Raw genomic sequence first — 231,861 nt, forward strand, 5'->3', positions numbered from 1 at the left:
GGGGACTTTAATGCCAGGGTTGGGGCCGACCATGACTCATGGCCCTCCTGCCTTGGGCGCTATGGCGTTGGAAGGATGAATGAGAACGGGCAGAGACTGCTTGAGTTGTGTACCTATCATAACCTCTGCATCACCAACTCGTTCTTTCACACTAAACCCTGTCACCAGGTTTCATGGAGGCACCCAAGATCACGTCGTTGGCACCAGCTAGACTTCACTGTCACAAGGCGAGCCGCCTTAAACAGTGTTCAAATCACACGCAGCTTCCACAGTGCGGACTGCGACACCGACCACTCCCTGGTGTGCAGCAAGGTTAGACTCAGACCAAAGAAGTTGCATCATTCCAAGCAGAAGGGCCACCCGCGCATCAACACGAGCAGAATTTCTCACCCACAGCTGTTACAAAAATTTCTAAATTCACTTGTAACAGCCCTTCAAAACACTCCCACAGGGGATGCTGAGACCAAGTGGGCCCACATCAGAGACGCCATCTATGAGTCAGCTTTGACCACCTACGGCAAAAGTGCGAAGAGAAATGCAGACTGGTTTCAATCTCATAATGAAGAGCTGGAACCTGTCATAGCCGCTAAGCGCATTGCACTTTTGAACTACAAGAAAGCCCCCAGCGATTTAACATCCGCAGCACTTAAAGCAGCCAGAGGTACTGCACAAAGAACAGCTAGGCGTTGCGCAAACGACTACTGGCAACACCTATGCAGTCATATTCAGCTGGCCTCAGACACCGGAAACATCAGAGGAATGTATGATGGCATGAAGAGAGCTCTTGGGCCAACCATCAAGAAGATCACCCCCCTCAAATCTAAATCGGGGGACATAATCACTGACCAACGCAAACAGATGGACCGCTGGGTTGAGCACTACCTAGAACTGTACTCCAGGGAGAATGCTGTCACTGAGACTGCCCTCAATGCAGCCCAGCCTCTACCAGTCATGGATGAGCTGGACATACAGCCAACCAAATCGGAACTCAGTGATGCCATTGATTCCCTAGCCAGCGGAAAAGCCCCTGGGAAGGACAGCATTACCCCTGAAATAATCAAGAGTGCCAAGCCTGCTATACTCTCAGCACTACATGAACTGCTATGCCTGTGCTGGGACGAGGGAGCAGTACCCCAGGACATGCGCGATGCCAACATCATCACCCTCTATAAAAACAAAGGTGACCGCGGTGACTGCAACAACTACCGTGGAATCTCCCTGCTCAGCATAGTGGGGAAAGTCTTTGCTCGAGTCGCTCTGAACAGGCTCCAGAAGCTGGCCGAGCGCGTCTACCCTGAGGCACAGTGTGGCTTTCGTGCAGAGAGATCGACTATTGACATGCTGTTCTCCCTTCGTCAGATACAGGAGAAATGCCGTGAACAACAGATGCCCCTCTACATTGCTTTCATTGATCTCACCAAAGCCTTTGACCTCGTCAGCAGACGTGGTCTCTTCAGACTACTAGAAAAGATCGGATGTCCACCAAAGCTACTAAGTATCATCACCTCATTCCATGACAATATGAAAGGCACAATTCAACATGGTGGCTCCTCATCAGAGCCATTTCCTATCCTGAGTGGTGTGAAACAGGGCTGTGTTCTCGCACCCACACTTTTTGGGATTTTCTTCTCCCTGCTGCTTTCACATGCGTTCAAATCCTCTGAAGAAGGAATTTTCCTCCACACAAGATCAGGGGGCAGGTTGTTCAACCTTGCCCGTCTAAGAGCGAAGTCCAAAGTACGGAAAGTCCTCATCAGAGAACTCCTCTTTGCTGACGATGCTGCTTTAACATCTCACACTGAAGAATGCCTGCAGAGTCTCATCGACAGGTTTGCGTCTGCCTGCAATGAATTTGGCCTAACCATCAGCCTCAAGAAAACGAACATCATGGGGCAGGATGTCAGAAATGCTCCATCCATCAATATTGGCGACCACGCTCTGGAAGTGGTTCAAGAGTTCACCTACCTAGGCTCAACTATCACCAGTAACCTGTCTCTAGATGCAGAAATCAACAAGCGCATGGGTAAGGCTTCCACTGCTATGTTCAGACTGGCCAAGAGAGTGTGGGAAAATGGCGCACTGACACGGAACACAAAAGTCCGAGTGTATCAGGCCTGTGTCCTCAGTACCTTGCTCTACGGCAGCGAGGCCTGGACAACGTATGCCAGCCAAGAGCGACGTCTCAATTCATTCCATCTTCGCTGCCTTCGGAGAATACTTGGCATCAGGTGGCAGGACTATATCTCCAACACAGAAGTCCTTGAAGCGGCCAACATCCCCAGCTTATACACACTACTGAGTCAGCGGCGCTTGAGATGGCTTGGCCATGTGAGCCGCATGGAAGATGGCAGGATCCCCAAAGACACATTGTACAGCGAGCTCGCCACTGGTATCAGACCCACCGGCCGTCCATGTCTCCGCTATAAAGACGTCTGCAAACGCGACATGAAATCGTGTGACATTGATCACAAGTCGTGGGAGTCAGTTGCCAGCATTCGCCAGAGCTGGCGGGCAGCCATAAAGACAGGGCTAAATTGTGGCGAGTCGAAGAGACTTAGTAGTTGGCAGGAAAAAAGACAGAGGCGCAAGGGGAGAGCCAACTGTGCAACAGCCCCAACAAACAAATTTCTCTGCAGCACCTGTGGAAGAGCCTGTCACTCCAGAATTGGCCTTTATAGCCACTCCAGGCACTGCTTCACAAACCACTGACCACCTCCAGGCGCGTATCCATTGTCTCTCGAGATAAGGAGGCCCAAAAGAAGAAGCCTTGGAGTCCATACATTAAACTTTTTTTAAAAAAAATATGTACTGTTCAAAACAATAAAAATTTCATTATGAAAGCCAAAGTAATTTAGGTTTGAGGCTTTGATTTCATCCTGCTTTACACAGAGAAATAAAATAAGATCCAATGTCAGTTCAAACATCAGTTTCGTTTTCCTGCAAATGGCATACTTTGTACCTTCAAAAAAAAAAGCAATTCAGTTGAAATGTTCTGATGGCTGCATGCCAAAAGAACAAAGTTCAAGCTGGCATAACTGAAGATTGTATTGCTAATTTAAAACTACTCTCACAACTTGGGCTGAAGCTGAAAAAATGGCGGCCTGCCTGTGCAGGCTGCAAGCCAATGAGGTGCCCCGATTCCAAGCACCATCCCTGGCAGGCACTGATGCCATTTTTTAAAGGGCTGCCAGCCCTACCGGAATGTTTAAATACTTAAAGAAATTGAATGAAATTCAATAAATACATTTCTTTTTCCCCCCTCCCACCCCCCAATAACAATTAAATTAATTTGCCCTTCTCTCTCCTCCACCCCCCCCCCCACTTGTGTCTACCATCTGACCTTCACCACCATCACCCACCCCCACCCCCCCCAAACTTTCAACTCCAACCTTCCCACCAACCCTTTCATCCATGATGCTAATTTGACCCTGTTTTCCCACCTGACTCAAGTGTTCCGCCTTGTTTCCCCAGACGGGGATCCAAAGGTGTGGCAGTGCAAGCTGCTGGGCTGAAGCTTGGAGCGGGATATCAAGATTAACAGTGAGTACGTGCAAATCTATTCATTAACTTTATTTGCACATGGTGATTGTGCTTCCATCGCTGAGGGGCCACCATGGTGCCTCGCTGCCGCCAGTAGGATCAGGCTGAGTGAGCCCTGCTGGCATCGAAGTCCATGACGGGCATCATTCAGGGCCAACTTTCAGGCTCCCAACCCCACCCCGGCGACAGATCCCGACATCGAGGGCTCCTTAAAATCTAGCCCCTTGTTTCTTTCTGATTTTCTGTCTTGTATAAATGCTGCATACTATAGAATCTTTTACTTCTATCTGAAAAAGCCTTGGTTTATCATCTCATCCAAAAGATGGCACCTCCAACAGTGTAGCACTCCTTCAGTATTGCACTGTAGTGTAAGTCTGGACTTTGTGCTCAAGTCTGAGGAGTGGGGCTTGAACCCACAACCATCTGACAATTACAGGCACCTTTCTCTTTCTCCCCCCACCCCCCAGCAATATTAATATTGTATTCAAAATATAAATGTTTTAAGCGCACAAAATACGACAGTTCCTTAATTCACTTGGACAATAATGATCTGATTGGACATAGTCAACATGGATTTATGAATGGGGAAATCATGTTTGACGAGCCTGTTGGAGTTTTTTGAGGATGTTACTAACAGAATTGATAAAGGGGAGTCGGTGGACGTGGTATACTTGGATTTGCAGAAGGCTTTTGATAAAGTCCCCCACAGGAGGTTGATTAGCATAATTTAAAGCACATGAGATAGGAAGTAATATACAGGCATGGATTAAGGATTGGTTAACAGGCAGAAAGCAGAGAGTAGTAATAAACGGGTTAATCTCGCGTTGGCAGGCTGTGACTAGAGGGGTACCGCAGGGGTCAGGACTTGGGGCCCCAGCAGTTCACAATATATATCAATGATTTGGATGTGGGGACCAAATGTAGTATTTCCAAGCTTGCAGATGACCCACAACTAGGTGGGAATGTGTGCTGCGAGGAAGATGCAAAGTGGCTTCAAGGGGATTTTGACAAACTTAGTGAGTGGGCAAGAATGTGGCAGGTGGAATATAATGTGGAAAAATGTGAGGTTATCCACTTTGATAGGAGGAATAGATGTGCAGGGTATTTCTTAAATGATAAGACATTAGAAAATGTAGATGAACATAGGGACCTAGGTGTCCTTGTCAATAAGTCACTGAAAGCTACATGCAGGTGCAGCAAGCAATTAAGAAGGCTAAATGTATGTTGGCCTTTATTGCAAGAGGATTTGAGTACAGGAGTAGTGAAGTCTTGCTTCAATTGTATAGAACCTTTTGATTAGACCACACTTGGAGTACTGAGTGCAGTTTTGGTCCCCTTTACCTTAGGAAGGATATTATTACCATAGAGGGAGTGCAACGAAGGTCAGCAGACTTGTTCCTGGGATGGCAGGACTGTCCTATGAAGAGAGATTGGGGAAACTGGGCTTGTATTCTCTGGAGTCTCGAAGAATGAGAGGTGATCTCATTGAAACCTACAAAATACTTAAAGGTAGATGCAGGTAAGATGTTTCCCCTGGTTGGGGAGTCTAGAACCAGGGGACACAATTTCAAAATAAGGGGGAAGTTACTTAGGACAGAGCTGAGGAGGAATGTCTTTACTCAGAGGGTTGTGAATCTTTGGAATTCTCTACCCCAGAGGGTTGTGGAAGCTCAGTCATTGAGTATGTTTAAAGTAGAGATTGACGAATTTCTAAATACCAATGACATAAGGGGATATGAGGATAGTCTGGGAAAAAGGCATTGAAGTGGATGATCAGCCATGATCATATTGAATGGTGGGGCAGGCTCGATGGGCTGAATGGCCTACTCCTGCACCTATGTTCCTATTTGTAACTGCAGTACATCCAAAACACACTAACTGATTCAGACAGAACACGCGTGACATGATTGTATCCCAGACATGCTATTGATTAACTTCAATTGTAACTTTGTTACTTGTGTTATCATGTCACTCGGCTCACAGTATAATAAAGCTACTCTTAATTCAAGGATGTATCTTGCTCTGAATTGTTTTTGAATTACGCAATATTCTGAAATAGGCAGTGTAGATAACATAGGAAATTAGTTTTAATGAAAGGCCGTCAACCTGAAATGTTAATTCTGTCGCTATCTCCGCAGGTGCTGCCATGCCTGCTGAGTATTCCAAGCATTGCCTGGTTTTATTATAGGAAATTAGAATTTGGCACTAAAAGAAAAAGTTGAGTTATCAATTATTTTAAATTAAATAACTTTTGAAAGAAAGAACTAGCATTTATACTTTCATAGCCACAGGACATCCCAAAGTGCCTCATTGCCAATGAAATACTTTTTTTGGAAGTGTAACCATTGTTATTATGTGGGGAAACACGGCAGCCAATTTTTTTTCTCGGGTTCTAGAGATCAACAATTAGGTTAATGAATAGATAATCTGTTTTAATGGTGTTGGCTGGGGGTTAACGATTGGCCAGGTTATCAGACACCCCACTGACATGCCTTCTGTACCTGAACTGACATTGAATTCACTTTCCTTGATCCTTCCTGTATTTATATCCCAATCTCATTGGTTAAGGAGATGCCCTGTTTCCCTCACTGTGCCATTATCAGCTTGCACTTTCAGCAATTTTTGTGAGCAAACATCTTTTGAACTGAAGGGTGCAATGGCAAGTCTAACTAATGGCAGATGCTGCAGATGCCCTGCTGCAGCAAATTCTCTCCCAATAGTGTTCTGAGAATATATCACATCACTTAGCTAGACGCCTAATAATAGAAATTCTCCTTTCTCCTCCCCATTTTAATCTTTGCTACGTTAATTCTCAGATCCTAGCTGGAGCTGTTCTATCCAGGTGTATTGATTCTAGCCAACAGCTCTTCCAGAAATCTCCTTTTGTGATTCAGTGTAATTTCCTTTAAGATAATGTTGGCTGGCTCACACACAAAAGAGGAGACTCTTGGAAATGAGAAATGTTTCTAAATAATCTGCCATTAATTTTTGGATTTTTTTGATGTGAATTCTGCATCTGCATAGAGAATACAAATTGGTTTCTAGTCTTTTCAAATATTAACCCTTGAGAAGCTCTTGCACTGTAATTTTCCCTATGTAGTTAGCTTCAGGATGAAATCTACACCATAACGTTGAGCTGCTACCGTTCCCACACTAGTTCGCTAATATAAATAAAATACTTTGTTGCCTCTTGGTGTTAAGTGTTCGGGTACTGAATACCTTAGCACCACTCAAATATCTTAATATTTATGCAGTTTGCCTTTGTCACTTGCGGACACAGACAATCTTCACTAACTAAAGGGCCTTGTGGATATTTCCCCCTACCCCTCATATCTCCTCTCCTGCTCCAAAAGTGCTCCATGTTATATGGTGGCATTGTAGACCTATTTTCTTGTTCACCTGCACCCACCGTACCACCCCTCCCACAGTACCACCCCTCCCACAATCCCATTCCTTGTCTTATTACCAGTCTCAGAACCTGAACTGTGATCAACACCTGACCACCAAAGGGTGGGAAAACATCGGCACAAATGCCCTCAAGTTTAGTGAAAGAAGTTAAGTACTTGGGACACATCTATCTATCAGTTGATATATTAATGATACGTCTAGTGCCTGCGTAGCTTACACTGTCACAAATGCATGACAATTTTAATACTTCTGATTTGCAGTATGGAATTTAAAAGTGTGCCTTGTTGCATAACTATGCAAAACAAATTAATGCTGTTGATGACCGGCCTGTGCCTTGCATCTCAATGCAATACAAACAGCATTTTTATGGCATTTCAAGCTTTTATTTAAATTCAAACGTACTGTGCTAATTTTTTATTTTTTTATTTTTAGCACTAGTATTTGAGGCATGAACGACTGCAGTGCTGTATTGGTTGGTAGTGGATCAGTTTTATTTCATTATGAAGTGATCATGTTTTGACAGAGCAGTGCTCCACCTGAAAATCGAATGGAATAAAAAAAAATATATAAATTGCTGCAGTAACTAGAAGCAAAAGATTGTCAAAGATATTAACAAACATCTGTTACTTTTTGTCGAGCACTCCATGAGTTAATATGCAGTACGGTCTTCAATCCCAAATATGCTGTTCAGAAAAAAAACTTTTTTTTTGAGAGTTAGGAGCTTCAAATGGTTTTCACCGACCTGAAACGTTAACTCTGCTTCTCTCCACAGATGCTGCCTGACCTGAGTATTTCCAGCATTTTGTTTTCATTTCAGCTTTCCAGCATCCGCAGTATTTTGCTTTCAGGTTAGAGATTTGGTATGTGTTGCCATATTATGGTGGCCACTATCATGTATCTATCTTTTGTGTTTTATGTAGATACAGAAAAACATGAAGCTGGAACAATAACTGTGAACAGCACCATCCACATGTCCAAGGATCCAATTGTGCCCGGGTGACTCTACAGCAGGATCATGTGGTATCTACCAGTTCACATCAAGCATTTTGTGACCATTGTGCATCGTGGGACAAACTGAATTTTTTTTTGCTGACTGTCAAAAAGGAATAATCTAAACCTGCATACTTTTTTTCAGTCTGTAGCAAGACAGATGTTTTAGTGGTGCCCTGCTTGTAAAAAGGGGGCACTTGTCAGGAATTGACTATTTTGTGGCAAATGCCACTTGTTTGTTCAAACAAGATAGCGAAGGTGCAATGAGTTTGAGATGTGCCAGCCTGCTTGACAGGGTTTGTAACTGAAGTCAACATGTTTTGCTGCTAACTGTAAGATGATCTACTGTGAACTAGCAAGCACTGAAGGTAACCTTGAACCTTTTTAAGGAGGAAGCTCCCAACCGCAACAACCTTGAAAATTTCACACTGTGAAAAATGTTTAGACATCCTGTTGTATAATGACGATATGCAACACAGAGTACAGACCATGCCTTGCATGATTGGTCTGGTGCAATATAAAGCAGGAGATGGCATCCAAGCTATTTTTCATATTTGAGCATTAAGCATTATGTAAATTGGTCTTTAAAGTAAATGAATACAGAATGGTGTTGGTGGTAGGTGGAATTTGTGTGATGATGAGAGCTGCATCAGTTTTACTCCAGTATGAAGTGACTACAATCTGTGCCTGAGAAGAGTATGAAGCAAAAAAAAACTGCAATAACTCAAATCAAAAGACTGTAGCAAAGGTGTAAACCAGTAACAGTTACTTTTCTCTGACACTGCATGCATAAGTGAGTTTATATGCAGTACCTCTTTAATCAGAAATATGATTGCAAAAAAAAAGCAACTTTTTTGAGCTTAAGCACTTAAATGGTTTGTTTCTTTAAAACATGCCATTCAGCATTTGTTTATTTATCTTTTACAGTGTATTGTATTGTAGTGTAATCTCTGCAACATTAAATTTGTTATTTACATTGCATACTCCTTATTTGGGCATCAACATTCTCCAGTACTACTCACTCCTGTGCTGCCAAACTTCATCCACTAGATGGAGATTTATAAACTCCAGAAGTTGCAGATTTTCCCCAGAGCATTATGCACAGCATCATTAGTCTTTCCCTGGGCAAAGCCACTGGAGATTCACTGGCTATGAATCTGAAGTGGTTTTCACTGTCAAATGGATTCGCAATAGGCTCATTCCTCTTGTGAGATAACAATATAATAGCCATTGGAGGTGAAACTTCAATTTCCGCTGGAGAGTAAACCAGGAGGTCAAGCCACTACCATTTGGTTTTTGCACCTGCAGAAGTTGAACATTCTGTCCACAGTCTGAGTGCTCTCTGTCACACCACGGACATGATTGTCCACAATTATGATAATCAAAACCTTTGACAACAGAAAATTTAAATCTGTAGTTGAACACAAGCTGAAAGCTGCAAAGCAGTGAAAAGCAAAGGTATAAAACAGGAATTAGCAAGCTAATCTTACATCTGAGAGAAAAGGATCTGTTTAAATTTTAGTAGTCACTCATCTTCTGATAAGGACTTTAACCTAACTTTCACAGGCTGACTTGCTGTCTGCTTCCAGTTTTTATTACAGATTTTCTGCATTCAAAGTTCTCATTTTACCAAAATGGAACAACCTAGGATGGTATTTAGGGGAGTTCCACAGTGTCAAAGGATGCTGTAGATTGGTTTCATTTCAATCAGAGGTGATGTCATCTGAATCTCTCCTGTTACAGCCACATAACTTATTCCCACACATCATTTAATCTTCCTACATCCTCCCATGGACTAACAAAGCAGGAAAAATATGTAGGCAGATGGGTTTTGGAAGTATCTCAGCATTAATTTGAAGAAGAAAGCACTAGCGTGAGCTGACTTGTGACATAATCTTTTTTCACATTTGTGTAATTCTGTAAACGTGAATATATATTCATGGCATGCTTTCTAAAAATAGAACTGTAATGCTTTGCTATCTGTGAGTTTGTAAAAGGGCCACATTCTGCTTGTTCCTTGCATTCATGATTTGTCCTCAGTCCTGACAGTACACGACAGCCAATACATCCCCACAGGCTGATTTTAACACTATTAATTTACATGCCAGGGATTCAAAAGGAGGTCAAGTCTGAAGAACACAACACTAAGTATGTTCCGTGTTCAGGTGTAATGGGCATACTTTCCCACTCCAGGTCAGCAATAATCTGGTGACCTAAGGCATATAGTTTTGTCTGTGGAGGATGAGGTATATTTCTGGCCTTATCTGAGATATAGTCCAAACTTGATTTCCACCGAATGGTAAAGCAATCTTGTCCATCAGGACCATTTCCACCAGCTATTTGTGGTTCTCACTGGCCAGAATGACCCAAAACAAAAACTTAGAGTGAACAGTATCATCAATTCTCCCTCTACTTGATTTGACCTATTTTCAAACATATAATGTTATGCAAACTCTGTACTCTAATCATTCCAATAACTCTCCTGAGAGATGTTGGGAGTAATCTGAACATTTGAAAACTGGCAGCTTTCCCAAAGTGAAAATTGCCCCTGTTATATTTGTATTTTTATGCTGATATCACTGTAAACTATTCATATATTAATATAATTGAATAATGAGGCTTTTTTGATTTATGAAGATGCTTTTGTTTAGGTTTATGAGGAATGTGTTGTAATTATTGTATCAAGTCTGTACTAATTTATAATCATTTCTGTGAAATGATCTTTCGTAAATTAAAATATGAACAAAATAATAAATTGTTAGCTGTTATATCATTTCTCAATTTTTTAAGAAAACCGCTTTTCTCCATAAGCATGTAAGGCACGAAAAGGTTACTCTAAATTTCAGGCAAATCTAGAGTGGCCATTGGATGCCGTCTGTATGACAACTTCATAGACATGTTGGTCCTGATATTTATGAGGAGGTCAAACCCAGAAATATCTGGAAGGCAGACAGCAGGACTGCATTCGGTGGGGGGAGATCAGATTGTGGGGGTGGGCGGGGGAGTGATCCCAGGGTGTGGGTTGGCGGATTGAGGCAGGTTTGCTTGAGGGGCTGCAGTTGGGGGAAGCACTCCTCCTGGCATGCAAGCAGTGCTGGCAAAGCACTTACCTGCTAGAACTGGCAGCTCCTGCCTCCATTCAACTGCTGGGTTTCCTGAGCCCTGGGAAATCCAGCTGCAAGCATTAAATTTAAACAGCTGCCAAAATCTTTAGAACACCGCCTCATTAGCATGTTTGGTAATTTACACTGCCTCTCTTGAGTGGGTTACCTGGCCGTCCCCAAACAAAATCAGACGTAGGCATGTTCACAATGGGTTGGACTTGGGGTCGGGGTTGTTTTTCACATTTGTTAACCATTTAACCTACTAGCATAACCACCCCCCCCCCCCCCCCCAAACGCCACATCCTCAATTGCTCCCCACTTGTCACTGGGGGAGGGGGAGTTTAAAATTTACCCCTTTATACTGAGAGTGACCACTATGTGTCCAGTGGAAAACTGAGTTGCGTTGGTCAGCTAAAACAAATGGATCTGCTCATGCTCAGGATGCACAGATCAAATATGCACAAAATGCATCTTGTTTCACATGTGCAATTTTGCTATATTTTTGCCATAGAGGCAGGAAACAAGAATTGGGATTATTTTTGGGTCAGGAACCCGCCTCTGGTGGGAAACTGATTAAAGTCATGATTTTCACGGGGGTGAGCCCTTAATAGATATGGAGATGGGTTTCCTGTCCAATGAGAGCAGTGGGGGCGGGAACAGAGGTGGGTCAAATGAAGTGTGGGACTGATTTAGACTCCTCATAGCAGCCACCACTGGTTGTCTTAAGGGAGCTATCTGATTGTACCAAAGCCTTCCACAGCACGAAAGGGAAGTGAGATATCTCCAGACTCCCCCTTGCTTCATCGATGCCGACCTGGATCTAATGTTGGCCGCGAAGGAGAGGATGAAGATCCTCCTCCTGGAGGTGGCTGCCACTGTGCATTGGTCATGAAGAAAGTGAATGTGTGAATCCAGGCCTCTTTGGTTTCAGCTGGTGGCCACCTCCAGGAGGAGGACCTCCTTCCTGTCCTTCCTGACTTGGAACTATATCGCCGTTCCTTTATTGTCGCTGGGTCAAAATCCTGGAACTCCCTTCCTAACAGCACTGTGGGTGTACCTACACCCCTAGGACTTCAGCGGTTCAAGAAGGCAGGTCACCATTACCTTCTTGAGGGCGATTAGGGATGGGCAATAAATGCTGGCCTAGCCAGTGATACCCACATCCCATGAACGATTTAAAAAAATTGCTGCTGCTATCAGTGGCAGAAGTGAGATGAAAAGAACCTGGATTCAGTGCTGTAAAAAATTCAATGACCTCATACATTCTGGCAAGTGAGTGCAACCTCCAGACAGGTCTCGGGGTTTGCACCCTCTAGCAGACACACCACCTGAAGAACATCGGGGAACATGCTGCTCCTGAACATGGGAAGGGTGTGTTCCCAGGCCATTTATTCAGAATGGCTCACAGACGTAGCGCTGCTAAAGATTGTTACCGCTCAGACATGCAGCTCTTGCGGGCAGATGACAACGGTGCCTTATCTTGCTCTCTTTTGTCCTTGCAGGAGAAACAGGTACATAATGCCCGAAAGAGGGGCCAGATGAGTGGTGCCGTACCATTTTTCCGCCACATTATCCCAATGGAGGAGGCAGTGATGGAGATAGCTGGAATAGTGGATGATGATGTCCCTGGCGAGTCAGGAGATCATGGTGGAGCTGGTGATTACAGAGGGTAATGTGGTTATTCATGGGGTGCAGTGCACTCTACCCCATCCAATAGTGTGTTGCGCACTGAGTAATATTGGGTTGCCTCAGCATTGCAGCAGTTTTTACTTTCCTAGGCCAGCTCTCATCATCTCTTGTGTCTCCCACAGGTACAGATATCCAACCCATGGCAGCCACTCCCTCTTTCTCCAGGGGCCCAGAGCAGCAAGGAGATGAAGAAGCACTGTCACACCTCACATTGTCCACCATTGCAGATTTTCTCACCTTGCTGGGTCCTCACGTACATGGAGATAGGGTGACACAGGATGATGATCATGGCATTAGTCTGCAGGAGGAGGTGGCAGAGGGACTGTGGTCAGTTCCTCTTGGAGGAGGGAGGGCAGACACAGCCCTGCTCAGCTGGGCACAGGTGCAGGGCCTCGGGAGTCACTGGAAAGGAAGCTACACCTTGAACAGCAGCAGGAGATGTGCCTCCACCTATCCCAGTTCCCTGAGGCAGTGCAGATTCTTGGGCAGAAGATGGAGGAGTCCAACAAGCTCATGTGTGGCACAATGGCTCCTCCATAGAGAGAGTGGCCAACCTCTTGGAGAGCCATATGCAGCATCACTTGGAGTACTTGCAGGAACTGGACACTGATGTTCACGGAATCCATGAGACGCTGGGTAATGTGGACCGGTCAGTGGCACTGATGGTGCAGAGATCTTTGGCGGCATGCTAGCTGGGCCCCAGCTGGTGTGCTTTGCCTGACAATTGGAGTGTCTGACAAGCGCTCAGGATGTCACCGAGGAGGAAGAGGGTGCCACACCTCATGGGGCACCCTCATCATCCTTGGCCTCCTTGGCTCCTGACTGAAGGAACCAACTCTGCAGCAGGGCAAAGTGACAGAGGCTGCCTCTGAAATGATGCAGATGCTGCAGCCTCTGGAGATGCCCCCACGGGCACCTCCGTGACGAGGACGACCACCATATGCATCTCAGACGCAAGCCGAGACGAGTGAGCAGGCTGCCTCCGCCTCCTCAGAGGCCACAAGGAGAGCACCACGTAGGAGTGTCCGAGCCCATAGGCCACTGCGTCGCGCGGAGTACTGAGTGGGTCACTGGAGTGTGTTCTTACTGTGTCTGTCTACTGTTTTCCTCTGTTTGCACTGTATAAATGATGACACTTTAAGCCAGACGTCTGGGACTCCTTTTATTGCTGCCGTGACAGGAAATGTGGTAAGAGGTGGTGAAAGAGATGAGGGATCCTCCACGGTGAGGGCAAAGCCTCTGGGCGGATGTGCTTCCTTCATTGGCGGTAAGTGTTTAGATGTTTCAGTCTGTGTCTTCCATGCTTGTGTTAACACAGGTATCTCAGACTCCCATCCATGAAATGCCCCTCAACCTGGGTGAAACATTCCTGAACCAGGAGATCCCTGACATTCGTGGCATACTCATGAGCCCTTCATGGCCTGAGCTGTGCCCAGCCACCTCGTTCTGCAGCATAGGCACCTTTCTGTTCAGCATCATCTCCCTCTGCCTCCACTTCCTGCTTCTGCTCCTCCCTGATGAACTGTCTCTTTCCAGGTCTTCACCATCCTCAAATTTCACACCTCTATGGAGGGCCATGTTATTGAGAACATATAGAACACCATAAAGACCGACACCCTTGCAGGAGGGTCTCATCCAACTGGTCCAGGCACCAGCAGTGCATCTTCAGAAGCCCAATGGCCTGCTTAAGTGCTGTCCTACTGAGCAGGTGGCATTGATTGTATCACCTCTGTTCCTCTGTCGGGTGTTCCTGTAGAGGGGTGAGAGGCATGTCTTCAAGGAATATCCCTTGTTTCCTATGATCCATCCATGCACTTCAGGGTTGGAGTGAAGATCTGAGGCAGCATGGACTGGCAGAGGATGAAGGAGTCGTGGGAGGTGCCAGGAAAACCTGCACAAACCTGCAGAAAGCTCGTGGTTGCTGACCAGCTGGACATTGAGGGAGAGGAAGCCCATCCTGTTGATGTATCTGATTGGGCAGTCATTGAATGCCTTGGTGGCCACATGGATAAAACGAATGATGCCCTGCACCTGGGGAAATCCAGTAATGGCAGCAAAACCCAATGCCCTTTGTCCCTGCAAGGCTATGTCTTTCGTGAAATGAATGTACATCCAACTCTGGCAAAGTGGGCATCAGTGACCTGCGAGATGCTGTGGTGTGCTGTCGTTTGCGAGATGCCACTAAGGTCCGCAGCTGATCCTTGGAAGGAGCCAGAAGTGAAAAAGTTCAAGCCCACACAGTCTTGATAGTTACTGGCAGGGCATGGGAGCCAGTGCTGCGAGGTGCGAGATCTCTGGCGATGAGGTCACAGATCTCCGTGACCATCTGAATAGAGAGTCACAGTCTCCTGCAGCACTGGCTCGCAATCATCTCCAGACAGCTCTGCATTCAATGGTAGATCATGGGTTGAGGGTTTAGCCTTAATATTCTTCCTGCCCCCTTTCCTCTCCTGTGCCCTCCTGTTGTTCGGGGTTCCGCCCTTTCTGCGGACGGTGTTACCCCTCATCGCCACTGGGCCCAAAATCTGTCAGTTGTGTTCCCATTGCCAGCTGCAGCCTTCTTTTTGGACAGGTGACCATATATTGTGATTGGCAGCCTTGCCCCTGCTTTGCTGCCCCGCGATGCTAGGCAGCTGGTGACCCTGTTCAACGCCCGAGCACCCACTTTCTCCGACACCTGCACAGTGCCAAGGGCACCTCCTTTGCATAATGCAAGTCCCCTTCTGCCTCGCTGACACTCCTATGGGGCCAGGGTGATTCCCTGGGGTGGTCATGACTAGCTCCCCACTCGGTACCTGCCTCCCTTCAGCTGTTCAACATGGGCAGTGTGTGTAACCTGAGCACCTCTGTCAAAGTTTCAACCTCCACCTAATGTACTTTAATTTGCTTCAATGGGGAGGTGGGTGGGATCGCTTTCCTGCCCTTCCCCCATCCTGGTGAACATTGCTAGTGTCGGGAATGGCATCTCGAAACTGACACGCTGACCAATGCCGGTATTTTCAGGCCCCCCACCTCTGTTTCCAACCTTGGGGAGGGGTGGGGAGAGCTGAAAATTCAACCCTTGGACGTTTTGATTGATTTCAAATATCTCAATTACAGGCCAGTCAACTCCAAAGTGGACTTGTGACAAAAAATTGACATTAGTACATGAAATTAGAAGAGACCAAAAAGATACAAAGACATTTAAGATAGAAAGAGGAGGAGATAATAAACTAATCAAATGTAGAGTGTATGGATTGGCAACATGACATATTGAAAGAAGTTGGGGAACAGATAGTTGAGGCACTATTACATATATATAAAAATTAATTAGAAAGGGAATAATGCCAGATAACTGGCAGCCAGCTAATATGATTCCTATATTTAAAAAGGGAGATAAAACTAGTTCAGGGAACTATAATCTAGTTAGCTCAATGATGGTAGGAAAAATAATGGAATCTTTACCCAAAGATGTGATAAGAAAATCCAGAAACCAAAAATATAATAGTCAGCATGGATTTCAAAAGGGAAGGTTACGCTTGGCCAACCTTATTGAATGCTTTCAAGAAGTAACAAAGAGTAGACTAGGATAATGTAGTAGATGGAATATATTTAGATTTCCAAAAGTCCTTCAATAAAGTGCTGCAAATAGACTCATGACTAAGGTCAGAGCATGTGGAATTGGGGACAAGTAGCAGAATAGGATAGCAAGCTGGCTTAAAAAATACAGAAAACAGATTAGGGGTTAATGGTTTTTACTCAGATAGGCAAAAGATGGGAAGTGGTGCTCCACAAGGATCGGTACTAGGACCCATGTTGATAACCATTTGCATCAACGATTTGGACTCGGGAATCAGACGTGTAATTTCAAAACTTGCAGGTGACACCAGAGTGGTGGATGCAGTTAATACTGAGGAGGACTGTGACAAAATACAAGAAAATATTAATACAAAAGCAAAATACTGCAGATGCAGGAAACCTGAAATAAAAGCAGAAAATGCTGGAAATAGTCAGCAGGTCAGGTAGCATCCGCGGAGAGAGAAACAGAGTTAACATTTCAGGTCAATAACCTTTCATCAGAACTGGGAAGAGTAAGAAATGTAATAGATTTTAAGAAAGTGAAGACAGTAGTAAGCTTGCAGAATGGGTGTGTAATTGGCAAATTAATTTCAATATAGATAATTGTGAGGTTGTGCATCTTGGTAGTAAGAATAAGAAGACCAAATATGCTTTGGAAAAGAAGAGTTTAAATGGGGTGAAGGAGCAAAGGGATCTAGGGCTACAAGTACACATCAGTAAAAATGGCGATGAAAGTTATTAAGGCAATAAAAAGCAAACACAGCATTGGGGTTCATTCTAGAAGGATAGAATTAAAAAAAGAGAAATTATGTTAAACTTCTGTTGAACCTTGGTTAGACCACACTTAGAGCACGAAAAGAAAAGACTTGCATTTATACAGCACCTTTCGTGAGATCAGGATGTCCCAAAGTGCTTTAGAGCCAATGAAATACATTTAAAGTGTTGTCACTTCTGTAATGTAGAAAACATAGCAGCCAATTTGCACACAGCAAGCTCCCACAAATAGCTGTTCAAGAAAGGAGGGAGACAGAAAGCAGGAAACTTATAGGCCAGTTGGCCTAACATCTGTCATTGGGAAAATGCTGGAATCCATAATGAAGGAAGTAGTAGCAGGACATTTAGAAAATCACAATGCAATAAGGCAGAGTCAACATGGTTTTATGAAAGGGAAATCCTGTTTGACAAATTTATTGTTTATCTTTAAGGACGTAATGAGGAGGGTGGATAAAGGGGAACCAGCAGATGTAGTGTATTTGGATTTCTAAAAGGCATTCGATATGTTGCCACATAAAAGGTTACTACACAAGATATGAGCACGTGGTGTTGGGATAATATATTATCATGGAGGGAGGATTGGCTAACTAAGAGGAAACAGGGAGTCGGGATAAATGGGGCACTTTCAGGTTGCCAAACTGTAACTAGTGGAGTGCCACAGGGATCAGTGCTGGGGCCTCAACTATTTACAATCTATATTAATAACTTGTATGAAAGGACCAAATGTATTGTTGCCAAATTCACAGATGATACAAAGGCCTCTATTGAAGAATATCAGGGTGACATTACATTTGCTCCTTCCACTGAGGTAGCAGTTAGAAGGAGGAGAATATTAAGAAGTAGACGATATGCACCATTTACTCTCACCAAGCACAAGCACTGGGGAAGCAAACTTTGATCTGGGGACACATACGTAGGCCAGGATCTTGTCGAAGCAACCGAGCTCCAGGCGCCAGGCCAGAAAGGAAGGGGATACGCCGCCTTGGCCTTTTCGCGCCCGCATCGCACCCCCCGCCCCCCGACATCACCATGTCTGGAATGCCGTACGACCGAAATGTGCTTTCATACATTCGACAATCTCACTGGTAGTTGTTGATCAGCTGGTCTACCTTCCAGTAGTCAGAATAGTTGTCTATGATGACAAGATAATCAGCACCTGTGAGAGTGAAGAGGTCTACTCCCAACTTCATCCATGGTCTGGCTGGGATGTCATGTTTCATCAGCGGCTCTTTCGCTTGCTTAGCTTGGTACTCGGTGCACGCACTGCATTGGCTGATGTGGCCCTTGATTTCATTGCTCATGTTTGGCCAGAGCACTTCTCTTGCCTTCCTCAGACTCGACTCAATTCCTTGGTGGCTTGCATGGATGCGCATCTCAACTCCTTAGGTTAGGGATAATGACTCTATTTCCTTTGTACAAGATGCCATCTTGGGTTGTCAATTCATCTCTGGATGCCCAATATGCTGTTGTCACAACAGGAGTGTCCTTGATGCTTTCAGGCCATCCTTCCATCACTACTTCTTGCAACACTTGTAGAGTTGCATCTTGTTGGGTAGTTTGCTTGATTTGAGCAAGGCCATTGTCTGTCGAATTCAATGTCTCTGCTGGGTTGATGATTTCCAGAACATATCAAGTTGTAGCTTCACATTGGATCTGCAAGATTTCACACTCTGTCGTAGCATCCTCTACTTTCTTTATAGGGAGTGCTGCTGTCGACAGCATGCTAGCTATGCTCCTCTGTTTCCCTTGCTTGTATGCCACATCCAGATGATATCTCTGTAACCGGAGTAACATTCTTTGCAGATGCTTTGGAGCAGATAGTAGCAGCTTGAGAAAAATGCTTTGAGGTGGCTTGTGGTCAGACTCTACTGTCACTTTGTCTCTTCCAAGTAGGTGTTGATGAAAATGTTCGCAAGCAAGGACAATGGCCAGGCACTCTTTCTCGATCTGAGCATATTGTCGTTCTGTTTGTGTTAACGCCCTGGATGTAAATGTAACCAACTTTTCTTGCTGCATTAGGGTTGCTCCAAGTGAGGTTAGAGTGACTGCCCTTGACATCAAGGCAGCATTTGACCGAGTATGGCATCAAGGAGCCCTAGCAAACTGAAGTCAATGGGAATCAGGGGGAAAACTCTCCGCTGGTTGGAGTCATACCTAGCGCAAAGGAAGATGCTTGTGGTTGTTGAAGGAAAATCATCTGAGCTCCAAGACATCATTGCAGGAGTTCCTCAGGGTAGTGTCCTAGGCTCAACCATCTTCAGGCCAGAAGTGGGGATGTTCGCTGATTGCACAATGTTCAGCACCATTCGCAACTCCTCAGATACTGAAGCAGTCCGTGTAGAAATGCAGCAAAACCTGGACAATATCCAGGCTTGAGCTGATAAGTGGCAAGTAACATTCGCGCCACACAAGTGCCAGGCAATGACCATCTCCAACAAAAGAGAATCTAACCATCTCCCCTTGATATTCAATGGCATTACCATTGCTGAATCCCCCACTATCAACATCTTAGGGGCTACCATTGACCAGAAACTGAACTGGAGTAACCATATAAATACCATGGCTACAAGAGCAGGTCAGAGGCTAGGAATCCTGCGAAGAGTAACTCACTTCCTGACTCCCCAAAGCTTGTCCACCATCTACAAGGTACAAGCCAGGAGTGTGATGGAATACTCTCCACTTGCCTGGATGGGTGCAGCTCCAACAACACTCAAGAAGCTTGACACCATTCAGGACAAAGCAGCCCGCTTGATTGGGACCCCATCCACAAACATTCGCTCCCTCCACTACCGACACACAGTGGCAGCAGTGTGTACCATCTACAAGATGCACTGCAGCAATGCACCAAGGCTCCTTAGACAGCACCTTCCAAACCCATGACCTCTACCAACTAGAAGGACAAGGGCAGCAAATGCATGGGAACACCACCACCTGCAAGTTCCCCTCCAAGTCACACGCCATCCTGACTTGGAACTGTATTGCCGTTCCTTCACTGTTGCTGGGTCAAAGTCCTGGAACTCCCTTCCTAACAGCACTGTGGGTGTACCTACCCGACATGGACTGCAGCGGTTCAAGAAGGCAGCTCACCACCACCTTCTCAAGGGCAATTAGGAACATAGGAAGATAGGAACAGGAGTAGGCCATTCAGCTCCTCGAGGCTGTCCCGCCATTCAATGAGATCATGGCTGATCTGCGGCCTAACTCCATATACCTGCCTTTGGCCTATATCCCTTAATATCTTTGCTTAACAAAAATCTATCTAACTCAGATTTAAAATTAACAACTGTTCTAGCTTCAACTGCTGTTTGTGGGAGAGAGTTCCAAACCTCTACTACCCTTTGTGTGAAGAAGTGCTTCCTAACATCTCTCCTGAACGGTCTGGTCCTAATTTTTAGACTATGCCCCCTAGTTTTAGAATCTCCAACCAGTGGAAATAGTTTATCTTTATCTAGCCTGTCTTTTTCTGTTAATATCTTGAAGACTTCGATCAGATCACCCCTTAACCTTCTAAATTCCAGCGAAAACAGGCCTAATTTGTGTAATCTCTCCTCGTAACGTAACCCCTGTAGTCCAGGTATCATTCTTGTAAACCTACATTGCACTCCCTCCAAGGCCAATATATCCTTTTTAAGATGTGGTACCCAGAACTGCTCACAAGTGGGGTCTAACCAGGGTTTTGTACAGCTGCAGCATAACCTCTGTGTCTTTATACTCCAATCCTCTAGATATAAACGCTAGCATTCCATTAGCCTTTTTGATTATTTTCTGCACTTGCTCGTGGCATTTTAAAGATCTATGCACCTGAACCCCCAAGTCTCTTTGGACAGCCACTGTACTTAACCTCTTCCCATTTAGAAAGTACCTTGCTCTATCCTTTTATGGTCCAAAATGGATAATCTCACCCTTGCCCGCATTGAAATCCATCTGCCACAGTTTTGCCCACTCACCTAGTCTGTCAATATCTCTTTGCAATTTTATGCTATCATCTAGACTGTCTACAATGCTGCCTAACTTTGTATCATCAGCAAATTTGGATATATGACTTACTATGCCATCATCCAAGTTGTTAATGAATAATGTGAATAATTGAGGCCCCAACACAGATCCCTGCGGGACACATCCTGCCAATCAGAGTACTTACCCATTACCCCACTCTCTGTCGCCTACCACTCAACTAACTTCTAACCATGTCAATAATTTGCCGTCAACTCCATGGGCTTCTACCTTAGTTAACAGTTTCTTATGTGGGACTTTATCAAATGCCTCTGGAAGTCCATATAAATAACATCCATGGACACTCCCCTGTCCACTACCTTAGTCATCTCTTCAAAAAGTTCAATGAGATTTGTCAGGCATGACCTTCCGGTTATGAATCCGTGCTGGCTGTCCCTGATTAACTGAAATTTTTCGAGGTGTTCAGTCACCCTATCCTTGATTATAGACTCCAGCAACTTGCCCACCACAGATGTCAGGCTAACTGGTCTGTAATTTCCATGGTTCCCCCTTTCACCCTTCTTAAAAAGTGGAATGACATGTGCAACTTTCCAATCCAGAGGGACCACTCCTGAATCTCGGGAACACTGAAAGACTATAGTTGGGGCATCTACAATGTGCTCCCCTACTTCCTTTAACAACTTCAGATGGAAACCGTCAGGTCCTGGGGATTTCTCACTCTTTAGTTCTATTAATTTCCTTGTTACTGATGTTTTACTTATGTTAATTGTATTAAGTCCCTGTCCCCTATTGGCGATTAATTTTTTCGGGACTTCCGGCAAGCTATCCTCCTTTTCAACTGTAAATACTGAGGCAAAGTAATTGTTCAATATGTCTGCCATTTCCCCATTATCAATGGCAATGTCTCCATTTTCAGCTTTTAGTGGGCCTACATTGCTCTTGACCACCCGCTTTCCCTTTATGTAACTATAAAATTTCTTCTTATTGATTTTGATGTCTCTTGCAAGTTTCCTTTCATCATCTCTTTTAGTAGCTCTTATAAGCTGCTTTGTGACCCTTTGCTGGTCTTTGTATTGATCCCATTCAGCTGGATCTGTGCTGCGTTTTGCATTTTTGTAAGCCCTTTCTTCTTGTTTTATGCTATCCCTAATCTCTTTAGTTGTCCATGGCTTTTTTTTTCTGTGAAGTGGAGCTTTTTCCTCTCGGGGATGGGCAATAAATGCTGGCCTGGCCAGCGACACCCACATCCCATGAATGAACAAAAAAAAAAGTCCTGTCTCACTGGCGTCTCACTGGAGAGTGACTTTATCTTTTACGCATAGTCATAGTATTTCAGCACTGGCGTTGCAGTCACTAGTTGCTTGAATTTAGCGAATGCTGCTTCTTATTCTGTGCCCAATACCACTGCACGTCCTTGGCAGTGAGTTGGTGTAATGGTTCACACTCCAATGACAAATTGGGCAAGAATTTTGCTAAATAGTTGACGAATCCAACAAATCGTTGCACCACATTAACTTCTGCTGGTTGCCTCATCACTGCTACCGTTCTCACCTTTTCAGGATCCGGGTGCAGACCTTTTGCTGTCAGTACATGACCTATGTACTTGACTTCAAGCATCTTTAACTGCAATTTTTTCTTGTTCAGCTTTAGATTCATCTGGTGAGCTCTGTCTAGCAGTTGCACTAGATTTTAATCGTGGTCAGCAATGGCTTCTTCCATTGTGTTTCTGCATCCATAAACTGGTAGATCATCCTCTATAACTTCCACTCTGGGAAGATCACTGACTATCTCATGCTGCCTGCATTGATACTCCTCTGGAGCCGTGGAAATGCCAAATAGTATGCGCAACCATCTGTATCTCCTGAACAGCGTCCAGAATGTAGTTAGAAAGGTGCTGCTTTCATCCAGCTTCACTTGCCAGTGACCATCCATTACATCGAAGGTAGTGAAGATTTTTGCCGTTGCATTTTGTGGCAAACTTCCTTCGATGGTTGGTAGTGAGATATGTTCAGAGCTTTATTTAGATCCTTTGGGTTGATGCATAGTCTCAGCTTTCCAGGTTGTTTCACTGCTACTTTGCTGTTAATCCATTCTGTAGGGGTTGTCACTTTCTTGATTACTCCCTTCTTTTCCTGCTCTTCTATCTTTTTTTTCAGGCTGACCTTGAGGGTAGCTGGAACTTTCCTCGGCAGGTGCTGAATTGGTCTTACCCTCTCATCTACTTCCAGATGATATTCTCCAGGATGACATCCTAAATTTGTAAACACATTGTTGTACTCCTCTATGATCTGTTCTGAGGTCAATGATTTAGTGTGCTGCGACACGTTACAAATCTCTTTTGGCATGTCGAGAGTTACCAGTCCAAGCTTTAGACTTGCTCCGGCTGAGATGAGTGGCTTTTGCTTGCCATCTATGATCTGGAACTCCAAATCTTTGTTTTTGTCTCTGCATTGGGCTCTCAGAGTAATTTGTCCTCTTGGCTCTAGTATGGTGCCATCATATAACCTCAGCCTCACTTTTGAGGGCTTCATTTTTGGATCGCCATGTTATGTCACTTCGCACAGGTCTGTGAAGGCTATGATGTTGCATTATGCACTGGTGTCTATCTGACACTATATGTTGACTTGATATTCTCTTTTTGCAGTCATCATTCCAACAGTCACAAACCATTTATCACCTATCGACCCGACTGAACCAACCTGTTGTATGGTGTATAGTGTCATGGAAGTGTTTATTTTTTCTCTGTTTAAAAACTAAAGGGGGGGGGGAGGATCTGTGTGGCTTTAAGACTGAAAGAAGTTTTAATATTCTCTGGGAACAGTGTATGTGAGCTGTAAGCCTGTTTCCTAAGCAATAACAAGTGAGATGAGGCAGATGACACAAAATTAGGTGGGAATGCATGTTGTGAGGAAGATGCAAAGCGGCTTCAAGGGAATTTGGACAGACTTAGTGAGTGGGCAAGAACATGGCAGATGGAATATAATGTGGAAAAATGTGAAGTTATCCACTTTGGTCGGAGTATTTCTTAAATTGCGAGAGATTAGAAAGTGTAGATGTACAAAGGGACCTGGGTGTCCTTGTCAATAAGTCACTGAAAGCTAACATGCAGGTGCAGCAAGTAATTAGGAAGGCTATTGGTATGTAAGCCTTTATTACGAGAGGATTTGAGTACAGGAGTAGTGAAGTCTTGCTTCAATTGTATAGAACCTTGGTTAGACCACATTTGGAGTACTGTGTGCAGTTTTGGTCCCCTTACCTTAGGAAGGATATTATTGCCATAGAAGGAGTGCAACGAAGGTTCACCAGACTTGTTCCTGGGATGGCGGGACTGTCCTATGAAGAGAGATTGAGGAAACTGGGCCTGTATTCTCTAGAGTTTCAAAGATTAAGAAGTGATCTCATTGAAACCTACAAAATACTTAAAGGGATAGACAGGGTAGATGCAGCTAAGATGTTTCCCCGGTTGGGGAGTCTAGAACCAGGGGACACAATTTCAAAATAAGGGGGAAGTTACTTAGGACAGAGCTGAGGAGGAATTTCTTTACTCATAAGGTTGTGAATCTTTAGAATTCTCTACCCCAGAGGGCTGTGGAAGCTCAGTTATTGACTATGTTTAAAGCAGAGTTTGACAGATTTCTAAATTCCAATGACAAAGGGATATGAGGATAGTGTGGGAAAAAGGCATTGAAGTGGATGATCAGCCATGATCATATTGAATGGCGGAGCAGGCTTGATGGGCTGAATGGCCTACTCCTGCTCCAATGTTCCTATGATATCTCTCCGGTGGCCATTTGTACCTGCTTGTTGTGCTTCCTTCAAGCCAAACACTTGTGTGCAGAATGATTCAGCTTCCTGTGGCTTTTAGCAGCTCTGAACATTCCTGTGAACAGTCAGTGCAGGAATCCCCTGTGGCTATCCCCCTCTCTAACAAGTATACCGTTTTGGATACTGTTGGGGGGGATGGCCTATCGGGAAAACAGCAGCAGCCAGAACAGTGGCACCACGGCTGGCACTGTTGTTCAGCAGGGAGGGACAAAGCGCAGAAGAGCAATAGTTATAGGGAACTCTATAGTCAGGGGGCACAGATAGGCGCTTCTGTGGACGTGAAAGAGACTCCAGGAAGGTATGTTGCCTCCCTGGTGCCAGGGTCAAGGATGTCTCTGAATGGACAGGGGGCATTCTGAAGGGGGAGGGTGAACAGCCAGAGGTTGTGGTACACATCGGTACCAACGACATAGGCAGGAAGAGTGATGAGGTCCTGCAGGGGGAGTTTAGGGAGTTAGGTAGTAAGTTAAAAAACAGGACCTCTAGGGTTGTAATCTTGGGATTACTCCCTGTGCCACGTGCCAGTGAGGCTAGAAATAGGAAGATAGTGCAGCTAAACATGTGGCTGAGCAGCTGTTGTAGAAGGGAGGGTTTCAGATATCTGGACCATTGGGCTCTCTTCAGGGACAGGTGGGACCTGTACAAGAAGGACGGGTTGCATCTAAACTGGAGGGGCACTAATATCCTGGCTACAAGGTTTGCTAGCGTCACTCGGGAGGGTTTAAACTAGTGTGGCAGGGGGGTGGGAACCAGAGCAGTAGGACAGCTAGTGAAATAAATGAGGAGGACATAGTAAATAAGGCCAGTAGGACTAAGAGGAAGAGCAGGCAGGGAGATGTTGCTGAGCACAGCGGGACTGGTGGTCTGAAGTGCATTTGTTTCAATGCGAGAAGTATAACAGGTAAGGCAAGCAGATGAACTTAGAGCTTGGATTAGTACTTGGAAATATGATGTTGTTGCTATTACAGAGACTTGGTTGAAGGAAGGGCAGGATTGGCAGTTAAATGTTCCAGGCTTTAGAAGCTTCAGGCGGGATAGAGGGGGATGTAAAAGGGGTGGGGAGTTGCATTACTGGTTAAGGAGAATATCACAGCTGTACTGCAGGAGGACACTTCAGAGGGGTCATGCAGCGAGGCAATATGGGTGGAGCTCAGGAATAGGAAGGGTGCAGTCAAGATGTTGTGGGTTTACTACAGGCCTCCCAACAGCCAGCGGGAGGTAGAGGAGCAGATACGTAGACAGATTTTGGAAAGATGTAAAGGTAACAGGGTTGTGGTGGTGGGTGATTTTAACTTCCCCGACATTGACTGGGACTCACTTAGTGCTAGGGGCTTGGATGGGGCAGAATTTGTAAGGAGCATCCAGGAGGGCTTCTTGAAACAGTATGTAGATAGTCCAACTAGGGATGGGGCCATTCTGGACCTGGTATTGGGGAATGAGCCCGGCCAGGTGGTTGAAGTTTCAGTGGGGGAGCATTTCGGGAGTAGTGACCATAATTCCATAAGTTTTAAGGTACTTGTGGATAAGGATAAGAGTAGTCCTCGGGTGAAGGTGCTAAATTGGGGGAAGGCTAATTATAACAATATTAGGCAGGAACTGAAGAATTTAGATTGGGGGCAGCTGTTTGAGGGTAAATCAACATCTGACATGTGGGAGTCTTTCAAACGTCAGCTGATTAGAATCCAGGACCAGCATGTTCCTGTGAGGAAGAAAGACAAGTTTGGCAAGTTTCGGGAAGCTTGGATAACACGGGATATTGTGAGCCTAGTCAAAAAGAAAAAGGAAGCATTTGTAAGGGCTGGAAGGCTAGGAACAGATGAAGCACTTGAGGAATATCAAGACAGTAGGAAGGAACTTAAGCAAGGAGTTAGGAGGGCTAAAAGGGGTCATGAAAAGTCATTGACAAACCGGATTAAGGAAAATCCCAAGGCTTTTTATACATATATAAAGAGCAAGAGGGTAACCAGTGGGTTGGCCCACTCAAGGACAGAGATGGGAATCTATGTCTGGAGCCAGAGGAAATGGGCGAGGTGCTAAATGAGTACTTTGCATCAGTATTCACCAAACAGAAGGACTTGGTGGATGATGAGCCTAGGGAAGGGAGTGCAGATAGTCTCAGTCATCTCATTATCAAAAAGGAGGAGGTGTTGGGTGTCTTGCAAAGCATTAAGGTAGATAAGTCCCCAGGGCCTGATGGGATCTACCCTAGAATACTGAGGGAGGCAAGGGAAGAAATTGCTGGGGCCTTGACAGAAATCTTTGCATCCTCATTGGCTACAGGTGAAGTCCCAGAGGACTGGAGAATAGCCAATGTTGTGCCTTTGTTTAAGAAGGGTGGCAAGGATAATCCAGGAAATTATAGGCTGGTAAGCCTTATGTCAGTGGTAGGGAAACTATTAGGGAGGATTATTCGGGACAGGATTTACTCCCATTTGGAAACAAACGAACTTATTAGCGAGAGACAGCATGGTTTTGTGAAGGGGAGGTCGTGTCTTACTAATTTGATTGAGTTTTTTGAGGAAGTGACGAAGATGATTGATGAAGGAAGGGCAATGGAGGTTATCTATATGGACTTTAGTAAAGCCTTTGACAAGGTCCCGCATGGCAGACTGGTACAAAAGGTGAAGTCACACGGGATCAGAGGTGAGCTGGCAAGATGGATACAGAACTGGCTCAGTCATAGAAGACAGAGGGTATCAGTGGATGGGTGTTTTTCTGAATGGAGGGATGTGACTAGTGGTGCTCCGCAGGGATCAGTGCTGGGACCTTTGCTGTTTGTAGTATATATAAATGATTTGGAGGAAAATGTAGCTGGTCTGATTAGTAAGTTTGCGGACGACACAAAGGTTGGAGTTGCGGATAATGATGAGGATTGTCAGAGGATACAGCAGGATATAGATCGGTTGGAGACTTGGGCGGAGAAATGGCAGATGGAGTTTAATCCGGACAAATCTGAGGTAATGCATTTTGGAAGGTCTAATGCAGGTGGGAGGTATACAGTAAATGGCAGAACCCTTAGGAGTATTGACAGGCAGAGAGATCTGGGTGTACAGGTCCACAGGTCACTGAAAGTGGCAACGCAGGTGGATAAGGTAGTCAAGAAGGCATACAGCATGCTTGCCTTCATCGGTCGGGGCATAGAGTATAAAAATTGGCAAGTCATGTTGCAGCTGTACAGAACCTTAGTTAGGCCACACTTAGAATATTGTGTGCAATTCTGGTCGCCACACTACCAGAAGGACGTGGCGGCTTTGGAGAGGGTACAGAGGAGGTTTACCAGGATGTTGCCTGGTCTGGAGGGCATTAGCTATGAGGAGAGGTTGGAAAAACCCGGATTGTTTTCACTGGAACGACGGAGGTGGAGGGGCGACTTGATAGAGGTTTGCAAAGTTATGAGCGGCATGGACAGAGTGGATAGTCAGAAGCTTTTTCCCAGGGTGGAAGAGTCAGTTACTAGGGGACATAGGTTTAAGGTGCGAGGGGCAAAGTTTAGAGGGGATGTGCGAGGCACGTTTTTTACACAGAGGGTGGTGAGTGCCTGGAACTTACTGCCAGGGGACGTGGTGGAAGCAGATACGATAGCGATGTTTAAGAGACATCTTGACAAATACATGAATAGGAAGGGAATAGAGGGATATGGACCCCGGAAGTGCAGAAGGTGTTAGCTTAGGCAGGCATCAAGATCGGCGCAGGCTTGGAGGGCCGAATGGCCTGTTCCTGTGCTGTACTGTTCTTTGTTCTTTGTTATTCTTTCAGAAGCTGTGCTTCTATACAGCTCTTCAACACTGAATCTCAGCTCCACTCTGACACCATGTTACGAGCTCACAGGACAGCAGTCTTGCTTGTACTGTATCTTTATAGAACTGAGTTTGTGATAGCTGCCAGTAGTGAGTGCCTCATGGTAGAGGATACATGACTACAGCAAGCCAGGAGGCACATTAGTACAGTATTGCATTTCTATCCCAAACAGGTACTGCAAGAGGCCTTGGACCCAGGCCCAGCAGTGGAACCCCGGACCACAGGTAGGTGAGGCATGCTCACTGGGACCAGTCTGGAAGGCCCCGGTGAGGGGGTGTGGGGGCTGAGCATGAAATCCAAGGGGAGGGGGTCCATGGAGGTGGAGGTTTTGCTGACGGGGATCCTCCGTTGGCTACAGATTGCCCACAGAGGAGGGACCCCCCCCCTCCCCCAAGCCCGCAGAGAGCATGCTTCGTTTTACAAGTTGATTGCAGCAGTGGTGAAAAGAGGCCCTTAAGTGATCGTTAATAGGCCACTTAAGGGTCTCAATTGGCCTCTGGGCAGGAAGGCTGTTGTTAGTCTGTCCCGCCCCCTGCAAAATCACTTGGCGGGCCATCAGTCCCCGCCACCCATTGCGATTCTATGGGCCCCTCTATCTCAGGGGGCCCATAAAATCCAGCCCGTGGAGTAGGTAAATAAACTGATTTGCACCTTCTTTAGAATGTTGCGTTTGCAATTTTTGCCAGAAGGAATATATGAAGGTTAGGGGTAGGCATGAGGGAGTGGTATCAACTGTTGCGTTATTGTTTTTATGTAGCAATAAGGAACCAAACAGTCTTAAGTTGAGTGGTCATAAACTGTGGATTCTTTATTTGTATAGTAACACATTTACAAGAGAGCTCTGTCTTCCACGTATGACTAGGTATCTTGCTCAACTCCAACTAGCTGATCACATGCTGACTGACATAACTTCCTATGATGCTGTTTGGAATACTTACATTGTTGAAGCGATATCACAACAGCAACAACAGGGGATTCTGCCCAGCATGTTGACTTGGGGTGAGTGTCGTACAGGGAGGACAATAGCACCATTTATGCAGGCCTGCTTTTAATTGAAAGGCCTGTCAACCAACACTTGACACATCAGTAAAAACCATAGAAGAAACCATAGAAAAGTTATGGCACAGAAAGAGGCCATTCAGCCCATCGTGTCTGCGCCGCCCAATCTAATCCCACTTTCCAGCAATCAATCTGCCTCTTACAATGCTCAGGGTCGCATTCCTGACCCTCTGATTGAATGTATACAGTCAGAACACAGTGATTTATAAACACACAAACCTAGTAAGGAACGTTAATCAAAGGGCACCAGATAATTCTTTAACCCCTTTCACTTAACTCATCATTAAAGAATCACGTGGAGATTTAATGTTCATATCTAGGTATCATATGATGACTAAAATTTAGTTTGCTTGAACAGTTTTACATTAACCAGTCCAAAATATGTTAACAGTTATACAGGCCAACTACCCCTTTTAGGACACACAGTAGGCTAGTGGCTGAATGAGCGAATTGTTTCTTGCCAAAATCATCAAAGAAGTCAAACATCAAAATCACGACCTAACATTTCATTAATACACTTGTGATAGCACAAGTAACAGCATCAGAAAAGTACACATTAAAAAAATGCACCAGGTATTTGAGCATCTGTTTAGAGTTTATTTATTGACTCCTGATTCCAGGACAGTAGAATAACATCTGTAGCCATTGACCCACTGGAAAGTTTAGGAATATTCTTTTAATTGTTTTTAAAGGAAGCATGAAAACATGACTTTAGGAAGAACTTAAGGTCCATTATATACAACTTGATCTTGTTAGGGAAGTCCTTGATAGTTTGATAGCATGGTTCCTTCATCAAGTCCTCACAGTCTAGGGTCCACCCTCTCTGCCTTCTCCAAAGATATATTCTCCGACCAAATAAATGAAGTAACCAAACACAGTCCTAAATTCCAAGACTTGGCAACCTTCTTTCTGGTTTCATTGAGGCATTCTAGCAGGCTGAAAAGGTTCAAATCAGAGATTCTCAGAAGTAAGTTGAATATGAGTTCCCACATTTGGCTACGCTCCCATAGTAAACACTGGAGCGCAAAATTTATCAAACAGTCTGAAAGAAAAGATGAATCTTCACTAACAATTCAAGAACAAGTTTCCCCATATGATCATCTGCATTCAGCTTGTTTGAGAGACAGCCAAAATGGCAGTCTTATCTATCTGTTTTCTGAGATTCTCTTTCTGTCTGGATTAAAACCTTTATTATATAGATGAATACAGAGTAACCAGTACAGGTTGTCCAAGGCCATCTGCCTTATGGCAGTCAAGGATCTGCCCAGTGAAGCATCAACAAAGGCAATTAGAGATCCTAAGTTATGGAATATTAGTGCATTTCTAATGTTGAGGTCTTCCCAGTAAAATGTCAGCACCTTTGAAATAATGTCCAGTTCTTGTTCTCATTCATAATCTTCTGTTCACATCATCCATTCTTGCATGTAGCCTAACGCTCCTGAGGGAAAGGTATTGAAGGAACATTTGAATCAGATGTCTATGCAGTACGGTCAGAGTATTTTTATAGTGCCTGTATTATTTTTTGTGTCTACATTTATATCCTCACTGTCCTTTGCAGTTTTGAAATGCACCAAATTGAAAGCATGTTTAAGCATATTTGAATTAATTCTGAGATACCACCATCATTTGTTCCAAGTTCATGTCCATATTCATTGCAGCTAACCAAATAAGATTCGGCAGCAAAAGCAAAATATTGCAGATGCTGGAAATCTGAAATAAAAACAGAAAATGCTCTAAGTACTCAGCAGGTCAGGCAGCACCTGAATTCTGTAGCAGTTTTTGACTTAAACTGCTGACAACCCAACTTTCCTTCCTAGCTCCCATGTTAGCTGATATTGTTAATGATTGTCTCCTCTCAGATGCTGTCTGCTCTCCTTCAAATCTGCTGTCATCACCCCTCTCCTTCAAAAGCCAAAGCTTGAGCCCTCCATCCTCGCAAACTACCAACCCATCTCCAACCTCTCTTTCCTCTCCAAAGTCTTTGAATGTGCTTTTGCCTCCCAGATCTGTGGCCATCTTCCCTGGAACTCCATGTTTGAATCCTCCAATCAGGTTTCCGCTCTTGCCACAGTCCCGAAATGGCTCTAACCAAAGACACAAATGGCATCCGAAGTGACTGTGACAAAGGTAAACTATCCCTCCTCGTCCTTTTCGAGCCTTGATCACACCAGCTTCCGCCAAAACCCCTCTACTGTCGGCTGGGTGGGACTGCACTAGCCGTTCTTACATTTTCAGTCAAAGCCAGAGAATTACTACATTGACTTCTCTTTCCACTCCCACACTGTTACCTCTGGTGTTCTGGAACAATCTATCCTTGGCCGCCTCCTACTTCTCATCCACTGCTGCCCCTTGACACCATCATCCAAAAACACAATGTCAATTTCCACATGAACTATGACCACACCCAGCTCTACCTCACCACCACCTCTCTCGACACCTTCACCGTCTCTGCTTGTCTGACATCCACTACTGGATGAGCAGAAATTTCCTACAACTAAATATTGGGGAGATCGAAGCCATTCGGTCTCCACCACAAACTCTGCTCCCTAGCCACCAACTTCATCCGTCTCCCTGGAAAATGTCTGAGGCTGAACCAGACTGTTCGCAATCATGGTGTCCTATTTGATCCCTGAGATGAGCTTCTGACCACATTGCTGTGCCATCACTAAGACACCCTATTTCCACCCCCCGTAAGTCTGACTCCGCCCCACCTCAGCTCATCTGCTGCTGAAACCCTGCCATCCCTAGTGGAATTCACTACCCCAGAGTATGGTGGATGCCAGGGCATTGAGTAAATTTAAGGAGGAGATAGACAGATTTTTAATTAGTAATGGGTTGAAGGGTTATGGAGAACATGCAGGACAGTGGAGTTGCGGCTGAGATGAGATCAGCCATGATCATATTGAATGGCGGAGCAGGCTCAAGGGGCTGAATTGCCTACTCCTGCTCCTCATTCTTATGTTCTTTGTTATCCCTAGACTTGACTATTCCAATGCACTGCTGGCTGGCCACCCACATTCTACCCTTAAGGTCAATCCAAAAACTCTGCTACCCATGTCCTAACTTGCACCAAGTCCCATTCAACCATCCCCCCTGTACTCACTGACTTGTAGGCCAGAATTTTACGCCCCCTTCCACCCAGGAGCGGGCTGGAGACGGGGGTGCTTTCCTGTCACCTACCCGCCCCCGCTGCCATTTTACCAGCAGCGGGGGAGGTGGTAAATGGCTTGCCTGCCCCAGGCCAATTGAAGGCCTTAAGTGGCCAATTAATTGCCACTTAAGGTCCTCCTCCCGCTGCCGCTGGTATTTTACCATTGGTGGCCGGGCACTTCATCAGCTGAGGAGGCCACCCATCAGTTCCAGGCGGCCTTCTTACGGGCCCAAAGGGGGGGCCCTCTGGGCACCCTGCGCCCCACAAAGGGCCCCCCCAACCGCACAAGCTGCTCCTGCTGGACCACCTCCTCCCGCCCTCCTGATTGACTCCCACTCCCCTTGCCGAGGCCCAGATGATCGTCCCTGGCGAGGCCCGAAACCCCACTTAGCTTTCTCGTGGCCGATGCCCATGCTGGCTCCTCACACTGGGTGCAGTCCCTGCAGTGGCCACCTCTCCTGGTGGCACTGCTGAGACTGAAGAGCTGCCAGTCACCTGATTGGCCAGCAGCACTTGGAGGCAGGACTTCTTGCCTCAGAGGGGTGGAAGTCCCGCCTGAGGCCAATTAAAGGCTTGGGCCACATAAAATTTCTGCATGGCTTCCAGGCCCGGCGGAGGCAGGCTTGACCCTGACTTTTAAGCTGGTGGGCTGGGCCTCCGCAGCCATGCAAAATTCCCGCCAGGCTGGCTCCCAGAAAAGCAGCACTTTGATTTTAAAATTCTCATCTTAGCTTTCAAATTCCTCCATGGCCTCATCCCTCCCTATCTTTGTAATCTCCTCCAGCCCTACTACCTTCTGAGATATCTGCTCTGCTTCAATTCTGGCCTCTTGAGCATCCACAATTTTAATCGCTCCAACATTAGTGGCTGTACCTTCAGCTGCCTAGATCCTTTGCTCTGCAATTCCTTCCCTAAACCTCCAAGCCTCTCTACCTCCTTTTTTTTCTCCTTTAAGACACCCCTTAAAACGTACCTCTTTGTCCAAACTTCAGGTTATCTGCCCTAATATCTCCTTATGTAGCACAGTGTCTAATTTTAATAACGATCCTGTAAAGCACCTTGGGATGTTTTATGACAAAAAGTTATCATTATTGTTGACTCAGCCTTGATAGGTTTCTGCATAATGTAAGCAGCCCATTTTTGCTGGTGAATTTGAAAGATTTGCTGCCAGGATGTTTAGATTTAGCTGTCAGAGTCACTGCCTGTATCAAGCTCAGCAGTAGTGTATAATCCTTTATCCTCTGTCCATTTGTACTGAATTGATTAAGTATAATTGGTAAAATGTGCATCTGTAATTGGGCTGGAACGATCCTTGGATGCATATAGTGTCATGCACCCATGATACGGAACAAGTGCACCCTTAGCTTTTATCCACAACGATAGTCTGTTTTCTACAAAATGTTTTGAGTTGGCAAAATCATCTAGGTCACAGGATGTAAGATAGGTAAATGGAGTTGAGATAAAGATCAGTCATTAGTTAACTGAATGTTAGAGCACCTCAAGGGGCTGAATGACCTGCTCCTGATCCTATTATCATATACGTTACCAAAGTGGCTCTGGCACAAAAATTGACGCCAAGAGCCACACCCTCACTCTCAAAGCTGTCATTGTAACTAGCATTTGCTGAAGCTCTTTCGATATGTTTTTGCTGTAGGTTTGCCATAGGGCTACACAAAGACATTCATTCAGACGCCTCTTCTCTTGTGGGTAGGCATAATAGGTGGAGATCCATTTGTTCATTACATTGCTGAGATTGTGCATTCATTTCCTATTGTCAGATGCCTTCGGAGTTCTGGACAAAAGCAGGACCAGTTTCTCCTCCTATTCTTATTGGGGGGTAGAGTTTCCTCTGAATTCTCACTAAATGACCAATCCATTTGATAGCCTCAGTGCAGAAGCACTTCAGTCTTCACCCTGTGAGCAGGTCTAGGAATATTTGCATTTGTGCTGCAATTAATCAAATCGCTTTCAACTCCATTGTGGTATTTCTCCTTTATAAGATATGCCAAGATTGTAACTAAGGATTTTTGTTTTGATTCATGGTCGCAAACCCCAGTAAAAATGATCAGATAACATCCTCCATCTGCACTGTAACTGTAATATTTGGCATTACTTCATAAGTCATGATATTTAGCTATCAGTTTTTTGAGTTGGGAGCTAGATTGTTGGAGTATCTGAATCAATGGATAGATGCATTGTCAGATAATGAACACCACCATGTTGTTAACCTCTGTAGCCTCTAGGCTATAATTTTCAAATATGTATCACATTTTTTGGAATTTTCCCACAATTTCCTGCCATCTTTGTGTAATAGCAAACAATCAGGATGTGAACCCTGGGTGTATTTTCCCTTCCTAATCTGAGTGGTGTGATGGTTAAAATAGCAGTGTTAACCCACCAATTAACTGTAGTCACATTATTCATTGAATTTATGAACAATGCCATGTGGGGGCGCTGTGACTCAATTATTCATTCTCAAACTCCATTGAGTAGAATTTTCACCCTACAAATGTAACATTAAACAAGCAACAGGTACATCATGTTTGGTAGCTCTGATATTTCAATGCATTTACATGTATGGCACAAATATCGACAAATATCTTCAAACCAATGGTGGATGTTCTCAGAACAAATTTAATTCCTGCAGCTGTAATTCTGAATATGTTAGTGGGATGACAGCAGGTAATAGGTGTACTACAACATTAGTTATCTATTAATTTCAACAATAATTATATATCATCTGGGCTGTGAAATATAGATGGAATCAGATGAAGATATTTACACAGTAGATTAGATTAGAGATACAGCACTGAAACAGGCCCTTCGGCCCACCGAGTCTGTGCCGACCATCAACCACCCATTTATACTAATCCTACACTAATCCCATATTCCTACCAAACATCCCCACCTGTCCCTATATTTCCCTACCACCTACCTATACTAGTGACAATTTATAATGGCCAATTTACCTATCAACCTGCAAGTCTTTTGGCTTGTGGGAGGAAACCGGAGCACCCGGAGAAAACCCACGCAGACACAGGGAGAACTTGCAAACTCCACACAGACAGTACCCAGAATCGAACCCGGGTCCCTGGAGCTGTGAGGCTGCAGTGCTAACCACTGCGCCACCCAGTAATTTTGGTGCAATAGCTGTCGGCCATAATTGAACGTTGGAGTGTGGGAAGGTGGAGTTGTAGCTTCTCCCTTCCCCGGGGAAGGAGAATGGAAAGTTGGGAAAAGAAGGAAAACCCAGATGGTTTTATGGAGCAAGAGAGGGAGAGTCAAAGGCAAGAGGAGATGGTGCTGTTCCAGTTGATGACTTACATCGAGTCGACAGTACAGAATCATTTGGTCCATCTGGTCTATGCTGGTGTTTATGCTCCACATGAGCCTCCTCCCACCCTTCTTCATCTATCCTAACAGCATATTCTACTATTTTGTTCTCCCTCATGTGCTTATCTAATTTCTCATTAAATTTGTATCATTGTTACTGGTTAGTGTTAAATATGCACTGTGCAATTACATAATTGTGTTTAAACATTTGCGCTTACGTGACTCCTCACACTGCTTTTGGAAAGCACAATGAACAGTTGCCAGTGGCCTATGAATTCTACTTCTGTGTTGCTGCCCTAAGCTTGCAGTGAAGTGCTGTAAACATGTATTGTAAGGCATTGTTTGGAAAGGAAGTAAATTGTGAGCACATTTGCCTTGGCAAAATTCCTGAGGGCAGAAAATGTTTTCCTCACCTGCAAAACCAATAGAAATTTTAGTTTTCTAAGTGTTCTGTTTGGGTGATGTGGTGGTGCTCTGTGTTGTAACTGAAACTTATTCTCTCACCTACATCCCCACAGTCTTACACACACAATCAAGAATATAAATCCTGGGATAAATAAAAGCAAAATACTGCGGATGCTGGAAATCTGAAATAAAAACAGAAAGTCCTGGAAATACTCAGCAGCGCATGCAACATCAGTGGAGAGAGAAGCAGAGTTACCGTTTCAGGTCTGTGATCTTTCATCAGAACTGTGAGATGCAGTGGTGTGCAGCTGCTTTCAAAACACCACCAAGGTCTGCAGCTGATCCTTGGAAGGAGCCAGAAGCAAAGAAGTTCAGGACCACAGTGACTTTGATAGCTACTGGCAGGGCATGGAGAACAGTGCTGCAAAGTGTGAGGTCTTTTGCGATGAGGGCACAAATCTCTGTGACCATCTGCCTGAATAGGTGCTGTCTTCTGCAGCATTGGTTTTCTGACATGTCCAGGTAGTTCCATCTTCAGCATATTACAGCCTGTGCTGAGGGTATGGTGTCAGTTGCCTTCCTGCCCCTCGTCCCTCTCTTCATGTCCAGAGCTCTGTCCTTCCTGTGGAAAATGTTGCTTCTCATTGCCACTGACCCTAAATCTTAGAGGCCTGCTCCCATTGGCAGCTGCTGCCTTCCTTGTGCTCAGGTGGCCTCCCAATTGTGTCTGGAAGCTTTGCCCCTCCTCTTATGCCCCCATGATGCCAGGAGAGTGACGACTCCCTGCACTGAGCACATACAGAAGACTCAACCCACAGCCTGCGCACACCCAATGGCACCTGTGTGCCTATGGCTGAGTCTCCCTGGGAGCTGTTCTCCCTTTTATGTGCCCACCTTATTTTTTGGGGAGGCGTGACTGGCTTCCTGCTGTGTATCCACCTCCATTCACTTGGTCTGCCCCAGACCCATTGTGCAACCCCTGAGCCCCCAACAAAATCTCAACATGGCCCTATACCAACTCTGAGCGCTTTAACTACTTTAATTGGACTTATTTGGGAATCGGGCAGATTGTTGGGGCCGGCCTCCCCCCACCCTGATGAAACTCCCCAGCAACGGGAATAGCAATGGGAAACCAGCACGCTGGCTGGTGCCACTATTTTCATCAGCCATCCGCTTCTGTTCCCACCCCCAGTTGCACTTAAAATCCAGCACCCTGTCTCTTGATTTTTTTTGTTATAAATTCTGTACAATTTAGTCTAAACAGTCTCGCCATTAATTTCTGAAGAGGTTCTCCTGATTTTCTGCTGAAGCTATAGTGGAAAATTGGGGAACCCTGGCAGAGATTCTACCCTGGTTTTTATCAGATTAGATTTTGAATTGCATTGCGATTGAGAAAATAGTACAGAAGTGTTAAATACATCTGCTCCATTCTTTATTGCCTCTGTAGTTTTTCATGAGACACTACTTTGGAAATTAGGCATCTTAGCTGTGTTGTTGCGGGTTCCATTGCAACAGAGAGTTGCAGCTTCTGGGATTCAGAACCTTCATATAGGAGTGTCTTATTGGATGAGGATTTGCCTGTTCAAACTGTTCTCTTGCAATTAAGGATTACCAGGGGACTTTGATTCTTTGGGTAAGGGCATAATTTGAAGATCTTTATTACTCAGACAAAAATGGGTCTTGGATGCATTCAACAGCTGGGTATAAAAGTACTTAATTAGGATCTTCAATGCTGAACCAAATTAGTTGACTAATGCTTCTTTATTATTCCATCAAGCAGCGTGATGACTAGAGTTTAAAATAGCTCAAAGGCAACACAAATTTATCATTTTAAGCCAGATGTTACTATGTTGTGAAGAAATCCAAATTCTAACAGATTTTATTCACCACTGAGAAGATCCAAAAAAAAATGTACTCCGGATCTGGGTGTTGCTAGCAAGGCTGACATATATTTCAATAATTATATGACATCTGAGTTGCCATAAGTGGAAATTGTTGTTGTTATTGCCCTTGAGATGCTTTTGGTGGGCCTTCGTGAACCGCTGAACTCCGTGTGGTGAATGTATTTCCAAAATGCTGTTAGGTAAAGAGTTCCAGGATTTTGATCCAGCGACGATGAAGGAACAGCAATGTTATTGTTTTTTTTAAAACAGAGCTTGAATTTTAACAGATGTCTCACATGCCCCAGGCAGCTGCATCTGATGGCGAGCATCTGCAGTGCTTAGGGCACTTTCTCAAAGACAAGGCTGTCTTTTCCACTTCACACCTCTCAGTGTTTCTCTTTGTTTTGTAATGTGACTTGGCAATGTTGCCTTGTTCCATTCTGCTTTTGTAAAGTAGTACCAAGTCAAGAACAATTATTGGAAAATTGATGTGACAAAATAGGGAGATTCCTATATTATATTTGATAACATTTCTAAATAACTAATGTCAAAAATGTTGCCCAATTTTAAAATAAGGCCTAGAGACAAGTTGCAGATATATTAGGAGTGTCCAGGTTTTTTGTTTTCATAGTCCACTTAGATACATACCATAGGGCCTCAAGGGCCACATGTAAAGTATAAATGCTTGCATTTTTCTGCATATATTTCAAAATGCAGATGCAACAAACCATAGTGCTCCATCTGCCCACCAATGAGGCAACGGCATTAAAAACAGCCCTTCACAAACTTCTAGACGCACAAAATTCAACAGGACAAAGCAGTGAGTGAAAAATTTACCTGCAAAAATACATTTCTTGGATATTGTGCACCAGATTACAAATTCTCAGGGACCACATGCGACTGTAGTTTGGATACCTCTGAACTAAAGGACCAGACTGGATTGACTGACCTGGAAATTAGTCAGGATATAGAGACTCTATCCTGGATGCTAATTAAATAGTACACAATGCATTAAGAGATGCTCAAAATCCAGTGACATGTAACTGCCTGCTCTTTGGTAGTCTATAAAATAATTATTACTATAGTAAGTCCTTAATCAGGAATGATTGACAGTCAGATAATTCAGAGTCCCTTGGACTGGCTAAATCCTCGGCAATTTCCCCATAGTTTTAGTCCTGACAAAAGATTTGAACTCTGAATAAATTGGAAATTTATGTCATCTACCTACAAGGTTGGATCAAGGTTGTCCACAGAGAACAGTTTCAACCATACTGCATATGCGACTTTGTAAGAACCATGATCTAAAAATGGTATTTTAACTCTTCATGGACTGATTCTAATTTACTTGTTTATTAATTAATCTTTAAATAATTCTTATGCATTACAACAGTGACTACACTTCAGAAGTATTTCACTGGTTGTAAAGCGGTTTGGGATGTCCGGTGATCGAGAAAGGTGCTATATAAATGCAAGCCATTCATTCATAATGCGCATTCGTCTGTCATTGTGATACTTTCCATCATGTGGACACTTCACATGATGTACAGTGATTATTAAAGATGGGTATCCTAAACTATACATGGTACACAAAAACACAAGAAATAGGAGCAGGAGTAGACCTTATGGCCCATCAAGCCTGTTACGCCATTCAATACGATCATGACTGATCTTTGAATTTTGGGAAGGGCTGTTTTTGTGCTGTTGACTCATTGGTGTGTAGATAGAACACTATGATTTGTTGCACCTGCAATTTGAAATGTATGCAGATAAATGCAAGCATTTATGCTTTACACGTGGCCCCTGAGGCTCTATGGTATGTATAAGGATGCCGATTTCAAATCATAGAAGGCTCAGTCGCATTTTAAAAACATCTTTATTCAGGGGAGAAATTCAAACTGTAATAAATAGCGGCAGTGATGGGATAAATGTTATTTGCAGACTAAACAGCCTATCTAATATTTAAATTATCAGAAGCAAGTAGCAGTTATAAGGAGTAAAATCTGCAAAAGACATTGACAGAGAATTCGCATTGATATATCTGACAACATGAAGTTTAAATCCGTAGACCAGCACTGGACAATGCCAATAACAACAATAACTTCTATTTATATAGCACCTTTATCTTAATAAAATGTCCCTAGGTGCTTCATAGGAGCATTAAAAAAACAAAATTTGACACCGAGGCACATAAGGCAATATTCGGGCAGTTGGCCAAAAGCTTGGTCGAAGATGTAAGGAATGTCTTAAAGGAGGAAAAAGAGGCAGAGAGGTTTAGGGAGGGTTTTCCAGAGCATAGAGCCTTGGCAGCTGAAGGTATGGCCGCCAATGGTGGAGCAATTAAATTTGGGGATGCTCGGGAGGCCAAAATTAGAGGGGCATAGCTATCTCGGAGGGTTGTAGTGCCGGAGGAGATTACAGAGATAGGGAGGGGCGAGGCACTGAGGGATTTGAAAACAAGGATGAGAAATTTAAAATCGAGGTGTTGCTTATTCGGGAGCCAATCTAGGTCGGCAGGAACAGGGAGGATGGGTAAACAGGACTTGCCGCGAGTTCGGACATGGGCAGCAGAGTTTTGGATGACCTCAAGTTTATGGAGGGTAGGAAGTGGCAGGACAGCCAGGGATGCGCTGGAATAGACAAGTGTCAAGGTAATAAAGGCATGGATGAGTGTTTCAGCAGCAGATGAGGCAAGGCTGGGATGGAGTTGACCAATGTTACGGAGGTGGAAATAGGCAGTCTTAGTGATGGTGTGGATATGTGGTCGGAAGCTCATTTTGGGGGCAAATATGACACCAAGGCTGCAAGGAGTCTGGTTAAGCTTCAGAGTGTTGCTAGGGAGCGGAATGGAGCAAGAAAAGGAGGATAAGGTCTGTGTACACAAGTTCAAACTGTTTAAACTGAAGAGTGAAAAAGACCACTACATGCACTGTGCTGAGAAAAGGAGAGACAGCACCAGCACAAGTATGCGTAGAGCAAAGGAGGAAGCAGAGAAGTGCAGACTTGAATTACATCAATTCTATAGACATAGATTATACAACACAGAAACAGGCAATTTGGCTCAAATAGTCTGTGCTTTCTTCCCATGTCATTTGTCTCATCTTAGCATTTCAGCATATCTTTCTATTCCCTTGTCCTTCATGTACTTGTCTAGTTTCCTTTTGAAAGCCTCTAAGCTATTTGCCTCAACTACTCTCTGAGTGAAGAAATTTCTCCTTCTATCCCTCTTGGATTTATTAGTAACTATCTTGTATTTATGATCCCTAGATTTGGATTCTCTCACAAGTAGAAACATTCTCTCCACATCTACCCTGTCCAACCCAGTCATAATTTTAAAGATCTCTATCAGGTCTCCTCTAACTCTTATCTAAAGAAAATAGCCCCAACCTGTTCAATTTTTCCCGATAGCTATATCTCAGTGTGGGAACCATACTTGTAATTCTTTTCTGCACTTTGTCCAGTGTTAGATTCTTGATAAGCAAAGGGTTGAAAGGTTATCGGGGATAGGCAGGAATATGGAGTTAAGGTTAGAACCAGATCAGCCATGATCTTATTGAATGGCAGCGCAGGCTTGAGGGACTGAGTGGCCTACTCCTGCTCCTAGTTCATATGCCTATACATCCTTTTTATGGTACAGAGACCAGTACTGTGCACAGTACTCTAAGTGTGGCCTGACCAGGGTTATAGAATCATAGAATCGTTACAGCATAGAAGGAGGCCATTCGGTCCATCAATCCCTTGCTGACTCCCTGCAAGAGCAATTTAGCTCGTCCCACTCCCCTGCTCTTTCCCTATAGCCCTGCATATATTTCTCCTTTAAATGCTTATCCAATTGCCTTTTGAAAGCCACAACTGAATCTGCCTCCACCACCCTTTCAGGCAGTGCATTTCAGATGTAACAACTCGCCACATAAAAATGTTTTTCCTCATGTCACCTTTGATCCTTTTGCCAATCACTTTAAATCGGTGTCCTCTGGCCCTCGACCCTTTCACCAATGCGTCAAAGAGGACACTGATTTAAAGTGATTGGCAAAAAGATCAAAGGTGACACAAATGTTGTGAGTCTGGGTCAGACTCAGACAGTTGCTTTGCCACTAACAAGTAACATATCTTCACTACTTTTGAATTCTCTACTCCTAGAAATAAATCTCAGTGCTTTATTAGCATTTTTAATGACTTTGCTGACCTGCAATGGTGCTTTTGCTGATTTATTCACCTGTATCCTTAAATCCCTTTGCTCTTCTACCCTATTCAGTTTCTTATTTTCTAAGGTTTAGGTAATGTTTCTATTCTTCCGACCAAAATGCATCATCTCACATTTATCTATGTTCCCAGTTAAGGTGTGACAGTGAAGATACAACGTGAAGGAAAAAAGAGAATCAACAATGATGTGCACTGAGATTAGCAAAGAAAGGTTTAATGAGACGAGCCTTTGATTCCTCTTTTGAGTTATTCCAAATTTTATGGAAGGGGGTAATAGAAAACTCATTCTTAAGGGATTCAAACTGTGTTAATAAAAATTCATAAATGGAAAACAAATGTGTAGACAGAAAGGCTGGTTTCATCACTCAATGACAAAATCCTTTCAGGATTCTACAAGTGGATCTGCAGATTACAAAATTATAAAATGAATGATGCCTCCTGCTTTTAACCTCATGCCAGAAGCACAGAATTGTAGACTGAAACAGCAGATGAGGAGGCTATTCAGTCAATCATGCCTGTGTAGGCCCTTTGAAAAAGCTATCCAATTACCGTATATACACGTATAAAAGTCAATTTTGTGTAAGAGTCCACCCATGACTTTAGGTCAAAAAATCCAGATTTTTGTCCTATATCTCGTGTAAAAGTGGACCTTAACTTTAAGAGCACAGACAGAACATTCTAATCACGCACTAGTATGAATATCGGAACGTTCAGCTAGGACCTCCACAGTTTTTCAATATGGGCCAAGGAAGAACAGGAAATACACAGTGCAGTTTAAACTAAAATTCGTTGCAAGTGCGGAGAAGCTGAATAATTGTGTGACAGCAAAAGAATTCAAAATATCAGAGAAGAATGTCTGAGGTTGGAGAGCTTTTCACACAGCTCATGAAGATGCCAAAACATAAAAATGCCGTCAGGGGAAAGCCTAGCAAGTGGCCGCAATTAGATGGTAAAGTTGCAGAATGGGTCAGTGAACGTTGCCATGGTGGCTATAAAAGTTTGAAAATATGACTTGTATAAAAGTCAATCCGCCCAAATTTTAGCCTCAAAAATTCGACTTTTGTATGAGTTTATATGGTAGTTCCTTTGTCCTGCCATTTCCACATAATCTTGTAATTGTTTTCCCCTTCAAGTATACAGATGTAAATTGAAAACATCACAAAAAGCTCAGGGCCATTGTTATGAGGAACTGGCAAAATATTGAGGAATATATCAAAATTAAGATAATGAACTATGATGAAATTTTGTTGAGCTGCCTTTAAGAGATAATTTTCTAGAAGTTATACCACGTTGCGGTAGCCTTCTGCCTTGCTCCTGACGTGGAGCATTTAGCTGGACACATAACTGGTGTCATAGTTGAGAGCAGAGCAAGTTTCTTGATAGGCTGAGTTGTTCTCAATAAACAGTGGAATTACTTTCAATCTCAGTATTTAATTATTTAGGAACAATTAAATACATACAATAGTATTTATTCAATATTAATTTGGAAAGGCAAGACAGACACCAGGGCATACAACCTGTTCAGACCTGCTTGGCACAATGCATAACATCGTAACCAGTTTGAGCTCCATTGCTGTGATCTGAAACTTTTCGCAAAATCTTGATACATTTGCAAAACTCATTTTTACTATTTTTAAGAACCAAACTCTATAAAGTTACATTCTGTTGATGCAGCTGTTACACACTACATGTTTATCTGTTGCTGCACTTTGCAATTGCATCATGAAGTATATTTGCTATTCTATTCTGGGTTCAGTGCACTTTGCATCAAGATATTCTTTGCAATTGCAAATTTTTTATTTTTTTATTTTAGAGATACAGCACTGAAACAGGCCCTTCAGCCCACCAAGTCTGTGCCAACCAAGAACCACCCATTTATACTAACCCTACAGTAATCCCACATTCTCTACCACCTACCTACACTAGGGGCAATTTACAATGGCCAATTTGCCTATCACCTGCAAGTCTTTGGCAGTGGGAGGAAACCGGAGCACCCGGCGAAAACTCATGCCGTCACAGGGAGAACTTGCAAACTCCGTACAGGCAGTACCCAGAATTGAACATGGGTCCCTGGAGCTGTGAGGCTGCGGTGCTAACCACTGCACAACTGTGTAAATCTTGTATAAAACTTAAATAGACTGCATTTGACATTACCAGGTATATATGCTTTAGCATGTACTCTTAATGATAGGGCCCAGGAACACAGTAAACTATAATGGTTGGAGATGGAAGCGCCAGCTCTCAACAGGGGAAAAAAACTTATTTTAGCAAGTGGAATCTGGAAGACCTATGACTAACGGATACCAAAATTATAAAGAAGGATGCCAATTCTTTTGGTCTGGGTACAAAATTCTAGAAACCAACCTAGCCTCGAAAACATGGAGAGGTTGTCCACCACATAAATGTCTGCTCTGAAATCAAAATTGAAAGAAAGGAACAAATTATATGATAGCGGAATCTGAAACAGAGGGCAAAATAGAATGGCAAAAAATAATGAGGTAGATGACAGACCTGTCAACCTCTGAGGAGGAGTAACTGATTTTGGTATAGTGGAGAGAGTGTGAGTGTGTGTACCCGCACAGATGTGTTGCTTGCCTGTTTTTGCTATTCAGTTCAGATTTATATTTTTTTTATGTGTGTCTGAAGCATTCTTTGCAATTGCACTTGTTATGGCCCATTATAGACAATTAAGTAAGTTTAGCTGAAAATGAGCTAATGAAAATGAGACTAATTTCTAAGCCATAGAGTTTTATTCTGCATCACTGGAATACAGATTGGTTGCAATGATGTAGATCTTCCCAAAATATATTGAATGAACTCTATTAGATTTCTCACAACATCTCCCGGCTTCTTTCTACTCACTTCAACTTTCTGTAGCTACATTTAATTTATACTTTGGGTGTGAAAAGCCCCATCTTTTATGCAAATAATTTCCCAACCACACCCCTTTCCCCACCTGTTACGCCAATGTGCTTTCTTGAAAGATAATTTTCCTTAATCCACCGACTGGAGAACTGAATTTATTTTTTTTAAAGACATTTTTTAAAAGACCAGCTAAGAAAGATGATCACCTAATTTGCAACACTGTATCCTACATTGCAAAGGACTGAGAGGAGGGAGAGAAAATGGCTGCATTTCCCAGCAAGAACCAAGACCCGGGAAGCTTAAGGGAATTGCTTGTTCTTTTTCTTTTTAGCAAGAGAGAAATACTGCTAGCTGCTATGTTTTGAATCAGAGTGACTGTCATATGACAAGCCCCTCCCCATCTATGGGTTTAAGCTGGTGCTTTCTCTGCAGCAGAGGAAAAGCAATTGGACTCTGACACATGCAGACCCAAGTGGGGGTCTCTCTCTCTCCATTCCAGCTTGAAAGCTTTCAAATCCTGTCTGTTAACTGACCACCTTTGCATACTCCGGCTACAGTAAGAAATCCCTTTGGAGGAAATCATCTGCATCGCTGTCTCCAAGACACCCACCGGACCAGTCATCTATCTCTTCAAACTAAAAGCCTCAGGACCACCGAATTCAGCTAGAAGCCAGCCGAATCACCAAACCCCACAGACTATATACCTTTTTTATGGACTCTGACTCAACCAATCTACCTTTCCCCACTCTGTAACGTATTTGTGTGTGTGTGCGAATGAAAGTTGACACGTTATTTAATATTTTTATTAGTTCGGTTTGGGTACAATAAAGTTAACCTCTTTGTTAACTCAAGAAAACCTGTCCGATTGGTTCTTGTTATGATCATAGCAAGTTAATCAAACACCTATTGAATTAACCAGTACATCCACTTTAAGAAAAAAATACCCGTTGTGGTCAAACAAGGAGAGGGAAAAGAGGGAAGCCCTTTGACCCCTCCTCACTTGACCATATTTATTTATTGTTGATCATCCAAGATGATTCGTTTGTCAATTTTTAAGTGTCATTCATTCTGTACAGACACAGTTCAGCGACCTTTAATGTTAAATTTTAATCAGCCAAGCAAGGTTAACCTATTTGATATTTCAATGTGTTTCTCTTAGACTTGATTAGAACAGAACATCATTACAGTCTTATCTGTTGGAAGAGCGTACATTCACTTCTTAGCCTTGATGGTTTAGCAGCCAAACTCCTGATTCGGGGCCAGAGCATAGAATGAGCAAATTGTTCAGTGGGAGTTGGAATTTGTCATGGAGCCTGGTTCTGCAGGGTTTCCATCCCATTCTAAGTTTCACTTTAAATTGCCGTGGGCTGAAGCAAATGAGTCTCCTGCCTGCTCTCCCTACATCTTGGGGCAAGTCGAGAAAATTCCGGGCTTCCCAGATAATTCCACTCAGTATGCCCTTAAAAGGCACCAACTAAACTCTAGCCTGCTGAAAGCTTGTATGAATTTTGGTGAGACCCTTGTAAAGTATCCAGATGCTGCCTAGACTAAGGTAATCAATCTCCAAATGAATCAATTATCTTAATAATAATTAAGTTTGGCACTCGTAAGAGCTGAAGAGTTCAAACCTGCCATTTGCCCACGTTCCTGGATTGGGCCTCTAGGTCCATGGAGTGGTGAGATTACAGGCTACTGCACGTTATAGAAACAGATTGGGATAAGCACCTCAGAATGGATCTCAGGCACAGGAGACCTACCTCAACCATGTCCTCAATCTGTGGCCTTAGATTTGGGAAGTCATGAGGCCTGCTCTGCCACAATTACACTGGTGGTGCAGGCCCATTGGGCTTTCAATCCCATGTTGTCTAACATTCCAGGGTTGTAATTTTAACTCTCTCAGTTTTGCTATAGCTGAGAAATGTGATTTAAAATATTATTTAGGCTACTTAAAAAAAACCTCTTTTTAGGTCACTTTTCCTACAACACACTTTCAAGGAATTATTGTACTTGCACCCATAGGTATCTCCATTCCTCCACAACTTTTGGGATCTTTATATTGAATTTATGCATTCCATGTTTTTCCTACTGAGATGCATGAACTGACAAATCTCTGCATCAAAGTGCATCTTTCACCTGTTGCCCATTTCATAGTTCGCCAAACTTTCCATTTATTTATATAATTATTCACTTCAATTACATTTGGCAAATATGTCTTGGCTTTATCAAATCTATGCTGGCTGTATTTGATAATTTTATGAATGTATAAATACTGACTAATTTGATCTTGAATTATGGATTATAAGAGTTTTCCTAGGACTAACTGTATTTAGTAGGCTGGTTTATTCTCCTCTTACTTCTTGAACAGAAATTTTATATTGGGTACCATCCAGCCTCCCTGCATAACTTGCATATCTAAGAAGGACTAAAAAGTCTTCAGGCCTCTCCAGCTGGGGAGAAAGGCAAGCAAGCTGTTCCTAAGTTTCTGTCACTGCTGCTATTAAGCAAACACGATTTTGTGTATGAACCTTGACAGTGAGTATCGGTCTGCAATTCGACTGCAGGAAATATCATAGTTTAACTTCATGCTATCTTCATCCAATGTCCACATGTGTGCACTTACATGAGGGGTTTCTAGCTAGCAGTCAGGAACTGGAACACTAGCCAATTTTTCTCTATCGAATCTGAGCCATCCCAGCTGAAATCAGCTAACCTACAGATGAGAGATTGAACTTGGGGCCTTCCGGGTCTGTATGTCCAAGCTATTCACCAGATAAATTTGCTACTGGTGGAACAATTTTATCAGGCTTTATGATGCTACTATACATGCTGGCCTGGATATCAGTCTAGTTTATATAATTAACCATATCCTCTTTCAGTTTGTGGTTCAATCTAAAGCAAATAACATTTTATTCATTAAAAGCCTCAAACCATAAGCTATGCTTGTAGGCTAATTTAATATGTGGTTCGTCAGCCATTTTATTGTTTTGCATTCTAGTAGCTGAGTATAGGTTCCTGTCCATGAATATAATTTTATGTTAAACAGGAACCAGCTGTACTTTAATACTGCTCTGAAGCCATGGCTCTGTCTGTAATAATCTAATAAAATCAGGAAACATCAGAGGAACATATTCTAACAGTTGTTAGTTTAATTAATCCAAGTGTAAATACTTAACATTTATTTTATTTTTATAGTGGTAAGATAATTTTACCCCTGAAACATGGTGTATTGTGATAATTTAGATATTCTTAATCATGTTTCTGAAATGGAGGCCAATTTTTGTTCTTTCTTGCGACAAGTTGTGTGAGCCAGGCGACATTCAACTCAAACAGCAGACCGAGTGTAAATGTCAGCTCAGACTCCTTAATCAGGATCAAGTGAATGTCGTGCAGTCATACACATTCATCTCATGATTTGTAAGATTAGTCAACTATGTGGTTGGTACTGAAGTAGTCAGATAAAGCCAGGAGCACATGACTGAGAAAGGTGCTGTACAATTTAAAGTGACATCATTAAGTATAGTGAGAGTAGAGCCTCTCTCTCACTAACAAACACAAACTATTTTTTTGCCTCCTCGATCTCTGCCTGTCCAAACGTGCTTGAAAGCAATAGGGCAGCTCATTTGCATCATTGACCTGCTACAACATATGGAACTTTATTTAAAAAAGCTTCAAAACTCATAGCTTTCAATATTTTATCTTTTTTTGTTGTTACTATAGCAGGGAGTGTTGGTTAGTAAATGAAGATATACGAAATAAAATATTTGATAAAATGATTGAACATTTCCTATAGCAACTCCAGTTAAACTGTTTACTTACTGAAGAAAAAGCTCACTTTATGTAATCTTTCCTAATATTGAGAGACCTGTTGCCACGGAAAATTATGTCAGTGGCTGTAAAATGACATGCTGTTGAAAATATGCAAATGTCAATGAAGGATATTATAAGAAAGTCACTTTTGAAGGTAGGTGCCCTTTTATTTTAAATTATGTACTAGAAAGATCCTATATTTGGTCCTTTCCCCTCTCAAAAAAGAGAAATGCTGGTCACGAGCGACTGGGAGACTGGGAGAACATATATGTGTGTGCATGAAGAGAGTCAAATTGTTTTAAGAGCAAGCACATGTGTGAGAGTCTCCTGTTCCTGCATAACCTTAAAATTAGATCAAGACAGTTCAGGGGTGATGCACACAAAGAGTAGTGGAAATCTGGAGCTCTCTCCCCAAAGACTATTGAGGCTAGGTGAATTGAAAATTTAAAACCTGAGATTGATAGATGTTTGTTAGGCAAGGGTATTAAGGGATACGGAATCAAGGTGGGTAGATGGAGTTAAACTACAGATGAGCCATCATCTCACTGCATGGTGGAATAGGCTTGAGGGGCTGAATGGCCGACTGTTCTTACATTCCTATGACATACCTGTCTGGCAATAAAAGTTTCAAGAAAGCAATATCAGGTGCTTATGTGAATTGCTACATTTTCCAATATTGCAAAATCATAGTTATTTTGTATTTTCATATTTTAAATTTACAAATAATGAATGAATTTGCAACAAAGTGGTTGGTTAAACAAAATCGAGGCTCTTGTAATAGGAAGGTCGGTGTCAACTTGGATAAAAATAAATTTGGCTTAATGACAGAGAACAGCGAGTCATGGTAAATGGTTGTTTTCCAGACTGGAGGATGGTAGACAATATTGGAATACAGAGTAGAATTTCAAAATTTGCCGATGACACCACACTTGGAGGTGTGGCAGACAGTGATGATGATACCAATTGACTGCAACAGAACAGAGATAGGCTAGCAGAATGGGAAGACAAGTGGCAGATGGAATTTATCACAGAGAAGGGTGAGGTGATGCATTTTGGTAGAAGGGATAGGGAGAGACTTAATGGCACAGTTCTAAAGAGTGTACAGGGACAGAGGGGTTCCTGTGCATAGATCTTTGAAGGTAGTGGGACATATTGACAGAGCAGTTAGCAAAGCATATGGGATCTTGAGCTTCATAAATAGAGGTATTGAGTACAAAAGCAGGGAAGTTATACAGAGCCTTTATAAAGCTCTGGTTAGGCAGAATCTATAGTATTGCATCCAGTTCTGGTCACTACATTTTAGGAAGGCTATGAGGATCCTTGAGAGGGTGCAGAGGAGATTTAGAAACCATAAAGCCATAGAAATGTTACGGCACAGAAAGGGACCATTCAGCCCATTGTGTCTGTGCCGGCTGAAAAAACTAGCCGCCCAATCTCATACCACCTTCTAGTACCTGGTCCGTAACCTTGCAGGTTACAGCACTTCAGGTTTACCAGAATGGCTCCAGCAATGGGGGATTTTAACTACGAGGTTAGTTTGGAAAAGCTGGGTTTATTCTCCTTGGGGCAAAGGTGGTTGAGAGGATATTTGATAGAGGTGTACAAGATTATGACAGGTTTAGATAGGGTAGGTGAAGAAAAGCTGTTTCCAATAGCTCTTGGTACAAGGACTAGGGGACACAGATTTAAAGTTTTGGGTAAGAAATGCAGGGGGGATGTGAGGAAGAACTTTTTTATGCAGTGAGTGGCAATGACCTGGAACTCGTGCCTATGAGGGTGGTGGAAATGGAGACATGAATGATTTCAAAAGGAAACTGGATGGGCACTTGAGGGAAAAAAACTTGCAGAGCTACGGGGATTGAGTGGGGGGAATGGGACTGATTGGATTGCTCTATATAGAGCCGGCATGGACTTGATGGGCTGAATGGCCTCCTTCTGTGCTGTTATGACTCTATAGCTCTATTAAATGCCTATCCATGAAAATTTCTTTTTAAAAAAGGAATATGTCACCTTCAGATTCCTCGGTTCCAGGTCTGGAATTGAATTTGCTAATCTTAGCCTTTTTTTTCAGTTTGGTTGAGTGAAATGGCAATGCATAATTCATTGCTTATCCTTAGTTGCCTTAAGATGACAGTGGGCCTTGTCCTTGAGCTGCTGCAATCCCTGTGGTGAAAGGGTTGCCAATCCTCCGGGACTGTCCTGGAGTCTTCAGGAATTAAATATTAATCTCCAGGACTCTGCTGCAGGCAACCTGGGAAACAAATCATGAGGACATTAAAACAATTGTGGGTTTACCTCAGTTTCTTTCAACACTTTTATTTATTAGTTATAAAAATATTGGTGATAGGGAGTAAAGATAGTTTTATTGGGTCAGGTGGTAGGAGGTCAGGCAATGAAATCTCTTTCAACACACCATTAACATATTGTTTGCCTTTGCTCCGTGACCTTTTGGTCAGCTATGTGGCCTGGTCCAATCTAGACCTCCTTTGTTATCTCTTGCCCCACCCCCACCTCACTTGCTTATAACCTGTGAGTTTTCTAATATTTGTCAGTTCCGAAGAAGGGTCACTGACCCGAAACGTTAACTCTGCTTCTCTTTTCACAGATGCTGCCAGACCTGCTGAGTGGTTCCAGCATTTCTTGTTTTTTTTTCTCCAGGAATATGTCTGACCAAATTTGGTAACTCTGTGTGGTGATGGTGCTCCCACAATGGAATTCCTAAATTTTGGCCCATTAATGATGACGACAAAACGATAGGATGGTATGTCACTTGGATGGTAACTTGGAAGTGACCGTGTTTCCATGACCTTGCTGTGCTTCATTTTCTTCTTGTTAGGAGTTGTGGGGTTGCAGGTGATGTTAAAGTAAGGGGGCTGTGTCAGCAATGGAGCATTACAATTGGCCTCAGCACCCCTAATGTAAGGAGGGAAAAATTGACCAAGGATCTTATTCCTGATTGCAATTCAGTTAACCTTTGCTGTAAAGTGAATACATGTGAATTGTTACAACTCAGGCTTTCGCTCAATGCTTTCTGATTCAAGTTCATAGCAGACAAGCAGTTTCCATAAGCAGATTTGCACCTCCTTCAACCTGAAATTCATAACCTTATACACATCATGTATAGGATACGATAGAAGAGCCATTAAGGTTGCCTATCACATTTTCCTGTCTGCCCCCTGAATGGTAGTATCAGACCATTTCATTCAGGCTAAAACTGATTGTTGAATTTCTTTAAATAATGTATAATTACACAGAAGCAAAATATTACAGCAAATAATCTGTACTACATTTAAATTACACTTTGAACTCTCTTGAAAATAATGAAAGATCCAAAGGCCGGAATTTTACCCCCCCCCCCCCCCCACCCAAAAGAGCGGGATGCTGGGCCCTGGCCTGAGAAAAACTGCCTGTTAAAAGTAGGCAGCTTTCTGACGGACTGGTGGGGGGGATACCTTCCTGATCAATGGAGGGCTGCCCCCGATGCCCCAACCACCCCCTGTCCCCCCAATTTGTGCGCAGCAAGCTCCCATAAACAGCAATGTGATCATGATCAGATAATCTGTGTTTTGATGTTGATTGAAAGATAAATATTTTTTTTTTAGATTAGATTAGAGATACAGCACTGAAACAGGCCCTATATTGACGAGGACACTTTGCTATTCTTCAAACTGGTGCCACGGGATCTTTTGCGTCTACCTGAAAGGGCAGGTGGGGCCTCGATTTAATGTCTCATTTAAAAAATGGCAGCTCCAACAATGCAGAATTCCATCGGTACTGCACTGAAGTGTCAGCCTTGATTTTTGTGCTCAAGTCCTGGAGTGGGCCTTGAACCATTTAGGTGGATAGCAGATCTCTAGACATTCTTATAAATGAACTGATTTTGATACTGACTCGCATATCAAATAGTTTGGTCACAAGAAAAGCTCTAGAATGCTGGTCAGCTGTTTCAGGTGTATTTAATATTTGAAAGACAGGAGGGAATTTTTGATGCAAGTAAATAGTGAATATATATGCAATGACTTCTCACTGGAAAAATAGCTAACCCATACAGCCTCCCATAGAAATATAGATTTTCAATAACAATATTTGATTATCTTTTTACCACAAAAAACAAAGGAACTTTTTTTAAAAAAAAGCATCTTTACATAGTCAATTTTAAAACACACAATGTGGGTAGAGTTTGGAATTTGGGCGATAGTGTAAAATGGGTGATATTGGTTCATCCACCAGTAACTTTTTAATAAATCCGGAGAGTTGTATAAAGGGCGACTCAGCCAATATCGCTCATTATACACTAACGCCCAAAATAAAAATTAACTCAAAATATCCGAGAAACAAATAAACATAATACAGAAACTTTCTATGATTGAGCTCTGTTTCCACCACATGAATGTCCAATGAGGATGATAGTGCTCAGCTATGATGCCCTCCATGACTGAATAGCATGCCAATGTTTGACTGTCCAGGTGTTAACATAAAGAACATCCTCACTTGGGTAAGGTATTGAAGGGTTGCTGACACCTATTGAACTGTACCATAATAAGTAGCAGCAGAGCTAGATATATCTGATGGGGGTGTGGTGTTAAACTCAAGGTTTGTTTAACTCAGCAGGAAGGGGATCGAACTTGGATCTGGGGAATGCAAACTTACTTCAAAAGCCAAGTCTAGAACCACACGGGCTTGCAATCCAAAGATGGATGACAAAGGTTCCTAGGTGCACAATGAAGGGAGCGCTCCAAAGTAATTGGGGAGGAGTCATGACTTCCCGACCTGACCCCACACCCAGACTGGCTCTGCCACTGATTATTAGAGAGAATAGAAAGACTTGCATTTATATAGCATCTTTCATGACCACAGGATGTTCCGAAGTGCTTTATAGCCAATGAAGTACTTTTGAAGTGTAGTCACCATTATAATGTAGGAGACGTGGCTGCCAATTTGCGCATAGCAATAACAAACAGTGGCGCAGTGGTTAGCACGCAGCCTCACAGCTCCAGGGACCCGGGTTCAATTCTGGGTACTGCCTGTGTGGAGTTTGCAAGTTCTCCCTGTGTCTGCGTGGGTTTTCTCCGGGTGCTCCGGTTTCCTCCCACATGCCAAAGACTTGCAGGTTGATAGGTAAATTGGCCATTAGCAATTGCCCCTAGTATAGGTAGGTGGTAGGGAAATATAGGGACAGGTGGGGATGTGGTAGGGATATGGAATTAGTGTAGGATTAGTATGAATGGGTGGTTGATGGTCGGCACAGACTCGGTGGGCCGAAGGGCCTGTTTCATTGCTGTATCTCTAAACTAAACTAATTCTAAACAGCAATGTGATAATAACCAAATAATCTGTTTTCGTGATCTTGATTGAGAGATAAATATTAGTCAGGATACCAGAGATAGCTCCCCTGCCCTTCTTCGAAATAGTACTGTGGAATCTTTTATGTCCATCTGGGCAGACAGGGCCTCATTTAATGTCTCATCCAAAAGGCAGCACCTCTAACAGTGCCACCCTCCGTCAGTCCTACACTGGAGTGCCAAACCTTGATTTTGGTGCTCAAGGAGCAGGACCTGGAACCCATAACCTTTTGATTCAGAGGTGAAGTGCTACAAAGTGAGCTTCAGCTGGTACTAATAAGGCAGCATGTTCAGGAGAGGATGAGACAAAACTAATTTTGAATGAACAATTGATTGAGTTTGCAACCTGCCTGCTATTTGCTGTTGCGGCATACCTGACATTTCCTTGATGTTAAAAGCAAAAATATTGTGGATGCTGGCGATCTGAGCTAAAAACAGAAAAATGCTGCAAATACTCAGCAGGTCAGGCAACATCTGTGCAGAGAGAATCAGAGTTAATCTTTCATCAGAACACTTCCTTGACGTTGACAAGGTTTCTGGATTATATAAATCATGGAGATTTTTTTTTAAATTGCAGATTATACATAAAGATGCCTTTATTCCTTCCCTTCTGATAGCTGCGGCTCAGTTGGTTGTAGTCTTGCCTCTGAGTCAGAAGATTGTGGGACGTCTAGGACTTAAGCACAAAAGATCTAGGTTGACATTCTAGTGCAGTACTAAGGGAGTGCTGCACTGTTGGTAGATGCTGTCTTTTGAATGAGATGTTAAAATGAGGCCCTGTCTGCCCTTTCAGGTGGATGTAAATAATTCCATGGTGTGATTTTAAAGAAGAATTAGCCCCACTACCCTGGACAACATTTACCCCTCAATCAACATCACAAAGTCATAATCAGGTTGCTGTTTGTGAGAGCTGGCTGTGCACAAATTGGCTGGGGCCTTTCCTCCATTACAACAAATGACCACACCTCGAAAGTACGTCATTGGCTGTAAAGCGCTTTGGGGTGTCCTATGGTGAAAGGAGCTATGTAAATACAAGTCTCTCTCCTCTATTTTCCATGGCTCCTTCATGTCTGTTTAGGCCAAGAGGCCGCTCCGTGACGTCAGCGGCTGGAAGGAGCCAAGATGGCGGCGGGGGGCGGGTGGAGCGCAGTGAGTGAGAGGGCCTTTCGGGAGTGAAGGCCGCTTTACCCTCACCGGCCTGTGATTGTACCTTTTAAATAACGGTTATTCTCTCGGGGATTATGCCTTGTTCCCGAAGCCGGGACCTGAGTGCAGAATGCTGCGTTCCACCGAGTTTTTCCGCAGCATCGAGTGCCCGTTTTACGGCGGCGACGACGACGACGACGATGGCGGCGGCGGCTCCTGTAACCGGCCTTATTGTCACTTCAGGCACCGCAGCCAGAAGCCGAGGGAGAAGCTGGAGGGTGACGGGCAGCCCTTAACAGCTGACCGAGGTGAGCGGGCAGGAGGTGGTTATAGTCTGTCCTATGTTACAGTCTGGCTAGTGGAGGGTCTCCTACCTTGGTCACTGCCTTCATACAGAGGTCTTGGTCACTTTATTTTGGGGGTGTCTTTATCTGTGTTGTGGGTGGTGTGTCCAAATTGGAAAAGCGCAATTGAAATTCCCTTTGGGGAAGTGGGAGGGCCTTACTCTTTGTACTTGCTTCACTATTTGGGTTGTGCTATTCGATAACAACTTTTACACTTTTTAAGGTGTCAAGGCCAGCCACTTGCTAAGGAGTCGTCATGAACTCTAACGCCAAAGTAAATTATATTCGGTCAATCTGTGTGGTATGAAGATCACGGTTATAATATGAAGTACCTGCGTTTCTGTTTTGTGTAGTTTGCAATTGACTCATTAGGTTAAAAGGGTGTGACACTGCTCAGAAAATGCGTTAAGTATTGATGTAACTTAACCTTAAATATACAATTATAGTGCAGATTTTGCCGTGGTTAAAATTTTTAGCTCAGCAGCCAGTCGAGATCTAAGCAGTTGTTGATGTGATTAACATTATACTCCAAAATAGGTATTCTGGGGCTTTGAATTTGAGAATTGAGCAGTGATGTCCAGCTTTCTTATAGCTCCAATTATAAAGCCTGGAGAACTGATCTATCATTATTGAGCCAATTGTACGTGCAGACAAAGTTCAAGGAAAATATTATCTTTGTACAACACAGAGTAAACTTGGATAAATCCATCTGAGATGCATCAGTAATTTTGCCAGATAGATCAAATGCACTTTTCCCATGCAACAATACTGAAAAGAGCGAGAGGAGATATGCATTTTCCTGACTATAGCATAACTGTTGATGTTTAGACCTCAAAAGCTGACAATTCAGCCCTTTGCCACATTGCCCTGTTTTCTACCCATAACCTTGTATATCCCTCTACTTCAAATATTTATTTTTCTCTTCAAAAATGGTATAATCTCCACCTGAACACTACCTGTGACAAAACATTCCATGCTCCAACAAATCTGTGAAGAAATTTCTCAAAACTTAGTTCATTTGCTTCGTAACTGTTTTAAATTGATGGTCCTTCATCACTTGATTTTCCCCAGAGAAAAGTCTTTCGCTATTCACTCTATCAAAACCACTGTTAAATCTCCGTTTACATTCTCTGTTCCAATGGAAATAATCGCAGTATCTCTCGTCTCTCCTCATGACTTAGCTTCTCATACAAGATATCATTTTAATGAATCTACTCTGTGCACTCAATGGCTTTAATGTATATTCTATAACGATGCACCCAAAACTGCATTGTGATCCTGAAGTGCTGTAACTGGTAAGGCTATGGACCAGGTGCTGGAAGGTGGGATTAGATAGGGCGGCTATTTTTTTTGGCCAGCGCGAATGCGATGGGCTGAATGGCCTCCTTCTGTGCCATAATTTTTCTACGGTTCTATGATCCCAAATATTGTCATGTGCAAATTTATCGTTACTACTTTGGTCTTGTACTCTATGCTCCCATTTATAAAACCCATTACTAGTGGCCTTTTTTTAAAAAGCTCTGTTTACCCCTACTTGCAATTTCAAGGAATTACATATTTGAATCCATATATGGAGGTACTTGTGACACATGATCTGACATTTGTTCTTAAATGGGGGCGGTGACCTTTTGTGATATGGTTAAAAAGTGAGGCTACATCAGAGTGCTGGTTATCTGGAGCTGCAGGGCACTAGTGAAATAAGTGGTAAAAATATTTTTCAAAATTTACAGGAAACGGGAAAGCTTTGGATAAGTGTCAGCCAATGCTCATGTTTCTTTACACCGTTCTGCAGCATTCAATTGAGTGTATATTCTCAACCCTTTTTCTTTGTTTAAGGCATTGCACACAGTTCTGCACTAAATTTAATATACCACCTATCTGTTTGTTGTCGTCTTGAAGACTTTACAATCCACCTTATTCCTTGTCTTTTCCCAAACTTTGTGTCATTGGCAAATGTTGATATTTTTCTCCCAATACTCCAATCTAAATCATCTAATTGTGTCTGAACAAAAATAAATACGCTACTGATTTCTGGGATCTGGCACTTCCAACCTTTGTGCAACCTGAGCAGCATCTGTTAACCATAACTTTCCTGTTCATTAGCAAGCCCTCTATTCATTTGATTATTTCCTGGTATACCACTCATCTGCATTTTTGGTAACAAGTCTCCTGAGACACATTATGGAATGCCCCTGAAATTCCATATGCAGTACATTTACTTGTATTCTCTTGATCCAATTGGTCACTTCTGAAATTGTTTAAATTTGTCAAACACGTCCTTTCCATTAACAAATCTGTGCAGGCTATTGGTTAACCTGTTGAGGATCTCTCTACCTTGAAGCTAAATTCAAATTTTTCTTCTGTTAAGAGTCACTGGGCTATATGACACTGAAATCCTGTATTGCATGCATTAATTCTAATTTTTTGTCACTTCCTGAGTATTGTAACTTGCTTTGATGGAGGTACTTGTGACGCATGATCTGACATTTGTTCTAAAGTGGGGGCGGTGACCTTTTGTGATATGGTTAAAAAGTGAGGCTACATCAGAGTGCTGGTTATCTGGAGCTGCAGGGCACTAGTGAAATAAGTGGTAAAAATATTTTTCAAAATTTACAGGAAATGGGAAAGCTTTGGTTAAGTGTCAGCCAATGCTCAGTGGTAGCACACTTGTCTGTATCAGAAGGTTGTGGGTTCAAACCCCACTTCAGCGACTTGAACACATAATATAGGCTGACACTTTGGTATAGTATCAAGGGTGTGCTGCACTGCAAGTGTCACCTTTCAGATTCAATGTTCAACCAAAACACAGTGTGCCATTTCTGTGGGCGTGATGCATCCCATTCTGCTGGCCAATGTTTATCTCTAAACTGTCACCAAATAGATTATTGGTTCATCAATTTTATTGCTATTTGTGGAAGCTTGACGTACTTTAGAGTCATAGTCATAGAGAGATACAGCACCGAAACAGGCCCAACGAGTCCACGCCGACCATCAACCATCCATTTATACTAATCCTACATTAATGCGGGTAGGCGGTAGCATAGTGGTATTATCACTGACCACCTCCAGGCGCGTATCCATTGTCTCTCGAGATAAGGAGGCCCAAAAGAAAGAAAGAAAGTAACCCAGAGACCCAGGGTATTGATCTGGAGACATGTATTCAAATCCCACCACAGCAGAATCTCCACCTGAACACTACCTGTGACAAAACATTAAATGCTCCAACAAATCTGAAGAAATTTCTCAAAACTTAGTTCATTTGCTTCGTAACTTCCAGAAGGTGGAATTTGAATTTAATTAATAAATCTGGAATTAAAAGCCAGTCTAATGATGGCCATGTCGATTGTTGTAAAAACCCACCTGGTTCACTAATGTCCTTTAGGGAAGGAAATCTGCTGTCCTTACCTAGTCTGGCCTACATGTGATTCCAGACCCACAGCAATGTGGGTAACTCTTACATGCCCTCTGAAATGGCCGAACAAGCCTAACCGCTACAAAGTTAATTGTCAGTTATACCTAACTGCTACAAAGTCAATAAAAAGGAATGAAACCGGACGGACCACCCGGCATCGACCCAGGCACCGGAAACGACAACGGCAAACCCAGCCCTGTCGACCCTGCAAAGTCCTCCTTAGTAACATCTGGGGGCTTGTGCCAAAGTTGGGAGAGCTGTCCCACAGACTAGTCAAGCAACAGCCTGACTTAGTCATACTCACGGAATCATACCTTACAGACAATGTCCCATACACTGCAGTAGTTATCCCTGGGTATGTCCTGTCCCACCGGCAGGACAGACCCAGCAGAGGTGGCAGGACTATGGTCTACAGTAGGGAGGGAGTTGTCCTGGGAGAACTCAACATCGACTCTGGACCCCATGAAGTCTCATGGCATCAGGTCAAACATGGACAAGGTAACCTTCTACTGATTACCACCTACTGCCCTCCCTCAGCTGCTGAGCCGGTACTCCTCCATGTTGAACACCACTTGGAGGAAGCACTGAGGGTGACAAGGGCACAAAATGTACTCTGGGTGGGGGACTTCAATGTCCATCATCAAGAGTGGCTCGGTAGCACCACTACTGACCGAGCTGGCCAAGTACTAAAGGACATAGCTGCTAGACTGGGTCTGCGGCAGGTGGTGGGGGAACCAACATGAGGGAAAAACATACTTGATCTCGTCCTCACCAATCTGCCTGCCGCAGATGCTTCTCTCCATGACTGTATTGGTAGGGGTGACCACCGCACAGTCCTTGTGAAGATGAAGTCCCGCCTTCACATTGAGGATACCGTCCATCATGTTGTGTGGCGCTATCACCGTGCTAAATGGGATAGATTTCGAACAGATCTAGCAATGCAAAACTGGGCATCCATGAGGCACTGTGGGCCATCAGCAGCAGCAGAATTGTACTCAACCACAATCTGTAACCTCATGGCCCGGCATATCCCCCACTCTACCATTACCATCAAGCCAGGAGACCAACCCTGGTTCAATGAAGAGTGCAGGAGGGCATGCCAGGAGCAGCACCAGGCATACCTCAAAATGAGGTGTCAACCTGGTGAAGCTACAACCCAGGACTACTTGCATGCCAAACTGCATAAGCAGCATGCAATAGACCGAGCTAAGTGATCCCATAACCAACGGATCAGACATAAGCTCTGCAGTCCTGTCACATCCAGTCGTGAATGGTGGTGGACAATTAAACAACTAACTTGGGGAGGTGGCTCCACAAATATTCCCATCCTCAATGATGGGGGAGCCCAGCACATTAGTGCGAAAGATAAGGCTGAAGCATTTGCAACAATCTTCAGTCAGAAGTGCCGAGTTGATCCATCTTGGGGCCCCCTCCTGAAGTCCCCATCATTACAGATGCCAGACGTCAGTCAATTTGATTCACTCCGCGTGATGTCAAGAAACGACTGAATGCACTGGATACTGCAAAGGCTATGGGTCCTGACAATATTCCGGCAATAGTACTGAAGACCTGTGCTTCAGAACTTCCTGCCACCTTAGCCAAGCTGTTCCAGTATAGATACAACACTGGCATCTACCCGGCAATGTGGAAAATTGCCCAGGTATGTCCTGTACACAAAAAGTAGGACAGGTCCAACCTGTCCAGTTACCCCCCATCAGTCTACTCTCAATCATCAGTAAAGTGATGGAAGGTGTCATCAGCACTGCCATCAAGCAGCACTTGCTCAGTTTGGGTTCCGCCAGGGCCACTCAGCTTCTGACCTCATTACAGCCTTGGTTCAAACATGGACAAAAGAGCTGAACTCGAGGTGAGGTGAGAGTGTCTGCCCTTGACATCAAGGCAGCATTTGACCGTGTATGGCATCAAGGAGCCCTAGCAAAACTGAGGTCAGTGGGAATAGGGGGAAGACTCTGCTGGTTGGAGTCATACCTAGCACAAAGGAAGATGGCTGTAGTTGTTGGAGGTCAATCATCTGAGCTCCAGGACATCACTTCAGGAGTTCCTCAGGGTAGTGTCCTAGGCTCAACCATCTTCAGCTGCTTCATCAATGACCTTCCTTCAATCATAAGGTCAGAAGTGGGGATGTTCGCTACTGACTGCACAATGTTCAGTACCATTCGCGACTCCTCAAATACTGAAGCAGTCCGTGTAGAAATGCAGCAAGACCTGGACAATATCCAGGCTTGGGCTGATAAGTGGCAAGTAACATTCGCGCCACATAAGTGCCAGGCAGTGACCATCTCCAACAAGAGAGAATCTAACCATCTCCCCTTTACATTCAATGGCATTACCATCGCGGAATCCCCCACTATCAACATCCTAGGGGCTACCATTGACCAGAAACTGAACTGGAGTAGCCATATATATACCGTGGCTACAAGAGTAGGTCAGAGGCTAAGAATCCTGCGGCGAGTAACTCACCTCCTGACTCCCCAAAGCCTGTCCACCATCTACAAGGCACAAGTCAGGAGTGTGATGGAATGATCTCCACTTGCCTGGATGGGTGTAGCTCCAACAACATTCAAGAAGCTCGACACCATCCAGAACAAAGCAGCCCGCTTGATTGGCACCCCATCCACAAACATTCACTCCCTCCACCACCAGCGCACTGTGGCAGCCGTGTGTACCATCTACAAGATGCACTGCAGCAACGCACCACGGCTCCTTAGACAGCACCTTCCAAACCCGCGACCTCTGCCACCTTGAAGGGCAAGAACAGCAGATGCATGGGAACATCACCACCTGCAAGTTCCCCTCCAAGTTACACACCATCCTGACTTGGAACTATATCGCTGTTACTTCACTGTCGCTGGGTCAAAATCCTGGAACTCCCTTCGTAACAGGACTGTTAGTGTACCTACCTCACATGGACTGCAGCGGTTCAAGAAGGCAGTTCACCACCACCTTCTCGAGGGCAATAAATGCTGGCATAGCCAGTGATGTCCACATCCCATGAATGAATTAAAAAAATAAAAATTCCATTTTCCTCTCTCATCCCCACCTTCCCTCCATTCTCCTCCCAGCTACCTACACTAGGGGCAATTTTTTTTTTTACAATAGCCAATTTACCTATCAACCTGCAAGTCTTTGGCATGTGGGAGGAAACTGGAGCACCTGGCGGAAACCCACGTGGTCACAGGGAGAACTTGCAAAGTCCGCACAGGCAGTACCCAGAACCGAATCCGGGTCGCTGGAGCTGTGAGGCTGCGGTGCTAGCCACTGTGCTGCCCTTTGTTTGCTGTGAAGTGTATTGGGATGTCTTGAGGTTGTGGAAGGGGCTATGTAAATGTCATTTCCTTCTTTAGTTAAGACCTTCTGCAAAGTACTTTGTGTTATGTGTAATAATAGCTTGCTTGATAAAACTGCTACATGCTAAATCGGCCTATATTTGGTAATACAAACAGTAATTGTGTTCACAAAATGACCAGAATCATAAAATCACAAGAAATAGGAGCAGGAGTGGGCCATTCAGCCCCTCGAGCCTGCTCTACCATTCAATAAGATCATGGATGATCATTTTGTGGCCTTAAAGCCACTTTCCTGCCTGCCTCCCATAACCCTTGATTCCCTTGTAGGTCAAAAATCTGTCTAATTCAGCATTTAATCTTGTATGTTTCAATAAGACTACCTCTCATTCTTCTAAACACCAATGAGTGCAGGCCTGACCTGCTCAACCTTTCCTCATAAGGCAACCTCTTCATTCCAGGCATCAGCCTCATGAAACTTCTCTGAACTGCTTCCAATGCAAGTATATCTCTCGTTAAGTAAAGAGACCAAAACTGTACACAGTACTCTCGGTGTGGTCTCACATTGCTCTGTACAGTTGTAGCGAGACATCCCTACTTTTATGCTCCATCCCCCTCACAATATATGCCAATGTTCCATTTGCCTTCCTAATTATTTGCTGTACCTGCATGCTAACTTTTTATGATTAATGTGCAAGAACACCCAGATCCCTCTGTACCGCAGCATTCTTAAAAACATGCTGTTTCTAATGTCGTAGACTGTTGCAGAATTTTTTAATATTTGGGTGATTTTATTTATGCACTTCACAGGATCATAGATTCATACAGCGAAGAAGGAGGCTATTCAACCTATCGTGCCTGTGCCAGCACTTTGATGGAGCTATCCAATTACTCCTAATACCTGTAACCCTGCAATTTTTTTTTCCATTTCAAGTATATAACCAATTCCTTTTGAAATTTGCTGTTGAATCTGCTTCCATCTTCCTTTCAGCCAGTACTTTCCGGATCATCGTAGCATGCTGCATGAAAAAAAATCTCTCTTTCCCCCCCTGCTTTTATCATTTATCTTAAATCTGTGTCCTCTGGTTACATACCTACCTACCAGTGGAAACAGTTTCTCCCTATCAACACTATCAAAACCCCTCATAATTTTGAACACCTTCATTAAATTTCCCCATAACCTTCTCTGCTCTAAGAACAATTATCCTGGTTTCTCTAGTCCCTTCACATGGCTGAAGTCTCTCATCCATTGGACTATTCTAGTAAATCTCCTCCACATCCACTCCAAGGTCATGACATCCTTCCTGAAGTGTGGTGCCCAGAATTGGACAGAATACTCAGGCCTAACCAGTGATTTTATAAAGATTTACAATGGCTTCCTTTCTTTTGTGGTCTATACCTCTATTTATAAAGCTAAAGATCTCCTATGTTTTATTTAACAGTCTTATGGACTTGTCCTGCCACTTTAGGGTTTGTGTATGTGATTCCCCAGATCTCTTTGTTCCTGCGCCCATGTTAAAATGTACCATTTAGTTTATATTGCGCCTCCTCATTTTTGGTTCCAAAATGCATCACTTCATACTTCTGCGTTATATTTCATCTGCCATCTGTCTGCCCCATTTACCAGTCTTGTCTGTCCTCCTGAAGTCTGCCGCTATCCTCTTCACTGTTCACTGCATTTCCAAGTTTTGTGTCATGTGCAATCTTTGAATGATGCCCCTATACCCAAGTCCAGGTCATTAACCTATATCAAAAAGAGCAATGGTCCAACCAATCCTGGGGGTATGTGTCTATCCAATCTGGAAAAACACCAATCACCACCATTGTTTGCTTTCTGTCTTGTAAATTTTGTAAATGTGCTGCCACTACCCCTTTAATCCCATGGGCTACAATTTTGTTAGCAAGTCTATTATGTAGTACTCTATCGCGCACTTTTTGCAAGTTCATATACACATCAACTGGATATAGAGGCAATGCAGAAGGTGCAAAAATGGTTTACAAGGCAGATGCAAGAGCTGAGAGGCTGTACCCATCAGAAAAGGATGCCTTGCTCTTTGCCCTGGAGGCCTCCAAGATCATCCGATCCAGAGTCTGCTCTATGGAGCAGGCTGAGATGTCCTCGCATTTCTTCTTCCAAAAGATACAGAGCTCTGCGATCAGTAGCCTGAAGGAAGAAAACCGCTTGGCAATGTCATCACAGCTTAATGTACTAAGGATCAACAAATCCTTTTGTACCAGGCTGTATGACGTGAAGCCCACAGACAGCATGGTGTTCCAGTCCTTCCTGTCCTCTATCATGGAAGTGTAGACAGTACATGGGAGAGTCTGGACAAACCGCTAACTCTGAACGAGCTGACAAAAGCTGTCCGGTCCTTCGATAAGTAAAACACCTGGAAGCGATGCTTACCGGCTGAGTTGTATTTGATTCTCTGACTGGATTGGCCCAGACCTGCTGGAAGGATATAAATCCATGGGGAAAGGCATCATCACCCTCATCTACAAGTGGGAGAGGGAGGGAATTGGAAATTGACGGCCCTTTTCATTGCATAACGTGGATTACAAAGTTCTGTCTAAGGTCATTGCCAATTGGGTCAAGTGTGCTCTGGAGTTGGTGATTCACCCTGATCAGACCTGCACTGAACAGGGCAAGAAGATCTCTGGTAGCCTCGTGCTACTTGCGGATATGATTGTCTGTGTATGGGACGGGGGCGGATATCTGTCTCATCAACTTGGACTAGGAGAAGGCCTTTGACAGAATATCCCTACGTGATGGATGTACTGTCCAAAATGGGGTTTGGGGGAGGGCATCCAGAATTGGTTCCAACTGCTCTACACAACATTAGTAGCGGAGTTTCAATTAATGGGTGGGAATCGGAAAGTTTTCCAATCAAACATGGAGTCAGGCAGGACTGTGCTCTCTCCTCTGTCATGTTCATGTGCTGTTTTGAACCTTTTGCCGACTCCATCAAGAAGGATGGGGGCATAAAGGGGTGACTCCAGGCAGCATAGGCACTCCAGTCAAAGCCTCCCTGTACACTGACGACCTTGCCGTCTTCTGCTCGGATGCGTTGTCAGCTCTCAGACTGATGAGCATCAGCGACCGGTTTGAGCTGGCTTCAGCAGCCAGAGAAAATCACAGCAAGAGCGAGGCCATGATGGAAACTGGACTGACCAATCCTTTGTACCCCTTCGCCATCAGGTCAGACTACCTGAACGTGCTGGGTAAATGGTTTTGAGGGGCCGGGGTGTGCGCCGAAAACGGGAAGGAGCATGTAGCCATAGTGAAACAGACACTGGGCATGTGGGAGCGGCGCTCCCTCTCCATTGCAGGTCATCACGTGCAAGGCACTCTCACTGTTGCTCTACATGGCACAGATCTGGCTCATACCCTGCTCCTGTGCCATGGCAGTCACCGAGCCATCTTCTGCTTTATCTGGTGTTCGAAAATGGACAGTGTCTGCAGGGACACGATGTACAAACTTCTAGGTAAAGAAGGAAATACCGTACTCAATGTCGCCTTCACCCTGATGGCCACCTTTGTTTGTGACTGCATCAAGCTGTACGTAGTACCTCAGTATGCAAATGCCAAGTGTCAAATCCTGCTGCAGTTCTATCTGTCCCTGTGTTGCGAAGGATGGGTCTGGCCACATTGCCACAACACACAGTTCACCTTTTTTCTACTGTTGGCATTTTCAGTCAGTTTCAGAATCTGAAATAAAATGATAAAACAATGACAGCATTGACAACATTAACATTAAAAAAAACTTTTAATTATGCTTCCAGATGTCATTTACAGTTTGCTTCTATCGTGTACACTCAAAGTTTTTAAAGTTGCACAAGGACTTTATTAATGCCCTGTATATTAATTCCAGTGGCAGAAGTGGCTACAATGTCATCAGGAGAAAAGGAAGGTGGGGTGGCAGTGGGTCTGGTAGTATTGATCAAAGATACTGTCCCTACCCTGGAAAGGGATGATGTGTCTGAGGGTTCAAAGGCAGCATCAATTTGGTTAGTTTAGTGGGAGAGGAGCTGTGAGGCTGCTGGGTGTAAACTGCAGAGCATTAATTTTCTAATCTCTCTCTCTCCCCCAAGACTTTTGGCACTGAAGCCAATTGTGGTGTTCCTATATGCAACCTGGCTGAAATCAGTTGGGTCGGCACAGTGGCGCAGTGGTTAGCACCGCAGCCTCACAGCTGCAGCGACCCGGGATCAATTCTGGGTACTGCCTGTGTGGAGTTTGCAAGTTCTCCCTGTGTCTGCGTGGGTTTCCTCCGGGTGCTCCGGTTTCCTCCCACATGCCAAAGACTTGCAGGTTGATAGGTAAATTGGCCATTAGCAATTGCCCCTAGTATAGGTAGGTGGTAGGGAAATATAGGGACAGGTGGGGATGTGGTAGGAATATGGAATTAGTGTAGGATTAGTATAAATGGGTGGTTGATGGTCGGCACAGACTCGGTGGGCCGAAGGGCCTGTTTCAGTGCTGTATCTCTAAACTAAACTCGGCACAGACTAGGAATTTAACCTGTGACTGTCTGACCTGTATGATACAGTTGTGTTGTGGTTACTAAACTAGGTTTTGGAGAAGCTTGTATTTTTGTTAAAATGTTAGTTGAACATTACATCTCAATTTGTCATGCAAGACTCTAAAGTTGCATTTGATTCGTTACCTGCTACTGCATTTTGAAAATCTCAGTACAGCCAAAAGGAAAGCAAGTTTAGAAACAGATAGTGAAATGGGGGACAGTTTTCTGAAGTGTTGTCTGAACACTCTAATTTTAGCATCATACTTCATGTTGAACTGTTTGGGCTGCAGTTACTAAGGGAAGACATCTGACATGCACTCCGATCATTTTACAGAATCACCCATCACCCAGTTTTTATCAGAATCGCCAATCACCCAGATCTCGTGTGTGGTGGGTGCAGATAGTCACTTGTCAGTTAGGCAGATGAATACATCAGTGTTTCATCTGTAAGAGATTTAGATAAATTATCTATCTAATTGGAGAACATCAGTACGGCAAACAAATTCATAGTTACACATAATCAAATGGTGGGGGGAAAGAAAATGTGGCAAAATGTCATTACCCATTTTAAACCTTTTTTTGTAGCTAAAATTGCAGAGGTTTTCTTAAAAGGAAAATCACATTGTCAAGGTTTTCTACTTGTGCAATTATTTCAGCCCTACTTTGCAGTTTATGAAATTCTGAGGACATTAAAAATAAGTGAATTCTATATGGAAATTTCAGCTCGGTGAATCTTATGACTTCCATATATCTTCCTCATAAATAGTTGTATATTTGTAGAGTATATTTCTCTGTACCATTTCATCTCCAGTGGCATTGATTAGAGATAAGCATAGCTTCTTTTCCTGTTTGTTCCCAATATTCTTTTCATCTTTTGTTATTTCTCGCTTCCACTCTTTGATCTCTCAGAAAGCATGTGGAAAAACTTGCAGTTATTGGGAAGATTTTCTTGACTGTCTGTAATGAAATCTTAAACCAATTCTTCCAGAATATTTTTTACAATTTTAATTACAAATCCAAACCTTTTTTACTGCCTTCCAAACACAGAAATGGGAAAAATTATTGCAACCCGTTGTTTCTATATATGTTTGATTCGAATTGCTGCTTTTTGTCTTTTGTCCCTTCTCTCTCACTGTTTTGCCCTTCACACACTTTTTTGTCTTTCTCTATATTTCTACCTGTCTGCCCTTCGCATGGAATCTGAAGCCAGACTCTTGTAATTGCAGCAAAAATGGTGTCCTACTTGGAGGGGTGTGTGACCTTGTGTGTTGCTTTCTTATATTCTTACTTCTTAGTGAAATTATATAGAGCCTTGGTGAGGCTGCACTGGAGTATTGTGTAGTTTTAGTCTCCTTGCCTAAGGAAATATATACTTGCCATAGAGGGAGCGTAACAAAGGTTCACCAAACTAGTTCCTGGGACAGAGGGATTGTCCGATGAGGAAAAATTAAATAGACTGGGCCTTTATTCTCTGGAGTTTAGAAGAATGAGAGGTGATCTCATTCAAACATACACAATTCTTACAGGGTTCAACAGGCTTGATGCAGGAAGGATAGTTCCCCTGGCTGGGGAGACCAGAACCAGGGGGCACAGTCTCAGAATAAGGTGCAGGCCATTTAGGACTGAGATGAGGAGGAATTTCTTCACTTAGAGGGTGGTAAATCTTTCAGAGGACTGTGCAGGCTCAGTCATTGAATATGTTCAAGACTGAAATCGATAGATTTCCACATATTAAAAACATCAAAGAATATAGGGAGAGTGCAGAAAAATGGTGTTGAAGTGGAAGATCAGTTATGATCTCATTGGAGGAGCAGGTTCGAAGGGCTGAATGGCCTACTCCTGCTCCTACTTGTATTTGCATATCTGATGATTATGACCAGGTGCGAAAGAGGTCTAGGGTTCCCTTTCAGCCTTCACCTGGTCTTACTGTAACAGGATTTTTTTTTTTTTAGCTCCCCCTTGGTGAATCCTTGTTCACCGCTTTCCAATTATAAGGCAAAGAAACCAGCACAAACAGGCTTTCTTAGGTTTAAAGAAGAAAAGTAAAAATTTATTAAACTTAAACTCTAATTCGGTTGACGCCTATGGGATATACGACGCGCCCACACTGGCATGCATACGCGATATGCACGTGCAGATAGAGACAGAACAGAGCAGAAGAAATAAAGTGGAAAAGTTTGAGGCAATATCTGAAGGGTTGTCATTACGGTTCTTTGAGCTCACTGTAGAGTCCTTGATTGTAGGTAGATCTTGCTTTTTGTTGGGGCCCAGTATCATCATCAAACCTTGTTCACTTTAGGAGACTTTTCTGTCTTGGGGTTCATGTGTCTTCAGTGGATTCAGAGGCTTGTGAGAAAGAGATGGGAACAGACAGGAGAGAGATCTTTTCAGTCCAGAAGCAAACAGCTTTCTGCCCAAACTGTACAAATTCAAAAAAACTCCGGTTGCCCAACAGGTTAGTCATGTGACTAGCTGGTTTGACCATGTCTGTTTATCTATTCGGCCATCTTGGCAGTCAACCTGGAATGCGAGCTCCCCCACCTTTCAACGTCTGGTGATCAAAAGTCCATTGTGGGTTGCATATCAGGAAATGGCTGCTTTGTCCTTCCAAACACTGTCTGTTAATATACAAACGTCTTTTCCAGCCACGGCTGATCTGTTCTTCAAGTCCTCTCCACACTCCAGTAACTGTTTTAAAAATCAATGTTCATGACAAAATTAATGTGCCTCCTTCTTGGCAGGTGGGGGCCCAGCATGACAATGACCTATGCTCTGTTCATTCCCTTGCACACCAGGCAGAAGTTTGGTAGATGCAAGGGAGGAAATAAATGGCGAGACTGGGGCTGGAATATGATGGTGATAATGGATAGGAAGCTGATGTCGGTCTAGTTCTCCTTTTGATGCAGTTGACCATGAAATTTTTCTCTAGTGCCTCTTTGTCGATGGCGATTTGGGACTGCACTCGTCTGATTCCATCCTTGTCTATCCAGTCAGTCAAAGAATCACCTGCAGTGATCTTTTTTCCTGCTCCTCCACAGTTACCTCTAGTGTCCCCGAAGGGTCTGCCCTTGGCTCCCTCCTATTTTTCATGCTGCCCTTAATGACATCATCTGAAAACCGAGCACCAGTTTCCACGTATACGCTGATGTACCCAGATCTACCTCCCATCCTCTGTCTCTAAACTGTCAGGCTGCTTGTGCAATATCCATTACTGAATGAGAAGAAATTTCTTCCAATTAAATATTGGGAAGAAGGAAGCCATTGTCTTTGGTCCCCATCACAGACTTTGTTCCCTTGCTCCCAACTCCATCCCTCTCTCTGGCAACTGTCTAAGTCTGAGCCAGACTGTTTCCAAACTTGGTGTTATATTTGACCTTGAGATGAGCTTCCTGCCACCATAGGCCTAACCCGCAACAAGTCCTGCTGACCTATCTCCCATGTGCTCGCTAACCTGCATTGGCTGCCGGTTAAGCAATGCCTTGATTTTTGCAATTCTTGTCCTTGTTTTCAAATCCCTCCATGGTCTTGCCCCTCCCTATCTCTGGGATGATCTTCAGCTTTGCAGCTCCAGCAACCCCCCCCACCAACAAACAAATGCACCCATACCCCCTCCCTCCCCCAGCCAATATTTTCTGCACTGTGCCAATTCTGGCCTCTTGAGCATTTCTGATTTTAATCACTCTACCATTGACAACTGTGTCTTCAGCTGCCAAGGCCCTAAGCTCTGTAAATCCTTCCCTAAATTTCTTTGTCTCTCGCTCTTCCTTCCTTCCTTCCCTCCCCCCCCTCCCTCCCTCCAAGCTGCTCCATAATACCTACCTCTGTCACCACGTGTTGGGCCATGTGGCCTCCTATGTCCTTCGATGGCTCAGTGTCAGATTTTGTTAACATGAGTAAATTGCCTTGGCACTGTTGATTATATTAAAGGCACTTTATAAATGAAAGTTGTTATATGACCATATATAACTACTGGTGCATGTGTTGTCATCTTGGCTACAGATCAAATAATCCTTTGCTCTTGAGGTTCATGATGCCATTGAAGCTACTCAACTGACTCACTGCCTTGCATCTTATTGTCATTGTCCTATATTTAAAGTAGTCTAACAGATTTAAAGTTTCAAAAATGCAAATCAGTAGCTATATACCTATTGCAGGGACATTGTTGTATTGCAGGTACTGTTTTGAGATTGCTGCCTATTTAGAACAAAGTTTAACTGCCAGCTCTGAATCACTCATGCATAGAATTACATAGAATGTGCAGCACAGAAACGGGCCATTCGATCCAACTGGTCTGTGCTCCACACAAGCCTCTTCCACTCTTCTTCATATAACCATATCAGCATAACCTATTCCTTTCTCCGTTATTGGGTTGCAATCCAGGACTTCGCAAAAATCAAAGTTTCCACTCCAATGCAGTACTGAGGGAGTGCTGCACTATTGGAGGTGTCATGTTACAGTTGCGACTTTAAATGTCTGCCCCCTCAGGAGGACGTAAAAGATTTCATGGAACTATTGCAAAGAAGAGTAAGGGAGTTATCCCCAGGGTCCTAGCCAATATTTATCTCTCAATTAATATCTCAAAAAACTGGTCATTTATCACATTGCTGTTTCTGGGAGCTTGCTGTCTATAATTAGCTGCCGCTTTTCCTACATTACAACAGTGACTACACTTCAAAAGTACAGCATTGGCTGTAAAGTTCCTTTGGGAGATCCTAAGATTTTGAAAAGCACTAAGTGCAAGTCTTTCTTTCCCTTTTAAATGCATCTGTACTATTTGCCTCAACTATTCTGATAGTGAGTTCAACATTCTAACCACTCTTTGGTTAAAGAAGTTGGGTTAATTCTATTTTAATGTTCAAATTAATAAATATTAAGTTTTCAGACTGTTTAAACTTCATTTTATTGTAGTTGTAGCTATACTGCAATTGTCATGAAGCTGAAGTTCATGTCATGATGGTCTCAGACCTTGCCTAAATGATTTGTTTTATTTCACATCCAGATTACAGTGCACGTTTGGTTTTGCAAAGCTGATGCCACTACACATTGATGCAAACTGAGTGTACAGCTGGTCTATTAGGTGAAAGTACCCTAATGCATTTTTTTTTTTGGTTACACATTTCAACAAATGATCTTGCATCTGCAAAGATCCAGTGTGGGAGAGCAGTGCGGCGCAGTGGTTAGCATCGCAGCCTCACAGCTCCAGCGACCCGGGTTCAATTCTGGGTACTGCCTGTGTGGAGTTTGCAAGTTCTCCCTGTGTCTGCGTGGGTTTCCTCCGGGTGCTCCGGTTTCCTCCCACATGCCAAAGACTTGCAGGTTGATAGGTGAGTTGGCCATTATAAATTGCCCCTAGTATAGGTAGGTGGTAGGGAAATATAGGGACAGGTGGGGATGTGGTAGGAATATGGAATTAGTGTAGGATTAGTATAAATGGGTGGTTGATGGTCGGCACAGACTCGGTGGGCCGAAGGGCCTGTTTCAGTGCTGTATCTCTAAAACTAAAATCCTGGGTGCTGCATAGCTCCTGTGAAGCTGAAAAAAATCCTGCAATTCAAGTGTGTGCGAGCGGAAAACCCTGATGCCACATTTCTCCTAGAAAGCCTACTCGAATAATTCTCGACATCTCCAGAACAGGCTGCTTCTGAAACAATACCAGTGACCCATCTCTGTATGCCTGGATGCCAGACCAAAACAGGGACAACTGACATCCTTCCATATCTTTTTTTTTCATCAAGAATTAGCAAGTATTTGGCCAAAGTGGTCTTTATTGTCTTTTTTTTGTAACAGATCTCTGCAGAGAGAATTATTTTTTTTTTCATTTTTGTGTGTGTGTAAGTAATTGGGAAATTTAAAAAGCGAACTTTCATATTTCAATCTGTTAATGCTTTTCTTCATTACTGATTAAGTCTTGTTTCATAAATTCATAATTTTGTTTTTTATTAAAGAAACCTGTTGGTGCATTACATTCAGGGATTAAAAAAATAGAGGTTATGACTGGCTGTATCGGGTAACCGGGTAAACATTTAAATATATATTGTGTCCTGTGGAGATGTGGGACCAGAAAAGACAGCGCACCCCTCCAGCTTTGGTCATTATATATAATTGGGTCTTGTCCGAGATACCCAAAGACAACGACGTGCAATTGTAAGTGGAGTAATACTAATTGAAAAGAGGAAACTTTTTTTTTTAAAAAAAGGTTTCTTGTGCATTAAAGTACACTACCGAAATGTCTTTGTCAGTTGTATGACCTTACTGGGGAAGGAGGATGTATCCCTGAGTGATTTGAGAAACTTAACCAAGGTTAGGCTAAATGAATCGGCAGAAAAGTTGGTGTTTGAAGTTAAAGCCAGGAGCTAAGAACGCAGGTATAATTGAGGTAAGAGCACACCATTTGAAATTGGAAGAAGGGAAAGGCAAATCAGATGATGGTGAAGTTGTATTAGCTAGGATTCAGTTGTAATTGGAAAAACTTAAGCTTGAACAGGAAAGAGAATTGACAGTGAAAAAAATTGAACTTGATAGAGGGAAAGGGCAAAAGGGAGAGCATTTCAAAGCGAAAGAGAAGGAAGGGAATTTAAATTTAAAAAGCTGGAACTAAAACAAAAGGCTGGCTGTGATTCCAATAAAAGTTCTGAGGGGGAAAGATCTGACTCCAGCCCAGGACCCAGCAGAGAACCGTTTAAATTTGTGTAAGCCCTCCCGAGGTTTGAGGAAAGGGACGTAGAGGCATTTTTCCTTTCTTTTGAAAAGCTTGCTAAACAGATGAGGTGGCCGAAAGAGATTTGGACACTGCTTATGCAAAGCACATTGATGGGCAGAGCTCATGAAGTTTATGCTGTGCTTTCTGAGGAGGCTTCTGATGATTGTGATAGCAAAAAAGGGTATTCTCGCTGCTTATGAGTTGGTCCCTGAAGCGTACAGGCAGAGATTTCATAACATCCGGAGACAGCCTGGGCAGACTTGTGTAGAATTTGAAAGGGTAAAGCAAATTAATTTTGATCGTTGGATGCAGGCACTAAAGGTAGAGGCCAGGTATGAGAACCTTGGGGAAATTATTCTCCTGCGAGTAAATTTTTAAATTCTTCCTCCATTAGTAAGAACTCATGTAGAGATCCAGAAGGTTTCAACAGCCTCACAGGCAGCTAAGATCGCTGATGGTTATGAGCTTGTTTACAAGCCCAAACCCTTTGTCCAACACCCCCAAAACCCGAGAAGGATAGAAGGTAGGAGGGCAAAAGGAAGGCAAGTAGCCAGGGACAAGAAAGGACAGCTAGGAATGCCATGGGATCTCCTCCTCAGGCCAGAAAAGAAGATGCTGAGGGTGGAAGTGAGGTCCGAAAGCCTAAATGTTATCGTTGTCACAAAGTGGAACACCTTCGTGCAGAATGTTGGAAGTTGTAGGGTAAACCCATGGGACTTATTGGGGTGCACAAGACCAATGCAGTGAAAGGGGCCCTGACTGGGAGGACGACAGATCAGGCTGCAGCTGTAAGGCTAAGTACAAAAACTGCTGAGAGTGCGTGAACAAGATACCTGAGAGTTACAAGGAGTTCTTGTCAAAAGGAAAAGTAGCTCCTTATCCCTCAAGTGAGGCAGGTAAACTTATAGTTATACTTGGATACAGGAGCCACCCAAACTATTTTGCTGGGAAAAGGCATAACTTTTCCACTGGAGCACGCACTGAATGCCAATGTTTTAGTGAATGGTATCGGTGGGGAGTATATACCAGCATCTTTGTATCGGGTACACCTGGTGTGTGACCTAATGGTAACAAGTAATGGAATGGTAACTACAAGAGTTGTCCATAGTTTGCCTGTAGATGGAGTTGACCTACACCTGGGAAATGATTTGGCCGAAGCGAAGGTCGTAACTTCTCCAGTAGTCACGGAAAAACCAAGCGAAGTTAACGAGACAGAATATTTGCAGGAAAAGGTTCCAGGAATATTTCCTTCATGTGTAGTGACCTGAACAATGGCTAAACAAGTTCCGTTGTTAGAGGTAAAATTGGCACCACAGATAGCCGAATATCTGGAACTTTCTTTGGAGATTTGGATAATCCGAAGGAAATGTTCAGTAAGTCTTTTCTGATCATGGCTCAGCAAGCCGATCCAAAGTTAAATAAAGTGGCACAATTGACTCTAGCTGAAGCAAAGGGAGTTACGGGAGGCTACTATATTAAAAATGGGATTCTGATGAGGAAGTGGTGACTTCCTCGCAGACCTGTGGACGACGAACGGACGGTTGTTCATCAGATCACAGTACCACTGGGAAATATTAAGGTTAGCCCACGAAATTCCTATAGAGGGACTTGGTGATCCGGAAGATCCAGTCATGTATAGGTAGACGTTTTTACTGACCTGGTCTTTCCAAGGACGTGGTGCAGTTTTGTAAAACGTGCCGTATGTGTCCGATTGTGGGGGGAAAACCGCAACCTGCTGTAAAAACCGGCACCTCTAATTCCCATACCAGTTTTTGGGGAACTGTTTAGTAGGGTGTTGGCAGACTGTGTAGGACCTTTACCGAAAATAAAAACACGACCAATATATACTCACTATCATGGATATGGCTACTCGGTTCCCAGAGGCCATTCCCTTGAACTCTGTTTTACCTTAGAAATTGAAGTTAAACCAATTCTTCACTAGATATGGGTTACCAATTTGAGATTCAGTCAGATCAAGGTTCCAATTTTATGTCCAAAATTTTCCAGGAAGTTATAAATAATCTGGTATAACACAAAGTCTTCAGCCTACCACCCACAGACACAAGGAGCTTTAGGACTAATCTTCTGTGCTAGATTATGTGTCAGTGTTCCAGGAGTGGCTCAGGAACATCTGAAAGCTTCCCAAACAATCATGAGAAAATGGGCAGACAAGCATGCCAAGACCCAAACATTTCAACCAGGGGATGTGGTGTTAGTACTACTGCCTTTACAGGGTGAACTGCCGAAAGCACGGTTCAGTGGTCCATATAAGGTGGTGAAAAGAATTGGTAAAGTAAATTGTTTGACACCCCAGATCGCCAGGAAAAGAATCAGCTATGTCATATCAATATGTCGAAATAATATCATCGCATGGAGGAGGATAAGCAAGTATAGGTATGTCCGGTAGTAGGGACAGCGAAGGATGAAAGGGATAGTGAGGATGCGGCAGAAGGAGGCCTATTCTCAAATTGAACCTCCTACTATCCAGTTAGCTAATACTGAATTGTTAAGGAGATTGGACACTATGCTTTCATATTTAGGTGCAGAACAAGAAGACCGAACAGGGCTACTCACAGCATTTAAAGGAGTCTGTAGGGACAAGCTAGGATGTACAACCTTAACCATACATGATGTGAATGTAGGGGAAACCTTTCCTATGAAACAGCATACTTATAGCTTAAGTGCAGAGAAACAGGCTCAGGTGAAAGCAGAAATGCAATACATGTTGGAAAACGATCTAACTGAACCCAGTCAAAGCAGCTGGAGTTCCCCAGTAGTGTTGGTGCCTAAACCTGTCGGTTCAACTCTATTCTGCGTAGATTACAGAAAGGTTAATGCAGTGACAGAGGCAAACTCTTACCCAATTCCTTATTTGGAAGACTATTGACAGTGGGCAGTGCCATGTTTCTTACAAAAATAAATTTGTTAAAGGGATACTGGCAGGTTCCTTTAACACCCCGAGCTAAAGAAATATTGGTTTTTGTCACACCAGACGGTCTTTTTCAATGCTGAGTGATGCCATTCGGGCTAAAAATGCCCCAGCAACTTTCCAGAGACTAATGAACCAAGTGGTAGCCAGTGTTTCTAACTGTGTGGTTTACCTTGACAATGTGCTGGTATACAGTGCCGCTTGAAAGGACCACTTGGAACAACTAGAGTTCTGTTTAGAAAATTACAATCGGCTGATTTAGTGATAAACCTGGGCTAAAGTGAATTTGCCAAAGTGAGAGTAACCTATCTTTGGGCAGATAGTAGGGCAAGGACAAGTGTTGCCAAGAACAGCAAAAGTACAAGCATAAATGGAGTTCCTCACCCCTATGACTAAGCAAGATATCATGAGGTTTTTGGGGATGTGTGCTTCCTACCACAAACTTGTACCAAATTGTAGCTGTTCCACTGACAGATTTGCTACAAAAAAGGAAATCAAGGTAGTGTGGTCAGGGGATTGCCAAGCATCTTTTGAGAGGCTGAAAGCCATTTTGACTAATGAACCAATGTTGGCTGCTCCAAATTTCACAAAGCCCTTCAAGGTAGCAATTGATGCTCGTGACCTAAGGGTCGGTGCAGTCCTGTTACAAAACATAGAAACATAGAAAATAGGAGCAGGAGTAGGCCATTCGGCCCTTCGAGCCTGCTGCGCCATTCATTATGATCATGACTGACCATCCAACTAAGTAACCTGTTCCTGCTTTCGCCCATATCCTTTGATCCCTTTAAACCCAAGAGCTATATCTAACTCCTTCTTGAAAACATATAATGTTTTGGCCTCAACTGCTTTCTGTGGTCGCGAATTCCACAGGTTCACCACTCTCCGGGTGAAGAAACTTCTCCTCATCTCAGTCCTGAAAGGTTTACCCCGTATCCTTAGACTATGACCCCCGGTTCTGGACTCCCCCGCCATCGGGAACATCCTTCCTGCATCTACCCTGTCAAGTCCTGTTAGAATTTTATAGGTTTCTATGAGATCCCCCTCACTCTTCTGAACTCCAGCGAATATAATCCTAACCGACTCAATCTCTCCTCATACTTAAGTCCCGCCATCCCAGGTTTCAGTCTGGTGAACCTTCGCTGCACTCCCTCTATAGCAAGAGCATCCTTCCTCAGATGAGGAGACCAAAACTGCACACACTATTCCAAGTGTGGCCTCACCAAGGCCCTGTATAATTACAGCAAGACATCCCTGCTCCTGTACTCGAATCCTCTCGCTATGAAGGCCAACATACCATTTTCCTTTTTTACTGCCTGTTGGACCTGCATGCTTACCTTCAGTGACTAGTGTACGAGAACTGGTGATGAGTCAAGCATAGAAAGGCCAGTGGGATACTTTTCCAAAAAGGTAAGTTGGTGCCAAAAAAGATATTCAACTATGGAAAAAGAAACCCTGGGCTTATTACTAGCTATTAAGCACTTTGAAGTCTATGTCTGCCACATCTACAGAGAGTCACTGGTATATACTGATCATATTCCTTAGCCTTTGTGGAAAAATTCAAAAATTGGAATGCCACACTATTCCGATGGAGTTTACTATTACAACCTTATCACTTAAAGATTATCTGCATTGCAGGAAAAAATTAATGTAATTGCGGATGCAATCTAACTTTGCTTTGAGTTATGAGTTCAAAGATGGTACAAAGTCGAACTTGTAGTTCTCAGTGCCTGAGAGTAATAAAAGCACAGAAAGAGGCCATTCTCCTCATTGAGTCCATGCTGGCTCTATGGAGAGCAATCCAGTAAGTCCCATTCCCCTACTCTATTCCTGTAGCCCTGCAAGTTTATTTCCCTCAAGTGCCCATACAGTTTCCTTTTTAAATCATTGGTTGTCTCCACTTCCACCGCAACAGCAACTGTGTTGCTATTAAATTTTGTTTTATAAAGTGGCTCTTGTGATAAGATCTACATAGTCTATCTGAACATAATTTGGGATCCTATTTTTGTAATTACTTTCTTCACTAGATTCACAGTAATCTGGGGGGGTATGAAAAGAGTATATTCAGACTAATTGTTCTGCAGAATGTGCAAAATTGCACCAGTTACGGGATGAAATAGTCTGGTGCAGATCATGCAAATATGAATTGTATGCTTAGTCTGCTGTGCACCATGCAAATTTTATGTTTGAAAAACTGTATTAACTACAGGTAAAGGATGAGTGCGTAAATGTGTTTTAATATTTTTCATCTTTTTCTCCACTTTTTCGAATGAAACACGTTTAAAAATGCTGTTTCATTCCTCTTAGGATGGAGATGTTATGAAAGTGCTTCCATTTTTTAAATATTTTATTTTTTGAGGACTTGTGTTAAAACTGAAAAGATTGCATGGATTTTTTTTACCAAGTTCACCAAAAGGACACTTGACGTCTTTGAAAAACCAATTGTGCTGGTAGTCATGTGCTTTGGTCTCTGTAAACAACAGAGTCCTTGGTGACTTGGGGGAAAATGGTTACAGAGAAGCCACATGTCAAGGTATATGGAGGTCGACTCTGTCTGGGGTTTGGACATTGTTTTCAGTTTAGTTGGGTGTGAACTGTTTGAAGACAGTTGGTGTTTTTCCTGCCAAGGAAAAAAGAAACCACCCAGCACACTTCTTTCTCTACCTCTTTGAAGAAATCCTGCAAAGATCCAGTGTGGGAGAGCTAATATCATTGGTGCTGTATAGCTCCGGAGAAGCTGGAAAAAAAATCCTGCAATTCAGTTGTGTGCTGTCAGAAAACCCTGATGCCATATTTCTCCTAGAAAGCCTACTATAATAATTCTCGACATCTCCAGAACAGACTGCTTCTGAAATGTTCCCAGTGACCTGTCTCCGTATACCCGGATGCCAGACCAAAACAGGGACAACTGACATCCTTAAGTATATTTTTTTCCATCAAGAATTAACAAGTATTTGGCCAAAGTAGTCTTTATTGTCTTTTTTTGTAACCGATCTCTGCAGAGAGCATTTCTGTATTTTTTCCAGTGTATGAGTGTAATTGGGAAATTTAAAAGAGAACTTTTCGTATTTCAATCTATGTTAATGCTTTGCTTCATTACTGGTTAAGTCTTGTTTCCTAATCTGATGATTTTGTTTATTAAAGAAACCTGGTTGGTGTATTTTATTCTGGGATTACAAAATAGAGTATATGATTGGCTGGCTGTATCGGTAACCGGGTAAACATTTAAATATATGCTGTGACCTGTAGAGAAGTGGGACTAGAAAAGACAGGGCACTCCTCCCACCTCTGTTGTAACACATCCCTTTTTTTCCTCTTTGTTTCTTGTTTTGCACCAATGTTCCAACACAGTTTGTATATTTGGCAAAGGTACAGCAGTCAACAAAAAGGCTCTTCATTCCAGCACTGGTGTTATGACTTGAATATTGGCCAGCATCCAAATAGTGTTATGATGGAATACTGTATGCAGAAGAGAAACAGTGTTATAGAGTCTTAGAGTAATAACAGCACAGAAGGAGGCCATTCTCCTCATGAGTCCATGCTGGCTCTATGTAGAGCAATCTAGTAAGTTCCATTCCCTTGCTGTATTCCTGTAGCCCTGCAAGTTTATTTCCCTCAAGTGCCCATGTAGTTTCCTTTTGAAATCATTGGTTGTCTCCACTTCCACCACAACAGCAACTGTTATTAAAAAATGTTGTTTTATAAAATGGCTCTTGTAATAAGGTGTACGTAGTCTATCTGAACATAATTTTGGATCCTGTTTTTGTAATGACTTTCTTCACTAGATTCACAGTAATCTGGGGGGGTATGAAAAGAGTATATTCAGACTAATTGTTCTGCAGAATGTGCAAAATTGCACCAGTTACGGGATGAAATAGTCTGGTGCAGATCATGCAAATATGAATTGTATGCTTAGTCTGCTGTGCACCATGCAAATTTTATGTTTGAAAAACTGTATTAACTACAGGTAAAGGATGAGTGCGTAAATGTGTTTTAATATTTTTCATCTTTTTCTCCACTTTTTCGAATGAAACACGTTTAAAAATGCTGTTTCATTCCTCTTAGGATGGAGATGTTATGAAAGTGCTTCCATTTTTTAAATATTTTATTTTTTGAGGACTTGTGTTAAAACTGAAAAGATTGCATGGATTTTTTTTACCAAGTTCACCAAAAGGACACTTGACGTCTTTGAAAAACCAATTGTGCTGGTAGTCATGTGCTTTGGTCTCTGTAAACAACAGAGTCCTTGGTGACTTGGGGGAAAATGGTTACAGAGAAGCCACATGTCAAGGTATATGGAGGTCGACTCTGTCTGGGGTTTGGACATTGTTTTCAGTTTAGTTGGGTGTGAACTGTTTGAAGACAGTTGGTGTTTTTCCTGCCAAGGAAAAAAGAAACCACCCAGCACACTTCTTTCTCTACCTCTTTGAAGAAATCCTGCAAAGATCCAGTGTGGGAGAGCTAATATCATTGGTGCTGTATAGCTCCGGAGAAGCTGGAAAAAAAATCCTGCAATTCAGTTGTGTGCTGTCAGAAAACCCTGATGCCATATTTCTCCTAGAAAGCCTACTATAATAATTCTCGACATCTCCAGAACAGACTGCTTCTGAAATGTTCCCAGTGACCTGTCTCCGTATACCCGGATGCCAGACCAAAACAGGGACAACTGACATCCTTAAGTATATTTTTTTCCATCAAGAATTAACAAGTATTTGGCCAAAGTAGTCTTTATTGTCTTTTTTTGTAACCGATCTCTGCAGAGAGCATTTCTGTATTTTTTCCAGTGTATGAGTGTAATTGGGAAATTTAAAAGAGAACTTTTCGTATTTCAATCTATGTTAATGCTTTGCTTCATTACTGGTTAAGTCTTGTTTCCTAATCTGATGATTTTGTTTATTAAAGAAACCTGGTTGGTGTATTTTATTCTGGGATTACAAAATAGAGTATATGATTGGCTGGCTGTATCGGTAACCGGGTAAACATTTAAATATATGCTGTGACCTGTAGAGAAGTGGGACTAGAAAAGACAGGGCACTCCTCCCACCTCTGTTGTAACACATCCCTTTTTTTCCTCTTTGTTTCTTGTTTTGCACCAATGTTCCAACACAGTTTGTATATTTGGCAAATGTACAGCAGTCAACAAAAAGGCTCTTCATTCCAGCACTGGTGTTATGACTTGAATATTGGCCAGCATCCAAATAGTGTTATGATGGAATACTGTATGCAGAAGAGAAACAGTGTTATAGAGTCTTAGAGTAATAACAGCACAGAAGGAGGCCATTCTCCTCATGAGTCCATGCTGGCTCTATGTAGAGCAATCTAGTAAGTTCCATTCCCTTGCTGTATTCCTGTAGCCCTGCAAGTTTATTTCCCTCAAGTGCCCATGTAGTTTCCTTTTGAAATCATTGGTTGTCTCCACTTCCACCACAACAGCAACTGTTATTAAAAAATGTTGTTTTATAAAATGGCTCTTGTAATAAGGTGTACGTAGTCTATCTGAACATAATTTTGGATCCTGTTTTTGTAATGACTTTCTTCACTAGATTCACAGTAATCTGGGGTATGAAGAGAGTATATTCAGACTAATAGTTTGGTGCAGATCTGCAAATATGAATTGTATGCATAGTCTGGTGTGCAACATGCAAATTATATGCTTGATAAACTTTAGCTAGACCCCAAATTTCTACCCCTCCTTGTGTCTACTGCATTTTGATCAGGCCTGTGTCCTCAGTACCTTGCTGTATGGCAGCGAGGCCTGGACAACGTATGTCCGCCAAGAGCGGCCTCTCAACTCATTCCATCTTCGCTGCCTCCGGAGAATACTTGGCATCAGGTGGCAGGACCGTATCTCCAACACAGAAGTCCTCGAGGCGGCCAACGTCCCCAGCTTATACACACTACTGAGTCAGCGGCGCTTGAGATGGCTTGGCCATGTGAGCCGCATGGAAGATTTCAGGATCCCCAAAGACACATTGTACAGCGAGCTCGCCACTGGTATCAGACCCACCAGCCGTCCATGTCTCCGCTTTAAAGACGTCTGCAAACGCGACATGAAATCCTGTGACATTGATCACAAGTCGTGGGAGTCAGTTGCCAGCGTTCGCCAGAGCTGGCGGGCAGCCATAAAGACGGGGCTAAAGTGTGGCGAGTCGAAGAGACTTAGTAGTTGGCAGGAAAAAAGACAGAGGTGCAAGGGGAGAGCCAACTGTGTAACAGCCCCGACAAACAAATTTCTCTGCAGCACCTGTGGAAGAGTGTGTCACTCTAGAATTGGCCTTTATAGCCGCTCCAGGCGCTGCTTCACAAACCACTGACCACCTCCAGGCGCTTATCCATTGTCTCTCGAGATAAGGAGGCCAAAGAAGAATTTGGGTTCCTTCTTTCTATCGACTTTTGAGTGGATCTGTTTGGTTTAGGTTGCTGGCTTTAACAAGGCAACTCCATAGGTCATATGTTTTTAATTACCTCTTTGCAGTGGCCAACATTGATGCTCCATTTAGTTTTATGCTTTTTGAAGAAAAAGGCGGATGACTAGAAAGCAATGTGATAGTGTCGTGAGTGGATGCAGCTTTAAATTTGAGCATTTCTGTCTGCGTTTTAACTTTTCATTGAGGATCCTGTCGTCTATCAGTGTTTTTCTTATGAATGCTCCAACATGTTGCACAATAGAGTGGTATTATGGCGTTCAGGGATAGCCTCATTATAGGAATGGGGGGGGGGGGGGGTTGCGGGGAGGCCATTGAATAGCCAGTTACTTCGAGCGATTAACTACCCCTTATCATGGCAAGCAGTGTCTCAGGAGCTGGGTCTCCGATCTGTCGTCTTAGGTCAGATGGATGTCAGGGAGTGAAAACAAGAAAGATAAATTACTCAGAGTTTCCATCCGGTTCCATTGTGGGTCAAGACGAAGAAACCAGTTCAATGTAGCAGAACTGTAAGTAAGGGAACACTTAGAATATTACTCTTGGTACATTAGAAACAAAAGAGACCAGATAACATGTTATCATGATTGCATATGCTATGCATGGATTTGTGTTTGGCATACATTTGTCAGTTATGTTGTGTGGAACATTGGGATCTTGCTGAAGCAGGGCATCTCGAAACGTGTCCTGTTTGTTAACCTTTCTTGTGCAGCCTGAAGCTCAAAACCGTTTGAGTTGCACCTTGCTGGAAATGTGAACTAATAAAGGTGTAGAGAGGGCAACAGGGCATCTGGGACTTCAGTAAATGACAGGATCTCCTTAGCCATTGAGATTTTAGGGTTAAGATGGAAGCATACTACTGAGAGAGGGTGAAAGAGACTAATTAGATACAGAAAGAGAAATAGAGGGAAAAGCAAGAAATCGCATTTAAAAATTTATATTTGACATTATTAAAACATCCTTTCAAAAACAATTTACCACCTGAAGGAATGAGACTCCAGAGTTTAAATTCAATTTCTAAGTCAGAGGTTAATTGACACTGCATTAACAATGATAATGTTCTTAAAAAAAAAATGCCTGTGCTGTTAATTACTTGAGTTTCATGGGCAATTAATAAACAAATCCAGCTTGTTCTTAACTAACTGGGAGGATGAGGGCAAGATGCCATTTGCGTGGTGTAAATGGACAAGCAGGTTCTGGAGATTCGCAACTCATGCCGTATCTCCTAATCCCTGAATTTGCTAGCTGATTTGCACATTAATAATGGCGTATGCTATTAACACACCATCACTTTTCCACATATTGAGTCCAGTTGCTTTATGCAGTATGTAGCTAAGCCAAACAGACTAGGAAAGACCCAAATTCAACCCCTTGTCTTTAAGCTAACTGAGGTGGCAGTAGGAATACTATAGATGGCTTCAGAACCTTTTTAAGCTAAGTAGGAAAAAATGTCAAGTGGGTTTCCTACTCCTATTCCTATAACATGACATCTATTAGTGAAATTGTACAATTGTTGGATGAACGTAGGTTGTGATGGGTATAATGCTTCTGTGCAATTGAATACCATTGATGCAAGAATAATGGCCACTTGGGTAAGACATGGGAGGTGCCCAGTGCCCCTACTTGATCAAAAAACCAATACCTTCAGAAGGAGAAAGAAAAGTGGTCATAAACAAAAGCTGCTGAATAGGACAATCAAAACAAAAGTAATGCACCGAGTGATTTCCCTTTGTCTTTGAGTATTCAATATGATTTTTTTAAATGGGTCTGATGCCCTGGAGCTGAAGTTGCTTTTTTTTTTTGGTTTCAGTATGCTCCACTTTTCTGATGTTGACACAGGATGGCATACAGAGTGGCAGAAACCTAGACAGGAATGGGCCTTTAACTGACATTGCTAAGCTTTGAGGTGTGTTGAAGCTATGTGCTTGAAAAGTGATTTTTCAAAAAAGATAATTAAATTGAGTAGGAGTCATTTAGTTAATGAATGTTCAACCAGTCAACTTAAAATATATTTCTCTTTCAGAGCAGTACTTTAAGGATACAGATGTAATATTGAGGTGGCAATTTTATGACAGTCCATTAAAACATATCTTTCATTAACTAATGAAATAATTGTAGTATGCCATTCCACCATGGTTAGTATGTAAAATAAATGCTGAGAGTAATAAATGAAATTCATTTAAAAAATGCCCTACCTTATCCATGACAGGCTCTGCACAACATGAATTGGCCAAATGGCGAATTGTTAGAACCAGCTTTGAGCAAGTTCTCCACATGGACAGTAAAGGATTCCTTCACACTTGCGAAGATCATACAGGGCTTGCATATCGATATTTGACATGCTCATTTGACATTGCTAGCCTATTCACCAATGTACCACTTAAGGAAGCTGTAGATATTTGCGCTGTCGCACTATATCATGGCATTCTAGACCCGCCACCATTGCGTGAATCAGTATTCATTGAACTCATAAACTCGGCAACTCGTGCAGTTGAGTTCAGTTTTAACAACCCCATGTATGCCCAAATAGATGGTGTTGCCATGGGATCCCCTCTAGGCCCAGCTCTTGCAAATATCTTTGTTGGGTTCCATGAGAAACGTGTCTTTGAGGGGATTACACCTAACCTCCTACCTCTTGCATATTTCTGATCTGCAGATGATGCGTTTTCTATATTTGAATCTGCAGCTGCATGCAATAATTTCCTTACACGTCTTAATGGGCTCCATCCTGCGCTCAAATTCACCTTTGAAATGGAGCAGTCAAATGAGCTCCCTTTCCTTGACGTACTAGTTGAGAAATCTGCTAAGGCCTTCTCTACCACGGTCTACTGCAAGCCTACCTTCACTGGTCAATACATACGTTGGGATTCTTACAGTTCCAAACTGTAAGATTGGCTTTATCGGCAACCTCATAAATAGGGCCCATGCCATTTGCTCACCAAACAAGCTTGATGCTGAAATCGGGCGAATCGAAGGCATCCTGTGTGACAATGGCTACCCTGATCAGATCATTTCTCGCTGTATATCGTGTAAACTTATGAATCAGCCTAAGGCCATTTTTTCCGGCCCTGAAAAGTGCCCAGTTTACCTCAAATTACCCTGGAAGGGTAATGTACCCCAAAAATTTGAGCAACAGGTGAAGCTAGCTGTTTCACACTACTATGCAGTCGCAACACGTGTGGTGTTCGCCACTAACAGCATGCTGCCGTCAAGCCAAAAACACGTCCTGCCTATCTCACAAATGAGTAATGTGATATATGAATTTCTCTGCCAGTGTGATGCTAGGTATATAGGCCATACGTCCCAAAGACTGGCGGATGGCATCAAACAACATGTCCCTTCCTCTGTTCGCAATGGGCAAGGTACGGGCTGTACCCAACCAACCGTGCTTGCAAAACTCAAAACAGTGTCCAACATTAGATGTGATTCCGTGATTGGGCAAGATTTGCTAAATAATCCACAGTGTGCTAAGAATTATGCTGACAACCAATTTAAGATTGTCAGTAGGTGTCAGTGTGGTGCATTTGCTCATACTGGAAACTACATATATTAATAGACAGAGCCCTGTTCTTTTCAGACAGAATATGTACAAACATTGCACCTGTTTGAGCAGAACAAAATAAGTGTTAGCCATTCACTGGTTCATTCCTCAGGGCAATGTCTCGATCAATCAGTCAAACTGCCTGGTTTAAATTTCAAACAAAGCTTGGCAGTTAACTCCTTTATCGTAAACTGGTGCATTCTCCATAGCAACGCCTCTACCAGAACTCACTTGCCAACCAATTAACACTCTCTTCTCGTGTAGTATAAGTTGTTGTTTTCCCTTATATTGGTTATTCTTGCGGATTGTCCTGATGAGTGCAAGACGAAAAGCTTTGGCAACATGTCTCTATTTTCAGCAATAAAAATATTTTGTTAAATCCGTTTACATGCCAAAGTGAAAGCAACCACATTTGGCCTCAGTCCTGGACTCAATTTGTGTCACTTTTAAACAAAGTTAATTCAACACCTCTCAGGAATCTAGGCTTAATTTCACTCCTACGCCCTTATAGACTTGGAATGCTAAGGCAAATCTGTAGTGCTACCCAGCTGACTAGTCCATTTTGGCTCATCATTACATCACCAAGTGCATTTAAAGCACTGAGCCATTTTGGCTATTGTACTTAAAATCAAAATAAAAGCAAAATACTGCCGATGCTGGAAATCTGAAATAAAAACAGAAAGTGCTGGAAATGCTCAGCAGGTCAGGCAGCATCTGTGGAGAGAGGAGCAAAGTTAACGTGTCAGGTCTGTGACCTTTTATACTGTCCCTTAAAATCAGTTTGTAATCTCTCACTTCGTAATTATAAACTAGCTCTACAGTTTTGTTTTTACACTTTTTAATGGGATGTGAGTGTCGCTGACAAGTCCAGCATTTGTTGCCTATCCCTAATTGCCCGGAGTGGTTTGCTAGGTCATTTCAGAGGGCAGTTTAAGAGTCAGCCACATTGCTGTGCGTCTGGAGTTGCATGCAGAGCAGACTGGGTAAGGACAGCAGATTTCCTTCCCTAAAAGATATTAGTAAACCGGATGTTTTTTTTTTGCAACAATGGCACCATTACTGATACTAGCTTTCAATTCCATATTTTTATTAAATATAAATTCCACCAGCTGCCCTGGTGGGATTTGAACCATTATCCCCAGGGTATTAGCTTGGACCTGTGGATTACTAGTTCAGTGACATTACCACTGCACCACTGTCCCCTGATATTGACTTGGGACTTTCAGTGCCATGTTAAATAAATGCATATTTCCCTCTGTTAGCTATCAGCTTCCCCCCACCCCCTCCATCTGCCCTCTCCTGATGTCATTTGACTCCTTGCTACGTATGGATCCAAAGGTGCCAGCTGCCACTGATCATGCAACTGGCCATTCTTCCTATGTGAGCAGTGATGGAATTTTAGACTGTCACCCAGGCAGTTTGAGCTGTACAGTTTACTTTAGTCTGGCTGTCACTCGCCACTTAACACATTTGTTTTATCAGCAGAGGTCACTGAATAGCATTCAGGAGTGCATGAATCTTACCTCACCAAGCAGGTGTGTCTGGCTGAAATAAAAACAGTGCTGGAAGCATTCAACAGGTCAGGCTGCATCTGTGGAGGACTGGAAGGTAAGGTTAACTTTTCATGTTTTCTGACCCTTCACCAGAACCCCAACTGCTCTCTTGGGTAGACAAATGGCCAGAAGGCAAACATTGAACCTTATCTTTCTCTTTCCATTGATGCTCCCTGACCTGTTGAATGTTTGTTTCCAGTAGTTACTGCATTTATTTCAAATATCCACATCTGCAGCATTTTTTTGCTGCCTAGTTTAGATTACTTAACTAACCATAGATTAGTGATCAAACCTGTAACTGCTTCGTATGTACGACTGAGTAAACATCACATTGTGCTGCTTCTACAGAATGGTTTGCCTCACTTAAGAGGAACACCTGATCTCCGGCCTAATATAGCACTACACCAAAAAGTCGTCGATTCAAGCCCCACTTGAACACCTAATCTAGGCTTATACTTCAGTGCAGCACTGGGGAAGCTTTGCATTGTCCAATGAGACAATTTTCAGATGAGATGTTAAACCCTGTCTGCCGCCTCAAGTGGATATGGAAGATCACACTACACTTTTTGAAGAAGAGCAGAGGGCATTTCCTGGATTCATGGCTAATATATTTATCTCTCAACCCAATTCACTCATATCAGGTTAGCTGATCTTTCATCTCCTTGATGTTCGTGACATCTTGCTGTGTGTGAACTAGCTGCTGCAATTGCCAATGTTACAATAGTGACTGTACTTCAACAGTGGCGCAGTGGTTAGCACCGCAGCCTCGCAGCTACAGTGACCCGGGTTCAATTCTTGGTACTGCCTGTGCGGTGTTTGCAAGTTCTCCCTGTGACCGCGTGGGTTTCTGCCGGGTGCTCCGGTTTCCTCCCACAGCCAAAGATAAGTAAATTGGCCATTGTAAATTGCCCATAGTGTAGGTAGGGGAATTGAGGGGATGTGGTAGGAATATGGCATTAATGTAGGATTAGTATAAATGGGTGGTTGATGGTCGGCACAGACTCGGTGGGTCGAAGGGCCTGTTTCAGTGCTGTATCGCTAAATAAATAAATAAAATAAAGTAGTTCATTGGCTATAAAAATGTTTGGGATATTGAGAATTTTGTTACTTGTACTCTAATAAATATACCTTCTGGTGCTGAGTACAGATCAGCATTAAATTGAGTCGGATCTGCTCACCCATCATGTTGAAAAAAAGATATTCAGAAGTGCAAGTCAGCATGAGTATTGAGAGAAATTTAGAAATCCAGTATATGGTAATTTCAAAGTGGTATGATATGAGTATCATTATGGTGCCTGTTAGCACTAATGAATTTTTAAAAATTCATTCATGGGATGTGGGCATCGCTGGCCAGGCCAGCATTTATTGCCCATCCCTAATTGCCCTTGAGAAGGTGGTGGTGAGCTGCCTTCTTGAATCGCTGCAGACCATGTGGGGTAGGTACACCCACAGTGCTGTTAGGAAGAGAGTTCCAGGATTTTGACCCAGCGACAGTGAAGGAACGGCGATATAGTTCCAAGTCAGGATGGTGTGTAACTTGGAGGGGAACTTGCAGGTGATGATCCCATGCATTTGCTGCCCTTGTCCTTCTAGTTGTTAAGAGGTCGTGGGTTTGGAAGGTGCTGTCTAAGGAGCCTTGGTGTGTTGCTGCAGTGCATCTTGACGATGGTACACACTGCTGCCACTGTGGTTGGTGGTGGAAGGAGTGAATGGCACCCCATCTACAAACAATCAAGTGGGCTGCTTTGTCCTGGATGGTGTCGAGCTTCTTGAGTGTTGTTGGAGCTGCACCCATCCAGGCAAGTGGAGAGTATTCCATCCTACACCTGACTTGTGCCTTGTAGATGGTGGATAGGCTTTGGGAAGTCAGGAGATGAGTTACTCGCCGCAGGATTCTTAGCCTCTGACCTGCTCTTGTAGCCACGGTATTTATATGGCTACTCCAGTTCAGTTTCTGGTCAATGGTGGCCCCTGGGGTGGTGTTAGTGGGGGAATTCAGCGATGGTAATGCCATTGAATGTCTAGGGGAGACGGTCAGATTCTCTCTTGTTGGAGATGGTCATTGCCTGGCACTTGTGTAGCGTGAATGTTACTTGCCACTTATCAGCCCAAACCTGGATATTGTCCAGGTCTTGCTGCATTTCTGCACGGACTGCTTCAGTATCTGAGGAGTCACGAATGGTGCTGAACATTGCAATCATCAGCGAACATCCCCACTTCTGACCTTATGATTGATATCGTCCTGACCCTGTGGAATTCCCTATCACGGAAAGCAGTTGAGGCCAAATCATTAAATATATTCAAGAAAGAGTTAGATATTGTTGTTAGGGCTAAAGGGATCAAGGGATACGGGGAGAAAGCGGGAACAGGGTACTGGGTTTGGATGATCAGCAATGATGGAATTTAACCCTGAGAAGTGTGAGGTGATACACTTTGGAAGGAGTAATGTGACATGGAAGTATTCAATGAATGGCCTGACACTGGGAAGTTCCGAGGAACAAAGGGACCTTGGCGTGTTTGTCCATAGATCTCTGAAGGCAGAAGGGCAACTTAATAGGGTGGTAAAAAAGGCATATGGGACGCTTGCCTTTATCAATCGAGGCATAGATTACAAAAGCAGGGAGGTTGTGTTGGAGTTGTTTCGAACTTTGGTAAGGCCACAGCTGGAGTACTGTGTGCAATTCTGGTCGCCACATTATAGGAAGGATGTGATTGCACTGGGGAGGGTGCAGAGGCGATTCACTAGGATGGTGCCTGGGTTGGAACATTTAAGCTATGAAGAGAGGTTGGATAGGCTTGGGTTGTTTTTGCTGGAGCAGAGAAGACTGATGGGTGACCTGATCGAGGTGTGCAAGATTGAGGGGCATGGACAGGATGGATAGGGAACAGCTGTTCCCCTTAGTTGAAGGGTCAGTTACGAGGCGACACAAGTTTAAGGTGAGGGGCAGGAGGTTTAAGGGAGATTTGAGGAAGAACTTTCCTCCCAGAGGGTGGTGATGGTCCGGAATGCACTGCCTGTGAGGGTGGTAGAGGCAGGTTGCCTCACATCCTTTAAAAAGTACCTGGATGAGCACTTGGCACGTCATAACATTCAAGGCTATGGGCCAAGTGCTGGCAAATGGGATTAAGTAGACAGGTCAGGTGTCTTTAATGCATCGGTGCAGACTCGAAGGGCCGAAGGGCCTCTTCACGGTATTATTCTGTGATTCTGTGATAGTATTGAATGGCGGTCGAGGTTCGAAGGGCCGAATGGCCTACTCCTGTTTCTATGTTTCTGTATAAATTTGGCCATATTTGTTAACTTTGAAATGACTGCAGAATCTCAAACTTTTTTTTGCCAATTCTGTCCCCTGTTCCTGCCATTTAGGGTATCTAAGGTACTCTGGCAGTTCTTGTATGTGTCCATGTTACATGTGTGAGTTGAGATGGTGAGCAGTGTTTTGTGTGTGTGTGTGTTTTAAGAGGTATGGCTACAAGATCATCTTCGTAATGTAAGAACTATCATGTAGCACATCGTGTGATTGAGTGCTCGTAAGTCTTCAAGATACACCTGTACAGTTACCATCTCAATGTAGTGCCTGCTCTCTCAGTAATCAATAAAGAACCCACAATATTGCATTCTGATCCCACCTTGAGCAATCATTCTTTGTGTACAGTCTATACAAATGCAGAGATTCAAGGAACACGCAACAAGCAGCTTATTTAACTAGGCATTGCAGCCAAGTAGGAGCCTGTCCTTACCTAATGCCCACAAAGGGAATATTTTAATAGTGATCATTGCATAAGGTAGGTGTGAAGCCTAGGCTGATTCTTTTTTCATTCCCACCCTAGGGCAGAAGTGCCCCAATGCCGTCCCAATGGACTTGACTAACTTGGCACGTTGAGAATCGAACCTCACCTCTGCACGCGTTGCATCTAGATATTTTTTTGACTTGAGCTGAGCTCAACTCCCCATGGTCCCTCAACTGGGACCGACAGACAAGAGTTGGGAGTTAGCACGTTAGAAATTGCAGTGTTGTGTATGCTGTAAGTACACTATTTTCGGGGCTGATTGAGTGGAAGCTAATTATAGTCCTGCGAGGAGTATCCTGAAAAAATCCATTTGGAATAGTGGGGGCTGGGAATTCAGACCAGCCAAAGCTGAGCTTTAGATGGACCCTAGAAAACCACAATACATGATGGGGGTTTAGAGGAGTTCTCGTACAAGACTGTTGTTTTTGAATTGAGAACAATTATCTCTTGACTCCATTTAATTTGAATCACAGAAATTTCCCACAGATAGTGGAATCATGTAAGTAATATGTGCATTCTTGAACACTGCTCAAAATTATGAAGTGCACCTTGCAGATGAAATCATCACTGAAGCATATACACTTTTGTCATACTGAGGTGTTTTCAGGGGATGGTCTAATGAGACATTAGCAGCTGCGTAACACTGGGATCTCTGATACCACAAGCATATTATCTCCAGAAACCAAGTGGTCCCTTGCCGGCAGTGCATATTGCAAACATAAGTGGTGAAGTGAGTGGTATTCTGCAAAGTTGAATTCTAAGAAGACATGAACAAATATATTTTATTCCTGTTGAGCGACCAAAATTGTGGTAACTGTTTGTTTGTCTATCTATAGATCTAATTTTAGACTTGGAAAAGAATAGCACATGGTGTACTATAGGTATATTGTTCTCTAATTAGATGATGCTTAAAATACTTGATGTAGACTGCTAGTGTACAAGTATATCAGAAAATGTGTTGTAATCTGTAGTACAAGTTTGTGCTTTTCTTTTCTAGTATAAGTACTTGCACTATACAGAAATTATTATGTTTGCTTCTATTTTAATGTAGCCATGAAAGCAATTTTGCTGTTTAACTTGAAAACTGGTGCATTTGAGATAAAATGCTTGGTTCAGTATGCTAAAATCTACATTCAACTAATACCAACAGTTGCCTTTAATGAATGGCTTGTAGTGTACAGGGTTGTGTATTGCTCCGTATTGATACAACCGCATCAGACTATTGCTTCTTCACTTGTTTATTTAGAGCATATTTTTAAATTAAGCAATGTATTTTTTTCTTCCGTGTTCAGTATTGCTCATAATTGGCCATTAAGTTACTTAAACAATTGCAAAGTATTAACTGATATGGCACACTTTGTGTGCGATCTTTATTATGCATACAGTGAGCAAAGTAGGTGCACAGCATTAGATTTTGAGTGCCTGCCATTCTGGTCCTGAAAATTAGTTGCTTCATTCCCGTAGCACTGAAACATTTTCTTTTCTAAAACATCGGCTTTTTAAAAAATTAATTTTGTATCTTAGTCTGATCCTTGCTGGAAAATACACAAGTGTGAATGTCAGGTAGGAACAGGATTCAGCTTTGCTGTGATGCTGCCTTCCCCTTCCTCTCCACCTGCTTTAACAGTTTTCCACAGTGAATCTACAAATAAAATGACCTCGAGGTAGGTACCAGAAAGCTGGCATTACCTGCAGAATCATACCTCAATGCCAGTTACTAACTTAAAAAGGTACAGGGATCCTAGGTGATTTTGCTCCCCAAACTCAGGTGCTGAGGCCAGTTATAAGATTTGCATTGTTGCTGCAGCTAAGATCTTCTAACTTGGTATGGATCAGAGATTGAAAGTGTGATCATCTTAGTGTAATGGCTCAGCACAAGCTACAATTTGCATTGTCAAGGCGTAAAAACTGTGATTCCAGAAATTATGTGTCACTTTTATTTTGCTGAACTAAGTCAGTTATTTAGGTGAATGCAATTTATGATAGCCTGAGGTTGCATCTATGCTGTTCGTCTGTTTTCCAGTGTAAAAGTCTCAAGACATTATGGTGCAGTGTGAATGATGTAATTGTGTTCTACTGTTGTTCATACTGTGCAATAATTTCCTGCAATTTTTGCACCAATTCCTTTTGCCAAAACGATGAAAAGTTGTTAATCAAAGCTTTGCTGGATTTATGCTAGTTTTCTCACTGCAGCCACTTAGACTGAATAAAAATGGTATGGGTGAACCCTTAGTCACCTGGGATCGAGGTGAATGCTAAGTCCAAAATTTATGATAAATGGGCCTCCTAATACTGGGCTAACCTTTTTTTTGTTATAAGCTTCTTTCTTTTAAGTAATTACACTTGTGCGAAGTTAGGGAAGACTGTTGCTGTTTGAGGGAGGGAGATATCCCAGAACAGCTATATGAAAGCAACGTAGTGACATTTCCCACCATGTATGTCATTGTATTACTTTGTGTGATATGCTTCTGGAAAGCTATGCCAGTGACTTTTCAAATTTGAAGATACCCTTTTTTTAAAAAAAAAGTCAACTTTCCAAAGATGTAAACATAGTGAAAATACACCAGATATATTTCCGAGTTGATAACTTCAGTAATGTGGCGACTACCTTGCTGACGTTTGTTAGACCAAATCTAGAAGTTGTTTAGCCAGCCTGCTGTAACTGCTGAACTTCCAGGCGTTCTACAAATAATAAAAATGAAATCAAATAAAATCATAGGTTTTTTTGGTTTCTCATTTAATTTTATGGTGGCAGAAGCTGTCTAGACTTTTTTCAATGTATACTACTGTTATTCTGCAATCCATCGCTATTAGAATATATTTGGGGTTATTCACATTTCTAGTAGAAAACATGGTTCAATTTAACTGATTTGTACATACACTGATAATGTTCATCAACAGAAAGATGAAGTAGCGCTATGGCAGCCTTTTTAAAAGACTGTAGTAATAAAGACCCTCTGGATTGGAATTTGGTGGTGATATTTAGTCTGTTACAGTTCATTCCTTACCAGCAAATCATTCTTAATGAAAATCTGTTGCTAGTGAGAAATAGTGGAACATTTATTAACTTTCTAGCTTTGGGAGTACATCTACATCCTTTTATATTTTATCATTTCTTAAAGTAAAGTACTGTGGATGCTGGAAATCTGAAATAAAAACAGAAAATGTTGGAAATACTCGACAGGTCAGTCAGCATCCACCTGTAGAGAGGGAAGCAGAGTTAACGTTTCAGGTCGATGACCTTGGATTATCTTTAAAGTGTATTTTATTATAATTGTCAAAAAAAATTGATAACTACAATCTGTTCTTGTGTTGTAGCTTACCAACAGCAAAAAAAAAATGGGGTATTTAACTGTTTATTGGAACCAGTTCCTGGTGTTAAGAAAAACTGTTGGGGAACTAAAAGTTGGTTGGGAAAGTCCCTTCAAAAATGGATACGTTTAAGTTTCAGTTTAAGTTTGTATCAGAGAGTGAAGATAGCTGTGCTTCAAATAAACTTGGTTTCAGGTCAAGACTCGCTACTACATTGATATCCTGATTGATTGTAGCTACTTCATCAGCAATATCTGCATGAAAATGCTAGATCAATGTATAAAAAATTATTTAATTGAATTTTTAGTGGAGTTGTAAATAGATGGTTGTTGTAACCCTTGTTTACCCCTTTTTTGTTTTATATATTTTTCACCTCTGTTAGAGGGATTGCTTTGTCATGCATTATTTCTGTGCTGACAATGGATGAGTAAAAACGCCCAATCCTTTATCAATAGTACTTTTGAAGCAGCTGTTGATGTATCTGGGGTGCCTCCCATTAGATAAACTTTTGATTCTGTTCTGCTTCTCTGTGGGCAATTGCCTCACTGTCATTCAGCATCTTCCCCCAGAGGCAGACCAGGAACTTTTGGAAAATTATTGGCTGTTGGTGGGGGGATGGGATTGTTGGTGGTGGGGGCAGTTGCAGGGAGAGAAGGGTACTGGTGGCGAAATTACACAATTCTTTACATTTAATACACCACCGCTATTAACACTTAGAAGTAAATGCCTTGAACAACAGAGGAATCTTGCCCTTTGATGCTATTGTTTGTGATTTTTCCACCCAGCTACATTTTCAATACACATTTTGCTGCCTATCTGAGTTAACAAGCTAAGTTTAACTGGTTAGATTTCTAAATCAAACATGTTCTTTCTGACTTTAGAAAGACTATTGCCACCAGTTTCCTTTCCTCTTCATGCCACTCATTCTAATTTAAAAGTTGTTACAGTATTTTTGCTTTAAGGAAGTACTCCTGAGTAAAGAAAAGGGAAGAGCAAGAAATTGAAGTGGTAGTTACCTTACCATGTGCAAGTGTACTTTTGTCAAGTGAGCTTTGGATTCATTTTGATCTCAGTGGTTTATTCTCGTGCTATTAGCTATAGAATACTTTGAAAGGAAAATGTATTTGTATAGGAGAGTAATTCAAAAAAATTTGTAGATCCATTTGAACCCTTTACTTAATATTTACAGTACTGTAATGTTTGTTTTTCTTTAGAACATGGTTATGATCCTTATAATCCTGAGCTTCCCAAGGGTTCATCCAGAAATGGAGACGGGATATCAGGTGACCTTACAGAGTCCAGCTCCAGTACACTGGAATTGGAACTGGTCAACAAAGCCATTGAGGTTGTCAAGAATGAAGTTGAACAAGAGCAGATAAAGCTATCGAGATATGAGGATCTTCTGGATGCAGAACAGGAGTATGTCCCTTCAACACCATCTACACAGAAGGCACTTAGCAAGACCAAGAGTAGCACAGAGCTTTTACCTAATCAGGATAAGTTGACAAACTCTTTAGAATATAATCCAGACAGTTACAACCTAAATAGTAATGTAGAATACACCCCTACTCCACTTTCAGGAACTGCTTGTTTCAGTAAGTATACTTTGGATACAGATGATGAAGCTGATGCAAAGGGTAATTCATTAAAATATGTCCCAACGCTTGTGACTAAGCCAGCCAAATATACTACCTCTGTACCCAGTAATAAATATGTGATCGACAACACCAAGCCATGCACTGATTTAGAGTACGATCCTTTGTTGAATTATTCAGCACGGCTGATGAGCAAAAAAAAGACAAAGGAACGTGGGACCAGGAGGCCCAGAGAGAACAGCTCAGAGGAACCTTATATACCTGCAGCAAAGAAACATTGCCATCGCTTGAACTCAAGCACCTTTGATGCGGACATGGAGTTCCCAGACTCTGGAGATGAACTTAATAATAACTATCCGCAAAGTCACAGGGACACTTCAAAGTTTCAAAATGCTGTGTTTGGTGACAAAAAGTCAGATGAAGGATTATCTTTAAAGGCTAAAGACTTGAATAAGCGATCTATGAAAGAGATTGCCGTTCAATATGATGTAGACGATGTTTGCTGTTATGAGAGCAAACAGAGTAGAGGGAAGCGGAAGGTGAAAACCACCAGTCATTCATCTAAGATTTCAAAATATAACAAGGAAGAACACAAAGAACGAGAACGTAAAGACAAAAAGGATAAAGGTAGTGATCTAGATGGCTCAAAGCTGGAGGTGAGAAAGGACAAAATGGGTAACACTAAAAGTAAATCTTCCCACCACACACACAAAGATGGCAAAAAGGGGAAAATAAAATGCGAAAAGGAAAGACTAGAAATGAAGAGAGAAAAACGAGGGGAGAAATTGAAAAACAAGGAAAAGAATGGTGATAACTCTTTCGTTGAAAAACGCAAAGGGGATGAGAAAAAGGAGGTCAAAGAAAAGCAAAAGATTAAAAGTGGAAGTTCTAGTAGAAAGATGGATAAAACAAAAATGAGCAAATTTGATGGGGTGAAAGTTGAAAACCAATCAAAGTCTACATCAAACAGTTCATTGGATAGTGCAGGAAAAATCAAATGTCATGGCGTTAAGATCACAAGTACCCACAAATCAGACAAAAATGACAACTCAAAATCCAAAGCAATGCTGCATAAAAATGGGACTCATGTAGGTAGTAAAAAGAAAGATAAGATCAAGGGGTCAAAATCTGTGAAAGATGAAGCAAAACATCCAGAAAAAAGAAAGGAAAAAGCATGCTTAACAAAGCGAACACTCAGTCACACAGACTTGTTTGGTGATGACAGTAGTGATGAAAGCAGCAGCAAACCTGTCACTGCCGTGACTTATGAGTCCGATTCAGACTCTGATAGAGACCCCTATGTCAATAGCAGTTCTAGTGATGATGAAACTGGGGGAAATGTTGAACAAAGGACTTCCTCTTCAGAGGATGGGATTGATTTCCCTGGTCTTGAAAAGGAATTTGAATTTGAATCTGATCCTATGGAGGAATGTTTAAGAATTTTCAATGAGTCTAAAGAAGTAAAGAATGAAGATAAGGGCAGAGTTTCCAAGCAGGTAAGATTCCACTTGTGTTCTTTGTTTTGAAATATTTCATTTTATTGAAGCCAAGTTCTGAGATTTTTTTTGAATGTGGGCAATCTTCACTTTTTCCTGATCTTGGATTTTACACCTACTGTGTCTGAGTGTGCAGATGAAACAGCTCTGGAACAAAGGTCCCTCTTAATTTCCCTTCACTGTGCACAGACTGTTTCTTGCACTGTGCAGTACCTTTTAAGTTGCGTGCGCGCTTGTGCATGGTCTGTTTATCCCCTGCGTGGCATATTCCCAATTACTGCATGAGTGTTGCTCAGGATTACCTATCATTGCCTCTCGGGCATATGTGAGAGTGACCAGGTCCAGGTTTTTATTCAACTGACTTTTTCCTTTGTGGGGATGTCTGTGGTCTGACCTTAGTGCTTTATATGTGATATGACTGAGATCCTGGCACTGTGGCACACTGATACATCAACATATTGCACCATTCTACTTTTCTTGAGATTCAATCTATTTTCTTGCCTCCTTCTATACTTAAAGTAGTTTGTCTGTCACACTACTCTGTCATACTCAACTTTTTGTTAGACCACGAGGTAAAGTACTAACGGATACAAAGCATGTTTGTAACCTCTTGCCTGATCTCTTGGAGCAAATGATTAGACTTTAAACGTGGTGTATTCTCAGTTTCACCTTAAGACCATTCCAGATAATTACTATAGAAAGATTACATATATGTGCCTTTCCTGTCTGCCAGATTTCCACATAACCAAATTTCTTGTGATTCATTCATATATACAGTTTCCTTTTAGCGAGCAGAAGGCAAACTAGTCAAGTCACTCAAATACTTCTAATTTTTTAGAATCAGCTTTTTATCCCCCTCTCTCTGTCAACTGCAGGCAGTTTTTTTTAAATGCAATTTTTAAAGTTTTATTAAAAGCTTTAAAACAATTTTGCAGCTTACTCATAATATTGCCCAACTTTGATTAGTTGAGTCTATTTAAATATTTTTCTCCTGAGACTTAACCTCTGAGAGAATGGAGGTTTGGCTGAGATGTCCAGAGCAATGGCCCTTTCTTCTCTTTCACCTTCCCTTGTTGGTGCTTAACCTAGGACCACTCTGCCAGTGTTGTCATACTCCAAGACATTTTCCTCAGTGCTGCCAGATAGGAAGAAACCCCCACCAGCTCTCTGAAAGCACAGGAGCACTCCAGTGCTGCTTAATGTCTCAATTGCTTCCAACGCACCAATAATCCCAGAATATCATGTTATATAATTTGACTTGTACAGTTATAGCAAAACAGTAGACCTGGTAATGCATTCAATGACATTGCATAGCCTTATTATAAACTGCATCCTATCAAAGGAGATCTGATAGAATGTTGATACAGGAAATATATGGATACTAAGTCAACATTTACAATTGGAAAACTGTATGTAAGAATGAACATTTCACTTGTATGGCATCATTCAAAATTGCTGTTTGAAAAAGAAATTACTTTCTATTGTCTTGTCTAACTGAACTTTCCAATGTCATATGCTTTTAAGCAACAAATTCAAAAAATGCATATTTTACAGTGACAAATTTCCTGGGTTGTTTTATTACATTAAAGGCGCTGTATAAATAAAAGTTTATTTATTTTGTGCCTTTTCATATCAGCATTGAAGTTTTTACTTGAAGGCGTTGGCCTTTTCCAAAATGTTTGGGTTTGGATTTGGATTTAATATTGTTCTCGAGCAATCGCCCGTATTTTGGGGTCCACAGCAAAATAACAGCACTTGCCACTGACCTTGAAAACTGCCCACAAAGATCTGGCGCTCTCTATAGGTGTGGATTTCACCTTTCCCAAAGTAAATTTGATTCTGGCACCAACTGTAAGGAATCTCGAGTTCAGCAATACTGATGTCATTAAGCAGCCAATCATATTGAAGAATTCTCGCAGTAACAAACCAGGAAGTAAAAGTGACTCATTATACTTCACTGTTTTAATCATTTTATAGTGTGAAATAAAGATTGGGACATACACATGGGATTAAGGTAGAAGCTGAAATACCATAAGCTTTTGAAAAAAATATTATTGTTTAAAAGCCAATGGAAATTTATCATAATGAAGAAATTTGACATTCCACAAAAACAAAATTAGTTTTTCAGAGTCGGAGAGGTTGTTCAGTAATTATGACATAGTACGTCTAACTTTCAGACTTTATGGTGAGATTAGAGCGTTTAAAAAGTGGAAGTTCGTGCTAATTCAAGTGATTTCCTACATTACAGCAGTGGCTACATTTCAAAAGTACATAATTAGCTGTAAAGTGTTTTGAGATGTCTGGTGATTATGAAAAGCGCTATATAAATGCAAGTCTGTCTTAAGGTTCAGCAGAGAATCACTGAAAGTGGCTTCTAGATTTCTGCGATCTAACTGCACATGTGCAGATGCCAAATATTACTGTCAGTTTCACAGTTGTAATGGTGGTGTATGCTGACAGTTCCACCTTCATTACAATTGCAAAATCTGGGACATTGACTTTCTAAGACGAAGGCTGAAACTGCAATTTGAGCTATACAGTGTGTACAATTTCCTAATCGGAATGTAGCCTCTTAATTGATTTTAACAATCACACTTAACAAAGACAACCCAAGTCAGGGTTGTGACCTGCAGCCTGGACATCAATTAAACTTTGATATTGTCCATTGTTCCCTTGAGAAAAAAATTAGTCTGATCTTAAGGGCACAGTTTCACCTCGGCAGCAGAATAATGCATTTAGCATTATAGGGTACGAGGCCCTTGCCCTGATAAAACCATGCTATTAACTGATGTACCATGTATAATGCCATTGGAGATCCAGTAACTTAAAAAAAAATTCTCACGCCTGTACAATCTGGTAACTTGATAGATAAATATGCAAATTGACATGGAGTTCTAGCAGGAATTCTGTTGGATTGGTTCCTGATATTGATTTTGATTATTTGTATGAGAAAGTAAAGTAGAAATAATTGCTCTGGGGATGATTTATACAAGTCAAGTCTACAAAGTTCAGCCGTGGGTTGACCTACAGCCTAGAGTATATAAATGAGGCTTTATCTATAAAGATCAGGGAATAGTCCACACTGCTGGTCCCATTCCATTCTATTGAATGCCTTCTCTTTTTGTAAATGGCTAATATCAGGGCAATTTCCAGGCAGTTGCTCTCTATGAATCTTTAAGCACCAGTTAATACTGTTCAAGGAGCTGTTATCTTCAATCTGGATTTTCTTCTTCCCCTTGTAAGCCATTTTGAATAACGGAAGCTATTGGGAACTGGGCTATCTTTATTCCTCCACAAGGTCTTACTTCAGTCTTTGAAAATGGCAAAGAAATGCATCAGATCATATTTTAAATTTGAACAAATGCTGAATGAGAAAATAATGTAACCGTGATAGATTTTTAAAAAACTTTCTATTGTAAATATAATTCCTTGTAGGCAAAATAAGAATTAGAATTTCATATGAAGCTATTTGATCATGTTTAGAAATGCAGCCCTTTTGAAGCTTGCAATTTTGTCTGTCTAAGTTTGCTTAATGATTTCTTGCCCCCCACATCCTGGAGTTCGAAAGCCAGTTTGAATTGCCTTCCAGCATGTGTATCAAAATAAGCTGATACAGGGATGCAAGCTGTAATCCTTTTTCTTCCTAAACTACTTACATATAGTTTAGTTTTTTAAAGGGAGCTTCACTAGGTAAAACTGGACAAAAATGCATAATTTTGTTAGTGTCTTTTACAAGCAAATTAATTTTAGTCATAGACCTTGAAAAATGCTAGTTAGTTGTCTCCCCTGTCTGGGTTTGGCTTTTTCCTTTTTTAGCTAGTTTTGTTTTTTTTAAAAACTTAAGTCTGTGAATGTGGGTCGCTGGCAAAGCTGACATTTATTGTCCATTCTTAGTTTCCCTTGAGATGGTGAGCCACCACCTTGAATCGCTACAGTCCGTCTGGTAAAAGTGCTGCTGCAATGCTATTGGGTTTGGTCTTCCAGGATTTTAACCCAGTGACAATGAAAGTCAGTTGAAGGTGATAGTGTTCCTATGCACCTACAGCATTTTCCCTTCTAAATGGTGGAGTTGACTGGTTTAGGAGGTGCTGCCAAAGAAATGTTGGTGAGTTGCTGCAGTATATACTGCAGCCACGATACACCAATGGTACAGAAAGTGAATGGGGTGCTGATCAAGTGGACTGCTTTGGCCTGGATAGTGTTGACCCTCCTGTATTGGAGCTGTGTCCAACCAGGCAAGTGGAAAATTTTCCATCACGTTCCTGACTTGTGCCTTTTTATAGGTAGTAGAGGGAATTTGGGAAGCTAGATGAGCCAATCACTACAGAATGCCCAGCCTTTGAACTGTTGTAGCCACTCCGCTTAGTTGGCTGGTCCAGTTCAGTTTCTGGTCAGTGGTGACTCCCAGAATATTGATGGTGGGAAACTCTGATGGTAATGCCACTGAATGCCAAGGTGGGTGGTGGTCATGCTGTCTCTCTTCTTGGAGATGGACATTACCTGTGACATTTGTGTGGTGGGAATGTTACTTGACATTTATCAGCCTAAAATGTAGGCTGTAATATTGTCAGAATTTTCTTGATGATTTTTTTACTTCACTGACTGGAGGTCTTCTGTAGTTTGTTGTTTCTCAGTAAATTGAGCTTTGTGTAGATGAAGAGGGAAAAGTTCTGAGTCTGCCAGTGGGGTAGTGTTGAGTTGCTCGAGCTCCTTGCAAATAGAAGTTGGGCTTCCTCCTAGGACTAGTGTAACTGGGAGGAGATATAATAGAATTATGGAGCTGATAGCAAGTTATTTTTATTTTCTACCCTCCCTCCAACCCCACCCCCAGGAGTTTTTGTTCTAAGCCTCGCACTCCACTGTGTCATAATTGGTAATTGAACTGAAGCAGGAGGATTGGTCTTCCCCAGGGAATAAAAGAGTCCTTCATATAATTCACCTGTTATTGCTATGCCACTTTATAGTATAGAATAATATTGTATAGTATACTGAACATTTTTGTCTTTCTGATAGTGAAGCTGCTGAATTACCAGAAGGGAAGATTAATTAATGGTTGCCATTAACTGGTCACCTTGAGTGTTTTCACAGATCTCCCAAATACCATGGCTTCTCTTGCCATGATTTAAAATAAAGCTGTGTCCCGATATGCATGCTCTGTAGTCAGTTGATGCTCCGTAAGTTTTTTTTTGATACTAATCTTAAAAAAAAAATTAGTCATCATGTGATCCAGGCTGATGAATTTTATAGATGCAGAATAAATCATCACTGCAGCTTATTGCAGGTTTCCATTTAGGACCCCCCACTTGTTTGTAGCCAAAGCTTCGACTTTAGAAAATTCAGCACAAACCTGACGAGACAACTTTCATATATCTTGACTTCACTATGTTCATAATGATAAACTAGAGCGGAATCATTTGAATATTAACATACAAAGATAAGGATGGAAAAAGACCATCATGTTTGAAATTCCTTTCAACACCCTGAAGCACTGAACAAGCACTAGGATGCCACACTTACTCGCGAATCCTCCATTCTCAGCTACCCTGCAACTAACCTTTCTTATTACTTGAATTTACCTCCTCTCTCAGTAACATGTTTGACTCCCTTTAGAAAGAATTCAAGGAATCCATACACATTGTATGTTTTGGTAGTCAGTTGCCAAGAGTGATGACTCTCTGTGCAAATAAATACTTTCTAGCACCTAACCTAACTCTATGCCTCTGTGTTTTATAACCATGTCCCCGAGTTTTCCCATCCCTATCATTCTCAAATAGTCCATCCAACTTGGTGGAATCTATTAGAACATAGAACAGTACAGCACAGTACAGGCCCTTCGGCCCACGATGTTGTGCCGAACCTTTAACCTACTCCAAGATCAAACTAACTAACTACCTACCCTTCATTCTACTATCATCCATGTACCTATCCAAGAGTCGCTTAAATGCCCCTAATGTATCTGCTTCTACTACTACCGCTGGCAGCGCATTCCACGCACCCACCACTCTGTGTAAAGAACCTACCTCTGACATCTCCCCGAAACCTTCCTCCAATCACCTTAAAATTATGCCCGCTGGTGATGGCCCTTTCCACCCTGGGAAAAAGTCTCTGGCTATCCACTCTATCTATGCCTCTCATCATCTTGTACCCCTCTATCAAGTCACCTCTCATCCTTCACTCCAATGAGAAAAGCCCAAGCTCCCTCAATCTTTCTTTGTTTTTAGATTAGAGATACAGCACTGAAACAGACCCTTCGGGCCACCGAGTCTGTGCCGAACATCAACCACCCATTTATACTAATCCTACACTAATCCCATATTCCTACCAAACATCCCCACCTGTCCCTATATTTCCCTACCACCTACCTATACTAGTGACAATTTATAATGGCCAATTTACCTATCAACCTGCAAGTCTTTTGGCTTGTGGGAGGAAACCGGAGCACCCGGAGAAAACCCACGCAGACACAGGGAGAACTTGCAAACTCCACACAGGCAGTACCCGGAATCGAACCCGGGTCCCTGGAGCTGTGAGGCTGCGGTGCTAACCACTGCGCCACTGTGCGACATGCCCTCCAGTCCAGGCAGCATCCTGGTAAATCTCCTCTGCACCCTCTCTAAAACTTCCACATCCTTCCTAACATGAGGCGACCAGAACTGAACACAATATTCCAAGTGTGGTCGAACCAGGGCCTTATAGAGCTGCAGCATAACCTCGCGGCTCTTAAACTCAATCCCCCTGTTAATGAAAGCCAACACACCATACGCCTTCTTAACAACCCTATCAACTTGGGTGGCAACTTTGAGCGATCTATGGACATGGACCCCAAGATCCCTCTGTTCCTCCACACTACCAAGAATCCTGTCTTTAAGCCTATATTCCGCATTCAAATTCGACCTTCCAAAATGAATCACTTCACACTTTTCCAGGTTGAACTCCATCTGCCACTTCTCAGCCCAGCTCTGCATCCTGTCAATGTCCCGTTGCAACCTACAACAGCCTTCCACACTATCCACAACTCCAGCAACCTTCGTGTCATCGGCAAACTTGCTAACCCAGCCTTCCACTTCCTCATCCAAGTCATTTATAAAAATCACAAAGAGCAGAGGTCCCAGAACAGATCCCTGCGGAACACCACTGGTCACCGAGCTCCAGGCTGAATACTTTCCATCTACTACCACCCTCTGTCTTCTATGGGCCAGCCAATTCTGTATCCAGACAGCCAACTTTCCCTGTATCCCATGCCTCCTTACTTTCTGAATGAGCCTACCATGGGGAACCTTATCAAACGCCTTGCTAAAATCCATATACACCACATCCACTGCTCTTCCTTCATCGTGTTTTGTCACATCTTCAAAGAATTCAATAAGGCTTGTGAGGCATGACCTGCCCCTCACAAAGCCATGCTGACTGTCTCTAATCAAAGTATGCTTTTCCAAATAATCATAAATCCTGTCTCTCAGAATCCTCTCCAATAATTTGCCCACTACCGACGTAAGACTGACTGGTCTATAATTCCCAGGGTTATCCCTATTCCCTTTCTTGAACAAGGGAACAACATTTGCCACCCTCCAATCATCCGGCACTACTCCAGTGGACAGTGAAGACGCAAAGATCATCGCCAAAGGCGCAGCAATCTCTTCCCTCGCTTCCTGTAATATCCTTGGGTATATCCCGTCTGGCCCCGGGGACTTATCTGCTCTCATATCATTCAAAATTTCCAGCACATCCTCCCTCTTAACCTCAACCTGTTCGAGCATATCAGCCTGTTCCACGCTGTCCTCACAAACGACCAGGTCCCTCTCACTAGTGAATACTGAAGCAAAGTATTCATTTAGGACCTCCCCTACCTCCTCCGACTCCAGGCACAAGTTCCCTCCACTATCCCTGATCGGCCCTACCCTCACTCTGGCCATCCTCTTGTTCCGCACATAAGTGTAGAACGCCTTGGGATTTTCCTTAATCCTACCCGCCAAGACCTTTTCATGTCCCCTTCTAGCTCTCCTGAGTGGCTACCTTGTAACCCTCTAGAGCCCTGTCTGATCCTTGCTTCCTCAACCTTAAATAAGCTTCCTTCTTCCTCTTGACTAACTGTTCCACATCTCTTGTCATCCAAGGTTCCTTCACCCTACCATCCCTTCCCTGCCTCATCGGGACAAACCTATCCAGCAGTCGCAGCAAGTGCTCCCTAAACAACCTCCACATTTCTGTCGTGCATTTCCTTGAGAACATCTGTTCCCAATTTATGCGCTCCAGTTCCTGCCTAATAGCATTGTAATTCCCCCTCCCCCAATTAAATATTTTCCCATCCCGTCTGCTCCTGTCCCTCTCCATGACTATAGTAAAGGTCAGGGAGTTGTGATCACTATCACCGAAATGCTCTCCCACCGAGAGATCTGCCACCTGGCCTGGTTCGTTGCCAAGCACCAAGTCCAACATAGCCTCCCCTCTAGTCGGCCTATCTATATATTGAGTCAGGAAACCTTCCTGGACACACCTGACAAAAACTGCTCCATCCAAACTATTTGCACTAAGGAGGTTCCAATCAATATTAGGGAAGTTGAAGTCACCCATGACAACAACCCTGTTACTTCTGCACCTTTCCAAAATCTGCCTCCCAATCTGTTCCTCCATGTCTCTGTTGCTATTGGGGGGTCTATAGAAAACTCCCAAAGTGACTGCTCCTTTCCTGTTTCTGACTTCCACCCATAATGACTCAGTAGACAAACCCTCCTCGACGACCTCCCTTTCTGCAGCTGTGATACTATCCCTGATTAGTAATGCCACTCCCCCACCTCTTTTACCTCCCTCCCTATTCCTTTTGAAACATCTAAACCCCGGAACATCCAACATCCATTCCTGCCCCTGTGAATTCCACGTCTCCATAATAGCCACAACATCGTAGCTCCAAGTACTGATCCATGCTCTAAGTTCATCACCCTTATTCCCGACACTTCTTGCGTTAAAATAGACACACTTCAACCCATCATACTGGCTGCAACTTTACCCTGTCAACTGTCTAACCTTCCTCACAGACTCTCTGCACTCGGTATCTGCCTGTTCAACAGCTAAACCATCCACTGATCCTTAGCTCCGGTTCCCATCCCCCTGCCAAACTAGTTTAAACCCTCCCGAAGAGCTCTAGCAAACCTCCCGCCCAGGATATTGGTGCCCCTCCAGTTCAGATGCAACCCGTCCTTCTTGTACAGGTCCCACCTTCCCCAGAAGGTATCCCAATGATCCACATTTCTGAATCCCTCCCTCCTACACCAGTTTTGTAGCCACGTGTTCAGCTGCACTCACTCTCTGTTTCTAGCCTCACTAGCACGTGGCACCGGTAACAATCCTGAGAATACTACTCTGCTCGTCCTGCCTTTCAGCTTCCAACCTAACTCCCTATATTCGCTTTTCAGGTCCTCATCCCTTTTCCTAGCTATGTCATTGGTACCGATATGTTCCACGACCTCTGGCTGCTCCCCCTCCCCCTTAAGAATTCTGTAGACTCGGTCCGAGACATCCCTGACCCTGGCACCCGGGAGGCAACATACCATCCGGGAGTCTCGTTCGCGACCACGGAATCTCCTGTCTGTTCCTCTAACCACTGAATCTCCTATCACTATCGCTCTCCTATTCTCCCCCCTTCCCTTCTGAGCCACTGGGCCAGGCTCAGTGCCAGAGACCTGGCCAATGTGGCTTTCCCCTGGTAGGTCGTCCCCCTCAACCGTATCCAAAACGGTATACTTGTTATTGAGGGGGACGGCCACAGGGGATCCCTGCACTGTGCGCCTATTCCCTTTCCCTCCCCTGACGGTCACCCAGCTACCTTTTATCCTGTAACTTAGGTGTCACTACTTCCCTATAACTGCTCTCTATCACCCCCTCAGCATGCTGAATGATCCGAAGTTCCTCCAGCTCCAGTTCCCTAACACGGTCTGCGAGGAGCTGGAGTTGGGTGCACTTCTCACAGGTGAAGTCAGCAGGGACACCAGTGGTGACCCTCACCTCCCACATCCTGCAAGAGGAACATGCAACTGCCCTAGCTTCCATCCCCTCTGCACTAAATTGACAACAGAGATTTAAAAAAAAAAGGAAAACCTTACCTTACCAAACCCTCCACACAAGAGTCCTTTTTTTTTTTGGTTAGAGGAGGAGGATGGGTGGGAGACACTACACGTGTAGTGTTTCAGGTTTAGCCATTGCCCGAATATACAAGTTTACTTACCCAGCAGGCCCCGTGTCCGCCGAAACAAAAGCTTCAGAAAAAGCTGCTGGAACAAAAGGTAAGTTACTTAAAACTGAAACTCACCTTCCCAGCTGACACCTCGCTCCCACTATCTCTGCATTTTAAAAATGTCTTCTCTAAGACTGTTTCTCTCATGAAAGTTCTTCTTGGAGTCTCTCAACAACTATTAGACCTAAGATGGGAACTATTTTGGCCACTCTCTCTCCTAGCATGTTTGGAGACCAAATGAAAAAGATACTCCAAACATGGCCATATCAAACCCTTGTTCCCCAGGTATTGTATTCTTAATTTTCTGTTGCCTAGCAAAATTCAAAGCCACCTTTGCTTTCCCAAATCTGATCAATGACTTTTTGCTGAATGCTTTCTGGAAATAGAGGTGTAAAACCTCAATTAGTTGCCAATATCCTCTAATTTTGGTTATTTCTTCAAAGAACTCAATTGGGTAAGTGAAACTGGATTTCCATTTCCTAAAGTAATGCTGAGATTCTCCCGGTGATCTCATCATTTATAATGCTTTTCAGTATTTTTCTTCCAACCAATGTCAGACTAACTGACTTGCTAGAACGAGTGCAATGTCTTTTTCCAGTCCTATTCATTCCTCTCTTGGCCTATAATTCCCACAATCTGATTTCTCCCTTTATCTTGTCTTAAATGTTGGAAACCTGTGAGCTTTTCTTTGTGCATTGGAACAATGCCAGACCTATTGAATGTATGACACAGTCTTGCGCAACACTCTGTAATTTCTTTCGACACCCTGGAGCAAATAATATCAGGTCCAGTAGCTTATTGGCATTGATTGTCTTAATGCCACCTAAGACTATTCACTTCTAAGCAATTAATTCTAGAAGCACCCATAACTGAGGCTGGTGGTACTGTAACATTTTCAATACTGATACAAAATGTGAAGTATCCATTTAGCATGTAAGCTGTAGCATCATAGAAAAGTACAGCACGGAATAGGCTATTTGACCCATCGAGTTTCCACCGGCTCCTAAGAGCAGTCCAGTTAGTCCCACTCCCTCTCTTGTCCCGTATCTCTGCAATTTTTCTTTCATCTTCAGTCCTTTTTTTTTCAATGGCAGAAGCCATTGAAAAATCTCCAGCATTATGTTCTGAAGGAGGGCCCTGCTTAAAATATTAGCCAGTCTTTTATCTCCATAGTTGTTGAGTAAGCTGTTGTGTGTATCCAGTGTTTTCTATTTTTATTTAATTTCCATCAATTTCAGTTTATTAGATTATTCCTTAAGTATAAATTCAACATACATACTGATGGTGGGGTGAACAGTTGAGTTTTACTCTTGAAGAATTACTATGCCTGCTGTTTTAAATGAGTGGGAAAAAAAAGTAAATTGGCATTTTCCTGTACTTTACAGGCTTAGTTTGAAAGTGGGAATATTCCACCCAAGAACTTAAAACTGCAATTATTCAGTTATATGAAAGCCCTAAGGATGTTGGCTGGGTTTTTCCTGGTGTGTAGTTTTACTCATTAACCTGATATTGCACATCATAGGGTGAGGGCGGGGGAAGTGTTTCCCATGTATACTATGCATAGTAAAGCCATAAACTCAATTTATTTAAAGTAGACTTCTTACTCTGTTAGATGTAACATAGGAAATTGATTATCCCCATTTTTGCCTTACTAAAATGCGTGTAAAAGTGTATTTTGTGAAGTGTAGCAGGGCTGTGCTTCCATGACTTTCAAATTTGTACGAAGCATTTTCTTTGTTTCATAATATCTAGGTGTCTATGGAAAATAATGAAGAAACAGAATCCAGTTTAACCACACTTTTCCCAGGACAGAAAAGGAGAATTTCTCACATTTCAAAGCAAGAAAATGTAAGTGAAATGTTGAGGTATACCATCACATCTTTTGGGTTTTGCTTATTTAGGTAACTTCATCTGTTTATTCACCCCTGTTCTAAATTTGCTGTTTCAACTTGCATCAAAGTTGAGTGCACTACAAAAGTGATTTGCAAAGGGGGCTATATTTTCTTCTTGTATGTCCATCTATAAGCTACAGAATGTTGTGCTGAGAAGCATCATTTCTGAAGTTAAACACATTTGTTCTATTTTGCAGCAGTTGTGACTATTTCCAGTTTTTAAAGTGTTAACGTTACTTCTGGATATTAGCTGTTCATGTTGATCGATGTGCGTGAACTTGATATGATTTCGGACTTCGTTTGATAGCTTAGTGAATAAGCATGTTGGTGCCTAGCAAATCTGATCAGAAAGGTCCTATATTCAACAGTTGGTTTGCCAGAGTTTGCTGATCTCAGCAGGAGTAGTGATTAGAACACTGCAATTGCCTCTGACCCTGGGCTCACTTTAAGAAAATTGACCCCTTAGTGGAAGTGTGTGAATTTGGTGTTAAGCAAGAAAGGGTTGAACTTAGCAGTGATGTCTCAGAAAGTTGCCAGTTCCTGTGGTAGCTTCGCCACCACAAGTCACTACTTTCAGGAGATGGGCAAGGGGAAGAAATGTTGCAAAAAAATGAACTACATTTCCTTTGCATCTTGCACTGTGTTTAGTATTCAATCATACATCAAATTGAGCAAAAATTGTACATTATTCTTGCATTTAGGAATCTGTTACTTTGTAACACTGCCCCATCTATACTAAGGATAATCTAGCAAGCTGATAAGTAGCTGCCTGGTACTCTCCATGTAACATTTTTTTTCTTTACGTATATTGGCCATTGCCCAAGTGACTGGTAACCACAAAATAAGTGTGGTGCTAAAACTAGTTTTCTGTGCATTAACTTGCTGCTTCAGATTCAAGCATGGAGCCTACCCACAGTTCATAGTGGCCACAAAGTCACATTTTGAGTCAAACGTCTGAAATAATCAATTTCACTTTGCCACTACAAATAAGGCATGAGTCATTTAAATAAATATCTCATTCAGTGAAATTGTTGTGTGGATCAGGTTTTTGTTTTAAATATTAAACATTGGAACTTTAAAAAAAAATTATCCAGCAATAAGCCTTACTAAAATTTAGATTAAAAAAATTAGAACCTCTGTATATTTTTAATGCCTGCTTATCGAGGCTGTCTGAGGAAATGGAGCACTTCCCATTTTATGCACCTAGGTGATGTAAAGCAAAGGAACTTTCTTAAGCTTCAACTTCAGAAGGACATCCTCTACTCTCAGTGCCATTTTCAGCTGGCTGTAGACCTATCTGAATGACTATCAATTTTCAAAGTTTTGTATGCCCATGCCCATTAGAATTGAATTGATTAGTAGTTTCACTCTGGCAGCTATTGGACATTCATTGCATTAGTCCAGTCTGGATCTGAATCAGATGTGTGTATGCTGCATTTATTGTTCATTGATAAGTTACACAGACCACTCCTTTCTCAGAACAGGTGGCATGCTAAGCCACTTTAGAAGGCATTAAGATTCAAGCATTATTTTAGTCGTATGCAAGCCGGACCTGGTAGCAGCAGCAACATTTTCACCCTGGCAGTTTTAGTGGTCCTTTTTTTAAAAATTCTATTTCACAATTTGGGGAGGAAGTGATGAGATATGCTGATGGAGTTAGATAAAGAGTGAAAGGGGGTTCTGTGCGGCAAAAACACAGGCATGGATATGTTGGGATGAATGGCCTGTTCCTGTGCTGTAAATACAGTGTAAGTTGTCATGGTGTGATTTAAACTCATGACCTCTGTGTCTAAAGTCTGAACCATTAAATCTAGGCTAAACTTTGATGAATCAGAGCTTTACTAAAATGGTGTAAAGGCAGTAATATATTTTGATAACTGGATTTAGGCAGATTTGAATAAAATTTTTCTTAAGCTTCAAATTAGTATGTATAAAATGTCTTTGCAACTTTCCATTTTAGAGGGGGAATAAAAAAACCTCCTTGCAATAATGCATGTAACAACAAAATTTATTTTCCTTCAGGTGGAACCAGCCAAGCCAGTCATCCGTCCTTTTCTTAGACATACTGCCCAAGAGGTTTGTTATCAACGGAGTTTGATGGCACAGCAGCAAGCGGCACAGCTGGCAGCAGTGGAAAAATCAGTTCGCACATCTTTCTTCAATCGAGGGGAGAAGAGGAGAATTGCACATAAACCAAATGCTGAAATGACGCCATCAGCAACACAGTGTAAGTTGTGCTTTCTATCTATGTGTACTACCACATGTAATTCTTACTTTAAAAAAAAGTGTATTCACAATTCCCAAGAATAATTTTGTGGCCCAGCTCCCTTTCATCTCTGATCTGTGACCAAGTTGCTCTTCTATGTGTCTGAGCCTGCGTTAATGTCCTTTGGTTGTTGACCAAGTTGGCGTTGTGTTTTTTCTCCTTTTCCTGCTCTGCAGCTAAAGAAGGCAGCAAATGCAAATATGAAGTAGGGTTATGATATAGCAAGTGAAAATAGCTCGATTAAAATTGAACTTATTTATTAGAATTCTTGAGCTCCTGATTCCAAAAATTGTAGAGCTATTACGACGAACAGAAGGTGGCAGACTCATCTGAAAATTCTGGTGTACTGTGTTACAGCGTTCCTGAAAGTTGCCCTTGATTTAGACATTGATTAGGGTTGTGCCGCTCACACACAGTAGAATAATATCTTTATTCATCCCCTTGATAGTTCTGAAAGTTCAGTTTTCCCCTTGTATGTCGGTGATATCATTCAAACTATTTTTGAATCTCAGATGTTACGTTGGTAGCAAAGACAATTAATTCTCTCTTTCCCTAAGTGATTCATTTAAGGAAATGCCTCTGAAGGGTTGTGGAAATTTGGAGCTCCCATCCCCCACCTCAGAAAAGCTGTTGAGGTTAGGTCAAGTGAAAATATCAAAACTGAGTGATAGATTTTTGTTAGGCAAGGGTATTCAGGATTATACGAGCAAGGCACTTTGTCTGTAATCCTCAATAGCTTTGCCCAACAAAAAGATGGAGTTATGATGCAGATCAACCATGATCTAATTGAATGGCAGAACAGGCGCAAGGGGCAGAATGGCCTGCTGTTATGTTCCTTGCTGTGGTCGTCATCAAAGCTCTGGTCAGAGCAACGATTCTTTATGTACGAGCCTTAATAGTGAACATTAACAGACTGTGTTTTACCAAGAGGACCTCTGTTTAGGGGAGATGATGGCGTAGTGGTAATGTCACTGGACTAGCAATCCAGAGGCCCAAGCCAATGCTCTGGGGACACTGGTTCAAATCCCACTGTGGCAACTGGTGGAATTTAATTTCAAGTAATTAATAAAAATCTGGAATTGAAAGCTACCCACAGTATAATGGCGCCAAGAAAACTATCGATTGTTGTAAAAACCCATCTATTCACTAATCTCTTTTAGGGAAGGAAATCTGCTGTCCTTGCCTGGTCTGGCCTACGTGTGACCCCAGAACCACAGTAGTGTGGTTGATTCTTAACTGTCTTCTGAAATGGCCTAGCCTCGGTTGTCAAAGGCAATTAGGATTGGGCAACAAATGCTGGCCTGTCCGCGACGCCCGCAACCCATGAAAGATTTTTTTTTTAAAGAAAAGGAGTGTCGTAGAGGACCTGATTCTGCCATCTGCACAACAACACAGACGTTTGGTAACTGGTAGTACAAAGTCAGTGGAAGTAGGAGTTCCTGTTCCCAAACTTTCTCCCAGCTCTGTGGTGTCGAGGCCAATTTTAGGGCTCCAACCAGCATTTTTTCTGAGGTCAAATAACTCAACAGAGATTAAAGGTCACACCTTTGCCTTTCGTAGATTGAACTTTAATGCATTGATTGTCATACCAATGCTTTTCATTTTGCAAAAATAGTGAATACCAATAATGTATAGGTTTATGTCGTCACAAGTATTGTGTTCATACCGAAAGATACTTTGTGAACATTAATTTATTATCCTGTATAAATGTTAAAGATACAATATTTACGGTTGAGTTGTCAGACTGTTTAATCATTTGTTTTGTGTACTTTAGCTCCAGTGAAGCCGAAGACGGAATCTTTAGAGAGAACTGTAGTATCTCCTCATCGTGCAGGAAACAGCAACCTCAGTTTAAAATCTCAAACAACTGTTGGTATGGCATCAAAAACTGTGTCGACTTCAACACAGAGGAGGATAGCTCATGCTCCCACTTTGAAGGTAAACCTCCATACATGTTGCAAAATGAAAATTGGAGAATTTAAAACAGTACTGTAACAGTGTTTCTCAGTAGCTCCTGATTCGGGTTGTCTTGCAGCAATTAGTTTGAAGATTTTTTTTTTTCCCTCTTGAATCAAGCTTCTATCCCCTTTCAATGTTTTTTTTTTTCAATGGCTTCCTATTTTCTTTTTAAAGTTGGAGTTGTGCTGTGGGGTTTCAGTCCATTGTTACTCGCACTGTGCTTCTTTCTGCCCTGCCTCTCCTGTTTGCCCTTTAACCAACTCCATTCTCCACATTCTCTACTTTGCTTTAGGTTTTCATTCTTCATTACATATGACCTTGTCTTTCATTAGGGGCTACATGGCGGAAATTTTCTATCCATCATCTGGTTTGAACTTTTCTGCTTTTGTACTATATGGCACCATCGTAATATTAGTATCCATTATCTCAAATGAAACTGGACAAATCTCTGATCTGTCACAGTCACATTGTTGAAACGTTCAAGAAAGGATATGTCTAGCACATCTACTTTGGAAAGCAAAATTCAAGTAAATGATCCCCAGCCAGCAGCTTCTGAGAATTTGCATGCTTTGGAATGATCGGTTTCAAAAGAAATGTGCAAAAGCAATTGCTGCCTGACTCGCACATTTCCAGCATTTTCTGTTTTATATTTCAGATTTCCAGCAGTATTTTGCCTTTGTATTAGAATCATTGGCCTCCCTCTGTGCCGCATCATCCTTTTAATCCATTATGCCTGTGCCAGCTCTTTGGTAGAGCTATCCAATTAATCCCACTCCCCTTCTCTTTCCCCAGAGCCCAACAAATTTTTTTCACTTCCAAATATTTCTCCAATTCCCTTTTCAAAGTTACTATTGAATCTGTTTCCACTGCTCTTTCAGGCAGAGCAATTCCACATCGCAACCACTCGCTGTGTGAAAAATATCTCCTCATGGTGCCTCTGGTTCTTTTACCAATTGCCTTAAATCTGTGTCGGCTGGTCATTGACCCTCCTGCCAACTGGGGAACAGTTTCTTATTTCCTCTACCCAAACCCTTCATGTTTTTGAATGCCACCAGATATGCCAACTCTCTCAAATTGACCGCAGGAAATGGGACCTAGAAGTCAAATTAATGCTTGCTCACCATAGAGTTCTGCAATCTTGGGGTTTGGAACCAGCCACTCCCGCGTTCTGCTGCCACTCATTGCAGAACACTGTCTGTCTCTTCAGCCCTGACTGCGAAGTTCAGCACATTAAGCAAAAGGATCGCATGTCTCCATTATCCAGGAGTACAGTCACAAGCCTTGTCACCACAATTCAGGTGAGAAAAGGTCATTGAAAGAGTCTGATTTCAATTCAGGAAGCAGGACCAATAGGTTGGTTGGGATTCTTCCATTTACCAAAGACATACAGTGCATTTAGGTGGGGTGTCTTCTCTTGGTGCACCTTTGCTGATGGCTGTGAAGGCCAATTTTTTGAGAGGCAGGTTCTACCACAAGTGCCACATGTGAAGCTGCCAAGTGACGGTGGGTTGTTTTCTGCATTGGCACTTGTTGCCAAGCTGTTGTAGCCACTGTTCATTGTGGTAGTGCACACCAGTCCAAACGCCAGTTAGTGACTTCTAGGTGCGATAGTTGACATTTAGGGCCTTCATGTCATGCTCACAAGCATCCTTGAAGCGAAGCTTTGGCTGCTCCACTGGTCGTCTAGCCCCAGCTACCTCAACATACAGAAGATCCTTGGGTATGTGACTGTCTTTCATTCTGCGGATAAGTCCAATCCACCGAAGCCGCCTCAGTTTGATTAGTGCCAACATACTTGGGAGTTCTGGTTTTGCAAGGACTGCTGCATTTGTGATTTTTAACCTGCCAGGATATACCCATAATGCACCGCAGACAGCAAAGGTAGAAATTATTGAGCTGCTTTTCCTGGTAGCTGTAAATTGCCCATGTTTCCCAACCATATAGCAAGCTTCTGAGAACACAGGCCTTATAAACTATTAGCTTGGTCCTAAGGGTCAGCTTGGTGTTATCCCATGTGCATTTTGCAAGTTGGCCAAAGGTGGTAATTGCTTTCCCGATGAATATATCGAGCTCTGCATCAAGGGACAGATTATCTGTCACTGCGGACCCAAGGTAGCAGAATTTGCTAAACACTTCAAGTGGGGTGTTATTTAGTGTGATCAGGGGTGGAGATGCAACACCTTGTCCCATGACCACGTTCTTGACGCTTATAGGCAAGGCGCTAACAGGCATGGGAGAGACAGTCCACGAGTCTTTGTAGCTGAGTTTCCTTGTGAGCGACTAGCACAGCATTATCAGCTTTCAGCCTTGAAAGATTGTAGAACTTGCTCTCTGACCTAGTGTGCAAGTAGACTCCTTCCATATTTGAGCGGAGAAACCGAAACACAGTAGGGGCTAGGACACGGCCCAGTTTCACTACATTATTCACTCCGAAACTGTCAGAAGTGAAGCTATTGAACTGTACAGTGCAGCACACCTTGTCATGGAAGGCGCGGATGAGACTGAGGAGCTTTGGTGGACAGCCAGCCTTTCCCAAAATCTTGGAGCTCTGCTCTGCCGACTGTGTCAAATGCCTTAGTAATATTTACGAAAGTAAGGTAAAGGGGTAACAAGGATAGAAAACAGTCCCAGGGTATTTGCATATTGATCTTGAAGACTGGCTGTGTTTACCCTCTTCCCCAGATCCTAACTGCCTCTGTGTTATGCACGCAATGCATCGTAAAGAAGCAGCAAATGGAAAGCACCAAGTGTAACCTGAACTGGCAGCTATGAGGCAGTGAGGTCATCCTAGTCAGAACCAGCTGTGATCTCCCCTCGCACTCTGCCCAGGCTGTTGCCAGGTGTGAATTCCTCAGGCAGTCCTGAGCGATAATATGCAGTGTCGAGGGGTTGGGGGAGGGGGAAGAGTTGTGGCTCGATCCCCAGGCTACGTTAGTCACCTATTTCACTTTTTTGTTTGCTCAGAATTTACATCCTGTCCTGCAGTTTCTGGGAAAATAGGAACCCATCCCTCTGTCCCACTGTCTACTGACCAATGTTCATGGGCCTCCTAAATGCAATTCTGAGTCCTGTGACCCTATAACCAACCCTATAGCTTCCCCTGCCCCTATACCCATTCCTCTAGGGTCCTGTGGCCCCTATATCCACAATCACTGTTAATATCTATGTTGGTATCATTTAGGTAATACTGTATTGTCTGGCTGCCTGCACTTTCTTTTCACACTGATCTTTCCAAAGCATGTAAATTCTCAGTATCTGTTGGCTGTAGATCATTTCCTTAAATTTTGTTTGGCAAAGTAGATGTGTCGGACATGTCCTTTTTTGAATATTTCAGCAATGTGATTGACTGATCAGAGATCTGTTTCACTCGGGACTCTTAGTCTAAACTATCTTTATGGCTTTTTGTTTGAGTTTATAGCTTGCAAGGGCAGCACAGTGGCGCAGTGGTTAGCACCGCAGCCTCACAGCTCCAGTGACCTGGGTTCGGTTCTGGGTATTGCCTGTGCGGAGTTTGCAAGTTCTCCCTATGACTGCGTGGGTTTCCTCCGGGTGCTCCAGTTTCCTCCCACGTGCCAAAGACTTGCAGGTTGATAGGTAAATTGGCCATTGTAAAAGAAAAATTGCCCCTAGTGTAGGTAGGTGGTAGGAGAATTGAGGGGATGAGAGAGGAAAAATGGGTGATTAATGTAGGATTAGTATAAATGGGTGATTAATGTAGGATTAGTATAAATGGTTGATTGTCGGCACGGACTCGGTGGGCCTGTTTTGGTGCTGTATCTCTCTGACTCTAAGTTAAAGTATTATAGGCACTCTAATTACTGCATGCTGAAAGTTTTCTGCTGTCATTGCCTCTCTGTAATGAGAAGTTTTTAGGGCAAATGGTCGATTAAAACATGACATTTGTGTTTGGGTAACTGCTTCTAGATAGAAATAATTAGTGTCACCAGGCCATCCGTTGTTTGCATCTGTTAAATACCTTTGCAGTTATCCAACTATGGGATCCTGCAAGCAAAGCACTCGCATTCCAGCTGTGCCCTGTATATGTCGGACGTCTGTGTGCTTTTTAGTGATAGATTCATGCAGTTCTGAAGCATACCCCTTAGATGTTCCTTTCTTTCAGTATGGACAATGGAAGAAGTATATCTGTAATCGGTAACACTGACTTTTTGGAATACTACTTTGCCAGGCAACTAACAAGTTCATTAGCTTTCCACAAGCCTCCGGTCTTGGGTAAAACCTTTAATCCTGGACATCTGGTTTAAAGTAATAGTGATATTTCTCTGCTAGATCTTTGAAACTGCAGCTGTAAATTAAGTAAATAATAAAAATCGAATGGAATCTGTTCTTCTTCTTCCTTCTCTTTATTTTTACTTAATAAACTTGATTGACAGGCGTGGCCTGGGAGATATGGTCGACTATAGTGGCATTTGTCCATCGGTCAGAAGTTTCAGGAGAGTCCAGTATGTTTCTGTACTATGTCCAGTCCATACCTTAATGGTAAAAAAAACTTCATTGTTTGCCCGGTGGCTTACTACCTCAGATTAATTCTCATAAGTCAAGTTTAGGTTCATAAAGAGTGTAACAACTTACCTGCTGAAGTGGATTTTTATAGAAGACATGGGGAAAAAGTATCTGGAATTATCTCGAATTGTAACAGTGACTATAGTTCTGTTACTTTTTTTCTCTCTCTTGTATGTGGTACAGTGATGATCTTGTGGTTCTTCTGATTTTGTCTATAAGTGTGTCAGATAGCTTTAGTGAAATATTTGTTATAGCTCTTTTTGTGATAGTAATATTTTGGAGTTTCAGTGAAGTTTGTAGTAACTGAATTTTCCAAAAAAAAGTGTCCGAGTTACTGATACCATTAAGGCTTTACAACTGCTACAGTGTGCCGTAATTCAGACTATGCAGTAGTATCTTCATCCTTTTGCATCACTGTGACATTTCTATTTTGGGCATGAACCATTATTGCATCTCTTAGGTGACTACCAGAATTTGTGCCAACCTCTGGCCTCTGTCCTATGTAGAACTTGTTTGACACTCTCAATACTAGTGTCTTATGCAAACTATAGAAGTTTCATTCCATCAGTCAGAAGTCTGCATATCTAAAATAAATAACAATAGAAGGAAAGACTGTTATTTAAATTCTCTTCTTTGGCCTCCTTATCTCGAGAGACAATGGGTAAGCACCTGGAGGTGGTCAGTGGTGTGTGGAGCAGCGCCTGGAGTGGCTATAAAGGCCAATTCTAGAGTGACCGGCTCTTCCACAGGTGCTGCAGAAAAATTTGTTTGTGGGGGCTGTTACACAGTCGGCTCTTCCCTTGCACTTCTGTCTTTTTTTTTTACACCTTTCACATCCTCGGGACACCCCAAAGCACCTAACAGCCAATTCATTATTTCTAGAATGTGTTGACTTGTCGGCAGAAGTGGCAACCATATTGCACTTGACAAGGTCCCAAAAGATAAATGAACAAGTAATCTGTTTTTGTTGTGGTTGAAGGGTAAATGTCAGCCAGGACACTGGTACAAATCATCTTTTTTTTTAAAGTGCTATGTCAGATGAAGGGTTACTGACCTGAAACGTTAACTCTGCTTCTCTCTCCACAGATGCTGCCAAACCTGCTGAGTGTTTCCAGCATCTGCAGTATTTTACTTTTATATTATTGTGTTGGAGTTATTTGCTCTGAACAAATACTGATTTTTAAAAGAAAATTTTGTAGTCACATTGGCCTGAATGTTATGTTCTTTTTATTGCATCTTACCTGCTTTTTGGAAATTGCAAATTTTTTTTCAAGACAACTGACCATTTCTTGCAATTTAAATTTGTGTTGAACACCTGTTTATTTACATGTGTTCAGTATGCAGCGTAGTTACTGGATTATAGTGAGAGGTTCCATGCAGAATAATTATTGGTTATTTAAAGTTAATGTCGAGGTTTGGATAGGCTGTCTATACATAAGGTTGATATACCTGGACTGGATGAGATGCATCAGGGATGCTGAGGGAAGTGAGAGTGGAAATTACAGAAGCACTGGCAATGGTATTCCAGTCTTCCTTTTGACTCGGTTGGTGCTAGAGGGCTGGAGAATTGTAAATGTTACACCCTTGTTTAAAAAAGGGTGTAAAGATAAGCCCAGCAACTACAGACCAGTCAGTTTAACATTGGTGGTGGGGTAACTTCTAGAAACAATTATTCGGGACCAAATTAAAAGTCACATGGACAAATGTGGGTTAATTAAAGAAAGCCAGCATGGATTAGTTGAGGGAAAATAGTGTTTAACTAACTTGCTGGAGTTTTTTGAGTAGCTGAGAGGCTTGATGAGGGCAATTCTGTTGAAGTGTATGTTGATTTCCAAAGGTATTTGCTACATTGCCACACAACAGACTTGTGACCAAAATTATAGCTCATGGAATAAGAGGGACAGTAGAAGCATGGACACAAAACAGAGCAGTGGTTAATAGATGCTTTTCAGGCTAGAGGAAGATTTGTAGTGGAGTTCCACAGGGGTCAGTGTTGGGATCCTTGCTCTTCCTGATGTATATTAATGACCTAGACCTTGGTGTACAGGGCAGAATTCAAAATTTGCAGATGATACGAAACTTGGAAGTATTGTGAAATGAGGAGGATAGTGTAGAATTTCAAAAGGACGTAGATAAGCCGATGGAATGGGTAGACAAGTGACGGATAAAGCTCAATGTGGAGAAATGTGATGATTCATTTGGTAGGAATAAAATAAAGGGGGTGCAGGAACAGAGGGACCTGGGTGTAAATGTGCATAAGTCATTGAAGGTGGCAGGACAGGTTGAGAGAGTGGTCAATGAAGCATACAGTATCCTAGGCATTATCAATAGGGGCATAGAGTACAAGAGCAAGGAGGTTATGTTGACCAATGCCCTGGGGACACTGGTTCAAATCCCACCATGGCAGCTGGTGGAATTTAAATTCAATTAATCAATAAATTTAATTTTTTTTTTTTTAAATCTGGAATTGAAAGCTCGTCTCAGCAATGGTGCCATCAAACTATCATCAATTGTCATAAAAACCCATCTGGTTCACAAATGTCCTTTAGGGAAGGAAATCTGCTGTCCTTACCTGTTCTGGCTTACATGTGACTCCAGACCCACAGCAATCTGGTTGACTCTTAACTGCCCTCTGAAATGGCCGAGCAAGCCACTCAGTTGTCCAGGGCAATTGGGGATGGGCAACAAATGCTGGCCTGGCCAGCAACACTCCTGATCTCCCATGAAAGAATTTTTTTAAAAAGTGTATAAGACGCTAGTTCGTCCTCATCTGGAGTATTGCGTTTAGTTCTGGGCGCTGCATTTAAAGAAAGATGTGGAGACATTGGAGAGAGTGCAGAAAAGATTCATGAGAATGATTCCAGGGATGAGGAACTTCATTTATGAAGACAAATTTGGAGAAGTTGGGACTGTTTTCCTTGGACAAAAGAAGGCTGAGGGGAGATTTGATGAAGATATTAAAAATCAGGCAGCGTCTGAACAGAGTAGATCGGGCACAATTGTTCCCACTCATGAAAGGATCAAGAACGAGGCACCAATTTAAGCTAATTGGCAAAAGAAGCGATGGTGACATGAGGAAAAACTTCTTCACGCAGCAAGTGGTTAGGATCTGGAATGCACTGCCAGAGCGTGCGGTGGAGGCACATTCAATTGAGGCATTCAAAAGGGAATTAGATAGTTATCTGAAAAGGAAAAATATACAGAATTATGGGGCAAAGGCAGGTGAATGGCACTAAGTGAATTGCCTACTCTGAGAACCAGTGCAGACGTGATTGGCTGAATAGCCTGTGCTGTTACAATTCTGTGATTCTGGTCAGGAGCAGTGCTGAGCAGCCCCTATAACATTGTAAACTGTTAACAGTGAACCTTTTGATTATTTTATGTAATCATCAGTACCCAGAAGATTATTGTAGCAGTCTCCGTGAAACGCACACAGTAAACTGTTCTTGTTTTGTATGATATTAGTGCATCCATCTGTGCTAAGTTGGTGTATGCTTTCTTCCATTCCCACCAGCATTGAGTTTTTCCATTCAAATTTGTACCGTACACTGCCTTGTTCAATGATGCCATCACCTTCATTTGACTAAAAACAGAACGATGCTTGCAACTTGAAATCCTCAGCTTTATCAAAACATCATGAGAAGGGACAGTGAGATGCCTAGATGGACACACTGAATTTTCTTTGAACTGTAGCCTCCAGTTGTTGGATAAGTGATATATATTTAAATATTTGCTGACCAAAGAGGAAAAGTAGTGTGCTCTCAGAACTACAGGATTAACTCATGAACTAAACTTTTTTTTGAAGCAAAAAATTAGTTTGCCCTTGGAGGAGTAAGAGGTGTATCTTATGGAAGTGTTTTTTTTTCCCCTGAGGGAAGGGTCATGTTTATAGTGCAGCATTTGCACAAGGCAGCCTACATTTGCATCAAAATCATGTTGGCTTCTTTTTGAGAAGTTTATAGATCTAAATTTATTGAAGAGATTAGAAAAAGGGCCAAAAACTAAACTAAAAACCATCTCTTTTTTTAAATGTTTTTTCCCCTCCCAAAACAAGTCAAGCTTGAAGAGACCCACAATTCCTACAGAATATGGCTCCAAAGTTCCAACAAATGTGAGACAACGGTATTTGAATGTCTTCATTGATGAATGTTTGAAATTCTGTGGATCTGAACAAATGGCCTTTGACCAGGTACAAGATTTTATATTTATAGTTTGTTGTTGAAATAATTTAAATGATTATCTGGCAAGTGTACACCAATCCTAATAGCGAAGCCCTCTTAAGAATTTACTTAAATTAAAAACACTTTTTAAAGGAGCATATGCTAAGTGGTTTTGCATAAATGTAATCATTTTAATCTGGAACTGCTCTTTGTAGTAGTTAGGACTAATTCGTTGTTTAATTATTTTCTCCTTGCTCTCATAAAATATAACCTGAAAATGTGCTCTGGTCAAACAAGAGTTGAGAAGAGAAAGATAAGCTAATGCTATAAATATAAAATCCATAACAACTTGCATTGAGTTAGCAACTTCAAAAGCAGTAAAATGTCCCAAGATGTTTTACCGGGGATATAAAGTGCCATAAAAAGGGAATTGGAAAAGGTAACTGAAGAGTTGGGTTGTAAGAAGGCTTGCAAAGATGATGTATAGAGAATTAGAGAAAGCAGAAGGGTTTTGGTAAGGTAGTTCCAGAGAATAAGACCAATGGTAAGACAATAGAAAGGTAGAGTCTGAGGACCAAACAATTCAGGAGTTTCCAGAGAAAGGATTGGAAAAAACTGGGGAGAAATTTCAAGATGAAGATGTGGATTTTAAATTCTGTAATTTGGGGGCAGAATTTTTAATTCTTGCCAAGTGTGTGTTGCAGCTTTTTTATAGATTTAAAATGAAAAATTTCTGTTTAATATAAGGAAATTTGGAACTTCACTGCAGTTATATTTGCTGTCTTAATTCTGATTTTGAAAATAACCTGCTAAATTTGAAACTTGCCTGTGGGACTTGTAATTACTGTCAACTGAGTAATTCCAGGTTAATCTTTCTACAGCAGAAAAAGTGAACCTATGCTATCTCTTCAACCTAGATATATTTTTATGGTTGTATAGTTGATTGCTATCACAACTGGTCATGTATACCTTATGTTTCGATTTCCATGTTGCAGGCTTTGAGTGAGGAGAAGACTGTATATCACCGAAGTACCAGTAAAACAGTGTATCTGAATGTGGCTGTAAATACCTTAAAGAAGCTGAGGAGTCAAAACAATATCATGCCATCGCCTACAAAGAGTATGTTGCTATATGATACTTAACAGTTTGCTTACCATCAAGCTATAATACTTCTTACCAGTGTTCTTCCCTTTTCTCCTGAAGGCATTGATTGACTGTTTAATAAGGTATGGTTTCACTGACTCCTTTTGGTAATTTCCCCAAGTGTCTGTTCACATCAGAGCCTCTACAGTGAGAATCTTTTGCTTATTTGACATCAGAGGAGCATAAATAGCCTGGTCTTCTTGTCTTGGGGCATCCAAATGCACTTGACCAAGCTGGACAACAGGGGAGAGGCGTTGGAGGAGGATGGTGTGGTTTACTTTCTGAAAAGCGGCAGAGGTCGAGGAGAACAAGGAGAGAAAATAAATCACGGTAACAATGCTAATTTCTGACTTTGATTAGCATTGTTCTGATGCTATGATAGAATCCTGACTGAAATTCAGTTGTGGAGTTGCAGGAAAGTGGTCACTGATTTTGGAGTCATAGACGCTGTGGAGGACTTTGGAGGGGAAAGGGAGTATGGGGATCGGGTGGTAGTTTGTAAGGGCAGTAGGGTGGATGGTGTGTTTTTTGAGGAGGCGAGTGATAATGGATTTGAAAAGGAGTAGGGCAACAGTTGAGAAGAGGGAACCATTTACATTGTTAAGCTAGCGGCACAGTGGCGCAGTGGTCAGCACCGCAGCCTCAGCTCCAACAACCCGGGTTCAGTTCTGGGTACTGCCTGTGCGGAGTTTGCAAGTTCTCCCTGTGTCTGCGTGGGTTTCCGCTGGGTGCTCCGGTTTCCTCCCACCTCCAAAGACTTGCAGGTTGATAGGTAAATTGACCATTGTAAATTGCCCCTAGTGTAGGTAGGTGGTAGGAGAATGGTGGGGATGTGGTAGAGAATATGGGGTTAATGTAGGATTAGTATAAATGGGTGGTTGTTGGTTGGCACAGACTCGGTGGGCCAAAGGGCCTGTTTCAGTGCTGTATCTCTAAATAAGTAAATAAATAAATAAAAATAAATAGCATGGGGCCAAGAAGGAAAGTTTGGGTGATCAGTTTAGTGGGAAAGGGTTCAAAAGGTGGAGAGTCTCATGGGCAAGATAAGAGGACAGGAAGTGAGACAAAAGAGAATCTGGAGAAAGATGTAGGTTCAGGGCTAGGGTAAAGGAGAATCTGGGAGGATATTTGGTTTGGTGGGCAACTGGAAATGTGGGGGCAGCAGCAGAGGTAGCTAAACAGATCTCAGTTTTAGGTGGCAAAGAAGTCTGAGCTTCTCTCATTTTGCCGGGGAGGGATGAACGGTTTAAAGCGATAGTGAAACACAATTTAATGCATGATGTCAACCAAACTTGTTGATGTATGACTGAAATAGTTGTGCAAAAGACGCTGTCAAGTCTGCGCCACATGCTTGAGGGAGCAAAGATGAGACATGAGAGCGTGACTAAGATGGGGAAAGGTTTTGCTGGGGACAGTGACATTAAAGATTAGATGAAAGGACAAAAGCTAGACAGGCATCTTGAAAATGCAATTGTAAGTGTCTTGGGTGGAGCATTTTTCAGGTGAAGACCTAGCAAGATGAGGGATACAGCAAGTGATCAGAGATGGCTTTTTCAGTGGGTCCGACCATGAAAGTCGAGGGATGCCATGAGATGACAACATTAAAGGGGTGTCCATTTTTTGGTTGAGTTTAAATGGAGGGAATGAATTAGGAAGTATGGGGGTGAAATCAGAGGAGCAACGGTCAGCTGAGTTAGATGGAGATTGAAATCGCCAAGGATTGGGAGATGCGCAGTGCAGAGGCTGAGAAAGAAAAGGAAGGAGGGCATCTTGGCAGAAATTTGGGATGGAACTGGGCGATTAACAGAGAATGAGAATGAGAGCGGTGGAACCAGATGAGGAAGAGAAGGTGCCAGAGGAGTAGGGAAAAATGAGTGATTTGATGATAATGGCCTGCCACTTTTGCAATTTGGGCGAGGAAAGTAACAACGTATAGTCAGGTAGGGAGGCCTCTGTAAGGGGCAAGATGTCACCCATGAGCCAAGTTTCCGCCAAAGCTATGGTGTCCGTGCTGTTGTCCCCAGAAAGGTCGTGGATGAAAGGGCCCTGTTTGTGAGTGAACAGTTATTCTGGAGTGAAATGTGGAGAGGAGTACTGATTGATCTGTTGGCAGAATCTAAAGAGGCATTGTGGGTGCCAGCAGAAATTGTTGGAGAAACTGTGTTGCAGGTTGGGATTTTTCCCAAAAATGTTGTTTAAGTGCACATCAGGAAAACCGCTTTCATAAGCCGACTGTGTTCCTTATAAACTGAAGCCTCCATCTTTATTATCCACCATGTATTGATTAGCGTTGCCAAGGTTTAACAGATCACTACTAATTGCAATCTTTTAGTCACTAGAGAATAGATGATATGTCCACCATATTCTCCTATCATTTTGAAAGGTTCTGGACATATAGGCTAAATGTACTTGGTCAAATTTATTTACAAGTGAAATCATCTAGAGAAGGAAAGAAGACATAGCAAGATATTGATGTAGTATGATAGCCAATCTTGCACAATGTACCAGCTGTTTAAAATAAGTGTAAATAATTTCTGGATCAACAAACTAGATTCTGTGACAAGTCTGAGAGTAGTTGGTGGCAACTTGATTTAGTTTAACATTTTAAAAATTTTACTTTATTGAAAGGCATTTTTGAACTAGTTGTTTTTGCTTTGAAAAAGTGGTATTAAAGGGAGTGTTTGGCGCAGTTCTAACTTTGGTATGAAGTGGTTTTGCTTGTCACAGATGTTGTGGTTTCTGCATGAATCTGGCTTCAGGGTCCAGCCTGAGTGGAAAGAAGTTAAATGAGATTCCATGGCAGAGGTAATTCCAGTCTACTTCACGTCAGTAATTGTGGGTCTTGGCACCTGATTCAGGCTTACATCCATTGAGTGTTGCAAAGTGGAAGCCAAATGCTGAAGTTATGTAATATGAATATCCACTCTAGCTGTTTAAAAGCAGTTTAGTATTCTTCGGTTCTGATAGCTATATGAAATGTCTTAGGGCATTTTTCTATATTAAGGGCACTATATAAATGGAAGTTATTGTTCAAGTACACTTGTGGATGCCATAAGACAACAAGATTGGACTATTTATGTTCCTCTGTTGCTTAGCTGTTTACAGTGAGACAGCTAAGCATTTAGTATTTTGGTGTTCCAAATGTGCATGTTTTTAGGTAACAGTTGTCTTCTAATCCTCATGCCTTTTACAAGTTCCACATTAAACCTGACTGGGATTTTTCAAAACCCCAATTAAAGAGCCGTGTTCAGTAGGTTTATATAATTTGCATTTCACGCTTTTAATTAGAGATGAAGTATGTAGGAAGTGTGAAATATCCAGGACCAATAAACGACGCATCAATAGTTGTAAATTTTGTCAACTGACACTATTATTGGTACAACAAGCATTGCTCCTGTTAGTTTACCATGGAGAAAACTTGTTGGAAAGAAAACCAGAGAAAGATTAATAGAGGCAAAACTTTTCAGCCTTAGAATCATAGTGCATTAAGGGCTCCTCCTAGAATATCGCTCACTATAGACTGTTGTGAGTACTCCGAAAGGGTTCTGATTAATTCTATTTCCACAACTGACTGTTTATTCACTCAGAAACTACTGCTGTATCTACAAACAAGAAAGTGCAGTCACATGAAATATTGCTTGGGGGAAAGTTGGCCATGAAGGCAAGTTTCACCCTGAATAGATCTGGAAAGCAGCAAGATGCTGAACTGACAGGTAAGTGAAGGTTTCTGAAATATTTGGTGTCTACCAGAGTTATACTGAAATGTATCAATTCTTACTCAAGCTTCCAAGTAGTAACCTGTGGGTAATATAATATAGTGGATTGGAACTCCCGTTGTTCTGTGATTCTCAGCACAGTACATTGCTGATCTTGGCCATGATGTTGGGGAGGTCATGAATGGAGACTAGGCTCTTTTCCACAGCAAGAGAAGAAATTGATATGCAAGTTAAATCTGGCCAGCTATCTAAGCAGCACTGGCAGAAGATTAATAGCAGGCCCCCACTTTGCTGCGTAGTATGATGTGGTGTACTCTAAAACTTTGAAGATTGCTAAGAGCATCTAGGAGTGAACTGTAAAGTCTAATGTAGATTGTGTTCAGTCATCAGCTGCTCTCTAACATTGCTGCTGTGAATTAATATCTTAACTACTTGAGTTTTGATTACAGTCTTGCAAACTGACTTCATTATCATACTTTCAATCCTCTTGCATCCTGAACTTGCAAATTGAATCCACATGTTGGTTGGCATAAAAGAAGTAACCTAAAAATATTCAGCAACTGATGGTTGCTTTTCTATCTGACCACTAAGTAGCGAAAGGAAAACAAAAAGGTTTGAAGAATTGTTCAAAAGAAGTCAAGAAGTGAACTGAGATGATGGGGCCAGTGCTCCGATATGAGTTGTAATAACAAAATGCACTTGTGAAACACAGGTACTTTTGAGAACATTTGCTGAACTTTCCTTTTTGGTTTTCCATTTCTAAGTATTTAAATAGAAATAGCTACCATTTTCTCCAATTTTACATGCTTTTCTTGCTGCAGTCTCATCCTCCTCTCTGAAAATAGTGATTCTTAGGCTATTACTGGATGAGCACCAACCTCTAACCTTGCTCTGTCCAGTTCAAGTGTGATCCGTGACTGTGAATGCTGGTAGGCTATTTTGCCCTGGGGATATCACATTTTAACTCGATCCTGTCCACAGACATGAACTTTGCAGAAGTAGTTGCTAGTTTACTGTCAAGGGTAGACAAAAGACTTGGAGTCTGTCTACAGAAAAAGGAATAGAGCAAAGTTGTCCACTGAATAGACTGTCAGCAGGCATGTCTTTTTCCAAAGTTCCTTAAATCTGAACCTGAATTAAACAGTTTGTGAATGAGCCATTGAGTTTGGATTCTAGACCATCAAGAAGTGAAAAAGTGAGGAAGTGATTCTTTAGTTATACAGAGCCTTGGCCAGACCCTATCTTCAGTACTGTGTTCAGTTTTGGACACTGAAGATCAGGGTTGGCCTTGGAAGGGGCTACAGTGCAGTTTCACCACAATTTATACAGGAATTAGAGGGTTAAATTATGAGAGCATATTGCATAAACTTGCTTTGTATTCCCTTGAGATTAGAAGGTTAAGATGTCTTTAAAATGATAAAACATTCAATAGGGTATAGAAAGAAATGTTTTCCATTTTTGTGGGTGAATTCAGAACAAGGAGGCCTAATCTTAAAATTAGATATTTAAGAGTGCAATTAGAAGGCACTTTTACACACACAAGATTGTGGTTATACAGAACTGTCTTCCCCAAAAGGAATTAGGTGCTGGGTCAATTGAAATTCTCAAGACTAAGATCAATAGATTGTTATTAGGTTAAGGTATCCAAGGACATTTAACAAAGGTACATGGAGTTAAGGTGCAGATCTTAATCTAATTGAATGGTGGAACAGGCTGAAGGGGCTGAATGGCCGGCTGTTCCTGTGTTCTTATGGACACCTGAGCCAGTCAGGACTATGTTGCTCACTTAATCTTGCTCATGGATGGGACCTGAAATAGTAGCTTTGTCACCACGGACTGTGATCCCATTTGGCTCCAGCTCACTCTGCAAAGCATCCCCTCAATGGGGATAGTGGTTGTGCTTGGACAAGCAATAGGAAGCCTGCTATTGAGCAGTGTACTTTTAGTTGATTAAACTCTCAACAGTATGCCTGTACACACAAGATTCCCAAGCCTTGGCTTTTGCCAACTTGTACCTGAGAGAGGTCTGGCAACCAGGAGTGAGTGTGCACTTCATTTGGGGAAAAATAAATTTCATGTGAAATTCTTGGCATTTCATTTTAAAGACTCTTTTGCAGGGTAACTGATTTCAACCTTTGTGCAACATCTGGCTGACCAGACAAAAAGCATCATAGTATCTTCTTGGTCTGTGATTCAGTGTCATACCAGGCAATGCATTACACAGCGTAATTAGGAAGAGGGGTTATACTAATTTAGAAAGGAAAGATTGTCTTCAGTGATGCAATGGGCGGAATTTTATCAACTTAGTCTCTGGTGGAACTGTCGGACCATTTTTGTGTTAGAAACCTGAATGGTGAAGGAATGGGCTTTGCCGAGGCTCTTTCACTGAGCCAAGGTATTAGAATCCCACCTTTGGGTTGCGTGACCAGTTAGTGAAGGTAGGCGGGATGATGCATTCATTCTGTCAAAGGAAGGACTTCTAAATAAAGGGACCACGGCATGGGTTACAAGGGTTCACCAGCTCTTGGATTTTTAAGGCTGCTCACTGCATGTCTCTCTCTGAACCTGGGGGACTGCAGTGAGGTAAGTTCTCCAAGGACAGGAGGAAGAGGGTAGCCTCTGAAACCAAGCATGTGTGGATGGAAGTGACTGAGGAAGTCAACAGCGGGAGTGTGGTCCTGCTGACCTGGAGACGGTGCACTAAGAGGATCCAGGACCTCAGGAGAGCATAACACTTTCAGGTGCTAAGCCCTGCCTAAAATTCTCATACACAGCGCTCTTCAGGGCAACACACCTTGCAACTCCACTCATCTCTCTGGAGGGACCTCACATCAACATTTGAACAGCCAACACACTCACAAACCATTGTGAACACTCAACCCTTTCTGCTTTCTCTCCTTGCAGAAGAGAGCACCCAGGGGGTGGGGGATGTCCCTCCACTGACAGGCACCTTGTCAGCCATTGGCAATGCGTGCCCACCCGCTCCACTGGGAAAAAGGTCCTGTTCCAGAAGGTTACAGATGTGAGCAGCGACCTGCCGTGACAGCATAAGGCTCTGGTCCTCAGACAAGTCGAGAGAGCTGACCTTACATTTGGGGGTTCACCTCCTTCCAGCAGTTGTCCATCCTCTCTGCTCTATGGAGGGGTAAGTGGCTAAGAAGACCGCTGGAGAAGGTCCTGGTGTTCCTGCTGGTGGTGGTGTTTCTGCTTTTGCGCCTCATCAGAAGTGTAAGGTGCAGCTGCAAAAGCTGCTCCTGTGCTGTGGTGAAGGCTGGGAGCAGGGAAGTGCAGCTGAAGGTGAATGAAGTGCCTTGGCAATCACCTGTCAACTAGTTACAGCAGTCAGAGAAGAAGTGCTTTGAATAGCAGCTTCTCACCTGTCCATGGCTGGAGCACTTCAGTTGCACTGATCAAAGTCTTCCCACTCAGTCTCACTGAAGAAGCTCTTCCCTCTGTGTCCTTGCTACCCTCAGTGCTTCTTGCAAGTGCTTTTCAACATGGAGGAGTACTGATTAATCAGTAACTTGCTGTGGGTGGAAGACTTCAATGTCCACCACTGACAAGTTCGGTAGCACCAATACTGACCAAGATGTAAAAGTCCTGAAAGAGATATAAAAATTGTTGTGTATGATGGGAAACTGAAATTAAAAACAACAGGTTTGGCAGAATCTGTAAAAGAGAAGTTTGGGTTCTGCTATTAGATTGAAGTAAATGTAGAAGTTGTCTCATGAAGAGTAAATAGACTGCTTCAGGTGTCATTGCACCTGTCTGTGGCTCTTTCATTAACTTTTCTTGATCTACATAGTGTATGTTTGGAACCCTTAAAAGAATGCCCGTCTTCATTTTGTCAGCAGTTTAAATATCAGCAACTACATGATAAAGGAAAGTATTAAGGAAAACGCAAAAATATGATGGTGGACTATCCTGCAAAATCAATCGGTGCATGGAACAAAAATATAATTATGAACAACTAAAACTATCTCCTTTCTTATGAGAAACTATTTGAGCTGCCCAAGTTCCAGGACCCTCATGCCCATTTTGTATGGGTAAACTCTAGGTGGACTGTTAGCCAAAATTGTGAAATTTCATTGTAATTTCCTGAGCTAAATGAAATTCGCCTCTCTAAAGTAAAAATGGGCATAGGACAAATTTTATGCACCATCAGCAGAACCGTGTAAAGTTTATTGGGTGTTTTTTAAACGCAATATATTTAGATCTATATTTGGGGTGAAGACTGTGTGGAAAAATATCAGGGTTATGTTGCTTTTACATTTGTGCACTTTAGCATCAAGACGTTCAGCTTCAGAAGTAGGATTTGCATGATTCAGAATAAAGCTCCCGCTGCATTTGCCGCAATAATGTGCCTGAACTAAAATCTTGGAAGAGCTCCCTCTGTTGCAGCAGTGTAGCATTCCTATTTCAGCTTGAAACGAAACTGTCCATTTACTGTAGAATTGTGATCAGTTTTGTGCTGTGCATATTTCCATGCAGTAGAGAAAGATTCTAGACTGTCAAAACTGACTTCATTACAGTTATGGGGGAAGAGTAGATTTTTACCAACTAATTTGGACTGGATTCAAACTTGGATCCTGAAGATAAAATGATTGCTGTGCAGCCAGTTTCAAATATAATGTAAATTTATTTCATTGCAGGTACAATACTATACAAGAAGTTGATCGAGTATGTCTTAACTGAAGAGCAATTGAAAGAAAATTGCTACCCAAGGCCTCATCCAGAGAGACCTGGTGTTGCAATGCTTTATAATCAGGATGAGAGAAAGAATAACACTCACCGTAAGTACATGTATACCAGCAGTAAAAGTTACAGATTTTTAGTTACAGCGATACAGCACTGAAACAGGCCCTTCGGCCCACCGAGTCTGTGCCGACCATCACCCACCCATTGATACTAATCCTACACTAATTCCATATTCCTACCACATCCGCACCTGTCCCTATATTTCCCTACCACCTACCTATACTAGGGGCAATTTATTATGGCCAATTAACCTATCAACCTGCAAGTCTTTGGCTTGTGGGAGGAAACCGGAGCACCCGGAGGAAACCCACGCAGACACAGGGAGAACTTGCAAACTCCACACAGGCAGTACCCAGAATTGAACCCGGGTCGCTGGAGCTGTGAGGCTGCGGTGCTAACCACTGCGCCACTGTGCCGCCCAGTTTAAAAGTTGTTCTTTAAAAAAAACTATAAAAGTGTCCAACTGATTTATTTCCTTCAGATACCATTTCATTTTTGTACTGTGAAGATTGAAGTGTTCATAATTACTAAAGCAACCAATTCTGAATTCAAACATCATAAAAATAACTTCTGTTGACTGGCCAAATGAAACTGGAGCTGAAATTTTGAAATCGCAGTAAATTTCCCTTGCATATCTTGCAACCTAGAGTAAAGCCTGGCTCAGGTATAAAATTGAAACCCGACCCCAGCCCGACTCGATCCCTTTAATTTTTTTTCACACCCGACCTGACACGAATATCCTTCATCTGTTCTGGCAGCAGGCTATTCCTACAGATGGAGTTGTGGGGAATCATGGGTAAACCTGATCCTGTGACTTCCCAAAAGCAGTGTCCAACCTGACCTGAGCCCGAATGCTGGACTTCGAATTTCGACCCGACCCGAACTCGACACATGTAGTTGGGTTCGGGTTGGGTAGCCAGGCTTTAACCTAGGCTTTTCACCTTTATTGTAAAACTCAGTGGCAGTTTTTAACTCTCTTGGTTACTTTTTAATTACCTGAAATAATACTCCATTCACTGCATTGTCTAAAATCTTAGACTTATTTTTTCTGCCAGTTTCCTCCTCCTCCCACGTTCCTTGATGCCAGAACAGCTTTTAAGAATCAAACTTGAAGCCCAAAAATTCAAACAGGGCAAACCCAAGAATTAAATGTGTCAATAGAGCTGAGTTAGGTGGGCTTTGAGCTGGATTGACGAGGCTGCTGGTCATGAGCCACAGTTTGGACATCTCTGGTTTAGACAGTGAGACCCGGAGTTTGTGCTGGGGACACAATCAGGAAAATGCGCTGGACACGGCAGTGTTCTTGCCAAAGTGAAGTTTTGCACAAACTTTTGTACAAACTCATTTGCATAAACTGAAAAGTAAAATCTCCCATAAATTAGTGCAATAGAGCTGTGCAATCGAGCATAATTGATTATTGATGGGAACATGGTCAATAGGGCCTCCAGATTATTGAATTAAGCTAATTTAAACAAAGTATGTTCAAGTAATTGTTGCAGCTGAAGAACTAGGCCAGTGACTCAGTTCACTGCTGGTAACAGGTCATGTGTACCAAGGGACAAACAACTGACTGAATTGAAACTTATTTAAGCTGAATTTAACGTAATGGCATCCGTATAAAAACAGACCTGAGTGAGGCTTCAGTTGACTGCTGGTCACTGCAGCTGCAGATCATTAATGATGGATTAATGTAACCACAGGTGCCTGTGCACCCAAAATTCTGGGCTCAATTTGATGCAGCAATCCATGGAAACTCACCATGCCAACCTGGGGGACTGGGCAGTTTTGCGAGCGGGGCAGACTTTGGACAAATTGACTTTTGAACCAGCATCATAAATCGTGGAGATTCAAGTGTAAGTGGCAATAGGCATAACTAGCTTATGTTTTAGCTTCCATGATCTTTTGTGCTATTTTGGTCAGTTCCACCCAGGTGTGGTGATATCTGGGTAGAAAGCATGCAAGAACTCCAGGCCTGAATCTTGGACTATTTAACTGGAGGTGCATTGCAACTGAACCAGTCACTTGGCATTACATTGAGTCTACAGCAATGCAAATCCTATACCAGCATTTATGCTCCACACAAGCCTTCTTGAATCCCTCTTCATCTAACCCTATCAGCAAAACCTTCTATTCTTTTCTCCCTCATTCACTTCTCTAGCTTTTCCTTAAATGCAGCTATGCTATTTGCCTCAGCTACCCCTTGTGGTAAAACATTCCACATGCTTTTCACTCTTTCAGTAAAGATTGTTCTCCAGAATTCCCTATTGAATTTATTAGTGACTGTTTTATACTTATGTCTCTTAGTTTTAAGATCCCCAAGCATCTCTGTTTCCCCTATCAAACCCCTTCATCATTTTAAAGACCTCTATCAGGTCACCTTTCAGACTTTTCTAGAGAAAAGAGCCCCAGCCTGTTCAGTCTATTTCCAGCTGGTTATAATCGCTCCTTTCTGGTATCATCCTTGTAAATCTTTTTGGAACCACCTTTTAATGCCTGTTTATAATATGGATGCCAGAACTGTACACAGTACTCCAAGTGTGATCTAATCAAGGCTCTATACAAGTTTAACACGACAATACAACATGACTTCCCTGCTTTTCAATTCTATCCCTCTCGAAATGAACTCCAGTGCTTGGTTTGCTTTTCTTATTGGCCTTATTAATGTGTGTGATTTGTGTATCTGTTCCCCCAGACTCCCTTGCTCCTGATCCCTATTTAGATTCCTCAGTATGGCCTCATTCTTCTTGTCAAAATGCACCACCTCACACTTATCTACATTGGTGTCATACTTGATCCTGCAATGAGCTTCCGATCACACATTCTCGCCATCACTAAGGCCATCTATTTCCACTTCTGTAACATGGCTAGACTTCGCCCTGTCTTAGGATATCTGCTGTTGAAACCCTCATTCATGCCTTCATTACCTTTAGATATCGCAGTTCCAATGCGCTTCTGGCTGGTGTCCCATATTCTACCCTCCATAAGCTTGAGGTCCTCCAAAGGCCTGCTGCCTGTGTTTTAACTTGCACCAAGTCCTGTTCCCCTATCTAGCTGACTGACTTACATTGGCTCCAGTCAAGCAATGTCTTCATTTTAAAATTCTCATTCTTGTTATCAGCTCATGATCTGGATCCTCCCTATCTTTATAATCACCTTTAGCCCCTCAACCCTCAGATTATCTATGCTCATATAATTCTGGCCCCTTAGGCATACCCGGTTTTAATTGTTCTGCCATTGGTAGCCTTGCCTTCAGGCTGCCTAGGCCCTAAATTCTGGAATACCCTCCCTACACCTCTCCATTTTGCTTTCCTACTTTAAGACACTCCTTAAGCCTCCCTCTTTGACCAAGCTTATGGTCATCTAACCTGGTATCATATTTTGTTTATAATGCTCATGTGCAGCACCTTGGGATGTTTTATTATGTTAAAGGCACTACATAAATGAGTTGTTGAAATTCACTTGCCAACTAAATACTCATTCTGCAAGTTTATTCACACACACTCCTTTCCAGCATGTTGGATAGTGACCAGGAGATAAAATTACCCTGCTGATTTTTCTCTGCTGTTTGCCAATTTGTAACTCTTCTGCTGCTGTCATAGCCTAGATAGCAGCTAAATTAGCCAAATTACCTGAACTAGTTGAGCCATCTGACTGGAATGAGTACTTGGACCCAATTCCTGATAAATGGACTCGATGCGCTCTTTTAAGGCTTCATATAACAGGCGAGTCGAAGAGACTTAGTAATTGGCAGGAAAAAAGACAGAGGCGCAAGGGGAGAGCCAACTGTGTAACAGCCCCGACAAACAAATTTCTCTGCAGCACCTGTGGAAGAGCCTGTCACTCTAGAATTGGCCTTTATAGCCACTCCAGGCACTGCTTCACAAACCACTGACCACCTCCAGGCGCTTATCCATTGTCTCTCGAGATAAGGAGGCCAAAGAAGAATATAACAGTAGATTCATTGCGCTTCTACAAGTGTTATGAAAGTGCTTCTGTTTTTTTTGTTAAAAATATTTTTTGAGGAATTCATAGTTAAACTTAAGAAATGTTGGACCATTTTTTTTCAAGAGGATCATCAAGAGGACACTGAAAGAACTAGTTTGGCAACAATAGTTGTCACATGACTCAAGTTAAAAATAGAACAGAAACCCTGGTAACTGGGGAAGATGTGGGCGGAGAAGTGACAGTCGCGCTCCTTGATAGGACAAGCCCAGGAGCAACAAAGTCGCAAGCTTTTGGTTGTAGCGTCAGTGTGCTTACCTTCTGGAATGAGATAAAGTTATCTGCTGCTGCTGAAGTGTCACAGAGGAAGAGACCAGATTCTTGCTGACTGTTTAAAGAGTCAAGCCTGCAGAAGGAGAAGAACATTCTCAAGGAAGGAGAGAAGACCACAACCCAACTCCGCTTTCCAGCAACACGCTAAAAGATCCTGAGAAGTCCATTGTGTCAACTAATCTCGTCTCCTGTCTTTGAAGAAAAGCCTGCTAAATTAATTCTCAACACCACCTGAAAAGAACTGTTCTAAAAGATCCCAGTGACCCATCTATGTGTACTCAGAGGCCAGACTCTATGCCAGTTTTGGAACACAACATATCTTGTCTGTTTTCTTCAGAATTGAGCAGGTATTCAGTGTTTTTTTTTTGTCTGTAACAGATCTCTGAACAAAAATCCCTTGTATTTTTATCCGGTTAACTGGTGTGTGTGAGGGGTTAAGGTAAAAATGGAACTTTAAAATTTCAATCTGTGTGTTTATGCTTTACTCCATTACTGGTTAAGACTGGTTTTATAATAAACTGATAATTTTGTTGTTGGTTAAAGAAACCTGGCTGGGAAAAATAGAGTATATGATTGACCATATCGGTAAGTGGGAAAATTTAGATATATGGGAGTGACCTGCGGAGAAGTGGGACTAGAATAAACAGTGCACTCCTCCCACCTTGGTCATCACAAGTGATTGCCAGTTCCAGGTATCCAGGTTATGCCTTCCACTTGTCTACTCAAACAAGTTGCCTGGGAAGGGCATAAAACTGACCTTATTAGTAAAGCAGTGATGATTTGTATATTTTTTTAAATGAATTAAAACTAATTGATCATCCATATGAGGCATCATGAGCAAGTGTAGTCTTCTGATGAAGTTGGGTCAGAGGGCAAGGAATAATTGTACCATGGTGCGTTGTGTTTGAGACCTCGTTTAAGAGTCTTAAAGTCATTCCTCATTTTTACATAATACTTTAATTTCACTTGTTTAATGTTAAATCACAATTTATGGTAGTTTGGAAAGCATAGAAGTAGAGTTGGTTGGAGTATTGGAGTTTCTCTGCAGTACAAATGGAGGAGCTAGGAGATGCAAAATTGAGGTGCTGCATCACCACCATTTGTGGGACAGTGCAATTATAGCTTGAAAATAGTTTGGAATTTTATAAAGGAAAAGTTGACAAGTATGACAAAGTAATGTTTTAAACAGGAATTGTATGCAGATGTAATCTTTTTCATAGATATCAAAAAATAAATACTTTCAAACATTTTAAACATAAATTTTTTGAATTAGAAATATATATCTATATCTCTATATCTATATATAATCTGTTTCTTTCTTAGAAATGACTTGCTCAGTCCTGAGCAAATAAAAATTTCAGGCTCCTTTTGTGGTTTCATTCTAGAATCAACTCCTTGAGACATATCATGCTTGCAGAATGCCATTTTTAACCAGCAAGCATCAAATTTCACCCATATTCCTGAAAAGCAAGGGACTGTTTAGCTTTACTGGTTGAGTAAATTATTTACAATACAACTAAACACATGAAAAATTAGTTTATTTCTGCTTCAAACTTATTACAGAGAGCAGTATATAACACTGTTTTTAACTGGACAAAATCTTTTTGGACTTATAGACTTAAAATAATTTGTCCTGCTCGATTGCTTGGCTGTAAAAGTTCATGTAAAGACCATCAATTGTAAGGCTACATTTTATAGCCAATTACTAAACATTGACAATATCACCTATTAAAATTGGACATTTTAAATGAATGTTCTAGGCTATAGCTTAAGATGTAAAGAAACCAGACTTATTGATTTTGAAAACTCATCTTAATTTCTTTGTGTGTTTGTGTAAAATCCTGTGCAGTGGGCTGTTGCGGTTACATCTGTCCATTCTAAATTTGATAATTCAAGGTCCAGGTGGTGTAGCAGTGGCTTGTAACTGCTTCTCTGACATGTGGGAAGTAGTTGCAAAATTTGGCAAATCAGTCAGTGGTTGTTTTGAAGGAAAAATTGTGAAGAAGCATGAAAATTTGTATTGCCTGTTGTAGATGTATTTTATCTTGGGTGCACCAGATGAGATCACTTTTCTTTTCTGAAGGTAATGATTTGTACCAGCACCCCAGCTTCTCAAATGGTCGTTTTGTGTCCGCCCGGAGAACGTCGGTTACTTAACAGTAGGAGATTCCGATGTTGGTGTTCCCTTATTGATCAATATGCTGCCATCCGTCATTGTATTGACTTGCACATAAGGAATGATGATTGTTGCGATTCAAAGACGAATAATAGACTAGTTCCCATGGTGAGTTTCTAGCTTACGTAGATTGCAGCAGTGTATAGCTTACATCTTGTGCTCAAATATGGGATACTCTGCCCTGAATGACAACAGACCTACTGATTGTCTTATGTATAATCTAGAGACAAACGCTTTGCACCCACATCACTTCTGAGAATGGCTACCCAGGCACTTCCACAACAGATTAAATTACCTGACCAGTTTATACTTATTTGGAGAAACAAGCCATAACAGAAATTTGTTAAACTTAGTCCAAATGCCATAGCAGCTTTGAGCTAGTTCAAGAAAATATCAGACAGATGAGTCTTTTGAGTTCCTATGTAGATCTTTCCAAAATGACAAACTCTTCTTGAAAAGGAAATAATCATTCAGTTCCCTGCCTGTTGGTCTTTCCTGGAGTCCTTGGGGATTCCTACACATGGCATCTTTCTTTTGTCTTTGTGACTAGGTGAAAACCATAACTGTTACATCAAAAGGGTTGTAATCTTATATCAAACTGTTTGATTACTTAGATGAGAGCTTATTTTAATCCAGGAGACAGTAGTACTTGAATGAGTGACAGCAAGTTTCAGGAATGCATGCACAAAAGCATGCTGATGGCTACATATGGTTGGCAGAGGCTGTTTGTGAATGAGCTATCCTGAATGTTGGTTAGTAGCTTGCTTGTGAATGTTAATTATTCTTGGCCCAAGTAATTTTAAGGAAGACCATTGCTTGCGGATGGGGTATCTAATCCCTTTTTAAAAAAATACAGGTGCATACATGTGTTAATAACCAACTGTATTGACTTGATTGCTTTTCCCATATATACGTTGCACAAAGTCAAAACAATTGAAGCTGTTCTGTCGACATGGAGTTGAAGACATTCTAAAGGTGTTTCACTATGTCTTCCCCCGACATAAGGGATTGCAGGCTCGAACCTTGTTCTGCTATTCCAAAGTGCAGTGATCTGGAGCACTAATCTGTTGTACTAATGCAGAACATAAAGTGGGGTGATAGTTCTTCAAAACTTGAATTTTTATTTGAAAGGAATTCTATCAATCGTCCTTGAACAGGATCTTTATCCCAAATAAGGGTGTTTAGGTCTTTCCCTTCTCAATATTTAATAACCCCAAAAGTCCAGATAAGGTTAAACTTTGCATATAAAAATTGTATAGGAGCAGTTTTCTTTCATGGTTTGAACTTTCTGGGCATGCAGCTAAAAAGCTCGCTTCAACCATGGCAAGATCCAGAGCCAAGCTATCTGGTAGATGTGTAACAAAGTGGTCGAATAGTGATTGCCAACAAATTGTGCATCACCCTTTGAGAGGGATTGGCTTCATGGTAGGCATCTCACTTTGCTAAAGACTTCTACTGATTAAACCAGGTTCTCGCGTAAGTGATGAAGTTAAGAGCCATCAAGGTGGGTGAGATATCCTAAGTTGTTCACCATCGAAGGCAGGCAAGGTGATGGAATGTGTTATCTGGAGGTGCTCAATACTTTCATATCCATACTTTACAAATCATCATTGTGCTCAGCAGGATGGTGGCAATAGACTTGTATTTTATGGCAAGTTCTGCTATTTTGGAAGACCTAGGCTGTGTAGAGTCATAGAGCGATACAGCACCGAAACAGGCCCTTCAGCCCAACGAGTCCGCACCAACCATCGACCACCCATTTATACTAATCCTACATTAATCCCATTTTCCCTCTCACATCTCCACCTTCCCTCAATTCTCCTACCACCTACCTACACTAGGGGTAATTTTACACAGTGGCCAATTTACTTATCAACCTGCAAGTCTTTGGCATGTGGGAGGAAACTGGAGCACCCGGAGGAAACCCACGCGGTCACAGGGAGAACTTGCAAACTCCGCACAGGCAGTACCCAGAACCGAACCCGGGTCGCTGGAGCTGTGAGGCTGCGGTGCTAGCCACTGCGCCACTGTGTAGTCATAGCAAAGCAAGTAATTATCAGTTCTTTAATGACAAGTAGTGACTATTCATCAGGGAAAGAGGAGGGTTAAGTGTTATCTCTTTTTAGGTTGAATTGACTCTAAAATGATGTGCCTGGTAATGGGTTGTTCTTTTGTGGCAGATTTGATAACCCGTAACAGAGCCACAGTATCCTGGTGATGTATGTAATTGATCAGCCAGCCTGGTACATTCATTGGAACTGGATGGTTGATCTGAGTGGTTTCTTCCCATTGCACTGTATAAAATACAAAAAGCCAATGCTCTTAAAGGTGGTGGTTCTAGTTAGAACAACAGCAGAAAGCTTACCAGTGCTGTGTGCTATCAAACGATAAGGTTTTGTCAGCTACAATCATCGTCTGTGTATACTTGGTGGTTCCCAATCCTTAGCTTTCGCCAAGCTACATCTAAATTATCTGAGGTGTGATAAATGGGCTATGAAGGGGTGGGAAGAGCACTTCAGGTAAAGTAAATAGAAACTATCTTTATAGATTGTTCAATAGTTTTGCTGAGAACTTGGTGATGGGTTTCTGCATGCATCTCAAACAAATTCCAAATAAGAACAGGATTCATTCCATTCAGCTAATAGTTATAATGTGTGACTTGACTAGTCTGGATTGCTAAAAACTGAAGGAACAGGTGACTATTGCAATCTACTTGTACTTACTTCCTTTTGAACAGGAAATTCCAATTAGTAGACCTGCGATTTGTGAATTAAACATGTGCGATGTGAATAAGACAGCATGGTACAAGACTACCATTGATTTTTGCCAAGGTATTATACACCAGAGGCCTGTGTGAGCTGCCTATTGTGTTCTGGTCCACTCGACAGGCAGGAAATACCACATTCTCAAAATGATGAATCAGATTAAATGTAATAGTATTTATTTATATGTGGTAATACATTGAAGCAAAACACACAATATAGCAGTTTTCCTAACATAAAGACTAGACCAGAGAAGTTTAAATATCTCCTTTAGAACATATTTCCAACATAATACAATAATCTCAGACATTTGGTGGACACAACATTCGTATACATTCTGGTGCAATGCTTGTACAAAGGTGTGGTGATATTCCTGCCTCACCAGATGGAGGCCAACTTCCATAATCTCTCTTTGTCAAAGATCTTTGAATAGAGAATTATCAAAAATGTCATTTGAAAGACTGATATAATATGGCAAGTTAGAAATAATACCTTGCCCTGGCTTCATACACCTAAATAATGCTTTGGCAATGCTTAATCTGATGAGCCCCAAAATACAACTCCTATATTCTGGATAATCTGCAGATCAACGACCTTTGCTTGCACTTCATTGATGTCTTGCCATTGGGCAAGGGAATGACAGCTGTCACTCAATTCTGTTCCATTCAAAAACAGCCATGTTATTAGTAAACAAATATATATAATAAACTAGCATATATCCTTGGTTGTAAAAACAGAAAGGCAGATTATTATCTGAATGGTGATAGATTGGGAAAGGGGGAGGTGCAACGAGACCTTGGTGTCTTTTTACACCAGTTGTTGAAAGCAAGCATTCAGGTGCAGCAAGCAATTAGGAAGACGAATGGTATGTTGGCCTTCGTTCAAGAGGATTTGAGTACAGGAGCAAGGATGTCTTACTGCAGTTGTACAGGGCCTTGGTGAGATCGCATCTGGAGTATTGTGTGCAGTTTTGGTCTCCTTATCTGAGGAAGGATGTTCTTGCCATGGAGGGAGTTCAAAGAAGATTTACCAGGCTGATTCCTGGGATGGCAGGATTGATGTATGAGTAGAGATTGGGTCAACTAGGCCTATTTTCACTAGAGTTTAGAAGAATGAGAGAGGATCTCATAGAAACCTATAAAATTCAAACAGGACTAGACAGGCTAGATGCAGGGAGGATGTTCCGATGGTTGGGGAGTCCAGAACCAGGGGTCATAGTCTCAGGATACGGGGTATGCCATTTAGAACTGAGATGAGAAATTTCTTCACTCAGGGTGGTGAACCTGTGGAATTCTCTACTGCAGAAGGCAGTGGAGGCCAAGTCATTAAATATATTCAAGAAGGAGATACTTATATTTCTCAATGCCAAAGGGATCAAGGGTTATGGGGATAAAGCGGGAATAGGGTACTGAATTAGACAATCAGCCATGATCTTTTTTGAATGGCGGAGCAGGCCCAACGGGCTGAATGCCCTACTCCTCCTATTTTCTATGTTTCTGTCGCATTGCTTGGGGTGAATTGGAGGACTTGCTGTTCTTTAACGATAGCGGTGTTCTCAACAAAGTGCAAGAGGGAAAGTGTGTTGCTTAATGGTGTGCATACTAAATACCATTTATGCAAACAAGTGTTCTTGTTTAAGCATCACTAAGCTCTGCATTCTTCACAATCTGGTCTGTGTTAAATCAGTTTATCTCTGTCTGGGTAGCAGTTGGGGCACTACAAATAGCCTTAATGCTCTTGGACTGTGGAGGCAAAAAGTTACCCAACATCCCTGATCATAATTGCTGTACATTGACCTCTGTTGGAAGGTGCAAGTACTTGGATATTGGGTGATTTTGGATTAGCTCTGTTACGATGCCTGGCTTAATTGATAATCCTACTGATTTCCCTGTCTATGCTCATGCATGAAGAATAGCCACTTGGAGGAAGTGCTGCAAGGTTGTTGGAACTTGTAGAAGCCTGCCTTCAGAAGGTGAGGAAATTTGAGCTAACATAACAAATTGGGGTGCTTAAAGAATGTGTGATGGCAATTTCCAGAAATTCCATATAGCTGAATTAGTGTGTGCCTACACTTGACTGTCTTAACAATGTTCAGATATTACAGGTTTGTGTTTTTATGTTTAGCTTTAATAAGGATCTGCTGTCGCTGTGGAGCTAGGTACAGTGTTTCCGTTAGTGGGGATTGCATCCGCAAAGAAGAATGCAATTATCACTGGGGGCGGTTACGCCGACATAAAAGTAAGTTCAATATTGATATTTAAATTGAGAAATTGATAATTATGGAGAAAAAGCTTGTTGCTTGACATCGGCATAGTTTTATGGTACATCAGTGAATATTTGAATAGTGTTTTTTTTTTATAGTGACCAGTTTATGAATCTTTCTTCAGGTGAGCACATTGGAGTCAAAATGTTGCTTAGAAATGCATAGAAGATACATCACAGAAACAAATCATTTGTCCCAACTGGTCCATGCCCATGCATGAGCCTCCTCCCACTCTACTTCATCTAACCCTTTCAACATAATGCTATTCACCTCAACTACTTGTGCTAGCAAATTCCACATTCTGACCATTGAGGAAAGAAGTTTCTCCTGAATTTGCTGTTGGATTTATTAGTGACTGCCTTTATATTTATGACCCTTAGTTTTGGTCTCCTCCACAAGTGGAGACATCTTCTCTGTTTATCCTATCAAACCTTTGCATAATCTGAAAGACCCCCATCCGGTTTCTGCACTAAAATGTTATTTGCTTCAGATGACCAATAATAATCATTGATCCTTTGCCATTCTCACTGGGCAATGCTCAAAATGTTAAAGTTATAACCCTGTTTGTTTTCTCATGTTGGTACCATACTATTATAATCAGTTCTTGAAGGCCTGAAGAAAGGCAGTTTTCTAACCACACTGACCTTGCATATTGCAATACTTAACATTAACCATACAATAACAGTGTGTATGGATCTGCTCTAGAGATAACCTGAAGTTTTTGCGTTAATGGTCAGAGCCAAGTGGTTTGCCTGTGTAGAGCAACTTCCAACAATATTAATCTCTAATAAATTAGAGCCTTCATTCTCCTTTTTTACCCACTCCCTGCCCAAGTACCCATTTTTCTTCTGCCACACCCACCCCCACCCCCTTGCCCCCACCGGCCTTTTTCCTGTAAAAATGCCCCCTATTGTCACATTCCCAGCCACATCCCCAACCATGACCCAAGAACCAGCTTCACGCTCTTGAATTTGTTACTGTAAGTGATAAAAGAACTTAAAGATGGTTCCTGGCTATGGTTGGGAATGTGGCAGTGATGATTTTCCTGCTGTCATCCTGCAAAGTTCTTTCCCTACCCCCCACCCCATTGCCCTTTGCCACATATTGATACCCCTACCAGTACTCCCACAAAAGGCAGTTCCCCTCCATGCTGCCCCACCTGTAGACCGTCCTCCAACCATATCATCCCAAATTCCAGCAATCTTGCCCACCTTTTTCACACTCCTAATGCACCACTCCTAGATCTGGGAAATCCCCTTTACAGTATTCCCACTCCCCTATCTGTCCTTTCAAAACTGCATCCTTTACATAGCACTAATCTGGAAAATTTCTTTTATCCATTCTCCTGTGGATCCTGGACTTCTTGGAGGGAGGAAAAGTAAACCATAAAATTTGGTAGATAGCTCAACAAATTATAATAAATGCCACTGATGTGCACATAATCATAACCTAAAATTATTGCTAGCATTCCTAAAATACTTTGTAATATTTTACATTATAGTGGTGCTGGAGCAGTTATGTAATCAGGATCTGGATTGTCAAGATTTAATCTGCTTGAATGGAATTGGCCCCAAAATCAGAATATCTTGGGTGAGACGATCAAGAGCAGATAATAGCCACCTGAATAAGCTGGGAGGTTTATTTACGACTGAACAAACATTGCATAACTCTGCTACTCAGTTGAGAAATTTACACTTCTGTGTGATTGAACTCCTCCCACACAAATCTCTTTAATCTTACAATTAAAGAATGAGAATAATTGCAAGCATTGTGAAACTAACGAACGCCAAGGGCTGAATTTTACCAGCCCCTCGACACTGTGAGCTGTGGTGGGGAGGCCAGTAAAATACTAGCGGGAGCAGCCCGCCGCGCGCTGTGAAGGCCCCACTGGATGTTAATGGCGGCGGCAAGGCCTCAATGCGTGCCCCCTCCCGCCACCGAGTAGTGGAGCCTTTGTTAAAATATTAAAATTAGCTAAGTTAAAATGCAAATGAACATACCTGCCACCATTGGCTGTCCCAGGCCGATTTTACAGCCAACTGGCTGCAGCTCACGCCTTTGGAACTCCGTTGGAGGTGAGGTGTGGGGAAAACCATTCCTATTGGTTGTGGAGATGGTGGGAAGGGGTTGAGGGTCAAAGATACTGAAGTTCGAGGGGGAAAGTTCGAAATTTAACAAGTGTATTTTTGGGGGGATAGATCAATTTATGTGTTGAGGACTCAGTGGGGTGGGGGGAGAGGGGCTGCAATGTTGAAGTAATCTTTTCATCACTTCGGCACCTTTTAAATATATAAATCTATCCTGAAGGGCTTGAAGCCCTTTAAAAATGATGCCTGCGCGGTGGCGCTGGACACCGTTGCCGAGGAGGCGGTGGCCACCCCCTGTGCGCCATCGGGTGGCCGGTGCACCTGCTCCTCCATTTAAATGAGCCCCCATGCGTAATATTGCAGGGACTGTGCAGCAGAACTTCTGTGTTGGAAGGCTGCTGCCTTCACAGCGCGCCGCCGCACGCTGATGAAATTCAGCCCTAAATGACTAACAGTTCTCTCAGTATATGGCCTCCTAACATCAGTGTCATATTGCAGCAAAGAGCCTTTGACAAAATTCAGGAGATGCCATGACTGACACTTTGCAATAAAATATGTATGTGCAGCCGCACCTTGCCGATAACTCATCAGATCACTCATTTCTATGGTGGTTGCTGCATCATAATGGTGAACTGAATGAGGGCAAGCTCCTACCTCTTTAATTTAAAGAACAAATTCCTTCCTTACCACCCAACTTGATGGTCTGCCTGGCTTTGAGCTGCCATACCATCTCTGGTACATACTCAATCATTTTAGAAATTGGGTAATAAGGTGTACAGCTAATGACCAGACCTATGGCTTTGAAAATGGTTCTCTGTGTAGCTGTGGAGCAGTTGAGGATACTCCACATGTACTGAATGGCTGGCCGTATCTGTAATGGCGGAAGTACTGAATTACTGCTTTTCCTCCGTTTTTACTAAAGGTAATGAAATAGACACTTCTAGAGGATGGGCTTAAAAATAATAATACAGTTAGGATAAAAAGGGGAAAATAATTGACAAACTGGAAAAACTAAGGATAAAACCCCAGGACTAGTTGGTATGCACCCAACATACTCGAGGAAACTAGGGAGGAGATAGCTCCAGAAGACTGGCAGGTGGCTAATATTTCCGTAACACTAATGGAGTTAGAGCAAAACCTGGGAACTGTGGACTGGCCAGCTTAACGTCTGTGATGGAAAAGATACTGGAATCTATACCAAAATATATAATAGAAGAGCATCTAGAGGCAGAACATTTTATAAATGGGCATCATGGATTCTGAAAGGCTGTTGTGCTTAACTAAACTGATGGAATTCTTTGAATAAGTAATAGAGTAGACAAGGGTAATGCAGTAGATAAATATTTGGATTTTCAAAGGCTTTCACTAAGATACTATGTGTGAGGCTCATGACAAAGGTTAGGCCATGTGGAGAAAAGAGATAAATAGGTGAATGGATAGCAAATTGCCAAAAACAAAAGTAGTGATGAAGAGTCGTTAGTTAGATTGGAGGAAGTTAGAAAGTGGTGTTCCACAAGGATCAATGCTGGGACTGCTGTTGATCATAATTTAAATTAATGATTTGAACTTAGAAACCAGTAACTCTATCAAAATTTGCAGGTACCAGACTTTGGGGGTGGGAGGAAGAGGGTGTCGCTAACACTGAGGAAGAATGCAACAAAATGCAAGAAAACATTCGAAAACTTGAAGACTGGGCAGTTGAGTGGTAAATGACTTTTAACTTAGATAAATATGAGGTGACATACTTTGATCGGAAAAATAGAATCATCACCTGCACCTTAGAAACTAAGCTGGGGTAAATGAGCAAAGGGACCTAGGGATCTAGGTGAACAAATCATTAAAAGTAATGTTGCAGATTAATAAAGGAATTAAAAACTCTAGCAAAACACTGGAGTTTATTTGTAGGTGTATTGGATTTAAAAGTAGTGAAGTTATGTTAAACTTGTACAGGATGCTAGTCAGGCCATACTTGGAGTTGTGTACACTGTACTATAAAAAGGACGTAGAAACACAGGAGAAATTGAAAAAAGATTTACATGGATGGTACCGGAACTGAGAGATTACAACTATCAGGAAAGATTGAACAGCTTGGAACTTTGATCTTTGGAAAAGAGAAGACTTAGAGGTGACCTGATAGTGGTCTCGAATTATGAATGGGTTAGATAGGGTAGATGTGGACCGAATGTTTCCACTTATGGGAGAATCCAAAACTAGGGGCCATAAGTACAAGATGGGTACTAATAAATCCAATAGAGAAATAGAAATTTCTTTACTCGAAATGGTTAAAATGTGGAATTCTTTATCACAGGAAGTGGTCGAGGCAAATAATTGATGCTTTCAAAAGGAAACTGGGCAAGCATCCGAGAGAAAAGTGGATCGAAAGATATGCTGAAAGGCTGAGATGAGACGGATGAACACGTGTGTAGTATAAATTCCAGCATAGATGGGCCGGCATGGGGGGTCTCATTTTTATTTGTGCTGTATCTTCTATGTAACTGTATAATTTTGTGGCTTTTCAGGCTCCACAATGCTGACCTTTTGAAGCTACTGAGTGGCTAAATCATGTATGATGCCTACCTAAGCCCCTTGATAGTTTTGACATTTTTGGCTCTAGTTTATCATATTTTATAATTTGCATTATGAAATTTTTGTTGCGAGAAAAGCCCACACACAGTTCAGCAAATTGATGCTTCTGAGTTCTGAGTACTGAATCCAAATAAAATTCTAGATTTTTTTTTTTTCCTTTTTAAAAACATTGGGAATGTTTTCCAATCTTATTCTTTATGCTGCAGTACCTGGTGGTTGGGAAACACAGTACAACTGCTGTGGAGGTGCGGTAGGATCTGCAGGGTGTCAGACAGCAAAGGTAAGGAGCTGATTGAGGGTGACAGATCATGTATTCGTTAACTATTATGAGCAAAGAAAATGCTGAGAAATAGTCTTAGCCTGCAGGTATCTATGATGATGTGGTATAAATTAATTGCAGTTCATAATGTCCATAGTACTAATTTAAAGACTGGCAGCAGTAAAAGCTGGAAACCTGCACATATTCATGTGTATTGTTTTTTTTTTTGGCTAGTGTTTGTCCTAATTTATCAAAATGTGTTTGTAGCACCCTAGACTTTGGAAAACAATTTAAGAATTTAGTTTCCAGTGTTTATAGGTGTATATTTACCTCCACTGCTAATGTTAGCAGTAGAATGGATGTATATACACCCAAGCTTAATACTGTTAACTAGAGTTGAAGATTTCTTTTGTACCAGAATGGGGAGGTTAATGGTATCTGGTTCCCATTTAGGCTGTGTAGATTGCTTCCCCCATAGTTTAATTAGACTATCTGCAGCTAGTGCACAGAAAGTGGTGACATTAGCAAAATTGTTGAAGTCATACTCCTCCATGTGTATTACTTTTTTCTGTATATAAAGTATCAAACTCTATCATGTCACTAATGGGGAATAAAGAACCATCATTTATATAGTATCTCAAGTCAGTCTCTGACATCCCAAAACACTCTTCATCCTATGAATTATTTTTTTTTAAGTATAGTCACTGCTGTGTAGGCAAATACAGCAGGCAATTTACACAAAAATCCCACAAACAGATGAAATGGCTGACTAGTTAATCTGAAGGCCAGCATTTTGGAGAGCTCCCAGTTCCTCTTCAAATAGTGTCACCTGAACAAACAGAATGGCTGCTCATTTCATGGTGGTCTACCAGGAAGACTTTGATTTAAAATATCATTCAAAAGACAATACCTGAACAATATAGCATTACCTCAGAGCTGCACCAGTGTGCTAAGCCTTATTTACAATGTATCTTACTCAATAAGTGGACTGACCATACATCTTTCCTAAGGTGATGAATTCAAAATGGAACATAGAGCTACAAATGGAGTCTGACCTGTGATCTGTATGACTAACAGTACTTGTTTGCTCATAGAAACCTAAGAAATAGGAGCAAACGTAAGCTATACAGCCCCTCGAGTCTGCTTTGCCATTCAGTACCATCATATCTGATCGTCCACCTCGACTCCACTTTCCTGCCCTATCTCCAGATCCCTTGATTCCCTTGGTTTCCAGTATTTGAAACTATTTGTGACAAAATGCAATATCCTGGCAGCCCTTTGATCACTTTTTGAACAAGTAAGCAAGCTCTTATAAGTGGCAGCAGAGAAGGTGGATAGGTATATGAACTGCTCCCAGCCCTCTGAGACCAGTGCCAGAAATGTGGTGGTTGCAGCTGACCCTCCTATTTTCCTTTGGCGAAGGGAGTGTTGGGCTTCTGCTTGGAGCATAATTTCAGCAGAGAAGCCAAGATCAGGAAACCCATTTGAGCAGAGATTCAGCATAGAATCTCACAGCGGTGTGACTTTTTAAAGTTACCCTTTCCCTCCAGCACACTGCGGTTTAGCACCCTTTGTTTTGTAGATGCAATATTTATTCTTCTTAGCTACTCTCCTCCCCTCTAAATGTATAGCGTATGCAAGCCTGAATAATTAGTACAATGCTGTTTTAGCACTAATTTGATTACAGTATTCTTTAAGTTTTTTTTTAAACCAGTGGTCAAACTACTTCCTTTCAGACCAGGCCGCTGTACAAATGTATGATAGTAATTGAATGGAGAATGCTTAAACTTACGTGCCTAGTACAAGTAACATCTTTGTATAAAGCCGGAAATCTACACATATTAGTGTGTGGTTTCTTTTGGCTAGTGGTTGTCTTATTTGTCAAAATTTGTTTGTAGCACCCCAGACTTTGGAAAGCAATTTAGGAATTTAGTTTCCAGTGATATAGGGGTATATTTACCTCTATTGCTAATGTTATCAAAAATAAAGTTGGGAAGCCTGTTTTGTATTTGGCCAATTCTATTTGTAGAGCATTAAAATAAATGTGAGCATCTTGCTTATTAGGAAGTACTCTTGTTTCTTGCAGGATATCAAGTTTGAATGAAATGACATGTAATGTGTGATAAAGTGACTGAGTGAAAGAAAGACATGCATTTATGTAATGTCTTTCATAACCTCAGAATGCCTCAAACGCTTTACAGCCAGTGAAGCACTTTTTAATTATAATCACTGTTGTAATGTAGTAGCATTGCACTGACTGCTCAGTACCTAAATATCCTACCTGTGTAGAACTAAGCCAGATAGAGGGCGGCACAGTGGCGCAGTGGTTAGCACCGCAGCCTCACAGCTCCAGCGACCTGGGTTCAATTCTGGGTACTGCCTGTGTGGAGTTTGCAAGTTCTCCCTGTGTCTGCGTGGGTTTCCTCCGGGTGCTCCAGTTTCCTCCCACATGCCAAAGACTTGCAGGTTGATAGGTAAATTGGCCATTATTAAATTGCCCCTAGTATAGGTAGGTGGTAGGGAAATATAGGGACAGGTGGGGATGTGGTAAGAATATGGAATTAGTGTAGGATTAGTATAAATGGGTGGTTGATGGTCGGCACAGACTCTGGCCGAAGGGCCTGTTTCAGTGCTGTATCTCTAACTAACTAACTAATAAGAAGCTGCAGGTCCAATACCTGACCTGTGCTTGAATTAGCTGATGTCAGAACAGCAGCAGGAATGCTAACAATTAGGAACAATCAGGCTTTTCGCCCATGATGTTTGTCCAGTGATCCATGTGGTCATCACATGAGGAAATTACGATGGAACTTGTGACTGTCATTTCAACGCCTGTTATAATTGTAAACTAAGGATGGTTTATTTAGATTACTGAAGTTTATGCCAGTAGTGATGAAGGCAACTGTCAGAGGGGCAATTTATTGAGATGGGAAGTCAACATTTTCTAGAAATTAAAGTAGTAAAATTGCATATGGTCAATATATTGAAACCTTTTTGATATCTTGCAGCAACATGTTCAGGATGGTCGCAAAGAAAACTTAGCTGGTTTCATGAAGACATTTGATAAAGAAATGCCACCAGATGAAAACCCAGGGATCTTTGCTCTGGATTGTGAAATGGTATGTAATATCAGTTTACTGTTTTATTCTTCGTATGTGTGTGTGTATTGTACATAAATAAAAAATATGGGGTTGTGCCAATTCTCTTCCATACTGCTGAGTTCCTAAAATTAGCTGTGTTATTTGTTGCCTCCCTTAGGGAGGAAGTATCAGAAGAGAGTCATCCTGCTATATAATGCATGCCAGCACTGTTGGCAAAGGCATGGGAGCAGGTCAGCTGTCCTTATGTGACCAGTGATGCCCAGAGATTGAGGGGAAAATACTGGAAAGGATACGGAGTGCACTACTGTGCATTCTTATGCAGTACCCAAAGCACTTTAAACAACTAAGCAGTGTTCAGCATCCTGGGTTTAGGTCGAGAGCCATGAATTGAACAAGATAGAAGCACTAACATGCTGAGCTGTACATCTGGAAGGAGGGCCAGCACAGCTGTTTCAAACATTAGTGAATTCTGTGCAATGTAGAAAACATGGGATTAGTGATATATATTGCAATTGCGAACTTATACTGGTTGGTTGGTTTGAGTGATAATTTGGGCTACTATTCAAATTAATCGCTAGAACAGGATTCCACTGAATATGCTTGTTCGAACTATATTAACCGTCCAGTGTAGATGTGCGGAAATATTTTGCACTTACGGTGCCTTGTTCAGTGTCACTTATTGAGAGCATTACAGTCCATTCAACAAAAAAAAGTGGTAAGTTTTTAGGACCCTAACTTTGCAAAAGGTTATCTATCCTGAATTAGTTTTTCTGACATCTCTAGAATTGTAATGCTGTTCTATGTATCATTTTTATATAAATTAACATAGGTTTGGGTATGTACCTATTTATAGTATTGTGAAGTTTGATGTTCTATTGTAGCTTTTCTTATCATAATTTAATAATTGGATGACACTCTTTCCAGTGCTACACAAAGCAAGGTTTGGAGCTGACCAGGTTGACTGTTATCAACCCGGATCTAAAGGTGGTGTATGATACATTTGTCAAACCAGACAATAAAGTCATCGATTTTAACACCAGGTATGTTTAATACACAACAATGGGAGCTCTTAGCAACTTGTTATACTTGGCTTATGATTACAAACTCTTATCTTAGTTCCTGCAGTTACTAGTTAACTTGGGCTTTGATCAGATGAATCAGTGGCAAAAACTAGTTGCAAGGATGAGGGTTGACTGTAATTATGCAGAAAGGTTACCGTCATTTCCACAGCATAAATTTTATTTTTAAGTAGTTTTGTGGACTCCAGACACTGTACTGAAATCAAGAGAAAAATATTGATCCAATTCTACAATTTCCATACTTTCCCGCAACTCAAGAATTGTTCCGCAGTTGTTCAGACGTAATGTTTAGACTGATGAGGACAATAATAATGCAAGTCGTGTCTAATTTCCGTGCATAAATATGAATGTAAACTTTACCATTAATCCAGTTCCTATCTTTTGAAAATTGGTATTCCCTTCCCCCATATTTTTTTTCTTTTCCTTCCAAAGAACTGGCTCTTGCTGGGATGCAATTTGCATGCCACCAGCACTCTGATGTCTGACTCTAGTGGAAGCCCTTTATGTGCAAGCCCAGATGGTGATTGGCAGCAGGCTGTTCAATCAAACAGGGCATGGCAGTTAAGACCATTCCTATGCGCAGATATACACTATTTAGTAATGGGGCATGGGATGATATCTCCCTGCCGTTTTACCCCTTGCTGCGGCTCAAATGAGGTTAGCTAACTGAACGTGACCAAGGATCAAATCAGAGTCAGAACTGGTTCAGTATCATGCCAGGTGATGTACCTGTTACTTGAGCCAGAGGGAAAGCCCTGGAGTGGTGAATTTAGTGTAATTGCCATTTAAAACAATTCATGCTCTATGGGGGTTGGGGTGCTCCTGCAGGAAAGACTTGTCACTTTACATCATTGGGGTGCAGAAAAATACTTTAAATTATGAAATAAAAATACAATGCAGATGGCTCAGGATTGAGGCAGTACTTTGGTTTTAGGCATCAGTTGACTAATGGGCTGTAATAGTTTTTCTCAAGATTAGACATCTGAAACCCTTGATTGTATTGCTTTGTTATTCACTCCAGTCCATCCTTCTACTCTATTATATAACTCAAAACCTGTAAATTCTATGTTTATGAAGTTTGGGTACTTATCTTTTAGGCGATTGCATTGCTGAACCTTCTATTCATGCTAAATCTTAGCTCCGCTCCTTGGGTGCAAGCAAAAGTCTAGAGCCAAAAATGCTCCAATTTTGGGCCCATTTTGCCAGTGTCAATTTAGGTCCAAGTATCCTTCCAACCTCATTAGAACAGCCAAACACAAAAATTTTAGTTTCAACTCATTTAGGCACAGCAAGCCTAGGAACTGGCATTCAGGGATACTTTTCAATTTTTCATAATTTTAAAAAACAAATTGGGAAGACTTGAAGTCATTGTTTTCATCCCCTGGCAGTCTGTTTCCTAGCCACCAATTTCATTCCTGTTCCTGACCAGTGTCGCAGACTGAACCAGACCATTCGCAGTCTTGGCGTCATATTTCATCTTGCGCCAACCCACTTATTTCCACCTCCATCATATTGTCTGTCATTGTTGTGCCCTCAGCTTATTTGTTGTTGAAACCCTAATTATGCTTTTGTTACCTTCACACTCGACTATTTAACACTCTCCTGGCCAACAACCCATCTACCAACCTTAATAAACCTAAACTTATCCAAAACTCTGCTGCCTGTATTCTAACTGGCACCAGATTCTGTTCGCCCATCACTCATCTGCTCATTGACCTATGTTGGCTCCCAGCTCATCAATGCCTTCATTTAAAAAATTTTCATCCTCCTGTTAAATCCCTCCATGGTCTTGCCTCTACCCAACACTGTAACGTCCTCAGCCCTACAACCGTCCAAATTCCTGTGTTCCTCCAACTTTATTTTGATTTGTTTAGATGGGTGTAAAAGATCAAGGAGATTTGGGCATATTGTAATCGAGCTTATAACTCGCTTATACTCAAAATTCAGCAATTCTTTTAAAGCACATAACTTATTTTCGCCCATATTATAGTTGTATTTTGGTGCCATTGTGGAGGAAACACCACTGCTCTTTGTGAGGCAGCTCATTTTTTTTTATAGATTTTCTGGTGTAACAGAGGAGGATATGGAGAGTACAACAATCACCATCCGTGATGTGCAGGCAGTATTACTGAACATGTTCAGTGCTGGAACCATATTAATTGGGCACAGCTTGGAAAGTGATTTATTTGCACTAAAGGTATGCATTTCAAAAAAATAAAACGGGTAATTTTAAATTCATTCTCTCAAGCAACTAATGCAATTGTTAACTTGAAGCTTACAGTAATGTTTCTGCATTAAAATAACAATCATCGCAAGAATTTACTGTTTAGAAAAACATGCATGTTTCATAACATTAGAAATTTTTATTTTTGAAATTATCTTAATAGAAATGGTTTTCTTTTGGATATCTGAAACACTTTTTTTAAAATGTGTTTTTCTATTAAATTATGCAGGTATTTGCATATTCACAGTAGCTACACAATGCACAACAAGAGTATATGTTATTTTTTAGGTTACATAGCACTTGCAGATACATACCTGAGAGAGTTTTACTGTACTATGTCCTTCCACATGTTGGGTCACCATGTCTCGGCACCAAGTTTGGCAAAGGCTATAATATTTGTTCAAATTGCCATAGCACGTGTGCTTGATATGAAAACCTGAAACTTTGTTATGTCACATTTAATGTGTCTGTAAAGGATGTTCTAGTTTATGGCATTTAGGCTATGAAACAATGTTCCCTCTAAGTGGCCATGCAGCAACCTAAAATTTCCCACAAAAGAGTTTAAAGGTACCACGCACTTGAACCAATAGGCTGTGCACAACAAAAAAAAAGGGAATGTTGCTATGAAGTATGCACAATTTTTACTTGGTGTTGCAGATATTGAAATTCTGAACTTTGGTATTAGTCTTGTATTCACATATCATATTGCATTTTCCTTTTGACTCAATATTTTGACCAGAGCAATAGACCTTCTCCATTTTGTTTTTAGCTTCGTGTAAACTGTCTGTATCGCGACAGTAAATATCTGTGCCTGGTTCTAAATGAACAGTTCTGTCAATCAGCGTCCTCCTGTTTTAATCACATTTGTATTTTTTTTTTAAATGTCCCTCTAAAGCTGTTCTTTCACTCTGAACTTTATTTTTGCTATTTTGACAGATGGCTTTGAAAAATGATTTTATTGCACACACATTTGCCATAAGTTGGATATCTTTTCTTGTACAATTTACCACATTGCTTGCCATCTAAAACCTGTTGACCAGCTCAACCTAATTTTTTTTCATTGTACGAAGTAATGCTGCTGTTCCACACGTTACTTAAAGCACACAAATATTTTACACGGGTATTCTAGTCTGCTGGCTTTTGGTGTTTCTGAAAATTTCAACAGTTTCCGTTAGAGCTAAATGTAATTCTTTAGTAAGCTGGTTCTGACCTATCTTCTGTTATACCAACTACATGCCTATCTTTAATATGATAGTCTATGCAGGATCAGTAAAAACACTGACCCAGATTTTGCAGTAGTAATGACGGCGAAACAGTCAGTGGACAGCAGCTTCTGGAGTCTGCATATGTGCTGCTAAACGTGGCAATCTAGAGGTTTCTGTGATTCTCTGCTTCTTTAGAGGGTTCCCCAATCTGCGATCAATTGGAAATCTTTGAACTGACAAGAACTTCCACTCTTATGCTCTTTAGCCTCAACTGTTTTTTTAATAAAAAGCCCTTGGAAAAAGTTGTGTCTGGTGGAATGACATGCAACTAAGTTTTTAGTGGTGTTTACTGCTAAACAGCCTTACTGACCTTGAAAGAATTTTATATTTGTTGAATGTCCATTTTCTCCATTATGATAAATTCCACATTTTAATTTTGTTAGTTTATTGTGTTTTATCTATTACCTTAATTCCATCTCTATGTCCCAGTCATTTATTTCACAACCTGTAAAATTTAAAAGTGAAAGTTTCAGTAGCGTTTGCTGCCTGAGAATCCTTCAGTGTGATTGAAACGAACTGTTGGGAAAGGGGAAGCCCACGCCATGGAGATCACGAGATATTTGAGAGCGGTTTTCTGAGGATAGCGGTGAATGTCGCTGCTGACTGTAAAATCCAGCCCAATGTGTGTTTCCTCACACATCTAGTACATATTGATTGCTCCTTGATCTTTGAGCTTGAAATCTGGTAATACACCTTAGTAAGTTCTCGGCCCAGCTAGAAAGGAGGCATTGCTGGATCTGGTGCTGGGAAATGAGGTGGGCCAACTGGACCAAGTGTCTGTGGGTGAGCTTCTGGGTAAGAATGATATTATAAGGTTTAGACTCGTAATGCAGAAAAACAAGGAACAATAAAGGATAGAATGACTAGATTGGAAGAGGGCTAATTTCAATACGATGAGAAGGGATCTAGCCAAGATAAAGTGGAACCAAAGATTGATGGTGGTGGGTTATCTTTAAGGAAGAGCTGCTTCAGGTATAGGCTAGGTACATTCCAACAAGGGCGAAAGGTAGGGGAACCAAAAACACTCTTCCTTTGATGAGGGAAATAGAGGTTATGATGAAACAAAACAAGAGGGTTTTTATTTTATTCTTTCATGGGATGTGGGTATCACTGTCAAGGCCAGCATTTATTGCCCATCTTGCTAGGCCATTTCAGAGGGCAGTTAAGAGTCAACCGCATTGCTGTGGGTCATGAGTCACATGTAGGCCAGACCAGGTAAAGACATTAGTGAACCAGATGGGTTTTTACGACAATCAGTAGTTTCATGGCACTGCTACTGAGACTAGCTTTCAATTCCATTTTTTAGTATTAATTAATTGAACTTATTAATGGAATTTAAATTCCACCAGCTGTCATGGTGGGATTTGAACCCGAGTCCCCAGGGCATTGATCTGAGCCTCTGGATTACTAGTTCAGTGACATTACCACGACACCACTGTCTCCCCTGGTGTATGATGCATGTCAGGTGAATTCTTCAAGTGAGAAACAGGCCAAATACAATAAGTTGAGAGCGGAGGTGAAGAGAGAAATAAGACTGGCAAAGAGAGAATATGAGAAAAGAATGGCAGTCAACATAAAAGGGAACCCAAAAATCATCTGGAATGTAAATAGTAAGCGGGTGTTAAGAGGTGGAGTGGGGCCTATTAGGGGCAAAGAGGGTACTATATGCTTATAAGCTTAAATACAGAGCAAGAATACTTAATGAGTACTTTTTATATTGGTGTTTACTAAGGAAGAGGAATCTGACACAATATGGGTAGGGGCAATGGATAGGGTAAAAATTGAGAGGGAGGAGGTACTGGAAAGGCTGGCTGTGCTTCGGGTAGATAAGTCACCTGGGCCAGATGGCTTGCATCCCAGGTTGCTAAAGGAAGTGGGGGTGGACGCAGCGGAAGGGCTTGCCATAATCTTCCAATCTTCCTGAGATGTGGGGGAGGTGCCAGAAGATTGGAGAGTGGCAAATGTGACATCCTTATTCAAGGAAGGGTGTAAGGACAGTCCTAGCAACTGCAGGCCGTTTAGTTTAACATCAATGGTGGGTAAGGTTTTAAAAACAATAATCGGGAAAAAAATCAACAGGCACTTGGGGAGGTTTGCGTTAATTGAGGATGGATTTGTAAAAGGCAGATCATGCTTGGCTAATTAAATTTTTTGATGAAGTAACAGAAAAGGTTGATGGAGGGAATGTGGTGGATGTTGTCTATATGGATTTTAAGAAAATGTTTGATAAAGTACCACATAAAAGGCTGGTTAACAAAATTGAGACTCATGGAATGGTGGGGGGGCAGTGTCCAATTGGATTTTTAAAAAATTGCTTAAGGACAGAAAATGGTGAGTCATGGTAAATTGTTGTTTTTCAGCTGGAGGACGGTAGACCATGGAGCTCCCCAAGTGTCAGTGCTAGGACCACTGCTTTTTTTGTTTGTATATAAATGACTTGGATCTTGCAGTACGGAGTAGAATTTCAAAATTTGATAATGATACCAAACTTGGAGTGGCAAACAGTGAGGATGATACGAAGCACCTGCAACAGGATATAGATAGGCTAGAAGAATGGGCAGAAAAGTGGCAGATGGAATTTAATACAGACCAGTGTGATGTGATGCATTTTGGCAAAAGGGATAAGGTGAGGCAATATAAACTTAATGGCGCAGTTCTAAAGAGTGTGCAGGAACAGAGGGGCCTGGGGTTGCATGTACATGGATCTTTGAAGGTGACAGAACATATTGAGATAGTGGTTAGTGAAGTATATGGTTTCATAAATAGAGGTGTAGAGTACAAAAGCAGGGAAGTTGTGCTGAACCTTTACAAAGCTCTGGTTAGGCTCCAGCTAGAGTATTACGTCCAATTCTGGTAAACACACTTTAGGAAGGATATAAGGGTCCCAGAAAGAGTGCAGAGGAGATTTACCAGAATGGTTCCAGGAATGAGGGATTTTAGTTACCACATTAGGTTGGAAAAACTGGCGGCGTTCTTTCTAGAGCAGAGGAAATTGGGGCAGGGTGGGTGGTGGAGATAGAGGTGTACATGATTATGACAAGCTTAGATAAGTTGGACAAGGAAAAACTGATGGTACAAGGACTAGGGGACACAGATTGAAGGTTTGGACAAGAGATGCAGGGAGAATGTGAAGAGGAACTTTTTTACGCAGCGAGCGGTAATGACCTGGAACTCGCTGCCTCATGAGGGTGATGAAAGCAGAGATGGGCAATAATTTCAAAAGGAAATTGTTTGGGCACTTGAAGGAAATAAACCTGCAGGGCTGTGGGGATCAGGGTGGTGGGGGGGGGGTGGCTGTGGTGGGACTGACTGGATTGCTCCATGGAGAGTGAACATGGACTCGATGGGCCGAATGGCCGCCTCCTATCCTATAAATTACTCTGTGACCTGGTATGCAATACTCTTCTGAATTATGAAATATTCCTCTGGCTTAACAGTTAAACCTTAAGTTTCTATTTTATCCCGTCCCTCATTTCATACAAAGCAACTTCAGAGGACTGGACGGCAATTTTTTTCTTTCTTTGTGATTATAAAGACCCACAGTGAACTAGTGATTAAACAGCAAATAGTTAAATGGGTGATGGGGGACATTGTGAACTGCTACCACCTTAAAAGGAAAATGTTCAGGGGCATGTTGAGGTTCCAGTCGATTTGCTCACATAGTACCAAACCCCATTTAGATTTAACTGCAGCTACCCAGCAAGTTAACTAAATTAAGAGGTGAACAGAAAGTAGTGTAGACAAAAACAGGAATTTGCAATAGGCCATGGACCGATCAAAGTGAGTGAACAAAACTATATGGCAAATGGAGTTCAGTGTGTCAAGTGTGAGATCATTCATTTTGAACCCAAGAAAGATAAATGGGAGTACTTTGTAAATGGTGAGAAACTAGGAACTGTAGATCAGAGATTTTGGAGTCCCATACATAAACAGTAAAAACAATACAAAAAGCAGTTAACAAGGTCAATAGAATGTTGACCATTATCTAGAGGGTTTGGGGGGGATGGGTGTGTGGGGGTGGCACTACAAATATGAAGGAGAAAGTTATACTTCAATTGTTTGGACTCCTTGGTCAGACCTCATCTGGAGTACAGCATTCAGTTTTGGGCACAAAACCTCACGAAGGATATATTGTCCTTTAGTGGGGATGTAGCACAGAGTCACCAGAATTATACTGTGGTTTAGAGGGTTAAATTATGAGGAAAGATTGCCTAAACTTGGTTTGTATTCCTTTGAATATAGAAGTTTGAGGGGTGATCTGATCAAGGTGTTAATACTAAAAGGATTTAATTGTCTAGATACAGGGAATCTATTTCCTATAGTAGGGGAATGGAGAACAAGGGGATATATTTTTTAAATTAGAACTAGGCCATTCAGGAATAAGTCAAGAAGCACTTTTTCACACAAAGTATTGTAGAAATCTGGAACTCTTTCCCCTGAAAGACTGTGCATACAAGGGTGTTAGAGTTTAAGATTGAAAGGTTTTTGTTAGGTAAAGGTATTAAGGGATTTGGAGCTGTGGTGGGTAAATTAAGTTGAGGTGCAGATCATCCATGATTTAATTGAATGGCAGAGCAGGCATAAAGGGCTGAATGGCCTACTGCTGTTCCAAATGTTGCTATTTTCATATTGTGTATTTAGGAAATTGGCCTCAACAGCTAATTTTATGGCTTATCCATTCCCACTCTCCCCCCTCTGATCTACCCCTACAATGTGTATTGGATTCTGAAATGAAGATAATCAAAGTATCTGGAATACTCTTAATTCTTCAAATGATATGCATGCACCATGCGCTGTGATCCCTCCTATCCAAGCTTGTAGAAGTACAGTATTTTGAGGAGGGGGAAGCATTGTGCGTCAGTAATTTAGATATTTACAGGGGGTGGGGGGGTGTCAGATGCTGCTATTTACAGGGAATGGGGGAGGTGTCACATGCTGCTCTTTACAGGGAGCGGGGGGTGTGTCACATGCTGCTATTTACAGGGAGCGGGGGGTTGTCACATGCTATTTACAGTGAGTGGGGGGGGTGTCACATGCAGATGTTTACATATGTTTAAATATTTAAATATTTTTATGTTTAAATAGTTTACTTAGCTTCGGGACAAAATAAACATACTTTGACACTGGTGCAGAGGCTTCATACAATACATGAATCTTCTCTTCTTTGGCCTCCTTGTCTCGAGACAATGGGTCAGCGCCTGGAGGTGGTCAGTGGTTTGTGAAGCAGTGTCTGGAGTTGCTAGAAAGGCCAATTCTAGAGTGACACACTCTTCCACAGGCGCTGCAGATAAAATTGGTTGTCGGGGCTGTTACACAGTTGGCTCCCTCCTTGCGCTTCTCTCTTTTTTTTTCCTGTCAACAGCTAAGTCTCTTCAACTCGCCACTCTTTAGCCCCACCTTTATGGCTGTCCGATCACTGGCAATAGACTCCCACGACTTGTGGTCAATGTCACAGGACTTCATGTCGCATTTGCAGACATCTTTAAAGCGGAGACATGGATGGCCAGTGGGTCTGATACCAGTGACGAGCTCGCTGTAGAATGTGTCCTTGGGGATCCTGCCATCTTCCATGCGGCTCACATGGCCAAACCATCTCAAGCGCCGCTGGCTCAGTAGGGTGTATATGCTGGGGATGTTGGCCACCTCGAGGACTTCTGTGTTGGGGATACGGTCCTGCCTCCTGATGCCAAGGATTCTCCGGAGGCAGTGAAGATGGAATGAATTGAGACGTCGCTCTTGGCTGACATACGTTGTCCAGGCCTCGCTGCCGTAAAGCAAGGTACGGAGGACACAGGCTCGATACACTCAGACTTTTGTGTTCCGTGTCAGTGCGCCATTTTCCCACACTCTTGGCCAGTCTGGACATAGCAGCAGACGCCTTTCCCATGCGCTTGTTGATTTCTGCATCGAGCCACAGGTTACTGGTGATAGTTGAGCCTGGGTGGGTGAACACTTGAACCACTTCCAGAGCGTGATCGCCGATATTGATGGATGGAGCATTTCTGACGTCCTGTCCCATGATGTTTGTTTTCTTGAGGCTGATGGTTAGGCCAAATTCGTTTGTAAGCAGCCGCAATCCTGTCGATGAGTCTCTGCAGACACTCTTCTGTGTGGGATGTTAATGCAGCATCGTCAGCAAAGAGGTGTTCCCTGATGAGGACCTTCTATACTTTGGTCTTCGCTTTTAGATGGGCAAGGTTGAACAACCTGCCATCTGATCTTGTGTGGAAGAAAATTCCTTCTTCTGAAGACTGGAACGCATGTGAGAGCAGCAGGGAGAAGGTCCCAAACAGTGTAGGTGCGAGAACACAGCCCTGTTTCACGCCACTCAGGATAGGAAAGAGGTCTGATGAGGCATCGCTTTGCTGAATTGTGCCTTTCATATTGTCATGGAATGAGGTGATGATACTTAGTAGCTTTGGTGGACATCCGATCTTTGCTAGTAGTCTGAGGAGACCACGACTGCTGACGAGGTCAAAGGCTTTGGTGAGATCTACGAAAGCAACGTAGAGGGGCATCAGTTGTTCGTGGCATTTCTCCTGTAGCTGGCAAAGGGAGAACAGCATGTCAATTAGGAAACAGTGTATTGCATTGTCTAGCTGCAATATCACAATAACTTATATACGCGTGGATATAACATGTAGTTTCCCCAGGACCAGTCAAGTTTATACATTTTGTAGAGGCTCTATCATCTAAATTATTAGATTTGGATATCATTCTATCCTTGATAAAAAGTTGAGTGACTATGTATTTGCTAAATAATTAAAATCTTGATCCCTTTATTCATAAAAGAATTGGACAGTTGTCATGGTGCTTTAACAATGGAATGCTAATGGCCTGTCTAATAGATTAAAGTCTTGCAGATTGACATGTGAAAAAATATAGTAATTGGATTGTTTACCAAGCCAATACCTTAAAAGCAGGCAAAAATGCCAATTCTTTCAGATGATCCAAAAAGAAATTGCACTTTAAAGAGTATCAATGCTTCCCAATGGCTCAGTTAGATCTTTGCATATCTGAGACATTTAGACCTGGTAAGCCCCTCTGTTTCATCCCCAGCAGAAGTGTACTTGCTTAATCTTGGATGAGTGCAGGCTCAGAGTTGGTTTTGATGCCTCTCCAGTCAACTTGCTTTCTGCTGCTGTTTGCTCTTTAGGTTCATGACTTAATTACCATTTGGGTGAGAGATCAGAGGGTGTTTGGCACTGCTGGAAACATGCCCTAGCATGGAATCATTCCAATTCAGGAAAGGAAGCCTAAATTGGTAGAGAAAGCAGGAAAAAAGTATATCATCCAAAAATGAGTAGTGCTTTTTTTTAAATTGTGTATGTATGCATGAAGGTTTATATGTATCTATTAGATAATAAATGCTGTGGGAATGTAAAACACTCATTAAAAAAATTGGCTCACTTCACATACCATAAAAGTGCAGTTTAAGTAGTTTATGGATATTATTGGAGGCTAGACTAAGATTAAACCTTGTTGGTGTTTTACCTGCCAAGGGAAAAGAAACCACCCATATCACCTCTTTCTCTACCTCTTTGAAGAAATGCTGCAAAGATCCAGTGTGGGAGGGCAAAAATTCCTGGTGCTGCATTTCTCCCGAGAAGCTGGAAAAATATGCCAGATTAATTCTCGATTCCGCCTGAAACGAACTGCTTTAGAAAGATCCCAGTGACCTAACACCGTATACCCGGAGGCCAGACTAAAAGGGGCAACTGACTTACTTCCATATCTTTTTTTTCTTCAAGAATTAGGAAGTATTTGGCCAAAGTATTTTTTTGTCTTTTTTTTTGTAACAGACTTCTGCAGAGAGAATTTCTGTATATTTTTCTATGTGGTGGGGGAAATTTAAAAAGGAACCTTTCATTTTTTTCAATCTGTGTTGATGCTTTGCTTCAAACTGGATAAGTCTTTTTGTTTATTAAAGAAACCTGGTTGGTGTATTTTATTCTGGGATAAAGAGTGGAGTATATGATTGATCAAATCGGTAACTTGGTAAACATTTTTGTGACCTGTGGAGAAGTGGGACTAGGAGATGCACTCCTCCCACCTCGGTAGTAACATTTTTATGTACAATATCTACATTATTTATTCACCACCACCACCACCACCACCCCTCTCAATCCCTTCACTGTCGCAGATCTGTCACACTGCTTGTCTGACATCCAGTACTGGATGAGCAGACATTTCCTTCCAACTAAGTAATGGGAAGACTGAAACCATTGTCTTCGGTCCCTGCCACGAACTCCTTTCCCTAGCCGCCTACTCCGTCCCTGCCACAAGCCACTGTATGAGGTTCAACCAGACAATGCACAGCCTTGGTGTCATATTTGATAGAGTAGATGTGTGGTCAGAAGCTCCTCTCAGTCGTCAGTGCCGCTATTTCCACCTGCAGAATTGACAGTCTCCACCCCTGCCACAGCTTATGAGCTGGTGAAACCCTCAACCATTTCTTTGTTACTTCAAGACTTGACCATTCCAATCTTCTCCTGGCTTGCCTCTCATCTTCCACTCTTCGTATACTTGAGCTCATCCAAATCTCTGCTGCCTGCATCCTAATTCACACCAAATTCTATTCATCTACCATCCCTGTGCTCTCTGACCTGCATTGGCTCCCTGTCTGGCAACGTCTCAATTTTTAAATTCTCATCCTTGTTTTCAAATCCCTCCATGGCCTGACCCCTCCCTATCTCTGTAATTTCTTTGAATCCTACAACCCTCCTAGATTTCTGCTCTCCTCCAATTCTGGCCCTTTGCACATCCTCTATTTTAATTGCTGCACTATAAGCAGCCATGCCTTCAACTGGCTAAGCCTTAAGCTTGGGAATTCACTCCCTAAACCACCATGCACCTCCTCTCCTTCCCCCTTTACAATGCTCATTAAAACTTATCTCTTTGACCAAGCTTTTGTTTATGTCCTGATAGCTCCTTAGGTGGTTTGGTGTCGAATTTTGTTTGATAATGCTATTGTGAAACATCTTGGGGTGTTTTATTACCTTAAAGTTGCTAGATAAATATAAGCTGTTGATTAAATGTTAAGTTGAAGTATAGTTTAGTGAAAAGTTCAAAATAAACATGGTAAGAAATTGATTCCTATTTACTGTGGTGGGAATAAGTGGCAGGATTGACGCAGTATAAACATAGAATCATTAAACTGCATTTCTTCTCCTTCAGCTTATACATAGCACAGTGATTGACACAGCAATTGTGTTTCCACATCGACTGGGATTGCCATACAAAAGAGCACTGAAAAATTTGATGGCAGACTACCTCAAACGCATCATCCAGGATAATGGTACGTGGTAGTTGAAGAAAAGGCCGTGTATCTTCTGTGAATGAAAGCAGTCGGGACTGGGATCTAGATGGTCTAATTATGTGTATAAAAAAAAAAAAATTATCCAAAGCATGAGTATAATTTAGGCTTTGGAATTGTTGCATGTATAATGTCTGACCATACCATAAATGTCCCATAACTCCTCTAGACTGATATACAGATGCCTAATTCTTCCTTTTGAAGATCTGAAATATGTGCTATTGTGTTGGAAAGCACTTAGTTTTTCAGCTTGTAAAAGCTTGGGAGGAATCAAATAACATTTTTGGATGCAATTTTTTTAAAAGATCACATACCATCTGTTCAAGAAATTTGCTACAGTGCTAAGGCTGTCTGTCGTCTGTCCACTGGAAAGAGACTGGTTATTATGCCATAGTTCAAAGTTCATTGAAAGTTCCTTTGTATCTCATAGATTTTTAACATTTCAAACATTTTTTAATTATTGAACTTAGACTTTCTCTATATAATGCAGTCTATCTTGTTGGATTCATAACTGTTGAATATCATTGCTGTGAGTAGGACAGTAAGACAACAAATAGCCCTAAGCCACAGTTTCATTATTTCCTCGTGGATGGTTGTGGAGTAGAGGCCTGGTCAAGGATTACCCATTCTTTCTTGATTGTTCATTCTTTCTTGGTTAGAGAGTGCGGTTGTGGGAATAAATTATATATTTTCAAAAAGGATAAAATAAAATTAATACCAACACATAGGAAGGGCAATGCTGCATAATACACTACCACAATTGGTGAATCACAAGCATGAATTCCATTTCTAACACCAACTTAATTTCTTAATTTTCAGCCCTTTGTAATTTTAAGGATAGTACGTCTTTGCTGTGGAATCATGTTGTCTTGGAACTGATTTGAGACAGCAATATTCAGTATCCTTGGTAACCCTTCAGAGTCGTCAAAGAAATGTGGCTTTTCACCCAGCTGCTTGTATTGGATTAAAAATTATTCCTGGAGTGTTGAGACCCACTATTCGCCCTGACCTGTGCCCTGACCAATTTTCCAGCTTTCAGCATATTACCATCTCTATTAACAATGTTTTTTTTTTCTCCATGTACAATTCAGATAATATCTGGTGATGTAGAAAATGTAATGCATTGAAATTGACTTTTATATAATCAATTATTACTTCGGCTTGTTCTCCGGCTAGTTATAATAAGATATCACCTTCAAGTAATGTGACTATGAACGCTATTAAACACTGCACGCTGCTTCGCTGTGGGCTTTGAGAATTCTAGGCCATTATAAGTAATCTCAATAATTCTTTTTGTTTTTGTTACTAGTTGAAGGACATGATTCCAGCGAAGATGCAAGTGCCTGCATGGAGTTAATGATGTGGCGATTAAAAGAAGATGCAAAACTGAGAAGATGACATCTCCTGTCTTGTCACATGTATAAAGGACTGACGTTGCCAACAAAACTCATAAGGAATATGATGTGATGTGGATGTTGTGATTTGCAATTGTTTTGCAGAACAAAAGGCAAAATTTAGGCTGTTAAAAGATGATCCAAAAACTGCCTTTTTTGTTTACAGTATTTATTTGTTTTTATACATGTAGAGATCTTGTCAGAAAAATTGCTCCACACCCATTGTAAATGTTCAGTGACCACAATTAGACTTGGTAGCATTTTGACATTTCTTTAAAGTGGCATTCCGAGAAATGCAGTCATTCTTGCTGCTAAGCAACTAGTACGTATGGTAAGTATAACTAAACAATACAAAGCCAGTGGATTTTTTTTTAAATGCGATTGAAGAAAAACATTTTGACTATTGACCCAAAGATAGAGTATGCTTTTTCTTAACTTTTCTGTTTCATTTCTTCAGTGTTTGTTATGTGATTTTCAGTGTTGAAAGGATTAAAAATCTGATTCTTTTATATGTAATGCCTGCTGAATAACTTTTTCACTTTAGCTGCACACAATTTTTCAGAAGAGTTTTTGTAAGAGTGACTTGGTATATTGTCTTTCATGTTTACAGTTACATTATGTTTTAACTTTGAATACAGCAAACTTTTGAGTTGTTGCTCGGATGTCACTTTCTTCCTCCTTTCTCGTTCCACTCTAAATGTTAGGTCAGACTGACCATCTTTTTTGTCTCTTGTTTTCATTAAGCCTAACCTCACCCCTCTGTTATGCCTTTTAATTGGCCACGTGGGTCCATATTGAGACAATTGTAGACCAACAAAGACATATTGCCTCCCAATTTCATATCTATTGCACTGCCTGATATGTTACAGCCTAATTCCATTCTGACAGATTTATTGTGGCTTTGTTACTAGATTGATTCTATATGTATTTCCCAGGTGATTTCCTTTTTGTTGCTGTATCCTAGTTTCTATCGCACCAATTGTTGCATCTGAAATGAGAGAAATTGTTGGGGAGCATTTTTAGTGAATATATCATAAAAATGTAATTGTTTAGCTGCAGCATAAAACATGGACACACTCCACTACATCTTTTGTGAATAAGTCTCAAATCTCAGTGCATTTTAGAAAGAAAGTTGGACTGAACTGTTAAATGGGATGTAATTATTTTTACGGTAAATGTTTGGTTGTTTTTTAGTAGCTTAAAATTGTACCTCAGTGGTAATATGTCTTTATAAAATAGAAACAGTGCTTTATAGGCTGAATATTAGATGACTTGAACTTGCTTAAAAAGCTTCTATGATAGCACTAAACACTTGCTCTAATGAGAATTCAGACAGTACTTTAGTTGCACGTGGCGATGTTTGACCTGCAGAATAATCATGTCCTGATAGCTGCAGTTGATTTTCTCACTTATCCAGTCAATATTATCTTTTTTAAAGTTTACGCGTGTGTGTGTGCGTGTGTGTGTGTTCAAGGCTGAAACACTAGAGAGATTACAGGTATTCTAAAGTTTCCTAAACTGTTTGACAGCAGTTTATGAATATCACTGGAACCCTAAGATTGTGTTGTACCTTGTAACTGTTTTACATATGCCTAAAACAGCAGTTGTTAATATACTTAAGTGGCTTGGCACACTCGAGTCTGCCATGAACTTTTTTTTCGAAGGCAGTGGTTTTCAGTCTAAACTTGAGGTAGTATGATAGTCATGACGTAACTTTGGGTATGTTGCATCATGTGACAAAGGGCTAATGTTGCAGGAGAAAATTCAGCTGCAACAGTATAAATAAATAAATTTTATTGGTTAGGAAAATTACTGCAGGCTCCCTGAAAGGTCAGTTGATTTATTATTCAATGTGGAAAAGAACATACAGGCCAGAACGGTTTCAGGATTTGTCCCTTATCTATGCTGCATTGTTTAATTTCAGTGGGTAGCAATAAGGGTACCACATCTAGCCTCTGAGCTAAGAAAGGGAAAATCAGTCTGGGTTCCCATTCTAATTATTAACAACTAACAGTATATCTGCAAGGGTAACTGATGAAGACCAAGGTGGGGTACTGGAGGGCTCTCAGTTTACATGGATCTATACCTTACATGATTTAGTACTTTCAGGTTGGATGGGCAGGTGATGCTTTAACATGTCTTTTTTATCACTCTAAATAGTAAATAAAGACAAATATCTGCACTAAATACTCATGTTGAGGAAAAGTTAGCATCTTATTTCTTCTTTTCATGGAGCTTCCTTAATGACTAAGTGGGCAAATGCATCTTGCATTGTAGTCCGAAGCCATATAAAAGGTCCTAGATTCTAGTCCTGAGTTTGAACCGAGTTAGCTGATCTCAGTTAGAGCAGCAGTTGGGCCACCATAGTTTGCCTTTGATCTTTTCCTTAACCTAAGAGCACAAATCACCTCTGGTTCCTCTACTTGATTGCTGTCCAGTAGCTACTGCTAGAAAGGGCATATTAATGGATGTCTGGTGAGTTCAGAATCTGACTTTACTTTGAAGGGCTGCAAATGACAATCACCTTCAAACACTGGCCACTTAAATGAAGTGCTGGAGTGCTGCCGGGCATATGTGGAATTAAACTCAAAAGGGGTTGAGAAAGGAGCAAATGGGAAAACTGTGTTCCCATTTCTGTCTTTACATTTTTTTTGTTAAATGCACAAAGTGGACAGCCAAAAAAAAATCACTGTTCAGTTTTATCTTTTGGCTTATTTCAGGATTTCAGAAAAGGTGTTCAGTTACCAAGTAATGACAAGGGAATAAAGGTGAATTCTCTTAAAACTCTTAATGTATGCCTTGTCTGTCCTCTGTTGGCAATAATTGAGCAGTTTCTTCCCACATTATGCCAGGTTTTAAATAATTTGGGATAGTAGTTACTTGAGATGGCCAGGCCTCTATTCAGATGGTCTGAGTTTGATTCCCTGCCTCCACTGGCACTCATTCTGTTTCAGCAAACCAGCTTCTAGATTACCAATTAAATAAGCTACTGCATGATAACACAATAGTTCATTTCAGGACAAAGCAAAGCTGTCCTGTAGAGTTGCACCTCTTGCTTGCTATTGTTGAACAACATCAGAACCTTGCTGTGAGAGAGAAACCTATGGGCCACACAGCCATATCATCCTAGGAAAAAGTGGGCAGGAAGTCAAACTTCTTTGAAATTTATTGGTGGAGAGAAATGAGGAAATATGCACATTAGTAAAGCTGTGTTATAAATGGTAGCAAAGTTTGCAAGTTTGGAGGAGAAGGATTATTCCGTTTCATTATCATAAGTACTAAGAATGACAGTAAATGGTGAACAAGTTTCATTTGAAATGTACATGAGGTGGAGAAAATATTGAAAAGTGTCATCACTTTGTTTTAAAGACCCTTCAAAGAGTACTAAAACATGAAAACTCTGAATATTTTAATTGGTTTAATGTACTACATGTTTAAAGGTTTGTGATTTTTTTTCTACATGTTTAATTTTGGATGTAAAGTACGAAACTTCTACGAGAATAATCAATTGAAGTATGAGCTATGTTCTGTGAGTCAATGCAGAGCCCTGATGTACAGTAAGCATGAGAATGCAGCAAGTTATGTAAATACTTAGTATTAAAAAGTTCTATTCCTAGGCCTTTTTGAGTGGTTTCTGAACAGAAAATTATTGCTAATAATTTGGAAAGACTTGATTAAATTTAAATACAGTACTGAATTTTAAACCACATCTTGCACATAGGATAGAAAACTAAACTTCTGTAGCATCTATTAAACATTGAGGTGGAGCTGTAAGTATATGTATATATATATATATATATATATTCTGTAGTAATTTACATTCCCTGTTTTGCAATAAACTTTTTTTTTAAATGCAAACTGCTTGTGCACTTGCTTTACACTTTAGTGTTAAAATGGCTATTTAAGGTACACTGCAGTTACAGTGAAAATGAAAAATTGCTGCAATGAGCCTGCTAGCATTAATAACAGAACACCTACTGCCAACTGGGTAGTTTTGAGGAGATAGTTTATGTCTCATTGCTTTTCTCGGGAATTAATGACAAGGAATTCTGTGATCAACTATTCAACCTAATTTTTTTGGGAGGGGGTTGGGGCAGAGGACTTTCAATCTAACACACTTTTCCTGTGATATCTCTCTTTTCCCTCCCCCACCCCCCCCAAAAAAAAGTTGTCAAACAACAAATCAGTGGATAAATCAATGATCCAAAATTGCAGAAAGAGGTTGAATGGCAGCAAAGCAACCCATATGGGTAATAAACGGGAAGTAAAATAAAAATTTGAAATATTCAAGTGGACGTTAAGAATTATAACTAACGCTGAATGCATCAATTGGTGTTGATCATTGATTAAAATTGGCTTGGTTACATAATTATGGATGAGTGCAAGTTTGGTGGTTTAAAGTCTGCTTCTAAACGGATGAAAAGAATACCTTAAATAAAAAGATGAAAATCACACCATACTAAGATTTTTTTTTTTAGCATTAAAGTTGGAAAAGCATTGAATGCTATCATTTTTAAGCAGCTTGTGCAAGTAATTCACCAGTGCAACAGTTTATTTAATTGAAGAATTTCATTACATTGCGACCCTTTAAAACAGTTACTGATGTTTTATCTTAAACTGTTATAAATCATGATGAGTAGAAAAGCTCAGGTTTTGGATGAACGTCTGATCTATGTAGGTTTTTTTTTCCCCCTTGAGGACAGCCTCATCTGTTGACCTCCATACAATGACTATGACCTTTGGGGTTATAGGTGACCAAGGAGATCGATTTTGGTAATCAGGAAGTCTTTTAACTTTTTCTTTATTGTGCTTTTGGAAGCACATGGTATGTTGTCATCTGTTTCTTGAAGTTGAAAAGCTACATTGTGGTGGTATTGATCACCAATTGAGTTTTCCAGAGCAGTAAAGAGCTTTTAAGTGCTTAACTGACCAGTGAATACCAATGTTAATTTCTATATTGATTGGTGATTATCAAATTAACCTTGGACAGATTGGCTGAGCATCTGTTGTAGAAAGATAAAGCTAATGCAAATTTTAGAAATCCAGTTTTCACCTGCTCTGCATACATAAAATATATTGTCCACCTTAATTTCAGTTAGCTTTTATAACAAATATAAACAATGTTGGAATGTAAGTTGTATCTAAATTTGTCAATATACTTAATTTCTGAAGGTACAGTTAAGGATTTAGTGATGTTGAATACCTAATTTAATTAGCAAATGTGAATTGAAGATGTGCACCAAATTGTAATTGTGAAACTAAATGAAACCCTTTCATGTTTCAGCTGTCATTTAATTATGCTGAGTCTATTGGCTAAGAATTACAAAAAAAAAACAGTTTCATGTTGGCCACAGAAGTTTCTTTTTAAATTGGTTTTCATTCCCCAAGCTGTGTTTAGCTAATAGTTGGACAAGTCAGGCCACATACAGCTCAATGGACTTCAGTGCCACTCCTTTTGTCAACCTGATGGGAGGTACATTTAACTACTCGGAGTCACTTTTCTCTGCTGTCAATCAGTAGCCTTCATAAAACTGAAAAAAAAGTAATAGCCAAGACATTGGGAGAATGTTTTAAATCCCATGTAAAATAATGGAATTAATTATCAGGTATAAACTCATTATTTTTGTACAATAATAACACAGTACATGGCTGTCAACATTAGATCATGCTTGACCAATCTTGACTTCCGAGAATGTGACATTCAGTTGGACTTCAAGATATATTGCAGAAAGTATTTGACAAAGTTTCATATTAAAGGCTACTAGTTAAGCTCAAAGTTGAGATCTTGAACATAGATTTTTTTTTTTAATTGGTGAAGTAGAAAACTTACTGGAGGTATGTTTTTTGGGGTGGGGGAGGGATATACTGAAAGGGGTGCCCCAATCAAAGTTGACATCATTCTTAGTACTTTACCAAAGACTGACAGGAAAAACTACACCAGAACAATGGGTTATCTTTAATGAAGAGATGCTTCAATTACAGGTTGGGTGCATTCCAACAAGGTAGGGGAACCAAAACCAGGGCTCCTTGGATGGCGAGGGAAATAGAGATTATCTTCTTTGGCCTCCTTGTCTCAAGAGACAATGGGTAAGCGCCTGGAGGTGGTCAGTGGTTTGTGCAGCAGTGCTTGGAGTGGCTATAAAGGCCAATTCTAGAGTAACAGACTCTTCCACAGGCGCTGCAGATAAAATTGGTTGTCGGGGCTGTTACACAGTTGGCTCTCCCCTTGCGCTTCTCTCTTTTTTTCCTGTCAACAGCTAAGTCTCTTCGACTCGCTACTTTTTAGCCCCGCCTTGACGGCTGTCTGCCAGCTCTGACAATTACTGGCAATAGACTCCCACGACTTGTCAATGCCACAGGACTTAATGTCGCATTTGCAGACGTCTTTAAAGCGGAGATATGGACGGCCAGTGGGTCTGATACCAGTGACGAGCTCGCTGTAGAATGTGTCCTTGGGGATCCTGCCATTTTCCATGCGGCTCACATGGCCAAACCATCTCAAGCGCCGCTGGCTCAGTAGGGTGTACATGCTGGGGATGTTGGCCACCTCGACTTCTGTGTTGGGGATACGGTCCTGCCACCTGATGCCAAGGATTCTCCAGAAGCAGCGAAGATGGAATGAATTGAGATGTCGCTCTTGGCTGTCATACGTTGTCCAAGCCTCGCCGTAATGCAAGGCACTGAGGACACAGGTTCGATACACTCGGACTTTTGTGTTCCGTGTCAGTGCGCCATTTTCCCACACACTCTTGGCCAGTCTGGACATAGCAGCGGACGCCTTTCTCATGCGCTTGTTTAATTCTGTATTGAGAGACAGGTTACTGGTGATAGTTGAGCCTAGGTAGGTGAACTCTTGAACCACTTCCAGAGTGTGATCGCCGATATTGATGGATGGAACATTTCTGACGTCCTGTCCCATGATGTTCGTTTTCTTGAGGCTGATGGTTAGGCCAAATTCGTTGCAGGCAGCCGCAATCCTGTCGATGAGTCTCTGCAGACACTCTTCTGTGTGGGATGTTAATGCAGCATCGTCAGCAAAGAGGAGTTCCCTGATGAGGACCATCTGTACTTTGGTCTTAGCTCTTAGACGGGCAAGGTTGAACAACCTGCCATCTGATCTTGTGTGGAGGAAAATTCCTTCTTCTGAAGACTGGAACGCATGTGAGAGCAGCAGGGAGAAGAAGATCCCAAACAGTGCAGGTGCGAGAACACAGCCCTGTTTCATGCCACTCAGGATAGGAAAGGGGTCTGATGAGGCACCGCTATGCTGAATTATACCTTTCATATTGTCATGGAATGAGGTGATGCTTAGTAGCTTTGGTGGACATCCAATCTTTGCTAGTAGTCTGAGGCGACCACGTCTGCTGACGAGGTCAAAGGCTTTGGTGTTTATGATGAAATGCAAAGAGGGTGTATGATGCATGCCAGGTGAATTCAAGTGAGAACCAGGCCAAATACAAAGTTGTGGGGAGGTGAAGAAGAAAATGAGACTGGCAAAGCGAGAATATGAAAATAGAATGGCAGTCTACATAAAAGGGAAAATCTTCCACTTGCATGTAAATAGTAGGTGGAGTGGGGCCTATTCAGGTCAAAGAGGGTGATATATGCTTAAAAGTAATGGCTAGGTGAATGTGTTCAAGTACTTTGTATCAGTGTTTATTAAGGAAGAGGAATCTGACCTGGGTAGAAACTGAGGGAGTAGAGGCAATGGATAGGGTAAAAATTGAGAGGGAGGAGGTACTGGAAAGGCTAGCTATGCTTAGGGTAGATAAGTCACCTGGTCCCAGATGGCTTGTATCGCAGGTTGCTAAAGGAAGTGGGAGTGGAGATAATGGAAGGTCTTGCCATAATCTTCCAAGCTTTCCTAAATATGGGGGAGGTACCAGAAGATTGGAGAGTGGCAAATGTGTCATCCTTATTCCAGGAAGGGTGTAAGAACAGTTCTTAAAAACTACAAGCCAGTTAGTTTAACATCAATGGTGGGTAAGGTTTTAGAAACAATAATTGGGGGAACATCAACAGGCACTTGGAGAGGTTTGAGTTAATTGAGGACAGCCAGCATGAATTCGTAAAAGGCAGATCATGCTTGGCTAATTGAATTTTTTGATGAATTAACAGACAAGATTGAAGAAGCGAATATAGTGAATGTTGTCCAAAAGGATTTTAAAGTATTTGGTAAAGTACTACATAAAAGGCTGGTTAACAAAATTGAGGCTCAAGGAATAGGGGGGTCAGGGTCCAATTGGATTTTTAAAAAAACTTGGCTTACAGACAGAAAACAGCGAGTCTTGGTAAATTGTTGTTTTTCAGCCTGGAGGATGATCGGTAGTGGTGTTCCCCAAAGGTCAGTTCTAGGGCCACTTTTTTTTTAAAGTTGGAAGCTGCCAGAAACACCCGAATTTGTCCAAAGTTGGGAAACTGCTGTTCCTGATGTCAGACTTGTCAACTGTGAAACTGACAGCGGAATTTTATTAAAAAGTCGGTCTGAAAGAAGACAATGGACAATTCCTCATCTCTGCAATACATCCGCGGGCCGTATGTTGGACAACCCTGTTTCATACAGACATGTAAAATACTGTGCATTGGAAGGAAAGTGGGCAACGCCTACTTTATGAATTCTATTGAAATAGTTTTTTCCCCAACTTTCTTAGCTATCAGTTCTTAGTGGATTTGACATTCAACACACCCAACCAACAAATGCAGAGCAACAATCTACAAAATCAATTAGTATTAAAATTATAAGGCCAAAATGGCACAATGCAAGTCATGATTAAAATGTATAGTGCCCTGGTCAGGCTGCATCTTTAATATTGTCCAGTTCTGGTCACTGTGACACAAGTGGGAGGTGAGGCCGGGAGAAGGCATTCAGGTATTGCAGGCGGTGCAGGGAAGGAAGAATAAGACTTGCTTATTGTTAGAGGTCTGAGTATTGGAAGACCTGGATGTTATAGTCTTAAGGCAGCATAGGAGAGGCGATCTCGTAGAGGGATATGGACAGTATGGAAAAGGTAAATGTAAAAATTAACTTTCATTTGTACCTGTAGCCCCCTTTCCACTCAATTTAGTTAAGGAAAATAGAACTGTCAGGAAGTTCTTCACACAATGCATGGATAGGACTCCTGTAAAGGGTTATGGTGATTAAACTTATTTTGAGAACCTATCAGATGCATAAATAGTGAGACAGTAGATTCTGTCCCTGCCTCAGCTCATCTATTGCTGAAAACTTTGTCCATGCTTTTGTTACCTCTATACTTGACACTTCCAATGCACTCCTGGTCAGCCTCCCACATTCTACTCTATGTAAACTTGAGGTCATCCAGAACCCTGCGTTTGTCTCCTTACTCGCACCAAGTCCAGTTCACCCCTCATCCACAGGCTTGCTGATCCAAATTGCCTTCTGGTTAAGCAACGCTTTGATTTTAAAATTCTCATCCTTGTTTTCAAAACCGTCCATGGTTTCACCCCTCACCATCTCTAATGTCTTCCAGTCCCACAACCTCCTAAGATTTCTGTGCTCCTCTTGAGCATCCCTGATTTTAATCGCCCCACTATTGGGCCCATACCTCCAATTGCCTTGGCCATAAGCTCTGAAATTCCCTCCCTAAGCCATTCTGTCTTCTACCTCTCTTTCATCTGTTTAAAATGCTCCTTAAAACCTACCTCTGACCAAGCTTTGAGTCATCTGCTGTAATGTATACTTATGTGGCTTGGTGTCAAATCTTCCTTTATAACATGCCTGTGAAGTGCCTTTGGATGTTTTATTACATTGAAGCTGCTATATCAATACAAGTTGTTTTTGTTAGATAAACTAGGATAGCCCAAATGGCTTTGATCTGTAGTAATTTTGTCAATGTATTGAAAAGTAGCTCTTTATTGCAAAGCTCTGTGACAGTTACTGTAATATCAAAAGATGGTTGCCTGTAATATCTTGACTTTGTGTCACTTGCTATATTATGTGCTACAGTATATAAATGTAAGTTCTGCAAAATGTATTTTTTGAATCTAGTTGCTTTGAGTAGTAAACTCGTTTTCCTCTGTAAATGTTGATCACATTGCTTTTTTCAGCAATGTGTTATGAGACCACGAAATAAACGTTTGTATTGGGGTCTTGAATGTGCATTTGCAATTTGAAATTATTTTACAAATAGATGTACTTTTGTACATATATTTTAAGAATCCATTGTAAAATTAAGGGTATGTTTATGTTGATATTTTGAGGCTGTTGTATATTTAAATGTACAAATCTATCCATTTTATAAGAATATGCAGCCATAGTTCATAAAAGTAGTACACACCTTACGTACACAGTTCTTGTGGTAGGAATGTGTTATCAAGAGATAAGATTTTGAAAGATATGAGTAATATGGATGCTGTTATAATGTCTGCTAGTTTTCAATTTTTCAGTTTGGGGAAACAAACGTAAAACAAATGTACACCAGGGTAGTAGAAGGCTAAGATTTCAACAGTTAGTCAACCACCCCATTGTTACATGGGGCTACCACAATGTTAGGAAGTGAACTAGATGGACCTTGCTCTTTTTTTCATCTCTCAATTATTATGTTCCTATTAACAAGGGGCCATAGGAAGGCAATGAATCAGCTGCATAGTGTGGGACTGGAGTCATGTGGAGACCACACTAGGTAGGGGTGGTAGGTTCCTTTCCCTGTATGACATTAGTGAACTGTCTCAGGACAATGGAGTTGTTTTACATGCTGATTTTCTGTTGCGAGCTCACAAATGACCAAAGGTATTGAATTTAATTTTACGCATTGTGATCTGAACACTCCTGGATTGCTGGTCCAGTACAATAAGTACTACACATGGGGCATGCTTATCAAATTTTGCTCTTAGTGTTTGAAAACCAGTCGTCATTCTCACTGCAGATACTTGAGCACATGATCTAGGCTGGCATTTTACTGCAGTACTAAGGGAGTATTGCACAGTCAGAGGTGCTTGATTTCAGATGAGCTGTTAATTGGAGCCCCCACTTGTCCTTTTGGGTGGATATAAAATGTTTAATGACACTACTTGAAGAGCAGCACTGGAGTTGTCCACTGTCCTAGCCAGCATGTGTCCCTCAAACAGCATCACTGAAACAAATTGGTTATTATTTCAATGCTGTTTGTCAGCCCTGTGCTCAAATTGGCTGTTGTGTTTTCATACATTATAACAATGACTGCGATTCAAAAGTACTTCATTGGTTCTGAAGCACTTCAGGAGATTGAAGTTATAAAAGCTGTAAGTTCTCTTTTTTTATATTTTACTTTCTTGAATAGTTTTTACAAAAAGCTATTTCATTGTTTTATTTATGCTGCCTTCAAACTGGCCATTTATACTGAATACTTTCCAATGTCGAAAGGTACTAAAGCTTCAGTGAGAAGTTTAAAGTAATTTTCTAGGACAATGGAAAACTACCTGTTTACATTACTGATGGCAGCCAAATATAAAAATCAGTAGAGTGCACAGCTCCTGACCAGGTGTTTGGGATTGAAATAGGATTACTGCCCTCTAAAGTTAGGTGAGCTTTCCTTCTTGGTCGGATGGGTAAATGGAGTTCTGTGGATTGTCCTTCAGAGAAAATAAAATAAAACTACTATATTTTTTTTTCCACTGTGCCATCTGCTGATATACATGAGGCACTGATGTCGACCAATGTGCAGGTCAGTTCAACCTGGGGGAAGGTGTGGTGGGATGGGTGAATCCCTCATCATCCCGGTGGTGACTGGCTGCAAGAGAATTAAAACTTTACAAAATATGCATTTATAAATAAGTTGTTGGATTCTAGTTTTAATTAAATTTATTTTTGTTCCTTATTGTCATATTATTTCCCTAATCAACTGACTATTCCAACACTTTTATGCCGGGCTCCGATGTTCTACCCTCCGTAAACTTGAGGTCATCCAAAACTCTGCTGCCCCTGTCCTAACTCACATCAAGTCCCTTTCACCCATCACCCCTTTGTTCATTAACCTACACTGATTTCTGGTTAAGCCATGCCTTGATATTAAAATTTTTATCCTTGCTTTCAAATACCTCCAGGTCCTCATCCCTCCCTGTCTCTGTAATCTCCTCCAGTCCCACAATCTGATGTGGAGTGATTAAATCAGGGATGTGCAAGTGACCAGAATTGGAGGAGCACAGTGATCTCAGAGGGCAGTAGTTTGCAAGGAAGAAGGAAAAGTGGCTGAACGTATTGTCAAAGATATCAATTTTGAAATGGGGAGAGGGAACAAGACGGGGGCAGAGATTTAAGGGAGAGAATTGTTGAGTGCAGCAGTGGGGTGGATGAAAGTGCTGCCATAATGGTGAACCAGAGAGAGATGCAAGATATTGGGAGTGGGAGTAATGCAGCTGTCCGGAGCCCTTGATCATCAGTGGTGTTGGTCTCCCAGCAGGAAAGGACCACACAGTTTTGTGAAGACTATTATAGATAAAGCGATTTGACAGAGGCTGAAGTTTTCCAGATGTTCACATGATCCAGGTGGTCTTGTCTATAGACCTGAAGAAAGTTTATGCACAGAGGCCCAGTTGCTTCACTATCCATCTGACAGGAGCTGGAGATTATTTCCTATCACAGTGATAGTAATGCTAGTTTTAACTGGACATGGGAGGAACAGCTTGCCTATGTCACTGATACATGAATCCAATTAAGTAAAGCAAGGCTGATGGTCAAGGCTACAAAATATATGGCTGCAGTTTTATTTCCGACTTGGTAAAAGTGGACTCGCACTTCAACTCTATCCCTCAACTATGAAAAGAAATGCCTTGTGTTGGCCAGCTGTTATTGCTGTTCCATTCTCAATTATAATCCAGTAGCTATATTAAATTAATCTTGCAGAGGAAGTCCAATCAATTGATCAAGTTTTTCAAGGCAGAAAATGCTTTTGGCAATCTGAGAAATGCTTAGGTGCAAACTGGCGTGTCATTTTTTTTTTAAGCTCCTTCCTGGTCCATTGTCAATCTGTGCTATATAAATGACAAGTTGCAAATTATGAGAAATGACTTATTTTATACATAGAAAAGAATGCTTGAATGTACTTTGTGCCCTGTAGAGACTACTTGTGCATAGCTGTGTTTATAGTACGTTCTGACCACAGTTCCATAGTACTGCATAGTATTGGGGAGGAGGTAGTGTAGTGGTAATGTCATTGGACTAGTAATCCATAGCCCAATCTAATGCGCTGGGGACTTGGGTTCGAATCCCACCAAATTTGAATTCAATTAATAAATCTGGAATTAAAGGTTAGTCCACAAATGCCATTTAGGGAAGGAAATCTGCTGTCCTTACCTGGTCTGGCCTACATGTGACTCCAGGCCCACAGCCATGTGGTTGGCTCTTTTAAAAAAAAAAATTGGCAATTAGAGATGGGCCATAAATGCTAGCCTAGCCAATGACACCCACATTCCACAAGTGAATAAAAAAGGTTCACAATCAACTCATGATGAAACTGCAGATCTGTTGTAATGGAACATTGCCCTGCCCTCAACATCATTATGGTCATGTAGGGAGTAATTAAAGTTTCGATCCTAAATGTTGCAATGGTGACAGCACGCATATCAATTTCAAAAGGGGCCCACGACGAAAAAAATATTTTGGTCTAGTTTTGATTTAGTGACTGTTGCTTAAATTCAATTGCAGTACAGAACCAGCTTAAATATACATCTAAAGATAAGATTCCTGTGCCAAGCTTAGTTTAATGCAAGATTACAAGTTTCCATCAGTTATGGGATGGAAGATAGGTAATTCAAACTTAAAAAGCTGAAAGTGAGTGTGACAGCATTTGACCAAGCAGTAAAATTAAAGTCATTGGGAATCAGGAGGAAACCTCTCCACTGGTTAGAGTCATACCTGGCACAAAGAAAGAAGGTTGTAGTTGTTGGAGGCCAATCATCTCAACCCCAGTGCATGGCTCCAGGCATTTCTTAGGCAGTGTCCTGGGCCCATCCATTTCAGCTGCTTCATCAATCCTTCCAACATAAAATCAGAAGTGGGGATGTTCGCTGATCATTGCACAGTGTTCAGTCCAATTTGTAACTTCTCAGATACTGAAGCAGTCCATACCCACATGTAGCAAGACCTGGACAACATTCAGGCTTGGGCTGGTAAGTGGCAAGTAACAATTGCACCACACAAGTGCCAGACAATGACCATCTCCAAAAAGAGAGAATCTAACCATCTCGCATTGACATTCAGCGGCATTACTGTCGCTGAAACCCCCACCATCAACATCCTGGGACCAGAAACTTTACTGAACCAGCCACGTTTTTTGATATGTGACTTGGATATTGGAATAGAGTGTAAAATTTCAAAATTTGCCAATGATACCAAACTTGGAGGTGTGGCAAACAGTGATGATACCAATTGACTGCAACAGAACATAAATAGGCTAGCAGAATGAGGAGACAAGTGGCAGATGAATTTAATGATAGAGAAGTGTGAGGTGATGCATTTTGGCAGTAGGGATAGGCAGAGGCAATATAGACTTAATAGCACAGTATTAAAGACCATACAGGAACAGAGGGACCTGGGGGTGAATGTGCATTGGTCTTTGAAGGTAGCAGGACATATTGAGAGAGTGGTTAGCAAAGGATATAGGATTTTGGGCATTATAAATAGAGGCATGAGGTACAAAAATAGGGAAATTATGCTCAACCTTTATTAGACCCCAACTAGAGTATTGTGTCCAGTTCTGGTTACCACACTTTAGAAAGGACGTGAGGGTCCTTATTAGGATGCAAAGGAGATTTACCAGAATGGTTCCAGGGATGAGAAATATGAACTACAAGGTTAGGTTGAAGAAGCTGGAGGAGTTTTCCTTGAAGCAAAGGAGATTTGATAGAGGTGTGCAAGATTATGACAGGTTTAGATAAGATAGACAAAGAAAAGCTGTTCCCATAAACTGATGGTACAAGGACTAGGGGACACAGAATGAAGGTTTTGGATAAGAGACACGAGGGGCTGTAAGGAAGAATTTTTTTTACGTAGTGAGTGATAAAGACTTAGAACTCACTACCTATGAGGGTTGTGGAAGTAGAGATGGGCAATGATTTCAAAAGGAAATTGGATGGGCATTTGAGAGAAATAAACTTGCAGGAGTACAGGGATCAAGCAGGGGAGTGGGACTGAATGGATTGCTCTACAGAGAGACAGGGACTCAATGGGTCAAATGGCCTCCTCCTGTGTTGTGAAGACTCTATGAAAATGATGCTTAATTGGTTCAGTTTAAACATTACTGGTTCCCTTATAAATCTGAGAGACGGAATATTCAGTACTAGAATTTGAATCAAAGGGACTATTTTAAAAACCCAGAGGAGTCAAATGAAAAAGAACCAGCAGTTTGAAAGAGGAAATATTGGTTTGAATTTCCAAGAAAATTATGTTCCCACTGTGGTAAGAAAATCATTAGGGAAGAAATAGTGTTTTTTTTTTCAATAGCTAGTTCCAAAGAGTTCGCTTAGTCTCAGCTGTGACTCAATTGGTAGCACTCCTGCCTCTGAGTTAAAAGGTTATGGGCCCAAGTGTCACTTCACAGAGACTTGAGCACAAAGGCACTCCAGTGCAGTACTAAAACAGTGCTGCACTGTTGGAGGTGTGGCCTTATGCATGAAATGTTAACCCAAAGCCCTGTTTGCCCTCTCAGATGGCTGTAAAAGATCCCATATCACCACTTTGAATAAGAGCAGGAGCGTTGTTCCTGGGGTCTTGACCAATATTTATCCCTCAATCCACACCTGATAATTTGGTCATTATCATATTGCTGTGTGGAAGTTGGCTGCTGTGTTTCCAACAACAATGACTACACTTCAAAATTATTTAATTTGCTGTAGAACTTCCTGAGGTTACAAAAGATGCTATACAAATGCAATATCTTTCTTTTAGTTCTCAGATATCACACTAAACACCCCACGAAGTGGTTAGCAAATTCTGCTACCTTGGGTCTACGGTGACAGACAATCTGTCCTTTGATGCAGAGCTCGATACACGCATAGGGAAAGCAGCTACCACCTTTAGCCGACTTGTGAAACACGCATGGGATAATACCAAGCTGACCCTTCGGACCAAGCTGATGGTTTATAAGGCCTATGTTCTCAGCACCTTGCTGTATGGCTGTGAAACATGGGCGACTTACAGCTACCAGGAAAAGAAGTTCAATAATTTTCAGCTTCACTGTCTGTGGCACGTTATGGGTATATCCTGGGAAGACAAAATCACAAATGTGGCAGTCCTCTCAAAGCCAGAACTCCCAAGTGTGTTGGCACTATTCAAACAGAGGCAGTTTTGGTGGATCGGACATGTCCGCAGGACGAGCGATGGTTGTATACCCAAAGACCTTCTGTTTGGTGAGGTAGCTGGGGCCAGACGACCAATGGGGCACCCGAAGCTCCGCTCCGCAAGCGTGACATGAAGGCCCTAAATGTCAACCATCATACTTGGGAGTCACTAGCTGGCAAAAGAGGGAAATGGTGAACACCCTGTGGACTGGTGTGCACTACCACGATGGCCAGTTGCTACAGCAGCTTGTCAACAGGCGCCAACGTCAAAAACAACAACTCAGTGTCACTTGGCTGCTTCACGTGCAGCGCTTGTGGCAGAACCTGCCTTTCAAGGATTGGCCTTCACAGCCATCAGCAAAGGTGCACCAAGAGAAGACACCCCACCTAAATGGATTGTTTGCTGCATGTCCATCATCTTTCATAGATGGGAGGATGCCAGCCAGTTCTCGGGTGTAATTAATTTATTTCCATTCAAGAAACTGTGTAGAAGGATGTCTCCAATGAATGGCTTATGATGAATGTGCTAATTCAAAATAAATGTAACATCTTTAACTTAAAATTAGGTCTGATATCACATTGCTTTGTTGCTTTTGAAGACTGAAGTGAGACTCATGGTGGCATAAGATATTTTCAGTAGCTAAAAGCAATTATTTGATATTTCCTGGGCTCTTTACCATAAACTTACCCAGTTAACTAGTCAAGGCAAGGGTACATGACTTGGAACTCACACATGAAAATGATCTAAGCTATGGAAGCCAAAGAATTGTAGGATGATTAGAAAAGGTCCCAAAACTTAACGGTAAGGTACATCTCCAAATAACATTGGAGATATCAAGTCTAGCCATGACTAATGCGCAAATCAGGGTTTTCTCATAGCAATGCAGATGCAGTAGGCACATAGTTAGCCGATGGTGTGGTTGGAAGTAGATGAACTGGATGAGGAGCTTGAAAATCAATTCAGGTCAAAGCTGTACAGGACATCAGAGCTTGCACACCATCGGCTTCAGTCTGATTGGATAAGTAACTGCTGGACATAGTTTCAAGTGGAAGTTAAACAGAATGGGTAAAGATTGTTGCCTGTCATACCTGTTTCTGTGCAAAAAAAGATTAGCATGCAAGAGCAATTTCAGGGTGCAATCTCTCTGGCTCAATCAGGGGTTAACAATGCTACACTGACAAAAGGAGAAATTTTGTGAAATAATTGAGGGGGAGACACCATTTTTAACCTGTTCAAACTGCACATAATATTTGGAGTGTTCATTTTTCTTCACACTATATGCTTGTGTAGAAGTCTCTCAGAAATCATTCAAATTCTTATTATGTTTGGTTCACCTTATGATATCATGTTGATTTAAAACATATATTAAAATATTTACTTTTGACACGGGATTTCCATGGCAACACCTGCTGCTTGATGGAAACAGCAAAAAGGTTCTGTCTCCATTAGTTCATTACCTCCTCAAACATCTGTACTGGTTCTCAGCTTACAGTTCTCACCTTGTGGCTTATCATTGGGTTATTGCTACTAAATCCACATGCACCAAATGCTCGCTGTGGAGAATCAAAGCCAGAAAATGCTGATCAAATCACTCAGCAAATCAGGCATTTTACTTTTGTTTCATATTTCCAACGTCTGCAGTATTTTGTTTTTGTGGCGACCTGAAGACAGTTGTATGTGGTTCCTTTGCGTTTGCATTGATGGTTGTTGCAGTATAATTAGCAACTGGCACACTGGAGGTTTGTTCCCCTCCAGATAATGGGGTGTGGGTAGGAAGAGGCATTCGCACAATAATCGATAGCAGGGTTGCGTTGGCAAGTGCAGGTCAATGTCTGCAGAAATAACAACGTTTGAAACCTTTACCAATGCCTTAAACCCTCTTCTTGGAAATAGGGTTGCACAGAAATACATTAGCGTCCGGGATATAAAATGTGACGAACTTGCTAAGTATTTGGATTTTCAGTTTATTGGACACAATAAGTTCGCCTTCTCTTTAATACCTGCCTTGTAACATGATCAATAACTGGCCCGAGCTGGGCGCCCGCCAGTCCTTTTTGGCTGTCAAAGTACATTAGTTTCCAACAAAATAAGTCATTTAGAGCATCCTTTTCCCAAATCTCCAACTCTTTTAAATCTAGCAGATTAGAGCAAGAGTCTTTGTTTTGCCACACGGGAGGATTAAGAAAGATTTGCCGCTAGGAAAGTTGCGATTTAATCGCTCAATACCGTTAAAATTGTGCTGGTTGCGGATTAGAGCGACACAAAGCAACGCCTTGTGCAGAAGAAGCTGATGGAAGAAAATGCTCCTGTTTGTTTCAAGTGAGAGGGACCTCTACAGATTTCTCTAGTGTTATTGTTCTCTCCCAAATCCTGCTTTTAATTTGTTTCCATATTTCTTGGCCTTTTCAATGGTCAATGACAATATTAGTTTACAATGATTCCAGTGAATCTTAGTCTAAACTTCTAGCCCGAATTTACCGGGAAGAAACTTTTGCCAGACATGTTTGCTGGATGCTGTAGCCCTCTTTCAATTTTCATATTGCCCTTTCTCTCGTTCCTGACTGAATGCATTCATTGTCTGTCCGAAGTTTATCTCTGTAAAATCTTAAATTAGACCTATTGCTCACACTGCCCTTTTCGACATCTTGCTAATCTTAAAAGCAGTTTTAGTTTGTACGAATTTTTCACACAAAAAAAATAAAGTTCAAGATAGCTTCAATTTTGTGGTTAATTTGCCAAAACTCGTCAGTTTAATTCAAGGTCACGTTGGCACTGAGGGTCCCGATTAAGCGAAAGGTAGCTTAATACAACTTCAATGTTGATTCCCCCCCCCCCCCACCCCCCCATTTGTTCCTCCATTCTGAAGTATTTTGGTATTTCGATTTGTCTGGGAAATCGAGTAATTATAAATTGTGCAGTTACCGATCAGGAGACACTCGGTCAGCGCTGGGTGCTCCTGACCTTTAAAGGCCGATTACAGAAAAGGATCAATCTGCAGGTCTCCCTGCTGCTTTCACATGCGTTCAAGTCCTCTGAAGAAGGAATTTTCCTCCACACAAGATCAGGGGGCAGGTTGTTCAACCTTGCCCGTCTAAGAGCGAAGTCCAAAGTACGGAAAGTCCTCATCAGGGAACTCCTCTTTGCTGACGATGCTGCTTTAACATCTCACACTGAAGAGTGCCTGCAGAGTCTCATCGACAGGTTTGCGGCTGCCTGCAATGAATTTGGCCAAACCATCAGCCTCAAGAAAACGAACATCATAGGACTGGACGTCAGAAATGCTCCATCCATCAATATTGGCGACCATGCTCTGGAAGTGGTTCAAGTGTTCACCTACCTAGGCTCAACTATCACCAGTAACCTGTCTCTAGATGCAGAAATCAACAAGCGCATGGGAAAGGCTTCCACTGCTATGTCCAGACTGGCCAAGAGAGTGCGGGAAAATGGCGCACTGACACGGAACACAAAAGTCCGAGTGTATCAGGCCTGTGTCCTCAGTACCTTGCTCTATGGCAGCGAGGCCTGGACAACGTATGTCAGCCAAGAGCGACGTCTCAATTCATTCCATCTTCGCTGCCTCCGGAGAATACTTGGCATCAGTTGGCAGGACCGTATCTCCAACACAGAAGTCCTCGAGGCGGCCAACATCCCCAGCTTATACACACTACTGAGTCAGTGGCGCTTGAGATGGCTTGGCCATGTGAGCCGCATGGAAGATGGCAGGATCCCCAAAGACATATTGTACAGCGAGCTCGCCACTGGTATCAGACCCACCGGCCGTCCATGTCTCCACTTTAAAGACGTCTGCAAACGCGACATGATCACAAGTCGTGGGAGTCAGTTGCCAGCGTTCGCCAGAGCTGCCGGGCAGCCATAAAGACGGGGCTAAAGTGTGGCGAGTCGAAGAGACTTAGTAGTTGGCAGGAAAAAAGACAGAGGCGCAAGGGGAGAGCCAACTGTGTAACAGCTCCGACAAACAGATTTCTCTGCAGCACCTGTGGAAGAGCCTGTCACTCTAGAATTGGCCTTTATAGCCACTCCAGGCGCTGCTTCACAAACCACTGACCACCTCCAGGCGCTTATCCATTGTCTCTCAAGATAAGGAGGCCAAAGAAGACAGAAAAGCATCAATCTGCAGGTAAATTCCCTTCCCTGTTAGAAAGTGAATCTAAACCCAATGTACTCTGCTTCATTCGACGTGGCGCCAAGTTTAGTACCAACATGAGCAATTTGATCTTTCAAAAATTAAGTTTTTGTATACATTAAAAACACATGGATTTCTTGAGAATTAATTTATCAAAATAATTGACTATTTGCAGTTTTTCAAACATCTATTATTGCAGACCCTTGTATCATTCGATTTCGTATCATTTCCACATTTAACGTTTCAATGTTTTCTGGTGAAATAAATAAAAAGAATGAATGAAGTGTTAAAATAGATTTCGCCTTGAAAGGTAAACTGACGCGAGAGGTGTTTAGAATAAAGGAGTACATACTAACTTAAAATAGAAAAATAAACTGCAAATGTTGGATCTGTGAAATAAAAACACAAAATACTGGAAATACACAACAGGTCAGTCAGCCTCGGTTAAGCTCCATTGCATTCAGTGTGTGCACTGAATGATTCACTTGTCTGCCATTTCCCAATGCTGTGCACTTTCAGCAAGTTTGAACAAAAATGCATTGATATGGAGCTTTCGTGGTTTAAAAAATACCAATGCATTTCACAGAGGCATAATAACAATAAGGAACACTGAGCCCGATGTCTGCTTTAGTGAGCCAGAACTTGGTTAAAAAGTGGATTTTTAGGAAGGTTGTAAAGAGAAGAAAGGGTTTATGGAGGAATTGCTGGAGATGGTTCCTGGACAATGAAGGCATCTCCGCACCACTACCACCAACTCCCACCCCCCCCCCCCCAACCCCCCACACATACACCCCCATATTGGGGCAAAGACGGAGGGAGCACAAAAGGCTGCAGTCAGAGGAATTGAGGTTTCAATTGTGGGGGAATTGTCAGTTGGAGAATGTGACAGACAGAAGGAGAAACCAGCCTACTAAGGATTTTATACACTAGGATGAGAATTTTAAATTTGAAGATGTGAGGAGCCAATACAGGTCAGTAAAAACAGGGGTGATTGTCAATCAGTGACGAGGGAGTGGATTTAATGCAGAATAGGATAAAGACAGCAGGGTTTTGACCAGGACGCCTAGGGCCTGGTTTGGTACTTTGTATAAATCCCTTTCTTAACTACCTGGGATTTGAAAATTAAAACAATTGAATGTTACAGGGTGTCATGGGATTAATTAGCACCTGTTGAATACAGCAGAGGTAAGGACAATATTTTACATCTGAAACCTGGGGTATTGTGAACCATTCTGGGCATTTACACCTTAGGAAGGATATATTGGCCTTGGAGGGACTGTGGTGTAGATTTACTAAAATGATACCAGGACTTCAAAGGTTAAGCTAGTAGGAGAGATTAAACAAACTAGTGTTGTATCCCATGGAATTTAGAAGGCTAAAGAGTGATTTGATCAAAGTTTTCAAGATCTTAAGGGGAGCAGATGGGGTAGATTGGGAGAAACTATCTCCGTTTGTTGGGGAGTCTAAGACCAGGGGGCTTAGTCAAAAAAAAAATTAGAGCCAGACAGTTCAGGAGTGAAATTAGGAAACACTTCTTCACACAAAGGGTGATGGCAGTTTGGACATCTCTTCCCCAAATAGAAATTGATGCTGGATCAATTGCTAATTTTAAAGTTGAGATTAATAGATTTTTGTTAGCCAAAGGTATTAGGGGATATGGGGCAAAGGCGGGTATATGGAGTTAGGTCGCAGATCAGGCATGATTGTATTGAATGGCAGTACAGGCTGGATGGGTTAAATGGCCTCCTCGTGTTCCTATATTCTGATTCATATAGATCTACTAGATATTACATTTGTGTTTTGTAAATGAAATTAAACTGTGACTGTAACCAACGTGGACATCGCACCTTTTAGCAGATACTGTAACTAGAATAAGGTAAACAGCTGAAACTCTGCTTCAAGGATACTTGCAAGTGTGACCTGAAGGCCATAAATGTCGACTATCACACCTGGGAGTCACTAGCTGGCGAAAGAGGGAAATGGCAACACAGCCTGTGGACTAGTGTGCACCACCTGGACGACCAGTTGCTACAGCAGCTTGGCAACAGGCACCAACGTCAGAAACAACAACTCACAGTGTCACTTGGCAGCTTCACATGTGGCACTTGTGGCAGAACCTGCCTCTCAAGGATTGGCCTTCACAGCCATCAGCAAAGGTGCACCAAGAGAAGACACCCCTCCTAAATGGATTGTTTGCTGCGTGTTCATCATCTTTCATAGATGGAAGGATGCCATCTGTTTGTTGCGATGACCAGAAGCTCTGCACATAAACACATTGCCGCTTCTGAGAGGAGCGATTCCCCACTCCTCCCCGCAACCGGACCCTAATCCCAGAATAGGTTTGAGTGGTGATCAGTGGGGGCCGGACCCACTGCCAATCTCTCCGCAAAACCTTCGGATTCATTGGTTCAGAAAGACCATTTCTGCTTTTGCATTGCCCCCCCCCCCCCCCCTCCACCTCAGACCTTCTCTCTCATTGGCTGGGGGTGGTAATCCCGGGAGCTCGCTGAAATTAACATGAAAGTGACCGAGTGTCAAACTATAAATGACCGCTTCAGGAGACCGACTCCTCACTAAACAACGGACACGGTGGGAAGATTAAACAAAACGCTCCGGCTCCTTTAAAACCGTGAGTAAAACCTGATAGTGTGAAGCTGCTCCTGATTAAATAACTGGAATTAATCTAAATCCGATTTTAAAGCCATCGAGTGAATGTTTTTTGATATATAATCCCTGAGTTGAATGCTCAGATTTTAACATTTCTTTAAGAGTTGAAATTGGATTGGAAATTGTGTTGGGAAATGATGCAGGATGTTTGGGGGGAGAGAAACACAGCCCATGCTGGAAATCTGTCATTTCTCCCAACCCAGACACCTGAAACGTTAATGTATCTGCTCTCACTACAAATTTGACTGATCTGATTTGCTGGGGGATTTTTCTTGTGTATCAGATTAAACGTCACTAAGTGTTTATTGAACCGTTCTACAGAGTTGCATGCAGAACATTCAACGTTTGTTGTGCGAACACTGAATAGCCGTCACAGGGAGCATGAATTGTATCAGAACTGTTCACTGCTGATGTGTTTTAAGGCTTGTTGTGTTTCAGAATTCCTGAAATATGCCACCCCCTGTATCTGGAGAGCATATTTGCATCGAGAGCAAACCCAGGCCAAGTTAAGAGATGTTGTATCCTATTGAGTAGAAACTGAGTGACCAGGGGACTTAAACCCTCCTGTGCTATATTTCATCAAACTGAATCCACCCCTTCCAGGTTTTTCCATAAATCCCCTAAATGTATCCGCTATTCCACCTTCGCGCTGGCTATACCTGGAAAAGTGCCTTTAGTCAAGAGTTAGCTTTCTCCTTTCTTTTCACTGAAATTTCACCCAAGGACTGCAGTAGTTCAAGAAGGCAGCTCACCGCCGCCTTCGCAAGGGCAATTAGGGATGGCCAATAAATGCTGGCCCAGCCAGTGATGCCCACATCCTGTGAATGAATAAAAAAAAATTGAAGTAGCGTTTCAGCGCGAGTTCTGAAAGGTCTGTGTTGAGTTTTAATTCCCGTAATCTGTAATCTCAAATGCAATATCGTGAGGATGAAGCGTTTTGTTGGAAAGGAGTGACTGACAGACTTGAGGCAGGGTTTGCTTTGAATAGTAGATAGACAAGGCTCTCTGTTTCTCACTCACAGGGCTTTTTCGGGTGTCATGTAACAGTTCAGAATGACTTATTCTCGACGATTTAGGAACATAAGAACAAGGGAAGGCCATCCACTATTCAATGAGATCACGTGTAATCTGTGTCCTAACTCTATTTACCTGTCTTGCTTCCATAGTCCTTATTACCCTTGGCTGGCAAAAATCTCCCAATCTCATTTTAAAATGAGTTGAGCTAGCGTTTATTACTTGTTATGGTGGAGCCCACACTTCTACCACTCTTTGTGTGAAAAAATGCTTCCCAACTTCTCTCCTGAATGGTCTGGCTCTGATTTTAAAATAATGTCTCCTTGTCGAAGACTCCCCCACCAGGAGAAAATGTTTCTCTTTATCTACCCTGCTAATTCCTTTCAAAATTCTAAAAGCTTCAATCCTAAACCTTGTATATTCCGGGAATATAAGCCTAGACATCTAACTTAGCCCTGGGTCAAAATCCTCGAACTCCCTTCCTAACAGCTCCGTGGGTGTACCTGCACCACATGGACTGCAGTGGTTCAAGAAGGCAGCTCATCACCATTTTCTCAAGGGCAACTAGGGAAGGGCAATAAATGCTGACCTGGCCAGCAATGCCCACATCACCATCAATGAATAAATAACAGTGTGGTGCCCAGGACAGTGCACAGTACTCCAGATGTGGTCTAATCAGGGCTTTGTATAGCTGTAGCAAAAATTCCTTTCTTTTATAATCTAGCCCTCTAGCTATAAAGACTAACATTCCATTGGCCTCCGTATTTTTGTACCTGGTCACTACATTTTAAAGATTTGTGCATATAAACCCTTAAATCTCTTTGGATCGCCACTGTTCCTAGCTTTTCTGACAGTATTACAAATATCTGGTATAAAACATAATAACTCGGTTAATTGTAATACATTTCAAAACCAGAGATGCATATTTTTCATGCAATAATGTATGATTTTGTTAAATTATCTGTCCCAGAATGTAAGGTTTTCACATTCAAGACAGGGATTAAGAAAATTCAGCCCTAGTTAGTTTTCAACCAGGTATTTCATCAGTATTCAATAGGAAGAAATAACGTTTGAATATAATATTTCTAAAAGTGGAAAGAATTAGAAACTAGCACCAAGTTAAAAAAATTAAATGAATAATAATTCTATATAAATACATAAAATAATAGATGCTTAAGAATGAAATGCCAAATTAATACATTCAGGGGATTTGCAATACTTCATAAACCATTACCAGCAAGGCTGGAACTATTTCTGAATCTACCTCCATTCTGAACTTGAATTGCATCTTTTTTAAAAAAAAAGTTACTTTAAATTTCCCAGTTTTCTCCCTCCACTGCCTTATATTGTGGTCCAGTTCCAAGGATGCTGCCTGTCTCGTTATATTGTGGTATAGCTCTATAGGGGCTACCTGTCCCTTGGTGACTTTTTTTTTAGAGATACAGCACTGAAACAGGCCCTTCGGCCCACCGAGTCTGTGCTGACCAACAACCACACATTTATACTAACCCTGCAGTAATCCCATATTCCCTACCACCTACCTACACTAGGGGCAATTTATAATGGCCAATTTACCTATCAACCTGCAAGTCTTTGGCTGTGGGAGGAAACCGGAGCACCCGGCGAAAACCCACACGGGCACAGGGAGAACTTGCAAACTCTGCACAGGCAGTACCCAGAATTGAACCTGGGTCCCTGGAGCTGTGAGGCTGTGGTGCTAACCACTGCGCCACTGTGCCACCCTTGGCTTGCCTACTTGGCAATTCTTCACACACGATCATAGGCAGTGAGAGTAAGTAGGCCTTTCAACTCTGGGGGCATCACAGCTAACATCAATGTTGTCCTCTGCTGACATCCACATATGCAAGCTTTCCAGCAGGAATCATTGAATTGTAACCAGGACCAGGCAGTCTTCCCTCATTAGCCCAGTTCATTGAGCCCATACTACCCCATGAGCCGAGATTGGGAACATAAGTACAGACCTGGGACTTGTTTTCATTGTAATTTGGAAAGTTGAGGAAACATGATGAAGGCCAGTGATGGTGAGGCTCAAATTTGAAGGGTGCAGTATCACATGATTGGCTGTGCGGTACTGTTTCACCAGCAGTTTATTTATTCAGTTGAAAATCGATATGAACTGCTTCATACTTGTAACCTTGCTCTGACTGAAACATTCTGAGACTAGTTACATAATTTATTTAGAAAGTAAAATTAACAAAGTACGTCTCACGGCTGAGAAGGAAATCTTCCCTATTTTATGAGTCAGTGTCCTTTATACACCTAACTTCCACCTGGAAGTGTTCCTCACTCACAAATGCTTTGACCCCATTAAAAGCCTTTCATGGTATGTAGTCACTTGTTGTATTTGCCTGTCATAATCCTTATTATGGGGCTGTTGCAGACATCTAGCTGTTATTGCACATCATCAGTACTACACACGAAATACGGATTGTCAATAAAATGATGGTGTTATTAAAATTACTCGTGTAGACTTTAGTTTTGGAAAGTGTAGAAGTTGCTTTCCTAAGATAGCATGAATGGGAACATGGAGAGTTTAGGAACACAGAGAAGGTCTGCAGATGATTGTATCTTAGCAGAGTGAAGATGCAGACAGGACTATTAATGTTGTGAATATATTTGGTAGCTAAGAGAATGTTTTCTGTTTGAGAGGAATATGAATGCAATAGGTTCTCTTTTGCGTTCTCTTGAAGCTGCTGCTATTCATTTGCCAGATTTTTTTGCTGTTCTTGGAAGCCTTTCTCCTTGGTGGCATCTATAATAAGACTTCTTTCTAAGGCACACAACCATAATTCTTGAGACCATAGCAGGACAATATTGTAGGTATTCCCTCAGCTATACAGGCATCTTCAACATGCTAATATAAAAGCAAAATACTGCAGATGCTGGAAATCTGAAATAAAAACAAAAAGTGCTGGAAAATACTCAGCAGGTCTGGCAGCCTCTGTGGAGAGAGGAGCAAAGTTAACATTTCAGGTCTGTGACCTTTCATCAGAACTGGCAAAGGTTAGAAATGTAATAGGTTTTAAGCAAATAAAGTGGGGGTGGGGCAAAAAGTTAACTTTGCTTCTCTCTCTACAGATGCTGACAGACCTGCTGAGTATTTTCCAGCACTTTTTGTTTTTACCTTCAACATGCTAGTTGTGTTCAACATGCTGCTGCTCACAATGCGTTCTCCTCTATGTTGGAGAGCAAATACAGATTGGGTGACCACTTTGCAGAACACCTCTGCTCAGTCAGCAATCATGACCCCGAGCTTCTGGTTTCTTTCCATTTCAATTCAGCACCCTGCTCTCACATCCATATTTCTGTCCTTGGCCTGTTGCAGTGTTCCAGTGAACAGCAACGCAAGCTCGAGGAACAGCACCTCATTTTCCGATTAGGCACACTACAGTCTTCCGGACTCAACATTGAGTTCAATAATTCAGAGCATGACTGGCCTATCTTATTATTATTTTATTTTATTTTGTTTTATTTTTTAACCATGTGTCTGCCTTAAATTTGTTTTTTCCTGTTTGTGCTTTTGGACAGATCTGTCTATTATTCTGTCATTAACACTCTCTCTGGACGAATGCCTTGTCTTTCACGACACCATTAGCACACCCTTTGCCTTTGTCCCATGACATCTTTGTCATTTAATCTCTCCTGCCCTCTGCCCTAACACACACCTTCCCTTTTGTTCTCTTCCCCCTACCCCTGCTTCACTTGCTGAAAATCTATTACACTTCTAACATTTGCCAGTTCTGATGAAAGGTCACAGACCTGAAAGGTTAACTCTGTTTCTCTCTCCACAGATGCTGCCAGACCTGCTGAGTATTTCCAGCATTTTCTGGTTTTATTTCAGATTTCCAGCATCCGCAGTATTTTGCTTTTATTCCATTTGTGTACTTTACTAAGAACCTGCAGGCTGCATTGACTTCATTATTCCGCAGATCATCGGGGGTGGGGAGATCACAGGGGGACGAATTGTGCCAGATGATTTGATGAGGAGGTGAGGGTAGCACTCCTGCTCCTCCTGGCCCACAAGCAGTGCTCCAAATAAGTGCTTATCTGCTGGTTCTGCCCATTCCCACCCTCCCCTTGGCGGCTGAGTTTCCCAAGTCCTGGGAAAACTTGTTGGCAGCCATTAAATTAAAACATCTCCCAAAATCTGAAATGATCATTTAAATTATGTAATCAGGACCCCACCTCTCCAGAGCAGTATACAGTGCGACAGGTTGCGGTCAGGTTTCACATATTTATCTGTTTAATGCCCCCCCCACCACCCACCACAAAATGACATTCTCTTGAATGTTGTAGGAGTTAAAATTTCCTCCTACTTGTCCAAACAAAGGCTGGATTTTGTAGAGGAGGCAGAGCTCCCGGCGCTGGGCCGAAAAGGTGAGGGAACCCCATCTTGGCCTTTTCATGCCCCCATCCTCTCGTCTTTTTACATCATTGTTGCATGAGCCGGGATCCCCGTCCCTTGAAAAATCACAGGGCTGGCAGCTCAGCAGTATCGGCAGTGCCACCAGGAGCCGTGGCCACTGCTGCTACTGCAGGGGCCTTGGACCTAGGCCCAGCGCTGGAACCCCCAACCAGAGGTAGGTGAGGCGGGGTTGCTGGGGCCAATCCGGAAGGCCCCAGCGAGGGGAGGATGGTGAGGGGGTAGTTGTGCAGTCCAGGGAGTACTGGGGGGTGTAGTAGTTCCCGGTGGGGTTCCTCTGTGGACCACGGATTGCCCACAGAGTAGGGACACCGCCCCCCACCCCCACCCCCACCACAAGCCCGCAGGGAGGGTGTCTCATTTTACAAGGTGCATTCCCACATGGCGGAAGGGCCTCAATTAGCCTCTGGGCAGGAAGGTTGTTGTTTTAAAATGGGCTAGAGTATCTTCAAAAGGAATGGGGAAAACTGGACTCACAAAAACTTTGTTTATAAATAGATTTGCATATATCTGTATTGAATAGAAATGGATTTGATTGTACTTATAAAATGATGTCTCCTGATATTATGACTTACTCAATTCGCAATGGATATGGTGACTTTCAGAATGCTCCAAAGCACTTTACAGCACTGCAGGGAAAGACTGCAGCCAATTTGTGCACAGCAAGATTTCACAGACAGTAATGAGATTAATGACAAAATGTTCTGTTTTAGTGATATTGGTGGAGGATAAATATTAACAAAGGACGCTGAAGGAACTCACCTACTCTTCTTCAAATACAAATGCTGGCATGGGATCCCTTACGTCAATCCAAAAGGGCAAACAATGCCTCAGTTTAACACTTAATCTGAATGATGGCACCTCCAACAATTTAGTACTCCCTCGGTACACTGAAGTGTCAGCCAGGATCATATGGTCATATCCCTGGAGTGGGCCTTGAATTCATGATCTTTTCATACAGTTTACCACTGAATTATGATCTATGAAGCTGTATAAAGTTCATATCTCTAATGAATGCCCTGCCAATTGCAAACTTTTTCAACTATCTCCGGTACAGTCAGGAATTATCATTTTGTCCCCTCTCTAGCCATCGAATGCACAAGGAGGGGGTGAGAAAATACCAAACAAGAACATGTTTACAATTTTTTACTTATATATCCAGAAGAATAATTCCATATTTTTTTCTCTTTTAGGTATTATTACTTTGAAAAATATAAAGAAAAAAGAAGTTTCCCAAAAGAAATGAACACCGTGTATTATTACAGAGGGAACAGCCATTGTCTGCAGAGCATGAATTCCCTGGCTGCAGGATTTTACCTACACCAGCAGGTGAATGAACAATTACAGCGAACACAGTCAGGAGGAGAGCAGCCATTTATTCAAACCCTCACAGTGGCTGAACACCTAGCTGGTGAGTATTTATTATGTTGGCACTGAGTAAGAGAGAAGGCAACACCAGTGGAAAAGGTGACTGCCACTCAATTGCTATATTTATATTTGTGCTAATGATTAGCTTAGCCTCAGGTGATGTCACTCTTGCCTCGAAGTCAAAAGTTTGGTGATAAAGGTTACATTCGCACACCATCTTTATAATCCAGTAATATAATCACAACACTCCCAAATCCATTGCCATTTCCATTGACTTTATTAGAAATTAAAATTGGGCTTATTCTGCAATGGACAGGAGACCTGCTATGTCAGTTTTACTAGCACTCTGTTTTCAGTAACTTGTTCTTTTTCCTTTTCAACATCACATTTGCTAAAAGTTTCTATGACAAATAATTACATGGGTCAAACTATTTGCAGAACAGAATTTGGGCTAGACAACTGGCATCCTTTGACACTGTCATTACATTAACCACTGTTCCTTTGTTGCTGGGATCTTTTCTGTCTGACCTTTTCTTTTGTCTCCTGGTGTTCATTTTAATCTCTTTTGTACTCTCAAAAGTTTATTTTCTCTTCCTCTTTTCAGCGTGATGGACTGCAGTTTCCCTCTCGTTCCTTTTCCACCCATCGAGGGGCAAGTACCCAAACTATGATTGCTGTCTTCCCCTGGCACTGTGGAGTAGTCGAAGGGACTCAATAAGATGCAGATGTTGGACCACAAATGAAATGTGCTCTTACATTGTGCAATGTGTTATTTTTGGATATGGTAGTGTAGTGATTATGGTACTGCATTCAGAACCTAGAGGCCATGAGTTCAACTTTCAACATGGGTTGAACTTAATTCGATAAATTTGTTAATTTTTTGGCTGGCACCAGAAAATGCATCATGGAAGCTGCCAGCTTGTTGTAAAAACCTAACTGGTTCACCAATGACCTTCAGGGAAGATAACCTACCACCCTTATCTGGTCTGGTCTACACATAATGCTAGTTCACACTAAGTTGGTGACTTTTAATGACCTTTTAAGTGTAAAGGAAAACGAGGGCTAGAAGGTGGCCCACTTAAGCTTACATGGGTCAGCTAGGGAAAGGAAATAAATACCAATGTTATCCACATCCTGATAATTTTTAAAAAGGTTATAAAATTATTACCATACTTATTAAAGGGTGTAAAAGGCAATGCCTATCTTGTGTATGAAAACTGAATTATTCAGACTTATTTTACTTAAACAGATGTTTATTAATATTTTGAAGAAATAATCCTAGAAGCAAGATTTGGCAGTTGCCATCAGAAACAGAGGCGGAGCAGAACGGCCTTTACAACCCAGCAACTGGAGGCACTGGAACGAACTTTTCAGAAAACACACTATCCTGATGTGGAGATGAGGGAGAGACTTGCAGTGTATGTCGATCTTCCAGAGGCAAGAATTCAGGTATATTCAGGGGTGGCCAGAGAGTGCAGTCTAAATTCCTATGGGTCAACATTCGGGATAGATGATTGTACATCTGAGTACCAAGTTTTCCTATTACTGAAACTAGCCATTGATGGGCACGAACTTGGTCAGTTCTGCACCAGACAGATATCTAAAGCACCACAATATGTGGAGCTCCATATTATCAATGGGGTGGATTGATAGGAAAGTTTAATATTGTCCTCCTCCTTTCAGTGAAAACACACTCCTGTCAGTCAATTTAATGGCTGTTAATCATTGTGGAAAATGTCACATCTAACATCATCTGTTTCTTCCAGCTAAATAAAACTGAGAAATTATTTTAAAGTATCCTGCGAAATGAATAGTTTTCATTATTGTTATAAAGGGAAACACAGAATACATACACTATTATAAATTAAGTCTTAATTAAAATTTGGAGAGCAGTTGCAAATAATTATGATAATGCTGATAATTCTGATAATGCTGGTAGCAAAAGGAAGGGTTGGGCTGCTTAGGGACCAAAATGGACATTTACGCATGGAGGCAGAGGTTATGGCTGAGGTACCAAATAAATACTTTGCATCTGTCTTTACCAAGGAAGAAGATGCTGTCAAAGTTAAAATGAAAGAGGAGGCAGATACTGGATGGGCTAAAAATTGATAAAGAGGAGGCATTAGAAAGGCTGACTGTACTTAAAGTTGATAAGTCACCAGGACCGGATCAGATGCGTTCGAGAAGACTGAGGGAAGTAAGAGTGGAAATTGCGGAGGTATTGGCCATAATCTTCCCTAGATACAGTGGATGTGCCAGGGGTGAAAAAATGCAAATACGACACCCTTGTTCAAAAAAGGGTGTAAGGATAAATCCGGCAACTTCAGGCCAGTCAGTTTAACCTCAGTAGTGGGAAAGATTTTAGGAATGATAATCCAGGACAAAATTCACACTACACAATGTGGATTAGTTAAGGAAAGCCAGCACACGTTATTTAATGGAAATCATGTTTAACCAACTTGATTGAGTTTTTTGATAAGGTTTCGATAAGAGTTGGTGAGGGTAATGTGGTCGATGTGGTGTACATGGACCTCCAAAAGGGGTTTGATAAAGTGCCACATAACTTGCCAGCAAAGGTGAAGCCCATGGAATAAAAGGGACAGTGGCAGCATGGATATGAAGTTGGCTGAATGACAGGAAGGAGAGTAATGGTATTTTTCAGACGGAGGAAGGTATACAGTGGGGTTCCCCAGGGGTCAGTACTAGGACCACTGCTTTTCTTGATCTATATTAATGACCTAGACTTGGGTGTGCAGGGCAGAATTTCAAAATTTGCAGATGACAAAAAACTTGAAAATATTGTGGACTGTGAGGAGGATAGACAGGCTCATGGAATGGGCTGGCACGTGACAGATGAAATTTAATGCAGAGAAGTGTGAAGTGATACTTTTGATAGGAACAACAGGAGAGCCAATACAAAATAAAGGATACAATTCTAAAGTGAGCGCAGGAGCAGATGGACCTGGGGCATATGTGCACAAATCATTGCAAGTGGCAAGGCAGGTTGAGATAGTGTTTAATATGTCATACAGGATCCTGGGTTTTATAAATCGAGGCTAGACTACAAAAACAAGGAAGTTATGGTGAACCTTTATGAAACACTGGTTAGGCCTCAACTGGAATATTATATCTGATTCTGGGTACCACACTTTAGGAGATGGTGCGGAAAAGATTTATGCGAATAGTTACAGGGATGAGGGACTTCATTTACTTGGATAGATTGGAAAAGCCTGGGCTGTACTCCTTAGAGAAGAGAAGGTTGAGAGGAGATTTGATAGAGGTGTTCAAAATCATGAGGGGCCTAGAGAGAGTAGTTAGGGAGAAACTGTTCCCATGGGTAGAAAGGTTGAGAACCAGGGGACACTGATTTAAGGTGAATGGCAAAAGAGCCAAGGCAAAATGAGGAAAGACTTTTTCACGTAGCAAGTGTTTAGGCACTGGAATGCACTGCCCGAGAGTGTGGTGGAGGAAAAGCCAATCAGCGCTTTCAAAAGGGAATTGGATAATTATCTGAACAGAAAAAAATTGCAGGGCTATGGGAAAAGGGTGGGGAGTGAGACTAGTTGAGTTTCCCTTGCAGAGAGCTGGCACAGACACAATGGGCCAAATGGCCCTCTTCTGTGCTGTAACCATTCTATGATTCTATGATCTTCTCTGTCAAATTCTGTTGGCATGTTGAAATATTTTAGAAGCTGAAGATATGAGATTTCTAGTGGTCAACCCAGGTTTCTGCAGTAATTTCGCAGGTTTAACTATATTTGTAAATTTACCTCCGTTATAATACTAGGCTCGGTATCTCCTCCAAGCCAGTTCCTAAAATGATGCGAACAGTCCACATGATTTAAAGAAAAATTTAACACTGTTATAGTTCTCGCAGAAAAATGGACAGAATCTGATTGCCAAAACACCAACAAAATTATTGGAAACGCAAGTAATGAAAAAATGGAACTTCACTATTTAATCAATTTAAGCCAGTCTAGAAATAGACGGGCAGAATGCAATGGGCAAACTTTGGTAAAAGTCCATGAATCCAATCCTAATTAAAATGGGATTTGACATTTTTCCAGTACGTCAGTAGTCCTAACTATGTTTGACTGGAATTATGCATCAAGATTGTTATTTATTGGCTGAGATCTGATACTTTAGAGAAATCATGGTCTGTGCACCCATGGTTTTCTGATAAGCTACCTGGCGTGTGTAGGTGCTGCAGAGCCTCAGAAATTTTGCCCAATATGTGTAATCCCTAACCACACATGATCCCCATTATCATTATGCAAAATGCATTTCCCATTACCATTGCTTACTTTGATTAAAACTCACTCGGTTATATATTCCTTACATTCATGGCATAAAAATGTTCCTCTCACAGACAGAATCATTATCAATGCAAATAAGGATGATGATTTTAAATGCGATGCACAGAGGTGCTGTCAGAGGTCTGCTAGGAATAAACTGATGGGTGAGCAGCACTCAGTGTGGGCAGTAGAATTTTGGATAAGTTGAAATTGTGCAGTTTTGGACACTGGCATTTAGTGAAGTCAAATCGAGTAGTAACATATGTGTTGATGAGCATTTTGGCAGCAGTGTTGTGAGGTGAAGTCAGTGTGAATCTAATTCTAAACTGCACCAACTTCACATAAGGAAACAACTTCACAACGCTCAGAGCCACTGTCTTCAGGAGTAGACTAGTTGCTAGTGCAGTGAACACTGCCCCCTAGTGGAGTCCTTGAAAAAGAAATTGAATTGTTTCCTGATTCAGGAGGGAGTTCAGCGAAGTGGGTTTGTGATTGTTTCTGAATTTTGGTACTGATGTGCTTCACAGATCTAAAATGATTATTGGAATGCACACTACCTACTGAATAAGCAATTAAATTAGATTAAACAAAAATGCCAATTATTCACCTAATATAGGTGTGGTTCAAAAATAGACGAGCCAAGTATCGCAAGCATCAGCGCAGTGCAGAAAAAGATGAGCTTCTGATGGAAGAAAATGGATGGATAAAGACAGGTGACAGGAGCGAAAGAAAAACCAAATTGGAAAAAGACAAACAGCACATCCAACAAAAAGACTCGGAATGCTGTGGCTCCATAGATAACCCATCAACATCTGTAATAAAAACCACAACTCTGGCTACACAGCAGCCCAGCAGAGAAAAGCCAGCAAAGCATATACTTACTGCAAACATAGGTAAGAAGCTGAACCCTACATAGTTTCAGATTCTCTCTTCACCTTGGTTCCTGTGTGTGTATATGCAGACCTGTATATCTATATTAAATGTTTATGTATTACAAGCAATTCCTTTGAAAATTCATCTTACTTCCTATTGTCATGATTTTCAGTTATACTTTTGCCTGAAGGTTTTACTGCTTTTGTTGTCACATGCAAGATAGCAACAAATCAGAAGTGTAGAGTTAGGGAACGTATGAACCAAAAGTGATGAAACTGGCTTAAAAACTGCTGTTAACAATTTTAGATCTGTTGTGGATCTTCTGTTGGGTTCAGTCATGTAGAAATTGGACTGTGTGCCTGTTTTATAGATGAAAAACGAGCACAACAAGGCTCAACTCTGGGGACTAACAACTGCGCCCCAAAGATGCCTGAGAAACATCCCACCGAAATGGAGTCAGGCTATTTATCAAGTGTCCCTGGCAGCATTGGGCCACCTACATATGTAAGCGATGTGTCTAATGCCTGTTTAGGGCTATCTTGCTGAAATTGGTCTGTGATGAATGGGGCAACTGTTGGGCCTGCCTGACTCAGAATTCTTCAGCAGCAATAAAAGGCATGTCTTTTTTCTTAAAATTCAAAAATTTACAAAAGTGTGTCTGAGAGCTAGGAGCAGCAATGGTGCTCCTCCCAAACATCTACTATTTATTATTATGTTGCTTATTTTTGAATAACATGAAAGTCATAAGATGGTATCAAGATAACTCTAGTTAGTATGAGCCCCGCCCCCAACCCGTGAGGCTAAGTACATTTAAAAAGCATCTGAAATCGCAAAAAATGGTAATTGCACAACGTGCATTTGCTATGGCAAAAGATCTAAACTTTTCTGACTTTTGAAAGATTGCAGTTGAGTATATGGAGAACTCCTTGAATGCATACTTAGCAAAGAATAAGTCAAACTTGAGATAACTACAAAAGCTCCAGCTCGAGTTAGGGAATCACCCTCAATGCTGGTAGGTATGTAGGTCTCCTTTCATTATACTATCGCTTTTCAATTGACTGAGTTATCATTTTGTTGCTATCTCCAATATTGTGCCTTCAAGTTGTAGTGCAAGGGTTTGAAAAGGTTAATGTGTGAGACAGTGAGAGTAATCCCTCCCATTGTAGTGATGATAATGTAGTAGTCACATGCCTGAAGAGGTGGTAGAGCAGGAACCATCACAACATTTAAGAAGTATTTAGATGAGCACTTGAAATGCCATTGCATACAAGGCTACGGGCCAAGTGCTGGAAAATGGGAGTAGAATAGGTTGATGCTTGATGGCCGGCACAGACACAATGGGCCAAAGGGCCTGTTTCTGTGCTGTATGACTCTATGACTCTATGACATGGCTATTAAGCTTGGAAGTAGCAAGAAGCATCATGAGAGGTGTTACAGGCTTAATGAGAGTGTCAATAGTTATGTATATAAAATAAATGAGTTACTATTTAGCCATACAGAGACTCTGAGACATCTGTAAACAGCTTGAACTACGCTAGCTACAATACACAACTCAAGGAGACAGATGCAGTCTTTGTCTGTAGACAGTGAGAGAAAACATGCCCTTCTATTTAGACCAGGAAAAAATTTAATTAAGTTCAGTTTCTAAATGTAATGCCAGCTCATGAGCATGAAGCTAGTCTGACAAACAGGCAGTCCGTGAATTCTAGAACACTGCTCATTTCCAGTGGCTGCTCCAACAAATTTAAAAGTGACCTAAACATCAGTGCAGATTGGACTCAGGACTCTGCCCTGCTAAATCAATTATCATTGCACCCATTTCATGTGTGGACAATGGGTACAATAATGGTGAATTTAAACTCCACTGAAGTTTATAGAATGCACAAGCTTAAAAATCTTACAAAATGATTTTACCATTCTATTAGTCGCCTTTTAAAAAAATAGTCTATCTTGCATCTGCACCTGAGTGGAGTGTGTTGGTAGACTACTAAACAATAGAGGGCATCACAGCACTACTTGAACCTGTACTCAGTCAGACGTCACATACATCTTCCAGCAAATTAGAGTGAATAGAAATCAGGGGTGGGAGCCTTGGCTGGTTTCTCCTTTTCCATTTAGCAGCACTATGCACCTTCCCTAATGAAGAAATCAGGTTAGAGATCAACATTATCTTGGAAGATCTGCAAGAAAAGCCCAGAATAATTCCTTCCCTGCTTTAATTAATTATTCCGTAACTAATTATGCTGAAATGTGTGACTTTCACTTTAGAAGCTTCCCACACAATTATCTTAAGACTTGTCGGGATTGATTATGCATGAAACCCTGTTTCATTTTCCTGCAGCACATGGAGCATTTTGATTGTCTGTATTTACCTGACAGTACTTTGTCTTCTTAAAAACAATCTTATCCTCTAAATGATATGTTTTTTGCAGGCCCCATTGCAAGATGAAAGCATCAACATTCAGGTACCAGAATGTTCCACTCTGCAACAACAAAGTGCAGATCTACAGGATCAAATTCAACATCACATGGCTTTGACAAGGTTTTTCCTGCTAGAGTCCCACTATAGAATCTGTGCTCCAAACCTGAGTGTTAACCAGGCACCTGCCCTTTCGCCTCATACTGCCAGAGGGTACCCCATGCTCTGGATGCTTATCCCACCTCTCCCATAAATTGCCAGACTTGATCCCAAAACCTAGTAGCATGGGAAACGAGCCTTTGTATTAATCATTGAACTTGTGGATGTCCACACATTTTATATAATAAAACATTTGAAAAAGTGAACAAAAGTAAAATGAGTTTGCATTGAAATCTAGTTTTGTTGTTTAATTTAATCATTTTACTTATATCACTTAAAACATTGCTACAAATAGGATAAATGACCTTTAACTAAAGCATGCATTTTTGAATGCAATCTCCCCATTAAAGAAGTATATGATCATAAATACTAGTACATTGAATGAGAGGTCAATGTTTCAGCTGCTGTGCTGGAATATCTGCATGATTTAGAGCCATTGAAAGAAAGAATAAAAAATTGATCATTTTTTTGTCACTGGGGCCAAAGGTCTTTGGTTGTTTTGGGAGATCCCTGCTGTAATTTCAGTGGGAGTGCAGTGGAAAGGGGGCAAATTAGGCTGGTATCAAAATAGGTTGAGCCTCATCCTTCTGTCAAAGTTTCCTGATGGGCTGGGGTAGAGTAGAATCTCCACCTACCCCAAACATGGTCAACAGTGTAGATGGAGGCAGAAATGGCAGGGTGCGAGTGGACTTCCAGCCCAGAGTTTCCATAAAACAGCAGAAGAATCATTGATGGCCAAGATTCTGAGAGCTGGATAGCTGGATTTTATAGCCCTAACGCCCCCCCCCCCCCCCACCGACTTTGGAGGTTGTGGCGGGTGTCCCGGAAAGTGTCTCAAGGAGAGGCCCACCATGGGCCTTGACGCCGGGAAGGTCTGGCCCAATATTGCCGGCAGTTGCAAGGCCTTGTGATGGCCCCCTGCCACTCAGCGACGTTAAGCCAATCTAAAGATGTAAACGTATTAAAATAAATGAATTAAATACTTACCTGCTCCCGCCGTCCATCCCCCTCCAATATTGTAGCCGGTGGCTGGCACTCCCATGCCTTCGGATCTCCGTTTGGACACTGGATGCTGGACATTGTGGGGGGGGGAGGGGGTGGGGTGGGGTGGAGAACAGGCAAGTATTTCAGTGTGGGGGGGGGGGAGCGGGGTGAAACTAATCTGATTGGTGGGGGGAATGGTGGGAAGGGTTAAAGATAAAAGTTTGTGAACTTTGTGGGGGAAAGGTCAGGTACACAGGTAAGTATTTTGTGAGGAAAGGGCACGGACTGAAGTGTATGGTTATTGGGGGAGTGGGAGAGGGGCTACAAACATTAATGTTTTAAATTTAATTTACAATGCCTTTACATTTAAAAATGTTTACATTTAAAAGACGCCGTTGCTGGGGATGGAACCCTCGCCCCCTCATTGGGGGTGGGGGAGTGGGGGCGGTCCGCCCCGGCCACGTAAATGAGTCACAACGTTTAATATCGCGGCGGCTCCGCAGAGTAAAGCCCGCGCGTGTGGCCGACATTTTTTACAGCCACCACCGATTACAGTGGTGGCAACATAAAATTCAGCCCTCTGGGTGGAGACCCCCCAACCCATCAACTGGCAAAAGTCAGTCCCATCTGGGGTTCCAGACCTAGGATGTGACCTGGACCCCTCAGCAGGAGGCAGTTTTACAGTCACCTCCCAACCTGGCATCCAGTTTGCAGTAGATACGAACATATGAATTAGGAGCAGAAGTAGGCCATTAAGCCCCTTTAGCCTGCTCTGCCATTCAATAAGATCATGGTTGATCTATTTGTGTCTTGAATTCCACAATCACATCTATCCCCAATAACCTTTAATTTCTTTGCCTAACAAGAATCTATCTAAAATAAAAGCAAAATACTGCGGATGCTGGAAATCTGAAATAAAAACAAGAAATGCTGGATTCACTCAGCAGGTCTGGCAGCATCTGTGGAAAGAGAAGCAGAGTTAACGTTTCGGGTCAGTGACCCTTCTTCGGAACTCAAGAATCTATCTAACTCTGCCTTAAAATATTCAATGACCCCGCCTCCACCACTTTCTGAGGCAGGAGTTTAAAGTCACACAGCCCTCTGAGGGAAAAAATTTCTCTTCATCTGTGTCCTAAAAGGGCGACCCCTAATTTACTCATGTACTGATGTAGAGACCTGCTACCCGACCTGACCCTGATGGGACACGACAACATCTGTCAGGTTCGGGTTGGGTTTCTGGATCCGGCATTCGGGCTTGGGTCGGGTTTTCTTTGTAGCCTTTTATTTCCACATCCACCTTGTCAAGACCGGTCAGCATCTTATATACTTCAATCAAATCTCCCCTCACTCTTCTAAACTCCAGTGAAGCCCAATCTGTCCAACCTTTCCTCCCAAGACAACCCGCTCATTCCAGGCATCAATCTAGTAAACCTCCTCTGAACCGCCTCCAAAGCATTTACATCCTTCCTTAAATAAGGAGACCAAAACTGCACACAGTATTCGAGATGTGGTCTCAATAATGCCCTGTATAACTAAAGCATAACATCCTTACTTTTATTTTCAATTCCTCTCGTAATAAAGGATAGCATTCCATTAGCCTTCTTTATTACTTGCTGTACCTGAATATTAACTTTTTGTGATATTACAGGTACTTGAAATGTGCCTTAGTGTCAAAAGCACCTGCTTAATTATTTAAAATTAAGTAACCTTTTCCTGACCCCAAAGACTGTGTATTCTATTCATATATTTATTTCATCAAGGCTTTATACATCTGCATTCTCTTTCATGCACCAATCATTGACCATGAGGACTGGCAAGAAAAGCTATATATAATTCGTTACAGAAAACAAAGCATCATTTTAAGTAAATAAGCTATACTTTGTGAAATAATCCAGAAAAAAAAATCTAGGCTTTGAGTTACATTCTATCAAAATGCAAACTGATCTTCCATTTCAGAACATATTGGTGTTCAGGGACTTCTAAAGATTAAAAAGTTATATTGAAAGAACTATATCGCGTTCAACATTTTCCAACAAAAAATAGTCATTTTAAACACTGGTTAATGACTAGTCACTACTAGATATGCATTCAAGGAGTATACGTTATAGTGTGACCATTCAGATCAAGATCCTTTACTTCTGAACTGGATGCTGTAAACTCAGTATGCCATAGACCCACCATAACAGAGGAGCAGCACTTTGAGGACTGAAACAACCCAGATGTGATTTTACAATTTTTTTCCTTCAAATTTCTCACCTGAAAATTATGGCTCATACTGGGTACACTTACATGGGTGGCAGTCCTCCAATACCTCACCTAAGTGTCTACTGTATGTCTGTAAGTCCAATGAGTGTCAGCAGGAGGGAAGGAAAAGTGATGTCAGCTGTAGTGATTCCAACACTATCCTGACTGAGATCAACACATTCACAGACTGTGGTTGAACCCTTTAATATTCCTGATGTGCTCCATCTTACTGAGTCGTGCCACTGGAGATGGCACTACTTCTTCAAATAACCCTGATATCGGGTGAGATATCTTTGGGTGAAAAATAAAAGGTGCTTATTTTTTGAAAGAGTGTAGTCACAAATGCTAAAGAAAATTTAAGTCTATTTATCTGTCATTAATCTAATTAAATCTGTCATTTTTACATTTCCAGATCTCTGTACTTGCAAGCTGCTTATGCCCTGCGGCCAGTTGTAGGCATTGTTTTCTAACCACAAACATGATTTGTTCTCATTTTGCTGTCCAATTCCTCAGAAACCTGACACATATTTTATCTCTAGCGTCATTACATACTGGATAGGCAGTGTGTTTTGACCTACTTTACAGTTTACACCACTTTGCTGTTAAATTTGGATGTCTTTGCTGTTAGACTTTTTCCAATTAGTTGCTCGGTGACAGGAAAATTCAGAACTTGTCAGTTAACTCTCTGGCTGCTGTATTTTATTTACAACTTTCAATCCTATCTTTACTTAACTTGATTAATCTTTAAAGAAATATTTTCAATATATTCAGTCCAAACTCACTCATCAGTAAAGTGATGGAAGGTGTTGTCAACAGTGCTATCAAGTGGTACTTACTTAGCAATAACATGCTCACTGATGCTCAGTTTGGATTTTGCCAGGACCACTCAGCTCCTGACCTCATTACAGCCTTGGTCCAAACATGGACCAAAAGCCGAATTCCAGAGGTGAAGTGAGAATGACTGCCCTTGACATCAAGGCAGCATTTGACTGAGTGTGGCCTCAAGAAACCCGAGCAAAATTGAAGTCAATAGGCATAAGGGAGAAAATTCTCCACTGGTTGGATTCATACCTAGCACAAAGGAAGATGGTTGTGATTGTTGAAGGCCAATCATCTCCTTCCTAGGACATCACTGCAGGGGCTCCTCAGAGTAGTGACCTAAGCCCAACCAACTTCAGCTGATTCATCAATGACCTTCCCTCTAATGTAAGGTCAGAAGTGGGGATGCTCACTGTTGATTCCATGGTGTTCAGTACCATTTGCAACTCCTCAGATACTGAAGCAATCTGTATTTGCATCCAGCAAAACCTGGACAACATTCAGGTCTGGGTGATGTGGCAAATGACATGCACACCACACAAATGCCAGGCAATGGCCATCTCCAACAAAAGACAATATAACCACCTCACCTTGATATTCAACAGCATTACCATTGCTGAATACCCACCATCCTGGGGGTCACCATTGATCAGAAATTTAATTGGACCAGTCACATAAATACTGGGGCTACACGAGCAGTCAGTAACTCACCTCCTGACTCCCTAAAACCTTTTCACCATGAACAAGACACAAGTCAGGAGTGTGATGGAATGCTCTCTACTTGCCTGGATGGGTGCAGCACTAACACTTTATAAACTCAACACCATCCAGGACAAAACAGCCCACTTGATTAGCACCCCATCCACCACCTTAAACATTCATAACCTTCCACCACTGCCATATAATGGCCACAGTGTGTACCATCTACAAGATGCACTACAGCAATTTTCCAAGGCTTTTTTGACAACACCTCCCAAACCTGCGACCTCTACACCTAGAAGGGCAAGGGCAGCAGGCACATCCGAACACTGCGACTTGCAAGTTCCCCTCCAAGTCAGTCACATCCTGATTTGGAAATATATCACCATTCCTTCATCATGCGGAGTCATAATCCCAGAACTCCCTACCTAACAGCACTGCACCACATGGACTGCAGCAGTTCAAGGCAGTTGCTCATCACCACCACCTTCTCTAAGGCAATCAGGGATAGGTAATAAATGCTGGCCTTGCCCTTATCCCATGAATGAATAAAAACAAAAGGAAGACAACTTTGCTGCAAGCCTCAGATTTATTTGAATTTGTCTTAGGTACAAAGCTACTGCTGGCAGACCACAAATACAATAATATTTACTCGGTGTAACCAAGCTGGATCTAAACAGATGTTACTTCCAGAATTCCAGTGTAAACAGAAATACAAAGATTCAGTCTCATTCTTCAGAATCATGTAAAATCCAGAACAATGAATTTAAAATCACATTTATTTTACTTCGCTGTACTATAATGCAATGATTTTAAACTTTTGGAATATTTCACTATTACTGATATTGCAATACTTAATCTGCATACACATTGACATTAAGGCATGAATAAAGCAAAGCAGTTAAGCAGCATGGTATGTCATAGTACCCATGTACAAAAATGATAGAGTGGGCTACAAGTTTGAATTCCAGCACTTCTGAAAGAAAGAAATACTTGCATTTATATAGTTGTGTCACGAAGACCCCACCTGCCAAGGAGGCATATTAATTTTGTCATATGAACATTAATTTTAAACTGATGCTGGAATGAAGAAATGACTTGCTTAAAGAGATCGGCAGTGGCTGGAAAGCATTTGCATACGAAGAGAGTGCCTGGAGACAATAGAACGGCTCCCTGATCCAATTAACCCAAATGGATTTTGATCACCAGACACTGAATGTGTAAGAAAGCCAGCATTCCAGGGTGTCTGCTAAGATGGAGAATCCACAAATGCAGGAGTTTGTTAAAACAGCTAGTCACATAACTAACCTGCTGGCCTAGGTTTTGTTTGAACTGCTCACAGCACAGTTCGGGTCAGATTGCAACTGAACTTGGGTGAAGAGAGCTTCTCTCCTGGCTAGCTCTCTCTTTCACGAATCTCCAGATCCACTGAAGTCACTTAAACCTCAAGAGAGAAAAGACTCCTACATCAAAACAAATATTAAAGCCTGCACTGGGCCCCAACGAAATGGCAAGACTCCCTAGCAATCAAAGACTCTACATCAAACATAAAGGACTGTAAATAAATCCCAGCTATTGCCTCAAACTTTTCCCCTTTATTCTTTCTACTTTTCTGTCTCTATCTGCTTGTGTGTTTATTGTGTATGCATGCTAGCGTGGTCACGTTGCATATTCATAGTTGTTAACCGAATTAGAGTTTAAGGTTAATAAACTTCCACCTTTCTTGTTTAAATCTAAGAAAACCTGTCTGGTTGGTTTATTTGCCTTACAATTGGAGAGCAGTGAACAAGGATTCACTGAAGGGGAGCTAAAAAGTGTTTTTAAAATTAAACCCTGTTACAGTTAAACCAGACAAAGGCTGAGAGACCCCTTTCTCACCTGGTTGTAACAAGTGCCTTTCATGACCTCAGGATATTCCAAAGCACTTTATAAACAGTAAAGTCCTTTTGAAATGTAGTCACTATTGTAATGTAGAAAATGTAGCAGCCACAAACAGCAATGTAATAATGACTCGATAGTCTGATCTTTAGTGATGTTGGTTGAGGGATAAATATTGGTCAGGACACTGGGGAGACCTCCCCTGCTCTTCTTCGAATGGTGCATTGGGATCTTTTTTGTCCACCTAAGTGGGCAGACTGACTCTCGGTTGAATGTCACATCTGTAAGAAGGTACCTCCAACAGGGCAGCACTCCCTCAGCACTGCAGTGGAGTATCAGCCTAGATTTTGTGCTCGTGTCAAGTGAGACTTGAACCCAAAACCTTTTGACTCAGGTGAAAGTGATACCAACTGAGGCATGGCAGAACGCCTGAGCTCAGCTGCACAGGTGCTGAGAGGGGCCTAGTTGTGGCTAGGTAACTCAGGGATGTTATCATATGGCATGGGAGCAAATGGTTGTGATCTAGGAAAGAAAGAAAATATATATGTTTGTGTGTGTGCGTGCATATATATATTGTGTTATTATTCACTGCAAAAGCAGATTGTTTGATAATTAGAGTGACTTCTTTTATTCTTTCATGGGATGTGAGCATCACCTGCAAGGCCAGATTTGTTGCCCATTCTTAAATTGCCCTTGAGAAGATGGTGGTGATCTGTCTTCTTGAACAGCTGCAGTCCATGTGGGGTAGGTGCACCTACAGTGCTGTTGAGAAGGGATTTCCAGGATTTTGATCAGTGACAGTGAAGGAACGGCGATATAGTTCCAAGTCAGGATGGTGTGTGGCTTGGAGGGGAACTTGCAGGTGGTGGTGTTTCCATGCATCTGCTGCCCTTGTCCTTCTAGGTGGTGGAGGTCGCAGGTTTGGAAGGTGCTGTCGAAGGAGGCTTGGCAAGTTGCTGCAGTGCATTTTGTAGATAGTACACACTGCTGCAACTGTGCACCGGTGGTGGAGGGAGTGAATGCTGAAGGTGGTGGATGGGGTGCCAATCAAGCGGGCTGCTTTGTCCTGGATGGCATCAAGCTTCTTGAATGTTGCTGGAGCTGCACTCATCCAGGCAAGTGGAGAGTATTCCATCACACTCCTGACTTGTGCCTTATAGTTGGTGGACAGCCTTTGAGCAGTCAGGAGGTAAGAATTCGCAATTCCCAGCCTCTGACCTGCTCTTGTAGCCACAGTATTTATATAGTTGGTCCAGTAAGTTTCTGGTCAATGGTAATGCCCAGGATGTTGATGGTAGGGGATTCATCAATGGTAATGCTGTTGAATGTCGAGGGGAGATGATTATATTCTCACTTGCTGGAGATGGCCATCGCCTGGCACCTGTGTGGCATGCATGTTATTTACCACTTAGCAACCCAAGTCCAGCATTTTCCCTATTTGATGCATTTTTTTCCTGGAAAATTATTTGTGACACACATGTATATATTTTTGAAATTTAATGGCTCATTCTAACTTACGGTGGTGATGGAAAATAGGCGGTAGCAGATTAGTCGCACATTATGCACTGACAGATTTTCCTTTACATTGAAGTGGGGGTGGGCCTCCTTTATCTGTGTTTATCTTATGACCTATTGAGAATATTCCAATGGTGGCTGGAAAGTGATTTACAGCAGATCACAAAGCATGCTTAAAACACAAGCATTAAAGCAAATTTGTGAAACAATACATATATGATCCCAACTGGGATCTATGCCAAGGGCAGCAGCATTTCGAATAGACAAGGTTTTTTTTTCATTTTCTTCTTCACAGAACTCCAGTTTTGCATATACAGATTTCTGCCAAAGTCTGAAACAAATGAAAATATTTTACTCTCTTCTGCATTTAATTGTGAGATTTTTGAGACATCAGTTGCTACAAAAATATATTGATTGCTTAAAAACGTTTTAAAAAATTAAAAAGCAAAATGGATTCATTAGCATGATGTGTACAACAAGCATAATTCCTATTAACAAAAATTACAAAATTTCATTTAAAAAAGTCACAAAGCCACCTGTGGGTGAATATGTGCTTGTGTGCCAGGTATGCCCTAGTATTAAAACTGTCCACAATTTAATATCTTAAATTGTATTATCACTGCCTCTAGTCATGATAAATGCGATTCTATAGAATGGAAGGAATCGGAGGCGATTCTGTGCCTAACAATCCTGTAAATTATGATTTTTTTTTAACGTGTTGACTGCTTTTAAAAATGTATAATTATATTTTGTGGCTGCCTAAATATCTCTTTCTGCTATACATAGTCTGTAAAAATTGGCGGATTTGGGTCAATGGCCATAGATAAGATCTGAATGGTTTTACAACTTCAGCTTGCTCAGAGCTGAGAGTTGAGTACTGGTTCAGCACAAATAAAGCAACTAAACCTTCAAGATAAAATTAATCAGGGAATTAAGATATTGCCAAGGCAGGTACAGTGATGCTTTGATGCTTTAAAAATGTCAAGTTGACATGGCTGTGGACCAGTTTTGTAATTAGACAACATGTCTAATTTGAAATTTTAGAAAAGAGACAGAAATTAATTTTAGATTGAGACCACCATAACTTGTAGAGAAAAACTTCCTTTTACAATTGCAATAATGTCAGCCTTGGATCAATGGCGGTGCTATTGTCCCCGAGCCAGTAGATTGTGAGTTCAAGGCCCTGCCTCAGGTGAAGATAAAAAAATTTTGCGGCACTATTTGATGAAGAGTTGGGGTGTTCTCCTGGCCTACCATTTATTCCTCAACCATCACCAGATTATTTACTTGTTTATTGCTGTTTGTGGGCTCTTACTGTGTTCAAACTGACTGCTGTGTTTCCCTAAATTACAGCTATGGCCACTGTTTAAAAAATACTTAATTAGCTATGAAGTGCTTTTAGACATCCTGCAGTTGTGAAATGTGCTATCAAAATCTGAGTCTTTTTTTCTCATGAACAGCACAATTACAGACCAAGTCCCTTAAGAAATATCACACTTGGTATTGCTGTTACCATTTCTGTTTGCAAACCCGAGTTTGGACAACTGCCATAATAACCACCAAGGCGACAGCTTTGCAGACGATGAGTGGAACAAAGTTCAGCAGGGCATAGTTGAATGCTGGAGAAATTAGAAAATAATAATGATGTTAAGGGGAAATATTTCCTATGAAAATATTTTACATTTTGAGGATTAGCATGGTTTTGATGAACAATGCTCAGTGTCATTTTTGCCTCCATATACAGCACACTTTAAGGTAGAATCTGCACAAATGAATTAATCTCCCTTTCATCGTGCTAACTCACTGTGGGCTGCAATGGGGGTGCAGTCTCTTACCATGCTAGGTTTGTTTGACTAGGGTTACCAACCCTCCAGAATTTTCCAGGAATTGAAGATTAATCTCCAGGACGCTGCTGCGAGCAAACCAGGAAGAAAATCTTCAGGGCATTAAAAACAAGTGTGTGTTTTTTCCTCCATTTTCTTTGAACACGTTTGCTTTTTAATTACAAAAATTTTGGAGATGTAGGTAAAAGATTATTTGGCTGAAAGTCATCCAATCGGATCACAAAATGTCTGTTTATTTCTGAATTGGTGTGGAAAGGCGGTGATCCGCGAGGATGCACGTGTCAGGCAACCAAGAGTGGGAGTGTGGGGATGTCAGGTGGTCATGTGATGAAACCTCCAGGAACACATCCAACCAGAATTGGCAACCCTAGCCCTGATCGAGTGAAACTGTACCAAAGTAACTGCTGAAGTCATGGGGGAACAGAAACAGAAGTGGAGCTAAGAGAGACAGAAGTGTAAGAGATGGAAATGGCATAGCCCAACAACTCACAAAAACTATTTAATTATGATTCCGTTTGACTCAAGAACAATTTAGTCACATGTGGGCTATTGACTAGTAGTGGCACATAGATTTGGGCATGCTTGCTGCAGGGGATTCTTAAAGGTGATGTGATTTTTGAAACAATTCCATCAATATATCAATTTCTCTGTGAATAAGTTCTGATTTATATTTCCGTATATACAAACATACAAAAATAAAGGAAAAGAAAAGAAAAGAAAAGATGGTCCTATATTGTCATGGTGTAATCTGGGCACCATGATCCCCATTAACACATTCTTTACCTTTGTCCTAGGACAGCTCTGTTATTTAATCTCTCCTGCCCTCTGCCTATCAAACACCTTCCCCTTTGTTCTCTCCCCCACCCTCTCTCCTTCACTTGCTTAAAACCTAATTCTTTTCTAACCTTTGCCAGTTCTGATGAAAGGTCACAGACCTGAAACGTTAACTCTGTTTCTTTCTCCACAGATGCTGCCTGACCTGCTGAGTATTTCCACCACTTTTTGTTTTTTACTTCAGATTTTCAGCATCTGCAGTATTTTGCTGTTATGCTCCCCATCTGCCCCACTCCCCGCCACCAGGCACACAATATCCTGGAAGAGCCAGAGAACCAGAAAAAAAAATCTCGAGCCAATTAACAAAAAAACACATCACCAAGTATTCTATTTAGGATATTTCTGCTACATCTGTTTTGTGAATAATTGAACTTTTAATTGTCTACTCTCTCAATGGCTCAATAGGTGAATCCATTGGTGAGCCATAGAGACCTGGAAAGTTGCACATTCAATTCATTGTTTATGCTGAGTTAACTGATCTGAGTGAAAATAGACTGTTCTAATTGGGTGAAGTGGCCAGGGAAGGGAAAAAAACTGTCCATTGTTTTGCTTCCAAATCCCTGTTCTCTGGTACCCAAACCCTTCACAATGCTTCTGTTTTAGCTGACATGCTGAACTAACACCTATCACCTAAATGTCGCCTATCCTTCAAATCCTTCATTCCCATCAATTGACTCATTGTCTCCCATCCCTGACATTCCACCGATACTATCCTCATCTTTACTCCTTCAAGTCAGAGGAGCATAATCTTAAGCATACCTAACGCACATTTGGTCTGGTCCTTCATCACCACATCTGTCTTGAACACGTGAAACACCAATGTGCTTTGCTCCTCTCAGCCAAAATTGCCAGTAGCCCAGGATTTTCCTGGAGGGCATGGACAACCAAGACTCCTTTTCTACATGATCAACTCAAATCCCCCGTACTCTGCCGCTCTATTCTTACCTACAATATCAAGAGAAGAGCTCATGGATTTCTTTGTTTCCAAAACTGAGACCAACCATGCAGCTTCCTGTGCTACTAGTTTCCCTGCCTCTCATTCCTGCTTCTGACCTTCGCCCAACATCCAGCCCCGATTCCTAATTGCACTGCCTTTAGTCTTCCATCTCCCCATGCCTTCTCCAAGCTTAGATCTTCCACTGAGATCCAGCTTCTGCTCCTTAATTAGCCTCTGACCACTAATGTATCACCCCAATCCCATTGCTAGCTAATATTGTTAAGGGTTCCCTTCCTTTAGGCACCATCTCTCACTCTTTCAAAACCACCATTATTATCTCTCTCTATTAGAAAACAAACATGAACTCATTTGTACTCTCTAACCATCTCCCCATTGCTAATCTCCCATTCCTCTGCAAGTCCTTGGTTGTTTTTATCACTTCCCAGTTCCATGTCCATCTGCCCCAAAACTCAATGGATTCCTCCAATTTAGCTTCCACCCTACAGATAACAAGAAGATTGCATGGTGAAAGCCATTAATTCTCTATGGTGGTGACCATGATGTGGTATTTATTCTTGCTGTCCTCAATCTTTCCTTAATGTTTGGCATAGTGGAAAACATTGTTCTTTTCCATTGTCCAGTTGTATGGGACAGCTCTGGTATAGTTCCACTCTTACTTGTCTGAATACAACCTGTAATGGTTTCTCTTCCTGCAATTGCACTGTCACCTTTGGGGTCAGTCAAGGATCTATCCTTGGCCACATCCTTTTCCTCACCTACATGTGGTGATAGATTCCATTTGCTTGCTGATAACAGCCAGCTGTATCTCTCCACTTTTCTTGATCCCATGTCCACCTCCATGGTGTCAGGCTACTTGTTTGATGTTAAGTCATGGATAAGTCACAACTTCCTCCAACTAAACATTGGGAAGACTGACACCATTGTTTTCAGCCCTTCCACAAATTCAATTTTTTTGACCCCTTCCCCTTCCTTAGTACCTTTTCAGAAACCTTAGTATAGGGTTTCGAATCCTGCATTGTGTCAAGATTGCTTATTTTTACCTCCATAACATTGACCGCATCTGCCCTTACCTCAGGCAAATAATTTACACACATTATAAATAGCAAATGAACCCAGCACTACTCCAGGAGGTATCCATTTGTTGCCTTTTTTGCAAGCCAATCCAGTTCCAAGCACAACTACTTTACTTCAGTGCTTCACTCAATTGTCAAGATTTTGCTAAATGATTTGGAGTGCCATTTTTTTGACTTGCCACCTTTAAACAGTGGATGACACTCTGGAGTCTCAATATACTTGCTGTACTTGGAGGATGAAGAGACGATGAACAGGAGTGCTTGGATGCCAACGACTGAAACCAAACTGCTGCTCCCAATTGAACCACTTCTCCTGAATGAACTGCTCCTACTTGATTGCTTCACACTGATTACGTTATGTTTCTGTAGCTGGTGCTATTGTACTTGCTTCATGTAAGAAGATTTATTCCTCCATCATTCAAACATATACTGTAAAAAATAGTTTTACACTACAAAAAAAATATAAAAAGGTACCCATAAATCATTACAGAGAATGCAACATATTTCTACATTCTAAATGATGGTCAAATGTAGGTGATTGATAGCATAACAAATGAAGAAGTGAGATTAGACAAGACATGTTGCTTCTCATATATAGAAATCATAATTGAAAGCACAGGTACGTGAGCGACTGGCAGCAATGTTATATGTGCAAGGTATGTTTTTTTTAAAGTACCAGTAAAATGAATGCAACTCACCATGAACTTGCACATTTATCGAACCCATTGCAATGATCTGTGATGACAAATATGTAGTTGCACAGCAGTAGTAAACTCCAGCATCTTCATTTTGGAGGTTGGAGAGAGTCAGTGTAAAATCACGTCTGTCAGCTGCCATTGTTTGGTTGCTGATATTGTCTCTTTTTTTTGACATCGACTGGCTACAGTTTTCATTATCCTTTGTCCAAAATACTGTCAGTGTGTTATTCAAATACTCATCAAATTTCACAATACACTGAAGCTTTAGGAAGCCTCCTCTTTGTCCTCTCATTTGGGAATTGGGAATAATCATCTTGAATTCTTAGGATTCAAAAATAAAACTGTTCAGGATCATAAGATTAAATAATGTGCATTTTTGCGTCTGAGAACATGAGGTTATGGACACGAATTAAGTATTGGAGACAATACCCTCACTTATTGAATTTAATTATTTATATTTCTGTAGGGCCTCTTGTATAGAAAATGTCTCAGAGCACTTGTCAGGGAAGAGGGGAGAAAAGGGGAGAATATAAGCTGGGTAGGAACAAAGCTCTGTCAAAGAGAATGGTTTAAAGAGGGTTAAGGGAGGTAGCGAGGTGGAGGGTTCTGGAATGCAGTCCCAGAAGACAGGGAAAGTGTGGCTGAAAGAATGGCTACTGATGCTAGGAATAAGGAGCTTAGGGTTCGTGCAGGAATGTTAAACTGGAGGAAATCACAGGGGTAGGGTGGGTCAAAGCCATTAATTATTTGAAAATGAGAATGTGGATCTCTTAATCAGTCTGCTAGGGTACAAGAAGATAATGGGGCTTTGTGAGGATGGTGGTGATCAGAGTGCAGGAAATCACGGGAGACAGTAATCTGGATAAATTACAGTTAGTTTCGGGAGAAGGTTAGGAAACTAGCAAGGAGAACACTGGAGCAGTCAGGTCTCAAGGTGATAAAGACATTGATTAAGGTCTCAACAGTGTTGGGGAGAGTAATGGAAGGTAGCAAGCAATGTTTCAGAGGTGCTTGTGGTCATGGATCAGATGAGGTGAACGAACATCAACTCAAGCTTGAACCGGATGCCAGGGTTAGCTCCTATAAACAATTTTCAGTTTCTTGACCTCAACCATCATCTTTTCATCATGGACACCCAATCCCTTTACACCTCCATTCCCCACCAAGATGGCCTGTGGATCTTCTGCTTCTTCCTTGGATGGAGGCCCAATCAATCCCCATCCACCCCTATACTCCTTTGCCTAGCTGAGCTTGTTACATTGAACAACTTTTATTTTGACTCCACTCACTTCCCCAACATAATAGGGGAATCCCTGTGTGTCCTAGCCATTTCGTGGGATATGTTGAACACCTTTTGTTCCAGGACTAATCAGGTTGCCTCTCACAACTCTTTTTCTAGTACATTGATGACTTTATCGGTACCAGTTATTTCTCTCGTCACATGCTGGAAAATTTCATTAATTTTGCTTCTATTTTCCACCCCGCCCTCTCTTTCACATGGTCTATTTCTGATTGCTCTCTTCCTCGATTTCTCTATCTCCTATTTCTGGGGATAGGCTGCCAACCAATATCTACTATCAGCTCACTGAGTCCCACAGCTACATTAATTACACTTCCTCTCACATCACATCCTGTAAGGACTCTATTCCATTCTCCCAGTTTCTTCATCTCCATTGTATCTGTTCTGACGATGTCAACTTCCACACCATTTCTGATATGTCTTCCTATTTCCTCAACTGAGGATTCCCCTTCATACTGGTTGACAGGACCATCGATGGTGTCTGTTCCATTTCCCACATTTTTACACTCACTTCTTACCCTCCCTCACAGAACCTATGGTTTCCCTTGTTCTTACCTCCACCCACCAGCCTCCAGAGATCATCCTCTGCCATTTTTGCCACCTCCAGTTTGATGTTATCACCAAACACATCTTCTCCTCCCCTTTCAGCATTCTGAAGGGACTATTCCCTCTGCAACACCCTGGTCCACTCTTCAATCACTCCAAAACCCCACTCCCTTCCTACAACACCTTCCCGTGCAAGCACAGGAGACGCAATACCTATCCTTTCACCTCCTTCCTTCTCACAGTTCAAGACTCCTTCCAAGGAAATAATGAGTTACTTGTAATCTTTTCAATTTATTCTCTGCTCACAATGCTGTCTCCTCTACATTTGGAAGATTGGACACTGATTGCGTGATTTCTTTGCTGAACACCTCCATCCAGTTCACAAATGTGAGCCAGACCTTCAGGTCATTTGTCATTTTAATTCTCCATCCCACCCCCACTCTGACCTCTCTATCCTCGGCCTCCTACACTGTTCCAATGAAACTCAGTAGAAGCTTGATAAACAGCACCTCATCTTTGGAATAGGCACTTCATAACCTTCCGGACTCAATATTGAGTTCAACAATTTCAGACCATAACCACATTCTTTTAGACAGCAGATGTTTGTTATGATTCTGCAATTCCCATTTACACGTCTCCTAGACCCATCTTTTGCTTCTTTATTTGTCTTATTACCATTCCCTTTTGCTTTGCACTATCATCCCTTTTGTTATTTAATCTCTCCTGTCTTCCACCCTATCACAGTCCTTCCTATTTGCTCCTTCACTGCTTTTGCTGCCTCTGAACTTGCTTACAAACTTTTACACCTCTAAGTTCTCCCAGTTTTGATGAAAGATGATCGACCTCAAAAGTTAACTTTGTTTTCTCTCCACAGATGTTGCCCAACCTGCTGTGCATTTACAGCATTTTTGGTTTTTATTTCAGATTTCCAACATTTGCAGTATTTTTCTTTTGTTTTCTAATTTAAGTGTGACTCATCTATAACTTTGTTAATGGTGCTATATGTCTGGAAATTCAACAGTTTGTGAATGCTTACATGTTACCGAATACATGGTGATAATAGGTTTAATTATCTTTTAAACCTATTGATTTTAAAGCGGAACTTCCTGCAATGAATGACCCATATAATCATAAAAAAAATTAAAAGTGCTAAACCACTGCACATACTCAAACACAAATACAAGCATCTCAATTTGATTCTGTACAGATATCTCACATCTTAAACTAAATTAGTATATGACCATTGCCTAGGTACAACATACACCACGTAAAAACTGCCAGTGCTAGCCTATCACATACATTTCAAAGATGCATCATATGTCGTCTGAATGTCATTTATCAACTAATGTACAGGAAAGTAAGCTACAAACCCAGCTGCTGTCACTTATCAGCTAAATGGAGATATGCACTCTGCCATTGTCAGTAAAGTTCTTAAACATGGACACCTTTGTTGTGGTGGTTACATCTATGCAGGACATGATCGTTTCAGGTATGACTGAACTGAAAGCTTTTAACTAAGATTGTATTGCACCATATACTTTTGTTTGAAAATTACAATAATAATTGTCAAGACTTTAAAGGGTATTGTTGCAGGGAATAAATTTTTAGTCTTGAACATGCCTTGCAATTTTGAAACACTATGCTGCATCACTACATTTGGAAACTAGCTTAAAATTATTCCATGTTATGCCCAACTTTTTCATACTTACCTACCACCAGAACTGTTATCATGTGACCCATCACAGTGGCTGGACTGTAGCTGGGGAGCCGGCCCTGACATTGATAAACTCCACGATGGTTAATGTGAGCAGGAGAAATCCGAAGGAACAAAGTCATTTTACCCGGCCCAAAATGTGAGTTATATGTGGTCTGATTGACAAATTCATCCAGTTGAGGCAGCAACATGCAACCTTTTGATGTCTGCTTACACCAAGTTAATTCTGGTTCAGAGGAATTGTTCTCGCAGTAGTTCGCGCTGCATGACAGAGAAAACACAGTGCCTTCCACAGCATAGATTGTGGATTTGGAATAAGAGAGTTTTAGTTGACACTTCTTTTGATGGTGCCCTAAAATTGAGGAGAAAAAGCATTAGTAAAAATGATTATATATTTATTGGATGCTTTGTGAAATATAAATTATTGGGTGAAAGTTAATTAGCTGTGATGTTATGGGCTAGTTTTCCTCATTGGACAAATGTCAAGTAATGAGTTCTTTAAGGCAATAATGGAGCAAATTAATAAAGGAAATGCAGTGGATGCGGTGTATATGGATTTTAAAAGGAGTGTGATAATGGTATTACCAAACCTCTTACTTTAATACATGTGGCATTAAAGTGAGTGGAGCAGCGAGGATAGAAAGTTGGCTGAAGGACAGAAAACATAAAGTGGAGGTTAATGGATATTTTTAAGACTGTTGGAATATAATCTCTTTTCTTACTGTCAGCATTAAGCTTTGCTAGATTGCAGTTTAGTATTTAGTTTTTTTAAGGGTATAAGTTTATTTTGCTCTTTAGAATGCATGAAAAGATGATGTTGAAACAGGAGTTTTTTTTACATTTGGAGCTGTTTTTATCTTCAAGGTCCAAACAGTGACTCATCACATGCATGAACAGAAAAACATTGTGTTGAGACTGAAAGAGAAATAATGTAGGGCCACAAGAACTAAACTAAACTAAACAAGGAACTGATGCAATAGGACAAATACGCGCTTTGGGCTTTTGTTAGCATAGAGGCATTCATTGGGTGAGGAATACAGTTGTAGATGAGAAGAAGCAAAAGGCATCCATAGTTATGACCCCTACCTAAATCAGACCAGGTAATACAATCTCTTGCTCCGTTTTGTTAATTACTGATTAGATACTTGCATGTATCATTGTTTTACTTCTCAAAATAAACCATTACTGTAACCCAAAGCTGTCAGATTTAATCTATTGGACAAGTGCTGTGCTGTGGTGGTGTTCTGCCCATGGGTAGGTTCTCTACTCTCTTTCTCCACCCAGGAGAGATGAGTATGACTAGGGAAGAGGGTATATGAGTGGTTCCCATTGCTTTCCTCAGAATTTAACAGGAATTAAACCCACACTGTTGACGTTGTTTTGAAACACACAGTATACATCTAGCCAACTGAGCCATCCAGTCCCCCACTGGGCAAGTAAAAGAGGCCTAAAAGTAAGGTTTCTTACAACTGTAAACAGTGGTGTCCTCCTGAGTCAGTGCTCTTTTCAATATGTATGCATGATCTGGATTTGAGTATGGGAGCACAATGAAAATATTTGCAGACAGCACAAAAATAGAGTGTGTTTTAACTATGAAGCAACTGCAGAAAGACAGATGGAATTGTAGATTGAGAAGGTGGATCTCAAATGAAAATGGGAAAGGTGAGGTGATATATTTTGGGAAGATGAATAAGGAAAGGAAATATAAACTCAATTGAAAAACTTTAAAATGAGTAGAGACTTAGGGATTCAGAAGCATAAATCTTTAAGAGCAGGAGAACAAATTGCTGAAGCTCTCACCAGGGATATGATATCCTAGCTTTTATCGAAAGGTGTATAGAGAAAAAAAGCAAAGAAGTAATGCTAAAAATATTCAGGTCTTTGATTAGACTGCATTTAGAATCTAGTGCCTGGTTTAAAGTGCCTTACGATAGGAATGATATCGAGACCATGGATGTGGTGCAGAAGAATTCCATTAGATTGACACCAGGGTGTGAGGTTCTTTTAGTTATGAAGAAAGATTAGAGAAACTTGGGATCTTTACAATAGAACACAAAAAAGTTTCAATAGATCAGCTGGTGGTAAAAATTATTCAAGGTTTTGATATTCAGCATCAAAGGAACAGGTTAGTAACTTTTTTAAGCTCAGAAGTTGTTAGTAAATAGAATGCCCTTTGGAAGCAGTCTGCAAAAGTTCGTAAAAGGAAAGTGAATACATTGTTGTAATAGAAAATTTTAGGAGGGTATAGGGAACAGGCAAGGGATTGAATTAAGTGCACACCTCTTACAGAGAGCCAGTACGGATACAATTAGCCAAATAGCCTCTATCTGCGCTGAAATATTCTATGATTCTACAACGTTAGATACTTCAGTGGAACCACAAGTTTTGATTCAACTTTTCAGAAAGTAGGTTTATTTGTTTTAAGCTCTTAGACTAAACTCTAACAATATTTAGAAGAGGGGTGAACACAAAATCAATTTGTTGTAATATTTTCTATACACCAATAAAACACATCATATGAAATAATATACTCAATTAGCTTTATTAATCATTCATAGAACATTATTCTACATAGTTGTTTGAGTGCCATGAATTCACCATGTATTTATAAAGATCATTCTAACACTGAACAGAAGGACAGAAAATACAGTGTGGAGCTAATACAAGCGGGTTTAATGACTTCCTTCTATACTGAAATGTTCATGATTCTATAGTTTTGATAACAACCTATATACAAAAATATCTTTCATACTGCTTGGAGTTAAAAAAAATGAACTACTGACAATTGTAAAAACATTCCTACCTTGTACTGCGGCTATCCACCAAGTAATTAATAAAAATGCCTTTCTAAGAGGCATCATTACATGTCTAGGATGTTGACGGATCATCCCAAATGGTCATATAAACTTTTTAAAACAAAGGTTGTGTCCACTAAAGCAGCCCTCACAAGCCCTGTGCTTTTTCTACCCAACCAAAAGGTGGATCAAAGCACAGTATTTTGCTGCTTATTAGCTGCTAGGAGGATGTGGTCTGTTTAAAAATAAATTAATGACTAATGAAACAGAAAATACTTGTATCATCTGTAGGTTACACTGAATGTGATCTTTCCATAACTACAGCATGTTTTTCATTTAAATTTAATAACTAATATCTTTCAGAGAGGTCAAAGGTTCTCATTTTTAATTGCTTTTAAATTGCAAGTCTTGCAAAATTATTCTGTCACTTATACCGACTGGAGCTAAAAAAAAAGTCGACTATTGAAAAATCTCACTCTTGCCATTCATTGTGAAGGTGCTTAAGGTGGAAATGTGCTTTCTGGTGTGTGTGCGTGTGTGTGAAATTAAGACTCAAGTCCTGCATTCATATAGTGCCTTTTATAACCTCAGTTCATCCCAAAGAACTTTACAGCCAATGAAGTGTAGTCACTGTTGTAATGTAGGAAATCACCTCTGGACGTATTCCTTAAATCCCGTATGCTGTAATTGAAAGAAAATTAGAGCAAGTGTGGAACTAAAATTTCAAATTTACTTCTGTTGTAACAACTTCATTATCTCCTTAATGATTGACACTAGGGCAAACCGTATGTGTAGCAGGATGGCTGACTCTGGTGTAGGGGATATTCAGGGCCAGGACATCAAGCAAAGATTCTTATCACCAGATCCCTATCTGAATCTTGCAACGTTGAATTTTCCAACTGGCCTTTTACACTAGCCTAAAGTGCACTTGCATATTCGCTAGCCTAATTTTATTACAATGTATGCTTTTTTATATTACAATAAGGCTGGGCATAATTTGAGGTATAAAATTGGCAATAAAGAGGAGATACTCTCAGCTGTTCAGGATGCGAATTTTTAAAAGCCAAATTGTGGAACTTTTCATTACAGCACCCTATTTTTGTAGAACAACTACTAGATTGAGTGTTGAGGTGAATCCGTTTTCCAGACAGCAATCATGATTCTCTCATTTTCTACGTCTGGGTTTTTTGTAAAGAAGCCATTGTTATCTACAACACGTTACACGACTTTTGTCGTTCTGACAGGCCTAATCCTATGGAGGATATTCAACTGCAGGATTAAGAATTAACAGATTTTTCCCACCAAAATATTTTGTAGGCAGCGGGAATCATACTCCAGTTCCTAGAGATGTTCAACTAAGTGCTTGACCCTTGTGTATTAACAGTTGTTTGCATGTGCATTGTTCAATAAACAATAATAAAAAATAAAGTAAGAGACTTATAATGCTGCAAAGAATAGTAGTAAGCCTGAGGATTGGGAGTGTATTAGAAAACAGCAAAGGGACACCAAAAAGTTGATAAAAAAGGGAAAAATATGAGTAAAGTAAGCAGGAATATAAAAACAGATTCTAAGAGTTTTTACAAGTATATACAAAGGAGAATAGCTAAAGTAAACATTGGTCCCTCAGAGGCAGAGACAGGAGAAATGATTATGGGAAATGGCAGAAATATTGAATATTTTGAGTCTGTCTTCACAGTAGAAGATACAAGTTACATACCAGAAATAGAGGGTAACTTAGAGGCTAATAAGAGTGAGAAAATTAAGTTTAAAAAAAAATTTATTCATGGGATGTGGGTGTCGCAGGCCAGGCCAGCATTTATTGCCCATCCCTAATTGCCCTTGACCTGAGTGGCTTGCTGGGCCATTTCGAGGGCATGTAACAGTCAACCACATTGCTGTGGATCTGGAGTTACATGTAAGCCAGATCCGGTAAGGACAGCAGATTTCCTTCCCTAAAGGACATTAGTGAACCAGATGGGTAATCGATATCAGCAGAGTAAAAGTACTGGAAGAACCTAAAGGATTAAAATCTGACACATCCCCAGAACCTGATGACCTACATCCTAGGGCTCTCAAAGAAGTAGCTGCAGAAAGTGGATGCACGGTTATGACTTTCCAAAATTCCCTAGATTCTAGAACGGTCCCAGTGGATTCAAAGTTAGCAAATGTAACATTGCTATTCAAGGAGGGAGAGAAAACAGGGGACTACAGGCCAGTTTAGTCTAACATCAGTTTTCGGGAAAGTGCTGGAATTTATTATTAAGGAAGTCGTAACAATGCACTTAGAAAATCATAGCATGATCAAAGTCGATATGGTTTTACAAAAGAGAAATCGTATTTGACAAATTTATTGAGTTTTTTGAGCATGTAACTAGTAGGGTAGATAACCGAGAACCAGTAGATACTTGGATTTTCTAAAGGCATTTGATAAGGTGCCACACAAAAGGTTAATACGCAAGGGGTCATGGAGTTGGGGGTAATATATTAGCATGGATTGAAGATTGGTTGACAGACAGGAAACAAAGAATAGGGATAAACGAGCATTTTCAAGTTGGCAGACTGCAACTACGGGAGTGCTGTAAGGATCAGTGCTGGAGCTTCAGCCATTTACAATCTATTATTAATGACTTAGATAAAGAGACAGAGGGTAATGTATCTAAGTTTGCTGATGAGACAAAGCTAGATGGGAATGCAAGCTCTGAGGAGGACACAAAGAGGCTGCAAAGAGATAATGCAAGTGGGCAACAAGGTGGCAGATGGGAGATAATGTGGGTAAGTGTGAGGTTATTCATTTTAATAGCAACAGAAAAGCAGAATTTTTTTTAAAAGGCGTGAAACTTCTAAATGTTAATGCTCAGAGGGACTTAGGTGTACTTGTACAAGGAACACAGCAGGTTAGCATGCAGGTACAGCAAGTAATTAGGAAGGACAAAGGGATATTGGCCTTTATTGCAAGGAGTACAAAAATAAAGCAGTCTTGTTACAACTATACAGGGCTTTGGTGAGACCACACCTGGAGTACTGTGTGCAGTTTTGGTCTCCATATTTAAGGGAGGATATACTGGCATTGGAAGCGGTACAGCAAAGGTGCACTACATTGGTCCCTGGGATGAGAGGGTTGTCCTATGATGATAGGCTGAGCAAATTGGGTCTATATTCTCTAGAGCTTAGAAGAATGAGAGGTGATCTCAGAAATATACAAGATTCTGAGGGGGCTTGACAGGGTAGACACAGAGAGGTTTCCCCTGGCTGGTGTACAGTCACAGGATAAGGAGCTAATCACAGTCAGATCACAGATGATCTTTACCTCAACTTCATTTACTTGCCTCTGATCAATTTACCTCACTACCAAAAAAAATCTCTGGACCTATCTGGAAAATTTCAACTGGCCCAGCTCCACAGCCTGTTGGGGAAAAGTGTTCCAGAATCCCACTACCTTTTGTATGAAAAAGTGGTTCCTGATTTCACTTCTAAATAGCCCAGCTCCAAGTTTACAATTATGGGCCCTTGTTCGGGATTCCACAGTAGATGAAATAGTTTCTCTGTCTCTACCCCGTTTATTCAGTGTTTACAAAGCACTTTGGGACATCCGGCAGTGATGAAAGTGCTATAAAAATGCAATTTCCTTCTTATGGACATGTTTTTAATATAAATTTAAAAAATCTTCATTAGCTTTTAATTTCAAGTTAGCAACCACACATTTCAATATTCTATAATGAGTGCCCTTTGTTTTTGTGAGCAGCTGCCATCCTCAAAATCTCATTAATGCAATAAGGAATTTAAATTCATAGACTAGCATTAGGCTGAAATAAAGCAGCAGCAGACTGGCATCCAGACTATTTCAATTTCAAGAGAAAAATGTGTGAAATTAAATGCAATGTTTAAAACTACAGTAATTATTCTTTTTTTTTTATATGGACTTGATGTATCCTTAACCCAGCTCCATGTCCCTTGCTGTAAAATGATCCATTTTGGGCGAAAGGAAGCTCCTCCAAGCCCAGTGTATGAATGTGTGGTGTGTTTGGGCTTTTTGTTTTTGGGGGAGGGGGGAGGCGGGGAGGAGGCAGCAAAGCTGAGATGAAGAATTTGCTCCTGATCATAATATACGCCAAATTTCAAAAATATCAAACCAAGTGTTATGCAGATGGATGCTAAATAAATTGAACAGAAAGATGAAATACAATGACCCAAATCTCCCACTAATCAACTGTAAACTGCAACCATGCTGCATGTCTACTAGTGATCAGTTCAAGCATTCAGTCACGGAAGCTGGAACCAAGGTGACAATTGCCACAAAATTAAATACCTTGCAATCTAAATAGAAAAATTATGTAATTGGACTCATTGTGATGCTAATTAAATTCACGTGCAAAGGAAACATAGCGACCTAGCTTTTAAACTTTTCTTTTAAAAAACAAGGTTTGACAATTATGTTTTTTGAGTACATGTTTTTTAAATGGGGTCACCAGCCCCGAGGGAGCTCCTCCAGGTCATAACATTTGTGCTTTCTACTTATTAGCACACTACTTCTGTTGTTACATGCAAACATTTTCTGCTAAAATGACAAATTATCCTTTGGGTAGAGGACGAGTTTCTGGAATGCAGGACATGGGTCTCTGGGACTGCATTACTATTTGCACAGGTTGCTTCACAGAAAGAAGTTTAAAGCCATTGCAGTCAACTTCCTGTTGACACTGTTCATGAACAAAGAAAACTGTCCCTTCAGCACAACACAGGCTGACATTCCCAACACAGCACTAAAGGAGCACTGCTCTGGCTGGACACCTTAAACCAAGGTGCCATCTACATTGCTCAGTGAATGTGGATCTCAAGGCACTATTCGAAGAGGTGCAGGGATTTCTCTTAGCATCCTAGGCAACTGAACACCATCACAAAAAGAATTTCACGGCTGCTTAAGAGATATTGCTGCCACAGAATAATTGCTTTGGTTGCCAAGGTACTGGGCTTCAAAAATAATTCAGTTGTGTGTAGTGGGATATTATTACACAAGGTACTATATAAATTCTCCGTGCCTATTTCTCATTTTCCAAACTAATTATTTGTCTTTCTCACCATCTTTTTATTCTGCTCTTCCCTCTGCATGCTTCCAATTTGGCCAACCTTTGTCACCTTCTATTCTTTCTCGGCATTGAATTTCAAGTAATTCTGCATGCATTTGGATAACCCTTGATACAAATAATCTGCCTGTAGTATTGTCCATTGTCAGTTCATGAATTTAAGAGTTTATTTTAAATATGTCCATCCAGGTTTGGGCTGATAAGTGGCAAGTTACATTCGCACCACACAAATGCCAGGCAATGACCATCTCCAATAAGAGAATCTAACCATCTCCCCTTGACATTCAACAGCATTACCATTGCTGAATCCCCCACTAACATCCTGGGGGTTACTACTGACCAGAAACTGAACTGGATCAGCCACATGTAGCCACAGCATTTAAAGCAGGTCAGAGGCTGGGAATTCTGTGGCGAGTAACTCACCAATCTCCCCAATGCCTGTCCACCATCTACAGTTAGGAGTGTGATGGAATACTCTCCACTTGCCTGGATGGGTGCAGCTCCAACAACACAAGAAACTTGACACCATCCAGGACAAAGCAACCCGCGTGATTGGCAACCCATCACTGACGCAGTGCCAGCAGTACCATCTAGAAGATGCACTGCAGCAACTCACCAAGGCTCCTTCGCCAGCACCTTCCAAACCCGTGACCTCGACCACCTAGAAGGACAAGGGCAGCAGATGCATGGGAACACCACCACCAAGCGCACACCATTCAGACTTAGAACTATATTGCCATTCCTTCACTGTTGTGGGGTCAAAATCCTACAACTCCCTTTCTTATAGCACTGTAGGTGTATCTATACCCCAAGGACTGCAGCAGTTCAAGGCAGCTCACCACCACCTTGTCAAGGGCGATTAGGGATGGACAATAAATGCTGGCCTTGCCAGCAATGCCCACATCACACAAACAAATAAAGGCGACCAAATTGAGTTACTTCAGAAATTCGGTCCGCAGAACCAAGTGGTCACATGGTCACTGCTGCACAGCAAATTTACATGTGACTAAAGGAAGAAAGGTTTGAGTGTGTACTCTGTTATAA

At 41.7% G+C, this 231,861-nt stretch overlaps 4 protein-coding genes and 1 long non-coding RNA gene across 15 annotated transcripts in view; 3 read left to right on the plus strand and 2 right to left on the minus strand.

Annotated features, from left to right (window-relative positions):
- LOC137351652 (GRAM domain-containing protein 2B-like) overlaps nucleotides 1–8,912 on the plus strand; it is a 103,955-nt gene extending 95,043 nt beyond the window's left edge. For 4 of the 5 annotated variants that reach the window (XM_068016315.1, XM_068016317.1, XM_068016319.1 and 1 more), the window contains one exon: nucleotides 3,472–3,544. In XM_068016315.1, the coding sequence (XP_067872416.1) occupies nucleotides 3,472–3,538 (67 nt within the window). In that variant the 3' untranslated portion in view covers nucleotides 3,539–3,544. Of the gene's footprint in view, nucleotides 1–3,471; nucleotides 3,545–7,868 lie in introns of those variants that run through there. The other variant, XM_068016316.1, reaches the window with a different exon arrangement.
- A 20,510-nt stretch (nucleotides 8,913–29,422) lies between these two features.
- Nucleotides 29,423–56,303, minus strand: LOC137351655 (uncharacterized). The gene is made up of 3 exons (XR_010969550.1): nucleotides 55,896–56,303; nucleotides 51,354–51,594; nucleotides 29,423–31,137 (listed from the first exon to the last, which is right to left on the minus strand). It is a non-coding gene; the product is annotated as an uncharacterized lncRNA (long non-coding RNA).
- Nucleotides 55,798–168,693, plus strand: rexo1 (REX1, RNA exonuclease 1 homolog). 6 transcript variants are annotated; one of them, XM_068016306.1, is made up of 16 exons: nucleotides 55,798–56,139; nucleotides 96,876–98,752; nucleotides 110,733–110,828; nucleotides 112,895–113,099; nucleotides 114,913–115,076; nucleotides 123,673–123,807; nucleotides 124,774–124,897; nucleotides 128,509–128,634; nucleotides 133,290–133,430; nucleotides 144,733–144,846; nucleotides 149,751–149,824; nucleotides 152,812–152,922; nucleotides 153,829–153,944; nucleotides 156,042–156,180; nucleotides 166,650–166,770; nucleotides 168,098–168,693. In XM_068016306.1, exons 1-16 carry the CDS (start codon nucleotides 55,962–55,964, stop codon nucleotides 168,184–168,186), a joined length of 3,810 nt encoding a protein of 1,269 aa, XP_067872407.1. In that variant the 5' UTR covers nucleotides 55,798–55,961; the 3' UTR covers nucleotides 168,187–168,693. The 6 variants fall into 6 exon arrangements, 3 of the variants coding, with proteins under 3 accessions (XP_067872407.1, XP_067872409.1, XP_067872410.1); XM_068016308.1 differs by lacking the exon at nucleotides 133,290–133,430; XR_010969546.1 differs by lacking the exons at nucleotides 149,751–149,824; nucleotides 156,042–156,180; nucleotides 166,650–166,770; nucleotides 168,098–168,693 and having other exon boundaries at nucleotides 153,829–153,917.
- LOC137351654 (uncharacterized) lies at nucleotides 162,575–225,920 on the minus strand. Of its 2 annotated transcripts, XM_068016320.1 has the most exons (5): nucleotides 225,748–225,920; nucleotides 222,940–223,296; nucleotides 219,385–219,705; nucleotides 215,491–215,596; nucleotides 213,506–214,308 (listed from the first exon to the last, which is right to left on the minus strand). In XM_068016320.1, coding segments are annotated over exons 1-5 (870 nt in total). In that variant the 5' UTR covers nucleotides 225,833–225,920; the 3' UTR covers nucleotides 213,506–214,307. The 2 variants fall into 2 exon arrangements, with proteins under 2 accessions (XP_067872422.1, XP_067872421.1); XM_068016321.1 differs by lacking the exons at nucleotides 213,506–214,308; nucleotides 215,491–215,596 and adding an exon at nucleotides 162,575–164,017.
- Nucleotides 191,187–205,793, plus strand: LOC137351367 (diencephalon/mesencephalon homeobox protein 1-B-like). Its single transcript, XM_068015815.1, has 5 exons — nucleotides 191,187–191,228; nucleotides 197,918–198,135; nucleotides 199,363–199,541; nucleotides 203,004–203,280; nucleotides 205,693–205,793. The coding sequence occupies exons 2-5, from the start codon at nucleotides 197,967–197,969 to the stop codon at nucleotides 205,707–205,709; spliced, it is 642 nt and encodes a 213-aa protein (XP_067871916.1). The 5' UTR covers nucleotides 191,187–191,228; nucleotides 197,918–197,966; the 3' UTR covers nucleotides 205,710–205,793.
- Nucleotides 225,921–231,861: the final 5,941 nt, after the last annotated feature.

This window comes from Heterodontus francisci, chromosome 36 (assembly GCF_036365525.1).
Source record: "Heterodontus francisci isolate sHetFra1 chromosome 36, sHetFra1.hap1, whole genome shotgun sequence".
NCBI lineage: Eukaryota > Metazoa > Chordata > Chondrichthyes > Heterodontiformes > Heterodontidae > Heterodontus > Heterodontus francisci.

Bases quoted from the DNA above. Each gene is read 5' to 3' on its own strand.
- rexo1 (XM_068016306.1), top strand. From the start codon at position 55,962: ATGCTGCGTTCCACCGAGTTTTTCCGCAGCATCGAGTGCCCGTTTTAC. The intron at 110,829-112,894 runs GTAAGTGAAATG...ATTTTCCTTCAG, and splicing joins ACATTTCAAAGCAAGAAAAT to GTGGAACCAGCCAAGCCAGT. The intron at 113,100-114,912 runs GTAAGTTGTGCT...TGTGTACTTTAG, and splicing joins GACGCCATCAGCAACACAGT to CTCCAGTGAAGCCGAAGACG.
- LOC137351367 (XM_068015815.1), top strand. From the start codon at position 197,967: ATGAACACCGTGTATTATTACAGAGGGAACAGCCATTGTCTGCAGAGC. The intron at 198,136-199,362 runs GTGAGTATTTAT...AATATTTTGAAG, and splicing joins AGTGGCTGAACACCTAGCTG to AAATAATCCTAGAAGCAAGA. The intron at 199,542-203,003 runs GTATATTCAGGG...CACCTAATATAG, and splicing joins TTCCAGAGGCAAGAATTCAG to GTGTGGTTCAAAAATAGACG.
- LOC137351654 (XM_068016320.1), bottom strand. From the start codon at position 225,832: ATGATCCGTCAACATCCTAGACATGTAATGATGCCTCTTAGAAAGGCA. The intron at 219,706-222,939 runs GTAAGTATGAAA...TTGAATCCTAAG, and splicing joins GATAACAGTTCTGGTGGTAG to AATTCAAGATGATTATTCCC. The intron at 215,597-219,384 runs GTGAGTTGCATT...TAATTTCTCCAG, and splicing joins GATAAATGTGCAAGTTCATG to CATTCAACTATGCCCTGCTG.